The 243,793-nt window shown below is 38.7% G+C and overlaps 6 protein-coding genes across 10 annotated transcripts; 2 read left to right on the forward strand and 4 right to left on the reverse strand.

Annotated features, from left to right (window-relative positions):
• Window positions 1-5,807: 5,807 nt before the first annotated feature.
• On the reverse strand, window positions 5,808-41,087 carry LOC131431451 (ras-related and estrogen-regulated growth inhibitor). 2 transcript variants are annotated; one of them, XM_058597174.1, is made up of 6 exons: window positions 39,549-39,687; window positions 32,584-32,644; window positions 7,002-7,138; window positions 6,784-6,942; window positions 6,324-6,666; window positions 5,808-6,261 (listed from the first exon to the last, which is right to left on the reverse strand). In XM_058597174.1, exons 2-6 carry the CDS (start codon window positions 32,606-32,608, stop codon window positions 6,029-6,031), a joined length of 897 nt encoding a protein of 298 aa, XP_058453157.1. In that variant the 5' UTR covers window positions 32,609-32,644; window positions 39,549-39,687; the 3' UTR covers window positions 5,808-6,028. The 2 variants fall into 2 exon arrangements, with proteins under 2 accessions (XP_058453157.1, XP_058453156.1); XM_058597173.1 differs by lacking the exon at window positions 32,584-32,644 and having other exon boundaries at window positions 39,549-41,087.
• A 15,271-nt stretch (window positions 41,088-56,358) lies between these two features.
• On the forward strand, window positions 56,359-57,635 carry LOC131431452 (uncharacterized). Its single transcript, XM_058597175.1, has 3 exons — window positions 56,359-56,583; window positions 56,640-56,967; window positions 57,026-57,635. The coding sequence occupies exons 1-3, from the start codon at window positions 56,381-56,383 to the stop codon at window positions 57,449-57,451; spliced, it is 957 nt and encodes a 318-aa protein (XP_058453158.1). The 5' UTR covers window positions 56,359-56,380; the 3' UTR covers window positions 57,452-57,635.
• A 5,255-nt stretch (window positions 57,636-62,890) lies between these two features.
• On the forward strand, window positions 62,891-64,191 carry LOC131427762 (protein YIPF6). Its single transcript, XM_058591224.1, has 5 exons — window positions 62,891-63,062; window positions 63,119-63,250; window positions 63,317-63,561; window positions 63,622-63,779; window positions 63,888-64,191. Exons 1-5 carry the CDS (start codon window positions 63,036-63,038, stop codon window positions 64,004-64,006), a joined length of 681 nt encoding a protein of 226 aa, XP_058447207.1. The 5' UTR covers window positions 62,891-63,035; the 3' UTR covers window positions 64,007-64,191.
• Window positions 64,192-68,554: 4,363 nt separating this feature from the next.
• LOC131431453 (uncharacterized) lies at window positions 68,555-83,870 on the reverse strand. Of its 2 annotated transcripts, XM_058597177.1 has the most exons (6): window positions 83,698-83,870; window positions 83,461-83,637; window positions 69,793-71,220; window positions 69,405-69,732; window positions 69,050-69,343; window positions 68,555-68,983 (listed from the first exon to the last, which is right to left on the reverse strand). In XM_058597177.1, exons 2-6 carry the CDS (start codon window positions 83,595-83,597, stop codon window positions 68,717-68,719), a joined length of 2,454 nt encoding a protein of 817 aa, XP_058453160.1. In that variant the 5' UTR covers window positions 83,598-83,637; window positions 83,698-83,870; the 3' UTR covers window positions 68,555-68,716. The 2 variants fall into 2 exon arrangements, with proteins under 2 accessions (XP_058453160.1, XP_058453159.1); XM_058597176.1 differs by having other exon boundaries at window positions 83,461-83,870.
• Window positions 83,871-113,433: 29,563 nt separating this feature from the next.
• LOC131431455 (dual specificity protein phosphatase 3) lies at window positions 113,434-241,427 on the reverse strand. 3 transcript variants are annotated; one of them, XM_058597182.1, is made up of 5 exons: window positions 240,738-241,427; window positions 122,154-122,335; window positions 121,334-121,462; window positions 120,910-121,019; window positions 113,434-114,771 (listed from the first exon to the last, which is right to left on the reverse strand). In XM_058597182.1, the coding sequence occupies exons 2-5, from the start codon at window positions 122,303-122,305 to the stop codon at window positions 114,569-114,571; spliced, it is 594 nt and encodes a 197-aa protein (XP_058453165.1). In that variant the 5' UTR covers window positions 122,306-122,335; window positions 240,738-241,427; the 3' UTR covers window positions 113,434-114,568. The 3 variants fall into 3 exon arrangements, with proteins under 3 accessions (XP_058453165.1, XP_058453163.1, XP_058453164.1); XM_058597180.1 differs by lacking the exon at window positions 240,738-241,427 and adding an exon at window positions 130,435-130,804; XM_058597181.1 differs by lacking the exon at window positions 240,738-241,427 and adding an exon at window positions 130,435-130,803 and having other exon boundaries at window positions 120,910-121,007.
• Window positions 192,703-201,360, reverse strand: LOC131429337 (mucin-2-like). The gene is made up of 3 exons (XM_058593410.1): window positions 201,294-201,360; window positions 200,405-201,234; window positions 192,703-193,924 (listed from the first exon to the last, which is right to left on the reverse strand). Exons 1-3 carry the CDS (start codon window positions 201,307-201,309, stop codon window positions 193,214-193,216), a joined length of 1,557 nt encoding a protein of 518 aa, XP_058449393.1. The 5' UTR covers window positions 201,310-201,360; the 3' UTR covers window positions 192,703-193,213.
• Window positions 241,428-243,793: the final 2,366 nt, after the last annotated feature.

Below are 243,793 nucleotides of genomic sequence, written 5' to 3' on the forward strand. Positions count from 1 at the left end.
GGACCATTCTCCAGAACTGATCAATCTGGCAGCTTGCGAACGAGGTTCTACAGTACTCGAAACGGCATCGGAAATTAGTCATCTTCATTTGGTGAGCCTATTACTCGAACGTGGTGCCGACATTAACCATGCTGACCATGACGGATGTACTGTTCTGAATGTTGTAGTTCAAAATCATGACAGAGAATTGCTACAGCTGCTGTTAGACTACATGGTTAATCGGAGGTCAAGTTGGTTCATCGCCGGAACTATGCTAAGGATTTTGTACATCCATGGAATACGATCTTTTCTTGGGTCGTTCAGAATTCTAGCCCGAAAACTGATGTGCAGCATCCGTTCCAAAGATTGAGCTGTTGTCATTTAGGTACAAACCAATGTGTCAGTTTAGATAGTCTATCAATATGAATGTTAGAAATTGAATTCTGCATTATAATGCTCAAACGCTCTTATATTTTCAGTTTTGTCAAAAACCGTACTTTTCGTTTAGTCCGATCGAAAGTCTATTAATTTTATATTTCGTTACTTATTTTACTACAATTATGAAACGATTTCATACCATATTGCATTTTCCACAATTATTACGAAAATAGTTGACTAATTTTGTGTTCATCTGGTATATCGCTGGTGTGTTTTAACTATTTTTTTTAGCTATTTTTTGTCCAAAATTGATAGAACACCAAAAGTAATGCGTGAACACAAATTACTTGTGGTTTAGTAAAGCAAAAGCTCTTTAAATATAAACAGTTAGTTACCAACTCATTTGAGCCAGTACTTCACTTTGGTTTGTAAGTTTAAATTATGATTTCGTTATAAGAATTAAAACAAAAAGTTTAAATTTAAGTAGATTTCATAATTTAACACAACTGAGTCACTTAGAGAAATAATTTCAAATTCAAGTGCAGAGGAAATCAAAGGAAGATTTCAAGTGAATTTGTATAATTTAAATAGTTTTTATTTCTCCATGGAGAAGATAGGAATATAAAAAAAGTTTCCAATAAAATAAAACATCACATTCGAAAAGAGTCGTATTTATTTTAATGTTAACACATAGTTGAAAAATGTTCAAATACGCAACTTAACTGGTAAATTTGAGAGGAATCCCTGAAAATACTTTCGAAACAAGAACTCCTCAGCTTAGCTTAGCTTAGTTGGCCGCCTCTTGAGTTTCCCGTGATTGAACAGAAACCAGTTGAAATTGCATATTGAACCAAGTGCATGATACTTGGGGAGTCGTAAATCATGCTCAACGTGCAACCTAAACTGACTTAGAACATAAACTGATCAATAACGTAGATGGCCACGCCCATGCAGGAAGGAACGTTAGTTCAACACTTGTTGCTACTAATGACCGAGGAACTCTCTGCATCGTCAAAAGTGTCACAGGAAAGGAGAATTTATCTTGGCAGATAATGTGATCTACTTATTACTTATAATATTATCATGTGTTTATTGCTCTGGGAAGCCGGCTACCGAAAATTTGTTGCAATTTTATCTCACTTTGTATTAATGGGTGCTTCCTACTAGAATACGAAATTTCTTCCGAAGCTCGTAAAACTCCGGACAGCCGGCTGTCGTGTTTAATATTTGGCGGCAAATTCGTATCATTGACGTCGTTTAATTTCGAACGGTAAATTAACAGTTTCCGTCGCCGGAATATTTTTCCTTTTCGCGAATCAGCAATGTTCAGTAATAACACTTTTCACTAAACAACACACACTTGCCACAGCTGCACTATCACTCAAAATAACTGTTTCGATGAATTACTTTACTATAAGTGGCCTGATACACATTGGAATTAAACTTTTTTAAGACAAAACCCAGGCACCGCATCGCACTCCCAGTGATGCCAACTCTCCTCCATAAACAAGAACTCCTCATGTGAAGCGGTTTGTATTGTTTATTAATGATGCGATGAAACTAACCTAAAAAAAATGGATAAATTGATGTCAATTTAAGACCACTTTAAAGGACTTAGAACTGAAGGAAGGAGGAAGAAGGTTGCAAACACCGAACTACTGGTATATGTAAAAAATAGTAAAGATTTTATAGTGGGATTATTTCATATAAAAGTGATCACATTAAAGGGTTTAACTACACATCAGCAATAGAACGTCAAACCGAATCTATTTGATGGATTTTTTTTTAATTTTCGCATTTCGATGGAGTTATCATATACGAAACGATTCGCACCCTCTCATTCTGCTACTAACGCAGAAGGCGACAGCACCCAGTCGACGCGGTTTTATTGACCAAATTTCATCGTAGACACACGGGGAGACATAAAATAGGAACTTTTGAGCAGTAACTTATCTCACCTTTTGACGACCAGTGATTGCAAAGAACCTTGGTTTACCCTAAATCATCCTCTTACATAAATTGAAGGAAAATTCTCTTCAGATGAGTATTCAGGCCGATCGCGAGTTTCCATGAGCGTGCGAACAGTGTTATATGATTTTACGCAAATTTTCTCTTCAGTAGAAAATTATTAGTTGAATTTTGTTCCACATTCCCAAAGGAGATCAATTGTATCATATCAAATTTTGATGTTTGTTTTTCAGAAAACTCAAGAAATCCATTAATTATACATTGCCTCTTATCAGTGATTCGTTCAGTTCGGTTTTACATCTCATCCAAGTCAGTCGATAAAACAAACCAGCTTACGTTCGGGACAGATGAATCCAAGTACAGTATTGTGTAGTGAACAATAGAACGACCTCGAAATGAGTGAACCAAATGAACAAAAGCAAGCGCCGACACGAAGGAATACAATTGTTGTTGACTTCAGACAGTGCAAAATTCGACCTTTGATACGAGAACTTGAAGATTTGCTTAAGGAGCAAATGCATCTTGACATTAAACGTGTGCATTTACTTCAATGCAATTAGACGAATTGAACCAGCAATTGCAACCAATGTACAACAAGGTGCATCTACAGCAACTAGCAACGAAAAGAAGACGGAATCGACAACAATACCATCGAAGCGGCAATGGATGACGAGACGAACCACGAACGAAGTGTCCCTCAATCCTCGCAGGAGGGAAATTGAAGCTTCTCTCCCCCTAGAAAAAGGGTAAAAACGAGATCCAACTCAAAAAAAAAAAAAATATTTAAAAAATCGGCTCAATCGGCCTCGTAAAGCTTGTACGCAAATAGGCCTGAATAAAAATATCTTTTAAATAAAAAAAATCTTAACAGTACTAGGAACTTAAGGGGTTACACCACTGTAGCAAAACAAAAGAGGACTTTTTTGGGGAATTATTTTAGGATCCAAAAAAAGGAGTAATCTGAGTTTTGTATAAAGTACTTTTTATTATGTATATTTAAGCACAAAATAATTAGACGGCACGTCAGAAAAGACATTGCACTTCGTTGCAAAACAAAAAGTGTTCTGTAAGTAGCAGAAACTTTACGTCTGCTTAGCGGTTCAAATTGAACTGCCGAGTTTAGCACTAAGCAGTTCAATTTGAACTGCTCTGCACTGATGAGTCAAAGACGAAACGTAAAAATAACAAAATAATTGTCAGTTTCAAAACTTGAAAAACAAAATGGCAGCTTGGCGGCGTGCCGCGAAAATATTGCATTTTGACGGCCGGAAATTCAGCTCCCGCAATTATCGATCTAGAGCAAAAAAACAAAACATTTTCTAATTTCATATTACAGTGTGCATAGAGGTACGTAGAGGTTTTTAATTAATTGATTTTCTGTAAAATGGCAGCCCTTTTAAAATAAAACCGCATTTTTTCATCACAAAACTATTCATTCTGTGAAATTTTTGAATCGATTGGTCAAGATTTACTTTCTTTGGTTTTCGGTGCTGTAAGATCGTATCTCAGACGTCTAGAAATTTTTCCCGGTTTTCCTCTTTTGAAATATTATTTTTAAGATCATACATAACCTTTTGCAATGAAAAAAAAGTTTCCGATTTTTTGAAAATTCTACAGTAGTGTAACCCCTTAACGAGGAATGCAAAGAAAACATCTCAGCTTTTGTGTTCATCATTCGATAGAATTTAGAAACAGGTAAAATTACGTACATCAACACGAACACCGCTTGGATATTTCGTAGAGTTTTCGGAAGAAGGAACTCAACAAATTTGCCAAGAAGTGCTTGTATAATCCACGTTAGTGCCTACAACTTCTTCAATTTTGAAAACTTCTGTGCAAATATCGATTTTTTTGAAATTTTTGATAAATATAAAATATATTTTTTGAAATTTTAGCTGAAAGTTAATTCAGTCGGTTGGTACACGAACATTCTTGAATGCGTGCTTAGCTAAGTCACAAAAAACTCTAAAATTCAAAACTTTCTGTGAAAATACAAAATTTCTTTAGATTTCTTGTAAATATGATAAAATTTCTGTTAAAAATTTTAATTGAAGCAATATTCAATCGATTGTTGATCAACAATGCCTAAATGTTCGATGTGAATTACATGCTAAGTGTCAAACAGGTTTAGTTTTATTTTAATTTTAAAATTTCTGTGAAATATTTAATCTTGTAATTTTCTTTAGTAAATTTGACTATTCTTTCCCTTACATTATAGCTGGTATCGAATTCAATCGATTGGTGCAGAAAAATGCTTAGCTGTATTTAGCATTCTTCGAAAACTTGTAATATTGTAAAATTTCTGGGAAAATATCGATTCTTTTCAGATATTTCTAGTAAAGTTGAAGTTGGTTCCTTCTTAAACATATAGCTGATGTCAAATGCAATCTATTGGTATATAAAAAAGCATATGTCGTCGCTTTGAATAGTCGAAATATATTTGTCGAAAATACGAAGTTTTCGATAATTTATGATTGGACTTTTGATTACGTTTTTGATCATAAGTGTAATTGAAAAATTTTCTGTTCCATTTATGTTGCGATAGTCTAATGATAAACAAATTATCAAAATCGGACTTCTAACAGCTGAGATATGGCCAGCTAAAGTAAGCGTTCCCACTTGTTTTCAACAGACTTTGGTTGGAACTTTTTATAATAACTTGGAATAAAATATTCGGTTTTCCATCGTTTCAAATGAATTTTTTTCCGAATGATTGTATCTTTCTAATAGTAAAAAAAAAGTTTTGATATCAGTTCCCACTTTGTTTATCCCCTTGGTATTCGGAGTGTTAAAAGTCATCATTCTGCCATGTACCCAAACATTTAAGTTCGGTAACGCGAAAAAAAATTTGAATTGAATTTAGAAGCTGCTCTCAAATCATTTCGTATATTGTCAACCAAAAAAAATATTCAGCTTTTAAGTTTTCCAAACATATTGTGTTTTCAAACAATGAAAATAGAAACGACTTCAATATTTTCTCCTTAAAACATAGTAAAGAGGCTAAAACAAATTCTGCACTACCGTGCTCCCGAGAAAATAGTGACAAAATAAGCCGTGGCTATCAGTATCAGAACATTTGTATAGTTTGGATTCAAACGTAACAAATCGATACTGTACAACAAGCATTTACGGTTAAACAAAACAAAACTGTAGGCTGTGAGTTCATTTTAAGTGCATAGCATTGCGTATGTATGGATAATTTTCATAGGAGAAACCTTTTCGGTGATATTTCAATTATCCCGCAAACGATGACAGATATAATAAATGATAAGCAGAATAATAAACGAAATAAATTGACTAGTCGGAATCGAACAAAGTTATAAGTCAGTAAAACGCCCTCCGTTAAATAGCTTTTAGAAAATATCACACACCTACCGGTTCAATTGAACTAATTGAATTGATTGACTTTGACATTCAACATTCTTGCTGAATTAACGAATCGTCATTTTCTCTCTGTGATATGATCTGAAACAACTACGTCAATCGGTTTGTATATTTTGGATTTCACTCTGTATTGTACGTAGGCCTTTTCATATAACAATGCTACAGTAAAACGGTTATAATGTATCAGAAGTTTACGATAAATCTCTCTGCAATATGTGGTATCTCTCGGTAAAGCACAGCAGCGTTAACATTGAAACAATCACAATATTGTCATTTCGAAAATGTTAAATCTATGAGTGTGACGTAATAATTAACTCGTTTAGTAACTGGCATTGCTGCCCCTCATCGATATGCTCATGCGTCGTTCGACTCGCGAGTGAGGTAGCAACGATCCAGGCGGAGTATATCGCCAACGGCGTGGTCTAGACAGGAGTGTTCCATCGGTGGACGCCCGGCCTCGGAATGGTTCTTCGACATCGGATTTTTGCGAAGAGCAGCAGCTAGATTCCGATTCGTCTGTTTCGTCTGGTTCCTCTTCGGTCCATGGGCGGCCTACAAAAAAAAATTTAATCATTGAACAAAACGCTAAATCTTTTAAATTGAAACAAACACACCCAAGATAAATATCGACCGGCGTTTTTCGTGACTCAAATCACAGTTACAAAACGGCAGAATACTGTCCGGACTGAGAATCAGTTCGACCTCCGAGTGCAAATCGTGTACGTCGCTAGTCGATCGTTTCAGCTTCGGGTAGCGGTTCAGCACTCGCCAGAAGCGACATGCATCTCGGAAAACTCCGCTCACCTGATCGATGCTTTCGCGAACGGATATTTCATGGAAACAGGCACAGGATATTTCCTTTGCCCGACGCTGACCTTCCTCCGTCGAAACCATCCGGTCGCCAATCTGATCGATTTTGTTGCCAACTAATATCACCGGGACATCCAGTAAAGTGTCCTGAAACGAACAGAATTTAGTTTGATTTTAGTTGTTCCCGCACCGAAATTTGATTGAGATGATTTATTGAACGAAATGTAAACTCTCACTCCTTACCAAAGGAGTCCCCAATAATACCTTACTGTAGGAACCTAACCGGCGCCGTCGTTTGTTGTAGTTGATCAGAAATTTCAGTCGGTTGCATTCGTCGAAGCTACATTTATCTGCCACCGAGTACATCAGGATGAACGCTTCCGCCCACCGGATATTCGCTTCCAGGGTCATGCAGTCGGTTTCCTGGAAAAGCAAAACGGAGAATATGTTTATGCCGCCTTCTTTAAATTTCTCTAACATACATTGGGCTGTCCCGCAGCGTCCAGTATTTCGAACTGAACGAGTTCGCTGTCTACCAAGGTATGAAAGGAATATACCTTCTCCAGATTGGGATCGTATTCGCCGATGTAACGCTTGGTAATGAATCGAACCACCATCGCTGGAAGTAAAGGAAAGAAAGTTTCAGAAATCTTTACATTCTTTTGGTCTATTTTTTTTTAATATCCACTCAACTACAACGGCTACATTGCATTTTCCTTTCCCATTAATAGTTTTGTTTATTACCCTATATTAAGTTTTAAGCTGGATTTTTCGATCAACAAACAGATCTAGTCTAGTTTTAATAGTTCCACCAAAATCGCGATCTCAAGCAACTTTCCAATACTTAACAATAATAATTTCAGTCCCATAAACGGGTAACAAACATCAGAGTTCATTTACTCTGGATTGGATGGAACATTGCACACCTCATCGGCATGGCAAATCTTTTACCTTTGTGAGACCAATTTGAAACAAGACTACAACAACGTTATTTATTTTTTGGTAAACTGCATTCGTCGCCTAGAAATAAGTAAAGACTGTCCCAGAAAGTATGGACGCACTTTGATGTCGCTGTAAATAATTCACAAGTGTTAGATATTCAAATTTTATTCGATATACTGATAAAATTAGACTACAACAACAGAATATTATTCTCAACATTTGCTACTTAGCCATTGTAGACTAGCTGGCGCACCTTCTTGCGAACGTTCCTCATTAAATTCCATACAGACTTCTTGGCGACAAGTTTTGACACTTTTTCCAATCTTTTTCGAACTGTTGAATGGTTTCGGCTGCCGAGACATGTTTCCTAATGCCGAACTGTTGAATGGTTTCGGCTGCCTTCGTTAATGCCCAAAATTCTTCAATTGGTCGAAGTTGTGGGCAGTTTGGTGGATTTATGTCTTTTGGGACGAAAGTGACATTTTTGGTAGTATACCATTCTACCGTTGATTTCGAGTAGTGGCAAGAAGCAAGATCTAGCCAGAAGACAACAGGATCCTTGTGGCTTCGAATCATGGGTAGAAGCCGTTTTTGTAAACATTCCTTGATGTATATTTCGATGTTCATTGATGCAGTGGTGATGAAGGCTTTCGAAATCTTACCGCAGCTACAAATTGCTTGCCAGACCATAGCTTTCTCACCAAATTTTTCGACTTCAATCGATGTTTCGGACTGGTTTAACACTTGCTATTCTCGAACCGTAAAATATTGTGGTCCCAGCAAGGATTTATAATCGAGTTTCACGTAGGTTTCGTCGTCCATGATTATGCAGTTCAAATTTTCAGGAAGAATCGTATTGTACAGCTTTCGAACCCTCGGCCTGATCGATGCTTCTTGTTTCGGACTACGTTTTGATTGTTTCTGCTTCTTATAGGTTCGAAGATTCAAACGTTCTTTAGCACGAAGAACATTTGACTTCGAAGTGCCCACTTTTTTGGCCACATCCCGAACTGAAACCTCCTTCTTTTGCTTGAACGCCTTCAGTATACGTTTATCCAACTGAAGGTTAGCACGAACCGAACTTTCTGATTGCATTTCGCACGGCTTTTTCACTTACTCCTTCCATTTTTGCTATCTTTCTCAGTGACAGTCCGCGTTCTGTGCACTATTTGTACACAATTTTTCGACGTTGTTCTGCTGAAAGCCCACGCATTTCGGAACAAACTAATGAAAACGAATAAACAACTGCCCAAGTGGTAAGAGAAGCGTCACAAACGCTACTGTTTGGTAAGTTGTAGACATTATTTGGTTTACTTTTTTGTTAATTAAAAGCGTTACATGCGTTACATTTTTGTAAGTTATAGGCGACACAGAACAGAAACAGAAACGAAAATACTGTTCGAGAAATATTATGGGACTGTTGATCCAGTAGATTACACCGTGAGATAGAAGTTTTGAGAGTCACGTCATGGTGAAAACTACGATAAAGCACGCAGCGGTAGGTCCTACGAAGCAGAACAGAGTCAAAACCACATAAAATGGAGGATGAAATCGGGGTTAAATAAATGACAATAATATTAATACATAAAATTATACTGGATGGCCGCATAGCGAAAGTGCAAGAGCATGCCTTAGTTAAGCAAGATTCTGTAAATGAGAATATATCCTGCCGCTGGATCCCGAACATACTTATTTAAGGCTAGAAAGACGAACGCAAGCATACTTCGAGTACATTATTGTACGCCAGAGAACAGAATGAGCACGAGTATTCCGAAGCGGCACGAGTGCCTCGAAGGACGTCCAAATGGGACAGAAAGATCACAATGAATGAAAGAAAAAGCATACTTTTAGAGAACTACTCCAAAACAGAAAACAAAACAGTATTAGCGTGCATTAATGAAGCGATTGAAGACCGAAATCGCTGTGAAATGTAGTAAAATGAACCACCTGAACATTTTTAATATGGAGGGTAAAAATCAACGGTTTAGGTTACAGTTACTTGGGCATCAACCGCGTTTACCTGATTTGGCTTCCTCGTTCTATGATCTGTGCTCAAACGTTAATTTATCTCTGAGAAATTTATGTGAGTTTCATTTTGGAATTTCAGATCACTATTGCCGGAACCCTAATCCGAAACCAGTATACCCAAAGTAAATTTGTATGATCATCTACTTATATAACCTATAAATTTAGAAGATGTTTTCCGTTCTCCACGAATCGGCTGTGCTGCTCTATGCAGTGAATTGTCGTCATTTAAAGTAGGAATGCAAATGATCTCAGAATATATGGAATCATCTCAAGTTTTGTGGGTTGTTGTGCTATATAAATATTTAGAAAGTCTTAGACATGTGTTACCGAAATAACATGGCAGGAAATGTAAATAAATGTAACAGAATAACCTTCTCTCGGGCACAGTCACAAATTTTATTTGAATACTCTATAATGACAGTTCCAGTGGAAAAGTTTAAAGTGTCAGTTAAAAACGCCAGCAAAAGGCACATAAGTAACATAAGTAATCTTCAATAACATTATTTTGATGTGGAACACATTTTTATTTTCTATATAGGGGTGCAAATCAAAAATTCAAGGAAAAATACACGTAGAAATGTGGTCAGGTTTTATACATTTACAGCTCAGTCTATTTTGTATCAATTAATAATACTTTTTCATCATTTGATTGGAAATATTTCTAAGCTTCGATTTGAATGTATCTAGCCACGTATTTTCAAATATAAATGATTGAAATTTTGATTAGTAGCAAGCAGTGTCCTATTTTGTCTGCTGAAAATCTCCGGTATACCGGATTTCCCTGCCATAGACGACAGTTTTGAAGGAGTAAACGATATATCAGCTCTGATTGGTCAATCGATGCAAAAACGAAGCAGTTGGAAGCACACGAATCTGTCAATAGAAGCGCAATTATAGCTATCGCCCGCATATGCATGGCTGCCAGATGGCTGACTAAACGCTGCCAGCGGGAAAATATGGCTGACAGACATTCTGGTGACCGACTGCCTCACCGCTACCAGATATACAACTCAAACGATACCACCGTATCCACCAGGATTTTCCTACATCGAAATCTTTGACATTTTCAGCGAAGGTGAAAAGATAAAAACGCTCGGCTAACTAAGATACAGGCGATTATGTTTTACCCGGCCCCCTGTCACGACGTCATCTTGATGAGATCAAAATTGGAACTTCAAAATCAGCTGATTGCAACGTAAACAAACAATCAGTAATGCCATTGTTTTACGGTTTACCTCGTTTAGAGCACGAAAATTAGTGAATTTTGGGTCGACTCTCTCACAATAACTTGTCGGTTTAGCTAAAATACAGCATTCAGTGTTTTGGAACATCAAGTGCAGGTAATTTTCACAATTTGAGAGTCGCGATGAGTATCAAAACATCGCAGTGTTTGGGGCTCAAAACGCGAGGGGTTCAACGGAATCGGTGTACTTTCAAATGGCTAGTGCCCACATACCGGTGTCAGATGGCTGGTTTTACCAAATTGTATTTGATTGACAGCAGTCACTGAATCAATTTAGGTAGCCGTCTGGTGGACATGGCTGCCCAGGTAGCCAAAAGCCGTGCGGGCGTTTCAGTCCTACGCGTAGTATGCTAGAGGTAGGTTGTTGTTAGACAAAAAGTGCCATAAAACGATTTGAAGCTTTAATTGGTATGCTCTGATCTTGTGTGATGCGAGTTCGGATGAAATTCCATGTTATGTCGTTTCGCCTGAGAAATGGACAACTTTAGATTAATTTCTAATTTATAAAAGATTAACTCGATTGATAATGAGAAAAAGTTAATTGCTTCAATCGAAATCGTAGAATGGTAGAGAAACTTAACGCTATAAAAAAAACTGCTTGCATACACAACTTGAACACAAGCTTGGCGAAGAGAAGCTTAAATCGACGTGAACATTTCATAAGGGCACATAAACCAATGAGAGATTCTCTTTGTTTACTTTCTCTTCTGTTAACAACACCTAAATTTTCCCGTTCACTTACCAAATTTGCATATAGAATGAAAGAAAATATCTCAAGATTTGTAATAGTATCCCACATGTAACGAACAATTGCGTAATAACGCAGATATAATCGAAAGAGAAAGTAAACAAAGAGAATCTGTAAATTGTTTTAAGGCCTTTTTGAAATGTTCACGTCGAAATATCCAAATCCTTATCGCAAGCATGTACAAAGATATAATTGCATACATTTATGATATTTGTGTAATTTCGTCGGCTATAAAACAAATACAAATCGAGACACACAATGTTCGGTGTTGATTCCTCTCCCGAAACGAAATCCTGGGTACGGGCCGGGAAGTAGTACATTTTTGGGCCTGTAGTACCGTTTTCTTATGTCGTATTTTCCGGCTATATGTCGATTCAATATAGATTGAGCTAAAAACATTGATTCTATGCGATATTCTAAGAACAACGGGATGCTAAACCAACTCTGGTTGACTTCAGTCAACGATATAAAAAAAGGAATCGTTCCATTCTGGCCTCAAAGTTTGAAACTAACTATTGGTAATGTCAGAAACTTTAATGTAGGGAAAGATGTTCAGTTGCCGGCACCCCGCCGTAACAGAAAGCGGATAGCGTCATTTCGACAAATGTCATGTGTGTGTAATAGCAGCACGTTCTTTTTGTGCCGAATACCAAAGCAAACAGACGTTTGTACTTTTTGCTACACTCAAAACAAATTTTAATTGCGTGGAAATCAATACAAAAGTTATTTAAGAACTTTTTTTTATAGTATCATAAAATGAAAAGCATCAATCGAAAAGGTAAGTGGATTGAATATTTATGAGTTGAAATCGATCTATTTCGTGATTTAATACCGAACACTAGCAAAATTTTCGGAACCAAAGTATATTTTCGTCATTTTCAAAATGTCTACCGATTTCGGTTACCGGCAACTCAAGGTGTTTGGTTACCGACAAACCCTTTATTTTCAACAAATCGCGAAAAATTGTCAATGATGTGCAGAGATGCCATATCTGATAATTTGTCTGTAAATTATCAAATTTCTTAGGAAACATGAAAACCTTTTTTCGTTTAAAGACTTTTAAACTTCGATTGTTTGCAGACATTCATCAGAAATTTCCTGGCCTCTGTGGAGATATGCAACATGTGGACAACTAGACGGATTCAATAAATTCGTCATATAAGTAAAAACTTTGGTTCTCTGGTTCGGTTAGCCATGGCCAAAATTTATCACTTTACTAAATTGATAGTAAAGTTTTTTCAATCGATTGAATCAACTTAGTTTATTATTCAGTTGTTAGCTTTCCATTGATGTATACATATCCGCATAGTCAGAAGTTATAAGCTTAAAATAAAAGGGTAACCGGGTAACCGAACACTCTCCCTTAATATCGTCGACGTGAATACACCAGGGTTTATACATAGTATTGCTCTTTTGATCAAAAAAATCCCAGGAAGTCGATTTAGAAAAAAAGTTTTCGTATCGGTAAACTCGGCTGCAACGAATAATAAACAAAAGGGTTTCACCATCTGTGCTATTCACACACATTCGTATGTCAGGTAGAATTAACAGCGCAACCCAAGCAAGGAGAGCTGCTTCGTTCGTTCATTAGTTCATGAATATGCCCGCTTGCTGAGACCTATGCTTCATAAGGTTAGCATTTGATGAATGGTTCTCAAGTTGTAGATGCCTATGAGGAAACTAGATTCATAACTTTTAGTTCCGATGAATATTAATTTAAAGAATATTGCTTTTAGTGTTTCTAGGATATGTACACATTGTATACTGCCAAGAAACAAATTGATCGTTTTGAAAATGGGCTCAAATGCAAAATTTCTGCTATGAAATGTTTAAAGTATGTTTGAAATGCGATCAAATTTGGTCTTGGAATGCGAACATTATGTTAAAAATGATTTCTGTTAACCTACACTTTAAAAATAAACCGTAAACATTGCCTATATGACTTTGCTTCGCGTCTTGTAGCACGCCGTGAGGCAAGGTCTTCTTTCTCGTACAATACTAACGAGAGCGAACCCTTCATTTCATTACATTGTCATGGATTGCTTAGTTCATGTGTTAACTGAGACTGAGAGCACAGACAATTTACTTGGCAAGTGGAATTGGTCTGCTCAGTAGCAAATACTCTCACGCATCCAGTTTCTCTCTAATATAGGTCTCTCATTCAGCTATGTCAAGCAAAGTGTTCACAGCAGATGTTTTTTGTTGCTTCGTTCGTTTGAGGATTCACAATACAAGCCCTGCTGCTTGGTTGGTAAAAGGTACATTTAAATTCATACAGTCGCTCCTGCTAGCAGAATGCAAGTTACAGTCGAAACCAGTAAAATTCAAGCTATTCTAACATTAAGTCATTACAAATAAAATTTTCCGTCATTTGACAAATTAGGTTTTTATGAATTACATCGTATGAGGAATTAAGTCACCTGTAAAATTCAAATTTTTTTAGAGTGACCTTTCTATAGAGATAGACAAAAGTCATCGCGAATGAGTGGGAAGCAACCATTGAAATAATCGTAGCTCTGCATAGTTCAATATGCCAGTTACCAATTTCGTGTTTTTTATTTGATCTTACTAAACATTTTTCACTTTTTTTCGGATCGATAACAACTACGCAATTTTCACAAGAGTAAAACACGCATTTTATTCACATGTCGATTGAATCACCTATGATTTCATCCGGAATAAAACAAAAACGAACTTGCGATTTTAACCTACATCTAAACAAAAATTTGACGTGGTGTGATAGCAGTACCTAAACGCCAGGTCGCGCCTCTAAAAATTTTACACACAGTCCATATACGAGCCTATACAATTTGTTTTCTGTGGAAATATTATGCCGGGAGTGTCAGGATCAGTTCTTGCTTCACTAATAACAGGAAGACAAACGACGCAAATCGTCTGCGAATGGTTTCGGTGTACGATGGCAATCAGTTTTATCAATACACAGGAAAGCATTCGCCAGCAACAGGAAACTAGAAATTGCGCAATTTTACAAGGTCTACTTCAAACGAGAAACAATTACCGTTACCATCGTGCAACATTACTGCCATCAGAACGCGCTCGAATTGACGCCTTTCCAACCCGATCAAAACAAACGTGCTCTTGTTTACAGAAAGGAAAAATCGTTCTGGTTGTACGTCGATTGATCGGAACGTGCAAACAAATACGTGGACGTTACACTGGTTAAAATGAGTTTCATCAAATTAACTAGAAAAATACTTTAGTTGTCTATGTATTTATAATCGTTTTCACGTTGGATTTAGTTGTAATATATTTTCTGATGCGAAATATTATTAAAATATTACAAGAGATTACAATTCGTTTCATTCGTGTACAAATAATTTTCATGTTGAATTAAATGCATAAATAAATATTAGCCAAGCGTTTGTTCTAAATTAACCGCGACACATATTTAAACATGTTTGCGTATGGAATTTAAATTTGAATGGTCACGTAAGTTCTAATCATATTTTGCATTATTTACTGTCACTTCAATTTCGTTGTGTTTATTTCAACAGTGTATCACCTGCCGGCCAAAACAAAGTACCTTCCCCATCGGTGCGGTCTGATCGTTTCAGGCGCGAATGCGACAGTCATTAAAAGTTCTCCTTTGCTCCATTATAATAATGCAGGGTGTACATATCCTTATTCAACAAGTAACCTTGGTATCGTAGTACTACGACATTTCATCCTATCCTATCCTAACCGGGCCGGGAAGCGAAGTGTTGAATTTTCCTCGCGCTAGGAGAGCGAAAAAAAACGAGTTCATGAACTGCGTCTTCCCGCGCGACAGAAAGCGATTCTTATCACTTTCCGCACTGATGGTCGGTTCTCACGATACTATAACAGTCCAGGCGGAGGATACTGTTCGGAAAAGAACGCCGAACTTTTGACTGAAGCGGGGATGAAAAGTCTTATTGCATTTACACAAACAAAACTTGATTATGCAAAACATGGCGTGGGTTTTGCTTTATCGCTAAACGTTCTTGTAAATATTCCGTTCAAGCATTGGCGATTTGAACGGAATGTGTAATAAATTGTGTAAGCTAATCCGGTGAAAATGTCACACAAACTATTGATGCCGCCGCTGGTGGCGGTATCAAGCGTTCTCAATATTCTGAAGACGGGGGGGTGTCATTTAATCTATCAGAGGGATGATAAGGCACGATTGTTGGAATTGTATACTTTATTATCAAACAATGCAGAAGTTATGTTGCGCAATCTAATTAAAGTGAAATGCTTTTTTACAAACGTAAGGCTAGAAGCAGCTTGAATTATTTCCACACTCATCATGGCAGATTAATACGATGAATATAACATCGAACTACACTATACGCTATAAAACATTTTATTGGACGGGTAACTATATCAGATGAGAAAAACTGATTTTAGAAAACCTGTTCAAGTATTTTTGAATACAAAAATCGGATTAAAACATTGAGGATGGTGGTTATATGTTCATTCATAATTGTAAACACTTTTTTGTGAATTTTTCGATGTTTTCTGGAGTAACCACCTTACGTTCACCATCATCAGTGTCTGTACGAGCACGTTTAAATTCAGCAAACCTATGAAAAATGCTTCTTTTCGAATGAACAGAGACGGATAACACTTTCGAAGCCTTTGTTGAGCTTTTGCAGTATTTCTATCATCAAGAATCAATGGTAAATAACACACAAAATTGTTTTGAATTGCTGACACTTTTTCTGACTAATTGAAATTTCATGAAATTTCACACGTAGTCTTTTGAAAGTTGGTATTTCATAAATGTCAATAACGTCGGATTCGACAATGACTGCGCCATTTGTGTGTCGGTCCCACGATTCAATCGAATTCCGGTAATCTATTTCGCAATCAAAAAACGTGTTCCATCGACCATCCCCGTCTAAATGTAAAGTTGACATCAAATGGATTCAAAAATTACGGAGAGTTTTTAGATCTCTTGTGGAAGGCAAGTAGTTTTTGTCGCTTATAGTTCTGAAGATATGAAAGTGTTTGTGCTGTAACCTACAGGGTTCGCCATGTAACTTTTTTTTAAACATGCAATAAAACACAAACGGTTCATCCCATTCCGAATTTTTTTTCATATTAAAGTACAATCCTTCCGGTTAATTGTGGAATATAATTTCATTCAAATGGCTGCCTCGGCTGGCCTTGCAGTACGCCATACGGTCGGTCCAGTTTTTTAGTACATTTTCGATTGTATGCAGCTTTATTTCAGCTATGGCTGCACGAATGTTGTCCTTCAAGGCTTGAATTGTCTCTGGCTTGTCCACATAACACTTATCTTTGACAGCTCCCCAAAGATAATAATCTAACGGCGTCAAACCACAGCTGTGAGGCGGCCAATTTCGACTGATAATTCGATCTTCGAAGACTGTGCGCAAAAGATCGATCGTAGAGTTGGCTGTGTGGCACGGAGCGCCATCTTGTTGGGACCAAATGGTGTCAAAGTCTTCCTTTTTAAGTAACGGGAAGAACCAATCGCTAATCATTGTGCGGTAGCGCTCGCCATTAACCGTGGCGGCGGCTCCTGCCTAATTTTCGAAGAAAATGGCCCAATGATGCCGCCAGACCAACATCCGCACCAAACCATCACTATCTGAGGATGCATCAGCTTCTCCATAATAATGTGCGGGTTTTCCGTCCCCCAGATGCGACAATTTTGCTTATTAACATACCCGTCGAGATGAAAATGTGCCTCATCCAAGAAGATAATTTTTTTGCAAAAATCGGCGTCTTCTTCAGGCAACATTACCATGATTTTCAAAGTAAAACTGCACTACTTTCAAGCGTATACACAACCATTTTGGTAAATTATGGGTTAAAAATAAATTCAAAAGTAGACAAAGTGCAAAGTATACATTTCTAGTTTTACTTGCTATGCACTTTGTCTTCGACTCATCAAAGCGTTAGCAGTTTAAGTTGAACTGCTATCGCGACTTAGCAGTTCAACATAAACCGCTTAGATAGCGTAAAGCTAATGCCACTTGCAATTTTTTTTACATATTTGCGAATTCCAATGTTTACAATTACAATTACACACGTTGTCAGTAATATCGTATTTGTGATTATCGATTTTGCCCGACATTTGGCGATTTTGGGACAATTTTGTAGCTACGTACTCGAAAATTATGTAGCGCTTTATAAAATCAGTAAGTTTTTGTAAAAAACAATAATAAATTTAGAACTCAGACCGAGTCTAGTGGCCACTTTCACCCCACCAAAAAGTGACCATTTTTGCACCATTTAAGCAATAAAATATGATTCTATACATAAACTTACTCGTAGTTACCGTTGTCTTGATATTTAGACATGAAATGACCATTTTTTCGGCAATTCGAACCATCAATCGAGATGATCTTTTCCAATAGAGTTTGCCTAGGATAAATTTACTACAATATGATTTCATACATTAGGTTTAGAATTTAGTTTACAGCATTCTACAAAAGATTACGCCACCCGTAGGTTTCGCACAGGAATGTCGGGATTTAAAAGTCGCATAAGAAATTAGAAAACTGTGAATATCATTTCATCATTATATTAGTGCAAGCGTTGAGACCCATGTTCACGATTTACGGGGGATGCATCTTCTATACATGATTATAACCGAAAAGCGCGATTAAGGCCTATCAACTACTGAGACAGAATTAATTGTTACATTGACGTGCCGTAAATGTTTCGAGTGGTTCGAAAGTAATGATTTTAACGTTGAGGGTAAACAGCGGTCTCGAAAGACGATATTTTCCGAACACGAGTAATTGGAGCCTTTGCTGCATGATCATTCATGCCAGACACAAAAGTGTTCAAAAATATGAGCTCGTCCAAAGGGATGGAAATTGGGTGCCGTAGTTGATGAATCCTGAGTTGACAGTCCTAGAAGTGAGAAGATTCTCATTTCATTAATTCCACTCGCTTTTCATTAATTCCACTCGCTCGGTGGAAGTGTTTTGCCCTGACAGTTGATCAATGAAACGGTTTTGTAAAGTTTGGTTTGCACTCTTGCTGCTCTGAAAAGAAAACAGGTGCAAAATAGTGTTTTGATTTCCCGACTGCACGAAAAGTGCACGAATCGAGCAAAACACTCCACGAGTGTTATCAACGAAAAACGACATCAATGTCCATATGATCATATGCTGCGTTCTTTACGTTACGAGCTGTCTACGGAGTTTTAAAACCAGAAACGAAAGCATACGAACTTTTGTTTGTGTTGAAAGATATCCATAGGTTACATGCCCTAAATGTTTCTAAGGCGACATGAGAATAAGTCATCATTGCAACGTAAGACTGTGAGAGTTTGAATAATAGTAGATGAGAAATTCTATTATCACTTGTTTTGATAGATCCAGGAAAAATATACCGGAATACGCTTCACTGCAAAAACTGGCTCGATCGATTCTTGGAGGATTTCTTTGATCTTGTAAAATAGGAAAAAGTTGTATTTTCCAATGAACAAAAAAATGTTTTTTCAATAAAAATCGTTAAACAAACTTTGAATGCAAAAACCGGATGAAAACTTAGTTTTTTTTTGTATTTTGTTAGTGAACGAAAGCGGAAGTTCGCAAAAATATTTTTGTTTTGAATATTATAATAGAAACTTCTTGAATGCGCTTGTCGAAAAGAAATAGTAATTGAACGTTCTAAAATCCGAAACTGTTGTTCCCGATTTGTTGATTTTCTTCCAAATCAAATTATTTAGAGTATTTTCGGACAAGCAGATTTTAAAACTAATGTCATCCTAGCATTAGGTTTAGAATCCTAGGTAATGGCTTACAAGTTATTTCCATTTTTTTTAAATCAAATCTATTGATGATTACTTACTTTTACTTTAATGGTGCACATCCCGTCTTCGAAACACGGAACATGGATACTCGATCTCGAGCCGCCGTTTTCCAGTCGCTCTGTACTCCCGCTGCGCGTGCATCCTCTTCGATTGCGCACAGCCAGCGAGTGCGAGGTCTACCCCGCAGTCGACGACCTCTCCCAGGTTCTCTGCTGTAGGCCATTCTCTCTTCCGGCATTCTTGCTACATGTCCAGCCCACTGTAGTCTACCGTGTTTTATAAGCATTCCAATGTCCGCTTCTTTGTATACTTGGAACAGCTCATGGTTCATGCGTCTGCGCCATTCTCCATTCTCTTCTTTGCCGCCGAGTATTGAGCGCAGGATTTTTCTTTCAAAGATGCCGAGTACTCGAACAACTGTTTTCTTCAACGACCATGCTTCGTGGCCGTATAGGACAACAGGTAGTATCTACGACTTTTATAGAGCAAGTTTGGTGCGCGTGTGCAAGCTACGAAACTTCAGCTGGTTACGGAGCCCGTAGAAAGCCCTATTAGCAGCTGCAACATGCCTTTTTACCTTGCGGCTAATATCGTTATCGCATGTCACTAGTGTTCCAAGATATATGAACTCGTCAACAACCTCTTATTGTAACCCATCTATCTCCACCTCGGATCCTACACCGTTTGGGCTGCCTCTTTCTCTACCAGCCACCATGTACTTAGTCTTGGTAGACTTTATCGTCAACCCTATTCTCGCAGCTTCTTTCTTGAAGGGAACAATATCCTCTTCCACAGCTCTACGATCCACACCAATAATATCAATGTCGTCCGCAAAACCAAGAAGCATGTGAGACTTATTGATGATGATATCGTTTCTTTGCACTCCGGATCTTCATTTAGTACCTTCGAGCGCTATATTGAACAACAGATTTGAGAGCGCGTCGCCCTGCTTCAATCCATCTAACGTCACGAAAGCATCGGATGTCGTACCAGCTATCTTGACGCTTGATTTCGATCCATCGAGCATCGCACGGATCAGTTTAGTTAGCTTTGTCGGAAAGCCATGTTCTAACATGATCTACCACAATTCGTTACGTTTCACTGAGTCGTACGCTGCTTTGAAATCTACAAACAGATGATGAGTCCGCAAGTTGTACTCCCGAAACTTATCGAGAATTTGTCGTAAGGTGAACATCTGGTCGTCGTTGAACGTCCTTCTCGAAAGCCGCATTGGTATTCGCCGACAAAGGATTCTGCCAATGGACGCAGTCTACCGAACAGAACTCTAGAATGTACCTTTTAGGCGGCCACCATCCAGCCAATCCGAAGACATTTCCTCTCCTTCCCAGATCATTCCAATTACTTGGTGGAGTGCGTAGTACAGCCACTCGCTTTCGACTTTGAGAAGTTCAGCCGGGATGCCATCCTTCCCAGCGGCCTTTCCACTTTTAAGCTGTCTAACCGCTTTTCGTATTTCGTCTGACGTGGGTGGGTCCACAGCTTGTCCATCATCCTCAATCCTCATTCTGTTCATGCTCTCTTCCGTTGATTGTTCATTCAATAGTCGCTCGAAGTGCTCCTTCCACCTGGTAGCCACTGATGTGTGATCGGTCAACAGATTTCCGTCTCGGTCGTTGATTATAGCTGGTACGGGTGTACCCAGGGCCGGTGAAACATGTAAAACTCAGGTGGGTAATTTTTCATACCAGGGGAAACGACCCACTATTATAAATTACACTAAAACCGTAATTTACGCTAACTTAATTTACGCGAATTTAATTCACACGATTTTTTTCACGCGTTTTATTTTAAACAACGCGATTGTTTATTTAATTTACAAGATCGCGAAAAAAAAAGGTTTTTGTATAATGAAGAAAATTTCAAATTATTGTGAAATGTACAATAATGAATTGTTTAATTTCAAATATTCTAAATAAGAGCGTGGGCATCCAAGAATTATCTGGAAAACAAATACTTTATATAATCGCTCTTATATAACTAATGAGTGCGGCATGTATTCGTAGTACTATTTACAGAAAATTTACATACTGTGATAAGATCTGCAGAAGAACTTGCTCATTTAAAACCTCCTCGGAAAAGGCCTCAAGGTCTACCAACGTAACCGATGATCTATTTGAAAACTTCCTGGGGTTTAGGTCTTGAGATCTACCTGTGTAACAAAGTGTATTATCAAACTTATCGTTCTCGGTCTGCTGAATGCTCGTATAGATCTTAAGATCTGTTTTCACTGAAGTTCTTGGACGGCTGAGAATGTTCCGAGGAAAGATAAAAATACACAAGTAAGCAGTATGTAGTTTTAGGACTATGAGCATCATTGAAAAACTATACATAGACTGCTGAATGCTCGTATAGATCTTAAGATCTGTTTTCACTGAAGTTCTTGGACGGCTGGGAATCTACCTGGAACAGCTATAAATAGACAAGTAAGTAATGTGTAGCTCTAAAAGTTTGAACTAAAAACAAAAAATTTGTCGTTGTAGTTCTTGCTGTGAAACAGTGTAGTCCCTAAGGACAATACTCCAAGTAGTTCTTGGATCTTGGCCATCAGGCGCTAAAGCATCGGACGTAGTAGGAATGTTCATTTTACTTATACTGATATCAAATGAAATTTGAAAAACCTTTTTTTACGCGAAAAATTTGAAATAACGTGATGCTTCATTTAATTCACGCGAAATTTAATTTACACACCCCCGGCTCTGCGCGTAAATTAAGGTTCCAGTGTATTCCTTTATTCTAACGGAAATTATATTTATCCCGTAAAAGTGCAAGGTCGTTTTTTTATATTTTGTTTCTATAAAACATTGCATGTAACGTTGGACTACCCAGCTTGTTTCAAAATCAATGCCAACATTTGTTTTCAATACAAAGGCAGCAGTGTTTTGTGATCCATTTTAACTTATTCGTGTCTGCGAAATTTCGAAATTATTTCTTTGAGAATTTTGGTTCCAGATCATCCAGCATTTTCTTGAATACAAAGAAACAACCTATCTTCGGTCAAAATGTGGCGCGAGTCGAACGGCGTATAAATCAAATCCATGAACAGTCCAGCCGCTTATGTACATAATGCATTGATCAATAAGTCCCGGGACTGACCGAGAGATGACGTTTGTGATGTCGAACTAATCTCATTTTTCGAAAGTACCAACTTTCAGAGAACATGTGTCAAAATTTCACATCAATAACATCACAAACACTGAATGTAAGTGACGTAACATATAAGCGATGTTACAAATTCATTTATGAAAAATGGGAATAACGAAATCCGTGTATAGCTTTTTAAAGGGAAAAATCAGCACTAGCTTGAGAAGTATTTCCCTCACTCGGATACATTAAAAATAAAGGTTTGTGGAGTTCTGATTTCGAGCGTGGCCAAATGAAACAGTCAAACGGAAAAAATAAGCAAATTTTAATAATCGTAATGTACGAACGCAAAATAAAAATTCGTTAGATTAGATGTTCTGAGATGGTTAGCACATGAACTGGAAGTTCTTCTACGATCTTGTACGAAAATCTAGGCATCTTTTCCAAATGGGTGTTGCATTCGCTCACAATGCGTTTGTATGAAACAGTGGACGAAACATGGATCTACTATTTTCATCCGGAGTCATATCAGCATGCATACTGGGAAAACCACCCGAAAACGTAACAGGTAGCTGAACAATCATGGCGTCTGGTTTTTAGATGTTTGAGGTATAATTAAAATCGACTACCTGGAGCTAGAAAGTACCTTCAAAAGTGATTAGTACATTGATTTATTGATGCGTTTGATGTGTGAAATAGTACAAAAACGGCCTCATAAAATAAACAAAAATATCACCGTTAACCAAGACAATGCATCGTGACATAAGTCAATGAAAATATTAAACGAATTGGGCTGCAATCTGTTTCCTCACCCACCTTATCCACAATAACCTAGCCCCCGGTGACTGCTTGTCCTTTACTGATCAGAAAAAGACACGCAAGTGAAAAATATTTGGCTCGAACGAGACAGTCATCACTACAACTGAAGTCTATGTTCATGTCATTGACAAATAATTCTATAAGGATGGAGTCTATTCGATACAGAATCTTCTTTTGTATGAGTAATTTTTAAATGCGAACGCACTCATTGGAACTCAGAAATCTTATGAAAACCGTGTACAGACGAAATTGTCTTATTTGCTAAAGGAAACCATGACAATGATTTTCGTTCCTAACTGAAGTTTCAATCACAAATTATCTGAAATATGCGTAGAAATATTTCCAAGCGGTTTGTGTAATGATATTGAAAATCAATTCAAAATGATTGAGATATTAATGTTCAAAACCTGTTTGAACGGTATTATTTTCTGTATTTTGAATTTGCACAACGGCGAACAAAACATAAACGTAGTCCTACGTCAAAAGATTTTGAGTGACTTTATTTATGTGAAAATATAGAAGCTGAGACGAGACAAGTATCTTAGTACCTTAGCTATCAATTTTTACCGAAGGAGTCGATTACTATTAGATTCGTGAAAGCTACCAGAAGTTGTTACTTTCTTCTTGCTACTGCATTCTTCTTTTGCCGGTTCGGATAGTAAAGTGTAAAAGACCTTTATCGGTACTTTCCGGTATATCGGAGACACTCAAGTCTTATTCTCACATTTACATTGATGAGATCCTAAAGCTCGGCTCCTCTGCTGGAAGGAGGTAGTTAAGTTACTGAAAGATTTCTGCTTGCTCAAATGATCCTTGTCAGGTCTCATAAATATATTGTTAAATAAAAAAAGTCTCATCTTTCTGCGGTATATCTTCACATCTTTGCTCTACCTTCAGAACTAGCATTCTATAATTTTTATTTTATTTATTATTCCGAATTACAATAAAAATATTCTTATTGTTATGAATAATACTAATATTACCGTTGTTTTTCGCTCGAAATTTCAGGTGGGTAATTACCCACCTTTGGAATTTTCGAGTGGGTAGTACTACCCACCGTACCCACCTCTTTCACCGGCCCTGGGTGTAACCCGTTTTATAGAACCTCCGAGCGTTCTATTGATGAGTGAGTGAGAAAATTGCATTTTTAATGTCATTATGATCGGTCGTGTTTCGTACATAACTTTGTTTTTTTTTTAGAAGTGATAATAATAGATGAGAATATTTTTAAAAAAGTGTAAAAATAAAGATTTGATTTACTAGATCGTAGCACAGCCCATGCAATTGTTCAGTAAACTATAAATGGAATGCGAATTCTGTCAAAACTGAAGGTCAAGTTCAGTTTCGAATAAGAGTAGCCAAATTACGCTCAACTCGAATGAAATACTACGGGTTTTCCTTACGTTTGTTTTGCTTACAGTAAATCCTTCTATCACTAGACAAGTGGTTGAACATGTGGTAGGCTGCTGTCATTATCTAACGATTGCAGTGGTGATTACAGCGAAACCCATTCCTCTACTGTCATTTACTCGTACCCCTCGGCAACGGCATATCTTTGACCCTGTGATTGATTGTTACTTTCGTTCGGTGACATACTGTGAGCAGACTGGCCGTATTTTGGACCACATCATTATCATCATCAGACGCGCGGTAATGATGGACTGTCGTGTTTTCGATCAATTTTTATGATCCAGACAGACGACGGCAGACGCGTTTCGTGAGATGAAAACAAAAATAATAAGTACACATTTGTGATGATGGCTAAAAGTAGCGATGGCGATGTGTGGTGACTGAGATCTGAGTTTTCTACGCCCATCTGAAGCGTTCGAAGTTTATTATCCGCTATCAATTACAACATCACATTCGCTCTCCGTTTCTTCTATTTTACACTTAATCGTTGAGCAATAATAATTTTATGGGCAATTCTATACGTATTATGGAATTTTAGAAAATTAGAATTCATTAAAAGATTCAAAAGTGAGGTTGGTTTCACAAGCCATTCGCCATACATTTGAGCCTTTTTTTTTAAATAACTATTTATTGGAATATGAGTTAAAATTAAATTATTAAGATTTAAATTGGTGGTGACTGTGGTGGTGACTTTTCAGCCCTTAATTAGAAAGTTTTGAGCCTTAATTAGAAAGTATTCTTAGTGTCAATGGGATCGTTGCACTAGGCCTTCCTCTTTCAACTGAATGATCAAATTTCTTTGTTTCTTGGTTGTTTTCAAAAAAGTGCATACTTTGCAGAACGGTATAATATTTTTTTCACTTCCTTACACCGGCTGACACAGAATCACTTGTGAAACAATTTTGATATTATGGGAATCAAGCGGATTTTTCACTTTGGGAATCTGGGGAAAATATGGGTCCATTCATTCATGAATAGTATATTTTTGTACCCTTTAAACGCTATTGGAATATTTTTTTAAGATAAATGTTTTCGAGATTGACAATATAAGTCCATTTACGAATATTTGAGCTGCTGGCGTTCAAATTTAGGATAAAAAATTCGAGCAAAGATAGTTTTGCTTTTTTAATTGGCACCTGGCCCCAAATGATTCAGAGTAAAAGTGCAAAAATCATCACAGAAACTTGACGCACACCCGCACCTTCATTCAATTTTGGTTAACCTTTCGCCAATTGAACCCACTCGGTATTTTCATTACAGCCCAGAAGACAACCCGATTAGAAGGAGTTTCGTACATTGTCGACCAGTTAGGTTCCTGTTTCAGTCTAGACGTTTTCTACAGATGGCATCTCCTCTTACGAACTACACGGCAAAAACAACGAACATTATAATGTGGCGAGTAATAGACAATTTTAAAAAGAGTTAACCTCAAAACCAAAAGCACCGTTGTCATCGCGACCAAAGACAATCATCGTTGACATCAATAAAAGTAAATCTTTCTGAAGGATAAAAAATATCATTTTTGCGATTTTTATTTCAGAACTATCGCTCAACAAAATGAATTCAAACGATTTGCATAATACAAAGCATCATTCGAACAACATTTTGTAATTTTTCGTGAAAAAAATTGAGAAATAAATCGAAAAAGATGTATTTTTGAGGACGCTTCTTGAAAATCATGATTTGCAGTGCCCACTGTATCTCAGCGCAGACTAATCAGAAGTCAACAAATCAAAGCAGAATAGTTGTAGAAGATGTTTTTCTAGACTCCAACGTTTTTGTTTGATTTTTTTTTTAATTTTTGGTTATTGTGTCAAGTAAAAACGATGATTTTTCACATAAAAATCTGCCATTTTGTAGCTGTAATACCTCTCCAAAGTAACAATTTTACATGTAGAAAGTGTGCGCAAAATTTGCAAATAATTGGTGAAATAGTTTTCGAATGACGATGGGCACTGACTTTCAAAACCTGCTTTTGAGAAAAAATGTTTTACTATAAGAAAATATAAAATAAAAGCAAATAAAATAAATGATTTTTCAAAAGTGTTAGACCCTACCTGCCCCTTAAGGAGCAATTATACCTCGATCTAAAGCGAGTTAATACGTTCCAAGTGAATAAAAGTAATACTGTTATATGAATTTAATGCTACTTTGAGCTCAAAGTAATTGAATTTGTCAAGCACAGAAACAATGTGCCGTTATTGTTACGGCTGGAAGATTACCTTTCATGATTTTCACGTGACTGAGAAAGCCGTGAACAATCTCTGAAGACAGATATAATGTATTCTTTTTCGAACATGAAAACATCAAGTACAACTTTCTAGTGGATATTAAAGATTTGTGTGTGTATATTCCTTCAGCTGCCAGCGATAATGTTATTTCAGGAACTACGTCGCAGTATTTTTTCAAGTGGAAGTGCGGATGGTTTTTTTTCGCGATGTCAAGAATGACGTACATTTGTTACGCATGTGCTTAAAGAAGCCTAACTCTTCTTAAAACTTGCTTCAGATAGAATTGGAACAAAGACAATTGCCTGTATTTCAGTTATTTATTATTGAACTCAAGATCTTTTTTTATACAAATGTAGCGTTTTCTTCATACTATTAAGAAAAAATACGGATAAAATTATTCGTCACGGTTTCGAACGAATTCTCGAATTTTTCCTGTAACACGGCTCATTAGGCGGCGCACACCTTCTTCGTCCATCGTTTCAGCTATCTTATTCCACCAGGTCGTCATCTGATTGATATCTTTGACCCTTTCCCTTTGCCTTGAATCTCCTCTTCATGATTGCTCAGTATTTCTCAATAGGGCGGAACTGGGGGCAGTTGGGTGGGTTAAGGTTTTTCGGAACAAACTGGACCCCTTTCTTTGCATACCATTCTTGAACAACTTTGCTGTAATGACAGCTTGCCAAATCTGGCCAAAACATTACGGGATGGTCGTGGGATCGAATGAACGGTAAAATTCGTTTTTGGAAACACTCTTTTTGGTACACATCGGAAATGTCATTGTCTTATTTGTAACGAAAGCTTTCGTTTTTGCCACAGCTGCAAATGCCCTGCCAAATCAAAAATTTTCTTGCAAATTTGTCCGCAAAAACCAATTTAAATTTGGCTGGAACATCCCCCCGAGCCGTTGCCAAGTAAAATTTTTGACTTGGAATTTGCCCGAAGTCAGCCTTGACATAGGTTTCATCGTCCATCAGAAGACACCCATCGAACTTGGTCAGCACCTGGTCATATAGTTTCCTAGCACGAATTTTGACCACACTTCTGTTCGGTTCGATTTGGCTGTTTGCTAGCTCGATACGACTTGATTCCTTCCCGGAGTCGAGTTCTCCTCCGACAGATTAGGATTACTTTTAATCGTCTTCAAAATCTTACCACGCAGTTCCCGGTCGACAGTTCCACTTCGACGATTGTCTTGAGGCTTCCAAATCGTCGTCATTGTTTCCTTATATTGTTTGATAACGCGCCATACAGTATTTCTGGGTAATTTCAGCTGTTTAGCTAGCCTAGATGCAGACCACAATGGATTTTCCAAATAACTGTGCACAATTATTCCCTTCTTTCGGCTTCCATGTTGATTGTTTACAAAGTACAGTCGATGTGCGGAATGTCAAAAATCATATGTAAAGCTTACAAAATTCCCAACACGTGGGCGTCAAGAACTTCCAAATCCGTCCACCAGGAGCGCCACAATATGAGCAAAAGTTTGTTCCAATTCTAAATGAAGCAAGCTTTATATGCGATTCGCGTAGATGACAAGCGATTCACAAGGATCGCTTGTCATCTACGGACATCAGTAGTACATTCACATTCATACTACACATACTACTAGAAAGCAGTTCATTGGCATAATTCTTATAAGGAACTGAACAAACACATTTGTGTTCGTAATCTTTCAGGAGCGAGAAAAAAAAGTTGTACTCGCTTAATTTGATCAGGTTGGCAAAAAAACAATTTGGGTTGTAGTAACGAACGAAGTAATAAAATTTTTCACTAAAAAAATTCTTATTGGGTTAAAAAAATGAATCAAGTAATTCTAGCCACCAAATCTAGAATGAAAGATTTCACCATTCAGAGTTCTCAATATAGTAAAACCAGGCCCGTGGGCAGCAATCATTCTAGGTGTGGGGAGGGGGTTAGAGATTTCAAGGGAGGGAAGGGTTCCAAAGGGAATGCACCAAAATTTGAAAGAAAAGTGCGTCATCCACAGTACTGAAACTGTAAAATAAATTCTGAGAACGAAGTATGAATTGTCAAATTATGTGCACTTTTATATAATAAGTACTCTATTGTTCATGAAACTTAAAGCTAAAAAATCTTCCATGGATAGGGTTAAAACCCCTAAAACCCCCCTCTGCGCACGGGCCTGAGTGAAACAAAATGCAATATGAAATGATGCATGCACTGGAAGATGAATTTATATAAGTATTGACGGCTTTCTCAGTCCCAAATCACTAGGCAAACAATTTAATTCTTAATTTCCCCCATGGGCAATTTAAGAATTAAATCGTTTGCCTAGTGATTTGAGACTGAGAAAGCCGTCAATACTTATATAAACAAAATGCAATTTGCGTAAATTTGAGTGAAATGCGACACTCTATTTGTGCCACATAACCGAAGCCTGTTTTCCAAGTGTACTCAAAGCTAGGTTTCTTTGACTTAGTTAGGTCCGAACGAGTGGTAGCGAGGTCGGACAGCATACGAACAAAAACGATATGGCTAAGCCGCATTAGACGCATTTAATTGCGCTCAACAAACGGAAAGTTACCGCTAAAACTTTCCTTTTAGATACACCAATGCAAAAGAGTATTCTCTCTAAATTGAACATGGAAAAAATGAATTATCTGTTATTTAAAAAGTCATTCGGTGAAACCGGGTCAGGGTCACGGTTCAATACATAAGGCTCTAGTCTTATAATCTCTTCATTATCAACTCTTTGGATTTTTCACAAAGAAAGGCTATGCAATCACTGTGAAAAACGACTTTTGAACGGAGGCCTTGGAGGGCCGAGTGTCATCCAGAGTCGACTTCCGGTTCCGGAATAACATATGTACAAATCCATGAGAAAATATGCACTTAATTTTCTCGGAATTTTCTTAACCGTTTTTTACAAACTACGATGCAAATAAAAGGTTTTGAAATTCTTTAAAAAGTCCTCGAAAAGTTGATCCAGATCCGACTTTTGGTTCTGGAATGCACCGCGATAAGTGATTAATTTTCAAGAAACACACCGGTAATAATGAAGAAAAGTTCCTAAAACGGAACTCACTTCGATTTCTCAGCAACGGTAAAATCGATATCCACAAATCATTATTCAAATTAAAGCTCTCAGTGTCTTAAAAGATACTGTGCAATTTAATTCAGATCCAACTTCTTATTCCGAAATTATAGGGTGATGAGTATTAAAGCTTTCAAACTATCATACAAAATTATGCAAAATCGGTACATACGTGCTGGCATGGAAGAAGAAAACATCACCACTTACAAATTGAAAAAGTTATGGTAGTTTATACTCAAAAAAATTTTTTAATTTTATTCAAGGTTGAAAGAAAAGAAAGGTTCTGAAAATATAAGCAATATGAGAAAGTATTGTATTATTGTAAGTAGTCACAGTGGCAGCAGTCTCTTACTTTAGTTCTACACTGGAGCCTTGATCAGATTTGCTTTTATTAGCATCTATTTCAAATCAACAGAAAACAAATTTTCTCAGAGAAGGCTTCGCTCGAAAGTCAGTTTTTCCAGCCGACTATATCAAGCTTTGAGTCGATTCCTTCTTAGGGTCAGAAGACAAGATTTTGTTTTGGTCCGGATTTCATAATTGCCTGAAAAGTTGAAAGGTAAAGTTATGGTTTTCGCAGACAACTCAATGAATAAAGAAAAAAACTAATCACAACATATTCAAATTTCACCTCAAACGTTGAAGATTTCGCGCATGGTATGAAGTTGCAATCTTGACTATACTTAATCAGAAGTATAACAACTTGTGTGTAGAGGAAATCATTTTCAACATTCTGGGAATCGAGCTCCGCGGGGGATCAATTTAAAACTGGTTTTCGTATAATTTTCCTTCCCTTCATGTTGTGGTGAATCGACGATGGCATAAATCATTTGTGTCATGAAATCGGTTAGCCACAAATTAATTTTTCTGATTCCATTGTATCAATTTCCACGCGGTAGTGTGCTATCTGCTTCCGTGGTTTGCTCAAATTCTTTCCTGCCGGTGAGTTGAAATGAATCACCATCAGTTTTGAAAAGGGGGGAAACTTCAGGAAACCGCACGCATGCCTATTCGGTTAGATAACGCCCAGACTGAGCACTTTAATCTCACAACAAGAAAGCAAACGATTTTCTCGTTCAGGTTTATTTTTACTACTCGGCCCGATGTGTTTACAATCTGGATGCTGGATTCGATTTCCCATGGAAGTATTATTTTTTATTGCCTACGGTTTTTCACTCACTGAAAGATGCTCACGTTATTTCGGCGGTAGTGCAACATTGCGAATAAACAAACATAGTTTTGCGACCCAAACGATTAAGCTGAACATTTGGCATCATTGGGTGGTACTGACTTCGGCAAGGGAAAATCTCCGGCTAGACCACGGGAAACGATGGGTGTTCGTCGATGTGTAAGCAGGATACACGTGGTCTCGCGATTGACAGTTATATATGATACTGTTCTAATATCAAAGTTGAAGTTTATTTTCCAACATATGATCCGATGCCAATGTTATATTCCAAGACTCAAATGCTGGGTTTTAATTAATGGTGACTAAGCTTTTTTTCCAATTGTTCCCTGACTTGAACGCTTGACGAACTTAATTATTCACTCAATTTAAATCGTCACTGTCAAGCCAAAATTTACCTTCTACTCATTTCAGTTCATGTTCCTTCGTTTGAACCCTTGACCGCAGCTGGTTACCTCTTCAAGTGATTTACCGCTACAAAGGAATAAAAATGCAATAAACTCAAATTTAAAATGACAGCAAAGATTAAGTCTACAACAAAATCCAGTCGCCGTCGTTGTGCGTTCTTTCACTTGCACCAGTATTGGGAAGAAAACGGATGTTACTTCTAACAAACGAAGCAAGGTGTTTTTCAGTCGTAACTTTTCCGACCCAATGTTTGTACGCTTTGTGTAAGTTGTTTTTCCGGCGGTTAAATAAGATGCCGACTGTTTTTTATTTTGCATTTAACGTTGCATTCAGTGATTTAAAGGTTTCCGCGAAAGATATAAATATTTATCGGAGTCAGCGACGAATTTTAACATCACAGTCAATTTTACAATCTCTGTCAAGTGTCTCCTTTCTGTGGCTGACCCAATTCCCAGCGTCAACCCGAAATGCAATATAAATCTTCTCCGCAGCTGTGTGTAGTTGGAACCGCCCAGCCCATTTCCGATGGACACCGATCCGTGTAATCCGAGTGAAAGCATGTCGCGTTTGGGGCGCGGAAAGTATTTTATCACCCACAGGTTTCGCGTTTTCGTCTTCGGTGGCTGCCTGAGGGAAGCTGGATCCCCGTAGTATTATTCATAGTAGTACTAGTAGGTGTAACCATCCCGTGATGCGTGAAAGCAAGCCGACAACTCACGATAGCGGCACGTTCGGTTTTTTGTAACTGGCATCCAGTTACAGACGTACCCCACTCTCTAGTCGCGACGGCCTGTTCAAGTCAAGAAATATTATAGATATCACGCAATCTGCGGGAAATGTGACTTATTTTTCCTCTTCTCTTTGAGAGCTAGGTTATAATTTTCGATGGAAGTTTTTATTCATGAGCCTTTGTAAATGAAAACAGATTCAATTACAGACATTTTGCGGGATGAATAATTTATTTTCGAAGCTTTCCTAGCCGCAGAATAATGAACGAAACTTGAACAATATTATACGCACTTCAAAATTATACCATCTCGTAAAATGAGACCGCTTAACTGGTAATCGCACAAGTCGAACTGTCCAGATGTTGCCCGTCCAACTATTACCTTTTTGTATCGGTGGTACAATCATATGCAGATCAGCGCTATGCCAATTATCAAAAAATGTCTAAGAAAAAGAATAAAAAAGGAAAATATTACTTCTAAGAATAGTTTACCTGAAAAATGGGCGCAATGTGAAGAATTCAAAAGAAGTCTAAACATTGAATAGAAAAAATTTGCAGACTCCCACAAAAATTATACATATTCTTCATCGAATTTAAATGCAGAGCTGACTTTATCAAGCATTACAATTCCGTTTCAAGAACGAAACTATTGAACGTGCAAAATAAGGCCAATAATCCTTGCGAATTTATTTCAGAAAGTTTAATTGTTGGACTGTTTTATCAATGGAGGCAATGGAATCAAGGTGAAATTGACTTGAATATCATACGCCATTAAAATTAGTTTTACGAGATTATTAAAAATGTTCATATTAGGTCATATATGAACAGAAATGATGGTACGGTCCCTGAGTTCTGATCCTGAATAACTAGAAACAGTGGTCAAAAACACCTCACATTGGTTTCTCCAAGATGCCTCAAATGATTTTCTTCAGCTGAAATCCAAATAAATCTGGATTATTGAATGTTACTTATTCGAGTGCAATTTCTGATTCCGAAAATACAGAATCATCAGGATAAAATATTTGAAGATTATCACAGTAACATATGCGTTTTTTGAGCAAAACACCATCACCGTGCTAAGTTTGTTAAAACATAGTTTCATTCGAAGCCACTACAACTATTTCAATCTCTCTAAAAATCTATGAATTCCGAGTCATAAAAGTAGCTCCCTCAGATAGGCTATAAAGGAATCGACTAGATTTTGAATTCGTTTCAATGAAATGACGCATACATATTCTGCTCTGCTTCGACCGAACAAGTGTCATCTTATCCAGGAAGAGTCTCATTAGGCCATTAGGGAGAATTGGCCTGGCTCTGATAATTTTCATCGCATTAGCGAAAATTGAAAATTCAATGAGAACAGTGGCGTAACAAGGAAATTTGGCGCCCGGGGCCAAATATGAGATTTGCTGCCCTAATCGTTGTGAGTTAGTGAGCAAGAAATAAATAAAGCTGAACTTTTTTATTTATGACTTCTGGTCAGTCAGTAATTTTTACTTTTTTCGGTTTTTAACGATATCAAACTAACTAGAGATTAGAAGAAGAGAAAGAATATGAAATTATAGAGCCATTGTACTCAAGGAAGGGCAAGGATGTGAAGAATAAAGTGCGGAAAAGTGAGACGTGACAAGGGTCATTTAAGTAAGCAGAAGGCTTCTCGTATCTAAACTTTTACCTTCTACCAGAGGAGTCGAACTGAGGCATCTTAGCGATACGAGTCATCCGAGTCTCTGATATGTCAGAAAGTAAAGGCAAAGGTCGTTTGCCATTTACTATCCGAATCTTCTTAAAATCTCTAGTTAGTTTGATATCGTTAAACACCGAAAAAATAAAGCTGAACTTAAAACGAAATTTAGGGATAAACCTAAGTTTGTGCTTAGGGCACATAACCGTTTTTACTTTTCTTTACGTTTCGTCTCACGTCGGCACGTCAGTAAAGACATGGCACTTCGGTGCCAATTAATACGCGTTTTTCAAATAGCATTAACTTCACGTCTACTTAGCGGTTCAAATTTAACTGTTTAAGTTTGCATTAAGCAGTTCAATTTGAACTGTTCTGCACTGACGAGTCTAAGACAAAACGTAAAGAAAAGCATATGAATCAGATAAACTTTCCAAGGCGGTACCAACATGTGAAAAGGACATATAGTGCGATAGATCCTTGCGAAAATTACAAAAATAATTATACTAATTACTCAGATTTCAAGCATATTGTACAAAATTTGGAAGATTAGGCTTCCACCCACAAGCTCTTATCGATTTTTGTGCGATTGGATAGCTATAGAGCTGAACAATGAGCATTCCATTTTGTAACATTCACAAAGGCATATCGTACGATAAGTCCTGATCACATATTGGTACCGAAGTTACAACCCATAGGCAGTGATAGCATTGCACTAGACTGATACTCCGTCGCGTAAGCTTCGTGCCTGCACTGAGGATGCAGCCGTTGAACACCGCACAAAAAAGAATTCGCATTTGTGTTCACGGTCGAATAGACCGATTTTGGGTGTGCACTTGCGACTAGAAAAGTCGGTGAGAGAGAACCATATTCTCTTCGCATGAATCACACTCAGGTGCACTCATTTAAATACAACCGTACAAGAGTACACCGACATGCACACTAGTGCGCGAACAGTTCAGTGATTTTGTATTATCTATAGACAAAGAAGTCTACCTTGGTTTGAAAATTTTCATCGCAATAGTGAAAATCGAAAATCCAAAGCGAAGTTGGATTTTTGTTGGATATGCGAGCGTGTACACTTTGGTGAAAACATTTGCGTTCACCTCAGAGAATTTCGATGTGCTTCTTTAGCACTCTGGTGCGATCCTGAGTTATAGACGAAAGAAAATAAACTTGCGCTTCCATGATGCACGCACTATGTATATAGAAGTGTGGCATATCTGTGTAAAAGAGAAGGCCTCTCGTTGATGTTGTCAAAGTGGGGGGAGAAATTCAACTTGCTTTTCGCCACACAGAGAAGATCGACATATCTGCTCATAAGTAATGGCTATGAACTATCAGTAATAATACAGTAAAATGATTTACCAGAAATAGTACAAAAGAGACAGCACAGGACTTTTCTTTCAACTGACTAATAACTAAAACAATGATGAAGGTCAGTGCAGTAAAACTTCATTCAATTCAATTGAAACTGAATGTGGAACACATTGACGATCTCTCCAATGCAGTAAACTTCACTTTCTGACACACACAATGTTTGCTGACGGCCCGAACGGGCAGCATTCAGTTCATCACTCGTTTTTCTTCAATCGAGGCTAAGTTTAACCACCGTCAGTTGATCTCTTGTAGTAACAAAATATCTCTTTCAATAGTGTGAGAGCGGCCTTCAAATGAGGTTCATGTAAACATTCGGATTGATTCAAGATAATAGATGAATTACAAACCAGATAGCTGAGATATCAATCACAGAATACACATAAATTAATTGTTTCCTCCTTCAGTTTTCATTTTTAATACTTTACTCCATTTATAATTCTATTCGTTCGAACTTACTTACTACCAAGAGCGAAGGCAATAAAGGAGCTACACGACTTGGTATTCGAAACTGAGCAAGCAAAACGTCAAATGACTAGGTACGATTATTCAACTGACGATTAATTCCGGGAGCTTCACTTGAAAATGACAGCAAAAGTCACATGAATTAGTAGGGATATGCTGACGGTCAGTGGCCATATATTTCATTTTCAACTGATATTATTCGATTGAAAATGAAATTTTACCGCACTGATGAAGGTTGCTAAAAGCATGCCGAAATACTAGATTCTGTTGTCGTTTTTCATTCATTCCACTCGCTCGGTGCCAGTGTTTTGCCCTGACAGTTGATCAATGAAACGGTTTTGTAAAGTTTTTCATTTGCACGCTTGCTGCTCTGAAAAGAAAACGGGTGCAAAATAGTTGCCCGCGAATTGCCCCGAAAGTGCGTTCTTTTCGTGCGGTGCAAATCAATGAAACACAGTGCACCTGTTTTGATTGCCCGACTGCACGAAAAGTGCACGGATCGAGCAAAACACTCCACGAGTGTTCTCAATGAAAAACGACATGTGTATGTTACTATTCCGTGACATTAGGGGCGAAATAGTAACGAAATTTTTGATATAGTGGAATTATTTTCTTTAAGCACGACACTCGACTTCAGCTCGTACAGCTAACATCCCCCAAAAAAAGTAAAACAGAAAAGAGTATTTGAACTAGTGAACATTCGGTTGACTGCATTGATCTGTTTTAAAATTCAGCAGAACATGCATGAGAATGCGCGTGAATTAAACATAGATTCTCCCGGATAAACTTCTGTAGTTTCTGCACCATGAACCTCTTCAATTTCTACGCTAGTATTAGCCAAATTTTTAGCAATTTTTTCAATATTTTACCATTCTCATGGAAGGACTATGCAATCACTGTAAAAAACGACTTCTGAGACCCGAAGAAAAAAGGGAATTTAATCTTCTCAGGGAAGATGGAACCTGCTTCCACAAACATAGATTTAAACGAAATTCACGATTTCATAGAAAATTCCTATGAAATTTGTATTCGACTTCCGATTCTGGAGTAACAGGGTGACAGTGTGAAAATTTTAATTTCTTTTTTTTTACACGAGACAGACGAAGCAAGTTCTTAAAAATTGGATAACAAATATCTCTAGTTTGCAGATGTTGTTAGTTGATGAGTACGTTCAAAGTGAAAATACAAAAAAAAACTCTTTTGTGTTTGGAACTGTTCCATTTTATAAGACTCGTTAGTTGAGAGAAGAATCATCAACATGTCTGTCAATATATTCGTGATTTAACAGATAGAAGGCGTCTCTAATTGAAAACTATTCCTTCAGATGTCATCTGTCAAATTTTTCGCATCAATCGTCTAATTCATCATTTGGAAAATTATATACAATGAAGATCATAGAATTTCATGTGTTGATAAAAGCCTGTTTTTCAATGCAACAAAGCGAGTGGGTAATGTCATAGACATAACTGGATGACGTGAATACGAATAAAACTGACATGCTTTTTTCACACTTCAGAATATCGATAACTGTACGAAATAGGAATTGATTGATTGTGTATATTTTGCAAGCTTTCAATGCTTCACTTGCAGAACTGTAACGGTATAAGGCGAGACACACGAGAACAATAAATTAATGGGTTGTTTATGACATGAAAAATGAAATGTTCAAATTCATTAATGAATTTATTTAGATTAGTAAAATCCACAGCAAATCTTGTGTGGCAATATAGGATTTCTAAATTTAAGATGGAATCAATATGACATTAATATTTAAAACATTTCTTGTCAAACCAGTCTCGAAAATATAAATTCTATTGCGATTTGAAAGAATATCTCCAAACCGAAAGTCGCCTTACTGTATTTTTAGCATTCTATAACAATAAATTATTGATATATTTTGGTCAAAAATTCATGAGAAATAGTAAAATGTTATCCACTTGTAACCAAGGGGTTTAACGCATAACTTAAACAAAATGAAACAAATCAATAATATATCCCGACCCAGTTTCCTTCAACTATAAACTTAATCTACTCCAACTACTTCTTTTTGGAACCTGCAAATATCAGTAGAAACTAACTAGAACAAGCAGAAAAAGTTATTGCAAAAATCAATAATTTCTCGATATTTCCAAGAATTCTTTTGGTTGATATAGTGATAACAACAAATCTGGTTTATTCACCCAATGTTTTCTTGAAACAACCAACATTTATTCTAAGCAATCCAGTTCCAGTTTACAGTAAGCAGATTCAGAATTGTAACTATTATTTCTCGACCTAAAACAACTATTAATTTGGTTGGACAGACAACTGATCGTTTTGTTATTTCGAACATTCGTGATTATTCTGCGTGTACTTAAACTGCTTTCCAAGCAACAACTTCTATGTTAGCCGATTGTTTACATGAAGAATTTTTTGAAGTGGATGTCGTTGTCACTCTTTTTCTAGGAGAAGAAGAGCTTCCATTTCCCTCCTGCGAGGGTTGAGGGGCACTTCGTTCGTGGCTCGTCTCGTCCTCCATTGCCGCATCGGTGGTTTTGTTGTTGATTTCCGTCTTCTTTTCGTTTTCCTTGTTGTTCGCAGTCTTGAGCTCGTTGCTTGTTGCTGTAGAAGCGCCTTGTTGTACATTGGTTGCAGTTGTTATTTGGTTTGATGGTAAAACAGGAGTACTTCGCTCACTAGTTTTCGTTGTTGAACGGTTGACCTTGTCTTTGGTTGAAGATGTTCTTTTCGTAGTTTCAGTGCAAGCTTCACCGTAGTGTGCAGGTTGTTCACAAAACTGACATGTAACCAGCTGATTTTCATAGGTAATCAGCGTTTTACACGGATGTGTCCCACCTTGATCACAAATGATGTAAGATGGAATTGCCTTACGTAGTTGCATACGTACCACTCACATGCCATTCCGGATGCCGGGGAAAAAGTTCCGCCATACTTCTCTTTCGATGGAAAGAACTTCACCGTACTGCGACATGATTTCCCGAACGGACCGATCGCTGGTCTGCGGTAGAAGGTCATGTACCATGTGCACAGGGATTTTGTATTTAATGTTGTCACACTCAACGCTGTGCACCTCGTTGTTAGCCGATGCGAATGCAACTGCATCGCTTTCACGTTTAAACATAATGTACACACAGTTGAATTGAATCTCACTTACAACATTAACGTTTAGATGCATTCGTTCCTTAAGCAAGATTTCAAATTTGGTTGCTGCTGGTCTAACTTTGCAACGCTTGAAATCTATACAAATTGAATTTGGTCTTGTAGGCCAAGTCTCAGGCTTTGTTAAATCGTATTTGACCATACACTCTATTGTTCACTGCACTGTATTGTCTTAGTTTCAGTTGTTTCTACTTTTCAACTGTGTCGGTGTTGTAAAACTAGATTACAAAGTAATATAAGTAATAATTCAAAGTAAAAATAGAGGATATGCTTATAGTTGATCTAAAGTAATTCAGTGTACAAAAGTCTGTAGGTTTTTTATTTAGGCCAAACATTTCGAACCCCACATTTGTTGTAATTTGAGCTCCAATCCGAGATGTAAATGCTCTTATATTTGAAATTTGAAACATTCGTTTAATCTAACGCAATTCAACATTGGCTTGAGCTTACTGAGAAAAGCCAAGGTAATTAATATTTATAACCCCCTCCGAAAAACATTCAATTACTGAATTATTTTCTCGCAAACTGTCTTTAAATTGGAATAGATACCGATTATCCAAGTTCAAAATTTTTAATCATATGTACTCACATACTTCTGCTAGAAACAGACGGTGAGCAAGGATCACTTTTGGGTAAACGTTAAACAAAAAGTTGTTCCCACTTACCGGTTTTCCCCACTCCGCTTTGTCCCAGAACCATGACCCGGAAGGGTTTTGTTTTGGAATGTAGTCCCAGCTTTACCAGCGACGATTTCGGCGATGTGGTGTTCATAATGGGTGTCACGATTAACCTAATGACTCGACGGGCTGCACTCTTCTCTTGTCGGGAAGTAACAACGAAGCCCCAACAGGAGAAACCATGGAATGTTGGCTGTGTTCGTAGGTCAGGAACTTTTCCAATAAGCCTCGGTTTTGTCGGCAACGACAATGCTGCCGGTGGTGGGCTAAGTTTTCCCGAAGCTTTTCCGATATTTAGTGGTTAAACAATCGATTAATACTCATTTACTGACTCTCGACTGGATACTCCACGCCCGGGAAGTAAATAAGTCTTGTCGTCTGGATCATGAATTACAATTATTTTCGGCCATCACCCGTAATGGAAGCGTATGTTTACACTGGCACGTTACCGACAGAAACGATTTTCACACTTGGTACTCTACGCTTGCACTCTTCGTTCATGCTTAAATGATGGGCCAGTAAAGTATTATTGTGTGCATACAATTTAACAAACACTGCAGGGGTATTTTATTAATTGGTTTGGCTCCTGGACTTCGTTTCAATATCAGTTTGAATGTATGCAAACATGAGCAGAGGATTTAGGATTCAATTAGTAGCAGATGTTTTGTTATTTGCACGAACTTTTGCTATTGCCATTGCTTCCTAATGAAGAAGGCGTTCATCCTGTGTCCGACCAATCAGTATCATTTTCCGAAAAAGACCATGTGAATCCTGAGCGACGTTGTGTAGTTAGAGTTGATCTGTTCCTGACTGGTAATGTTTGATTTTTTTTTCCTCCTACTGCTACACGAAAGGTACGATGAATCGGCTATCAATGCAACACGTCGCGAACGAACTTGAACCCATCGTGACAACCGTCGAAACGGGCCGAGGGATGAGGATGATTAAATTTACACTCGTAACACCCAATTCGATTATTGCACTTCCTTCACCTTGCCACTGCCGTATCGGAGCGTGAAAACGCGGTTATTCACAACATGCGGTATTTACTTCCTTCACCCGAATGCCGTACGCATAGCACGACTTAATCCAACCGATGCCTGAACGTAAAATAATCATCGTTTGGCGGTTCCTGAGCCGTTATATAGTTCGGGAGAAACTTTCGCTATTCTCTCCGGATATTTTTCCCATCTACTACGCTACTGGCAGAGCTGTGAGTGGACGAACGGAACGTAACGAAACGCTCGTGCTCTCTGTGTTTTGGTTTTTCTTGTGATTTTCCAATCGTTTACTTTTCCTACACTACACAATGTTGACTGACGCCTGTTGCTATCGTTCCGTGGCATTTCACTTGGTTGTTCTACATACAATGAGATATGTGTGAAAAATGAATCCGATTTGGGTTGTTGATGCAGAAAGGAGCAATTAACTTAAAGCGATTGCTGATAAATTGACAAAAAATAAAGTTTTGTATGTGTTTTAAATCGTACTTTACGTTCTACTATTCTGCTGTGAGGACTTGTAGAACTTTATTCAAACTTCATCACTAACTCATCTATTTGAATATGTGCCCTCAAAGATGTTCTGATTAAAACAAGGTACTTTCAAATCGATATAAAATATGGTTTTCTCACATTTATGACATTCCATTGCTTATTTATTTATTATTGTTATTTTGATTGATTTGAATGAGTAAACATTTCGTCCAAGTCGCTAGAATTTTGCATACAAAATTTTCAGTCAAAATAATGTTACGAATTGACATCTCATCACACTAAGTTACAATAAGTTCCAACGTAACTTTTCGGTAATCTAACTCTTACGACGTGTTCACATTGACTGTTTTTAGTTGCCAACTGTTCACCGTAACAAAATGTGACAATGAAAAAGTGACACACTACAAGACAAAGATGATTTCAATACGGTTACCGTATTCATTGTGATGCAACAAAGAAATACAATTACAGTGTCGGTTGAAAGCTTCCGTACATTATCCCGAACAAAAATGTTAAATCAATAAGTAAAATAAGTAGACAATTCCTTCAGTTTAAAAATATTGGCTATAGTTAAATCTGCGCTAATATGAAAATTTTTTGCCGGTACATGTGTGAAGCAAAATTGTTTCGTTTTGGGAAGTACATTCTCTCTACCAGAGAGAATATTTCGACACTTTGTCATGGCAGTGTATGCATGGATAAGCTTATGCAATTGGCTACCATTATGACCAGGGAATGAAATATTCATTAAATTTGAATACAAACGAAATTTTTAATTTTTGCGATAGGTGAACTGTTTCAACTTTGGTAGATGAAAAACTATTATTAATCACAAAAAAAGTTCTATCTGAACACATTTCGACATTTTAGCTGTAAATTTAATATGACGGATATAAAAAATATTAATAAAGTTTGTATGTCGATGTTCCGAAACCCAAAATATCGAAGGCGCGCACGTTTTCAATAAGTATAATGATAAACTTCACCATAAATATCGAATAGCACTTAGATTTTGAGTAGATATAGTGAGTTTAAAAAGGATTTATTTCTATATTTTAACTCTAATTATCGAATGCCAATTTTTGGCCGTAAATGTTGAATGGGATAAACATCAACAAATTGTAACTTGGCATGAGCTTATATTTTCTGTTTCATTGTGACAGATGTGCGCGATGAATCAAATCAAATATTCGTTACTGAGAAGTTGTTTGGCAACCCTTGGTAAGTCGCATAAGCCCCGCCTCTTACGCTTTTCAGGTTACATAGCAGTTACAACGCACGTTGCAAAGTCTTCTACTTGTTCCATGAATTTGTGTAATATAGGTTACTGTCATTGAAGTGTAATAACGTGTGCTACTTGGGTAATATTTTCGATGGGACAAACTTCTATACTAATTAAACATTTTCGAGAAACAGTTTATATCAGTCATTTCCGATGATAATATACGGAAAATTAGAAAATCCGACCCTTAAGGCACAGACTAACAGACATGACAGTATGAGTAAATTCTTATAAAAATAATTTTTCGTGATGCACTAGTTCCACCTATATTGTACTGCGCGAACTATTTACTATCTGTACACCCCTTGTGTTATGTAAAAGTTTTTTTACTAGTTGGTTTCCCCTCGTTTGTCAACACCGATCAGCTGCTTGCAGGGATGCCTGATTTCATCATAATATTTGAAAATGAATCGTCACATTAAATTATTGGATTACGTTTAAAATATATTTACCTTTTTCGCGATGTTGGAAGGTAACCATTTATTTGACTCAACGTTGTTCATCTAGACTATTTTTATTGTGTTGGTGGTTTTCACCCGAAATTAAGTGGCGGCAGTCCAGAAGCAAGTAAATATTGTAACAAAACGGGTTCGATTTTGTATTGCGTTGGAGGATGAGAAGTAGGCACAATTATGTATATAGTTTTGGCAATATGTATTAAATCTGTATCCTGCATGAAATTCGCATGGACGTATACAAATCAATACATTACAGGTAATTCTGTATAAATGGCAACTCTGTTGGTAAATGAAAAAAATAAACACAGTCTAGATGACAGACAGGATGTTTTTGATAGGGTAACGTGGCGCCATCATGACACATGTGAGTACTGTCCCAAATAAAGGAATATTCGAAATGACCGTTAAAATGATTGAAGAATCTAATTTGAGTGTCCTGTCTGTTAGTCTGTGCTTAAGGTGAAATGTAACGGGATGCTTGCGTCGCGTTTTTGATCAATTATTCAAAAACTAGACCGATTTTCGTGAAACTAAAATTTTATCAAAACAAAGTATTCTTGGAATTTCGAAATTTTACTTTGCCGAGCCGTAATTGGTTTTTAAAATGCGTAGAAGGTTACTGTTTCGTTCTGCGAGGATGGTTTTAGAACTGAAAAGTAGTGTTTGTAGCAGAATTTCACAATGAATCTGAAAATGCAACTCAAAATTATAAAACTTTAGCCAAAACAATCGAAATTTGAAAACGTTTACATAAACTTTTCCGCATTTTTTTATTGCTTGCGCGCTGCTGTTTCGTATTGAGATGGTGTGATGGGTTAGTCGCAGCCTTTTTACGCAGCCCACCTGGGTTCGATTCACAACCCCCGCACATAGGGTCAGAAAGTTTTTCTGGCCGAAGAGGCGAATGTCCTTATGGTTCAAACCTCTATAATCTAAACAAAAAAAAAGACGATCGAAACCATAAGACGTGTAAGTGTACGATATTTTGCTGTTATTCGAAGAAATGATCCAACATATCATTCATTAAAAATTACACATGAAATCCCGTATTTTCTAGGATTATGACGGATCTTTCAACATGTGTTATTATATTTTGAATCTGTTTAGATGTCAAATTTAGCTTAATGAGCTGTAAAGCTACTAACGTTATTTATCTTCACATGTTCTGGGTTGTAAATTTATTTGATTCGTGACACTTCTTTTAGGGACATCTATCGAGACGTAAATTTATTAAGTTTTGTATTTTTTGTCATGAATACGACTTTACTTTTGATAAGTTTTTGATCGTGAGTATCTCTTGTTGTATCTAGCGTATCAACATAATTTTCGCTACATGCCATCGGAAATCTGATCATAATATGATAAAAATCGGAATCGGAAATATGATCATAAATATAATAAAATTTTCAGTTGTATGACATAATCTCAAATATTTCAAAATTAAACTTTTGTGAAATATTTGGGATCAACGAGTATCAAAGAGAAAAACTCATGACGAGTGTTTGCCTCTCTCGTTTTTTGTTAGCTCAGTGGTCTGTAAAAGGATTTATATACCAATAGATTCGAAATTTTTCAACTTGAACGTGTACTGCAACAATATTGAAATGTTTCAATAGTACACTTTTGAAAAAACTGTCTGATTTGACCCATGTCAGCACCAGCCAATCAGACCGCGTTCTGAGGAAGAGAACAAAGTATCTGCTGCTGTACAGCCGCATTGGTTTGAAAGATGAACATTCCAATTTTCCCATAATTTTCTGAGTAACTGTTGTCGAAGCAAAATATACGGGAGAGTAACATCGAAAACCTCACGCTTTTAGAATGCAGCTAACACTGAACAGCAGAATTTTGACGAAGAACAGTCGCAGCCGAGCACACCTCAAAACTAAACTGAAAGCTTGCCAGTGTAAGTTGTCCAGAATTTGAGTCGGAATTCATTGTGATTTTCAAATGCACCTACTGATTCCACCCAAAATGGATTATTTCATCTTCTTTGGAATCCAATTGAAAATAACAATGAATTCCAAAACTCAAAGAACGACCGCAACTTGGTTAAAGCCGGGTATAAATGAACGACATAAAAAAAATGAACTCCGAGTCAAATTTCGGACAAGTTTACCGGGTGTGCACGCCAAGAACCATCTCAGTTCCGTCTAAATGTAGATCATGTTAAGTGTGACAATTCAAGCACTTTTCATCTGATCTGTGGGACGATCATCATTAGGAAATAACTGAATTTACTCCATTGCTTACCAAAAGCATCATCATTTTTATATTCTCGTAAAAATACGCCGATGATAGTTGTGGGGGATTTCAATATAGATGCCTCGAAACAAGATAATAGATTCATTGATCTCAAGATAGGGAAATAATGGACCATGATTTAAAAAAACGTAAAACTTTCAATCGAAATGTTGTTACACCTAAAGCAGTGTGCCTTATTAAATTGTATATCGTTGAATAAAACCAAATAGTGTTACACGAAATTTTGCTAAATGCTACCGGAAATTCTAATGTCGACTTAGTAGCATTTTTTTTTCTGCAAGAGTAAAGTAAATATATAACTTCTATGATTGTACACGCAGAGAAAAATATTGTAAATGTAACTAAATCTGGGTTTCACGTAACGATTTATTTTGTTGAAATAGTGACAAAAGAAAAATTGGTTTAATATAGCAAATATTGTTGCTTGAAACAACAAAACTAGGTATTTGATTTTGCTCAATGGATTAGTTTGTTTCTATAAATATTTTGATAATACCAACAAATATTTTACTTGTGCGTTCCTGTCAATTATTTGACATACATTTTCATAGTAAATTCAACTTGAAAAATCAGTTTATAATGAACTAATTTTGGACAAAGGTAATATTTATAGTGTTTTGAATTTATAAACTTGGCAGTTGAAATAAATGAAAAGATATCAACTTGAATTGATTAGTATTTCAACTCACGCTTTTGTTTGAGAAAATTATTTATTTTGTTTTGTTCTTACGAGTAAAATGATTTCTTTCGAAATAATTTGAAGGCTTGTTTTTGGTACATTTTTCATCAATTTATATATTTGTAGAAACAGGAATTCCACTTACATTTATATTCCATACATTTATAATATTTATCTACATACCACAATCAATCCAATATTACTTTTTATAGTATCCAATGATTCGGTACCCTTTCCCGTTGCCCTTCCGATGAAGACAGAGATAACCTGTATAAAATATATGTTGTTAAGAAAACGTATTATTGCAGTTTCTAATATTATTAACTATCAATACTTACGCTTGAGTTGATGAAAAGCCCGATGAAAACTATATAAGCAGATAAAATTTTACTTTTGAAACGCGTAAAAAACTTTTCTGTTCATTCACGATTGAAAAAACAGCTCTGGTTTATAAGAAATAGGACTGATACGGTTCTTTTAAACAATGAACTTTGTTGTATCATTACACAAATAAGAGAATCCACATAGATATTGCCAATAAAATCAACTCTGCTTTTGTTGATACGCAATATATTGATGAATTATTTCAACAAAAAAAATCAGCTGAAGCCATTTTTTTTCGTTTGGCAAGACCAAAATATTTATTCACATTGAACAGAGATCTTTGTTGATATTGAAGGGAGAAAATGGTTTAAAACAATCATATTCTAGCTTGAAATTAACATGAATCAGATTTAAAAATCTACTAACCGATTTGTTATTTTAAACAAGCATAATTTCTCTGCGTGTAGTTATTATGTAATACTGCAATTTTATGTTATATTAGGTTGTCCAAAATAATTTATAGAGCAAAAAAATTCATCAATTTTTCATTGTTTTGAATAAAGTCTCTTCAGTAAATATTACATCGATGATGGAGTTGATTTGTATAGTATAGAACATAAATAAAATTACTTTTTGCATAGTAGATCAAAAGGCAAAAATATGGTGAAAATATCATAAGTTTATTTTGAAAAATATTAATTATTAACAATCAACTTCTCGAAATACTTATGAATCGAACTTAGATAAAGATGTATGATATTCAAGTAGCAATTACGAGTAAAAATTAGATCAGATATCGGTTTTTCTTTTCCCTTTGCACTTACAATCTTATTTAGTGTCTCTATATAATCCATATAGTTATCTAAAACTTTTCAGAAAAAAACCGTTTATGGGATATAGCATTCTGAAAATTTCGATTTTTTAGACCCTTCTCAAAAATAAGGCTGGAGTAAACATGACAAACTAATGATGAAAATTATTATTGTTGGTCATGAAGAATACTTATGAAAGTTTGTGCCAAATCAAGAAGACCGAAAATGAAATTGTGCGTAAAATCAAGTTCGATTATCATTTTCCGGATTTGATCAGATAAAACTATCATATGAATGGCTAAAAGCAAAAATCGGATAAGTGCAACTTAGTTTGGAAACCCCGTTTAAGTATTTTTTATATGTAAAAATCGGATAAAAACATTGAGAGCAAAAACCGGACATGAATTTTGCAGTGCAATAATAGTTTTAAAACATCTTTTCTGCAAGAACCGGACAAAATAATTTTGATTGTGGTAAGTTTAAGAGGTAAAAGGTTTTTACCCCCTAGTTTATGCTACGCACTGATGAGTCTAAGACGAAACGTAAATCAAATGAAATTGGTTATGTGCACCTAGCATAAACTAGGGGGTAAAAACCTTTTACCTCTTAAACTAACCACAATCTGTACGGCTAGCAAGCCGAAACTGGTTTCGGTCAGGACGTCAGTTTTGATATTACATTTAGTTGTAATATCAAAGAAGTGTTTTGCAAATAGCATTAACTTTACGTCTGCCTAGCGGTTTATGTTGAACCGTCAGGTCGGAGGTAGCAGTTTAACATAAACTGCTACGCACTGATGAGTCTAAGACGAAACGTAAAATCAAAAACAAAATTGATTGCAAAAACCGGAAGAAAACTTAACCGGTTCTTCCAAAACAAATGTATTTATCCGGTTTTTGCATTCAAATTTTTTACCGACTGTCGCTGTGGACGAAGCATGGTTTGCTTGTTTGTTAAGGGCAACTTGATTTAAGCTGCGTTCCCACAGCGACAGTCGGTAAAAACTTTGAATGCAAAAACCGGATAAATACATTTGTTTTGGAAGAACCGGTTTAGTTTTTACAGATATATTCTACAATATTCTGTTTTGTTCAGAACAAGATCTACGACTATTGTTACCTATAACCTTCACCTTCATCACTCAAAAATTAACTTTGATTGTATCCATTGATATCCGTACTACCCATTGTAAGTGCAAGAAATTGTACCATCTTTATTTTTATGGTGTGTGGTGTAGATCTATGTTATACGTATCAAATATGAAATACGTAATACACAAATTTCTAACACCTTGAAACTTGGTTTACACTTGATCCTTAATTACCGGTTTGATTTCTCCTAAGTGTGCACTCCTTCAAAAAATAACTTCAATCTTAACGTCGTTTTCCTTGGGTGATGACTTAATACTACAGATATTACCAAAAATAATAATAAAATAATATTCTATTTCTGTCTATTTCTATGTCAATTTCGGCTGACATTCGGATGAATTGATTAGTGATTTAATTAGTTGATTTATTTATTTTTACTCTGGGTTGTAGATTCTGGTAAACTGTGACACTCCTTCTATGAGCATTATGGTGTCAATATTTTAGGATCATCTCTAATTTCGTTGAACGTAGTGCTTAAAAGTTTGAGTATCTCAAAAAAGGCTCTAAGCGAAATTTGAAAAAAAAATTATGTTAAAAGTCTTATAATTGTCTGAAACGTAAAGATTTAGTGGACATTTTTTTAGATACTTAAACTTTTCAGGACTACCGCTTAACGAAATTTGAGATGTCCCTAAGATATTGGCATCCTTATAAGCGACACGCAATTTTTCATATTTTTTCGTACTGGGATATGACGAAATTCATAAAATCGTAATTTGTCGAAATACTTGATATCGCAAGAATGAGTTATATCTGTGGTAAACTCACTTAGTCTCTAGCGCAGGTACGTAAAATAACATGTTTCAACAATTAAAAATACGTAGGGGAGACTGAGGGGAAAGGTAAATTTTTTTCATCTGTTTTTTCGGATGATAATTTGTCACACATATACATATAATTACATTAATTCTTTAGGATAGTCTCTTCTCTATGGATAGTAATAATATTTTGTGATTACATCTCGAAACAATCATATTATTACTTGTTTTCCAAAATGTGATTTTTTCAACCTTTTGCCCAACCGTGGGATAAAGTGGTAAGTGGGTCAGGCAAAATGGAAAACCAAGTCTACAGCTCTCCAAAACAATAAACTGTGAACCATCTATGGCGGAGTGCAGATAGAAGACGGAACGTGACGACGGCGTATGAACCACGAATTGCAACAACTGCTAGGAGAACCATCAATCGTACGGACAGCTAAAATTTCACGGCTACGATTGAGTGGACATGTCATTAAGACGCCGGACGGCAGTTCAGTGGAAATGGTTCTTGAATCTGATCCGGCTGGGTCAAAAAAAAAGAACAGCGCAGCGAGCAAGGTGGATCGATCAAGTGGAGGGCGATCGACAAAGTATCCGTGCTTGCTGATTTGAAATTTAAATAAATCAATTGAAATTTAAATTTATCAATTCTTGAAACAGGCAATCAGAGGATCAATTATTGGTTAAAATAGTTCCGCTTAATTTCACAATGGCTAATGTTTGGTGTTTTTTCTATCACTGAGACAGATGGATTCTTAATCTCAACCGATACTGCACGTTCATCTAGGCTGTTTCAAAATGACAAACAAAGTTATAAAACGAACTTTCTTTGTGTGAACTAGTTACAGTAGCAGTCACCCAGGTAAAATGGCAAAATTGGAATATGCAAGTAGAAAGTTAAAGAGTAATAGGATTAAAAATTGTTTGAAACTTTGTTGCTTCGCTTCACTAGCATTTTTAGCAGAATCCTTCCCTTGATATTCATATCGCAATAGTTAAAGGGGGTTCGGCGCTTTCCTGTTTCTTTATCAATCGCAGAAATTTATCAACAATTTCGACCAGCAATGCCCTTAGTTGATTGAAAAAAAATCACTAATTCTCGATGAATGCACGCTAAACGATGAATCCTTTCACCGCTAAGATTTAAACGCGTAAAAGCTTAAGATTAAATCACGATAATTAAAAATTACACGAAGTGATATAGATATATAATGATATAGTGATATAGATATATATGATGAATATAGTAGTTAGAGTGTCTTTTGGTAGCATTTCCAAAAAAAATTGTTCAACAGATGTTTTACCGTTTATCGTTTATCAGTTATCGTTTATCGTTTATCGTTTATCGTTTATCGTTTATCGTTTATCGTTTATCGTTTATCGTTTATCGTTTATCGTTTATCGTTTATCGTTTATCGTTTATCGTTTATCGTTTATCGTTTATCGTTTATCGTTTATCGTTTATCGTTTATCGTTTATCGTTTATCGTTTATCGTTTATCGTTTATCGTTTATCGTTTATCGTTTATCGTTTATCGTTTATCGTTTATCGTTTATCGTTTATCGTTTATCGTTTATCGTTTATCGTTTATCGTTTATCGTTTATCGTTTATCGTTTATCGTTTATCGTTTATCGTTTATCGTTTATCGTTTATCGTTTATCGTTTATCGTTTATCGTTTATCGTTTATCGTTTATCGTTTATCGTTTATCGTTTATCGTTTATCGTTTATTAAACTCTTCAATGTGTGTGTTTAAATTTGAACAGAGTACATCTCATCAAGTGGACCATTTCTGGATTTATTTTGTGCGTCGTTTACCTCGCACGAGGGACAATCTTGTTCATCGGAATTCAACAGTGCAACACTGACATATCTAGGTCAGGCTTCAAATCGTTTCGATTTTCCCTCTGTAATCAAATACTCAAGGCAAAATGTAAAGCTCACCTTTCGCTATCAGTATATTTGCATGCTGACCAAAGCTGACCAAGTACCAAGCTTCAACTTCAACACAATTCAACGCCTCATATTTTTCCTGTACGTTCGGTATCGCAATCTAACGTAAACAAATTGTATCAAAAGCGAAGGTGAAAAGTATCTGGTGCTCCAATTAATTTCCTTTCCCACCGGGGCATGCCAAACACAATGTTTTCGTTGTCGATGATACAGAAAATTCCAGCCAACCGTCATAACAACCAACAAACAACCACGGGAACGTCTCATCAATGGAAAGAGTCGCATGTTTTCGAACCGGATTGTGGAGTTTTACAACGCTTACTAAGTAGTATTCTGGCCAAAGTTCACGGTTCATCAACTTCGGATACAAGGACGAAGAGCTTAGATCCGTCGCAATTGTTTCTCCCTCACTGTTTGAGTAATTTTTGCGTAAATATTTTAATTAATTTATGTCTCGGTAGAAAAACTTTTGGAGCAGTATTCACACAACGTTTTTTTCATCAAACACATAAGGCGTCATTCTGGTGAATTTCGTCACCTTTCGAAACCACAGGGTTGGCAACAAACAATTGATAACGTTGACTTTCCACCTTAAACCTAGCTATGGGTACCCTATGTTTATGTTTCACCTTGATTCCTAGCTTGCCTGGTGTGGATGAGCATTATGTAAATTGATCTCAAAACCACAAGTGACTGACTTGGCGCGCCACGAGGCACATCCTAATCACACTATTGTGAATGCAGTAGTCTAAGCTGCGGCAATCTCCTGCCGATCTTTCCACTTCCCACTTTCTACTGACACGGAAATAGAACAATCGGGGCACTACCTGTTCGCGTGAATGCGCTGCAAAAATAAAATCGGCATCTCCACATAATTTATGAGCGCTGTAAGGCTGCTGATAACGTCATTGGTTGGGAAAAAATTGCCATCATTTATCGCGGCATTTGCCTGGTTAGTTACCAAACGAAGATACTGGTTTTCGATTTCGGTTGACGCATTACTAGTAGCCAATGCGATATTTTCCGAACTGGCAGGTTCAATAATTCGAACGAACCGTCAGCGCTGCTTCTGAGAAGAAGTCGTTTGGTTAAATCGCAATACTCGTATCTCCAAGCGGACGTTCGAATTTCGATCCTGGCAGGTAATAATGCACAAGAAAAAATGTCTGACTACGCAATACCCATACCAGGAAGACCATTATTATGAATGTGATGTTTCTTCCAGAGATATTGTTTGGGATAACAGGACACAGACTGGATATAATCGCTGAGAAATCATGTTTTACTCATGAATTAAAGAATATTTGCGTGCTTTGAGGTTATAAAAAATTATTTTCGTCAATTGGTTTATGATTTATCTATAACAATCCTTCTGAATCTAATATACAAAACCTAACAGTGTAGATTTCCACGCAAAATGTTTATTTATTACGGAAATCATAAGTTATTGTTTCACACTTCCATACTTTGCTATTCGCTTCCCTTCGACCTTAGACTTGGACTGGTGCAACAATTTCAATGTTTTTTTTTTTGACATGAATATGTCTTACATTATTATGGGGCACCTTTTCAAAATTCACCTTTTGGAGTAGTGATATGTTTTTGATTGTGAATATCTCTTGTAATCAACGTAACATCATCGTTTTTGCTCTATGATATCTGTAATATGTTCAGCAATTTATGATGCAATTTTCAGTATTATGAGACAACCATAAATAAAGCACCATTTTTAATAGCTTCAAGAAGAAAAACTCTTGTCACTAGCCTATTTCATGCTCGAACGAAGGTAGGCCTGAAAGGTGAAAATGTTATCATTTTTTGTTTAGCGCACTAGAAGCACGACGTTTCTGTCGATCCAGGTTCAGAATTCAGGTGCAAAATTACGACCACAATTCAGGTTCAAAACTCAATTCCAAACATCAGTTCTAGCATTTAGTTGGAAAAACATAGTTATAGAATTAAGTTTTAACTCCAAAATGCAATTTCAAATTCAGTTCCAGAATCAAGTTCTAATGTTTTGGGTTCTGGTGTGAACCTGACCCTTCTTGAATTCCTGGCCAGAATTCCGGTTAGAAATTCAGTTCCAAGATCCAAATCCAGATTGAATTCCTGAAATTCTGTTCTAGACCAGTGTTAGAAAAATCATGATCAGAAAAGTTCATTTCATTATCACTCGTGAAAAAATCAGTTCAACAAATTTTCCAAAAAAAAAAAAATTAGCGACTAAAAAAATCACTTCTGAAATTCCGAAAACTCTGAACCTCGAAATTCAAGAATGATTCTTTGTGTCAGCGAAACTTGATGACGAATTTTCATCCACAGAAATATTTCTAAAGAATTAATCGAAAAGGGGTCAATATGAATAACAATATTTTTTTTTCACATTCCAAACAGTGTAGCGATGAAAGGCTACTTCAATTCCACCTGGTTGATTACACTGCATTATTTAGATTAAACCGAATGCAACGCCAGTCAGCATGAGTTTGAATTATAGAAGTAACAGGAGCGCAGCATTGTCAGCATGTCTCGAACACACAGTAGGCGCAGCGTTTGAATGGCACGTTTGAGTTAGCGTAGCCTGCGCTCCTGTTACTTATGCGTACGTTGTTCAAGCTAAATTGACTAATGTTTTTTTTAATCAGCTGCATCCGCTGTTTTTGGTCGGGTACGGGTAAATATATTTATTTTTAATCGGGTACGGGTCGGGTACGGGTAAAAAATGTTACTGCTCACTCGGATACGGGTCGGGTACGGGTAATTTTTTTTCTGATCGATTACCCGACCATCTGTACTTCACATAAATATGTTTACACGCTGACGAGAATATTTTATTGCAAAACAGTTCTTCCGAAAAATAAAAAATTTGATTTTTGATTCAAGGGGTTTTGACATTCGCGCCTAGGACCAGACCTGATAACTGGCATCTTTTTCCAGAAAAAAAACATTTATTTTCTTCATTAAAAAAATGATCACATCATAGTTACGTAAAATGTTATGTGAATATTTTCCACCCTACTTTTTTATAATATATTTAATAAGACACACTGCCTTAGCTCTAAGATGTTGCGGTCAGACCCTACTTTTCACGTAGGTTTCAATGGATGTTTTTAAAGCTGTTTAATGCACAATCCAGTAAAAGTAAAAAATTATTTGATTCATATATAAAATGTAGTGTAGTATTAATATCACATTCAGATACCAGAAAACTGTTATTTTAAATATTGGTTGGAGATTGTCTCTAATTTTCATATAAATAATTAGGATTCTAACCATAAAAACATGAACATTTATTTCAGAAAATCTGCATAGAAGTTCTTTTTATACATCATCTCTGGGTGGTGTCACCTCACTTGAAATGACACCGATTGATGGCACAGCAAGTTGGGCTATATTGCCAGTTAATTTTCGTTTCTTTTCACTGGGCTATAAGTGAAAATCTCGATGCGTGCAACGTGGAGTCGCAAAAGTACGGGTGAAAATCTTTTCTCGCGAAATACTCAAATCTTCACCGTGTTCACTCGTTGAGGGTTCCACCGGAGGTGACACAGAAGTTCAATGGCTGTAAAAACCACCACATCGTGGATGTGGGTTTGTGAGGCTTACAAAACTGGCATATTTGACAGATTAATTTAAATCAAAATCATAATTCATTTTGCTTTGTAGTAAAAAATTGTAACCAAAAAAAATCGCACGAATGTTCAAACTACTTATACTTGAAGGACTCACTGTTCACCATTTTCAAAATTGAATTTTTCACACCGGGAATACACGTACATTATTTGATGTTTGGTCAATTCACGTAAACGAACTGATGATACTCTATTCATTTTAGGGGATGTTCGCATAATATTCATTTTCGTCACGTATAATATTCAATTAGACATTTGGAACCATTCTACGTGATTTTCCAAGTGATTCGTATGTGAATTTTTATTTGTGTGTCAAGATAATGAGCACGCTTACTTGTGGCTCTAAAGAATTGGATCAAAAGTCGCACTGTTTCGTAAAAACCATACCTACCTAAAATTTAATACAACGGGTATTACGACATTTTGCGTAAATATGCTTCTCGAAAAATTTGAGTAGGTATTACTCCCTTTTGTTGACATTTGTAAATGAGTATAAAGTACCAAAGACATTAGAAATCTATTCATGCTTCACAGTGTATTTATATGTTTAAATGTAAACAAGCATTTTTATGTATTTTACTTACCAACTAGAGCCTAATACGGCTCGCTATCTAAAAAACATTATTTTCTCCATCCTGAATTTTGGTAAAATTTTTACTACTCATTCGGGTCGGGTACGGGTACAGGTAATTTTTAATCGGGTACGGTTCGGGTCCGGGTAAAATTTTTTATTGTTGATCGGGTACGGGTAATTTTTTGCTGATCACTCGGGTACGGGTCGGGTTCGGGTATAGGAATTTCTATACCCGACCATCTTTAGTCTTCACTACGACGTCCAGTCCCGTCTAACGCGCAAGAAGGCATAATCAGCTTCATTACTCATCTAGTTGAACATCAGGATTGATATGTTCCTGATTACCTCGAAACCGTCGTCCGAGTACAGAAAATGTTAGCAAGCGTGATGGATTTTCCGCATTGTTTCCAAGTTTGAGAAAATTTTGAGTTATTTATAACTATCTAACACTGCTGAAAACTCAATCTTAAGTTGCTGATAATATTACTGATGGAATGGAGAAAGATTCATAAGTTATTGTATTTAGCACAACTGGAGATTTTCGCGATGAAGTTCTACCCATTCAATTTTGAAAAGAAGACGTATTCACGTCAAAATTAGGTCTGTGGATTCTTGCTTACTACATAATGCCTCATAGACAAAGATACAATAAACAATGATTTGTTTGACCTATATCTCTGGCTCCAAAGTAGCTCAGTTTGTAGGAAAGTTTAATTCTCGCAGTTCAATTCATTAACTTTTTCCTAATCTGTGTAAGGTGCAGTATTCAACAAAAAGAAAACAAAGTTGTTTATGTTTTTTTTCATTACAAAACAAATGAATAATTATCAATTCTGAATAGGGTGCTATACGGAGATAACGTCATTTTTTCAAAAAATTTCAATAAACACATATGAAACTACGTAGACTTAAGGCGAAACCAGCCATCAATAATTTTTATTTTCTCCTGTATTCTCCTGTATCTGAAAGTTAAACTTATAGTTGTACATGACCTAATACCAACAAACAGATTGATTAATAAGAAATTTAGTGCAATTATTTACTTGATATTCAATGTTTAATTCTGGTAACTGATGAAGCCAAGTTCCTATTAAACACAAGTGTACGGAAACAATATTTTTTCAGTGCTATGAGAACCCGGAACTGGATTTTTTTCGATTGATTGCTTCTTGTCTTTTTTTTTTTTGGTTCCAAGTAAAAAAACGATAGCGTGTTGTTTTGTTTTTGCTCTTGACCCAGTGCTGGAACAAACCGTAAATCTGCTAATGATAACACTCGAACCTCTATCTTCGTCACTGGATGTTTCACATTTTTGGCGATTCCTCTATAATTCTCTGCTCAGTACTGTACTAATTCAGCCAGAAGGTAATAGCACTGCATTGGCGTCTCCTAGAGTTCCGTTTGTATAGTTTCAGAAAATCTCAAATCAAACAGCAATGACGAATGAGGCAACAATCTTCGTAGTAACCAGGCACAACACTATCAAAACAGCATTGTTTGTTTTGCTTTGTAGTTACTTGTTGTCGTCCGTCTGCCAGTCTTCTAACCCTGAGACAGCGAGTCGATTCATAAGTCACTTCAAAGTCGACAGTACTGCTGATAACATGTCGTTGGACGATTTCGATCAATATCTGGGAAGGTAGTTCAGTTTAGATTCCGGGATTGAGCTCAAACATTGAGAAAATTTCCTTTCAGTTATCTGACCGATAATCAACGGATAGCACTGATCCTGGACTACGATGGAACGCTGGCGGAGCTTACATCTCATCCCAATCTTACCGCTATGACTCCGGAAATGAAGCAAACATTATCGAATATCGTGAACAGTGGAAAAGTGTTCGTGGCAGTTATTTCCGGACGGGACGTAGATGGTGTTAAGCAAAAAATAGGAATAGAGAACATGATCTATTCTGGAAATCACGGTCTGGAAGTCCTATATCCGAATGGGACTCGTCACAACCAAGGAATCTCGAAGGAATTGGCTGATAATTTCACCAAAATGGTTGATCAGCTGACAACAGAAGTAAGTAAATAGTCTGTTCCATGCTGAACCACACTAATTACTAGGATTTCGTCAACAGCTGGCTCACGATGGAGCTTGGGTGGAGAATAAAAAAGTGACGATCACCTTCCACTACCGGCAGGTTGATCCTGCGCTGGTACCCGACATGCAAGCGAAGGCAAAGCGCATTATCGAATCGTACGGTTACAAAGCAAACATCGCACACGCGTGTATAGAAGGTAAGCCTCCGATTATGTGGAACAAAGGATTCGCTGCCGAGTACATCCTGAAGGCGAACTTCGACGAGAATTGGAGAAACCGAAAAGTGATCTTCGCCGGTGATGACACCACCGATGAGGATGTGATGAAAACAATCAAGGGCACTGGTAGATCGTTTCGAGTGTCAAAAAATCCGAATATAGAGACGCATGCGGATTTCGTAATTCCCTCCGTTCAATCGGTGTACCATTTGCTCAAGTGGTTAGAGAAGAAGGTCACTGTGTGAGGGATTGCAAGGCTGCTTCTCTTTAATTAGTGTGATAAGAATGTTTGAAAACAAGAACAGAAAACCAAAGCTAGATCTAGAACTGGAAGTGCTGTAGTTGAATCATTGTCTCAATTGATTTACAAAGGAAACGTGATTATTCGTCAACTAATGTTGAGTTGAATAAAATGAAAAGCGCATCTAAGTATTTAATGTTTTAGTAAAAAAGTTTAAGTGTACATAATACCGAACCTATCATAACATACTATTTGAAATTAGTTTCCGCCAACATTGTTATCGAACCGTCTGTATGGAGACAAAATTGAACCGATAACACTAGGGTAACAGAGGTATTTTGGCCACTTCATATATGTTGGCCCACCTAACAAACTTTATAGATTTAATCGATGTTAAGTAACTCATGCTGTATCAATTTGAAGTTAATCACATTAAATTACCTATTGCGGAAGGGTTTTTCAAAGATATTAAAAAATTTGGTTGAAAATTTTTCTAAGTGGGCCAAAATAAAATCAATCTTAAAGTGGGCCAAAATAAAATCAATCTTAAAGTGGACCAAACTATCTCTGTTACCCTACTTAACTGTTTAATAGATGATGGGCAATGCTAACATAGGGTAACAGAGGTATTTTGGCCCGCTTTAGGATCGATTTTATTTTGGCCCACTTTATAAAAATATCCACCAAATGTTTTAATATCTTTGAAAAATCCTTCCGCAATAGGTAATTTAATGTGATAAGCTTAAAACTGATGCAACATGGGTTACCTAAGATCGATTGAATCCATATAGTTTGTTAGGTGGGCCAAAATATATGAAGTGGCCAAAATACCTCTGTTACCCTATTTCGCAAGACAAATTAAAACGAATCGCATTTGTAGACACGACGCTTTGAATTGAATGTTTATGCAGTGACATGCTGAAAGCTTTGTAGATAGAATTAATTCTGGGTAAATTAAACTTTCGCATATGTGGCTAGATAACGAAAAGCGACGCACATTGCCTACATTACGGTAACCTTTTTAAGCAGCACTGAAGCTTCAGATTCATTCTACCATCCGAAGTGTTCATCTACAGTGTTGCTAGATGAATCAACAATTTTTATTTGGAAGTTTAGGAAAAATTTTCCTATTTACTTTTGCCTTTCTCATATTAGGTTTTGCACGAACGTGACATAACCACAGACTAACAGACAGGACACTCAAATTAGATTCTTCAATCATTTTAACGGTCATTTCGAATATTCCTTTATTTGGGACAGTACTCACATGTGTCATGATGGCGCCACGTTACCCTATCAAAAACATCCTGTCTGTCATCTAGACTGTGTTTATTTTTTTCATTTACCAACAGAGTTGCCATTCATACAGAATTATCTATAATGTATTGATTTGTATACGTCCATGTGAATTTCATGCAGGATACAGATTTAATACATATTGCCAAAACTATATACATAATTGTGCCTACTTCTCATCCTCCAACGCAAGACAAAATCGAACCCGTTTTGTTACAATATTTACTTGCTTCTGGTCTGCCGCAACTTAATTTCGGGTGATAACTACCAACACAATAAAAAATAGTCTAGATGAACAACGTTGAGTCAAATAAATGGTTACCTTCCAACATCGCGAAAAAGTTAAATATATTATCAACGTAATCCAATAATTTATTGTGACGATTCATTTTCAAATATTTTGATGAAATCAGGCATCACTGCAAGCAGCTGATCGGTGTTGACAAACGAGGGGAAACCAACTAGTAAAAAAACTTTTACATAACACAAGGGGTGTACAAATAGTAAATAGTTCGCGCAGTACAATATAGGTGGAGCTAGTGCATAACGAAAAAATTTTTTTATAAGAATTTACTCATACTGTCATGTCTGTTAGTCTGTGACATAACCTCACAAAAATGAACAGAATCAACTTTTTTGACAGTCGAGGTGTACTTGTTTACAGTTTAAAAGTTCATCAGAAGTTCATCGTTGGAATGTAAAAATTGCAAGTCGCCTCACACTCAACAGATTCATACATAAATCGCTCCTTGATGCTGGAAACACATACAGCGCAATCTTTTTAGTTATTTTCACTGTGGAATACGATTTTAACAGGCACTTTTCCGTCATTTTTCAATTTTTAACTTGCAGTCGAAAAACAAAACAAATACACCTCAACTGTCAAAGATGAACTTGATTCATCGGCAGTTCATTTGTGTCGTCATCGTGCAAAACCTAATAGAAAGGTTATGCAATCACTGTGAAAACCGACTTTTGAACCAAGACCCGGAGGGCCGAGTGTCATATACCATTCGACTCAGTTCGTCGAGTACGCAAAATGTCTGTGTGTGTGTGTGTGTGTGTGTGTGTGTGTGTGTGTGTGTGTGTATGTGCGTATGTGTGTATGTAACGTTTTTTTGCAATAACTTTTCTCGGAGATGGCTGAACCGATTTGCACAAACTTAGATTCAAATGAAAGGTCTTGTGGTCCTATAAAAAAATCCTGAATATTATTTGGATCCAACTTTCGGTTCGGGAGTTGTGGGGTAAAATGTGCAAAAAAAATGAAAATATGTGTTCTAACTTTTCTCATAGATGGCGCGACCGATTTTCACAAACTTAGATTCAAACGAAAGGTGGTGGTGTGGTCCCATACGTATTTCCTGAATTTCATGCGGATCCGAATTCCGGATCCGGAAATATAGGGTAAAGTGGGTTATAAATTGTATACCATCACTGAAAATGGGGAAAAACCTTAAAAAAATTTCTAATCGATCTCAAATCTTTTTCAATTGATAGTTTTTATCAGTAGACGGTCAAACAAACCGATTTCGGTTATTCCTTCAAGTATCGCAGAGAATTATTTTTAAGAATACCACAATATTATATATGATAGTATGATTGATATGAGAAAGGCGTCATTACACCACTAGGTGGATTCAAACAGGTTTTTATAAATGAAACAGACATCAAAGTTGAGATCTCAAAGCATGCGATAAATTCAATGATTGTTTGGCAATGTAATTCCCGAGTAGCAGTTAAGCTAAAGAAGTGCTTTGACCAGCCCAGTATTCGTATATGGGTTCTTGTTTGCGTCCAAAATTGAAAAAAGTATGTATGAGCTTGCATGCCTGTTTTCTTTCCACAGGGTTAGCATCTGATATGCATCCCTCACCCGGCAGTAATCCCACTAAGGAAAAAAGATCCCACTATTGAAGATAGTTGCTTTATTCAACTATTCTTGTAATGCCGTAAATAAAGGGTGATTTTTTAAGAGCTTGAGAACTTTTTTAAACAATAAAACGCATAAAATTTGCAAAATCTCATCGGTTCTTTATTTTAAACGTTAGATTGGTACATGACATTTACTTTTTGAAGATAATTTCATTTAAATGTTGACCGCGGCTGCGTCTTAGGTGGTCCATTCGGAAAATCCGCTTTTTTATCGACAAATTTTGTTCAGCGATGAGGCTCATTTCTGGTTGAATGGCTACGTAAATAAGCAAAATTGCCGCATTTGGAGTGAAGAGCAACCAGAAGCCGTTCAAGAACTGCCCATGCATCCCGAAAAATGCACTGTTTGGTGTGGTTTGTACGCTGGTGGAATCATTGGGCCGTATTTTTTCAAAGATGCTGTTGGACGCAACGTTACAGTGAATGGCGATCGCTATCGTTCGATGCTAACAAACTTTTTGTTGCCAAAAATGGAAGAACTGAACTTGGTTGACATGTGGTTTCAACAAGATGGCGCTACATGCCACACAGCTCGCGATTCTATGGCCATTTTGAGGGAAAACTTCGGAGAACAATTCATCTCAAGAAATGGACCGGTAAGTTGGCCACCAAGATCATGCGATTTGACGCCTTTAGACTATTTTTTGTGGGGCTACGTCAAGTCTAAAGTCTACAGAAATAAGCCAGTAACTATTCCAGCTTTGGAAGACAACATTTCCGAAGAAATTCGGGCTATTCCGGCCGAAATGCTCGAAAAAGTTGCCCAAAATTGGACTTTCCGAATGGACCACCTAAGACGCAGCCGCGGTCAACATTTAAATGAAATTATCTTCAAAAAGTAAATGTCATGTACCAATCTAACGTTTAAAATAAAGAACCGATGAGATTTTGCAAATTTTATGCGTTTTATTGTTTAAAAAAGTTCTCAAGCTCTTAAAAAATCACCCTTTATAAGAAAATCGTTACGGTTTAAAACATGATGCTGGAGACTTACTTGAGTATTCATTACACCATATTATTCGCACTTTGTTACACCGTTTTTTACAAAGATGCTTAACAGACATTCATGATTTTGTCTGAGTTAACTAATTATGATTGTGTAATTGCCGAGTTCCTAATTTTGGTCCTTTCCAACACAATCTTGCTGACACGAAAACGCTCCTTCCTTTATTATGTCCAATTAAGTAATAAGGGTTGAACGTCCCTTGCTGTGATGGAGATGTTCTGGTTTCTAATGATCGCGGATTGAAATGACACGTGTTAGTAACACGTGATAACTAAGTTGTAGTCTTGAACCACACAATGATGTTGGCTACAATCATCCGATGGGTAATCCGATAGTTAGTGGAGACATTTATCTCTCGAATTTCTCATCAGATCGGTAGTTTTACATAATTTGTTACTCATTGTAACATCGACAGAAGATTTCAATCTATTCGAGAAGGAAGGAGTAGCCCAAATGTTAATCAAGTATGTTGTACTTGTAACACAAACGAATTTCCAGACATGACAGTCATGATCTTTTTTTGGGGTACATCTGCAGTCCTCCGTGAAACTGGCACCAATGGTAAATTGGTTGCACTGCTGAGGTCCCATCATACATTCATAATGCAAGCAAATGTCAACCCTTTAGATTCGGTAGCTCATTTGTATATATTGAGATTTTATGGCACACTTTGGTTGAAATGATAACAATCATAACAATGCAATTAATCTCGCGCTCCACCAAGCGGCGAGTGCGATCATTTCAAAAGGAACTGGGAACGAACTACATTTTTTTAAAATATTTATAAGCACGTACATGTCTTTATTATTTATCTTTGCTTGTAATCTAACTCAAAACCAATCATTTTTTAAACAGGTCTCAAAGAACTGTAGTATTTTGATCAGAATTAAATACAAACAAAGACATTTTTAGATAGTTCGTTTTCTAGTTTTTTTTCTAATGATCATCATAATCTAATAACTAAGCGATTTTATGCAGATGTCTGATGCTATACGTTCTTTATGTGGAAAGTGAAACAAAAACTTCTTTGAATTCTAAAAAAAATATTCGCATTAACTTATTTTCATAATTTTCATAAAAAGCGGCAATTTGTGCCCGTCTTAAAGTATATATAAATTAAATTAATGCAAGATTTTTCTGGTTCCGTGTATAATACAACAGTTTTTATGAAAAATTGGCAACACTGCAACTGCTGTGTCACAATAATAGACTGTCACTTATAAGGACGATCGTTTATCGAAGTACAAAAAGTGTTGGTTGGCAAAAACCGGAGACTACAGCAGCAACAAAACGAGATTTCAAGTTTGATTGATTATATGGCTAGTTACTGTGCTGTGTGGCGTTCATTATCATGTCAACACCAGAAACTAAACTAGAGGTAAAATGAAATAAATTTTCTTTACTGTTCTAAATTGCCTTTCATTTCACAACCAGCTCTACGATGATTATGCTTCAGCAACTGAATCGATGGAGGGCCAAATGTCGGTTCCTTCCACCAGCAGAAATACCACAGATCCTGGAGCACCCAATTTCAGCACACTGGATGAACCTATTAAAGATACATTCGTGAGTATTAACTAGTGCTAACTAATCAATAGTTCTGGTTATACTAAATTTCTTTTCCGGAATCAGCTCCGTGATGTAAAAGCAGTTGGTGTGAAGTTTTATCATGTACTCATACCAAAGGAGAAAAACACCTTACTGCGGGATTGGGACTTGTGGGGTCCGCTCATCCTGTGCACATTCATGGCAACCATCCTGCAGGGTTCGGCTGATGACATGAACGATGGTGGACCGGAGTTCGCGCAGGTATTTGTGATTGTCTGGATCGGTGCCATGATTGTCACTCTCAACTCAAAATTGTTGGGTGGAAATATGTAAGTGGTGCATAAAAAATTATACATGCTATCAAACCTCCTAATTTCTATCTTTTATAGCTCGTTTTTCCAATCCGTTTGTGTGCTAGGCTACTGTTTAACGCCCTGTGCAGCAGCACTAATTGTGTGTCGGATTATCCTAGTGGCAGAACAAACAGGCTTTCTGTTTCTCTTGCGACTAATGGTCTCCGCACTTGGTTTTGGCTGGGCCACTTATGGTAAGCATCAGGCTGGCGGTTCATCATAACTCGCGAGCAAATTGTCAGTTATATTGAGAATTGTTTTAGTCATATCCAATATTGATTTCTTTTCGTGAAACTTTTCAGCATCGATAATATTTCTCGGTGATAGTCAGCCAGCAAACCGGAAGGCCCTAGCCGTGTATCCAATATTTCTATTCTATTTCATCATATCCTGGCTAGTGGTGTCACATAGTAACGTCTAATTATCGACTGGACGATAGCAAATGACTGGAGTGATAATTAATCCTACGTAGTTCTCTAAGTTATGTACATATATTTAAAGGTAACGTTTTCGTGAATCATTTGCAATGTAGACAAGATAATCCGATGCATTTTAAAAGCATGGCAAAATAGCTGAATATATTCTCCTGTGAGTACGAAACTGAAAGATTCTATGTTAGTAATCGATCTGTAAACCTTTTAAGTATGGTTTGCCGTTATTTCTCCTAGGCCACATCACTTCTTTTGAGTTCTAATTAGCTTAACGCCTTAACTTCTGTGAATTTTTGTTCATAATCCAATGGTTTTTACGTTCACTGACTGCCGATGATAACCTGTTTCTGTACTGTTCTGTACTACAAGATTTTTTCTAATTGACTTATCCGAATATTCTCCTACATAGTGGCGAAGAAAGAGCATGCCTATTTCTTGCGATTATAGAAATTTCATTGAAATATATTACTAAATCACTAGATTGAAAGATTTCTAAGATTTGAGAGAAGATTCTACCGCAGGAATGGACAGAACGAGTGATATGAATTCTTTTTGTGGAACTTGAACATTCTGTTCCAACAGAGTTCCCAGTCGATTCTTATGTCGTTTTCGCTTGAGCGAAACTACGATTCCGAACTAGAGCGACCCAGGTTGCTGAAACAAACATATCAAAAGTTGTTTGGGCGACTCTGGGTCAGCTCTCGGGCTGCTCTGATCAATAAACGAAAACGGTATAAGAATCCTTCCAGGTTGGGGCTCAAACATACAACTGTCTTGTAAGACCAGCGCCCTATGCATTAAACCACCAAACCGGGACGAGTGATAGGTCCTATTTACAAAAAGAGCGATAAGCGGCAATCACGAATAGCTAAGAAATTCGTAGAACCGTAGGTCCGATTATTTAGGAAGGTGATGAGCTCTCTTATTTCTGGTTTAATATTGATTTGGAAGGAGGTATTAGAACATCTTCCAAATGTCAGTAGCGTCTTGATTCCGCTGGCGCCGTTGATATTGAGACACGTAACTTTGGACCGAAAGCTGGTGCTAGATGGATCGGAGGGGTTATAGGTTTTAATAAAATACTTGAGAGGAACTGGAGAAGAAACACTCCGTTTCTCATTAGGATTAATCATTGATAGACGGCGACGATTTCGAGATGGTTGAAGAATTTGTGGGCTGATTCGTAACAAATAGAAAAACACAGTTGCGAACTATCTATGGTGGAGTGCACAAGGAAAGCGGAACGTGGAAACACAAATTTCAATAGCTGTTTGGACGACCAGCTATTATATGAACATGTCAGAATATCGATTTCCAACCTCACACATAGGGATAGATAGTTTTTGTGACCCGAAGAGGCGCTTGATCGTTCCAGCGGATAACGACGAGCAAACATGGATCCAGTTTGCTTGGGACGTATGCTCGATACTACAATATGACACATTTAGGACTATAGCTGCTAGGTAAAGTAAGTAAGTGATGTAGCCCATAGACAGCAAAAGAGACTAAAACAAAATCTTGAATCAGCGTCTGACGACAAAGCAAAATGAAGATACACTTGCGATGCGATGTGTATGTGATTTGATGGCGGAGGAGTTGCAATAAAGATAGGACAATAATTGAATGCTGTGGCGCCCGAGTACAGCGAAGTATGTTCGGTTCTTCTAATCAATTACGCTGTTTCTTCACGTGTTTTCACAAGCAGGGTAGTTTAATTGCCAAAATAATTTTCCCGGCTAGGTACTAGCTACAGTCACTTTTCCAATCCGTCATCCTCGTTAGATACTGATCAAATTTAATTTAAGTAAGGCTAGAAGCACAGAGGTGGCTGCAGCACTTTGAACTTCGGTTGAATGAACAATGAAGCTGAAAGAACGAATAGAATATGAATTAAGGATAATATATAAGTTGGGGACTCCGCTAGTAGACGAAAGGTATCTTGAAAACGGAAATGCCACGGGGAAGCATAGAATTCTGATCCAAATTCTAAATGCCTAGGGAGAGACAACGCACTCTACCATGTGATCGGTATGCTGTAGGCAGTAAAAGAAATGCCTTCGAACGGACTGGTTAGTCTCATGTACTTACTTACCTTACCTAACAGCTATAGGTCTGGGGTGTCCTTTGCTGTATCAAGCATACGTCTCCACATAGCTCGGTCCATGGCTGCTCGTCGCCAGCCACTCAAGGCATGGACGCTTCTGAGGTCACCCTCCACTTGATCGATCCACCTTGCTCGCTGCGCTCCTCTTCTTCTTGTACCAGTCGGATTATATTTGTCATCGAGAGAAATTCGCTCTCGCACTGGTGTCGATTCTATGTTAAATGAGCCATGCCAGGTTTTTATTGTTGCGATGATTTCCGTTTCTCTTTGATGGCACTGATTCAATCGTTGAAGAGTTGCCAGTGAACGTTCTTTGATACGATAAAAGCCATCCTTGGTTGTTGATAAGTTCATATATGTTGAAACCCTAGTAACATGCGATAACGATTTTAGCCGCGACGTAAAAAGACCTGTTGCAGCAGCTGACGTTCTTCTATGAACCCTGAAATTCTGTAGTAAGACATTGGTACCTCCTGTTGCCCTATACGGCCGTGAGAATAGTGTAGCCGCATGAATGACTATCTGTATCAGGCATACAAACATGCTGACATCGGAGTGCTAATGAATTTATGTAGATTACAGTGGATTGGACATGCAACAAGGATGCCTTAAGGAAAGGCTGGACCAGAGCTATTGTACGATAAGGATTTGATAATGTCACTGGGCGGATGTCAACCAGGCTCTATAAATCACCATGTATTGAGTGTCTGAGAGCCGGTATGTCAAACCTAGAATTTTCTCGATATTTCACTCGCCGAACGCTCATTGATTGCTGATGCAATTGATTTTATTTTCATTTCTCCTGTTACTGCTTTATTATGATGTGACTAAATAATAATCGAACAGCATAAATATTGAAATATTTACTCCAATAAACTTCAAGTCCGATGATTTTTTGCAAAGAATAATGAACTCTATCGATTTATGTTTATGTTACTACTCTATTTGCTATTTAACTTCAACAGGAAAAAGGAGAATGAGAGAGTTAACAAAAAGAGTCGCCTGTCTTTAACAGAGTATACTTATACTTGGTCATAGAACTATCGAGTATCTCATTTGACAGTCACTTTCACAGTACAGATTATAGTTGATGATGATTTTAGTCAGTCTATCAAGGTCATTGTACGTGACTGACAAATTGCAACTCTGGACTGGAGTACGTGATGTTTTGTGGAAAAACCAGAAAGAGGTCTACGGAACTAACTCGCATTCGCTGAATTTGTGCAATCGATAAGGGAGCGCGTTTGGCGGAAGCACGTATAGACGGGAAAATATCGACTCAATATTGAGCTTCCTGGAAGACTACAATTAGTTCTGTAATATTCTGAATGGGTGGTGCTCGTCATTAAAGAAAAGTAAGTAAGGTAAGTAAATCCGAGATGGTGGTTCAATGCAAAGTGTACTAGTCTTACAAGCCAGTTGTCGTATGTCAAACACCGACCTGGAAGGATTCTCAGTGTCCGTAGGATCGTAGTACTTGCCATGCAATAATTTTGTTCGCTAGGAATCGGTTGCGAAGTCCTTTCAACAAAAAGGCCAAATTCCACAAAACAATGCCAAGACTTTGCTTTTAAGTTAAGTAGAATATATATATATATATATATATATATATATATATATATATATATATATATATATATATATATATATATATATATATATATATATATATATATATATATATATATATATATATATATAGTTACAATGATCCATAATAACTGCTGACCCAACAGAACTTCATTAGTAACAACACCAGAAACACACGGGTGCCTACAGCAAGAAACGCTGACTAGACAGATCGACCATAGCAACGACGAGCGACGATCCCTGGAAGAAGAACGGAAGTCCACCGCCACATCAGCAGGATATCGATGAGACGCGTGCATCAGCAGAATAGGTTAGCGCAAGTAAAGCCATGATCGGGCTTAGGAGAGTTAGTTAATTGATTTCAGTTGAGCGGTACAGTTCGTGTACGCGTAGAAGTAAGACGTTTGTAATTAGTTAAGAGTTAATGTGAATAAAAATATATTTTTTTTGAAACCCACGAGCCACGACTCGTTAATATATATATATGTATATATATATATATATATATATATATATATATATATATATATATATATATATATATATATATATATATATATATATATATATATATATATATATATATATATATATATATATATATATATATATATATATATATATATATATATATATATATATATATATATATATATATATATATATATATATATATATATATATATATATATATATATATATATACCTATAGGTTTGTAAATTCGTAAAAATAAAACAATTACAGTTTTGATAATGATATTGTTTATTGAATAATATGCTTCAAAAAAGAGAACAAAATGCTACAAAAATAAAATGGACTTTCGGATTGAAAGAAACTCATTGATTGGTATGCCTATACCTAAAATTTATCTAAACTGCATTACCAGACAAATTTGAACATTTCAAAACAATAACGCACCGGTAAAACCACATTTAACGTGCACAGGGACATTTTTTCTTCCTAACTTAAACGCAAATCTTAACTATGGTACCTTACTATCCTATCCTAGTCTCGCTCGTCGGAGCTATTGGCTGCACTGTTAGCCGGACTCGTATTCGGTACCAGATCGAAGGCCAGTTGCATCTTGACGCAATCTCGTTTGCGATTTTTGTAAGTTAGACTATTGGAGCGGGGCTTGCGGCGCATGAAATGCTTCTCTACCCACTTGAGCATTGTTAGGACCGAATCCGTTGACGGAAGACGACGCTCGGCAGATGTTTTGACGATTTGTGCATTGGTGATACGAAACGTGGCAGCCATACCTTTGAGAGCCTGTTTATACGCGAAAGAAAAAAACATTCAATCTCAATCGATTAAGCGGTTAATATAATGCCATACCATCATAGCGTCCTCATCAGTCACATCGTCGCCAGCGTAGATGATTTTGATGCGTTCACTCCAGTCGACACCAAATGCCGTTCGAAGGATGTAAATCGAGGCGCGACCTTTGTTCCACTGAACCGGAGGTTTCGCCTCCAACGCACAATGCGCTTCGGTAGCTCTGAACCCATTCTGAATGATCAACTGACGAGCTTTTTCGACCAGTTCCGTTCTCAGTTCTACTGGTGTTTCTCGGTAATGGAATGTCAGTAACGCTCCCTTATTCTCCACCCAGGCCCCATCATGACAGACCTATTCAAAATAGTCAAAAATAATACCTCTAGCATTTTGTTTCACCAGGAGAAATAACAACCTCTTCCTGTAGAGACTTGAGCAGGGCCATCACTTTATCCTCGTATTCTATCGGCATTGGGTGAATGAACTTGCTGCCATCTGGATGTAGAATCTCCAACCCATGGTTTCCAGCGTAGGTAATTCCTTCGATGCCGACCATTTTCTTTACGTTCTCCACATTACGACCGGAGATAACGGCTATGTACACATCGGAATGGTTCGATAGTCGCTGCAGTACATTTTTGGTTTCCGGTGGCAGAGTGGCTAGATCCGGGTGTGGCGCTATCGGAGCCAGGGTTCCGTCGTAATCTAACAGCAGAGCCAGTTTGTGGTTGTATCCAACGTAGCTGTGTAGAAATGGAATTAATGTTAAATTGGGTACATACTTAATCTGAAAAAAGACTTACTTAAGAAGATATTCGTCGAAGTCATCTACGGTGACCGGTTGCATTGTAGTCGTTCCGATATCATCCTCATCCAGAGAGTCCATGGCCTTCAAAAACTGTCGCATCCAGCTGTTGACATCTTGTTGCATTTCGCGCCGTCTCAAGCGCGCCATTCGCAGGGATCGTTCGTCCTCCGGCATGGTCAACGCTCGGTGTATAACCTTGGCGGCCGATTCGATTTCATATGGATTGCACAGTAAGGCCTCGTGCATTGTCTCGCCAGCACCGGCGAATGGCGAAACGATCAATACTCCGGGTGGTTCGTTGATCTGACAGGCGACGAACTCTTTTGCGACCAGATTCATACCATCCCGAAGCGGAGTGACGAGACACACTGCGGCTTCCCGATAGAAGGCAGCAAGATCCTCTTGACCAACACATCCGAAAATATACCGAATTGGGGACCAATTTGCCGTTGTAAAGCGACCGTTTATTCGTCCGACCAGCTGATCCATTTCTTCTTTCAATTCTTGGTATTCCTTGACATCGGTTCGTGATGGAACTGCAATCTGCAGTAAACTAACATTCTCACGATGCTCTGGATGTTTCTCCAGAAGTACTTCGAATGCTTTCAAACGGTTGACCAACCCTTTGGTGTAGTCCAATCTATCTACGCCGAGGATAATCTTTTGCTTGGTTCTAATGACTCGCTTAGCTTTCTCCGCCAGTTCTACAAACCTTTCGAAAGGTATTCCAATTGGCAGAGGTCGAATCCGTACGGATCGACCTCCATGTTCTACCAGTAGATTCTTACGATCAACACGGCATCCAAGGTTTCTCTGGCAGCAATCGACAAAGTTCAAACAGTAATCCTGAATGTGGAATCCCACCATATCGCAAGCGAGCATTCCTTGCAGAATTTCATCGGACCAAGGGAACAAGCGGAAAATGTCCCACGGTGGGAAAGGAATATGTAAAAAGAAAGCTATATGACACGGCAGATTTCGTTCGTCGGCAGCTTCTCGGACCCAGTTGGCGGCTAGCATTAGATGATAATCGTGGATCCAGATAATAGGAACACCCGGGTTTTTGTTCTGCTTCAGACATTTTTCCAATGCCTCGATCGTTCGCGCTGCAAACTCCTTATTAATTGTGTAGTACGAGCGCCAGTTATTGGCGCAAAATCTGGCCCGTCCAGGCATCGAATGGAACAGTGGCCAGAAGGTTCCATTACAGCAACCATTGTAATAACTGTCAAACACCTGCGGTTCCACGTTGACCGAAACAACCTGCTCTGATAGAAGGCCCGCCGTTGGAGTTCGATCGGATGGATCGGATTCGGGAATTTGGTCTGATTCCTCATCACTCAGTGTCATACCAGACCAACCAACCCAGAGACCTTTGCCCTTGATGACGACGGGCGCTACAGCCGTTACTAGACCACCGGCACTGGAAGAGATAGTAAATTTGCATACTTTTAATCACGCGTAGTCGTAAAGTGTATAGCTCAAAGCGAACTCAGAAAGCTGTTATCAGCGGTCGTTGAAAATATATAGAAATTTGTCTTCCAATGTCATAGCACAAAAGAAAATTCGCGTAAATCAGGGAAACCGATTTGTTTAGCGATGTCATAAAGCGATAACGGACTGACCGTGAGTTGACGCTCACGTGAAGTGGAAAGCGTCTGGCGTGAATTCCATGGTTGCACCATGCGAGTATCACGGGATCATGACGACAATTCGTTTGCCGTTCTGACGTACGTTGTTGATATGGAAAAAAGATGTTTGGAAATCAGACTTTCTCCGTGAGTTATGGTTATGGTTCTTTCCGATAATGTTGCTTGTTGATTTGTTCGTAATTCGCGTATGGTTAATCAGTGTGTGCCATATATAGCAAAGAGTTTTATTTATTATTTTCAACTTGGAGTAGATCAACAGGTCAGACTAAGATTAGTCAATCTCGTATGTCACCTAGAGTTGAAAAAAGTGTGACCTGGTATGAGAGGTCTTCTTTTTATGTGATTCAGTTCAAATTACCTATCACGAATATACTAGACACAAGACTGTTATGCTGCGATGATTTGATCTAAACTGTAATAAAATGAATTCGGACACGCATGAAAAATCAACTACACGATCTGTTTTTTTACGAGAATCAACCGTCTATTCTCCTACTATAGCATCATCAATGAACATAACGATGTCGGTATATATAGTAAATGAAACTTTTCATTTAAAGGACTACAAACGATTAATCCAAAGTAAGTATCAAATTAAATAATTGTTTTCTCATGATGTCGAAAACCCGACGTGGTCTTTTAGGAATATTGTGAAAAAATCGCATGAATATGATCCGAAAGCTTTGAAGACTAGATTTCCAGCAGAGCTCTCTGATGATCGATCAATCAAGTGAGATTTGTGCTTGGGATACCATTTAAATCACAAAGATCCAGTTATGAATTTTAATCCACCTGACTGTCCGTGATTCTTTCCAATCGATAATTACTGGGTAAGTACAAAGCGGATTGGTGGTTCAATGAAGGATGACCTGGAAGGATTCTTAGTGTCAGTAGGATCCATAACACTAGCCATGCAATGATTTTCTGTACGCTAAGAATCGGCTGCGAAGTCTTTTGAAACGAAAAGGCCAAATTCCACAAAAAGAATGTAATGCCAAGACTTTGCTTACAAAGCGGAAGTTGAATAAAATGAAACGGTCAATCAAATGCTGTGTACACGACTTAAAGCTGAAAAAAAGGCCACTTTCGACCCCTAGTCTAGTGTGCGGCAGGTGATGACAGGAATTTTAATGAATGTTAGAATAAAAATTGACGTGTAACGAATACTGCTCAAGGATGCTCATTCAAAGGGCAAAGCTAATTAGGTTTTTTTCTTCGAACATGCCAAAACCTCATTTAAAGAGATAAATGAACATATTTTAGCAACTACCAGTGGTGACATGATCGTACTAATTCAAACGAGTGTAATTGAACATGTAACACATGGATCAATAAGTCCCGAGACTAAAGCAGAGATGGCGCTCGTAGTAAACCAGTAACCACGTCTTTCTAGAGTACTAACCTTTGCTTGAAACGACCAGAAACAGCTGAGTTATCGAGGTTGGAGTAAAGTCGTTTTGTAGTTTGTTTAAAAAATGGAAAAAACCGAGTTTCGTGTTTTGAGAAAACATTGTTTTTTAATGGGTAAAAACACCGTGCAAGCGAAACAATGGATTGAAAAATTTTATCCGGACTCTTGTCCATCAAAAGCAACGATTTGTCGGTGGTTCGCCGAGTTTAAACGTGGTCGTACCGAGACAAATGACACGGAACGCTCGGGTAGACCTGTGGAAGCCGATACACCGGAAAATGTGATTGAAGTGACAAAAATTATAATGAAAGATCGTAAAGTGAAGCTCCGTGAGATTGCTGAGATGACACAGATATCATATGGAAGTGTATTTACTATCCTTCATGAAAAATTGAGTTTTTTCCAAGTGGGTGCCGCGATTGCTTTCGAAAATGACAATGCACCCTGCCACAAGTCGATGAAAACAATGGCTAAATTGAACGAATTGGGCTTTGATCTGCTTCCCCACCCCCCATACTCGTCAGATTTAGCCCCCAGTGACTACTGGCTCTTTGCTGGTCTTAAAAAAATGCTCCAGGGAAAAAAGATTTGGCTCAAATGAGGAGGTCATCGCTGAAACTGAAGCTTATTTTGAAGCGAAAGATAAATTTTTTTATAAACATGGTATTGAAAAATTGGAAAAACGTTGGAACCATTGTATCACCCTAAAAATTTGCAAAAAAAATTGTTGTTTCCATTGTTAGTCTCGGGACTTATTGATCCATGTGTTAAAAACCTGTTTCAATCCACCTACTGGTGATATATTACCTTGTTCGTATAACTAATATTTTCATTAATATTATTAACGGATTTTTCAAAAAACCTTTCTTTGAATATTGAATAGGAACAATAAAGTTTGTTTGGGCATACAATAGCATAACCTTTTAAATTTAACAGTTTTAATTCAAGTTAATATGAATTCTTCGTTTTTTGCATTTTCTTGCTCTGAATGACGATTTAAAATTTTAAACACATCTCACCCCATTGTTCCGGAACCGGAAGTGAGATCGGAACAAAGTTCAAAAGCAGCTTATTTTTATATACGTTGGTCCTTTTATTTGAGTCTAAGTTTGTGAAAATCAACTTAGCTGTTTCTGAGAGAGTGAAGAGAGTTCCATTTTTGTTTTTCGACTACTATTTCCGGTACTTCCGAAGTTCGTTCGTTTGACCAGCAACTAGCATTACCTATAAATTGAAACAGTTTTGAACCATATTTAAAAGGATTTATACATTTTTGCAAAATCGTTCTATATGCCAGGTTGCAATTTCATATACACTACCCTGTATTTCCGAAACCGGAAGCCGGATCTGGATGAAACTTAACTCTATATTAACTTATGGAAACATGTTGAGTTTGCGAAGATCGATTTAGCTGTTTCTGAGAAATTTGAGTGATTTCCGGTTTGGAACAAACGAGATTTTTTCGGTATTTCCTATACTCATAGTCAACGTTTTTGGTCATAAACTAACCATACCCAAGGATGGCTTTTATCGTACCAAAGAACGCTCTCTACCAACTCTTCACATGATTCAATTAGTGCCATCAAAGAGGGACGGATATCATCGCAGCATGGTTAATGGTTAATGGTTAATTTAACATAGAATGGACACCAGTATGAGAGCGAATTTCTCTCGATGACCTCGACCTCTCTGAGCATCACAAGTTAGCATACTGCTGTGGGGATTTTCTTTGAAGCAATAAACAGTCGCTTATTCTCGTTTCGCGATCCAATTCTATACAGGCAGTTAACAATTGCGATACATTCATTGCTGTTTCAACCTTCCGAGCGAACAGACGTGCTTTTGTTAACTGCGAAACGCTGAAAACCAGTGCCGTGTGTGATAAAGCGATCGGACAATCGACATTGTCCCGTTATTGTATAATAGACAATGGTACTCGTTCCGCTGAGAGGTTTTCATACATAATACAATAGTGCAGTGTATAGACTTTGAATAGTGAACATTTGGAGTAGTGTCGTGACCCGGTGCTGTGTGCTTTTTTTCCTCTTAGAAGTTTTTTGCACACAGATACAACAACAATTCAACCAACGCGTGGCCCCAGCGGCCGAGTTTTGTAGCACACCGATTAGCCAAGGCCAGGCATTGGTGGCTATTCATTATTAAGCTAAGTATCATTCTCTTTCCCTTTTTTTCTGTCCTTGAAATTATCTGGTGGTATCCCAGATTTCTAACCCGTGCGGATACAATTCCGTGCCATGACAAACCCTGTGAAACAAAACCCTGACCCACCAGATGATAAAATGGAGACAACTGTCGATAGCAAAACTCGCATTAAGAGCTATCCCGACGGACTTGCACTCCCGGCCGGACCGTACACGGTTTATTTCCGGCCCAAATTAAATGGAAAAAAATTAAATTGTCTCCATATATCGCGAGAGCTGACGAAGCGATACTCTACTGTCAAGAGTATTGACAAAGTACGCCCGGACAAGCTTAGGGTCTCGTTAACCAGCTCAAAACAGGCTAACGAGATCGTTCAGGGTGAGCTTTTTACGCGGGAATACCGTGTGTACATCCCAGCTCGTGAAGTCGAAATTGACGACGTTGTCACCGATGCCAGTTTGACTTGCAATGACGTTCTTAAGTACGGGATGGGTTGCTTTAAAAACCCCCTACTTAAGAACGTAAAGATACTGGATTGCAAGCGATTGCATTCAGTGTCGATCGCGGGGGATGGTACCAAATCATACCCCCAATCAGACTCGTATCGGGTGACATTCGCTGGCTCGGCTTTACCTAACTACGTCCTCCTGGACCGAGTTCGCCTCCCTGTTCGTCTCTATGTTCCACGTATCATGAACTGCACCAACTGCAAGCAACTGGGACACACAGCGTCCCATTGCAGCAATAAGCCCCGTTGTGCTAATTGTGGGGAGGCTCATGCGGATGGCTCCTGCGGTAAGGGTACTGCAAAGTGTCTTTACTGTAAGGAGGGTTCGCATGACCTGATGGCATGTCCCGCGTACAAAGTGCGCAAGGATGGTTTGAAACGTTCCCTGAAGGAACACTCCAAGCGTTCCTTTGCTGACATGCTCAAGAGTGCCACCCCCCCTAAGCAATCAACGAACATCTATACCTGCTTGTCAACTGACAAGAGCGAGTTTGACGACCCATTAGAAGGTACATCTTCAGCGGCCCCTCATAGCTATAGGAAAAGAGTAAACAAATCCTCTCCTAAGCTCCCTAGTAAGGGTACGAAGTTGTCTTCCGATGGGCCTCCAAAATTTATGTTTAGAACTAGTGGAGACAAAGCTCCGAAGCAAACAGTTCCTGGTCTCGGAAAACTCAATTCTGAGAAGGAATTCCCACCACTTCCCGGGACACCAAAATCCCCAAGTGCCCCTGAAAACCCAACAGAGAACCAGCTGGGTGCTGGGCTCATAAAATTCTCTGATGTTGTGGACTGGATTTTTAACACCTTCAATATTTCTGATCCTCTTAAAAGCCTGTTTATGGCTTTGATACCTACAGTTAGAACTTTTTTGAAGCAGTTGACTGCAAAATGGCCCCTTCTTTCAGCGATCGTATCCTTCGATGGCTAACTCATCCACCGAGGTCACGGATTCAATCACTGTATTACAGTGGAATTGTAGAAGTATCATCCCAAAAATAGATTCTTTTAAAATTCTTGTGAATAATCTGAAATGTGACGCATTTGCATTGTGCGAAACTTGGCTAACTTCTGATGTTTCCCACGATTTTAACATTATTCGCCTGGATCGAGACGATCCCTACGGAGGAGTACTTTTGGGGATCAAAAAGTGCTATTCCTTCTATCGAATTAACCTCCCATCGATACCAGGTATTGAAGTTGTCGCATGTCATGTCACAATGAAAGGCAAGGACCTTTGCATTGCTTCCATCTACATTCCCCCTAGAGCCTCAGTTGGGTACCACTGGCTCAGCAGTATCATGCAACTTCTTCCCGCACCGACGTTAGTTTTAGGAGACTTTAACTCTCACGGTGCGGGATGGGGTTGTCTTCATGATGACAACAGATCAAACGCGATCTATGATCTTTGCGATAACTTCAATATGACTATTTTGAATACCGGAGAAATGACACGGATTCCCGCACCACCAGCAAGACCAAGCGCGCTGGATTTATCCTTATGCTCGACCTCGCTACGGTTGGATTGCACGTGGAAGGTGATCCCCGATCCCCACGGTAGCGACCATCTACCTATCGCAATTTCAATCGCCTACGGATTAAGACCATCGGAGACAATCAATGTTTCGTATGACCTCACACGAAATATTGATTGGAAATACTACGCAAATTCGATATCTGAGAAACTAGAATCAACACAAGAACTTCCTCCGGAGGAAGAGTACACGTTGTTGGCTGGCTTGATTCTCGACACTGCGACTCAAGCTCAGACGAAGCGTGTACCTGGCGCGAAAACCAACATCCGTCCTCCTAACCTGTGGTGGGACAAAGAGTGCTCATCACTCAACGCGGAAAGATCTTTAGCGTTCAAAAAGTTCAGAAAAAATGGAACACCCGATAATTATCGGAATTACGCGGCGTTAGACAAGCAAATGAAGAACTTAGTCAAAGCAAAGAAACTTGGTTATTGGCGACGATTTGTTGAAGGATTATCAAAAGAAACATCGATGAGCACTCTTTGGAACACAGCCCGACGAATGCGCAACCAAAACGCCACGAATGAAAGCGAGGAATATTCCAACCGCTGGATATTCGATTTCGCTAAAAAAGTATGCCCAGACTCTGTTCCGGAACAGAAGACCACCCGCGCCGCGACATCAAATACAAACGAAACACCCTTTTCGATGGTAGAGTTCTCACTCGCACTCTTGTCGTGTAACAATAAAGCCCCGGGGCTAGACAGAATTAAATTCAACTTGTTGAAAAATCTCCCTGACCCTGCGAAAAGGCGCTTGTTGAATTTATTTAACAAGTTTCTTATGGGTAATATTGTCCCACACGACTGGAGACAAGTGCGAGTGATCGCCATCCAAAAACCAGGAAAACCAGCCTCCGATCACAATTCGTATCGGCCGATTGCTATGCTTTCATGCATCCGGAAATTGTTCGAAAAAATGATTCTCTTTCGTCTTGACAATTGGGTGGAGACTAATGGCTTGCTTTCAGATACACAATTTGGTTTCCGCAGGGGCAAAGGAACGAACGATTGTCTTGCGTTGCTCTCAACAGAAATTCAAATGGCATTTGCTCGTAAAGAACAAATGGCGTCAGTTTTCCTCGACATCAAGGGGGCCTTTGACTCAGTTTCCATAAACATCCTATCTGAGAAGTTGCATCAGCATGGTCTTTTACCAATTTTGAATAACTTTTTGTATAATCTATTGTCCGAGAAACACATGTATTTCGCGCATGGTGATTTGTCGACAATACGATTCAGTTACATGGGTCTTCCTCAGGGCTCATGTTTAAGCCCCCTTCTATACAATTTTTACGTAAGCAATATTGATGAATGTATCAACACATCTTGCACGCTAAGACAACTTGCCGACGACAGCGTTGTGTCTATTATAGGACGCAAAGCTGCCGATCTCCAAGGACCATTACAAGATACCCTCGACAACTTGTCGACATGGGCTCTTCAAATGGGTATCGAGTTCTCTACGGAGAAAACTGAGCTAGTTGTATTTTCAAGGAAGCGAGAACCAGCACAATTACAGCTTCAACTAGGGGGTGAAACCATAGCTCAGGTCTTCACATTTAAATATCTCGGGGTCTGGTTCGACTCCAAAGGCACATGGGGATGTCACATTAGATATCTGAAACAAAAATGCCAACGGAGAATCAACTTTCTTCGTACGATAACCGGATCGTGGTGGGGTGCCCATCCAGGAGACCTGATCAGGTTGTACCAAACAACGATATTGTCCGTTATGGAATATGGATGCTTTTGCTTCCGATCCGCGGCGAACACTCATTTCATCAAGCTGGAAAGAATCCAGTATCGTTGCTTGCGTATTTCCTTAGGTTGCATGCAGTCAACTCATACGATGAGTCTCGAAGTGTTGGCGGGCGTCTTACCGTTGAAAAACCGATTCTGGGATCTCTCATATCGATTGCTAATCCGATGCGAAATCTTGAATCCGAAGGTGATTGAAAACTTCGAAAGGCTTGTCGAGCTCAATTCTCAGACCCGTTTTATGTCCTTGTATTTTGATTACATGGCTCAGAATATTAACCCTTCTTCGTTTGTGCCCAACCGTGTCCTATTCTTGGATACTTCTGAGTGCACTGTATTTTTCGACACATCCATGAGAGAAGAGATTCGTGGAATTCCAGATCACGTACGCCCTCAAGTGGCCCCCAATATTTTTTATAACAAATTCAGAACAGTCAACTGTGAAAAGATATTCTACACTGACGGATCATACATCAACGAGTCCACAGGCTTCGGCATCTTCAATCAAAACATCACCGCTTCTTACAAACTCAGTGATCCAGCTTCAGTTTACGTCGCAGAACTAGCTGCCATTCAGTACACTCTTGAGATCATTGAAACATTGCCCAAAGATCATTACTTCATTGTCACGGACAGTCTAAGTTCAATAGAAGCTCTCCGGGCAATGAAGCCAGGAAAGTATCCCCCCTATTTTCTGGGGAAAATATGGGAACACTTGAGAGCTTTATCTGGACGGTCTTATTTAATATCCTTAGTCTGGGTCCCATCGCATTGTTCCATTCCAGGCAATGAACAGGCAGACTCATTGGCTAAAGTGGGCGCATTAGAAGGTGATATTTATGAAAGACCAATATGCTTCAATGAATTTTTCAGAATCTCTCGTCAGAAAACTCTCGAAAGTTGGCAAACTTCATGGAGCAATGACGAACTGGGACGATGGCTACACTCCATTATCCCTAAGGTATCGACGAAACCTTGGTTCAGGGGGATGAACGTGAGTCGCGATTTCATTCGTGTTATGTCGCGGCTCATGTCAAATCACTACACCTTCAACGCACATCTCCGGCGTATTGGGCTCGCGGAGAGCGGTCTCTGCACCTGTGGCGACGGTTATCAGGACATCGAGCATGTCGTGTGGTCGTGCGTAGAGTATCGTTACGTCAGGTCGGAGCTACTGGAATCCCTTAGGGCCCGAGGTAGACCGTCCAATGTTCCGGTTCGGGATGTGTTGGCGAGTCGGGATAGTTTATATATGCTTCTCATATACCAGTACATTAAACACATTAATATACAAGTGTAATCCGTAGTTTCCTCTCTATTGTCGAGGCTAAGAATAATCTTCACCTACAGGTTCGAGACTAACATTCGCCCGATTCTCCAAATCCCTCGCCTGTCCACCATCTCTGTATAAAATAACAAGATCTTTTTGCTGTCACTAACTTCTTCGTTCCCCTTTCTCCGTTTCTCCACCATCTCGATGTCAACTAATTAGATCTTTATCGTTTTTGGTCATTCGTTCTCATACCCCCTTTTTCATCCCGTTTTCCACAAAATTACTTCTCTATACTTCTTTCATTCTCTTAGGCAAAGGCATCGCCCACGGGAAAACTGCTTCAATCGATGAACAACATGCGGGCCACCCGCTGGGTCTCTGTGACCTGGGGGTGTTTCCCGCGGACCCATTGAAACGTATAATCGTCATCTGGAAGAAACTAATGTCCTTTAATCCACCGACCATTGCCGATCGCCAGCTGCAGACTGAATCTGCAGAATCGACCATTGCGACCGGAATTCGCCACTACCCTAATGATAATACCCTAGTTTTAAGTTAGTTTTAATTTAAAATAAGAAAATGCCCTTGGCATCTAAGAGCTTAAGCAGTGTGCCTTCAAATATGTTACTATTGAATAAAAAAAAAAACAATTGCGATAGAATCATTTTACTATTGCCGCTTATTCTAACTATGTGCATATAACCTTTGTATAAGTTGTGTCTATAAAAATATATGTCAATTCTCCACACAAGGGTTTTGAAATATTGCAACCTAGTATGAGAATCATCAAGTCGAATCATCGATTCGATTTTCTGCGATAATTGTCTCTCTTGGTAAATTCCTCTTCGATTTTCTGCAGATAATTGTCTCTCTTGGTAAATTCTACACAGCACCAATCATTATCAGACTGTAATTTTCTTCAAGGGCCGTGAAATACTCAGAGTATGAAGTGGAGCGAAGAAATGTAGAACAATTCTCTCACGGTTCATGCATTGAGAGACACGAGTTCTGGTAGCATCTTCTACCGGATTGAAAATGTTGTAAACAATATAGATAAATATCGAGCAGCAATCACCAACACTGTTTGTAACACTGGTAGATCTTAAGGCCTGAACTTAAGGTAGTTTTTGGATGGATCATCGGTTATGTTGGTAGACCTCAAGACCTTTGCCGAGGAGGTTTTGGATGTGCAAGTTCTTCTACAGATTTTATCACAGTATATCAATTTTCTGTGAATTGTACTACGAGTACAAACCGTTTCAGTAGTCTTATTAAATTGATTATATACAATATATGATTCTTAGATGCCCACGATCTTATTTAGATTTTTTGAATCTAAACAATTTATTAATGTACATTCCACAATATTCAATTTTCTGAAGCATTTTACATTGTATTGTATATGTATAAAAATTGAGATTTCCTTCATTATGCAAAAACCGTAAATTAAATAAAAAATTGCGTTATTTCAAATAAAACGCGCAGAGAAAGTCGCGTAAAATGAATTCGCGTAAATTAAGTTCGAGTAAATTGAGGTTTTAGTGTAATTCTGAAAGTGACCCTTTATTTAAAACAACTATGCAAAATACCAAACAAATCTGAAAATAGGAGTCAAGAAATGAAATTGGTATCATATTCTCAACTTACTGGTAATGAGAAAGGTATAAGAGTTTTGAGAACAGCACCGTACGCTCTGTATTATTAGAACAGATCAGTTTTGGTTTTCAGTAAACGATTTGAAAGTAGTTAGAGTGGACACTGGGTTGTTAGCTTCGGTATCATTCGAAAACCTTATACCATTTCTATTGGAACCATTGATTACTTTGTAGCAATTTATGATTTTTATTTCCGTAATTATTTCAACTGTGAAGTATTGTCTACCAAAAGTCACTGTCGCTAGATTTGAATTTCAGAAAAGAAACTAACAAGCATTCTCTTTCGCCATGTTTTTCGAATAGATTGATAAATAGGCTGCGTGGATGGTCTTGCTCTACACGCTATGCCCAACTTTTCGAGGAAAGATAGCGAAAAAAATGTTAATTAACAAAACAAAGTATCGCCTAGCGGAACTCAGACTCGAACCTTAAATCTTCTCCTTGTCGTGAAAAAGCTCTACGAACTAAATTAGTCTGCTATATGTCAACATATTTCATAAAGCAACCTGATTAATTAGGATTTGAACACGGCCAGGATACTTTGTAAGCGCCGGTTCGGATCCAAACTGTGTCTATTTCATCCAATACCACCGCCTTTTTATCGCACTTATTTTGTCGTTCGCCGGGTAGAACGAGTTGAGAAATTTCTTTTTTACTGTTTCACCCAGATTTAGGTATCCATTTGAATCATTTGAAATTTAAAAAAAATGTATGTAAAACGGTTGCAAATTGAAATTGCCTACAAACAAGCAGTATTGAAAAAGAAACAACAAAAACAGTTGAAAATTGGGAGAATGAAAACCCTATTTAATTTTTATCAGTACCTACCGGGAAAACACATCAGAAAAATATTGAATAGAACGAATGAAAAATTCGATTTTCAATATTAATAATTCTCTTTTACATTATTTTTCACTTCGTTCTCCCATTGGGTACTGATAAAAAGATAAACTTGATTTAAGACGACTTTACGTCTTAATATACAAACTAAAAATCGTAGTAATCCTTGCTTTTATTCTGCACTAAATGTGTAGATGGATATTTTTTCTCGATCGGCTTTGCAAATTGTTATGCTTAACTTCGCCGAAATGATACAATTTACACATTGTAAAATACACTAGATTCGAAAAAAATTAGGATAAGGTCGGATACCAAACAGTCTTGACAGCTGTCATTCGAAGTTAAACCAGTGTTTCGAATAACTGGTTTTATTTGTTGCCCGATTAAAATAAATTGAAATCTCGTGGAGTCAAAAAATGCAATATTCTTGATAGAAATTCATATTTCAAGTTTATTCTTTGCAAAGATTTACGGTAGCTAAAAAAATCTAATTATGATTCTAACAGATCACAAAAAAAACGTTTACTTGAGCTTGAAGTTCTACATGAAGGGAAAACTTTTGATTATACTTTGGTAAGCACCAACATTTATCATATCGCTAGCTAACATGTATTGAGATAAATAAGGATTCTGTTTTTAAACATTAAGCGACTTTTAGCCAAATGAACGTTAGGTGAGCTTTTCGAAACAATCAAAGCTAGTTGAAATTCTTCGAAGGCGAGATCAGTGAAACGGCGAGTCTAACAAAATTAATCAATATTTTGCTTTTTTGACCATTTTCAATACTATATTCACTTCATGATAAAACAAACACAACATTTTTTGCTTCATTTGTTTTTGATATTTTTTTACCACTGATCACTCACCTGGCATTACGGCACAGTTTCCCGGTGATGGGATCCCTCTTCAGTACGAACGGTAACCGATTGGAAACCACAATCAGACTGCTTTTGGTGTTTGCCTCCTGGGGGCTGGTAATGGTAATCTCACAACTGGCTGACATTTTCACCTTCGGTTTTCGCTGGCCCAAATCGAACAATTAACTGATAAAAGACACGTGTTTATAATATCCGTCGCACTCAACATTCGCTAACGAAGATTACTCGAAATTGGATTATCACAATCAGATGGAAGGATGCATATTTTTTGCATTTACAAATTGAGTCTTCACTTCAATAGTGCACATTTGATTTGGATTGTGCACGGATTGTGTTCCCGACCGAAGGATGCTGATGCTACCTCTGGAGCGGTTGAGATTCAACTGTCTTCCGACAGTGTGCACCGACAGCTGATAAAGGACTCACCCATCAAAAGATTGACTTCGTCCGAGGTGTTATTGTTTTTACATCTTCACTTAATCCGTGTGTGTATATAATTCCAAAACCGTTAGCTGGCTGATTACGTCGTACGTCTTGTGTGCGCTATCAGTCCTAGTCGGTTGTCTCGTTCCGTCCAGAACTCTGCCATTACTTGAAACAATCGACAGCCAATGTTCTCACGAGTGACTTTCGAAGTGGAACGTTTGCTAATAATGTTTTTATTTATGAGTTCCATAACAAGAAAAAAAGGATAATCATTCTATCTGGGTTCACAATTGAATTATTATTACGGCGTTACAACACAGTATATTCATAGCTATGGTACATTGTTTAATTAAAATTACCAGGAAAAGGTTTACATTTATCAACGGTATTTATAAACTAAATCCCGTATATTTCCAATGAAAAGATCTTGTTGTTTGTTTGATTTTAAAAGCAGAACAGTTGCAATCCATTAAAAAAGTGAAACCGTTTGAAATGTCTAGTTAGATCTTGTTCAAAACCAGGTCTGTGACATTATTTCTTTCCCTTAGGAACTGTATAATTTCAAAGGAAAATATAAAAATTGATTCAAGACGAAAGTAAGTTCGTTCTACTAACCGCTTAAAAAATAACACACTAAACGAAACGATCAACGGAACAGAATTATTTCAGATTGCCCAACCACGAACTATTCGTTTTTCACGAACACCTATTTTTTTCACTTGCACGTTGTCGCAAGTGACACGTTTTGAGAAATAGATTATAAATATAGTTATATAAAATTTCTGTCTACTGTACCAAAATTTCAACGCAAATTGACACTGGCGAAGAGCCAGTAAAATCGCAAATTTGTTCGATTCCGTAAATTTCAAACCATATACAAGTAGTACCATTTTTCGGTAGTTGTTGATTCCTTCGAATATATATATATATATATATATATATATATATATATATATATATATATATATATATATATATATATATATATATATATATATATATATATATATATATATATATATATATATATATATATATATATATATATATATATATATATATATATATATATATATATATATATATATATATATATATATATATATATATATATATATATATATATATATATATATATATATATGTTGGAGAGGGAATTTTCGGTTTCTTTTGAGCGAATACACGCGTATAGTGCGTTGACAAATGCTAAAAGCTAATAACATATTTTATTAGAATTCAATGGTTTTAATAACATGTGCTTAACTTACATCTGTTAACCTTCAATAGTTCAACCACCTCCAACAATACTACTAACGATAAGAATAACGCGATATCTATCAGAAATACAATTTGAGAAAGTTACACATTCAGTCAATTCAATCGTGAGTATTACTTACTGCTACCAATCGCGATAACTTATAAATATATCAATAAATTCACTTCTGAAACCTTAACTAAAACCTCCATGCGTTCTTACGGTCTTGTACCACACTCGCATGACTTGCAATCGGTCGTTTTGCAGCAGCCAGCCATCTTACACGTCGCTGTCATTTGGCAGGGTTGCCTGTAATTGTGAAGTCAGTGAACCAGTGAAGTCAGATTTATTCACCGAAACATTCCCCGGGCCGTAACACTGGTCCTCAGGATCAGTTTTACCAGAGTTCACCTCCAGCACCGCCAATTTCGCCACCGGTCTTCGAAGAACGCCAGACGAAGTCTGCACCCACGCTTGACGCACGCGCCCATCGTGTCCTCGTTGGACCTCCAGAATCTTTCCACGTGTCCACCCGTTGCGGCGTCCGTCGTCAACGATGATTACTAAGTCACCTTTCTTAACCGGCTTCACCTCTCCGAACCATTTCGTCCTTTTGGCAATAACGGGCAGATACTCGCGTATCCAGCGACCCCAAAATAGGTCCACCAAGCGGCGACTTCGATCCCAATCACTCCGACATACGCTATCCGACTCAACCAGTTTCCTCGGCGGCTGTGCCACCCTGCTGGAGTTACTAAGAAGGAAGTGGTTGGGGGTTAGGGCTTCCTGATTAGCCTTGTCCAACGGAAGAAACGTTAGAGGCCTAGAGTTAACGATACCTTCCGCCTCTACCAGTACTGTACCAAGTATCTCTTCCGTAGGGAGCTTCGTAGTTGACATTGCGTAGAAAGCCGATTTGACGGAGCGCACCATCCTTTCCCAGGCGCCGCCCATGTGCGGAGCAGATGGTGGAACAAACATCCATTTCGTAGTAGCATTCGTGAAAGTCTCGGCTAAGGATGCGTTCATGACTTTGATTTCGTCTCGGAGTTCGTTGCTTGCGCCCACGAAGTTCGTCGCATTATCGCTATAGATCTCGGAAGGAGAGCCTCGTCTGGCTACGAACCGGCGAATCGCCATCTTGCAGGATTCCGTTGACAATGAATGCACGACTTCTAAGTGCACTGCGCGGATAGATAGGCACGTGAATAACGCTACCCAACGTTTCACATTGCATCGGCCCACTCGAATGGTTATGGGACCAAAATAGTCCAGACCCGTGAACGAAAATGGTCGGAAGAAGGCTCCAAGTCTGGCTCTCGGCAGCGGGCTCATCCGGGGTACCCTGGGGATACGGATTTTACATTCAGCACACTTTCCGGTTACACTGCGAACTACGGTGCGCAGGTAAGAGACATGGAAGCGTTGCCTCAATTCGTTGATGACCGTTTCTCTGCTTCCATGCAGGAATTTACGATGATACCACATGACGATGAGGCTTGTAACATGGTGATTTCGAGGAAGTAGTATCGATACGACGCAAACGCCGCCAAGCTTATTCGGCTTTCCATGCGCATAATTCCCTTTTCGTCCAGGAACGGAGAGAGTCTGTAGAGTTTACTGCCACCGCCTAATTTAATACCTTTTTTCACAGTGTCAAGCTTCGAAAGTAAGACCACTTCCTTCAAGTAAACCTCTTTCTGGATGGCACGAAATATCCACGTTTCCGCCATTTCCAATTCTTCTCTCGACAGTGGTCCGTGTGTAGCAGGAACCCGCCGTATCTTCGCTTTCAGATTCCCAAGGAATCGACCGACATATCCGATAGCTCGGGTGAGACGTTGCCATTTCGAAAATCTTTCCCAGTCGAACACCGAACGAATCACTTCGTGCTCGATTACCAGGTTAGGGCGCTGCTCCTCGATCGTAGCGTAGTTTACATCCTGAGATGACGGCCAGTACGCCTCATCCATATGCAAAAGCTCAGGTTCTCCAAACCAACGGCCGTTTGGGTTCAAATCGGGTTGCCCCTTCCACTTCGTAGCATCGTTTGAAGCGTTCAAATCCGACGGAAGCCAATGCCATTCAGCTCTACTCGTTTTCTCCAAGATCTCCCCGATACGGAAAGCGACGTATTGCGTATATCTGCGCTGATCAGAATTGATCCAGCCCATAACGGTTTTCGAATCAGTCCACATATACCTCTTCGCGATTGGTAGAGTATGAGTGTTACATATGTCCTCCATTACTCGCGCTCCCAGCAGTGCTGCTTGAAGTTCCAGTCGCGGTACCGACGTCAATTTGAGTGGGGCTACCTTCGCCTTCGCGCATATTAATGCGCACTGCAGTTGTCCCGCTACTTCGGCCCGCAGATAGGCTACGCAGGCAAACGCAACCAAGCTTGCATCAACGAATACATGTAGTTGTATATTCTCGAATGCCGATAAAGGCTGTTCTGGAAAGTAACAGCGCGAAACTCGTATCGTCTCAAGCGAAGGAAAAAGTTCAACCCACCGGTCCCACCGTGGCTTCAACTCGATCGAAATTTTTTCATCCCAGTCTGTCTTGCTTCGCCAAACATCCTGGATAAGGATCTTCCCGTGAATCGTAAAATGAGAAAGAAATCCTAGAGGGTCATATAGACTCATCACCGTTCTTAGCAGCTCTCTCTTGGTGGGCCAGGCAGGTACTACCGTAAAGTTGGACGCGTACGTAAATGCGTCTTCCTGTGGTATCCAAAGCACGCCAAGCACGCGCTCCGAACATAGGCCAGTTTCCGTCAAGAACTCTTTAACTTCTGCTGTCTTCGTCTCACCGAGCTTACTCAAAACCTTTTCCGAGTTAGACATCCAACCACGAATGACAAAACCACCTCTAGAGTGCACGAAAGTAACTTCCCTCGCCCTACGAATTGCTTCCTCTTCAGTATCCACGCTGTCCAGATAATCATCGACGTAGTGCTTACGTATGATCGCGTCGGCAGCTTCAGGATATCGATCTGCATATTCCGTAGCATTCAAATTCTTAACGAATTGCGCCGAACATGGCGAGCTCGCGGACCCGAACGTGGCTACATTCATGAAGTACACTTGAGGATTCTGATTAGGGTCATCTCTCAGCAATATACGTTGGGCATCTCGATCCTCCTTTCGCACGAGCATCTGGTGAAACATTTCTTTCACGTCGGCACAGATAGCTATTCTTTTTTCACGAAATCCAGTGAGTACTCCCTTCAACGGTACGAGCAGGTCCGGTCCCTTAATCAGCATCGTGTTCAAGCTCACACCGTCAACTTTCGCAGCAGCATCGCAGAAAATACGTATTTTTCCTGGCTTCTTGGGGTTCGTGGTGACGCCCAATGGTAAATACCAGACCTTTCGCGGATCGGATGCGGCAAGTTCTTCTTCCGTAGCCTTTTGTATATATCCTTTTGCTTTATATTCCTCTATCTGTCGTAGTACACTACCACCTATATCGGCATCCGCCTTGATACGCCTTTCGAGGCATTCTAGCCGCCGTATGGCCATGAAGTAACTGTCGGGAAACTCGAACTCGTCAAATTTCCACAATAATCCAATTTCAAATCGTAAGCCAACACGCTGAGTGGTTGATTGCAAAATCTGCTTTGCCCGTTGATTCTCTTCGGTATCGATGCTTTGTGGTGTAGAAACTCCCATATTTTCCAACGAAAAATACTGTTTTACTAGTTCATGTAAATCGTCCTCTTCTCTTACACATTTGCACAGGTGCATGTTGAAACACTGTTCGTTCCCCATCGTCAATATTGGCCCATGGATCGCCCATCCCAATCTCGTTTTGGTAGCTATGGGTTCATCCACCTGTCGTTCACGCCTCTTCAAGGTAACACTCAAATGCGCATTGTCGTTACCAATCAAAATCTTTGGAACGGCATCCCGGTAATCCGGAATAGGCAGACCTGCCAAGTATGGGTAGAGCTTCACCAATTCGTCATAGCGGAGAGTCTGTGTCGGCAATCCTAGATCCTTAACCGTGCGAACATCAGAGAGTACAAACTTCTTCTCTTGGGAGATACCGGAAATATCTAACCTCACTCGCTTAGAATGTTCTTCCGACCGAGTCACGTTGCCCGTCCAGGACAGACACAAGCTTTCAGATTTGCCGTTCACACCGAGAGAATCAGCAATAGAATCATCAATCAGCGTTATCGACGAACCATCGTCTAGGAAAGCGAAAGTAGTAATCGAACGTTTCTCCCCATGGAGTGTGACTGGCACAACGCGGAAAAGAGACCCCCTCCCAGTAGCGTGATGGTTTTGCACCGCCATGTCTCTGGATGATGGCGGATTACTTCTTTTCGGATAGGTATGCAGCAACGGATGATGCCTGTACGAGCAACCTCCTATTTCACATCGACTCTTTGACTTACACGGTCGCCTCCCATGCGAGAATAAACAGGTACGACAGAGTGATAACTTCTGGACCAATTTCCATCGGTTATCAACGTCCAGTTTCCGGAAAGCAATACAATCTCGCACTTTATGCCATGCTTCTTGACAAACGAGACATCGTTTATCCAAAGAACTACTCTCAGCTGGCTGGGATAGCTTCGATATGTCCGTCGAATGTGGATTACAGAAGTTTTTCCCTTTCGATTTGTCGTGCTTCGGATGATTTGCCCTCATATCTACCGTCAGCGTGACCTCGCTGGCCGCAGATACCAAAGTTGACATATAAGTCGCAAACGTTCGAAGATCAGCTCCGGGTTGTTGACGCTTAACCATTGCCCATTCAAGCTTGAGATTCGCCGGCAGTTTGTCCACCAGCTCATAAAGTAGTGTAGGATTGTTCAAATGCGCTTCCTGATGACTCGCGAGCAGATGATCGCAAAGATTTTGTACAGCTATTCCGTACCCTATAAGTGTCTCGAGTTTCTCTGGTCGCGGAGTTGGAACTTCTCTCACTTTCTTAAGCAAAGCATACACTTGAATTTCAGGTCTGCCATAAAGAGTCTGCAAAACCGATATGACCTGAGGCACGGAATCCGGAATCAACAATTTGCTTCGTACCGCTTCCAACGCGGCACCACGCAGACACCGTTGGAGTCGCATTAAATTTTCCGTGTGAGTAAATCCACATGCATTTGTGGAATTGTTAAACGAACTTATAAATAACGGCCATTCTTCCGGATCACCTGAGAACAGTGGAAGTTCCTTTGACATCACCTGGCGTGCTGCCAGTTGTAGCGAAGTGGGCTCGACTTGAGTAACTGGCGATAAATTAAGAGAGGGATATTGTATTCCCGGCTGTGATGGGTTATGCACTGGTAACGCAGAAGATAATAAATGAGTTCGATCGAGTGGGTGTACATTATTTGAAAACTGTTGATCGAATCTTTCATACGAATTACTATTGCTACACTGATTACCTCCCTGCAGAGGTACTGCACTACCTGGCAAAACATTGCCTCCTGCCGATGTTTTACCATCACAGTTGCCTTGAGACCTATCGTTCGAACTGTTAATTACACTTCCTACTTGCGAAATCCCGAAGGGATACGGTTGGGATATTTGATTATTAAATCCATAGAATTTCCGATCAAATGGATACACATGAGTGGGAAACTGGCGGTAGAACGCATCATACGAATTACGATTGCTACATTGATTACCTCCCTGTAGGGGTACAGCACTACTAGGCACGAAATTGCCTCCTACCGGTGCTTTATTTTCAGCACTGCCTTGGGGCCTAACGTTTATACTATTAATTACACCTCCTACCTGAGATGTCCCGTATGGATACTGTCGCGGCATTTGATTTTTCATACCGCTGATACCATTATTGCGAACCCACGGCTGGCTCCATTGAAATGCTGGATCCACCGGAACGATAGAAGTGGACACAGTACACGGAACTTGTAACGGGATCTCTGGGACGACCGTCGCATTCGCACGGCTGGTAGTTACAAATGTTGTTACTTGCGCAGACGGGAATGCTGTACACGACGGGGTTTCCTGCACGGCAGCTGTCGCAGTTGTCGTCGAAGGGAAAGCTGTCTCCTGAGTGGCTAAGGTAGAATTGACCAAACCCTCTAGATGTCGCTTGCGCCATTGATTGACCTTGCTGTCGCTGCTCTGAACGGATTTCCGACTTTTCTGATCATCGCCTTCTTCTTCGCAATCGTCTTCCATCGCTTGAAATTTCTCCCGCAGGTATACTGAATCGATTTCCAGCTGTTTTTTCTCGAGATCGATTTCCTTCAACAGCTTTTCCGCGTCGTGACGTTTCCGCTGCTCCACCAGCTCGAGATTCAATTGTCGCTTTTTGAGTTCTGCTTCTTCCTGAAGTTTCTGCAGACGAAATTTAGTTCTCGCTCGGACGCTGCTAGCAGATGCGCCTGCCTCTGAACCGGCAGCGCTCGTCGATTTTCGCGGATCTTTTGTGGGTTCCTTCTCGGTAAAGATGCACTTCCGACAGAGAAAGTCTTTCTCACTAACGCTTTCCCCTACGCCGACGCACTCAAAGTGCCACCAACTTCCGCACTTATCACAAGCGACCATCCTACTGTTGTCGGATTCCCCACACGCCGGGCAGCTACTTTGGTTTTCATCTGACATCTTCCAATTGTGCAGATCTTTTAGTTTGTTGGAGAGGGAATTTTCGGTTTCTTTTGAGCGAATACACGCGTATAGTGCATTGACAAATGCTAAAAGCTAATAACATATTTTATTAGAATTCAATGGTTTTAATAACATGTGCTTAACTTACATCTGTTAACCTTCAATAGTTCAACCACCTCCAACAATACTACTAACGATAAGAATAACGCGATATCTATCAGAAATACAATTTGAGAAAGTTACACATTCAGTCAATTCAATCGTGAGTATTACTTACTGCTACCAATCGCGATAACTTATAAATATATCAATAAATTCACTTCTGAAACCTTAACTGAAACCTCCATGCGTTCTTACGGTCTTGTACCACACTCGCATGACTTGCAATCGGTCGTTTTGCAGCAGCCAGCCATCTTACACGTCGCTGTCATTTGGCAGGGTTGCCTGTAATTGTGAAGTCAGTGAACCAGTGAAGTCAGATTTATTCACCGAAACAATATATATATATATATATATATATATATATATATATATATATATATATATATATATATATATATATATATATATATATATATATATATATATATATATATATATATATATATATATATATATATATATATATATATATATATATATACGCAATAATGAGACGATGATGGAAACATACACCGGATGCAAGATCAAGTACGGAGAAATGCGAATTGCTTGCCAATCATTTCTCATCAGTATTCGCCGCGCATTTCGTTACCAAGCGTGAAATTGACTTGGAAGTATTAGATGTTCCTCATAATCTGGTTGATTTTGATGTATCCTATGTTACACTTGATATGGTTAGGAAAGCTACTCGTAAACTTAAGAGTACGTTCACGCTTGGTCCGGATGGTATACCTTCCGTCGTGATTTGCCGTAATATTGAAGCTCTTGTCGAGCCATTGAGTAGAGTCACTTGTTGAATCTCGATTCCCGGCATTTTAGAAACAATCGTTTATGGTTCCTGTTTTTATAAAAGGAGATAAACGGAATGTTGCAAATTATCGTGGCATCACAAGTCTCTCAGCCGGATCCAAAATTTTTGAAAATTGTTAGTAATGCTTTGCTAATTCTATATTTCGAACGATCATCATGGATTTATGCCCGGACGATCAGTTACCACAAATTTTCTTTAAATCGCAACAACTTATTTCGAACACTTAGAACACGGAGCACAAGTGAATGTAATTTATACGGATCTTAAAGCTGCTTTCGATACAATTGACCATGATATTCTGCTAGCAAAGTTATCTAAACTAGAGATACCAGAGCGTATAACTAATTGGCTGAGATTATACTTGACTTGCAGAACTCTACGTGTTAATCTTGGCTCAACTAAATCTACCAGTTTCTCTAATTCGTCCGGAGTCTCCCAAGGAAGCCAGCAAGGTCGGTTGCTGTTCATTCTGTATTTCAACGACATATTACACAGGCATGCAGGCTTTAGGCATGTAAATTAGCGTATGCCGATGATTTAAAGTATTTCCAAACGCATGGTTATGTCCTACCATCGTACCAAACAGCCAATAAGATTCGACTATGTCATCGATAGTGTTACTCACCATTTTAGCGATTTGGGTGTGCTACTTGATCAAAAGCTTTCAATTCAACGTTAAATTTGCATCGATCGACAGTAATCGCAAAAGCTATTCGACAATTAGGGTTTATCACGAAGATATCAACAAAAATTTCTGATCCGTACTGTTTAAAAACTCTCTACTGCTCTCTCGTTCGGCCAATACTAGAGAATGATTCAACTGTTTGGCATCCTAATTTTTCTCAACGAAATTTATACCCTTTTCCACAAGCCAATTGAGAGTGGTATTGGCATAGTGAACCGACGCTAAATCCAGCCAAAACAGTAGAGATGTACTATGCTTCTTATATAATCTCTTCTGGAGACACTCATATCGATAGATTTCTACATTTATTGTTCCAGTAGTGTAAAAAAGGGTTGACTTCAAACCACAGGAACATATTGCTTGCCATACCAGTACCTTTCGACCGAATTTCTAAACTTGAATCGACCTGTCCGCATCGCTCACATCCTCCCCAACGACGACAGTAAAGTATTGTGGACCTGGAAGGATTTTTGAGTCCTCCTTTACATAAGTCTCATCGTCCATCAAAACGCATGCATCCCGACACTGCAAAAGACGCGAACATAATTTCCGGGCCCTTGTTGCTGCTCGTTTCTTCTGTTCTACACTTTGTTTCGAGATTTTCTGCTTCTTGTAGGTCTTCAGGTGATCTCGGCTCTTGATACGCTGGATCATTCCGACACTCGTTCCTGTTTTTTTGGCCAAATCACGTATTGACATTGATTTGTTCTTCATGATTAGCGATACCACTTTCTGGTCCAGTTTCGGGTTGGAAGAACCGGGTTTTCTGCCTCTTCCTGGTAGCTCATCTAAAGAATAGAGTTCCTCAAACTTTTTATTGATGGTTTTAACACTGGCATGATGAATTCCAAACCGCTTCACCAATTTTCGCATCATAATACCCTACTTACTTAGTCATGTGTCCAGAACCTTAATTTTCACTTCCTTTTCAATACGCGACATTTTGAAAACACAGAATTTCAACCGCACAAACAAGTAAACAAACGAAAGCTAACAGCCAAACGCACAGCATACTGTGATCTGAGCATAACAAACCATCACAAATACATGAGTGGATAGCTTATTTTCGATACACTCCTTATGGAAACTCTTCAACGACGTCGTTGTATCCAACATACTACATTTGTTGCAAAGCTTTTGAATGGAGAAGTCGACTGCTCTAATCTATTTTCATCGGTATGTTTCCGAGTGCCAGATCTCTGCTTCATGGATCCTTACTTGTACCTCGCTTCCATCGTACTAGCTTTGGACTTTACGAACCGTTTACATCGATGATCCGCACCTTTACATCTGTCGAAGAGTTTTTCGAATTCAGATAACCATCTTGCCGATTCATAACACGGATTAAAAATAGTTCATCGATGCAATATAAGGTAATATTTTATGTAGACTACTGTCAGATGGAATTAAACAATAAAAATAAAATAAAATGAAAATTTTAAATCAAACTCACTTTGCAAAAACGAAATGTAATAGTTTTTGAAGAAAAAGAAACAATAAACCTTTCATCAAAATATCCATAGATAGCAACGAATCAAGTTTATTGATAGTAGATTAACTAGTGAATACCGAAATACTAATATGATATTTAAGGAATCTAGTAGTAATATGTTTTATTAAATAGTAACCGTTGTGACTGTATTCGAAATATATTAGGTTTAATGTACTATATATGATGGATGCTACGGCGAATGAAATAAACGTATTTATGGGGAAGAAAATCTCCATGAAACAAGTTTATTGATTAAATTGGCTTGTTGTAGGCTGTCGATAATGACATCAGATAAGAAATGCAGAAGATTGTTTCAGTGTCTCATGCGTACATTTGACAATAATATGTAATTAAAAAGGCAGTCTACCATTTCACTTTTATTTATTCGAACTGTTCTAATAATCACATTTGAAACTGGTACACGAAGCAGTTCAATTATTTCAATATTTGAACCTCGAGTAAAACGTAACTACTGGGGTTGCCAGTTTTTGACGTGAATACGTCCTACTTTACTATGAGGCGTCTTTCAAAAATTAGCACTTTGAAAGAGCGATAAGTTTTTAATCGCGAATATCTCTCATTGTACTTAACGTGACCGCATCTTTTTTTTATTGATGCCGTCGGAAATGCGATTAACAATGTATAATTAAATTATCAGTATCATGAGAGGAACGCGTCGCGATATAGGCTTCCTCCTGCTCGGACGACGATTTTGAACGTTCACCCGTTCCAGAAAACATAGTTCAGTTCCAGAATTCAGCTCCAAAACTTATTTGTCTTTCTTTTATCCATGAACAGTTTGCATTATTCTCGCGTTTCAGAATCCTGAATTCAGATTCAGAATTTAGTTTCAGTATTCAGGTGCAGTATTCAGTTACAGTTACCAAATTTAGTGCCTAAGTCCTATAATCTGATTTATAACCCAGATCCTGCATTCAATTTAAAAATTCGGCTGCAAAACCCTGTTTCAGAATTCAGGGTTAGAATTCAGTTTCAAAATTTAGCTTCAAATTGTATCCTTCTCTAACTTGTATACCGGCTTTGTCCAGTCTCGCGTTTCAGAATCCGATAGCTTCTTTTCTAAGGCTTAGTTCCAGAATTCAATTCCAAAATTCTGTTCCAAAATCTTGTTTCTGAATTCAGTTCCCAAATTCGATTCCAGAATCCAGGTCCAGGATTTATTTCTAAAACTCCGCTCTAGAATTTATGTTACGAATTTAGATCCGGAAATTCAGCGCAAAATTTTGTTCCAGAATTCGTTGCCAATTCTGAATTCAGAATCAGGCGCAAATTTCGTTTATGGATATGGACTTGAACTTGTATTTGAATTTAGAACTGAGCCTAGACTTACCATATTACTGATACAGGTCACGATCCTGGTCGTGTACACGGAAAGAAATCCGTTACTGCTGTTCTGATTAGAAAATCATGAAAACAATCATTTTAACTTATCATGACATCATGAGCAATAACTCCCACGAAAATTAATCTTGGTTCGAAAATGCGTTACTTGAAAAATGCATTTATTTCAAAGCTCGTAACTCTAATTTTCTATCCGGATATCACTTTGAACCCTCTGCCTCAAGTGATGTGATAGATTAATAGATTAATGATAAAGCAAAAAGTAGACATTGAAAAGCAAGACCTATTGAAAATGTTTACTTGATCCTGAAACATGTTATTTATTAATCGTGTTGTTTTACCCACCGGCTGATAGAGAAATAACCTTAACATGAAAATTAAGATAATGAACCGAAAATTGACATCATAAGAGACTAAGCACGGCTATGCTTTTCATTTGACAAATATCAATTACATATTTGATGTGATCGTTGTTACTAGAATAATATTCCAAGAGCTAGCGTTTAATTCGATTGTGAATTTGGAACACCATCTAACGAAAATCAGAAAAATATTTTGTTCAACCACTTTGATTAATTTGTTTCATAGATATAACAACACAAGCTGTATTGATGCACCTAAATATTATGAATAAGACGATTTTTTGCAAGAATTCGACATAGAGTTTCATTTTAAGAGGCTTTTCAATTTATATTGCAAAAATGACCATCGTTGCAAAAATCACACATAACGCCTGAATTTATGTTGCAAAAATTACCATCGTAGCAGAAGTTATACCCAACAACTTCGAGTGCCATGTTTAAATTTAATCGAAATCAGTCCGAATGGATCCGAGAAATTTTAATCATGGTGTATTATCATAACATGAAAATACATTATTTTCCCTAAATCATGACTCGTATTGCTCATTTCTAGAATCGGAATTTTGCCCGTGTATTATGTACGTAAAGTTACCATCAGTTCAAGGATTTCCCAAGAAATATGGGTAGACTTACCGTAGTTCCGGAATTATTTATCGAGTAGCCTTCACGTTACTGTTGTTGTTGAAGGGAAAATAAAAAGGTTTGGGTGGATCCGTAAGCAGAAGAGCTCACGAGTATGCGACGGGAATGCAAGAATCCCTTCCAACAATAACATACAACTAAACGATGTCCAGCCAGCGACTGGCACCATTTAACAAGGTGACAAGCGATTATAAATACACTCTCCTACTCAATGCTTGATCGGAGAAATAGGTATAAAGCGAGAGGACTAGTGTTTGATGGACAGAGAAGATGTTTGGATATAAGGTATCGGTCTGGTGACGGCCAGGATGTAGACCATGTTCGATGTACGTTGCTACTATGTCTGTTTCGCGTTTTAGAGTGACTAAAACAAGATCAGAGTGGCGAAATGGTAGCGCGTATGCACGGAATGCATAAGAACGCAGGGTCGAGTAATGTCTCTGAGCGTATCTTTTTCCAAAAATTCATCATTTCTGTTAGTTTTTCTTTCACTTGGCTTCTCCAATATATATTTCCGCTCAGTCATTGCAAAAACTGAACTTAGTCATGGCGGCTTTACGTCAAACTAAAAATTAATAAATCGTTAAAAGAAGGAGGTTTCAGTTCGAGATGTGGCCAAAAAAGTGAGCACTTCGAAGTCAAATGTTCTTCATGCTAAAGAACGTTTGAATCTTCGAACCTATAAGAAGCAGAAACAAAAAACAAAAGGTACTCCGAAACAAGAAGCATCGATCAGGCCGAGAGTTCGAAAGCTGTACAATACAATTCTTGCTGGAAATTTGAACTGCATAATCATAGACGACGAAACCTACGTGAAACTCGATTACAAATCCTTTCCGGGACCACAATATTATACGGTGGGAGAAGGGCAAGTGTTAAACCAATCCGAGACATCGATTGAAGTCGAAAAATTTGATAAGAGAGCTATTGCTTGCCAGACAATTTGTAGCTGCGGTAAGATGTTAATCCACCAAATTACCCACAACTTCGACCAATTGAGGAATTTTGATAATATTCTTCTACAAGAGTCGCACATGCCAACTTCTGTTAACAATCACTAACACGAGTGCATGCACGATTGACGATTCTGATGTGAAATCGGGTGGACAATAGACATTGATACCAGAATATTTCATTTATTAAAACTATGCGAAAATATTGTGAAACGAAACACCCTGCATGAAGAAATAATAAAATAGTAGTCATAACAGTTCTATTCGAGTGCAGGTTGTGAACGAGTGTTGCAGTGATTTCAATAAAACTATGGTAAGGTAACAGTACCCGTATTCAATTGAATTTCATTACCCATCTCATTATTTTATCTCGAATTCTTAAGACACAAATATTTAACATTTATCACACTAATTTTGCAATGATGTTTTGGTTAGAGTAGAAGTTAATATATTGACATAAAAAACAGCGCAATTCTTCGAAATATAAGTAACCAATCGTGCAGTGCGTCGATTAGCAGTATGAGTATAGGTAGCAATACCTTACATGCATCTAGCGGCAGAATCCACAAACAGTGTACATTAATTCCTTCTTGTCACAGCCATCCACACTCAAAGCCTTGTTTGATTGGCTTATCGTGGACACTCTAGTATTACTGATAAGAAACCGTGATTGTTTTGTTTGATTAGCGGTCGATTTCAAGTCCCACTCACGGCATGCTCCGTCTCAATCAATCGTGCCGGATTAAGTTAGATGATAACTGTTGGCTTGGTAATTTATTTCATACATATTTCAGAAATTCAAAAGACTCGTGCATATCGTGCCTTTCCTAATTGTACCTATCTAATACTAAGATCACGTGCGTTTGATAAGATAGATTATTTAAAATAAAATGAGAAACATGAGAATTCTAACATAAGCATAGTAATAATGAAGTGGGAGTTTCCAAGGAGTGTCATGTTCCACACAATGATTTCAATAATTCAATTTAAATCAATTTGAAACGTTTCCGATGTATATCAAATTCTTCCGAATTCATGAGAACTAAAACTGCTTAAAGCGATACTTTGCATAATACGGTAAGAGCATTCCCGAAATCTAACATTAATAATTTGAAAATAGATATGGGCAAAACGTGTTTTTACAGCACCGCTTAGAACTTCATAGTTCTACAGAAAGAACTATTTCTTCAGAACCGTTCTTTCGGTCTTCAGAGATTTTATATGTTTCTACGAAAAAGATATGAGTTCAATTAATTACATTTCGTTTAAAATGTAAATGTAAAATTATCCAGCATTATTCAACTGGCTATTGTCATCAGAGGTTTCATAACAAATAGTCTAAAGTACTGCTGATGCACTGATGAGTCGAAGACGAAACGTAAAAACATGAAATAAATCATGTGCACTTTGCACAAACTGGTTACCCACGAGATACCAAACCCCCAAATGACTAAAGTGACACGTTCTTCTCATCAGTTATTCAACGTGAAAAAAACAAACACTTCGACTTTTTTTAGAACAAAAATTGTTCCCGAAAAAATATGTGATATCTTCTTCCATTGAAACGCTGGTATCCGTAATAATCTAAATTGCATTCTACCGGGCAATCGCTTTCGTTCTCGTTAGTACCACCTTATTGTCAGTAAACGCGTGGTATTTAAATAGAGCCATTCTTTTTTGTAAATGTCAATGGTTATTCATTTCGCATCGTGAGCAATTTTTTACTCTCTTTTGCTCGCCTCATTTAGTTTTGTTAGAACATGTTTTTCATGAATAAATCGTACTTTAATAATAATAGTTATAGCTGTCTTCAATGCAACATCATAAATCTTGCATTAAAACTTGAAACTCGACGAAAGTCTACTGAAAACCACTCTGAGGGCATGTTACTGCTAAGTGGACTTCATGAGGTTTATAAAGCCCAAAATGTCTATTCACCTAAAGCATGGGTGCCTTGTGGGATGTGGCACCGTCTTGGTGAAACCACATGTCAGGCATGTCCAATTCTCCCATTTTGAGCAAAACAAAAACGTTAATCATCGGTAGCGCTCACCATGCATAGTAACGTTCCGCCCATCGTCGCCTTTGAAGAAGTACGGCCCAGCGACCGTGATGCCAGCGACCCATAATTCACACCAAACAATGACTTTTTTTGGTATGCATTGATAGCTCTTGCAATGCTTATGGCTGGTCCTCACTCCAGATGCGGCAATTTTTCTTGTTGACGTATCCATTCAACCAGAAAAGGAGCTTAGTCACGGGACTCAATTTTTCAATAAAAAAGTGCATTTTCCTTCTACTTTGCCAGCGCCTGTTCACCAAATGTTAAACGTTGTAAGTCGATTAATAATTAAACTATAAACAAAGGTGAACTAGTTTGACAATGACTGAAAACATGATTCACGCGTGATCTGTCAAAAACAATTTTGCCAAGAAAATATCAGCCAAAATCATCCTTTACTTGAAATTTATAAGCCTTTTTCCTATGTATTAATGGAACGCCTCTGGATTTTTTTCCTAAGTGCTCAAAATATTCTCACGGAAAATTTCTAGTATCGACGACTATAGTAATGGCATGAGAGCAGTGATTCGTTTTGCAAGTATTAATAAATAATAATATTTGCGCACATTTCCAACTGAAGTGAATATATCTACCGTATTCTTAAAACTCGTGACCGCTTCAAAATATATAGGTAATAAATATACTCCCATACAGATTTCAATTACTTCCTCTTTTTTGAAACTTCTAGAAGAAGTTTCTCCTGTGAGAAAAGACAGAGGATAGAACTCAAAAGACGATTAAAAGAAGAAACGACAACGTTCAAAATGGCCAGGGACTCTTTTCCGAAGGATGTTTCGCCGTTTTGCTGAGAGCCATTCCACTGAAGAATTGATTTCATATAAAGAAAAGTTAAAGATATTTGTGTCCAATTTTGTTGACCCAGAGGCGTATATCTGAGATTTTGACTATCTGAATCATCGGATAAAATCAGCTCTTAATTGAATTTCCGAGAGAAAAATCCTTCGAAAGTATTGGCTGTGGTGTATGAACTAGGCAAATGTTTAAGGTGCTCTTCCTTCAACTGAGCGCAAGTAAACATTTTTCATATGCAGTTTCACTCCATCGCTTTTCTTCGTTTGTTCGCAGCTTATGTCTATTTGAAACCGCCATGCGAAGAGCCTACACGGAGAACCCTTCGATCATGAAATTGCGATATCGCAGTTTTTGATTTTTGCGATAGTTGATTTAACTAATTTCTTTTTGATTCAACGAATATGGTTTTTGATTTGCATATATTCAAGTAGTTGAAAAATATGTTGTTTTGAATGCTGTCAAATGCCGGAGACAGTTGAAAGCAAAACAATAATCGCAATGCAAAATCAATAACTTTTTCAGTTGAAATCTGTTCGCGTCGCTTCAAAATGTCAATGTAAACAACATCGATGGTTAAAGCGTTTGGTGAAATTGTGTTCATTCGATTTGAGAAATTCATGATAACAAGTGTTTATCTAACAGCGGTGTTGTGATAAAGTAAACCTTGTTTAAGATGAAAAAGATTTGGTGACATATTAGAAAATGTTAATGAATGATCATCTCGTAATCTTTCAGGTATGCGCAAAAATTTTATGCTTCAAATTCGATCATTGATTTACTTCCAGCAGACTGTTTTACTTCCAGCTGTTTGATACCGATGATGATGTTCATGCATTAGCAATAAAACGCTTTTTGATATGAATTTAATTTATAGAAGTAACAGGAGCGAAGGGTTTCAAACACACGGAACGCGCTGCGATTGAATGGCGCGTTTGAATTGCCGTCGCAAAATTCCAATTCCCAGCGGTTGATGCAGCCAAGCTCATATAAATTGACTAAAATTATCAGTGCATAACTTTAGTTCAACCGTTTGAAGGCATCATCTTTCAATACTCATTTTAGGTAAATTTAATAAAAAATATCTAAAACAAATAAAACCGATTTATTTTTCAACTAACAGAATTTTGTTTCAATAACAACACCAGTTATTTCAACTAAAATATTTGTTGAAATTGAAAGGTATGTGTCCTCACTAATTGACAGCATTTTTTTTTTCAAACAGTTAAATTAGTTGTTTCAACCATCGTTTCTGCTAATCGAAAAACAAAAATGACAGTTTAGTTAAAACAACAATCGATTAGTTGTACCAAATTTTAACCAATCGAATTCAGAAAATTAACTAATATTCTGGTTGAAATGGGATCGCGGGTGGTTCCGTGTAGTTAGGAAAATCGAAGCAATACAAGTTGGATCCGGTTCGGTTAGAAGAACGATCGGCTGGAATGGTTTTCAGCTAGTTGGAGGTAATTTATCTATCTCAGATTTTCACTTCACATGTCTACGAAAACACTTTGTCCACTATTATCTCCAAAAGAACCGGCAGTCCTGAAATGTTCGGGGGTTCTCTATAGGCATGAGACATGAGTAAACATCGAAAAGGATCAGGAGTATTCAAACATCCAGTGTAGAACGCCCGGGTTGGCCGTTCAATGTATAGGGTGCTGGTCTTACAAACCAGTTGTCGTATGTTCGAGCCTGGAAGGATTCGTAGTGTCAGTAGAATCGTAGCACCAGCCATGCACCGGTTCTGTACACTCTGAATCGGCTGCGAAGTCTGTTGAAACAGAAGGTCAAATTCCACTACAGGAATGTAATACCAAGGCTTTGCTTTGTGTGTAGAACCCAGCCTTAAATAGAAGTAAAGTTAGTGAAAATTAGAATGTAAGAATATAGTAACATAGTCACTGATAAGAATAGACAAAATCGTGCAAAACCGGAGCAATCGGAAAATGATGCTTATATCCCAAGTGAAAATGTTTACGGAAATAACTGAACCATACAATTGACCTGAAGAGACAAGGAAAACTTTCAATTGCCAATAAAATTATTACGCTTCCCGGCAGATACGCCATTTAGCCGGAACTATTTTCAAAACATAGCACACTCATTCAAACCGTGCTCCGTTGCATACCGCTTAATCAGCGACTATCCATCAGTAGTAAAGTAAATGAAACAACTAATCTAATTGCACATTGCATGGTCAAACAAAAGCATCTCGCATGCATTGTAACACGAATCCGAGTTCTTTGTGACTACACGGAGAGAGCGCTTATCAATGCAACAGCAGTGATCCTCGGTCATGCATGCAAATATACAGCCTCCATTATTGATATGTACCGCTTGGCCATCTCACCGATCCAACAACAAGTTCAAAGATTGATTCCGTGGTGACGAAACGGTACTGGGAACAGCAATCCAGATTATGTTTGTAAAAAGTAGCTCCGGCCAGACTCAGTACGGAATTCAACTGTGCTTACGACACCGTCTGAAAGTTCATCCCTGCTGAGATGCCAAGGCTTAGCCCAAACACTGATCAACAACGTGCAGAGCAGTTCTTTCGTCACTTGGATGCCCTTGGTTGTCACGTTGTGTATTATTGTTGTATAACTTTATTAGTGGTTTAGAAACTTACAAATTTAGAAAAGTAAGATGGCAGTATTACACCAACTGTCCAGCGAGAAACGCAAACGGCATTCGTAGAACACAGATAAGCCTTAGTCAGGGAAAAGTTCGTTCCCGATAACCTTCTCGAAAGAGAGAAGAAACAGAGACGAGTTGTCTTTGTTGGCAAGTTTGCACAGTATGTTCCAGATTTTTGCGTACCGCACCGGAATGCTATCGACCCTATGGAAACGTATAAATTGATTACCCAAGAAGCTATAACAAGGAGTTATAGCGGTATGTATAACGTTGAAATGGCTTGTAGATTAATGTGCATCAGATAACAAATAAGGACAAAGAATACCTTTAATGCATACTAAATGTGTCAATAGTTGCAATATACAGTAACGGTTCTAAATTGGTTAAGCGTAGATCAAATTTAGCTAAATATTCGAGCTTAGTTACGTTCTTCATAGAAAAATTGTGAAACCTCCGGGCGGTTTAAAGTTGCGTTTACCGCGAATGAGCAATTCGATATTTTCATGACAAAATGGTCTAACTGCAAGTGACAAGTTCTCTTTGTTTACTTTTTCTGTCACGGTTTTCCGGATTGATTTGATATATGGCGCCTTATTTTTCGCAAAACTTTCAAGTTAAAACCACAAGTTTTATGTGTAAACTTTCTAGAAATTGCAGTTATAACTTCTTAATAATAAAAAGAGAAAAGAAAAAAAGAGAAGGTTCTCATTTGCAGTTAGGCTCTTTTGTCGTGTGACTATCGAATTTACTTCATAATCACTATTTGCAGTGCACTGACACACAGGCTTCCTAATCGTTGACATGTTAATTTCTTGATAAACATAGGGGAGTGATTTGGTTGCACCGCATCGAGCTGGAAAATATTTGTTACTACGAAATAAAAATTAAAATAATTTTTGAAATAAACTGTGGTGTATTGAACGGACTTATTTTAATTATACGTCCTCGCTGCTGACCATTCGGATTTAACTAAAAGCCTAGTAAAATAGAATACCTACTCAGTCATGTGCCACTTTCAGGCGGTATGATAAAAACAAAATAGTCTCGAACAAATGAACAAGGTCAGTAACCAATGATTTCAAGCGGTTCAGTTTTTGTCCTGTAGTGAACTAGATTGAATCAATGATAAACTCAAGATAACAACGTGCCATATAAGCGTATGGAAAATTATTGGACACGATTCGGGAACCGGTGAACTGTTCGTAAAAATGTATTGAGTGACCCCTTAGTTTCCAAGGTTCAGTCATCACTATGGTAGGGGAGAGTCGGCAGCCATGGACCATTTTCACTTGATTTGTTTTTATAACTGTAAAAGAAAGGTATTAAAAAAGTCCGCACTCTAAAAATTTGAGTGCACCTCCTTACATTCATTATGAATATTATGCAAACATATTCTCTTGTAATGTATACATTAAAATAGAACTTTAAAATTGGTTCTCATTTGGGCCAAGGCACCCCCATGGGTCAAAACTATCATCAACTATCATCATTGAATTCATAATTGTTTCAATTGATAACACTTTGAATAATACTGTTCGCTGTAAAGAAAAATATGGTTAGAGTGGTATTCCTTCATGAATTCATACTCTTACTAGAAGTAAATTATGATGTATAATATCATAATTTGCAAGTAAAAATGAAAAAAAAAAAATATATTTAAGGCCAAATTGGTCCCTACACTTGACGCATTACATTTACTTAGCGTTTGTTTTTACTGAATATCTAGGTGCTGAAGACTTCTTACTTCTTTTTGTCCGAAACAGCACATTTTAGGCCCATCGCTGATTCTTTCCCTTTTTTTCTGTTTATGAGCAGTGGCCCAAGGCTACCTACAGCGTTGTGAACCAAGACACCCGATTGTGCATTTTAAGATCTTTATTTATAAAACATTCGAATTGTAATGAAATCTACGAAATCATTATCTCTAAATTTCATTATTCTCTGCAAAACTGAAAAAACTATTCTGTCAATTTAATGATAAAAAATTTTGACACCAAAAATTTACAATTTCGTCGCTAAAAAGAGGTTATTTTTTTTAAATAATATCATATTTATGATGAATTTTTTTTTGTTTCGATTATAGAGGTTTTGACCTTTAGGTCATTCATCTCTTCAGAAAAACCTTCTTGATCCTATATGTGCGGGGTTCAGAATCGAACCCAGGTGGGCTGCGTGAAAGGCATCGACTTACCCATCACGCTATACCCGGCCCTCTGATGAAATTTTGATGATGAGAAATCAACTAAATTCAACTAGAAAATGATGAATGCCCTATTCATGGATAGACTATTGTATATACCGAAACCTAACAGTTCGGCTGAAAAGTTCGTATCGTTTAATAGAAACACACATTTTTTTGCCAAAATTCGTTTTTATTATTCAACATAATTGCCATCAGAGGCGATACAACGATTATAGCGATCTTCCAACTTTTCGATACCATTTTTGTAGTACGATTTGTCCTTTGCCTCAAAATAGGCCTCAGTTTCAGCGATTACCTCTTCATTGCTTCTAAATTTTTTACCAGCGAGCATTCTCTTGAGGTCTGAGAACAGGAAAAAGTCACTGGGGGCCAAATCTGGAGAATACGGTGGATGAGGGAGCAATTCGAAGCCCAATTCGTTCAATTTCAGCATGGTTTTCATCGACTTGTGACACGGTGAATTGTATTGATGAAACAAAACTTTTTTCTTCTTCAAATGAGGCCGTTTATTTGAAATTTCGTCCTTCAAACGCTCTCATAACGCTATATAATAGTCACTGTTGATGGTTTTTCCCTTTTCAAGGTAGTCGATGAAAATTATACCATGCGAATCCCAAAATACAGACGCCATAACCTTACCGGCCGATTGTTGAGTCTTTCCACGCTTTGGGTTCGGTTCATCGCGTGCAGTCCACTCCGCTGACTGTCGATTGGAATCCGGAGTGAAGTGATGGAGCCATGTTTCGTTCATTGTTATATATTGACGAAAAAAATCGGTTTTATTTCGATATAACAGCTCCAAACACTGCTCAGAATCATCAATTCGTTGTTGTTTTTGATCGATTGTGAGCTCACGCGGCACCCATTTTGCACAAAGCTTTCTCATATCCAAATATTCGTGAATAATATGTCCAACACGTTCCTTTGATATCTTTAGGGTGTCAGCTATCTCGATCAACTTCACTTTACGGTCATTGAAAATCATTTTGTGGATTTTTTTCACGTTTTCATCGGTAACAGCCTCTTTTGGACGTCCACTGCGTTCATCGTCTTCGGTGCTCATATGACCAGTACGAAATTTTGCAAACCACTTACGAATTGTTGCTTCGCCCGGTATAGAGTCTGGATAATACTCATCAAGCCATTTTTTGGTATCGGCGGCACTTTTTTCATCAAAAAGTAGTGTTTGATCAACACACGAAATTCCTTTTTTTCCATTTTTTCACGATAACAAAAGTAGCTTCACTCAAAATACAATATCTCACAAACTAATAATCAGACAGCTGTCAAATTTATACACGTATCTTTTGAAGGATGGTACTAACTGAAAATGGTATGGATTTAATTCTAGTGGCGCCCTCTCATAGAAACGATACGAACTTTTCAGCCGATCTGTTACATTCACGAACTAAACGGAGGATTGTAAATCGAGTTAATTTGTAAGAAAAAACTTTACGTTCTTTGGAATTTACTTCGTAAAAAACGTATGTGCTTTGAATGTTGTAAACATTATCATATTAATATATTCAGAATGGATTTGATTAATAGGTGTCGGAAAACAATGTAGAAGATCGTTCGGAAATCCAGAATGGTGACTTGATATTCCTTGAAAACCCCTACATATGAGCATTTTCGGAACGGATTTGAAAAGTAGATGCTGGAAAATGATGTTTGGGGTCATTACGAAATCCAAAATGGCGACATCCGGGTTATTGATATTTTTTGAGTACCATCACAATATGAGTAAGGGTTTTCAAGGAATATCAATAATTCGGAAGTCACTATATTGGATTTCGAAACGAGCTCAAACATCGTTTTCTGATATCTAACCTTGAAATCCGTTCCGACAATACCCATATTATAAGAGTTTTCAAGGAATATCTCAGGATTGCTGCTGCACCCGTTCCTATGGTGAAATATGAAAAGCACCACCCTCCTTTATGCCTTGAGATAGAAGCTTCTCGGCAGTCTCATAGCTCCAATGTGGATGGAATCGTCAGATATGATTATAAAAAAGCAGACTATAGCAAAATTATCGATTTTTTGTCGAATATCGACAAAGACGATGCAAATCTTGTTGTTCAAACTTTTTCCAATATCTTGACGTATGCTATAGATCATTGTGTGCCGAAACGACTAAGTAATGCTTTCAGACAAGCTCTATGGCAAACTACTGAATTGAAACGATTAAAATCATCTAAAAGATCTGCGTTAAAAAAATATTCCAAGCATGGCGGGTATACACTGCGCTCAAACTACGTACACATCAACTCTTCATATAAAAGGACAGCAAAACGTTGCTACGCACGTTACCTTCGGAATGTTCAGAACAAATTGAAGTCTGATCCTAAATCTTTTTGGAAGTACGTAAACGACCAACGAAAAGAATCGAATTTGCCCTCGTCGATGGTATATGGGATAAGTGTTGGAACTAATCTAGATGAAATTTGTCAACTGTTTTCCGAAAAGTTTTCCAGCGTTTTCTCCAATGAAGTGTTGTTCCCGAACCAAATCTCCCAAGCAGTAATGAACGTTCCAGTATCACATCAGTTGTTGGATACTATCAGTGTGGACCCAGATTCAGTAAAAATGGCTATCGCCAAAATGAAATCTTTGAGCTCTTCCGGACCCGATGGTATTTCTGCAATCTTTGTGAAAAAATTCTCCATCGGTTTAATTTCACCTATCTGCCAAATTTTTCGTTTATCCCTCACATCTGGGATCTTCCCTGATTTCTGGAAGTTTTCATATATGTTTCCAGTTCATAAAAAGGAGACAAAACAGACATCGACAACTACCGTGGAGTTACCTCCCTCAGTGCTATTCCAAAGCTTTTCGAAATGGTGGTACTTGAATCTATATTCAACCATTGTATGTAAATGGTTTATTGCAGAAACACAACATAGGTTTATGCCGAAACGGTCTACGACTACCAATCTCTTGACCTTCACGACGTTTGTGACGGATGCTATATCCTGCGGTTTACAAACTGACCTTTTCGCTGCCTTTGACAAAATTAACCACGCCATTACTGTTGCTAAGTTAGACAGATTGGGATTTGGTTCTAACATGCTGCGTTGGTTTTCTTCATACCTTAATAATCGCCGATTAGCAATCAAGATAAATGACTCTGTATCCAAAGAGTTCGTCGCTTCTTCTGGGATTCCACAAGGCAGCCATCTCGGACCTCTGATCTTCCTCCTGTATTTTAACGATGTGAATCTTTCTCTAAATTGTCCACGTTTATCTTTCGTTGATGATCTCAAGCTATTCCAAATAGTTCGAAGTAACGAGGATGCTGTTTTCCTCCAATACCAATTTTTTTCAAAGTGGTGTGAGATAAATCGAATAGCTTTGAACATTGATAAATGCTCAATCATAACGTTCACACGCAAAAAAGTTCCTATAAGATACAACTACTGCCTTGATGAAGTAGTGATCAACAGAACCACGCGTATTAAATCTCGGTGTAATTCTAGACGAGCAATTATCTTTCAAGCAGCATATCACCTTTATTGTAGCAAATTGTTTACTGTTTAAAATCTCTATATTGCTCACTCATTCGCACATCGCTCGAGTACTGCTCTACGATATGGAACCCATATTACCTTAACGACTCCTACCGAATAGAATCAATACAGCGCAGATTCGTCCGTTTTGCTCTTCGTCAGCTACCTTGGAATAACCCTTTCGACCTGCCTAGCTACGAAAGCCGTGGATTATTGATTGGACTCAACTCCCTTGGCATTCGACGTGAATTGTCCCGTGCTATGTTGATCGCCGACATGTTGAACAACAAAATAGACTGCCCTGCACTCCTCAGCGAAATTTCTTTAAATGTACGCAGTAGAGCTCTTCGGAATAACGTCTTTCTTCGATTTCCTCTTAGCCGTATGAATTATGGATATAACGGTGCTATTATTGGTCTACAACGAACTTTCAATCGAGTATCTGCCGGATTCGATTTTCACATTACGCGTAGCAGAATTCAAACGAATTTTTTTAACATACTTAGAAACAGGAATAGTTTTTAATCATTGGGACTACACATTGTCTGTTGATTTTCGGAACGACAAACCCAAAACATTGTTTTCCGGAATCTACATACTTAAACTGGATTACCGATCTCAGCTGTTTAAAATTCGGTAGCTGATTGTTCCTGCAACAATAATATTTTATCACATATATATATATCACCTTAAGGTATTACTGTTAACAAATGTTTATTTATACTGATATATCAGTAGAATGTAAATGTTCGGTAGTTCGGCTATTCTAAACTCGTCAAAAGATGAAAAAATTACCGAATGATGATTAGTGTGTACTCTTCAAACTCGTGCCAAAAATGTGTACTCTTCAAACTCGTGCCATATTGTATTGGTTTCCATTATCTATCAATGACGGAAATCGTTTTCATTTTATGCAAAAACCTCTTTTTGCAAAGTAGGTTTGAAAACAAAATCTTACGTTATTTGGGATTTGGTTCGTAAAAAGAATAACGTGAAAGGGGGTAACGTAAAAAAAGTGTGCATAAACGGAGCTTTTGGTGCATTTACATATACCTTATGATAAAAAAAGAACCGGAATTTTCATTTTAAAATTCCCGCGCTTGTCCAATCGGTAAACTTTTATTCTCTCAACGTTGGCAACACTTTTATACACATTCTGTCAAATTTTGACGCATATCGTACGATTAGTTTTTGTTTGGCGTCTATACAAAGAAGTTGAAAAATTGTCGTGTGGCGATTTTTATAATGGATGAAAATTTAGAACAACGTGCGTGCATCAAATTTAGTGTTGCAAATGGATTTAAGTGTTCCGAAACGTTGAAAATGTTAGAAAAGGCCTTTGGTGAATCGTGTCTAGGAAAAACACAGGCATACGAGTGGTATAAACGCTTCAAAGGTGGTCGTACAAGCTTGGATCATGATGAGATCCCTGGCCGCCCAACAACATCTGTTACTGAAGAAAACATTGAAGCGGCGAAGCAAATCGTGTTGCAAAATCGTTCTGTACCGATTAGAGAGATTGCTGTGTTGTTGGGCATCTCTTATGGATCAGCCGAACACATTTTAACTGATGTTTTGGGTTTGAAACGCGTCGCTTCTCGGCTGGTGCCAAAAAAGCTGAATTTCATTCAAAAACAGCGTCGTGTGGATGTGGCCAAAGAGATGATTTCCAACGCAGATAGTGACCCCACATTCATCGAATGCATCATAACTGGTGATGAGGTGTGGATCTATGAATATGACGTCGAAACCACACAACAATTGACCGAATGGCGCTTCGAAGGCGAGCCGAAACCATCCATTATAAAAATCGCCACACGAAAATTTTTCAACTTCTTTGTATAGACGCCAAACAAAAACTAATCGTACGATATGCGTCAAAATTTGACAGAATGTGTATAAGAGTGTTGCCAACGTTGAGAGAATAAAAGTTTACCGATTGGACAAGCGCGGGAATTTTAAAATGAAAATTCCGGTTCTTTTTTGATCATAAGGAAAATAGTATAAATAATGAAAGAAAAAGACTGTTACATGATGCATCATGTAGAAAAACCGATGAAGAGAATATCACTAGACCGCTGTCAGAGTTAGAGCGAGAAGCTGAGCAGAGTTGGAGACTGATGAGAATTTTTAATTATTTCAAACAGTTTAGACATTTAAATTGTTTGATTAGGATTCTGCCATCATTCATTTCACATTATACTCCCAGAATTACCACAAAAATGACTAAGTAACTCGTTTACACCTTTAAATATTATGAAAAGGGTCAGTTCAATGTAAACTTTTGGCAGTGATCCAAACAACATACACAGAAAATCGTGGATCACTCTATTTTTAATTTACCGTTGATTGAACATTGACCCAAAGAGTAAGTTCATCCTGTTGAAAATTCAAAGCAATTGATGTATCGTACTTCACTTTTTTTTGAGAAATGTGAAAGTGTTTACAAATTTTTCATATTCGTTTAACCAAGCTAACCCCATCGTTTGTTGTTTATGGGCAAGACAATTTGAGTCCTTGTAAAACAGCTGATAAGTAAGAAAGTCTACTGGTCATCAGAGATGTCCATCTCCTCTGTATGACGAAGAGCAAGCAAAATTTCTCCCCTCGCACTGACAACTTCAACGAGAGCTCTTCTCTTTCACATATATACACCACTGTTGTATAAAGTGTGCACGCATCATCAGTGCGTTTTTTTATTTCCTTTTACCTCCTCCACTGAATCGCACCAAAGTGCTAGAGCATTAGCTAATAGATTCTCTGAGGAGGATGCAGATACTTTCACAGAGGTGTACACGCCGGTGAGCACTTTGGTGTATGGTTTGCGTAGAAGAAGCGTGGGCACGCAAAATCAGCAAAATAAAACAATTTATCGTTAAATTTTCGGTTTTCATTGCAAATTTTTCATAGCAAGGCCAGATCTACTCTCTATTAATTGAAGTTCACAGAAGTTTTCGCTCACCATCACGCGCCAGTGATCACTTGGGTGTATTTAGGCGAGAGCACGTGAGAGCGATTCGTGCGAAGAGAATGTTATTCTCTCGCACCAGCTTCTTTCAATACAAGCACGCACTAAAAGTCTGTCTGTCTGGACACTGAGAAGAAGTGCGCTTTTCTCTTTGTGTGGAGCGGAGCAAATGTATCCGTAGTTTATAATTGAAACCTACGCCCTGATGTATCACTCTAGTGAAATGCCATCTCTGCTGGTCATATGTCAACTGTACCTGGACCCTGGTTACTTAGGTGTACCTTTCAGAGAAAAGAAAAACAAACGAAAAGACTGTAACCAATGCCAAAGGCATTCTTTCTACATTATCTTCAAACAAATCAAATACTTCTGAGGCAATAATCGGCACAAATAAGGTATTTTAGGTGGTAGAAATCAATTTTTTTCAATATTCCTCAACCCTTCTGAGTCGAAATAAAATGAACAAATAAAACGTGTTCCGCGAAGACCATATCAAATATCCTAGTTGATTGATTCGTGTTCGTTGCGTACAAATATTTGCAGTTCCATTTTTACGAATTCGAATGTGTAGCCCAACACAGACCAAGGGCAATGACATGGAAAAGCAGTAAATCGTTAGTGTTCGGAAAAAAAAAAATCTAATAAAACGCACCCCCCCTCTTATTGTGATTTTGATGCTAGAGGACAGGGCAGGACATGACAGGACAAGACAGCTGGGACAGAGGAGCTGCGTCGGGGTGACCAGTGGAGTCGAACCGTGCCACTAGTAACGGATAATGACTATTTAGAACCGTTTCTGTTTGCCAACTTCTTTGCTTGAGCTGCCCGGCCGTCAGTGATTTTATTGCATGGGGTTGGGGTTTTCCCGTGAATCGATTTTTTTTGTTCGCACGATGAACGGATGTGGTTTTGATGTAGGTTTTCCTTTTTATGCGTTCTGGCAAATCATGCAACGACTGAAAATTTGGGGAAGCTTTGTCCCACCACGGATTGTTCTTTCACTAAGATATAGTATGATTTTAAAATGTAATATTTTTTATTCAGTTTGTTCTTTTTATGCACTAATTTATCTGTTTAATAAAATTATTTAATTACTCCCAATATATACTCTTGTTAATGCTTCTAAATCGTAACGTCAGTTTATCATTCGAAACTTTTCTTGTGTCGTTTTTTGTTAAACAGCTCACTGTAGGTTAAATATTGGTGTACTATGTATCCGGTTGTATCCATTTGAATTTCGTTTCCTACACTTTTGGTTTTTGAAACCAAAACAGCCAAACGCGAACCTACGGTTCGTCCAACGCGAGATAAAATATAAACCGTCTAATGAAAAACCATTTGATTCTGTGCTCCCGCTTATCACTGATGACTGGGTTCTGGGTCAGTTGGAATTTATTTGTGGATTTTCCCTATCCGATGCTAGCATTGTATATGGCTATGTCTTCTTCTACTGGAGGAAGATTTAAATATATATTACTTTTATTTGCATGTTGTTCGACACTATTGTGAATGTCAATTCGTACGTGGTACGTGACTGTGTGAATGTAACATTATGAGTGGTTGTATAAATAATAGCATATATATGTATAACAAGGGCAGACATCTACTGTCTGTGGTCGATAAAGCACTACCATCGTGTGTTGTTTGTTATATATTTTTTTCTCATTTCTTGTGGAGTATTCTCTACCGTATTATGATTGATTTGATTTTTCCTGCCAGTAAACGTTAGTGATATTGAATAAAATAAAAAAAAGAACAACCTCTATAACAGTATGCATATCAAGCTATAAGCTGTGGATAACGTTTTTCATTCGATTGTAAATGAAGCTGAGATCATCCATCCATTTTTTTCATCTCCCTGACCTCCTTTCAAGGAACCTACAATGTCTATCTTTATAAGCTTTAGTAATCTTTTTTCGGATAGTACTTTTAAATATTTTTTGAGTGAACAAAAAAGTCCCCTTTAACACTGTAGGTTATTGAATTATTTTGCAACTTTCCTGAACAATAAGTGATGATGATGATGGCGTAAGTGATCAACACATTGACGGAGAAAGGAAACTGCAAGGGTTGAACAGAATGGCGAAATGGGAAGTAAGGATTAATTGGTTCGGGATCGTTATTTTTTCCGAAACCGTTGTCCACATTCGAGTCAATAGTACATCCGGTCCCGTTTCAGCTCGTTATCGAGATCGGCCAATTGCTGGAGGAAACCCTCGTTCGGTCGAATATCGCGGTGCATGCGGACCGTTCGGATTGCTTCGGCTGCGGACATTTTGCGGGCGATCATCAGGTACGCCAAAACGCAGGTTGCCGAGCGGGACATTCCCACCATGCAGTGCACCAGCACTTTGCCTGTAGAAATCAAAATAGATAAATAAATATAGATATTTTATAGATTTATATTTTACAGAAGTAAATGAACCTTATTTGAGTATAGGAGCGTATTGGAATGTCAAAAAATACTTGACATTGTGTTAAACAATGCGCGAGATAACAGTTGTCACCAGGAGTAATACTGTGCGCACACGCTATAATTTGAGCGAGATTCTGCAGATGAAAAAACCCATCCTGCTCTTCAGTGCAAAATAAAAATGTAAATAATAGCAGAAACTTTACGTCTGCTCAGTGGTTTATGAGGTGGCGTAATAGCACAACATAAACTGTCCAGCACTGACGAGTCGAAGAGAAACCGTAAAGAAAATCAAATTTTGTTATGTGCCTTAAGCACAAAATGAAGCTGGTTTAGGCTAGTTGAAGCTTAGGCTCGTTAGAAAGTTACAATTGAGTAATTGATCAAGTTCGAAGGTCAAGCGACTGTCACTTTTGGTTACGAAGATATAATGGTATAGGCGACGTAACTCAAAAACGCTCTTTTTACTCTCCGTTTAATTTTTCGGAGATGACTGAACCGATTGTAACCTGGTTTGGCTCGTCTGAGAGATACTATTGCTATCACTTTAGATTGCGGAGATGTAATGGTATTAAGTGACGTGACAGATAAAACGCACCTTTTTATCGGTTCAAAATTCTTAGAGATGGCTCATCGAATGTTGAGAAACTTAGGGCTAGTTTCGTCTCCGACAAGAGCGATTACGTCACAGCTGTTAGACAAGAACGACAAGAACGATTACGTCACAGCTGTTAGATCTGTGGTCACCCGAAAATTTGGAAGCAGCCATATATCAAAGAATGACAGTAAATATTTTCAATTTTTCTTCGTCTCAGTTTTCGGTTCTACATTCTGTGAAAATGGTTAACGAATAACAGAAATATATTCACAGTGTTTTATTTTCCCAATCAAGACCGGGTAATTCCTTTTTGCTTTACCTATCACGAATTGATTCACAAGTGTCATCTTACAGTACAAAGCGGCATCTCCAAAAAAATATTTTTTTTTTGTTTCTAATTATGATAATGATTGATTTTCCTCCGAATCCATATATTGGATTAATAAGCAATGTTTGAATAAATTTCTAAAATATTCACATTAACGGCTCGTTACTTTCTATTAATTTTATCTCAATTCAAAGAAAAGGGCAGAATCTCTCCGCACTTTACCCTTCAGTATTCTTTAGCCCTGCACCTTAAATTCAATATTGATCAAAGTAAGCTAGAAAACAGAAGCAGTTAAAAAGCCTCCTGAACCATTCATTCGTTCTTCAGAAATTTTTAAATGTTTCTGCAGAAACCGTACGAGAACAAATAATTTTAATACGTTGGTTACAAACTCTTTAACGGAAATGCAGTAGCTTTTTGCATGTATGTAATATAGTAATCGTTCACTTTTGTGCTTTTTTTTTAGAGGTCATTAATATATACAACTTCGACATCATTCTGAAAAACTACGACCGTTTCGAAATATACAGTTATTAATACACTATCTTATAGAATTCAATTACTTTTAATTCTTTTGAAAAGATTTGAGAGCTACCGTTCTTCAACAACTGCTGTTCACTCATTACTCCAGAAGAACTGGTTCTTTTGAACCATTGTAAACAGTTGATATTTATCAAAACAGAATTGCAAATTCTGAATATTCCTTTGTGTATCATTATTAAGTTTGTTTACTATAAACTTTCCCTACAGTAATAACTTTAAAATGAACAAAATGCGTTTTTCTGTCTATCAACTGTATTTTACCTCTTGACCGAGTGAGTTTTCCATGCTACTAATGCGATTTCCATACGTCACTTCTTGCACTTGATGTTTACTTCAAAAGTTTCGGCATCCATAACAGTTCGTGTAAGAGTAAGGTTTTGCGGAATTGAATATGAAAATGTAGTTGAATATACGGAGCAAATTCGTTTTCATCGCAATAGTAAGATTTTCAACTGCCACATTGAATGTGTCGTACAAATTTCATATAGCACGTAATGTTCTGTTGTAACACATGGGCTGAAAAATCCCGGGTGTAACACATAGATGGCGCTAATTTTTTTCGCAATCACCTTTGTTCAGTTAATACTAACCTTCAAAAGACAGCTGTAAAAATTTCATGATATTTCATTCATTAGTTTGTGAGTTATTGTGCTAAGAATGATACTACTTTTGTTATTTTCAGAACAATAGATCTAAAATTTGTGTTTAAATTTTACACTGCTTCTTGGGGGTAAATATACGTGGGTGCCACGTTTGCTTACTGTTGACCAAAAACGAGAGCATGTTTGACCATGTTTAAACGTAAAAACCCGAAATTTTAGCGTCGATATGTGGTAATGGATGAAACATGGATTAATCTTTTCGCTCCGGAATCAAAACAATGAGTGGTCCAAAGCGCTCGAAAGCACGACTATCAGTTGGAAAGGTTATGGCCTCGGTATTTTGGGAAGTGCGTGGTGTAATATTTACTATTTTGAGGAAGAAAATACCAACAACAGTGAATATTATACAGCGTTATTGGAGCATTTGAAAGCTGAAATTGCAAAGAAACGACCGAATATGGCAAGGAAAAATATTTTGTTTCATAAAGACAAAGCACCGTGTCACAAGTCTATCAAAACAATGGCAAAATAACATGAATTGAATAAAAAAAAATAAAAAAATTAACACGAATTTTGTTCATTTAAAGTTATCGCTGAAACTGAAGCCTATTTTGAGGCAAAAGTTAAATCGTTCTACAAAAGTGGTATTGAAATGTTAGAGTGGTGCTGGAATGATTGTGTTGCTCTTGATGAAGATTATGTGATGAATAACTTCATTTGATTTATTGAACCAAAAAAATGTTCTCATTTTTATATCCGGGACTTTCAAAATTTACCCTCTGAGAGAGTGATAAGTTTTTGATCGTGAATATCTCCTGTTGTATCTAACGAATCAACATAATTTTTGCTACATACCACCGGAAATATGATCACAATTTTATGATAAAATATTCAGTTGTGTGACGTAATCTCAAATAATTCATAATTAAACTTTTTTGAAATGTTTGGTATAAACGAGTATCAAAGAGGATAATTCATAAGGCGCGTTTGCCTTTCTCGTATTTTTAAAGCTCAAAGCTCAGTGATCTGTGAAAGGATTTATATAATCTAACTACCAATAGAATTAAAATTTTTCAACTTAAGCGTGTAAAGAAAAAACATTGAAGTATTTCAATAGTACACTATTGAAAAACCTGTCTCATTTGACCCATGTCAACACCAGCCAATCAGAACGCCTTCTGGTGCTGTACAACAAATCGTTCGAGAAAAATGTTTCGAAAAGTGTTGAATATCGTAGTGAGTTCCTCAATTTGACTCTAATGAATGCTAGAAACGAATCCCTACAGCTTATTGATAGTTTCTTTCAATAAATTATGCAAATCCGAAATGAAATAATCGACATTAAAATTTTGTTGTTTGAACGAAAATTTACACTTTTTTTTTACTGTGAAGGTTATAGAGGTTCAAACTTTCTCGTCAAGAGGTTTACTCTACATGTAGTAGAATGAGGGCTATACCGCATATATTAGAGTTTGTTCCGCATCATATGGGTCATTTCAATCTGAACCACTGGACGAGAAACAATCAGCGGCAAGAAGCTTTTAACCAGAAGCCTTTAGAGCAATTCCAGCAATGCTTAGCAGAACATCAGACCTTCTCCGATTTGGATGAAACTTTGCACATGGCTTCAGTATGGCAAACCATAAGTTTTGAACCGATGGAGAGGTCAATCCGACTCACGACTGATTTTTAAAAAGGGCGTATGTATTTTTTGCGTTTCACAAAAATTGCCTTTTTCAAATCGTTGTAACTTGGAAACCGGTAATTGTACAAAAATGGCGTTCAGGAAGAAGTTGTAGGGAATCGATTGGGCACTCTAAAAAAATATACACTGAATAAAATTTTTGGTTTTTTTTCTCAATAATTACAAAATAATCCGAAAAAGTTAAATAAAAAAAATCAGCGTTTTAATTTTTTTTTAATAATTTTTACATTTTTGTATTGCAAAGTGTTTTACATTTTTGAATTGCTAATGTTTTATGATCGATTTTGCTGTTAATTTTATAATAGAAAACAATGGGAAATATAGTCGCTAGGTCGTTGTTCCAATGAAAGCCAGTTATGGCGTTTTGAATAACGAAGGCGTAATTTTCCGCAAAATCGCAAATAATTAAACTTCTGTCTCTCTTCCATTTTTCTTTTCACATTTTGAAAATATGAAGTTTGTTTTCGAGCAATGAAAGAATGCATGTACAGCTCAGCCATAGCCGAAGCAGAAAAAAGTCAAGTTAAGCCCGTATTCGAGCGAATTGCGAAACGTTCCGCGCGTGCGGGTCGTAATTGAAAAATTCACTGCTCCGAAAGTATTGATCTTTCCACTCTGAAACTTTGCCAAGATTTAGTTAAACCCCTAAGGCTTATTTTTTCAATAAAAAAAGAAAAAAAATAATCCCAATTTTGAATTTTTTTTATTTGTTTATTAATTTTTAACTTTTTAATTGAATTAACTTTAAGGTTGTTTTGTTAAATCGCTTATTTGAAAGCTAAGGAAAAGGCGCACATTTCATGTCTTGGACGAATTTTTGTATCTTTATTAGATTTTACAGCATAGGCTGTTGAAAAAAGGCCAAATTTCAAAAAATCATATCTCGAAAATTCCACGTACCATATTGAAATAAAAAAATACGTGTCGAATATTTTCGAGTTCTTCACCGAAAAAAAATAGTTATATGAAAAAAAAAATTTTGGGTGGCTGATTTTGCGTTGTTATGAATGTTAGGACATACTTTTTTAGTTTTGTGTTTTCATATAAATTTAAGTGAATTCAAGTTGTAACCACTTATATTTCGAATAGTACTTTGATCATACTTTCAAACGTTGTGAAAATTAGTTCCACATTTTTTAGATAATGGAATGTGAATATGCAGTATTTTGTATGTAATTTGTCCAATAACTTTCTAGTTTGTAAAAATAAAAATATGCAACCTTCGAAAAAAAAATGTGTTCTGATAATTAAAATATAATTGTAGAACATCTGAAACATTAAAAAATCATTGCAGAAAGTTATGATGGAAAAACTTGAGTTTGGGTGTCTCCAATAACTAATGCTTCATATCTCGACACCAATGAATTTTAAAGTATTCATAACTTCGGCATGTTTTGGTGTTTTAACATGGTATACAACTTTTCTGAAGACATAAATGCTCTATCTCATATTGTATGTAAAATAATGTTTTAATTCACTTGTAGGTGGATTACTGGTACCTTTGATTACATAAAAAAGCGAACTGATCTAAGCAGAAATTTTTCTGAAGACATGAAAGCTCCGAAATCAACCCCGTGAAGTACAAACAAAAAACCTTATTTAATTCACCTAGTGGTGTAATGATGCCTTTCTTATATTACTTATATTTCCAAAAATATCACTAGAAGATTCTGTCAAGAAGTTTTTTCTTCTATCTAGAATAAAATAAGAAACTTTCTTTGGGTATGAATTAACATAACCTTTTCAATTTGTAAACAGTTATGTCAAGTTAATAAGAATCTATAATCTATAGATCTGGAACCAGAAGTCGTACCAGGATGAAACTAAACTGCAACCTATGGAACTATAGGAACTTTATTTTGAGCCTAAGTTTGTGGAAATCGATCAAATCATCTCTGAGAAAATTGAGTGAGTCTCGTTTTAGAGCTGTTGACTACTATTTCCGGAACTTCTGGAACCGTGAACTTGGAACCAGTATAGCCGAAGTCGGTTCGTTAAGTAAGTAACTAATGTAGCCTACAAATTGTCTCAGTTTTGAGGAAAATCTAAAAGAAACTGACCCTTTTTGCATCGTCACTAAAAATGTGTGCAAACACAACTTTTATCCTATGAAAGCAGAATGAATTTCAATAGCATCCTATGGGACTTTTAATAAATTTGAAGTTTCCGATTTTTTTCTTACTATACTTTTAGTTAAATCTTACAAATGAGACATGATTTGGTGTCAAACATGATATTGTTTAAGTGATCAGGAGATGCTAATCTATGCTAGTGAGCGCTTGGCCATGAGTTAATATCACTTACCCCCGCTGTTGATTCCATTCTCGATAAACTTGGATGCGATGTAAAAGTACCGGCTGATGTCCGTCGTCGGTTGATCCATCATCGGGAAGCCCATGTATCTGAAAGTGCAACTAGATTTTTTCAACGGTGGCGTCCGAACTCATCGCACACACTGTCATTCGAATCGGTACATTCTTGGTCCTCATCCATCATCAGACGAATGGCTCCTTCCAAGTTGTGTTTTGGGTTCGGAAAAAAACCCGCTGAGCTGGTTCTATCCAGAGATGAGAAATTCCATCCGATTTCGAATGACAGTCCCTGCAAACTCAACTAGAGAACAAGTGCCAGTGCGAGAGAGTTTTTTGGGTGCAAACAGTTGCCTGATTGTGTAAAGCGGGGAAGCTCATATCTCAAGCTACCACACGAAGGCTACAGAATGACCTACCTAACCCCGGACATGTCCCGATAGTAGCTGTGCCCAGTGTCCACCTGCCCGAAACGGGTTCCTTCGGCCGTGTTTAGTACGTGTGTTATTCCAATCAATCGTAAATACTGCTTGTTTCTTGCTGATGCCCTACAATTAGAGAAAGCAGAGACCGAAGATTACATAGTTTTAATTGTTTGCGCTGACTTGATTAGCTGAGTGTAGTCAAACAACGAATCGTGCTGGTCACCTATTTGGCCTCGGGGGCACGGACATAAGGATAATGTTCGGGTCGACCAATCATCACATTTATGTTTGGAGTGTGCCGTTATAGCTTTATCGGTTGACGCGCACAGGCGCGCATTTTTGGGATGCGAGGAATACAAAATTACTGGAAACAACAACGCATATTCCATTATATGGGAAATCGATCCTTGGGCATGCCTCATACAAACTATTAGGCAGCGCGAAGCAAAATTTCGTTAGTGTACAGGACATCTGCACTGCCTCTAAAAATCCCTTCAGGTCGAACTTAAACCGATGTTTTTTAAACTAACATTGAAAACAAACTTATGATCCAGTGAAAATTTTTTATTCTGCACATTTTACTTTCCATTTCATTGGCATGTGCTGACCAACTAGCTACCATACTGGTCCATCGCACCATTTGCTCGTCATTCAAGAAAAGTTTTCCCAAGCGATTTTTTATTGCTCTACCGGTAGAAATTTGCAGTAAAAGATACACAACAATGGAAACAACGCGGAAAATGTCCCAGTGCACACGGGAAATCGGTCTCTTGGGGTGGAAGGGATCTATATTTATACATGTAAATATACTCACGCATCACCAATGTACAGCCTAGGGTAAACTTCATCACAGTCAACGTCGTATAATGCACATTCGGAGCGTCGCAGTCCTAGCAATGGGCGGCAGGGCGTCACGGAGTAGTGAAGGATTCGCTGCAGTTGTCGGCCAGTAGTCTGATCTGCCATCTTATCGTTATTGCGGTAGTGGGTAAGATACTGTTGAACGAGAGAAAACGAACAGAATAATCTGCCATCAGTGATGATTGTGAAAGTTGGAGATTATTTCAGGCTACATGCTTATAGATATACATTTATTTATCTAGATGCTGGAATACTTTCTACTCGGCTTCTGGCTACCGGCTAGAAAAAGTTTCAATTAAAATTATGTGGCATTGTACAGATCTATAACAAAGTCAGATCTGTTTTTCACATCAGGATGAAGAATATTCCACTGCGGTTTCGGTACTGGTAACTGCGGTGAAGCACATTCCAGGCCTACGTTCTTTGATGGAAACCAAACAAGAAAGGATGGTGCTCCAGGTTGTAGTCCAATTAGTGTTGTGTAGCGGATTACGATGTTGAAAGCACTTGAGTACATTCGTTCAATGAGACGAATGCAGCGGAGGAGGATGTAACCCGCTAAGGTAGTAGTACGGCTGTTGATTTATTCATGGTTTTCGGAACGGGTGTCCAGAGAACGACATTTCCATAACTGTAACTCAGAATAATCAATACGTATCAGGGCCATGATTAATGCAGAGCTATAGCAGGATGTAATCGTTTTGAATGTAGTCAGTTGTTCGACTATAAAATGGACATCACATGGGTTGAATCCGCTGTAACTAAACGAATATCGAATAAGATACGGGATCATCTGCCAACATAATCTAGGTCTCGAAGAGAATGGCCGGCGCGAGAATAATGAAGGTCAATGCGATGGCGTCCTTTACTCAATTGAAGTTTTTCTGTACCCAAGGAACTCATGATTTCCTGCTTTTGAATTATTAATGTGTTAAAGAGTACATGTGCTGTCATAGGATGTTTTTTCGCTATAACTCCAGTTTAATGGCCAACCATTTTCTAAATTGCTACATAATGTAACTAAAGTGTATCATCTATTCACAGGGATTTTAAAATGGATCCGACAGTACCACTATTTCCAACTTTTGGTATCTGAGTTAAAATCGTGACGTAGTTGAGTCTGTTTTCGAAGATGATTAATCCGAAGATTTGTTTGAAAGTAACTGTTTTAATTCCGGAACTAAAATAGAATATATGACGTAAAACGACAAACTGCACCTTATTCCATCCACTCAATTTTAGCGGAGATGGTCAAACTGTTTCCGACAACCGAAGGATTCAAATATGTTTATGTTCAGTACATAGCAGATTAAATTCAACTGCTTCATGCGAAACTTAGGAGTTCAATTTGAACTGCTAAGCAGACGTGAAGTTACTGCTATTTACAGAACAGTTCTGATTTGCAACCAAGGGCAATAGCTTTACTGACGTGTCATGTCGGTTTTGAACAATTTTCGAATATTTTTTCTGCGGTACAACTTCTTAAAGTCGTAGTAAAGATATTAAAACAATATAATTATAATTAGCAAAATAATTACCTCAATAAAAAAGTACAGGATGTAGTGAATACGAATAAAACTGACACTTTTACTTTATACTTCCGAATATAAATTTGTTTATCGATAGTGTGAATTGTGCAAGTTTTGCCCTTTTACACTACTATAATTTGAAACGATACACCTAAATCACAGTACAGATTAGTTACATGAAACATTCTGACACACAAATATTACGAAACAACCAGTATAGCTCCTTATGATCAAATAATGGTGGCTCTGAAAAAAATCTTTTATGAAGGCGTTCGTGATGGTAAGTGACGAGTTTAGTTCAAATTCCGATGGATACCGCGGACTTCCGTCTTCTATTTCCAGGATTACCTGTTGTCCGTGAATGCGATACTGATATGAGTTCTGTTGGAGTCTCCTGCTTCTTCGGCTTGCGGTTAAAAGCTTTGTATTTCGCTTGAAGATTCTTCGAATGCACCATAATCAACGCGATAACAACGACAGTCAAATTCGAAATGAATGGCTTCTGAGTCCGTGCTATGAATTTTATATAGCAAATCTGCAGAAAGTTTAATACAAACTACAACTGGTTGAAAAATGAGCCGTATACAGTAGAGTGAAGTAAAATTTCGCATAATTCTTCGGGTATAAAATTATGGTTCTAAATAACACCTTAGAGAATTTTGATGTTGATTATTTCATTTCGGATTTCAACATTTTAGTAAAAGATACTATCAAAATGCTGTACGGGATTAATTTCTGGCATCCCAGAAGAACCAAATTGCATAATTATTATATTAAACACTGCTTGGATATAAACGATTTTAAACACTGTTGCGAATTTAGAACTGTGAAAAATGCAAAAAACTGATCAAATTATCTTAAATTTGCACTACACTGATAATTTTAATTTTCGATTTACAAAGGAGCAATCTTTATAGTTCTTTAGGTAACATTTAGAGCCATTAGAAGGGCTGATTTTGCATAATGTTCCACATTGTTGTCCATTTTTCGTTGTATTTTGCTCCAATGCAAACGACCACCAAAAGGATGATGTAGTCGATCTTCTTCGAAGGGAAACTGGCTCAGCGACCTGAGCGTTTGAGGTTTTGTACAACGCTAAAGGTCTGCTCTTATTACTAGCGACTGCTCCACCTGACGACCGAAGTCCAAATGAAAGCATGACCTAAGCGTTTGAGGCTTTATATCACGCATAAGGCTTGCTTTCATTGCCAACTGCTCCACTGGACGACTGAAGTCCAAATGAGAGTTGCGAACTGAGCGTTTGAGGTTTTTAACCACGCAGAAGGTGCACTCTCCGAAGCTGCTGGTTGATTAAATCATTCCCACGACGTCTGCTTGCATCCTGGGCTTCGGAAGAAGAAATGATCGATTTCCCCTTTTATACGCAGCCAGTTGAAGATATGTGCCTGACTACCTCAAAATCGTCGTCCTTGCGCGAAAAACTCAAGCGAAAGTAAAGAGTTTTCCGCGTTGTTTTCAAATATCGAGAAAACTTATTTTTTGAGTTGTTTGTGGTTATCACACTGTTCAAAATATTACCCTAAATTCCTGATCATATTTTTCATGAAATAGTGAAAGAATTATGTTGCTGCCATTAATACAAGTCGAGATACTCACGATTAAGTTCTGCCCATTCTTCCATATGGCTAATTTTGAAAAGGCACCCCATAGTAAAGTAAGTCGTATTCACGACAAAAACTCGGAGTAGGTAATGCCAGAGACATAACCGCGAGATTGTCGTAGGATTGCAGTCAAGATTAATTGATCTGAAACCATTTGGACCATTTGGTTTCCAAACGATTGCGTTTGTATTGTAGGAAGTAGGGTGGTGATTTAAGACAGTTCATATTTTTTCAATATTTCATACATCTCAATATTTGAGTGATTTAAACTATCAAAATGCTGTACAGGATTCATTTCCGCTATTCAGAAGTGCCATATTAAACACTATTCGGAACATTTTTCTCGAATGCGATGCAGCCAAATTTATTTGCTAGCTCGTTTGGTGCGAATTTCGTACATCGGAGAAAAGGTGATCAAATTATACGAGATTTGCACAAAACTGATTATTTTTACCTTCGATTTGCAAAGAATTAAGCTGATGCACCAGTTTAAAAAATTAAAAAAATTCGGGTGTAGTTCCATTGTCTTGACATGGATGGAGGCCTGCGCACTCGATGTGTCTCCGTTAATGGATTATCATAGACTGAAGCTAGAAAACGATTCGGTTGATTTTGAAGTTTCGTGTTTGGGCCTATTTTTTCACTAGCTATACAATATTTTCCTTAAAAAATTGGTATGAACAACAATCTCACTCTTTCTTCCTTTAGTTTTATCAAAGAATTAGAGAAAATACTCAAACAGGGGAAAAGTTATTAGGAAATCAAATCCGGAGCAATTTCGTTACATTTTCGTGATGTGAAATTTTGAAAATTCACCCAAGTGAGCATAGTAAAGAAAGACGTAGTCCTACGTCAAAAATGTAAAATGAGACTATTGGATGGATAAGAGAAAGTCTTTATCTCCCAACTAAGTGTTAAGTAATCAAATTGCTGTTTAAAACTTATGACGTTTAAACGATTCCCTCAACTGAGATAGAACGGCTTTCGTTGAGATTGTTCTGCATCGATCGTAGCAAGTGGTAAGGCTGCATAAGGCCGAGCGTTGTCGGGATGCAAAATTACGGATTCATATCAGGTATATTCATACCATGAGACCTTTTTGAGGATTTGCACAGATTAACGTAATAATGACTGCACAAAGAGCTTCTCTCTCACTAATAAAGTTTCATCGATATTGGTTAAAAAGCAGAGGTGGATATAAGCAATTTATTTGATTCACAGTATATAAAAATAGTCAGCATTTTTTTTTTTCATATCACATATTTATTGCAGATATTATAATGAATTTTGAAACGAATAATTTTTGATAAGATAAATTTTGATTTTACTTAGAATTTGAAAAGGTCTTCAATTTTATTTCGCACAACTTAAAACATAATCACAATTTTAGTTTTGTTACCCAATATTTTAATTCACGGTGTTCGGTTTTTTTTGATTCACAATCGGAAATCTTGATTCACATTTTCATGCGCAAAATGGACTCATTTCCACCTCTGTTATGTTATTAATGGAGCACCACTAAACATCTCTGACTCTTTGAAGGATGTGATTTATTAAAATCATCTTTCTGCCTTGGATCAAAAAGGTAAACGCGAAAAGATTTATGAGTAGAATTTGATGAAAACTAAGAAGCTGCTTTAAACTTTTTTACGCGTATTGTAAACCAAAGTTACTATTTTATAACATTATTTTATAACAATAAAATACGAAACTAACATGCTTTTTCCGCACATCCGAAAATCGAAATTTTTCAATATTTTACTTGCATAATTGTAACGGTACAAATGTAAGGAAGAACAAACGAGTTCAATGGCGAAAATCCATAACAAATCGTTTTCAGCCAGTGTTGGTGATTGCCGAAAAATTGACAGAAGCTGCTAAATTGCTATCTATATTGTATACAACATTTTCAATCCGGTAGAAGATGCTACAAGAACTCGAGTCTCTCAATGCATGAACCGTGAGAGAATTTTGCTACATTTCTTCGCTCCACTTCATACTCTGAGTATTTCACGCCCTTAAAAAATGTACAGTCTGATAATGATCGTTGCTGTGTGGAATTTCCCAAGAGAGAATCACAAGTTGACAATTATCGCAGAAAATCGAATCGATGATTCAACTTGATGATTCTCATACTAGGTTGCAATATTTCAAAACCCTTATGTGGAGCATTCACAGACATTTTCATAGACATTACTTATACAAAGGTTATATGTACATAGTTAGAATAAGCGGCAATAGTAAAATGATTCTATCGCAATTATCAACTGCCTGCATAGAATTGGATCGCGAAACTAGAATAAGCGACCGTTTGTTGCTACAGAGAGGAACCCCGCAGCAGCGTGCTAACCTTTGATTCTCAGAAATGTCATCGAGAGAAATTCGCTCTCGCACTGGTTTCGATTCTATGTTAAATGAGCCATGTCGGGTTTTTGTTGCTGCGATGATATTCGTCTCTCTTTGATGGAACTGATTCAATCGTGTGAAGAGTTGCCAGTGAGCGTTCTTTGATACGATAAAAGCCATCCTTGTTTTCAGCCATATAGGATTTCTAAGTTTAAGTTTGGAATGAATATGATTTTAATTTCAATAACTTACTTGTCAACCCCGTCTCGAAAATATAAATTGTATCGCGATATAAAAGAATATGAACAAACTCTTTTTCGATTATACGAATTTTAGAACTATACACGCCAAGCGTGGACAAAAACTATCTATGATTCCTACAGAAATTCATGAGAAATTGTAACATTTTATTCACTTATATACTGATATGATATGCATTTCACAAACTAGATATTTTTAGTGAACCTCTTACAAGTCAGTTGTAATTGCATATAAAAAAGATCAGTTCTTATATAGAATCAGGCATAGTTGGAATTTGTTAGGTGAGATGAACAATTTCGCTATATGCGAGAATATCAATTATAAGAGCAGTTTGATTATAAGCTGAAGGACTAAATTAATCGTCTTAAACAACTTGCAATAGTGGGTCACCCTCATATTAATCAATTGAAAATACTGGTGCCAGTCACATACCCAGAGGGGGGGCCCGAGGGGCCCTGGCCCCTCCCGAAATCAAAAACATATTATTATTTAGAATGTCTCAGACATGTGTTACAAAAATAACAAGACAGTAAACGTAATGAAATGTAATCCAATATCAGTTCCAGTGGAAAAGTTTAAAGTGTCTGTTAAAAACACCCGTTAAAGGCACACCGAAAATAAAAAATCTTCAGTTACATTATTTTTTTATTGTTGGGCCCCTCCCGAAACGAAATCCTGGGTACGGGCCTGACTGGTGTTATATAACTATACATAGTTAGTGTCTGTTTCACTAGTAAACAAAAAATGTCAACCCACTGGATTCAATCACTAAAAATATATGTGTCGTTTTTTACGCTGTACTCTTTGCGCGCCTTATTTGAATTTCACCTTAATGCTTATTTATATCAAATATTTCAGAGAATTTCAATTTGGGTCATTTGTGGTTATCTCATACTTCTGAAAATTTAAACGTCAATTGTTGACTAAATTTCTATGATATTGATAAAAAATTATGTTGCTGCGTTGAATACAACAATAGATATTCACGATTAAGTTCTAGCCATTCTTGTACAGAGTCAATTTTGAAAAGGCTCCCCATAGTGAAGTAAGTCGTATTCAGGAAACCCTTATGTACGAGTATATTTCGTATTGGCCAGTTTTCCGAATTTAGAATAAGTTCTGTTCAGGATTATTGTAATACGTAATTATTATACACCTGCACAATATAAAAACGATTTTTTATCCACTTCAGTAAGATTTCGGATATACAACATTATCGTTCGATATCTTGTTGCTTCACGAAATCTGGATGAAAGCCTATACTTGCATGCACAAAATAAAGGCATTTTTCGTGATACAACCAGTGATTCAGGAAACTCTTCCTTCGGTTCATCATGCAGCAAACCCTCGAATTCTACTACGTCAACATCTCTGTTTATGAACCGTTTAAACCACTCACATCATATCGATTAACTAATTTATTCTACCTTCTTAGTTAACAGAAGTTTACAGGAAAATAATTTCCGCAATAATACTTAATTTGCTACAAAAATTGCCATTTTTTCTACGGTACACATTTTTATGCAAGCTTTAAGTTCGCGTTTTCTTCATCTAACTTCGGCTGATCCATTTTTCGTGGGTATTAAAAATAATTGAACGAAGTTCATGACGACTTTAACGAATAAAGGTTTGGCTTCGAAAAAGCATACAAATTAACTTACAGACAGACAGAATTTCCAACTTCCATCGCATCCGGCAAGTCATAGATCGTAGGTTCATTATTGTATTCTGTTGAAGTTATTCTTTAATCAAAGGATTGGCTATTTTCAGCACAACTGTAAGGATAATGCGGATGTCAATGATAACGATAGAAACTTGTTATACTACCAATGCCTCTCAACATTGAACGTTTTCTCTACGTTCAATGTTGGAAGACTTTGGAATTAAAACAACTTTCTAAGGTCTCGTAAAATCCTTGCTATTTTTCATATTTTCTAAGCCAGAAATCGGTTTTATAATTTCGCTCGTGAAATTTGTTATTTTGACTACTAACGAGATAGCAAATTAACGATTGAATCTCTAATTTTCACATTTTTATTTATATTTGACGTTTGTTGTTAAAAATTCAATATGTATTTGAAAATTGTTCTATCAAATGAAAATCTTAAAATATGTCTCCATCATTTTGACATTTGAAATATTTGTATCAGATTAAAAAAAAAATGTTTGAAGATTTTAGTTTTTTTTATTTATGCGCAAAACGGACTCTTGTAACAATAAACAAAAAACTGAAAGCATGTCTTAAAATCGAGTAGGAAAATAACCGAGCTTATTGTTAATCGACCGAGAACATGTATCAGAATTCGGCGGAAGAGGACGGTTATTTTCCATTTTGGATTATGTAAAACCTTTCGTTTATCGCGTCGTGATTTAAACTCTATACTGTAATTTTCATCAATATTAAAAATAATTTCGCATCATGCAGATAAACACCAAACAATATATTATATAATAATAGATTTTTGCCAGAGCTGACCTTAAAAAATGATCGTGCCATGATTTTTTCGCAGTGATGCTTGTTGAGCAAAGATTCCAAACCAGAATACCGTCGTCGTTCCGCTATCAGCACTACTTTTCAAAGATTGACCAAACTTTTGCCGTTTAACAACTTTTAATATTATATTTTTAAACTAGATATCCTCTATTTCAAATATTCGTATCCTCAATTTTCGTCTATTGCTCAAGTGGTATCCTTTCACTTGCTCAATCCCCTCGAGAGCTTATTATTGCGTTCCAAATATTATTCACATAACACACCGTCACCGAAAATTGGAAAATTCGCGCGCGCTTTTCCCGTCGTAGTACAGTTACTCGACCGGATCGTGCTACACCTGAATGCCGAATGATAGCCCACACGCTGTCTGTCGGGAAGTCCAATTTGCGTTACGCCACCTTCCGCCACCAATGCTGCCTTGTTGAGTGAACGACCGGAGCGACAAAGGACACGCGGTTTGGGCGACCGGAGGCTCTGATAGTTTGCATGCGGCACTGATTTTTTTCTGTTTGAAGAAAGGAAGGAATTAATGCGGTCGACTGAAAGCCTGAGAGCTGTCAGGGTAGGCAAGGCTTTTCATTCGTATTTCCCAACCATTGTCTCTCCGTTCCAAGCCCGAAAACGGACCGACTCGGTGTTATGATGAAACCTTGCTAACACGCGGTTGATAGATTGCGGAATTTTGCAAATTTTATTTAGGACGTTGTGTGGAACCGACCGGAAAGGCACTTGTATCTGTAGAACTTTGAATAAACATTTTTCCTCACTTGTTGTATCATTGGAACGCCGTTGGACAACAACCCCTCACCTCAACATGCGATGAATAATGAAACGAATCCCCGACTGTGTATATTCGCTACCGAAGTTGGCTGATCGTGTGACTGGTGTCTATTCGGTTGGGGGTTTCACTTCTTTATTTAGTTGTATTTCTATTATTACCATATTGTGGCAAAACTTTTGCTACCGCTGGATTGCTGTTTTCCGTTTATATACACACGCCTATGAACGGGACCCGAATTTTCCGTGACACCCCTACTAGCTCTTCCGGTGGTAGTTGGGAGGCCATCGAACATCCTTCCTTGTTCAATTTCAGGTTCATTATTCAACTCGTTCGTTTTTCAACGATTGTTCCGCTCATCAACTATTAACGTTTTGGATTGAACCGATTGAACCGCGAGCGGAAAGGGGACCTGATGTTACGTTTTTATTGTGTAGGACTTTTTTCCATTGCAACTATGTCATGCTTTTTTTTATATGCCGAGGCTTTTGACCGGTCGCTTAGAAAGTTCTAGGAGAAAGCCAATTGTTGTTAGATGATTGATAGAATGAAGTAATTATAGTTTTGGATGTGTGACAAATTGAAAACATAATTGAAAATTACGGTTTTGTACGTACGTCTAGGAAACGACGTATCGTTGAAGCAATATTTGCAGCTTAGCTGAGTTGTGTACAATTATATAAACATTAAAAATGTAAATGCAACGATTTACGTCTTCAGCCAACATTCAGACATACTTCCGGTATTTGCAATGACTGAGTGGAAACATATATTAGAGAAGCCAAATGAAGGAAAAAACTCAATCAATCGTCACACTTTTGAATCCGCAATTGCACGAGAGTCTGCTTAGATTGATCTCAATTAGAAACCAACACCGAACATGGTTTGTTTTGATTTGTGTATTTGTTTTATGTTCATTTTATCTTCATTATACTTGCGATATCTATATTAAGACTTCTGTTCGCCAAGCTTGTGTTCAAGTTTTGTGTGCAAGCAGTTATTTTTATAGCGTTAAGTTTCTCTACCATTCTGCGATTTCGGTTGAAGCGATAAACCTTTTCTTATTATCAATCGAGTTCATCTTATATAAATTAGAAATTAATCTTAGGCACTCAAAATTTACCCTGAAGTAGTTGTCAATTTCTCAGGCGAAACGACATAACATGGAATTTCATCCGAGCTTGCATGACAAAAGATCAGAGCATACCAATTCAAATCGTTTTATGGCACTTTTTGTCTTGCTGTCTAACAACAACCTACCTCTAGCCAGAGTTGCAAATTGTCAGTCATGTCCAGGCTTCCCAGCAGTACTGCTTTTCAATGACATCCGCCACGAGATAGCATGAACTGTCGGAGCGCAAAGTCGAAAGCCCAGTCTACAATATGTGTGAAGCATACGCCGAACTGTAATGGCAACAGCGCTCGCATGCCTAAATGAATGCTGTCACTGAGACAGTTTGTACTCGCCAGATTGATGAGAGTATTCTATCCGGAGAGTAGTCAAACCGAACGGGCTGTTTGTATCCTGTTTCTTTCTGTTCGCTCATTCGTATAAAATGTTACGGAGACAGCCTTTGAAAATCGAAGACATCCTTTGATTTTAAGGGCATTACTGTTACGAAGGGCTGTCGCAAGCCGGCTGTCTCATCAATGTCTCTTGAAGCAATGAACCGGCTGTTTCTGGAGACGAGCCGTGGGTCATAGTGCGCTCGCACTATTTCGGCTGCCTCAATGAAATGGTACTAGTACATACGATTGCGTTGTTGGGATTACCTTTGCAGGAAACTTTAGTAACGTTTCATTACAATACCATTGTGAAATAAAGAAATTGTTTTAGATTTATATATACTGTCGGCGAAGGCAATGAATTTTAATAACTAACGAATATTAAAAGATAAACACTGAGTTTTGTGTAACGGCTCATATGTATATATGAATTTCTAAAGTATTGATCCTTACTGCTTCCTTCTTATTCCTAAAGAAACAGATACACTTCCATTCATTAACAATACTCCGAAAATGTCTTATGCACCCTTATTCTGAATAATGACGTTTGATTTTTGGATCGAATCGTAGCTACTTTTCACAACTAATTAATTATGTAGTGTATTTAACGTTACTCCACCAATAGTCGGCACACTTTGGTACCCGTGCCTCACCGATTTCGTTGAAACTATAGAATATGATACTCTGAACCCAAATAAGATGTTTGGTGCACTTTGAATAGTTTTCGACCATAAAATTGAATGGGCAACTTTTATGTTTATATGTGAACATGTGCTTTCAGATTTTCGCTAAAAGTGTTTTAAAAAGAAAAATATAATGAAACCATTATTTTTCCCAAAAGCATCAAATTTTTTGGTTTACCCCAAACTTTGTTACAAATTTAGTATTCTCAATTGTTCTTTTCCACATAGGAATCAATCAACTAATAGCTTAAATTTATTTAAAATAGCTTAAATTTAGTTGTTCATTTAACATTCACATAGGTTTTGCCAGCAGTTGAAGGAATGAGAATATAAAAAACGTTGAGTTCTTAATTTGTTACTACCTTTGAGAACAGATCTTCAATAAACCTCTTTTGTTTTCATAAATATCACAAAACTAGAAAAATAAGTTTATAAGTTTTTTTTATGGAATTCAGTGCCTATTAATATAGCTTCATTGCGGCTTAAATTGACTTTCCCTTTGCTCTCATTGCAAGTTTCTAAGTACTCCCCGGACCTTGTAATTGAGCTCTTTTTCGTTGAGATGGTAGATCTTTTAGTACCATCTACACAAATACAGGGTCCGCAACCATGAAGTTGATTGGGGGAGCTCGCAGATAAAAAGTAGTTCAACAGATGGTTGTTTATGTGAAGAAAAGTTAAGAAAAAATTTTCATCGCAAATCATTTAATCATCGCAAATCATTTAATTAAAAGCCTTCCATTTAGTTTCATCCATATTCGACTTCTTGTTTCGAAATTAAGGGATGATCAGTACCAAAACTGGGAATTTAAAAATTTAATTTTTGAATTTTAAATAAATGAAAGACAAATTCGTGTCATATACAGCTCTTAAATTCTGTTTCTCCTAGGATAACTAAAACAATGAGTTTCTTAGGGTCGGAAATGACTGCTACAATATTATTATTGTTATTATCATTATTATTATTATTATTATTATTATTATTATTATTATTATTATTATTATTATTATTATTATTATTATTATTATTATTATTATTATTATTATTTTCATTATATCTTTTATTTATTCCCGGTTTCAAACTTAATTGTTCACCGGGGATTTACACCTACATTTTTCAGAACATAATTTCTTTTTAGAAAGAAAACTGTTAAATATGTGCAAAGAACTCGGCTCTCAGAAAGTTTGACTATTTAGTTACAATATTTATAGTTCCAAACGTTTGATTTTTTTAAATGCAGACACAAGCTACTAAGGCAATTAGATTTTAGAAAATTTTCGACATTATTAGACTTTTAACTGCGGAAGTCGGATCCGAATTAAATTCAATAGTTCGCTTTGCTATTCACGAATAACTTTCCTTTTCCGTGAGGGCGTGAGAGTCGACTCAAACAGAAAACGAAAAATGTGTACGAGAATTGTAGCGAGCGCATATAAACTGGATGTGCTGTTTGAAATTTCAATGCACCGCATCTTCTTCTGCGTGCGGCTCGTGATTGCAACATCTACATTTCCAAAATTGGATTGAGCGTAAAAGCACATAAAGGAAATGATTGAGATACTTCTAGAAGTTTACATGAAATTGTCCTTTTAACTGTAGATATAAATTTGGGCCTCAGTTACTTTTATAGCAAGTTTTGTGGTAAACAACGACATTAAGTTAAAGATTTCAAAATATACTGACACAAGCTTCTACTTGATGAAAGATACGCTTTAACCGAGTTTTAAATTTTACAATGTAAAGTGACAGTTTCAACGTGTGTAAAAGTCGCGAACTTCTGGTAGCTATGACCAAAATAATGTAATAGTTAATATGCTGTTTCTGGAAATAAGATAATTCTATGCATAACAGGAAGAAAATGATTCAGCAGATTATCAGCACAACCCTATATCATATAAGTAACCGTACTATATCCGATTTTTTTTTGGAATATATTCCAGGGTAATAGAAACACCATACTATTCATATATAGAAGAGAACTTGATATGTATGGAAAGCTTGAGACCACATTACTCAAGAAAGACATTATTACATAACTTGGGGAATTAAAACTTTTTTTCTAAATAAAACAAAATAAACATTCGAATCTGTTACGGGCAACCATGCTGCATTCCACGCTTGGAAACATATTTTTTTGAAGAACCGGAATTTTTCATTCAGTTTTTGCATTCAAAGCTTTGTTGTACGGTACCTGAAAATAAGATGTTTCTGGATGATTTTTGCCTTGCAAATTCCGACTCCAAATTTTTCACTCAAGGTTTTTATTCGATTGGTGGTTCAACGTATAACGAACTTAACGAGCCAGGTTTTGTATGTTTCATTCCTGACTTGAAAGAATTCTTAGTGTCCGTAGTATTGCAGCACTGGCCATGCAAAAATCCCGTAGACTTACAAGTCGACTGCAAAGCTAACGCTAACGAGTATCGAATACGGAATCTTTGATTTGAACATATCTTTCGCTACGAACATTTATTTACCGTTAACATATAAATCTAAAATCTGATTCAATTGGCTTTTACACTCTTATATAAGGAACGATTGCGCCTTTACTATCCTGAAGGAAGAGATAAAGAGGATGAAAATAATGCTCCACGCACATCAGTACGCGCATACACTATGAATGTTACAGCCCACAAACCGACCGCAAACTGCCTGAAAGGAGCACGCCGAACTGACTCAGCTATTAAAAAACATTGCTCTTTAATTAATCGATCTATCAATTCATAGAAGATCGACCAAAATATAAAAATTAACTTTCATTAAAACCAAAGTCCGTTCTTCAATCCGTTTCGTATTAGGAGTTTCGTATATTATTAATTATCAATTATATTGTTATCAATGCCCTACCAACGGTGATTGCTATGCGCAATGATCAACCGCTGCGCAAAGCAATCACCAAAGGCAAAACTAAAACCCACATGCTTGCCTCGAATCTTCATAGCAAACCAAGAGCAACAAATTTGAACCGCACCGGTTACTGTCGCAGACCTGGTCAAGGGAGAGTAATATTTTGCTCTCGACAGAAACAACGCAGTGACTGATACCCGAAGCTTACTGTCGCAACAGCGAGAACTTCATGCTTCTTCGGCTGTCGTGGACCATGACAAAATGTCTTACGATGGAATGAACTGTCGAACGAAGTGAATGACGGCAACGTTGGCTGTACAGAACTATTTGTCTAAGGGCTGTCGTGATGAAACCTATCACAAGGCTGTCATGGAAAGAGTAGCATGACATCCTCAATAATAATGTCGCGCGGCGGTACATTTGGGAAGCCTGGTCATGTCAAATGACCGTGACAGAATGACTAAAATCATCGTCAACTGTAATCGGGACGGTCAAAGTGTCTGTCAAATGAGATACTCGATAGTTCGATAACCAAGTAGAAGTATACTCAGTCAAAGACAGGCGACTTTTTGTTTCTCTCTCTCATTCTCCTATTCCCCGTTGAAGTAAAAAAAAATTCAATGAGAGTACTAACATAAACATAAATTGATAAAGTTCATTGTTCTTTGTAAAAAGTCATCGGACTTCGGAGTTTATTGGTGTAAATGAATTTAATTCAATGTTTATGTTGCTTGATTAATATTTAGTCGCATCGTAATCAAGAAGTGACAGGAGAAATGATGATAACATCAATAGCATCGGCAATCAATGAGCGTCCTGGTGAGTTTAAGTTATGACAGATCGGCTCTCAGACACTCAATATATGATGATTGGTAGAGCCTGGTTGGCAGCAGTCCAGTGACCTAAACTTTCCAATTTACGTCGTGCAAAGTTGCTAGTTGATAGTGACATCACAAACGAATTTCCAGACATGACAGTCACGATCTTTTTTTGGCGCACATCTACGGTCCTCCGTGAAACTGGCACCAATGGTGATAAATTGGTTGCACTGCTGAGTTCCCATCATCACATTCATAATGTAAATGTCAAACCGTGAGAACCCTTTCGATTTGTTAGCTCATTTGTATATATTGAGATTTTAAGGCACACTTTGGTCGAAATGATAACAATGCAAATAATCTCGCGCTCCACCAAGCGGTGAGTGCGGTCGTTTTATAAAGTACCGGGAACGAACCAGATTTTTTTTTAAATATTTGTAAGTACATACATGTCTTTATTATTTATCTTTGGTGACATTTAGCAGCTCTGCCTCTAGCATGCTACGCGTAGGACTGAAATGTTAGCTGTAATTTTGCTTCTATTTATAGATTCGCATGCTTCCAATAGTTTCACTTTTACATCGATCGACCAATCAGAGCGATGCTTTCCCTTTGATATATCGCTTACTCCTTCAAAACCGTCGTCTATGGCTGGGAAAACCGATATGCCGGAGATTTTTAGCAAAACAAAATAGGACACTGCTTGCTACTAATCAAAATTTCATCCATTTATAATTGAAAATACCTGGCTAATCAAATGATAAAATAATATTAATAATCGATACAAAATAGACTGAGCTGTAAGTGTTTAAAACCTGACCACATTTCTACGTGTGTTTTTCCTTGAGTTTTTGATTCGCACTCCTATATAGAAAATAAAGATGTGTTCCACATCAAAATCATCTGTTTAGTTGGAATTTCGATTTATCTACTTTGTGTGGTTCTAGAAACCTTGCAAAAATAAAGTCACACATAACATTTATCTTTTAAGACAGCCGACACAGCCGCTTTTATGCGACAGTAAACTGCCGTCAGGCGACATCTAGTCTGTGATTCACTTCTCGGTGGGAACTACGCAATGGATGCTTCCGAACGGAGAGCTGGAACTAATGTGACAAACGTGATTTTGTTATTTAAATAAAACAAAACGTGATGACTTCTGCCTTTCATGATCCAAACTCACACATTCGTTTATTTCTTGTTCTCGACATATTGAAGCCTGGAAAATCATTACAAATAGTATAACATTCAGATCACGCATTTCTCGAGTCTATGATAGCAGTCCAATTTAATTCTGACCTCTAAAGTACGATTTTGTTGGTATACTTCTCAACGTTTTCTGTTGGTTGAAAACAAAAAACACCACCGATCTTTCATATATATATTAGTCATAATTCATTACTCCATTCACCGGTTGAGGCATATTCTTGGATTCTACTATTAACTTACTACTACGGTGTATTCAAGCAGTAAAACTAAACTTCCTAACTAGGTCACACTAGTTGCTGCATCACGTTTCAATCAGTAAGCTAGAGCAATTCGACGAATTATTTATGAAACGACCTTCGGTTAGTCTCCTATCGCCACCCTGATGAAAACAACTTTGTTTTGTAAGCAAGGGCGCACATTGAATCACTTAATTAATTACACAAAATTAGTGTACGGTCATACAAGTAAATATTTACTTCGGCCGGTTCCCTTATCACTGTTGTCGTACGTCACCACCGACCAATCCTCGAGTCAATTCAAGGCAATTATAACAGGTACCGGTCAAAATTGATTTGGTAATTGTGTTAATGCTCTACGCAATTAGGAATAATCGATCTCTGACATGTTATTATCGTACCACGATAAATCGATTAATAAATAATCCAAAATTTAGTTTTTACTTGACTTTTTGCCTTTTTCGTACAGAAAATTGACCTGACAGCAACGTCCTGGAGAGTAGAGAGGCATACAATAATCGAAACTCTATCTCGATTTTTCTCATTGAAGGCATTTGTTCATTTATCTGTGTTACATAGTTTTCAGAAAAATTGGTGAACATAAAAGGCTTATTACAAGTAAAATAATAACGAATATTGGTTATTTAGAAATGCTCGTACTGTTAACGGGTAGGATAATTCTTCAGAGATATTTGTTTGGACATTGTAATTCGGAAACATTTGAAAACTTATTCGTCTGTCGAGTGGTTTGCTCGGTCGCGCTTTTAGTTCAATATGAACTTCAAACACACTGATGAGTCAAAGACGAAACTTAACCAAATAATAATATTCGTGTGTGTTATAAGACTGAGGCAGTCTTAAAATATTACAAAAAATACACAAGTTTATATGGAGGATTATGCTAAAGAAAGGCGTATCTACCTTACACCCATTTTGCAATACAACGAGATGCTAGAAGGAATTACCCCCGGTGTCATAAATGAATTTCATTTGTCACACATAGGCTTGATCTCTATACCTTTTTATGAGACTTCCGGCCAGAACATATTGCTCCCATGTAAATCGCTGGTCACGCTGGCTGCATGTCGAAATTGTCAGAAAACAAATACTGGACAAGAAGACATTTACACCTACGGACTTCTTTACCGGTCTCAAGTAACATACTTCTTAATATTAAAACACTGTCATTAATAAAACTATAATAAGATGCGTGAACACGATAACTTGGCGTAGAATTATCTGAAATCAAAAATGTTCTTAAATTTATTTAAAGTACGAGTTATTATTCCCCCCTCCGTCGTTCTCAAGTTATTATTTTGATTTTTCACAATTCGTGGCATATTTAAGCAAAAACGCGATCTTACTACCACAATATGAAAATGGAAAAATTTCTAAACGTGGGGGGGAGTCATTTTAAACCAAGAAAGTATCTTCCAAAGTTTGAAAAGAATCGGTTCAGTAGATTTTGCAGGAATGTGTTCACGGACTTCGAAAACATGGTTTTCAGGAAAACGCGTTTAAATTTGTTTTCTAAAAATGTGAGCAAAACAATATTTTTGGTAACTTACACTGAATCGTTCAATTGATTTGAAATGTTGACACAATATTTTTGAAATATTAAACTACAAGAAAAAGTAAGAAAGCACGATTTTTGATCCCTCAACCCCCCTCTACACAGAATTGTTTGATTGCTAGCATCTATAGGGGAATGGAGGACGAAATGGGGTTTGCTTGATATCTCTTCTGAATTATGATGTCAATAACTGAAAAAAATGAATCATGTGTTTTCGTCAGTTTCCTTTTTCATGGCAATTGTTTTTTTTTTTTATTTATTTCTTAATTTTCGAAAAAATGGTTCTCGTCGATGTAATTAGTGTACGTTTTTTGTGAAAGTGAAATAAATAATTACAAATCATCAACGGTTGACGGAATATTGGCTTTATAAATATTTGTTAATGTAAATGAGATCCTACAATATACCCCGCTTTGCTCACGTGGGGCAAAGCGAGCCAAAACAGTTTTGTTTATTCTTATCGTTCTGAACAATTACTTAACGTAACGAATATTTAGAATAAAAATAGTTATGAGTTGAGTTTTAAGTCGCTATAAACAGTGCAAATTTTTATACAAATTTTATATACTAAAAAAGTGAAAAAAATCAAACAACGTTTCCATTTTGCCTTTAATTGCTAATTTATTTCTAGAAAAAATTAAATATGGTGGCCATCCACATTTTTCCAAAATATGATTTCAAAGCACTTGTTCGTAAATTATACATTTATTACTAAAAATCCAGAGTGGTACCGATCTCGGTAGTCTGAAAAAATTAGTTTCAGATTTTTAAGTGTTTTTCAATACAAAACATTGCTCTAAAACATTTTTGATTTTTCCAAATTTTGCTGCTGAGCAATTGCTTAGAAAAACCTGTTTTAATCCACCTAGTGGTGTACTGATGCCTTTCTCATTTTCATTTTCTCCTCCATATTACAGCAGAAATTCCCCAAAATTCTACAATTTAAAAAAGTTTAGAAAATAGTTTTGGAGATTTCTGTTGCATAATACAGCTACATTCATATACTACATCTGAATTTAAGTTAGTGAAAAACTATTCAATCATATTTGAGAAAGTGAAGTGAGCTACATTTTAGAGTAACAGAGGTATTAATACTTTTCGACGACAAGACTCCCGGACAAGCTAGCCGAGCAAGAGACCCTGTATACTGAGATCGTCAGGTCTGCTTACTACTGGGTAATCGGAGGTACTTACGCGGACAAAATGGTGCACTAGACTATGGCGTTCCTAGGATGTTCTTTGTATTTGGGGAAATGAAAAATGGGGTTCGTTCTATTGTTTTATTGTTGAATCTGTGTGTAAGTGTATTTGTGTATGTAGCGTGGGTTTTTCGGTTCCTCTCCGGGCCGACTTTCAGGAACAGTACGTACCGGGACGAACAGCAACTTCCGGAAACGAGCCTTCACCGACGTCCTTGTGTATGTAGCGTGGGTTTTTCGGTTCCTCCCCGGGCCGAATTTCAGGAACAGTACGTACCGGGACGAACAGCAACTTCCGGAAACGAGCCTTCACCGACGTCTCGGCAAAGCCCGCTCTCGACGACGGGACGAACCTATCCGACGCGGGGCGTTGCGTCAGGGGACGTGCTAAGTTCCCTAGCTGGGCGGGAACTGGCTGCAATGGCGTCTTCCTTCCTTGGCACGATCAGTGGGCCACGGACGGGACCGTATTGGCTTCACCGAGAAGGGTACTCTCTTTTGCGTTTAGGGCCCACGGCCCGAGAGGATCTAACTCTTTTACGGTTAGACGTAGACGGAACTCACCGCCTAGGCCGAATCGTGTGCGTGGAGGGCTTTAATCGGGGAACAAAAAGGTCCTGAATAAACTCTTTTCCACTCACGAAATCACTAGGCTCAATGCCTTTTAGAAAAATTATCACTCCACTTTAGCACGTCTAATGCACACGAACGCCAGCTAATTTCTCTCGCGAAGCAGCCTTTGGCGCGCTCGCTTCATTTTTCGCCGAGAATATTTTTCGGCTTTTCCCGCGCTTCCAACGGGCGAATCTCGTCGACTAAGCAGCGCGCGCCTCCTACCGTACAATTTCCTCCTCCTGCTGACAACTGTTATACGGTGTGGGGTTCGGCTACTACACCACCCACTCGTGCCCACTCTATGTTGTTTGTGTTGTTCAGTGTGTTAACAATTTTTAATCCTTTTCTTATTTATGTTTACTAACCCTACTAATACATATATTTTAATATTGACTAAAACTAACCCTACTAATAAATTAGGAACACAATAGCTTTATTAACAAATCATGCACTTTAAAAAGGAAAAACAAAGAATATTGTAACGAACGGTTACACTATCCTCCCGCCCAGTTAAATAAATAATTAATTATTTATTTAATTTTAAACAACATGCAAATTAACAAAATAAAACTCTAAGACAAATGCCTATATTAAAATAATCATATGTAATTAACGCGACACGAAACAGCTTAAAAACTTTCGGTATACCCGGAATATGGAACAGTTTTAAAATTCACTGGCAATTAAAGGTCAGATTACCCTAGTTAATCTGCCATAATCCAACACGTGTGATTTAACTCCTGTTTGTATGTAATGTGTAGCACAAGCACTGTTATAGTTGAAACGAACAAAACGATCAGTCTGGGTCACCCGTTAGCTCAACTCATCTGTCAAATTTCTGCCTCGCGATGAGTTGGCAAAGGCCGACGGATCAGTTCCATTACACATAAGCGACGAAGCACCTGGTCTCGGACGGAGACTGAAAATTAAAATCTGTTTGGTGAAGATCTAGTGAAATTTTTGCAGTGTTTTACCGCGAAATACAGAGATAAGCATAATTAATCTGTATCGTTGAAGTGTTAAGTTGATTCTTGACTTTTTTCCAGCATAATTCCGTCAAGCGGCCGTCTTGACTTTTTCTAGGAATAATGGTGAGAAGAAGCTAAATCTAGGATGGAAAGGTAAGTTACATGGTGATGGTGAAAGGATTCTTGTTCGTGTCGGCTGTTTGCGTTTCTATTATTCTAACTAATTTTTCCCATATTCCTTAATATTTCTCTTTTCAGATTTCAACATCGCTAACCAACATGGCACCGATGCACCAGGAATTTTATTTGGACCTCCTCAACTTTTCTGCTCTTCCTATGACGTCATGGATTTGAGAACTGAGCTACTGCTCTCTTTCCCAGCAGAGTGAGATACTCTCATCACCTGAACCGCTACCGAGAGAGGAAAATGATCCCGGAGCGACTTCGAAGTGATGAGCAAAATTTTGCTCGCTAAGCGGGCTGCAGTGACAGACAAATTATGCTGCTCACTATCGTTATGCTATCGGCTCGCGCACGGCCAGCCTCCAGCTACCTTTATGCATCCTTGGTCGCCGATGACTACTGTTATCGACAAACTGGTGTACTCCGCTATGCTTTCCATCAACGAGTACCCTTTTCTACCAACAAGCGAGTGAAAATCTACGGAAGTTTCAGCGAAGAAATATGCTCACTTCTACACTGTTTCGTTGGAATACAATTTTACCATGGCCGACGAATCTGCAGGATGCTGATGATTCATCACCGATGACGGCTAGGCTCCCTCGCCTATGTTGCCGTTCTTCTTATGCTGCCTACTGTTGAGTGTGCTTTCCGGATTTGCACCTCTACCCAACCAACAAGCCTCTACTACCGTATCGTTCCTTTTTTTTTTTTTTTTTTTTTTTTTTTTTTTTTTTTTTTTTTTTTTTTTTTTTTTTTTTTTTTTTCTTTGTCTAGATATTAATTATTTTTTTTTCTTTCACTAGGTACACTCCTCACCAGGGCGAAGGTCTGCAGCCGAGAATACGCCGAGATTCTTTCCGGAAGCATCTACCACCTCATATGAACTGGCACCGCGTCGAGCGACTACCACACACGGTGTGTAGACTGGACCATATTTGGCGTTATACTTTTCCGCCGCTGAAGATTGACGAAAGTTACGCTTGTAGACCTTCTGCCCTATCTGGTAAGTCGGAGAAAACTTTTTGTGTCTCAAATTGTAGACTCTAGCACTCTTTTCGTGGGTTTTTCTGAGGTTGTTTTCAACAATATGAAACACCTTTTCGTTTATTTGCTTGCGCCGATCATCTCGTTCCTCCACTGGCTCGTCCCTCTCTTCCCTGTCCAATCTATGCTCGTCACCTTTCGTCATTTTCTCGTGACCATAGAGGATTCGGTAGGGGGAGAAACCAGTTGACGAATGAACGGTTGTGTTGATTAATTCTTCTACTTCCGCTATTTTGGTGTCCCACAATCGCTGGTCTTCCTGCATGTACGTTCGTAGGCATGCGTTAATTGTCCTATTCGCTCGTTCCACCGGGTTAGCTTGACTGTGGTGGCGCGAATTAGGCCAATGCTGTATGCCTCGCCGCTTCAATAAGGTCTGAAACTCCTTGCCTACGAACGTCGTTGCATTGTCGGAGATGATTATTTCCGGGGTACCAAAGCGCCTTAGCCAGCAATCTTCCACCACCCGACAGACCTCCTTGCTCTCAATCTTCCGCAGCGGAATCAGGAGTACCCATTTCGAAAACAGGTCCATCAGGACCATCAAATGGCACTTTCCATTTTTGCTGCGGGGAAGACTTTGAATGAAGTCTACCGCGAGTATTTGGAACGGTTTGCTGCTAAGCCTTTGGTTTCCCATCTCCGGGGCAGTTGGCAAGGTCGAAGGCTTGCACTGTCGACACATACCACAAGACTGAACATGACGTTTGGTTTGTACTGCCATCCTTGGCCAGTAGTATCTAACTTTCAGCTTGTGGATGGTCTTCTCGTACCCCGGATGTAAGGATTCATCATGCTCTTGTTTGATCGCACTCTCTCGTAGTTCGTCCGGTAAGCAAAGCTTCCATTCATAGCGGTAATCCATTACATCCGTGGGCGAAGCCACGAATTTGTACAACTTCCCGTCTTCGATTTTGAAGTCGGCGAAGTCTTCGGGTCTGTCTCGGACCTTCTGGTAGGTATTGGAATACCAGTCTCCGCGAGATAGTTCAACCGCCTCGACAGCACGCGATAGGGCATCCGGCACTATGTTTTCCGATCCCTTTCGGTGCTTCACGACCATATCGTGTTGCTGAAGCAGCATGCTCCAACGGCTAAGCTTGGACGATGGTTTCCACTTGGAGTTCATAATGAACGACAGTGCTGTAGAGTCGGTGATGAGAGTAAAACGCGTTCCTTCGACGTATGGCCTGAATTTCTCGATGGCTTCTAACGCTGCAACCCCTTCTTTCTCCGCTGCTTTCCATGCCCGTTGCGACATGGTCAATTTACGTGAAAAATAGGCGATCACATGTTCCTTGCCATCAAGGGTTTGAGTCAGCACACCCGCGATAGCGGTATCACTAGCGTCGGTCTGAACCGAAAATGGTTGTTCAAAGTCCGGACACGCCAGGATAGGTGCTGTAATGAGCTTTTCTTTGAGAATCCTGAAGGCCTCCTCCGCCTGATCGTTCCATTTTATCACCTTCGGCTTTCCCTTCAGTAAATCCGTTAACGGTGCGGTGATCTCACTGAAGTTCTCGATAAACCGCCGATAGTAGTTTACCATCCCTAAGAAACGCCTCAACGATCGAACTGAAGAAGGACGTTCAAAGTTGATGATGGCCTCAATCCGATCCGGATTGGGTCGAACTCCGGCCTTCGATAGCACAAAACCCAGGTATGGCAGTTCTGGAACCCCGAACTTGGATTTCTCCAAATTGATTGCGAGATTGGCCGCACGTAACCGTTTCGCGACGTCTCTGAGGCTTCGTATATGTTCCTCAAACGTGTTGCTAGCGATGACAATGTCATCCAAGTAAACAAACACGTTTGGCTCTAATTCGCCGTACCCCAGAACGTGATCCATCAATCTCGATAAGGAGGCAGGACTGTTCACCAATCCAAATGGCAATCTGGTGAACTGAAACAGCCCTCTTCCAAACACCCTAAAGGCCGTATACTTTCGGGATTCTGGGTCCAAGGGTATCTGCCAGAACGCCTTCGACAGATCTATGGTCGACAGATACTTGGCCGCTCCAAGTCTTCCGAGTATACGGTCCTGATGGGGCAAAGGGTAGGCATCCCTTCGGGTTCTCAGGTTCAGTTTTCTTGCATCTAAACACATTCGAACTTTAATGCTTTTCTCCCCCTCTTCGTTTACACCTTTCTTCATCACAGGAACTATCAACAGTGCCCAATCGCTGTTAGACCTCTCCACGACCCCGGACTCAATCCACTTATCCAACTCCTCATTCACGCTTTTCTGGACTTCCGGTGACCATGGATAGGGATTCAGACGGACTGGGGGTGCATCCTTGAACTCTTCCGTGAATTCTATCCGATGAGTAAGCAAAGGGGTCGTCTCTAATTCATCTCCTTCCTTAAATGCCTTGAACTGTCTTTTAACTTCTTCCAACTGTTCCTTCTCTTCCTGACTTAGCATCTCTTCCTCTTCCTCCTCTACTTCTTCTAATATCGGTTCTAGCGCTGCTACTTCTGAGTTTATACTGGGTGCTATATCAAAAAGCTTCCAGAAGTTCATCCCCAGAATCAGGCGACGATTAAGTGAGGGTGCCACGATAGTGGTAACAATCTTCGTCTGGCCGTTGAACGTGATAGGCAGATTGACGAAACCCCTGACTTCCAGGGCAGATCCACCGGCGGTCAATAGCTTCAACTGGGTCGGCTCCACTTTCAGCTTTAGGTTGCGTATCAATTTAAGACTACCAATTCCTAAAACTGTCATTTGTGCCCCGCAATCCAGCAAACCTATTACCTTTACTCCCATCACTTCCACTGTAGCAAATGGTCGATTATCACCCTCTACCCGCAGCATCAGTTCCTCCACTTCAGTATCGGCCGGAATGAACTGTGTCAGAGGTTTTTTTGAAGCACATCGACGACCTCTTACGCCGATTTCCCTTCGTTTTTTCCACAGAAAGGACAGTTATTCTTCGTAAAATCATGGAATCCACAATTTGTACAAAAGACTTCCCTCTTTTGCAAGCAATTACTAAAGAAATGGTTCTTTTCTCTACAATTGAAGCATACGGTTTTGTCGGGTATCTTGTATGCCGCAATTCTCGCCTCCAAGGTTCCTCTACTATTTCCTTGTTGCGGGTCTACATTAGCCGGCTTTCCCTTCTCGCTTGGTTGGGTTTTCCCAGCAGATTCGTTTCGTGAATCCCCTGGACCTTTAGTGTAGTCTTTGGGTCCACCCTGCCTTGAATCCTTCCAATTTTTCCCTGGTTCTTGATTCCTCCAGTTTCTTCCGGAGTTGGCCTGTCCACGTTGTGGCGTATATCCGGACACTTCGTGAACCTGCGATGTCCGGGCACCTGATTCCGGCTCTTTCCGGTACAAGAACCAATTAGCCGAGTCGAGTTTTCTACCCCAAACCTTCAAACCTCGCAGCGCTCGTACTCCCTTCACCAAGAGCGAGTTCTTATAGTCCGATCTCAGATTCCGGAAAACTATGTCGAACTTTTTCTGCTCTGTGGGTGGGATCGCCATGCGATCGAAAATTTCCTTCATTGCATTATAGTAGTCTTGGAATTTTTCTGATCGTCTTTGTCTGCGTTGAGCAGCTTGTTGTTCGTAATGAAAGTCCATATCTGGAGGTTGGAATTCCAGTTTCAACTCTGTTACCAACTCCCTCCAGTTCCTGAACTCCCTGTTCTTTTTACCTTCAATGTACCAAGCTCTGGCATCTCCGGCAAACAGGTGAATTGCTTCATTGAAAAGGTCTCGTTTGCTTAAGTTTTCCGCTTCAGCCAAAAACTCGACTTCCGCGACAAACTTATTCAAGTTTCGACCGTCATCTTTCCCATCGTATCGTATCTTCCAGTCCGCTACGGGTCTTGGGGTTCGTTTTCGACTTTGCTTTCTACTACTTTTCTCTTCCTCACTATCATTTTCCTCAGAAGATTCTGTCTCACTATTCTGGTAACTGTCGCTGTCATCTGCCGACACTACCGAAACATTTCTATTTCTCTCCTTGCTATTCCGCTTAAAGTTTTCCGACAGCTTTTTAATTCTATCCAACAGCTTTTCCAGATCTTCACTCTCATTTTCCTTTCTGTCTTCCATTCTTTTCGATTCCTCTTTTCCTAACATTCCGACTATGCTCTCCAGTTTTGCCGTCATTGTTTTATTTATATGTTCTGTCAGCCTCTCGAAAAGCTTTTCGTTGCTTTTCGATTTTCCTTGAGACTTCTTTTTCTTAATATTCTTCTTTAATTTCTTCTTTCGTTTCTTTTTCTTTTCGCCCGCCTCCGGTTCTTCTCCAGTGTCAAATTCACTGTTATCACTTTTACTGTCGCTTTCCTGACCTGATTCCTCTCCAGTTTCGTTTCCTTCCTCTACCAATGGGTTCTTTGACGGCTCTGGGAAATGTTCATTCAGCAATGTTTCGACCGTTTGTTCTAAATTCATGGTGTCAAGAACAGTTTTCATTCTATACAACCGAAAATGCAAATGCACCAGTCGCGTTTGCAATTGCGCCACTTCTGTCTTTTTCGTAGTTCTGTTATTCAAAGCATTCTTTATTTTAACTAATTTCTCTGCAATCAGATGCAAATCTCCTACCCTCTTATCTTCCTCCAAGTCTTTCCTTATAAAGTTATTCGTCTCCCCTTCCTTTTTCATCACCATTCTTAATTTTCTTCTTTTCGCATCCTTAGATTCATCACTGCTGAAATCCACGTCGCGGAGGATTAACTCATACTCCAGCTCATCGTCCAGCAGATGATAAACGTTTATGGAACGATATTGGGGTGTGAAATTGGAATTCATCGTGCTTAGCTTTAAGTATACACGGTAGAAACGTATCCAAAATCACAAATAAAACTTCGAGGTAGAAACAACTAATAAATTATTTGATCAGATTCAACTATCAATATTCGTGCTTTATGCTAATTATGTTGTGAGTGTAGTGTTATTTTATTCAGGACCTTTTTGTTGTAGAGTAAATGTTCAGTGTTCAGTTATCTAGTTTGCCAGATTTTTGATTCAGAATTGAGTATTTTAGACAATTCTTAAGCCGTTTTTTTTTTTTTTTTTCATTGATAAAAATCCGAACCGATCCTAGGCCAATGTCTTCAAACTTTACTTCATCAATCTACACACTGCCGCGGTTGAATATCCGTTTCCTACACAATCAGTGCTAAACTGAATGTGTACTCACCTACCACTCTGTTAAAAAAAAAAAACCTTAGATTTTTCTTTTATGCTACTCGACTACCTTCGATCACCTTTCGCGAATTTACGTTGGTCGCCAAGTAATACTTTTCGACGACAAGACTCCCGGACAAGCTAGCCGAGCAAGAGACCCTGTATACTGAGATCGTCAGGTCTGCTTACTACTGGGTAATCGGAGGTACTTTTTTTTTTTTTTTTTTTTTTTTACAAGGTGAAATGCATTTACGCACGGAGTGTGGGACTCTCCACAGGACTACCCAACTGTTGATTGGAACTACCCACTAAAACACCTTGGATCTCCAACCCTACCTCCCCGGCACCACCGCTAGGTATTACTTCGGGGTGGAAGGCTATTGGTGCTCACAGCACCCTCCCCAGATTTATGCAGAATGGGGATCAGCATCCTGCTCTCAAGGGATCGACCAGTTGGATGACGAGGTCGGTCCAGTGATGCCGGCTGGAGGGTAACTTCCGGTTCACTGGCGCCTCGACGACCCAAAACTGATGCTACGTCGCGGAACTACTCGACTAGTCTCCGCCGAAAGATCTAGTCTACACCGACGGAGGGTTCCCCGACGAGGGAAGTCCTCCCGAACCGACGCTTACGGTACGCGTCTACGACCCGACCGAAAGGATGCCTAAGTCGATCCAATGATTCCGGTTGGAGCGTGGCTTCCGGTTCACTGGCGCTCAGACGATCCTATCGGTATCACGCGACGATCTACTCATCTAGTCCCCGACAAAGGATCTAGGCTACTCCGACGGAGATTTCCCCGGCGAAGGAGAATCTCCCGACACCGAGTCTCTTACACCACACGGGACACCCGATGGAGTGCCGAGGTCGGTCCTGCGATTCCGGTTGGAGCATGGCTTCCGGTTCGCTGGCGCCTCGACGACTCGAATCGGTGTTGTGGCGGCTACTCGACTAGCCCCCGCCGAAGGATCTAGCCTACACCGACGGAGAGTTCCCTGACGAAGGAGGCCCTCCCGAAACCGACGCTTCGATTCCCGTCAACGCCCGACCGAGAGGATGCCTGGGTCGGTCCAGTGATTCCGGTTGGAGGAAAGCTTCCGGTTCACTGGCGCCCTGACGATCCTAGCGGTATTACACCACGATTTACTCGTCTAGTCCCCGACGAAGGATCTAGACTACTCCGACGGAGATTTCCCCGGCGAAGGAGAATCTCCCGACACCGAGTCTCTTACACCACACGGGACACCCGATGGAGTGCCGAGGTCGGTCCCGCGATTCCGGTTGGAGCATGGCTTCCGGTTCGCTGGCGCCTCGACGACTCGAATCGGTGTTGTGGCGGCTACTCGACTAGCCCCCGCCGAAGGATCTAGCCTACACCGACGGAGAGTTCCCCGACGAAGGAGGCCCTCCCGAAACCGACGCCTTCGATACCCGTCAACGCCCGACCGAGAGGATGCCTGGGTCGATCCAGTGATTCCGGTTGGAGGAAAGCTTCCGGTTCACTGGCGCCCCGACGATCCTAACAGTTTTACGTACTACTCGTCTAGTCCCCGACGATGGATCTAGACTACTCCGACGAAGAGCTTCCCGACGAAGAAGGTTCTCCCGGACCGACGTTTATTCGCTGATCCCTCTTGAGCCTGCTACGGTACGCGGCTGACCTGTTGTTGATCCGCACTCCATTTCCGCTGCAATATTCCCGCAATTTGGGATGCCGCGGTCGACACTGCGTTCCAGTTCTCTACGCAGTGGCACATTCTCTGGATCAGGTTTTCCGGTGTGGTGTCCCTGCCGCATGCCTCCAGTAGCTCACTCCTTTGAGCCGCGAAACGGGAACATGCGAACAAGACGTGTTCAGCCGTCTCGATCTCGTCTGGGCAGCCAGGACATACAGGGGATGTCGCGTGGCCGAACCTGTGGAGGTACCATCTGAAGCACCCGTGCCCTGTGAGGAACTGCGTCAGGCCGAAGTTCACTTCTCCGTGAGGTCTATCTAACCAGCTCGAGACCCTAGGTATGAGCCGATGTGTCCACCTGCCCTTGGTTGAGCTGTCCCACTCTTGTTGCCATCTGCGTAGAGAAGCGGCTTTGGAGGCCCTACGGGCGTTCCTGTCTCCTCGCATGCTGTAGCGCTCCGCGTCTTCCTTCACTATCAGACTGATAGGCATCATGCTTGCAACCACGCAGGCCGCATCCCTCGATACAGTGCGGTATGCACTGATTACGCGAAGACACATCAGTCTATGCGTACTCTCCAGCATCTGTGCGTTGCGTTCCACATTCAGTGCCGACGCCCATACCGGGCTGCCGTACCTGAGGATCGAAACTGCCACTCCTGCCAGTAACCTTCGTTTACTGGAGCGCACAGGCGAGCTGTTGGCCATCAAACGAGAGAGCGCCGCGATCGCTGTTGATGCGCGCTTGCAGGCGTATTCAACGTGCTTGCTGAAACTGAGTTTGTCGTCAAGCATCACACCCAATTGCTTCAGTGATCTCTTGGAGGGGATCACGCAGTCTCCGGCATGTACCAGCGCCTCCTGTTCCGATTTGCGGTTATTTACCACCATCACTTCTGTTTTGTGGTGCGCGAGTTGCAGTTTCCTGCTACGCAGCCAGTCCTCCACCAAGCAGATTGAGTGTGATGCACTCAGTTCGACCTCTTCGATGGATTCGCCGTAGACTGTCAGCGTGACGTCGTCCGCGAACCCGACTATCTTGACACCCGGAGGGAGCCTCAACCTCAGTACTCCATCGTACATTATATTCCACAGGATCGGGCCCAAGATAGATCCCTGTGGTACTCCAGCCGTGATTGGAGTGCTACGTGTGCCTTCGTCGGTCTCATAGAGCAATACTCGGTTCTGGAAGTAGCTTTCCAGAATCTTGTACAGCCCTTCCGGTACTCCTAGTCGAAGTAGGGAATCAGCAATGTCTGCCCAGCAAGCACTATTGAACGCGTTCTTGACGTCTAGCGTTACTACCGCACAGTAGCGGATCCCTCGTCGTTTGCGCTGTATAGCTACCTCCGCCGTGGTTACCACCGATGTTATGGCGTCCACCGTCGACCTGCCTCTGCGGAACCCGTACTGTTGACCGGACAGTCCTCCTGCCTCCTCTATGAAGGGGGCTAGCCTGTTGAGGATGATTTTCTCAAGGAGCTTACCCACAGTGTCTATCAGACAGATTGGTCTATACGCCGAAGGATCGCCTGGGGGTTTCCCAGGTTTCGGTAATAGTACCAACCTTTGTCTTTTCCAAATGTCTGGGAACATACGCTCGTCCAGACATCTCTGTATGACCTCCCTGAACATGTCCGGTTTAGTCATTATAGCCGCCTTTAGAGCCACGTTCGGGATACCGTCTGGCCCCGGGGCTTTCTTTGTATCGAGCGATCTCGCCGCAGTGAGCAACTCCTCGTTCGTCACCTTTACGACTTCATTCGCTGGTAGCGGAGCTGGCTGCCAGGGGGACGTGTCGTGGTGGGGAAAGAGGACCGTTATGATCTCCTTCAACCTCGCCGGACTACGTTCAGGGGGTGCTAGCGCCCCTCTCGTTTTGGCCATCACCATCCTGTAGGCATCGCCCCATGGGTTGGAGTTGGCTCCCTCGCATAGCTTGTCGAAACAGGCTCTTTTGCTTGCGCTGATGGCCTTGTTTAGTGCTAGCTTCGCCGCTTTGAACGCCGTGTTCCTCTCCATCCTCATCTCCGCTGATCGAGCTCTTTGCATCCTTCTTCTAGCCCTGAGGCAGGATGCGCGAAGGCGTGCAATTTGCTCGTTCCACCAGTAGACCGGTGGTCTATTGGTCCTCGGTTGAGCCTTTCTAGGCATGGTCGCGTCACACGCCCGTGACAAGATAGCGACCAACTCGTCCCCTCTCAGGTTCGCGTTGTGCTCCTCTAATTCGAGGGCAGCGCAAAACGTTTCGCGGTCGAAGTTAGCCACCTTCCATGCAAGAGTTTTGGGAGTATTACTCCTCCTTGTGTTTCTCGCCAATTGGCCGATCGTGTAGCGAATGGCTAGATGGTCGCTATGGGTGTAGCCATCATCAACTCTCCAATTAAGATCTCCAGCTAGGCCGGGACTACAGAAAGTCAGGTCGATAAACGACTCGACTCCGTTCCGCTGGAAGGTACTTTTCAGTCCATCATTCGCTAACATGACGTCCAACTTGGCGAGGGCCTCCAGTAACGTCTGTCCTCTCCTATTGGTGAAGCGGCTGCCCCAAGCCGTTGCCCAGGCATTGAAGTCTCCGGCTATCACCACCGGCTTCCGACTCACCAGGTCTGCGGTCAACATGTCGACCATCCGAGTGAACTGGTCTATTGACCATCTCGGTGGTGCGTAGCAGCTACAATAGTAAACTCCGTTTACCTTAGCTATGGCTACTCCCTCCGCTTGTGTTTTCACCACCTCTTGCACTGGGTATCGACCAGTCGTCAAGATCGCCACCGTCTTGGCTTCGTCAGACACCCAGTTCCCGTTATCTACCGGTGTGTGATAGGGATCCGAAAGAATCGCGACATCAATGCCCCATTCCGTCACTGACTGGTGCAGCAATTGCTGGCCAGCTGCACAGTGATTAAGGTTCAGCTGTATTACTTGCATGCTGATTTACTCCCTCCACTTGTTGAGCAAGTAGGTCCGCCCATGACGTGGTTCGTGGCCTTCTTCTTGCTCGCGCATAGCATGCAACGTGGCGTTCTTTCGCATGCATACGCCTTGTGCCCCTCGCCGCCGCAACGCTTGCAGAGGTTGCTCCGGTCTGGGCCTTTGCAATTCCACGACTTGTGGCCAGGTTCGAAACACCTGAAGCACATGTCGACCACCGGCGGTTGGTAAGCGGTCACTGGGCATACCGACCATCCGACCTTTAGCCTGCCCACTTTGAGGACCTTATTGGCATCCGTGGCCGATAGCTTAAATGTAGCTATCTGGGTGCCCTGTGGTCCTTTCCTCATGCGGATGGATTCCCGTGAGACATCCACACCTCCTTGCTCCTTGATGGCCATGGCAAGTTCTTCTGCGGTGGCGATTTCGTCCAACCGTTTGCACTGGAGTGCAACCTCGTTACGCAGGGCTCTAACTTCGGCCGTATCGCCCAGGACTTGTTGGGCAAGCGCAACAAGCTCCGTTCCGCCCTGAGCTCCCTTTTTAAGCTCGAGCAGCATCTCTCCCGTCTTCGTACGACGAATGCTGCGAACCTCTTTGCCAAGCTCAGCAAGCTTTGCCTCGCTCCGCATGGCCTTGAGCACATCGGCGTACTTTTCTTTGTCGGCCTTAACCAACAAAGCCTCTCCTTTGTCCCTAGCCTTCCTCGCGGGAATGGGCCCGGCCTCTTTTGGGACCTTTTTCTTTTTGGCGACCTTCACCCATGGATTCTCGCCGGGTTCGCTTACATGGCTCGGATCCGGGGTTCGAGTGCCGAGGTTTGGGTTGAGCCCCTCGCCACGTTCCTTCGCCCCATCAATTCCGCCATGGTCTTTGCTCCTTTTGGCCTTGGGAGTCAGGCGTTTACTGCCTGGAGAATCCCTGGCGCGTTTCCGGCGCTGTTTATTCCGCTCAATCGTGAGCCGGAGCGCATAGTCGACCGCCTCCTGTTTTTTGTCGGTATCGAAGATGAAGGGCTCTGTTTGAGAACACTTCTCCGACTTTCCGCCACCCTCTAGCCGCTCTATCAACGCCTCTTGGTCCCTTTTAGCTACGTTCACGGCCTTACGTAGCTTCAGCAAGTTCGCCTTCAGCTCCTTGCTGATGTTGGATTTCTCCTGCGCGAATTCAATAATCGCGTCGAGCTGTTCTATGACCGCTGTCATACTCGGCTTGATTATTTCCTTCGCTCGCTCCTGGGACTCAGGCTGGTTCACTGGTTTGACGTGGACATTGCTGTCGCTCGTCTCCTCAGCTACTGCTTCGCTCTCCTTTCTCGCACCCGTTCTGGATGGAGACCTCCTCAAACCCCCTCTTGCGAAAGGGTTTACCTCCTCACTCGACGCCGATGTTGATGGTGTTGAACTCATGATTTTATATGGGTCCCCCTTATGGCTGCCGTCAAACCCAGCCGAAAGTAGTCGCTATCATGATCCCATGGTTACCTATGCGGTGCAGTGAGGCCATGCGAGGGTTGGCTTTACGCTCAGAGCCGGATCAGCGCAAATCAGGAAAAGGGCATCTGAACCTACTTCCACCCAGTCATCCCAACCAGGTGGCTGAAGGTGAGACGGCGTGCCATAAGGCCTGCCACGGTTTTATGGGACGGAAGGCAGCTGCGGCATTAGCCTACTCGCCATTTCAAGCCGGTTCCACCCTGCTTTACTGAAGGAGTAGAATACCGCAGCTGTCAGCCCTAGTTTCTCTATATATTCCGATCTACCGTGTCGTATCCATGGATGGTGTGGTAGCCAGTATACCATAGTTAGGACCTCACTGGCGTTAGTCCTAACGTGCCGAGTCGGCACTCCCGTTGGGCTTGTGCACTTTGAGCGGCACACGATCGCTTTGGTAGGACTTGCTTGCGGATACATGCAGCTTTTTGTAGAGGATTAGCAGAGCCCACTGCCAAACCCCACCGCATCCTAGGCAAGCCCTACAACTCGCAGTTGCCGGGGGAGGGGTCGTCAAGCCCTTAGACATAGTCCCTGCTGCCCCGAATAATCGGAGGTACTTACGCGGACAAAATGGTGCACTAGACTATGGCGTTCCTAGGATGTTCTTTGTATTTGGGGAAATGAAAAATGGGGTTCGTTCTATTGTTTTATTGTTGAATCTGTGTGTAAGTGTATTTGTGTATGTAGCGTGGGTTTTTTCGGTTCCTCTCCGGGCCGACTTTCAGGAACAGTACGTACCGGGACGAACAGCAACTTCCGGAAACGAGCCTTCACCGACGTCCTTGTGTATGTAGCGTGGGTTTTTCGGTTCCTCCCCGGGCCGAATTTCAGGAACAGTACGTACCGGGACGAACAGCAACTTCCGGAAACGAGCCTTCACCGACGTCTCGGCAAAGCCCGCTCTCGACGACGGGACGAACCTATCCGACGCGGGGCGTTGCGTCAGGGGACGTGCTAAGTTCCCTAGCTGGGCGGGAACTGGCTGCAATGGCGTCTTCCTTCCTTGGTACGATCAGTGGGCCACGGACGGGACCGTATTGGCTTCACCGAGAAGGGTACTCTCTTTTGCGTTTAGGGCCCACGGCCCGAGAGGATCTAACTCTTTTACGGTTAGACGTAGACGGAACTCACCGCCTAGGCCGAATCGTGTGCGTGGAGGGCTTTAATCGGGGAACAAAAAGGTCCTGAATAAACTCTTTTCCACTCACGAAATCACTAGGCTCAATGCCTTTTAGAAAAATTATCACTCCACTTTAGCACGTCTAATGCACACGAACGCCAGCTAATTTCTCTCGCGAAGCAGCCTTTGGCGCGCTCGCTTCATTTTTCGCCGAGAATATTTTTCGGCTTTTCCCGCGCTTCCAACGGGCGAATCTCGTCGACTAAGCAGCGCGCGCCTCCTACCGTACAATTTCCTCCTCCTGCTGACAACTGTTATACGGTGTGGGGTTCGGCTACTACACCACCCACTCGTGCCCACTCTATGTTGTTTGTGTTGTTCAGTGTGTTAACAATTTTTAATCCTTTTCTTATTTATGTTTACTAACCCTACTAATACATATATTTTAATATTGACTAAAACTAACCCTACTAATAAATTAGGAACACAATAGCTTTATTAACAAATCATGCACTTTAAAAAGGAAAAACAAAGAATATTGTAACGAACGGTTACAGTATTTTGGCCCACTTTAGGATTGATTTTATTTATGGCCATTTTGTAAAAATATCCATCAAATGTTGTAATATCTTCGAAAAACCCTTCCGCAATAGGTAATTTAATGTGATTAGTTTCAACATGGGTTACTTAACATCGATAAAATCCATAAAGTTTGTTAGGTTGGCCAAAATATATGAAGTGGCCAAAATGCCTGTTACTCTATTACATTTTATTGCTATTGTTGGTACTTCCGCAAACAAAAGCTGGATATCGGCATGGTGACATTCGGTTCATTCAACCATACACTAATATGACCTACAAATTTATTTACGATTCTCTATGAACATTTGAAAAAAAAAAAAAATATACCGGTAGTCGGACTTGAATAAAATTCAGCAGATCTTTTATGGGATAATCAAATTATTAGACTCTCAGGTAGAGGTAGCTTATGATAAATAAACTTGAAACTGACATTTTTACACTAAGCATTCTACCTCCGGAAGCAGTGGTTTAAGCTGAATGAAAATTAGAATATTCCTTTGGCATCTTAGGACCTTTCATTTGAATCTAAGTTTGTCAAAATCGGTTCAGTCATTTTCGAGAAAAGGGAATGATATTATTTTCATATATTTGATGCATATCACCCTGTAATTCCGGAGCCGGAAGTCGGATCCGAATGAAATTCAGGAACTTTGTTTGGAACCATTGGACGTTTCAATTGAATATAAGTTTGTGAAATTCGGTCCGCTCCGAGAAAAATGAGTGAAATTATTTCCACAGTTTCGATGCATTATTTTCATATTTTTGTTGCATATCACCCTGTAATTCTGTAACCAGAAATCGGATTAAAAGGAAAATCCGTAACTTTGTATTGGTAAGTAAGGACCTTCATTTGAATATAAATTTGTTAAAATCGGTTTAGCCATCTCCGAGAAAAGTGAGTGACGAATCTTTTCACATTTTTATTGCACAATTTTCACATTTTTGGTGTATATCACCCTGTAACTAAGACCTTTAACTGGAATCTAAGTTTGTGAAAATCGGTTTAGCCATCTCCGAGAAAAGTGAGTGACAATATTTGTCACACACACATACACATACACACACACACCCACACGCACTCACACACACTCACACTCACAACCACCAAACCACCCACACACACACATACACACACATACATACATACACACAGAGAGAAAGACAGACAGACATTTGCTTTGTTCGTCGATCTGAGTCGAATGGTAGATGACATTCGGCCCTCCGGGCCTCGGTTCAAAAGTCGATTTTTGCAGTGATTGTATAGCCTTTCTATATGAGAAAGGCAAAAAACAAATAAAACGACAATCAATAGAATCATCGTAGCTCCGTCAATATGGCAATTAAAGGGTTGAAATTTTGGAAAATTGTATCCAGTACAAGCTCTTTCAAATAAGTTATAACGATATTGATAGCCTTTATTCGTAACAAAAGTGCGTATCAAATCAATTTCGACGCGCGAAGGAGACGCACGGTCGATAAATGGTTGGTAGTATGCAAAACGTATTGCATGTCAAAAAACCTCTTCCCACGCACATGCTGCCGGTTCGTAGCAAATGGGATAGCACACAAGAGAAGAAGCGACAGATGCACAGGAATTTGCAACGCCACTGGGACGAGAATAAATGACGAGCCGGCCCCAGAGCCTATGCTACCAGATTTATGTGTGCAATGCATCAACTTGGTGGCATAAATTTAGTGAGCGTGTGCCACGACATTTCCGAACATTCCTTTGCTACATTTGTCTGCATACTTATCTCACACTACACCACCGATAGGATCGGCTTGTAGATGAATGTACTATGCCGAGTACTACGGCGTTCGTAGTTTTCCGCCCTTTGAGTGTTTTCCTTTAAGTTTTCACTGTGTGTAGCTCAGAAATCGTGAATGCATACAGAAAAGTGTGAGTTTGTGAGTGTTTGAGCCGATTAATAGTGGAGCAAGGTCAGCAGGGTTCGTTCCGTTTTCCAATTCGTTCCGCAAACCCCGGTTACTCTATTCTCTCATTTGAAAATAATTCAATCGGTGAGTTCCTTACAATGGAATGCATTACGCTCACTCTCTTTCACTCTTTGTCTGTTGCCATATCATTGCAAATTGTTGACTTTACCTCTATAATCGAAATGGCTTTTCCCGCTAGACGATTTCAGTATTCTAGCAAGGAATAAACACGGCTTCTATCGTCAAACTTAGCCTAGATACTGCTATTTGTTTTATCATTTTTCTTGCTTCTGCCCTGAGGAACATCGTGCCAAGGGCACATCGCCAAGTTGCTTTTCGCTACAAGTGAAAGGGAAGCCGTTCGACGTTTGAGAAATGAGCTCGTAATTTTTCCTTTTCATTTCAAGGGTTCTTAACTTGCCAACAGCAAAGCGTAGACCGACGTATCCTGTTGGCCTGCACGGGTAAACGCTCTCCGCATTGTTGAATGGGCAATTTTCGTTATATGGAAGAGGCAACCGTTTGGCCAAGGATATTGAACGTATTCTGAGGGCTTCCAAAGCATCAGCCGTGTAGTTTTCTCACTGTCGCTCTCTGTGTCCAATGTTTGGAAAGTGTAAAACAATTTCGCGTCTGAAATAAACTTATTGTCTGACTGTAACTGGGAGAGGTTTGGTTTTTAGACATACAAAAATTAACTTTCAAGTTCCCTATTCAACCTGAGGGATATATCAATAATAATTATCACATATCGAACTTTTCCTATTTATGACAAGAAATACGTTGATATCTATTGGATTATGTATAGAAAAATGACAACCCTCGTTTTATGTGCTTCAAGTGAGAGGAAAAGTTTTTTGATATTTTCGTACTGTTCAATAAAACGATTGCATCATATTGCCACACATTCTACATATAGTAATGCATGTTTCAGCAGCTTGCGGCATACAAGATTGTGGCAGGAACGTCATTCTCATCATAGCAATAAATTCACTGGATTAAAAAGGCGTTGACACCCCACGGGTGAGTAATGATTTTCAGCATGACCGCACTCCAGAATAAAAGTGACACAAGGGCACAGCTGTCACACGCGTTCCAATATGTCGACCGGCGGACGAAGAAATGAATCTCTCTGAAATCCGAAAATAGCTGTACTACCGAAAATAAGAAATAAAGAATAAAACAAAACACCACCCGAGATGACTTGGAAAGTAGTTTGCTAAACTCGCACACACTTCACACCTGTATCATCGTTGGACCGACGGGTGTTATTCTAGAAATGTGTGTTCATCGTTAAGTATTATTAATAAAGATTAGGTGAAACAATTGGTTCCGTGCGCTACATTGCTTGATATTGTCTTGGAATGTCGTATTCTGTGTGAACTGCTATTCCGTTTTTGCTTTGAAAATCGACGAGTTAATTTGAATGTCTCTGTATCATCATCGTTCGATTTAGTAAGCTTGTAAATGTATTTAATTTTGACTGAAAGAGGGATAACATTCAGTTTCTGCATTGATACAATATGGTAAGAAATTTTCAAAATTTTGAGACCAATTTTGAAAATTTCTTACCATATACTATTAGAATTTGCAAAAGTTTTTAGTCGAACAAATTCACTACAGTTTTCATCACTCCACCAAATAAATAAAAACAGATTTTAGCCTTTCTCTTTAGAAATGTTACTGTTTCCGTATCAAAAAATTCAGTGAGAGATATCGTCTTCATGAGGAGTGGTTGTCAGATTGACTGGACCGACGTATTAATGAAAACATAATTTCTTGTACGACCGGTTCTCTCATGGATGGTACTGCTGGTGCTGGTCTCCGTCGTCGTGAAATGTGATTAAACCAATTTCATACACTAGGTGCCGAGTGCCATGTACCATTCGACGCAGTTCGTCGAGTACGTAAAATGTCTGTGTGTAGGGGAGAGTCGGTAGTCTTCGGCCACTCGTGTTTTATCGAAAAGTATCGATGGAATTCATTTGAATTTTTTGTTGTAAGTAAGTGACCTCCATCTAAATTTCATTGAACATATTTGATTACTTCGAACGAAAAAATAAACAACCTCATTTTTGCGATGAAAATGTAAATTTCTGGTTGCAAGTTTTTTTTTTAATTAACAGAATGTGGTTTTCCTTCAGTTTTTCTAAGAACAATTCAATTACCAAAAAATATGATTTTATAGATTTCATAACAATTCGGGTACTGCAAAAATAATGTTTGTTAAGTAAAGAACTTAAAATGCATTTATACTTGCATGGCATTATACATAATAATTTACGATATTACTTGTATATTATTTGTACCTTAATCATAACAATATTTTTCAGTTAGTTAGTTATTATGAGAGTACCTTGAATCATATGTCAAAAAAATTTAAATTTCATTTTTTGTCTATGAATCGCAAAAGGATTTTTCCACAAAAAATATAATGAAGGTGTGTTGGTATAATAAAGTGCCAGAGTGTTTACAGTTAAAAAAAATGTCAAGTGAAAAATTGCCCAAGGCTGCCGGTTCTCTCCTTCCCCCGATTTTCAAAAACTCAAACATTCAAATGAGAGGTATCTTGCTCCCATAACCTGCTATTGAACTTTCTTCAGATCGAGCTTACGGGAGTGGAAGTGAGAAGAAGTGAATTCGATTTTCGCAGAGACCGATTTTCTTTATATCAAAGGAGCAAACCAAATTATGTAAACGAGTTGAGTTTTCCAACCCATCGAGTTTCCGACTTCAGTTCATTGTTCAACATACCAATGTATTGAAAAATGGAATCAAGAAAAGGAGGATTCTTGCGGAAATTTCATATCGGCAGTAGTGATTTGCAACATTTTTATCGTTTATTCAATAGTACAAATAGATATCAGCAATAAAAGTACACTCGGAGTAAAAGAAAATCGATTTCAAAGTGATTACTTCTACTTTTTTAATGTAAACTACGATTAAACATGGAAAATCTTTCAGAATTGGGTAAGGTTAGGTTTTTTCGGATCAACATTTTTTTAAACAGAAACCAGTGTAATGTTGATTCCCGAGTACTAGGATGTATAGCGATCGAGTACTATTTATTTTGGATACTTTATTTATTATTTCCAGTCATTTAAAATATTTTATCAAACCAAGTTTAATGCTCTATTCTGAATAAACGGAAGATTTCGCACGATGAACTAAGATCAACATTACCACCTCAGAGTAAAAACTTTTTCTTCAACTTCTACTATGATTTTTCAAATGAATTTACCCGTTTTCATAAGAAATCGTTGAAAAGGTGGAGTAATTCGAAATTTTCCTACCGATTTGACAGCTCTGTCTGAAAGTATTATCTTTAAACAAGCAGCGCCTCTACATTTCAGTTTTGCGACAATATGCCAATATAGATAGTCGATTAGCTTTCAATACAATACAATACAGTAGCAAGTTGTAGAAGAAATGGAGGAGCTGAGATGAGCTCGGTTCTCTATTCTAATTATGTTCTTTTGTCGAATTCTTTCAATTCAAAAACGACAATGTCAATTACATATCACCATCTTTGATTTATTTTATTCTTTGACTCAGTTGGAACCATTCCAACACTATTTGCATTCAAAATGAAACACTTTCACTGTCTGAATGCTTGTTTTCGGTGCACCGATAGATAAAGATCCAACAAATGTCGTGTCTTAATATACACCCAATTAACATAACCAAACTATTGCACATTAGAGGAATCGTACCAGGCATAAATAGGTACACTAAGAAATCAGTAACTAGCTTTTCGAAGTTGACTTATGTTTGGTACTAAATTATCGTCTAGAATCAATTTCCGCTATTGTTCACCTCCATACTATATGCTATACGAGTTTTAATCAAAGTTGAAATAAAGTAAAAATGAAATTTAACTTATACACAGTGGCGTACCGAGAAAACTTGGCACCCGGGAAAAATAATATTTGCCGCCCCCATCGTTGATTTAGTGAGCAAAAAAATGCTGAGCTCCATCGCCGGAAAGATGACTTGGACGAGCAAAAATAAAAAGGTACAAATGATTTGTTTGCCGCCCTTAAAAACGTTTCGCCCGGGGCAAATGCCCCCTCCGCAGACCCCCTCCCCTTAATAAGCCCCTGCTTTTAGAATAAAATATTTGTTCCGTGTAAATTGAAGTTCAATGAGGGTCGATAATAAGTTTCTTCAATTCAATTCTGCTTTTCCTGAAACATGTTCCATTTGTATGGAAAGCAAAGAAGCTCTTAGTTTTAAATGAGCATACATTTATTTCAACAATGGTAAAAGTTAAGAAAGTTAACCATTCAAATTAAAAGGAACTGATGCTATGATTTTTAATATTAACGATTTATTTAAAAAATTCAGCGTTATTTTTTGTGTATTATCACAAGTCAAGTGTTTTGTCGTGAATTCGATTTACTTTACTATGAGGCGTGTTTGAAAAATGTACACTGTACAAGAATTGGTAGAAATTAATCGTGAAAATCTGTTTTCGTATTTGACACAGCAACATAATTTTTCTCCATATAATCGGAAAAATGGTCAGCAATTTATGGTAAAATTTTCAATAGAGTGAGATAACCACAACTAACTCAAAAATGATTTTTTTCTAAAATGTTTTGGCATTAAAGTGAAATTCAGTACGATAATAAGGCGCGCAAAGCTCCAACCGCATGCATTGAACGAATCATCGCACAAAGCGTATCGCGCAAAACCAACACATAGAAATTCGATTGAGTGATTGAGTGTAGTGGGCTTACGACATGTTTTGTTCGCTTGTATAAAGATACTAACTCCGGATGGTTATAAAGCAATGAGTAAATTGAATTGACTAATATGAGGGAGACATATTTGTTTAAGTCAGTACATTTGGTCATTTGAATTGTAGGTAAAATGCTCTTATAACTGATTTTATCACCTATTACGAAATTGTTCATTCTGTGTTACAAATCAAAACCATTGGAAAATTTGAATAACATCTGACCATTTCTCATGAATTTTTGAAGAAATCATAGATACATAGACAAAAAACACTTGGCGGTAGATTAAAAAAAAGTTTTTCCAATTCCTTAATTAGATTTGTGGATATTTTTTCAAATCGCTATACAATTTGTATTTTCGTGACGATTTTGACAAGTAAGTTAATGAAATTAATGTCATACTAATTCCCAGCTTAGGTTTGGAAATCCTAGATGGCTAAAAACGATTAGTTATAGATTTTTCAATTTATAAATGAATTTTAAAGTTTGCAAAATTCACACAATCAATCATCTAGTACGTGCGATTATTATCGATATTCGGATGTGTGGAAAAAGCATGCCAGTTTTATTCGTATTCACTTTTCCGAGGCCCGGAGGGCCGAATGTTATATACCAATCGATTCAGTTCGACGAACTGAGCAAATGTCCGTGTGTGTGTCTGTATGTGTGTTGTCAACTAAGAGGTCGAAATCTCAGAGATGGCTGGACCGATTTTGATCAAACTAGTCGCAAATGGAAGGTCTCCCTGTTACCCAGAACGCTATTGAATGGTTTTGAGATCGGATGTTTACTTTTTGAGTTATATGAAGTTTTATGTCAAAATTTTTAGTTTTTTGACAGTATCTGTCACAATTGACCTTGAAAACAGAATATGTTTCTATACCTAGATTCCACACGGTAATAGCTATCCAACAAGCCATAGATTGTTAAAATCTGTCTATTTTTAACGAAGATATCGGTATTTTTGTGTAAGCGACTTTTCCCCTATTCCAGCAGTAGGAGTTCTGAGCGCTGTATGACAAAACAATGGTTGGGAGCAACGTGAAACACGATTTTTTATACTGTTACATACAATTGTTTCTAAGTACCAAAAAGACTGTGTACAGCATCCTTTTTCATGCCAATGTGCCTCGGACCGATTTTAGCACGGTTCGCTTTTGGCAACATAATCGTTCGAATATGGCATATGTAAGCCAGATGATACCAGCATTATCGAGTTGAAAGTAATTCCATAACTATATCGATTTAAACTACTTACAGCTATGAATGCTGGAAGAACATAACTTCCATATACCATACGACTCAGTTCGTCGAGATCAGCAAATGCGTGTGTGACAAATAATTTCGCTCAATTTTCTCGGAGTTGACTAAACCGTTTTCTACAATCTCGGATTCATATGAAAAGTAGTATACTCCCAAACAAGGTTCCTGAATTACGTTTGGATCCGACTTCTGATTGCGGAACCACAGGATGATATATGAAACGAAATTTAAATAATGCAATTAATTTTTCTCGTAGATGGCTTAACCGATCTAAGATTCAAATGAAATCTAAGAATCATCTATGATTCAAATGAGAGGTCTTAAAATCCTATAAAACATCTTACTTTTTAGTCAGATCCAACTTCTGATTTAGGAGATACAGGGTGATTAGTATAAAAATGTCCGTTTCACATAAATTAATCAGGTTTATCGGGTTTGCAGTTTTGGAGAGTCGATTACGAAATAAATTTATTTCAGTTCAAGCGGATTCGGAATGTACCCCCAAATTTTAATTCGCACTACAATTTCTCAAAGATGTCTACACACTCCTCTGGTGAATTTAACTGATTTCGGCTACACCGATTTTAGAATTCCGGTTCCAGTATCGAATCGTTTCTCAAAGCTCAATCATTTTCTCAAAAAGGCCAAATCGAACTTCAAAAACAAAAATTCAAATTAAAGGACCTAAATTCCCATACAAAATTGGTGAATTTTATCCGATTCTGGAATTGCAGGATGATGAGTTTTTAAATATCATACCGATATAGAAGATGTAAATTGTTTGGCGTATTAATTTATGGCCATTCGAATCATTTTGGGTTATGCTAGTTCCTGAATACCAGCTCTGGAAGTATCATAAATAATGACGAAAAACTCAAAAGTGAAACTTACTTCGACATCTCATGGAATGCTCAATCGATTGTCACACGTTAGAATTGAAATTCGATACGATTTGCAGTTTAGACATTACAGGGTAATGAGTGATTAAAGTCTCAATTTGCCGTTCAAAACGACAATAATAAAAATAATGTCATGAGAACTAAAACACCTAAGAATATCCAAGCAAAAAACACATGCGGATTGATAAAAAAAGGTATCATCTCACTGCTAGGTGGATTAATCACGTTTTTCACATACTTTCGTACGGTACTCATTTCCTCTTGAAAATCATGTGTTTGGCACTTCGAGTGATAAAAAAATGGTTTTGGTTTCCGTTTGACATGAAAAAGTACATTAAGTTGGAACTTTTCGTACTTTATTTTGACTAGTTTTGAAACTTTTTTTAATCATTCTTTCTATTGTTGTCAAAATTAAGTAAACCGCTTTCAACCTTAAATTCAATCAACGAAACTAAATGGTTGATTGAATGCAGCTTATAATTGAGTAAAAATAGTTTGCTTTTCTGTGTAGTTTTGCATGCCCCTTGTGGAAACCACTTAGAGTAACTTTGCCGAAAAACCAAGTTACTTGAAAGGTGTTCCAAAATTATAATGAAAGTCAGTACCAAGGAATAATTTTCAATTCAGATTTGAAATTCAAGTAAAATAATAGTCTATTCTATCATTCAGGGGTTAGCCAAATTTTGTGCTAGGGCACATAACCGATTTTGATATGTTTACGTTTCGTCTTTGACTCATCAGTGCATAGCAGTTCAAATTGAACTGCTTTATGCAAAACTCGGCAGTTCAGTCTATTCTAGTAAAACTATAAATACTAAGCCATAGATTATATACTTGAAACCCTTGCAAGCTTAACATCAAATCGTAACAGTGACATCTTTTTTTCAAGTGTTATCGTCTGTGTGCTTGTTTCTAAATAAACTGACACGGCGTTTCCATTGCTACTGTTGCACTAAAAATGACCAATGCTAATCCAATTGTGATTCACTGTTTGGCTTGCTATCAGATAGCAGAAATCGAAATGACCAGTTCGGTTTTATTGTTGTTTTCCGCCAATAGGTAAACGGAATCTAATTATAAACTCGATTAGCATAACGGCTGAACAGTCGCACCATTCCCGATGTCGTTTGTGTTTGCTGCTGCTGCTGCCAGCGATGGACGCCCCGATATAGTTGACAAACAATTGCAACCAACCGAGAGTGAGCAAAAAAACGGGTTGAAAAAAAAAACAAACTGAAAGAAGCGACAATCCACTCGCCATTCGGGAGATGCACTTTCATGGTCATTCGGGTAGGGCGTCCGGATGGACGAGTAGCTAGTGGTGGGTGGCTATCGGTTCGAAACATGTGCTGCTTGAGTCAAACAACCATTATACTACGACGCTGAGCGACGCGCTTGCTGTCGAAGTTGTAATCGCCAATTTAGACCAGAATAGAGAATACGTTGAGCAAACGATTGTGGGCAAGGCATCCGTTGAATAGTGGGGGGGATAAAATGTATAAACACATTTCATTTGAAGCGTTGTAACTGTCGATCAAATTTGCAGTGTGTTTTATATTTCCCTACATTAGTTCATATAAGGACTGATTAGAGAACCAGTGTTTTGTACAATCCGAATAAAATATTGTCTGTCGCATGCTGATTTCATTACTCAAAGCCCCTTTAGCTAAGATTTATAGACAACCTAATTTCCTTCCAAATAAATCTTGGATGCATATTAGTGCAGTTGCTTTTGCTTTTTGTTTTATTTTAGAGTGGTTCCCTTAGCAAGGTATAATTCGGGACCACTGTTTCAGTGCATATTAAATATTTGCATTATGCACGACTGGTGTTATAGTTCGTGTCGTATTACGACAGTGGTTTTGGTTTGCTTCGTTTGGTTCTGCCTTGAAGCAAATTCAACCTGATGTCTGATGCAGAATTTTTCGCTCACTTGTTTATCTCGGTGAAGGTATTCATAATAATTATTCTGAAAATTAACTGCATCTCAAAGTTCCATTTTCATGTTCTGGTTAGTCACCGAATGATTGCGACTAACCGCAACCACAGAACTGGTTGGATGGCTTCTGACTAACGGTTGATAAATTTAGCTCATTTGTGACAATGAGCGGATATGTACTAGATTAGATCCATATCGTACCGTTCAATATACACATACGTCGGAACAGATTGGTAGGCTTTATGATATTGTGGCGGCGGTGAGTATTTTCCCATTGATCTCATTGTGATTGATGATGTTTCGGTATTGGTGATGAATGATTTAGCAAATGATGCTGAATCAGTGTAGTGATTTTCCATTTCATTGTAATCGATTTGTGTTATACGTCAGAAACTTTGGGGTGCTCTAGTTTCAATTTGTCTAAAGTAGGTACACTTTTTATGTAATTCCATTTGAATGAAAGCTACTCAGTAAAGTTTAATTTTAATTGCAACGAAAAAAAAAATACCGATGGAAATTGTTTTGTTCATAATTACTAGTTCTTCTCGAAACAAAAAACGCAACCTTGCGTGTTCCCTCTATCGCCATTACCCCTTGCATTTCGACTAGGTTGCATTCTTTTGGTCTAACCATGTTCGGTTAACAATCAGCAAATATTTTCTCGGATGCTTATCCTCAAACTTCCACGCGCACGAACTGCCCGGAATCGATTACGCCTACGAAGACAATTCCCGTGAACGTGTCAGGCTCTCGCGATATCTATTCCGTGTCAGCGACCACACGTTGTTTATCATCGTTTAGCATCGCGCATCATCGCCAAATCAAGCGTGAAAAATAGCGGGCGGGTGATCATCGGTGTCTGATGTTGTGACACGAACAGGCAGCAAAAAACCAGCGTCAGTTCAAGGGTGATTGTCACACACTTCCTCGATGTGATGCCAGCAGACAGACAGCTTCGAAAAGCGAACAATCGATTTGTACAAAAAAAAACGTGACTCGTGAGGCAAACGAGATGGCGTGCATTGGTTTTGATGCCTCACCGACAAATCGAGAACCCCCTTCCCAATGCTTACAGAAGCGATCTAGTGAATTATAAATCCGTTGTTAGATCTACGGAAATGTTTTAGTTTGCGACGCACTTGGGAATCGAATTGTTATGTGGTTTGTGGAATATGTTGATCCAACTCTACTACCATGAATTCACATTTTCGCATTTCTCATATAGAAAGGTTGTGAAAACCGACTTTTGAACCGAGGCCCGGAGGGCCGAGTGTTATGTACCACTCGACTCAGTTCTTCGAGTACGCAAAATGTCTGTGTGTATGCATGTGCGTACTATATGGAATGAAAAGTCCCGAGCCTCTCACAGAAAAGACGAGAATAGTTTCGAACCGTGTATATTCCTGTTCAGAACAAGCCTCTAGATGGCTGAATACCAAATTTCATGACAATCTGTCCACTAGTGTTTGAATAACAGCTGATCGTATCAGACGAGTTCTAGTTTTCATGAAGGTATGACAAAATACGGTCTGAACCGATTTGAAGTGGCGTACCGAATTTGGACACCCGGGGCAAAAACAGATATGCCGTCCCCATCGTTGGTTTAGTGAGCAAGCGAAAAAAGCTGAGCTCCATCTCCGGAAAGATGACATGGGCGAGCAAAAAAGAAACCATCATAAAACCTGTTTTGCCGCCCCCTAAAAACATTGTACCCGGGGCGAGTGCCGCCTTCAAGATATACCACACATATATTGATATGTACCAACTTTTCTCAGAGATGGCGCAACCAATTTTTGCAAACTTAGATTCAAATGAATGGTTTAATAGTATTTTACAAAACTACTGAATTTTATCTTGAACAGACTTTCGGTTCCGGGATTATAGTGCGATCAGTGTAAAAATTCCAGTTGTAAATTACTTACTCACTTTTCTCATAGATGATCGATTTTTACAAGTTTAGATTCAAATGAATGGTCTTATGGTCCCATACCAAACATTTAAATTTCATCCGGATCCGACTTCTGATTCCGGAATCATAGAGTAGCGTGTGTTAAAACTTTCATACTATCACTTAAAGTGGCGAAACAAAATACGTAAACGTTTTGCTAAACTGGCATTAAAACTACTCCATTCGATAGTTATTATCAGTAGACGGCCAAACAAACCGATTCCAGCTATTCAGGTTCCCGGTAGTCACGTACCCAAAGGGAAGGGGGGCCGGGGGGCCCTGGCCCCTCCTGTAATCAAAAACATATAATTATTTGAAATGTCTCAGACATGTGTTACAGAAATAACAAGATAGTAAACGTAATGAAATGTAATTCAATATCAGTTCCAGTGGAAAAGTTTGAAGTGTATGTTAAAAACAGCCGTAAAAGGCACACCGAGAATTAGGTACATAAGCAATCTTCAGTAACATTATTTTTTAATCTTTGAGCTCCTCCCGAAATGAAATCCTGGGTACGGGCCTGGTTCCCGGTTTCCGATTCCGGAAGCAGAGGAAATAGTGGTCATATTTTCTCAAATGGATCTCACTCAATTTTCTCAGTGATGGTTCCAACGAAAGGTCCTATGGTCCCATACGGAATTCTTTAATTTCGTCCGGATCCGACTTTCCGTTTCGGTATTATAGGAAAAAGTGTGTTAAAAGCCGTCTCTTAAAAGGGCGAAAATTTTAAACCGGCCTCAAAACTACTCCAATCGGTACTTATTATCAGTAGAAAGCCAAATAACCCAATTCCGGCTATTCTTTCAATAATCGAAGAAAATTATTTCGAAGACTACCATAGTATTACATTACATTACATGATTGATATGAAAAAGACATTATTACATAGTACAAATGAGTTACGCAGACTCACAAATATAGAACCATTAGATGTAATGTCACATAATATTATAAGCAAATTCCGACAAAAATCGATGCAATCTTCATTTGAATCGATTCGCTCTCTGTATTAGTTAGTAAGTTAGTAAATAAGTTCCTTTTCCCCATTACACAATACAAGTAGGTTTAGAGTTGTCCCTACACAAAAATCTCAGAATTTCGGAAGCAAATAATGTCCTCATGGTAATAACCAAAGCATATATATAATAGGGCTGAAAAGTCACCACTTGTGGCTGAACAGCCAATTTAAATCTTAATAATTTAATTTTTAACTCATATTCCAATAAATAGTCATTTAAAAAAAAGACATTATTACATCAAGTTTTTCACTATTGATTATAATAATATTTCATGAATATAATAACAATATAATAATATCAATAATATTACAACTAAATAATTCAGAAGAAATGAGTTTTCTTTGTAAAGCAGAAAATACGTAATAAATTTGAGCTACAATCTTCCAAAAATACGCTTTGCTTTGATTCTACCGCCAAATATGAGATATTTTGCTGGTTGTGAATAAACTTACTGCCTAAATGTGTTTATGGGCTATACTTAGGTTTAGGTTTTAGGTCGTTCATTTGTTTAGATAAGCTTTGCTCTTCTTTCTAGATGAAAAGTTTTCTACATAAGATAAATTACAAAAAAAAGATTCAAGTCTCCGAGCCACACAACCCCTATTCTTCTGAAACATAAATTAATAACAACAATACACTTATCACTTATATAGTCATCGGTGACCAATTCACAACAAGTTACGTCTAAATCGTCAAATAAGACTTTTCGAGTTAATGGACGAAAATACGATTAATGAGCCATCGTCAGTCACGTACCCAGAGGGGGCCCCTCCCGAAATCAAAAACATATAATTATTTAGAATGTCTCAGACATGAGTTACAGAAATAACAAGACAGTGAGCGTAATGAAATGTAATACAATATCAGTTCCAGTGGAATAGTTTGAAGTGTATGTTAAAAACAGCCGTAAAAGGCACACCGAGAATTAGGTACATAAGCAATCTTCAGTAACATTATTTTTTAATCTTTGGGCCCCTCCCGAAATGAAATCCTGGGTACGGGGCTGGCCATCGTTCCTTCATATATCTCTAGATAACTAAAAAGCGTCTGTTTCCAGCCAAGAAAAAAGCGAGACCCACAAATAATTAATCCTATTTATATCTCACATTGAATTGAGTTAAGCTGTTATCCAGCTAGATGTGATTGTTAAAAATATATCCTATTTAGATACCATAATTGACGAATTTTAGAAACTATAACTCGAATAAATCATTGCACACCCTCTTGGAATTTAAACATAATTTCTGGTCAATTAGTAAAATTAGTAAAACTTTTAAATGAAAATATAGAAAAAAAATCCGAATCGATTTCTATACTGAAAAACTAGACTGCAAAAGCTAAAAGCCGATTTTTGATTTGGATGATTTGGATAAATTGTTGTTTCAAAATAGGACCAATTATGTTCCATACCAAACAACCGTTCATAAATTTTAAATTTTTCTAACGATAACTTTTTGCAAACTGCAGATTTTTTTTGGTGACTCTTAGAATCCAACGACAATAATTTAATAATTAAGGAATTTTTTACAATTGAGAACTGAAAGTTTTTGGCTTATTTTCTGATACACAATATTTTCACCATGGCACCAGGAATAGGGTCAAAACTGTGGAATAAGTGTGGAAGTGTTAGATACCAATAAGGTTGAAGCCGTGGTAAAATAAATGCTAAAATGGTAATAATAATGATCCTTTTGCTTTATAATACATTTCGTCGAGTTCTTCTGATACTTAGGGGTACTGCTCAGTAGATATATATATATATATATATATATATATATATATATATATATATATATATATATATATATATATATATATATATATATATATATATATATATATATATATATATATATATATATATATATATATATATATATAGGTACAAGAGAAATTAAATTTCGTGAAAATATGTTTATTCAACTACCCAGTAAATTTGCTCTCGTGGGGTTGTTACAGTATTTTCATTATCACGAGCACGACTACTTCCTCTCTTTGCTATCCGCTTCAGAGTACTACCACTAGCATAATAAAACCTTACTTATGAGACACAGAATGGCAAAACTTTTCTTATTTTTGTGTTGTATTACATCTCCATCAGAACGCTTTTGAAAAATAATTTATTTTTTCTTTGTATTTTCTCTGGAAGTTATGGGCCATTATATTCTCTTATCTCATATTAAGAAGAGTCAAGAGCACGGCGCACAGGCCCAAGAGTTCTGCTTCGATTGACTTGAAAATTTGATGAAACATTCTTGAAATATTTTTTATTATAACAAAAAAGGAAAGAAAAAAAACAAATTGTTTCCTTCGGTATTATAGACAATAAACTTTGACGCGTTTTTCTCGAAAGTAGGCTTTGAAAGTCCATGTCCGTCGTCTTTCAAAACACAACTTCACCAATTTTTTTTCAAGTTTTGCACACACTTTCTACAAGTAAATTACTAGACCCCAACGTTTTCTTTTTCATTGGGAAGGTTTTACAGCTACAAAATGGCGGATTTTTTTCGTGGTTTTGACTTTTAACAAACAGAAACTTTGGGGCCTAAAAAAAACATCTACTATAACTATACTGCTTTGATTCGTTAACATCTGATAACTCTGTGCTGAGATACAGTGGCCACCGCCAATCATGATTTCTAAGAAGCGTCTTAAAAATACTCCCTCACCGGCCTGTTTTCAATATTTTTACACGAAAAAATTACAAAATTCGTTCGAATGATGCCTTGTGTTATGCAAAACATTTGAATTCGTTTTGTTGAACGATAGTTCTAAAAAAAAACGCTAAATTATGTTTTTTACATCCATACATTTTAAGAATTCTAAAGCTAAAAATTATCAATATCAACTCGCCAAGCGTGGGCAAAAAGTCTCTATAATTCTTTCCAAAATTCATGAGAACAAAATGAAACAAATCAATAACATATTCAACCCCAGTTCTACTGAACTATAAACTTAATTCACTTCAATTACTAAAAACCTGCGAAACCGGTTAATAACTAAGCAGTACAAACAGAAAACATTATTAAAAAACTCAACAAATGCTGTGTAACTCCAACATTTTTTTTGTTGATATAGCATATTGGTTATAAATTGCATGACCGTCATCAACAACATACACGAATGTGTCTCCCTCATATTAAACAATTAATGGTTTATAACAATACATAGTTGGCACCTTTTTTACTAGCGAACAAAACGAGTCGTAAGCCCACTGCACTCAATCACTGAAAATATTGCGTATTTCTACGTTCCTGTTTTGCACGATACTCTTTGTGCGATGATTCGTTCAATTCATGCGGATGAAATTTTGCACGTTTAATTTTGGCACTGAATTCCACCATTATGCTCAATCATACCGAGCATTTTAAAAAATCTCAATTTCGAACTAAAATTTCATCGCTGAAAACTTTATCATAAATTACTAAACATGTTTCCGATGATATGGAGAAAAAAACTATGTTGCTACGTTAAACACAACAAGATATAATCACGATTAAGTTCTGCCCATTCTTGTAAAGAGTGAATTTTGAAAAGGCGCCCCTTCGTAATGTTTTACCGACTGTTTTATTAAACCCATTATTTTTTAAATGAATAACTTAACTGCTATTGTAACGTGAGCCATCCTGATTCTGCTATAGTAATGAAGCTGTTTCCTGCAAATGAAGTCATAAGTTTGAAACTTATCAATTTTGTATTCGAGCTATGGAACACATTCGTCAACAGGTTTAGTAATGATTTCAACGCTACGGGAATCAACGTACAGCCACTTCTAAAACACAGCATCTTGTTTGGCGTTTGATTCCTTTGCATTCTTTGTTGTTTAGAATTTGGTTGATCGACAATTTTCATGATAAATTTTTCTCGGGAGCGCAGTGGTAGCTACGAGACAAAATTTCACTCACTGAAACATGTAAACCACTGTCCAATTAAACCACTGTAAAAACCTTTCAAACCTGGCTTCGTTCACAAGAAGCCAAACTGCAACTCTGGTCTACATACTATAAACCTCTGCTTAGCGCTACCAATTAGGTTTTTTACCGTCACTGCTAACCTCAATCGGATGAACACTTTTTGACAGTCCAGCAGTACTGTTTGTAAACAGAAATTTCTTTTGTTTGTTTATTGACAAATTGGATCAGACCATTTACGGTCCGTATCGCCTAAATAAAGTTTTAAAACATTTGTTCACGATTGAATACGGTTCGTTTTTGATATTTATTAAATAAAAGTGACTAGTTGCAAAGTGTAAAAATGATTGTTTTAGATGTGCTCTTCGATTTTTGTTTAAGCTTGTTTGTAAACAGTACCGCTGAACTGTCAAGGATGAATACTTGTTCATTTGTGTCGTCACGATAAAAAACCTAATACGAATGAACTCCTGAGCTGGCGATCAAGTATTAGGTTTTTTATCGTGACGACACAAATGAACAAGTATTCATCCTTGACAGTTCAGCGGTACTGTTTACAAACAAGTTTAAACAAAAATCGAAGAGCACATCTAAAACAATCATCTTTACACTTTGAACTGGTCACTTTTAATTAATAAATATCAAAAACGAACCGTATTCAATCGTGAACAAATGTTTTAAAACTTTATTTAGGCGATACGGACCGTAAATGGTCTGATCCAATTTGTCAATAAACAAACAAAAGAAATTTCTGTTTACAAACAGTACTGCTGGACTGTCAAAAAGTGTTCATCCGATTGAGGTTAGCAGTGACGGTAAAAAACCTAATTAGGTTTTGCACGAACATGACATAACCTCACAAAAGTTAACAAAATGAATCAATTTTGACAGCTATCAGTGGTTTGTTTAAGTGTTCATTGCGTTCATTCTAATTTGAATACGTGTTAATAAATATGTACAAGGTGAGATGAAAAAACTGCAACAAAGTAAAACGCCATAATTTTTTCATTTTTTTTTTAAATTTTATTGAATGAAAGCAAAAAATGTCGGAAATAACATCAAATTTGAGAATCGGTTTAGATTTGTTCGAATTGGCCACCTTTGGCACGAACTATGGCCTTCAAACGGCCAATGAAACCATCACACGCTGCCCGAAAGTGGCTCTGCGGTATTTTGTCCCATTCTCGGCGAAGCGCTTGCTTGAGATGATCGACACTTTGGTATTTTTTAGTGCCAACCTTGCTTTCCAAAATACCCCAGGCACAATAGTCCAACGGATTGGCATCCGGAGATTTTGGTGGCCATTGTGCGGTGGAAATGAAGCGAGGAACCTCATTTCTTAACCATTCTTGGGTGGCGCGTGCTGAGTGCGATGGTGCTGAGTCCTGTTGGAATGTCCAAGGTCTGCGGCCGAAATGTTTGCGTGCCCAGGGCTTCAGAACTCCCTCCAAAATATTTTCGCGATAGATTTGCGCATTTATTTTGACCCCACGGTCGATGAATACGAGCGGCGAGCGACCATCGGCTGTTATGGCGGCCCACACCATCACCATGGCCGGCTTTTGAGTTCTGGTGGCCAACCGAAGTTGCAAATTTTCAGCTGACCTCTCTGGCAAGTAAACACGATCATTTTGTTTGTTTACAAACTGCTGGATAACGAATGGTTTCTCATCGGAGAAAACCAAATTCGGCAGTTCACCACTTTCGGCCAAGCGAAGCAACTCTTTAGCTTTTTCGAGTCTAACTTTTTTTTGCGCATCAGTAAGATCTTGCACTTTTTGGAACTTCAATGGCTTTAGTCCAAGCTCATTTTTCAATATTTGCCGAATGGCATATTGCGATATGTTCAGCTCACGAGCCATTTTTCGGCCACTGCGACGCGGATTTCGTTCAATTCGCTTCTTCACTTTTCGAACCATTTCTGCCGATGTTGCTGTTTTTTTTCGTCCACTTCCTTGACGTCGGGCTACGCTACCAGTATCACGGTAACGAGCGATGGTACGAGACACAAAAGATTTATTCACTTTTAAATGCTGGAGGGCTCTAACGATAGCCACTTGTGGTTTTCCAGCCAAATGCAAAGCAATCACACTATCACACTTGAAATCCATCACAAATAACTTTTTTTCTGAAAAATTCCCACCAAAATGCTTTTGTGCGCTTGTAAATAATATAATGAGCTGTCACTAGAATAAATCTGACAGCTGTGGGACGAGCGGTTTAGAAATGACAGCAGTCTGAAGTTGGTTGCAGTTTTTTCATCTCACCTTGTAAACAAACCACTGATAGCTGTCAAAAGGTGAACTTGATTCATCGGCAGTTCATTGGTAGTTTATTCGAGTGGTCATCGTGCAAAACCTAATATGCATTCGCAGTTGGTCGAAACGATTCTCGGATGAATCAACATGTTTTTTTTTGCACTGGATCTGTATAAAACTTGCTTCATTTAGAATTGGAGCAAACTTTTGCTCATATTGTGGCGCTCCTGGTGGACGGATTTGGAAGTTCTTGGCGCCCAAGTGTCGGGAATTTTGTCAGCTTCACGTATGATTTTTGACATTCCGCAAATCGGCTGTACTTTGTAAACAATCAACATGGAAGCCGAAAGAAGGGAAAAAATGTGCACAGTTATTTGGAAAATTCATTGTGGTCTGCATCTAGGCTAGCTAAACAGCTGAAATTGCCCAGAAATACCGTATGGTGCGTTTTCAAACGGTATAAGGAAACATTGACTACGATTCGGAAGCCTCAAGCCAACCGTCGGAGTGGAACTGTCCACCGGAAACTGCGTGGTAAGATTTTGAATACGATTAAGAGGAATCCTAATCTGTCGAACCGTGATTTGGTCAGAAAATTCAGTGCTGCCCATAGCTAGCAAACAGCCAAGTCGGACCATAACACAGAATAGTGTGGTCAAAATTCGTGCTCGGAAACTATATGACCAGGTGCTGACCAAGTTCGACGAGTGTCTTCTGATGGACAGAGATGTCTATCTCCTCTGTGTGACGAAGAGCAAGCAAAATTTCTCCCCTCGCACTGACAACTTCAACGAGAGCTCTTCTCTTTCACATTTATACACCACTGTTGTGTAAGTGTGCACGCATCATGAGTGCGTTTGTTTATTTCCTTTTACCTCTTCCACTGAATCGCACCAAAGTGCTAGAGCATTAGCTAATAAATTCTCTGAGGAGGATGCAGATACTTTCACAGAGGTGTACACGCCGGTGAGCACTCTGCTGTATGGTTTTCGTAGATGAAGCGTGGACACGCAAAATCAGCAAAATAAAACAATTTATCGTAAAATTTTCGGTTTTCCTTGCAAATTTTTCATAGCAAGGCCAGATCTACTCTCTATTAATTGAAGTTCACAGAAGTGTTCGCTCACAATCACGCGCCAGTGGTCACTTGGGTGTATTTAGACGAGAGCGCGTGTGAGCGATTCATGCGAAGAGAATGTGTTTCACTCGCGCCAGCTGCTTTAACCACAAGCACACACTCAAATGCTGTCTATTCGACACTGAGAAGAAGTGCGCCTTCCTCTTTGTGCGGTGCTTCGTTTTTTTCATCCTCGGTGTGGCAAAAATCTGACTCTAGCGTGTATAACTCTGGTGAAATGCCATCTCTGCTGATGGACGATGAAACCTATGTCAAGGCTGACTTCGGGCAAATCCCAGGTCAAACATTTTACTTGGCAACGACTCGGGGGATGTTCCAGCCAAATGTATATTTGTTTTTGCCGATGAATTTGCAAGAAAATTTATGATTTGACAGGGCATTTGCAGCTGTGACAAAAAACGAAAGTTTTCGTTACATATAAGACAATGACATCGGAACTATACAAAAAAAAGTGTCTCCAAAAACGAATTTTGCCGTTCATTCGATCCCACGACCATCCCGTAATGTTTTGGCCAGATTTGGCAAGCTGTCATTACAGTAAAGTCGTTCAAGAGTGGTACGCAGAGAAAGGGGTCCAGTTTGTTCCGAAAAACCTTAACCCACTCAACTGCCCCCAGTTCCGACCTATTGAGAAATACTGGGCAATCATGAAGAGGAGGCTCAAGGCAGAGGGAAAGGTTGTCAAAGACATCAATCAGATTACGACGACCTGGTGAAATAAGATAGCTAAAACGATGGACGAAGAAGGTGTGCGCCGCCTAATGAGCCGTGTTACAGGAAAAATTCGAGAATTCCTTCGAAACTGTGACGAATAATTTTATCCGTATTTTTTCTTAAAAGTATGAAGAAAACGCTACATTTGTATAAAAAAGATCTTGAATTCAATAATAAATAACTTGAATACAGGCATTTGTCTTTGTTCCAATTCTATCTGGAGCAAGTTTTAAAATATAGAATTGAAACAATTACCCGATGCATTGAAGTCGTTTTTGTCGTACCTGGAAGGAGGAAAAGCGCATCACTATCTTGGACTGGCCCTTCTTATCCTTCGACAAAAGGTTATCATAATTGACCAGACCATAATAAAAGGTAAACTTACAGAATAGCTTTCTTGGAAAATTCAGATGATATGGAATTATTTTCCGACAAGCTACTTTGAAAACGACAGCATACTTAAAAAATCAGAAAACTAATTCATGTTCCGGTGCTGACTTTCACCTATTATTCCTATTCTAGAAGCTCTAGAGATCAATCTTTTGTACGAACAAACGACAACGTACTAACGAAACAAGTATCTTATTTTCTTTACCAACTGTATAGATGAAACATAAATTAACACGAATTGGAAAATAATTTCATCGTGTGTTTCGTCGGATGCGGTTGAACTATACAACTTTCACTAATAACATTGTGGGTTCCGTATAGTGCCTCATATTAAATGTAAAATAAATTCTTTCAGTCGCTGAACTTATTTCCTAACGTCGTAAAACGTTTCCATAAAAAAGAGCTATTGGTTCATCCTTATTCGCTCATAAAAAGTAGGCCAACCGACCTGAATAAATAATTCAATTTGGATGCAATCTAACACTTTTTTTTTGGTAACATGATAAATGAAATTCAACCCTCTTCAAAATATTAGCAACAAAAACGTACCGCATATCTCCAAGACATTTTTTCCTCTGTATTGATCTGTACTACAGCGAACACGTGCAGTTGCTGCTGGAACAGTTGTATTCCTCACAATTAATTCCCTTTGTGTTGTATGTAGTTGGTACTGGGCTCACTTTAAGCACTCAGTGGCATGGCATGGAAATCCTATTTTTGCACTCTTTCGTTCTTCCAATATGCCTTGCGACTCACTGTATATGTTTGTTTTGAAAATATTAATAAAAATTCTACTACCGATTTGTAGATTAAAATTGACACATCGACCACAGTTCGATAAATTTACGATTTCCACCCATTCGACCAGTCCGCGATCGTTAAGTTAATACTGCTGATGAAAAGCACCTCTGCCAAGCGACTAAACACGCGCACTCATCCCATTCACCGATTCCGCTTCGAACACGGGAACTGACTGGGCGATGCAAACGCACGACTCGATGAGGAAAAATAGCATACAGAAAATTTGCACTACCATACGTATATCTATCTACAGGCGATGGAACAGGCAAATTCGGTAGCTGTATGCGACCCAGTGGGAAGTACGGGCCGTGCTCAACGCGTTGACTGAACTGAGACTGAGACACACGAGAGCATCCGTGGAGTGTCGATGGTCGTCGCGTTGATTTTCCTCGTCTGACCTTTGCTGGGTCGGGTAGCGTGGCAGAACGAGGAAACCACGTCCGGGCGGGTATACGTTTTCCATTTTCCACTTTGCTGGGAACGCTTTAAATATTTTAAACTGTGGGCTGTCGGTTCGAAATCAGACGGGTTATTTTTATGTTTTAACATTTTAGATCAAGCTAGTGGAAAAAGATGCTGACGAGCTGAATCTCATATCTGCTATTGAATATTACCTATCTAATAGAAAATTAAAATCATACTACAAAAGCCATGATCATCGTCGTAAATGAATTAGGTTAAATTGTGTCATTCGGGTGCATTTTTGATTTACACGTGAATTTTCTTCGCAGCCCATCGTGTGAGTGCATGTGAGGATAACAGCCAATGTCATCCACGTTCCGCTGCTAATTTTCGCTCCCAACTTAGTGGAACTCAATCGTGGTGTTTTCTCATCGTTGTGACATTGACCGGAACTCATTTGGCGTTGCTATAGCGAATCGTGCGAGTTTGTTTTTGGTTCAGTTTCCACCACGAGTGGGTTGAAAACAACACCGTAACGGCATGAGTCAGAGACAAGGCGAGCTGGGAAAATACTACTCCTGTGAAGATGTGTAACATGTGGTGGTGTGATTAGCCTCGCGGTCTTCAGGTGGTATGATACCGCTCTGTTGCACTAGCCGACCGAGTAAACAGTTGAATACGTTACTTTATGATGCGTTGCCAAAATGGGGTTGTTCAATATAACCACTGATAGGTTCCAATTATTGTTGCTTAGCAACAATTTGCGAAATATCATCTTCGTGCGATGAAATTAAAGTAACGTGAGGTCAACCTTAGATGGAATAGGGAATTAGACTAGCAAACACAAGAACAACTTACGCATTGATGATTCATTGGATTCTACACTGTTGATTACAGAGGAAAATTTACACTGTTCCTGGAATTTTTCTAGTGAAATCTAGGAAATCCCATAAATATTTTTTTTTTCAAATTCCGACATATGGACTCTGAGAAAATGTTCCACACGGACAGGTCAGTACAACAATAATGTTTCGGCCTCCTTTAAGTTTCAAGATCTTGCATTTATTTATATAGCATTTGAGTCTGCAGCATTTCATTAAAGTTTCTCAAGTAGCAGTGGTAAATTGTTGAAATTGGCATGTTTCACAATTGGTACAGAACAGTGTTTTTTGTTAGATAATCAATTTCACGCGGTTTTTTTTACAAATAAGAAAATCATTTATATTACTACTTATGAAACCTACCCAACACGATGAAATTAGACTTTTTTGAGAGCAGTACTTAGATACCGCATCGTACTCCCAGTGATGCCAACTCTCTCTCGCTCCCAGGTGATGTTTTTCTCTTTCGAAAAAGATTAGTCTGAGTCTCCGCTGGTGTTTATAACGTTCTTTAAGCAGTATACTCTATGTGCTTTCTCCTGATAACGTTTAGTGAGTTCGTTTATACGTTAAAAAAGTCTTCTGAATCAATTGATAATAATCCATACGCACTATTTAAAATATTGAACTCAGAAGTGCGTGGATCTCAAAAACTGTATGAATAAAAGCGAAAGAAAGAATATCTATTTATATGTCTGTGAGGTTGTATGTAGCTAAATTTTGAAATTTTATATTGTTTTACTCAGTGTTGGTGATTGCCGAAAATTTGACAGAAGCTGCTATATTGCTCTCTATATTGTATACAACATTTTCAATCCGGTAGAAGATGCTACAAGAAATCGAGTCATTCAATGCATGAACCGCGAGAGAATTTTTCTACATTTCTTCGCTCCACTTTATACTCTAAGTATTTCACGGCCCTTGAAAAAAATACAGTTTGATAATGATCGTTGCAGTGCGGAATTTCCCAAGAGAGGATCGCAAGTTGACAATTATCGCAGAAAATCGAATCGATGGTTCAACTTGATGTTTCTCATACTAGGTTGCAATATTTCAAAACCCGTGTGTGGAGCATTCACAGACATTTTCATAGACACAACTTATACAAAGGTTATATGCACATAGTTAGAATAAGCGGCAATAGTAAAATGATTCTATCACAATTATCCACTGCCCATACAGAATCGGATCGCGAAACAAGAATAAACGACCGTTTGTTGCTTCAGAGAGAATCCTCACAGCAGCGAGCTAACCTTTGATTCTCAGAAATGTCATCGAGAGAAATTCGCTCTCGCACTGGTGTCAATTCTATGTCATCGAGAGAAATTCGTCTCTCTTTGATGGCACTGATTCGATCGTGTGAAGAGTTGCCAGTGAGCGTTCTTTGATACGGTAAAAGTTATCCTTGGTTTTACTTATGCGTACTTGAGACAAGTCTCCTGATTTATACGATATGTCATTTGTATATATCAGACTTCAATTTCAGACGACATCGTGTGAACGGGGAAACTACTTTTGTCACCATCGCAGCAGAATGAGGCGGTTTCATTTTTCGCAGTTGAATTTTTTTTCGAACTTTTACTTAAACTAACTCAGTTAGGAAAAACTGTTTTGATGGACCTAGCGGTGTAATGATGCCTCTGTCATATTATTCATTATCTCCTATATACTACAGCAGGATTCATCAAAATATTACAAATTAAAAAAGTTCAGGTAAAAAAATTCAAGATTTATTTGGCATAATACTACTACATTTCTACGCAACATTTGAATTTAAGGTAGCGAAAATCCAAAAGCAGTCCTAATATGAGAAAGTGAAGTGAGCTATATTTCAAAAATGGTGACCATCATAAAGATATAATGACATTCGGTTCATTCAACCATCAACTAATATGACCTACAAATTGAAACAGTTTTTGGCCCAACTTAAAAGATTTCTTGCGATTTTCTATGACGGCTTGAAACTTGAAAATCTTGACACTTTGCCAATACGAGAATCAAATTTGAACTTGGAGAAATTCAGCAAATTATTTATAAACAAATTTAAAGAATTGGTAACTTATGAAAAAATATTCTTGAAAATGACATTTTTACACTATGCACTCTACCTGCGGAAGTTGGATCAGAATAAGAACAGTTCGCTCGTACATCTCAACCAAGTCAGTCGATAAACCAAAACCGCTTACGTTCGGGACAGAAGCAATCAAGTACAGTATTGTGTAGTGAACAATAGAACGATCTCGAAATGAGTGAACCAAACGAACAAAAGCTACCGCCGGTACGAAAGAATACAATTATTGTTGACTTCAGACAGTGCAAAATTCGACCTTCGATACGAGAACTTGAAGGTTTGCTTAAGGAGCAAATGCATCTTGACATTAAACGTGTGCATTTACTTCAATGCAATAAGACCAATAATGTTGTTTATATCCAGTTCTATAAAGAGTTAGATGCAATTCAATTCGCTAAAGACAATAATAATGTGCACTATGTGGAGCATGAAAATATCAAGTACAACATTCCAGTATATATGGAAGATAGTGCTATAGAAGTGCGTGTGCATGATCTACCCTCATGCGTCCCCGATCCTTATATTCGCGTAACTATGTCCCAATACGGAGAGATTCTCTCTATCGAAAAAGAAAAGTGGAAGATTTTTTTCCCCGGTATTCTGAATGGCGTACGTTTGTTACGCATGCGCTTGAGGAGGCCTATACCTTCTTATGTGACATTCGGTCAGGATACAAGAATACCGTGCAAATCACTTGTTACCTATGACAATCAGATGGCCACATGTCAATATTGCCAAAAAGCTGTTCACTACGGCAAGCCATGTGATAAACTGGACATGGAGACAACTACACCAAAGGACAACGGTGCTTCCTTCACACCAACTCCAAGCAACCCCAGTACACCTGTGACAGTCACCAACAACAGGGAAGTATCCCCTTCAACGAAACCATCCAACGTAACCCCTATAGAACAAAGTACACCAGCTGCAGTTAACAGCTTACCATCCAACAAGGCGCATCTACAGCAACTAGCTACGAAATCAACAACAATACCACAGCAATGGATGACGAGACGAACCACGAACAAACTGCCCCTTAATCCTCGCAGGAGGAAAATGGAAGCTCCTCTACCCCTAGAAAAAGGGTGACAACGAGATCCAATACAAAAAAAATTATCTAAAAACTCAGCTAAATCGGCCACGCAAAGCTTGTACGCAAACAGGCCTGAATAAAATATCTTTTAAATCAGAATAAAAAAATCGGGATATTTTATTGGCATCTTGAAACTTTTCACTTGATTTTAAGTTTGTGAAAATTTATTAAGTCATCTCCGAGAAATTTGAGTATTACATTATTTTTACATTTTTTGTGCAAACCACAGTAAAGCAAAGTCTTGGTATTACATTCCTTTTGTGGATTTTGGCCTTTCTTTTTCAACAGACTTCGCAGCCGATTCTTAGTGTACAGAATCATTGCATGGCTAGTACTATGGATCCTACTGACACTAAGAATCTTTCCAGGTCGGGGTTCGAACATATGACAACTGGCTTGTAAGACCAGCGCCGTATGCATTGAACCGCTAACCCGGGTGCATAGTAATGCTGAAACCAAAAGTCGGATCCGAATGAATTTCAGGAGCTTTGTATGGATCCATAAGACTTTTCATTTGAATCTAAGTTTGTGTAGATCAGTTCAGCAATCTCCGAGAAAACTGAGTGACAATATTTTTTACACAGACACCGACATTTTCTCAACTCGTCGAGCTGAATCAACCGGTATATGATGGTTGAAAAAACGGTTTTCACAGTGATTGCATCGCCTTTCTATATGAGAAAGGCAAAAATGATGTGATTTTCATCTTTCAAGATGCATTCTTTCGCTCTTTCCCTCAAATCAACATAGTTCGAACAAAATATCTGATTTCCATCTTACCCATTCACCTCATTCGACCAATTTGGATCCTTCGTACTATTATCTGTTCAAAATACTCAACAATAGTGAAAATTAGCTTGCGTGAAAACTGAATCGATACCACGATAAAACAAACCTCTCGATAAATTACTTTTTTCATGGTATGTCGGAAATGGTAGGGGGAAGTGTTCGGTAACCGGCACCCTTTTCTTTTAAGCTTATAACTTCTGACTAAGTGCACACTATGTGGACATATATACAACAATGGAAAGCAAAAGTTCCTAGCTAACAAATGAATAAGAAACTAAGTTGATTCAATCGATTGAAAATAAAAAACTATTATTGATTTAGTAAAGTGATGAATTTTGACCATATCAAAAAAGGTGTTCGGTTACCGGCACCCCAAAAAATTTCGCTAAAAATGGAAAAATATAAGTAAAGACTGCAATTATTCAAAGAATTAACGGAATTTATTCCTTTCGGAGGCGTTTTGGACCAAAGTATTCATTGTCTGATGATGATTTCGTATTGGCTCTTTTGGCCGATGTGGCGTCTTTGGTGTTGAATTTATTGGCTTTATATACACTAAGCAACGTTTAATGGCATTAAACAGTGCATTAAAGTTCATTTACCTTGACTTGGACGATTTGTTTGAAGTCGCCATGGCTAACAGAACCAGAGAACCAAAGTTTTTACTTATATAACAGATGTGTTGAAGCTGTAAAGTTGTCCACGTGTTGCGTGTCACCAGAGATGCCAGGTAATATAATAAGTTTGCTGGCAAAAAGAAAAGATCGTTTTCAAAAGTCTGTAATTTCTTACGAATGTCGGCAAACAATCGAAGTTTCAAAAGTCTGTAAAAAGTCATTAGACGAAAAAAGGTTAACATATTAACTAAGAAATTTGATAATTTACAGACTTGGCATCTCTTCATATCACTGACAATTTTTCGCGATTTGTTGAAAACAAAAATGGGATGCCGGTTACCAAAATCGGTAGACATTTTAAAATGACGAAAAAAACTTTGGTTGCGAAAATTTTGATAGCATCTAGTATTGAATCAAAAACTAGATCGATTTCACCTCATAAATATTCAATCCACTCACCTTTTCGATCGATGCTTTTCAATTTATGATACTATAAAAAAATTTCACGCAATTAAAATGTTTTTGAGAACAGCAAAAAGAACAAGCGTCTGTTTGCTTTGGTATTTGACACAAAAAGAACGTGCTGCTATTACAAACACATGACACCGAACACTGCCGACAACCGAACATCTTCCCCTACTATGATACGATGTGTACTTGAATTAACTTCGTTAGCATTATGTTCTAAAATACATTAAACAGCCTATTATTCGAGAAGCAGTGAACGTTTTGTTAATATTCTTTAAGATTGAAAAACATATCGAATGACAGACAGTCAAAAGAAAGAAAATAGTTTTGGACACAGACGTTAAAAATCGAAAAGTTTTGTTAAATTTTTGTGCTTATCGTACCTATACGCAGACAAATTTTACATTGAAACAGTGCCGAATGGCCAAAACACGAGCTCGAAAGTTATATTGCAATGTTCTTATAAGCTCCTCATGGAGCATTTTTATGGGCAACGAAACGTTTATGAAGATGGATTTTGGGTAGCTTTTTGTGGTAAAAGGTTTAAGTGGTTACGGCTCGAGAAGATGTAATTTTAGTATACTTTTAAAAAAAGTTTTTGATTTGGCCAGCGATATTCAGCTGCAGACAAACTACTCAAGAATTCGTCACAAATTACTTCATAAACTCGAGACTCTATTCATGAGCACGCATTACAACAGTTCAGTAGCTTCAGGCATGACTGGCGTCGTTATCTATCATTATACGAAAGATAGACAGTTTTTGGCAATCAGATTAGAAAATCAAAAGATTTTTTTGTAACAACTTATGTTTTAAATCGTATGTTGTTAGCAGTTGAAATAGCTTACCTAATAAGTAACAAGGAGAGTTACAGTTTTATTTATATGATCATCATTCCTAAAGACCACGCATGAAATTAATATCGATTCAATATTTCACCTAGATTCGATATGAGCAACTGTGTCATTACAATAACCTAAGTGCCATTCTATCACACTTGAATTAATTACCAATACTAAAAATCGCTTCGATAAGCGTTAATGAATTACTAAATAGCTTGCATGATGACGACGATTCATAATCGACTCTTCGAGAACTGCACCTAATCAATCATGATCAGACAAACTTTCTGTCACAGCAGTACATGTCTGGGACTACTGTGACATCAGGGCTTACGCTAGGAATATGTGATGCAGTCCATAACGGGGTCAATAGGGTAGTTTTTGTAAACGAATGTTGAAATTTTGGAGTAAGCTACATCCGCCACAACTCATAATTGGGTTATATGCTGATGGGGGAGAACAAGTTTTGAAAAAAATTGTTCTCTCTCCGGTCAAAGATCTGTATAGTTAAAAACCGAGGCTAAGCAGATTTAAAAAAAAAAGCTTTTTCACTGTAACGAAATGGTCTACTGCAATAAATCCAATCTAACAGAATTCAGGTGTCTTCAAATGTGGTGATTCAGGTAACTTCAGTTCAACACTTTGAAGAGGAAGTTGTATGTTTTGATACCGAAGCCTTGCGTTTTGGTAGTCGGTCAACTACATTACTTCCACAAACTGCAAGCCGATTGCCGAGGCGCTGAATGTTTCTAAGGCGAAGTTGGCGTCCACCGCCTGGAAAAAGCGCCAGTAGATGACAACGTTTTATGCTTGGTTTGGTGCAACGAATAAATACCCACCGAAAAAAACAGTTAGACCTTGTTGGGTTTGTTGATCGTTCGTTGAACGACATACTGAACGAAATCTTCGTTCATTTTGTTGTTGTTAGTTGTTAATCTTATAGTTTTTGTTCCTCTATGTCTAGGCAGCTGGTTACCGAGACAGAAATATGCAACAATTTTAATTTTATTGGTCCAAAACTGTGGTACTATGATAATGATACAATAAGACAATAGTTAGCTTAATGGAATTTATATTGAACTATTTTCACATTTAATTATGCTCTGAAACTACTGTCATCATACCAATTCCAAGACAAATTTTGAACTTGTCTTGTTCTAACCTCCTATCTAATATCTGGCTATCACAGCCGATACATAGACCGTTCAACGAAGGCAACCAAGACGTTTGAATCACGAAGAATTCAAACTCAGACTATATAATTCGTCTCTCTCTCTCTCTCTCGGATGAATTTTTAGTTGATCATACAAACAATAAAGAAAGAATTAAAACAGCATACCAAGTAAGAAGATATGTGTGTTGAAGAACGAGAAATAACACAAAAGAAGCAAAATACTTCTTCCTATTAAAGACTGTCCCAGAAAGTATGAACGCACTTTGATTTCGCTGTAAATAATTCACAAGTGTTAGATATTCAAATTTTATTCGATATACTGATAATATTAGACTACAAAAACAGAATAGTATTCTCAACATTTGCTACTTAGCCATTGTAGACTAGCTGGCGCATCTGCTTGCGAACGTTCCTCATTGAATTCCGTGCAGACTTCTTGGCGACAAGCTTTGACACTTTTTCCAATCTTTTTCGAACTGTTGAATGGTTTCGGCTGCCGAGACATGTTTCCTAACATGTGCTTTCGTTAATGGCTAAAATTCCTCAATTGGTCGAAGTTGTGGGCAATTTGGTGGATTCATGTCTTTTGGGACAAAAGTGATATTTTTGGTAGTATACCATTCTACCGTTGATTTCGAGTAGTGGTAAGAAGCAAGATCTAGCCAGGAGACAACAGGATCCTTGTTGTTTCGAATCATGGGTAGAAGTTGTTTTTGTAAACATTCCTTGATGTATATTTCGCTGTGCATTGAAGCAGTGGTGATGAAGGGTTTCGAAATCTTACAGCAGCTACAAATTGCTTGCCAGACCATAGCTTTCTTACCAAATTTTTCGACTTCAATCGATGACTCGGACTAGTTTAACACTTGCCCTTCTCGCACCGTATAATATTGTGGTCCCGGCAAGGATTTGTAATCGAGTTTCACGTAGGTTTCGTCGACCATGATTATGCAGTTCAAATTTCCAGCAAGAATCGTATTGTACAGCTTTCGAACCCTCGGCCTGATTGATGCTTTTTGCTTCGGACTACGTTTTGGTTGTTTCTGCTTCTTATAGGTTCGAAGATTCAAACGTTCTTTAGCACGAAGAACATTTGACTTCGAAGTGCCCACTTTTTTGGCCACATCCCGAACTGAAACCTCCTTCTTTTGCTCGAACGCCTTCAGTATACGTTTATCCAACTGAGGGTTAGCAGGAGTTATCCTCACCGAACTTCCTAATTGCATTTCGCACGGCTTTTTCACTTACTCCCTCCATTTCTCTTTCTTTCTCAGTGACAGTCCGCGTTCTGTGCACCATTTGTATTTTTCGACGTTGTTCTGCTGAAAGTCCACGAATTTCGAAACAAACTAATGAAAACGAATAAACAACTGCCCAAGTGGTTAGAGAAGAGTGTAAACAACAGGACGCAGCCATAAAAATTGACAGATTCTGAACCATTGCGAAATTGCAGCGGTTTTTGGTTGCATCCATACTTTCTGGGACAGTCTTTAAATTATTCTTGAAAGCTAGAAGGAATAGAAATATATAAGCACTTTGTTGAACGAAGTGGTAGTAAAATGAAAAGGTGATCTGGTAACTGAAAGTAGGAAAGTAGAAACTCCTGCAATTGTGGCCTTTTACGACATGGAAGCCGAAACCCAGTGGATCTACTCTAGACCGCCGGATTTTACGCGGCCTCTAGGCTGGTCCTCTCCGGAGAAAGATAATGGGTACTATCAATCTCCCATTGGATCCCAGCCCCTTATTCCTACAACTGCGGGTGATTTCTAGATTTTGTAGAACCAAATATATAAGAAATCATCCTTTACATAGTTACTTTCGCCCAGAATCCAACCATCGAGATAGTTGGTATGCCATTCTAGAAATTTGTAGCGTTCGGCAGATCGAAGCAAAGCGATGCATTCTCTAGTTCAGATGCGAGAACCTGGTGTAAAAATGTACACTTTGCTTCAAGATATTGAGCTCTCGGTGTGCTCCGACAATCGATTTAACAATATGTGGTCATAAGATATATGAAGGTAAGAAGCGGGCCCGTACCCAAGATTTTGTTTCGTGAGGAGCCCACAGATAAAAAAAAATGTTACAGAAGTTTTCTTAGGTACTAAATTTTCGGTGCGCCTTTTATCGGCGTTTTTAACAGACTTTTTAATCTTTTCCACTAAAACTATCATTATTAAGTATTTAAATAAAATTTATGACTGTGACCAAGAGAAGGTTATTGTATTACATTTCTAAACGTTCTCGATTCGTAGAGAACGGAAAACATATTCTACATTTGTAGGTCATATTAGTTGATGGTCATACAAAATTACTGTGGCTATAACAGATCGGCTGAAAAGCTCGTATCGTTTCTATGAGAGGGCGCCACTAGAATTAAATCCATACCATTTTCAGTTAGTACCAACCTTCAAAAGATACGTGTATAAATTTGACAGCTGCCTGATTATTAGTTTGTGAGATATTGCATTTTGAGTGAAGCTACTTTTGTTATTGTGAAAAAATGGAAAAAAAGAAATTTCGTGTGTTGATGAAACACTACTTTTTGATGAAAAAAAGTACCACCGATACCAAAAAATGGCTTGATGAGTGTTATCCAGACTCTGCACCGGGTAGCAACAATTCGTAAGTGGCTTGCAAAATTTCGTACTGGTCATATGAGCACCGAAGACGATGAACGCAGTGGACGTCCAAAAGAAGCTGTTACCGATGAAAACGTGAAAAAAATCCACAAAATGATTTTCAATGACCGTAAAGTGAAGTTGATCGAGATAGCTGACACCCTAAAGATATCAAAGGAACTTGTTGGACATATTATTCACGAATATTTGGATATGAGAAAGCTTTGTGCAAAATGGGTGCCGCGTGAGCTCACAATCGATCAAAAACAACAACGAATTGATGATTCTGAGCAGTGTTTGGAGCTGTTATATCGAAATAAAACCGATTTTTTTCGTCGATATATAACAATGGACGAAACATGGCTCCATCACTTCACTCCGGAGTCCAATCGACAGTCAGCCGAGTGGACTGCATGCGATGAACCGAACCCAAAGCGTGGAAAGACTCAACAATCGGCCGGTAAGGTTATGGCGTCTGTATTTTGGGATTCGCATGGTATAATTTTCATCGACTACCTTGAAAAGGGAAAAACCATCAACAGTGACTATTATATAGCGTTATTAGAGCGTTTGAAGGACGAAATTACAAAAAACGGCCTCATTTGAAGAAGAAAAAAGTTTTGTTTCATCAAGACAATGCACCGTGTCACAAGTCGATGAAAACCATGCTGAAATTGAACGAATTGGGCTTCGAATTGCTCCCTCATCCACCGTATTCTCCAGATTTGGCCCCCAGTGACTTTTTCCTGTTCTCAGACCTCAAGAGAATGCTCGCTGGTAAAAAATTTAGAAGCAATGAAGAGGTAATCGCTGAAACTGAGGCCTATTTTGAGGCAAAGGACAAATCGTACTACAAAAATGGTATCGAAAAGTTGGAAGATCGCTATAATCGCTGTATCGCCTCTGATGGCAATTATGTTGAATAATAAAAACGAGTTTTGGCAAAAAAATGTGTGTTTCTATTAAACGATACGAACTTTTCAGCCGAACTGTTGCAGGTTTCGGTATAAAGTTCTGGAAGTAGCGGTCTAAAATTCCAAAACAGGTGAACAAGATGGATGGACAAGTAATCGGAACCCTAAACCGTAGATTTTAACCATAGTAGCGATGCTCATGTGCTTCATGTAAGACCCTTGCACCGCGATTTCGGCATTTAATCGCTCCATTAATTCACGCTAATACTTGCATTGAGGAAGTCCTTCTGAAGTATACTTTGACAATCTCAGGAAACCGGCATCATGATCTTTCCGATCCATTGAGCCTCCCTTCCAGGCACTCATGCCGCTTCGAAGCACAACTTTAGTCCATTGTAGGGTAATAATTTTGTTCTCTTGCGTATAATAATGAATCCAGCCAAACATGTACTCGAAGTGGAGTTGCGTTCGTCTTTTTAATCCTAAATAAGTATCCAGCGGTAAGCATTCTTTTTTTCCATTTTGTTAATCAAACGTTCAACTAGATGACTTTAAAACACTACGGCACTCAATAAGTACTTGCTGATAACCAAAACTAACTTTCGAAATCTGCGATGCAATTTTAAACTTCTCACTAACTACATATATATGATATCATATGAGATATGATATATGATATCATATGAATGGAGAAGCAACAAATCCACTAAGAAACTGTTAAAGGTGGGCGGGAAATCTCTGAGATATGACCGGATTGACACGAATACAAATATAACAAAATAAAACAAAACTTCATAGTTTACTGAAGATTTATTAATTTCAATTTTCAACAGAAAAAATGTCCTAAACTATCCTTTAGGATCGATTCATTGCTTTTGAAAAGATGTTTCCTAGTGTTAAGCAATGTTAAGATGCGGAGAATTTTTAACTAATGTTTCGCTAGAATTTAAATTAATTTGTTTGGTTCGTAAAAATAGACTAGACTGTAGAGCTAAAGAAGTTTGAACTTCGTATATGTCAGACCTAGAAGATGTAATTTCCTGATTTTTTTTGGAAAGTATATCTTTTCCATCGCATTCCAAATTAAGTCAACTGGTCCTTTCGTACTGAAAGTCTATCAAACACTGAAAATTTGCAAACGTTTTACTATCACCACTTTTATTCCCCTTAAGTTACATAATTATCTTCGCTCCCGTTATCATATATTGATACAGTGCACGTGTTTACCAAGATTGCTTAGCTATTCGTGGATTAGAAGACGGATTAGATTGAGTGGTCTGTCAGCGTGGGTATGCAAGTAAAAATCTCAAAAGGCTGGACACGGAACGTTCCAGATGTGGTCGCAATATAGCTGTTCCTGGTTCCAGTGTTGGTTGGCAGGACAAGAAAGAACAAATAGCCGTCCAAAATGGCAACGGAAGTACTTCGAGCAATCCGGATGTGGTGCGTAAAAGTCTTGATCGACTGCACAAGTCGGCTCTCCGGGTGGTGAGGCTGTAGTGGGCGCCGATGTTGGGACAGTAGTCGTTGGGGCAATAGTTGTTGGTGAAGGTGTTGATACTGAAGTTGGCGTAGGAGTCGCTGCAGTTGGTACAGTCGTAGATTCCGGAGCGGGCGAAGGTGTGGCTGCCGTTGGTACAGTCGTTGGCACTGGATCTGGCGTAGGGGTGGCTGCTGTCGGTACAGTCGTGATTTCCGAACTTGATGATGTCGTGTCATCACCAGGAACGCTTGGAGTTCGTGGTGTTTCAATCTCCTGAACACACACTGAATTCGTTTCGTCGTTGCAGTGCTGTGTGATAACATCGAAGATCAAACCAGCACTGCATTGTGAGGGGAAGGATTCTTCTCCAATACACAGGAAAAATCGAGTGCAATCGTCGGGATCGGGAACTCTCAACACTCCGTCATTTCCTTGGCATGGATTTTGTTGCTGTCCTAAGACATGATAATTTATTCCTAGTATCAAGGCTGCCATGAAAAAAAGTTCTAAAAACACAGGTGTTAAAAAACCGGCCTTGGTTTCATTAAAGAATATTCTATCACTCACTTAATTCATACATTTGAATGTTTATGGTAAAATTATTCCTAACTTCCGTACCACTCGAGTTCCTATTTGATACTGACTGAATTAGCCCTTAGCTGATCGTTTTTATAATATACTATCCAGTAGCCATCAATCATGGTTTCCCAACGTTCGCGCATTGACTTCTAACAGTGATGCATCAATTGTTTGCAATGTAACTGTGTGCAAGAAAGGTTCCATTCAGGAACTTCCGTTCAACACATTTGTATTTATCGTCTAAAGGTCGATAACAATCGAACCATCACTACGCAGGAGGCAATGGACTTGGAAATTAACGCATTCGATAAGAAACCAAATTTTCGATCACGTCAATACCGACGAAGTATCAACGAAAAATTCTTGATTTGCAATTGGTCTGCTAGCACGTGCAGATAATTTATCATACCACTTGAAAAGGAATGTTGTATCATTTGATAAAGCTTCCGGTGGTACAATGTTTATTTTTTCAATTCAATGTGTATTCTGAATTCTAATGATTCATCGATTTTACTATACGTTTCTGTGTTAAGCTTCACTGATTCTGGTTTTCATACTTTTGTTTTAGCGAGTAAGAAAACTATACGATTATTTCTCAAATGTACGTATAATTTGTATAATCAATAGTAGTAAGTCACTGTTCGTGGTTTAGTAAGAAATTGTGTTATAACTGCTTTTTAGATTGCTTAGAAAATTTTACCCATTCGACAATATACTATTCAAATTTGTGCTAGTTTGTAATTTTTGTAATGAAGAAAAACCATACATTGCCATAGCTTAGCTTTGAAATGATAATGGAATTGCCATAGCTTAGCTTTGAAACATACATCGGACTGAAAGCTGAAACTAGACGTATCGGGCTGGCTATAAAAGCGTCGAAAACAAAATACATGACAGGAAGAGGATCTAATGCAGAAACACTTCAATAGTGATATCCAGATGGGTGACGGATGAGTGTATTTGGACTCACTGGTGACCGTCATCGATGGTACCAACAGAGAAATACAACAACATGTTTAGATATAAAATTGTGCATTCTTTGGACGTACGCACGAAATTAACCATTTACAAAACGCTTATTAGACCAGTTGTTCTCCATGGCCACGAGATTTGGACTATGGACTATCCACACGCCCTTGGTGTTCTCGAAAGAAAGGATCTGCGAGCTGGCGTATGAACGGCGAATTGCTATTGTTATGATGGGAGATCTCATACCGTACGTATAGCAAAAGTTCAACGATTGTGATGGGATGGGCATGTCATCAGGATGCCGGACGGCAACCCAGTGAAAATGGTTCTTGAATCTGAAGAAGAGAAGCGCAGTGAGTAAATTGGATCGATCAAGTGGAGGGTGATTTACGAACTAAAGTTATTTGCAAGGATTTGAAATACATGGAACATATTTTTCTGTAAACCGCTGCCTTGGGCGGACTTTCCGGCTTGAGATAGGTTAAACCCACATCCACATCTTTACCCGATTAAGGGTAAATTTCAATATAATTCTAGGAAAACCTAATAATTTCCAGATTTATTTCGGTAGTTTACAAAAGTGTTCTTTAACGCTTACGTCACTTATTCGATAACCGAAAATATAAGCAATAGTACTTTTGAATGTGATCAGTTCCTTTGCAGCTTTCTAACGCACCCTTGTATGTAAAACTCAGTTTTTCCATCTTCGGGAAAATAGTGTTAATTGTATATCAAGAACTGAGAGCGCTCGCCACATTCCATTTGATGGTGATCAGCTCAATTTGAACTGTTCTGCACTGACGAGTCTAAGTCGAAACGTAAAGAAGAGTAAAGACGGTTATGTGCCCTAAGCACAAACTTATGTTAACCCCTTAATGACGATTTTTATGTTATGTCACTTATACGAAAATATCTCCGGCATCTGAAAAGTTTCTTACTAGCCTTTCAAACTTGATTTAATTAAACTTTTCGAAGTTGGTTTAAGCGATAGATGAATTTAAGCTGCAGAAACTGTTATGACATTTGGCTAACCAGAAAATTAAGATTCCAGTGAATAAATACAAAATATCTCGCCGTCAAGCTTTTTGTTTGGTTCTTTCTTTGTAATTTATTTTACATAACTTACCTCGATTGATAATTGACACTAACAATGCAGTATCAATGAGTAGATGCAATATTAATTTGTAAATATTTGCATAGTTTATTGCACGATCTTGGTACTATAATCCGTGATCTTCTATTTAGAACAGACTTCCTGTTTTAATCTACCAAGTGGTGTAATGATGCCTTGCCTATGTCTATGTAGTTTATGAGACCATAATGCCTCTTATTTGAGTTTGTGAGAATCGGGTAAACCGACTCTCAGAAAATGATATGAGTTCGGTTTATAAGTTTTGGCTACAATTTCAGGTACTTTCGGAACAGGGACTAGGAACTGGTATAGCCGAAATCAATTCATTGGGTCAGCAACATTTAACATATCCTACTAAATGAAACAGTTTCTAGCTAAATTCTGTCGAATTGTTTCGTTTTTTGCATTGTCGCTCTAAATGACGAGTTGCAACTTCAAACACACTTTTTTCTTCTGTGAAATTGCTATAATGTTGGGTTTGAAATATTCGATCGCTCATCGATCGATCATCCGGAACCGAACCGAACCGAACCGAAATCCGGTTTACCCTAAATTAATGTAATCAACTAACCTAACGAACTAAGAATTACACGGTTAGTTGAAAGCTCTTCGCTCGATTTTACAGTGTCATGTATAGAAAGACGCTCTTGAAATTGAATTTTCATACTTATCAGCCTGTAATTCCGAAGCTGGATGTTGTATCCGAATAAAATCGATCGGTTTCTATGGGATTTTAGGAGTTTCCATTTAAACCTTAGCTTCTAAAAATTGGTCGAGCGGATTCTGAGAAAATCAAATGCACATTTTTATCAATTTTTCAACATTTTATCCCGTTACTCCTGAACCGAAATTTGGATCTGAATGAAATTCAATGGTGGACTACCTCCGCAACATGTGTTGATACGAAGTCACTGGAAAATGCGAAACTAGGCATCGTCGCAAATTAGTATTTCGATGATTATTTTTTTTACTCCTGTCCCAGAAAGTATGGACGCACCTTGATTTCGCTGTAAATAATTCACAAGTGTTAGTTATTCAAATTTTATTCGATATACTGATAATATTAGACTACTACAACAGAATATTATTCTCATCATTTGCTACTTAGCCGTTGTAGACTAGCTGGCGCACCTTCTTGCGAACGTTCCTCATTAAATTCCGTACAGACGACAAGTTTTGACATTTTTTTCCAATCTTTTTCGACCTGTTGAATGGTGCCTTCGTTAATGCCCGAAATTCCTCAATTGGTCAAAGTTGTAGGCAATTTGGTGGATTCATGTCTTTTGGGACGAAAGTGACATTTTTGGTAGTATACCATTCTACCGTTGATTTCGAGTAGTGGCAAGAAGCAAGATCTAGCCACAAGACAACAGGATCCTTGTGGCTTCGAATCATGGGTAGAAGTCGTTTTTGTAAACATTCCTTGATGTATATTTCGCTGTGCATTGAAGCAGTGGTGATGAAGGTTTTCGAAATCTTACCGCAGCTACAAATTGCTTTCTTACCAAATTTTTCGACTTCAATCGATGTCTCGGACTAGTTTAACACTGGCTCTTCTCGCAACGTATAATATTGTGGTCCCGGCAAGGATTTGTAATCGAGTTTCACGTAGGTTTCGTCGTCCATGATTGTGCAGTTCAAATTTCCAGCAAGAATCGTATTATACAGCTTTCGAACCCTCGGCCTGATCGATACTTTTTGTTTCGGACTACGTTTTGGTTGTTTCTGCTTCTTATAGGTTCGGAGATTCAAACGTTCTTTAGTACAAAGAACATTTGACTTCGAAGTTCCCACTTTTTTGGTCACATCCCGAACTGAAACCTCCTTCTGTTACTCGAACGCCTTCAGTATACGTTTATCCAATTGTAGGTTAGCATGACCTTTTTTTCGACCCGTTTTCGGTTTATCGTCAAAGGTGTTATCCTCACCGAACTTCCTGATTGCATTTCGCACGGCTTTTCACTTACTCCTTCCATTTTTGATATCTTCCTCAGTGACAGTCCGCGTGCTGTGCATCATTTGTACACAATTTTTCGACGTAGTTCTGAAATTTCCTGCTGTCTGCGCAACATCGTGTTCGCTTGAGTATCTTATTTATCATTTAGCTATTGAAGAACCGAATCAGAGTGGATTCTTTTGAAATATCCCATGTATATTTTGATGTGGAACACATCTTTATTTTCTATATAGTGGTGCAAATCAGAAACTCAAGAAAAACTACACGTAGAAATGTGGTCAGGTTTTAAAAACTTACAGCTCAGTCCATTATGTATCAATTAATAATATTATTTCATCATTTGATAGGAAATATTTCTACGTTTCGATTTGAATGTATCAAGCCACGTATTTTCAATTATATATGATTGAAATTTTGATTAGTAGCGAGCAGTGTCCTATTTGGCTGCTAAAAATCTTTGGTATACCGGATTTCCCTGCCATATACGATGGTTTTGAAGGAGTAAGCGAGGTATCAAAGAGAGAGCATCGCTCTGATTGGTCAATCGATGCAAAAGCGAAGCTGTTGGAAGCACGTGAATCTATAAATAGAAGCGAAACGAAAGCTAACGTTCAGTCCTGCTCGTAGCATGCTAGAGGTAGGTTGTTGCTAGACAGCAAGACAAAAACGTGCCATAATACGATTTGAAGCCTTAAGGGCTGATGCCAGTTGTTAGCGTAAAACCGTGTCGCTCGCTGTGCGTATTACATTTCTCTTCATGCTCTCTCGTAAATGTGTAAAATGACTCTCGATGTGGCCGGGTGGCCAAGAAAGTTTTGATATTTTCGGTTACAAGTTTGACTACATCACATAAAATCCAATAAGCTTGTTTGGCAGTCTTGCTGACCCGATTGTATTTCTCTCTCATGTTTCGTTACGTTACCAGGATGCGAGAGCAGAAAAAAATGGTGCCGCCATATAAATGGTCTTACCATTACAAAAATAACATTCACTTAATTTCTATCGCGACAACATATATGTTTTTATGCACTAATCGCATCTAAACTAAATTATCTAGACATTGTCAGGATAGATTTTTGATCCATGCTTTTGAAGGCGAGATATTCAATGAACAAGTAGAAAGTTGCCGTTTTCAGCTATGCAACTCTTCCTTCAGAAAAAAAGACTTTCCCGACCGCTAAAGTCAATGAATCATTCTGAAATTTTCACAGAATAATCTAATCTAATTTTCTAAGAGATTGTCAGTGGGGTTTTTTGATATTCGTCACCGTTTCTGAAGAAAATCAGATTTGAAGCGTGAAAATAGCCCTTTAAAACGCCCTAAAACACACTGGCCTCAGCCCTTAATTGGTATGCTCTGATCTTGTGTCATGCAAGCTCGGAATTGCATGTTATGTCGTTTCCCCATGAGAAATTGACAACTACCCCTGGATAAATTTTGAATGCTTAAGATAAATTTCTAATTTATATTAGATGATCTCGATTGATAATGAGAAATAGTTTATCGCTTCAACCGAAATCGCAGAATGGTAGAGAAACTTAACGCTAAAAAAACTGCTTGCATTAAGAACTTGAACACAAGCTTGGCGAAGAGAACTTTAATTATTGAAATCGCAAGAATGTACAAAGATATAATTGCATGCATTTGGGATAATGGTGTAATTTCGTCGGTTATAAAACAAATGCAAATCAAGACAAATGATGTTCGGTGTTGGTTCGGATTGATTGAACTTTTTGATTGTAGATCATTAGAAATTTTGGTTGCCTTGGTACACATCAATGGCTCGAACAACCCCATGGGGCTGATCCTTGTAGTTTTTTCATTAAATTTCTCAATGCAGACAACATATTTCGATCACTTGAAGAGAAAAAATATTCAAACCAAGAGAAAAGTTTGGGAAACTAATTTCCAAATAATTTCAAACATACTGACACCAATGTATTTATTTCCCGAAAACCTAAAAGAAGAACATTAAAGGGTTATCACTTGCCAAAACCATTAACGGTCATTCGTCGATTAAGACATTGATTATTGCTTTTTTTTCTTGGTCGTTGCACTGTGTTGGATTTACTAATAGATATCACATATCTTTATTCACCTGTTTTCAATAAGATAAGCTTAGGGCGCGACTGAAATTAGCCGTATGAGTTATGAGCTTGTTGTACGCAAATAAAATGTTTATTTTCTGTTGTTTTCACTACTACAAATATTACATATAACATGTTTTATCGACGCATTGGCTAGCAAAGTTGTGCTACCATGGTATGTCTCAAACTACTAAACGCGCCATCACGCCGTTGATAACTAATTAAGTTGTTTGTGTAGATTAAAAGGTGGATTAGATTAAGGAAGGTTATCTTGTAGAATGCACCATTATAATGACCGGGTGGCTGGGCAGGGAACATTCCAGGCATGATCACAGTACTGTCGCTCCTGGTTCCAGTGTTGGTTTGGAGGGCACGAAAGCACAAATAATTGTCCGAAATGGCAGCGATAATACTTTGTGCAGTCCGGGTGCGCAGCGTAGAAATTTTGATCTAATGGGCAATCGATTGTTCCGGGTGGATTTGTCGTTGTTGCTACTGTCGTCGTAAACGTCATCGTTGTTGTCGGTGCCGTAGTCGTTGTTGTTGTCGGTGCTTGTGTCGTCGTCGTCGTTGTTGTTACCGGTTGTGTTGTCGTGGTCGTAGTAGCCGGTGTAGTAATAGCACCTGTAGTTGTAGGTGCTGGTGTAGGAGCTGTTGGTATTGTTGTAGTTCCCGCAGTTGGTGAAGCTGTTGGAGCCGTAGGTACCGAAACAGTCGTTGTAGTTGTTGTTGGTGTTGTTGATGTTGTTGAAACTCCCGGTGCTGGAGTTGTTGTAACTCCTGGTGCTGGAGTTGTTGTAGATACCGTTGTTGTAGCTACCGTTGTTGTAGTTGTTGATACTGTTGATGTGGAAGTTGGAGCGACTGTAGGCGGAGTTGGAATATCCTTAACACAAACTGAGACCGATTCGTTATTACAGCCATTAGTAAGAACGTCGAAGATCATTCCACTGCCGCAAGACATCGTAAAACCTGTTTCATTTATGCACAAAATGTATTGAGTGCAATCGTCTGGATAGGGAATTTCAATTACTCCGCTATTTCCTCGACACGGATTTTCGTCTTGTGCTATGACATAGTAATTTATACCTATGGCAATGGCTACCAGGAGCCACATTCCTAAAGTGATGCAACAATAGTAACATGATCAAAAATTTTTATTATTCGTGACTACTCACTTATCGATTTATGCATCGCAATATTTTCAAACAAACAGTATGTTAGAACTTCACTATCGTCCGATTGCCAAATTAATACTGACTGAATTAAGCTTTGATTATTTGCTTTTATAATATACTTTCGGTACGCCATCAATCATGGTTTCCGGCAGCTTTTACAGAATATAGCCACTTACATTTAACAGTAATACATCAAAACAGCATGGCTTTGTGCGGAGTATGAGTTCGCTGAGAAGTTTCGGTTTTACTCACACACGTTCGTCATAAGTCGATAATAACCAAGCCGTCACCCCTCAAGCAATGCACATGTTGACGCAAGTCAGAAGCGTCTGTTGTGTTTCAAACATAAAAAATGATAACATAGAACATGATTGATCCAAATGACGGATTTGAATTGCTCACGCTTTAGTTTTACGCGTGAAGTCAGTCCTATGCAGCTGAGAATGATTGATTCAATCACTTATATGACATTTTGCGTACTTCTCGAATCGGATCGCACTGAGTTAGCGATTTAGAATCAGCAAGAATTCTTTCTCGGTAGATTTATAGTTACGTAGAATGAAGCGGCTGATACCATTTAAACATATGTCAAAGTTGAATAACCTCTCTACAAGTGAAATTTCGGAAATCAGGTGATATATCTTATAGCTTCAATCTGTCTAGTTTACAGTTTGTTAAGTAAGAGCGTGTCCATCATTGGTTTTTTTTACCAAAAGGGAATTTCTGTCTTTGGGACTTTTAGTTGAACGATTTTAAGAATCAAAAACTTTGTTTTCGATCAATCCTGGTTTATCCTTACGTCAAATGCTCTCAAGGTGGTTGAAATCTTCAAGAAAGTTCCACTATCGAACACCGAAGCCACCTCTGTACTGAATGAAAACGAGAAAAATGCTTTTTTAAACTTGATTTGCCTTCGCCTGATGAAAAATCCTATCGAAAACGTCTGGTCTACATAATGCAGAAGCTCAGTGAGAAACATGTTTCCAATTTGAAGTAGCTTTTCTGACAAATTCGACTTATTTGTAAGACAATTACCCTCGAATATGCCCAAAATTTAGCGGAATGTATACCTCGGAGATGCCAAGCAATAATTGATGCTGGTGGTGATTGTACTCAATATTAAACTGAAGTGCGTTACCTCAGAATGTGTTTAACATATCTAACGGGTGTATTTTTAAGTTTATTTTTTTTAATAGGGATTACTCTATTGTCTGAAAGTTGTTTTGACAGTGTGAAGTGACGTCTCTACTCAGTATTGGTTTACAAATCATCATCAATAGGGTAATTCCAGTACATCTCTTAGTATTTATGTTCGAAATCAGTGTTCATTAAAAACTGTTTATAACGCAAACTTCTTTTCAGTGATAAAGCGCATTTTTGGGTGGATACGTCAACAAGCAAAATTGCTGTATTTGGAGCAAAGAAAATTCACACACAGTTCAAGAATTACCGATGCATCCCGATAAATGTATTGTTTGGTGCGGTCTATAGGCTAGTGGAATCATCGATCCTTATTTCTTTAAATTGAGTAAGGACGACCGTGAATGGAAATCGATACAGAACCATGATCGATGGATTTTTGTTGTCAAATCTTCAAGATATGGATGTGGATGACATGTGTTTTCAACAGGATGGTACCACTTGTCATACAGCAGCCGAAACAATCGACTTATTGGAAGAACATTTCAACGACATTACTTCGAGCAATGGACTGGTGAATTGGTCTCTGCGTTCGTGTAATTAACGCCACTTGATTATTTTTGGTGGCGTAATGATGCCTTTCTCATATCGCTCATATTCTAGTATTTGAACAAATCTAACTGATTTACCCGGCGTTGTTCGGAAATGTTTCGTAAAGGCAAGGCCGAACAAAATTCAAGAAATTGTCCTCCCCATTAATACTCTAATAGCAATGAAACACAACTTAGACTACAACCCGATTGCGAATGATCAGTGTCCCATCTCAGATCTCACAATAATCATAATTTCCATGGTATTCTCGACAAATTGGGTTTATGGTTGAGTCTTTTTGTTAGGAACATTAGGGAAGCCTTTTTCTATATAAATACCTTCCTAGTAACCTCTGAGTTTCATTTAATTTTTTTTTTTTTGGTAAAGAACTCGAAAATATTCGACACGTATTTTCTTATTTCAATATGGTACGTGGAGTTTTCGAGATATGATATTTTTGAAATTTCGCGTTTCCAAAAAGAACCTTTTTTCAACAGCATATATTGTAAAATCTAATAAAGATACAAAACTTCGTCCAAGACATGAAATGTGCGTCTTTTCCTTAGTTTTAAAATAAGCGATTCCATAAAACAACCTTCAAAGTTAATATAATGAAAAATGTTAAAAATAATAAACAAATAAAAAATTTGGGTCCAATTTTTTTCTTTTTTTTTGTTGAAAAAAGAAGCCTTAGGGGTTTAACTCAATCTTGGAAAAGTCTCGAAAGATCAAAACTTTCGAAGCAGTGAATTTTTCAATTACGACCCGCACGCGCGGAGCGTACCGCAGCGCAACTCACTCAAATACGAGCTCAACTTGTCGACACATGTCGCGCCACTGATCGAATCCTAACTTTGCCAGTTTATTGTTAGCAACGTCTCAGGCAGAAAGCGAATAAAATTGGTTGAACGGGGTACCTTCAATTATAAAGACTGTCATGATTGTACATATTGTTCTGTGTTTGTGAGATGTTACCATCGCTACTGGTGTGTGCACTATTAAAAATCAGCTATCATCACCGATAATAATCGTCAGTAATTATCGTTTACATAATCATCACCGATCATCATGACGGACATCGTTTGATTTTCTGAGAATTGTATTGGGACAGTATTATCAAGTAATCAAATTTCACTACTTAGTGTGCGGAAAATATCGTTCCGTACAATATTACGACAGTGATGTTACACAAAATCTCACACACAACTATAATCGATCATTCTCATGATGATTGGCCATGCAGCGATTTTTATTAGAACCGGATGATATTCAGATATCGGAAGTAATCTTGTAATCAAATTGATTATGCTATTTTTACAGCTTCCAATACGCAATATCATTTTTTGCAATTACAGATACAAAGGATTGTTAATTCCAGCTGGTTGAGACATCCCGTATAATTAAACGCTTTTTAGCGAGAATCTGATTTATAGTAGTAACAGGAGCACAGAATTTTGCTGATCATGAGTTTGAACTATTGTTTGGAATCTCTGTTGTTTTTGTTCATCAGACAAGCGAAATCCTGCGCTCCTGTTACTTTTCTGTATGAAATTCAAGTAAATGGTGCAATAGCCTCATGAAACAGCAAGCATAATATCAAGCAGGACTACAACCTGACAACAACTAACAAGAATGTGGAGACTCCAAAAGGAAGCGAGGCGTTTCTAGCTTGAGTTTGCGGTTCAATACATAGGGCACTAGTCTTACAAGCCAGTTTTCCTATGTTTGTATGCTTCGACACAGAAGGATTCTTAGGGTCAGTAGGATTGTAGTATTAGACATGCAATAATTCTGTACGCTATGAATCGGCTGCGAAGTCTGTCGAAACAGAAAGGCACAGTTCCACAAAAGGAATGTAGACAAGAGTTAACTTACTTACGTTTCGCTGAATGATTAATTTCACCGAAAGCTGTTTCGTCCAATGGGCTATTTTTAACCGATGAACATGTTTCTTAATAGTAATTGTTCAATTTTACTGCAACTAAAATGCTGGTCTAATGCGGCTACGCCTCATAGTTTTTAATGACCTGCTGTCCGACTGAGGGACAACTCCCCGCTTTGGGTAATCCGGGCAAACGCAAGCAACTAGAACCTTCAGCCGTCTCGACTTGAATCATCTATAACGAACAAAAGATTGGGCTAGCACTGAGTGAGCTACTTGTATAAAAAGGTAGTGTACTATTTACTAAAGAATTTTAAAAATAAAAAAATATTGCTATTTTTCCTAATACCCGCCCCTTAAACCATTTCAGAAATGCAAGAAGTACCTGTGCCATGTTTGGCGGCAATCCGTTTAGTAGTTCCGAAGTTATGGCGTTACAAACATATATAGATTAGTATTATATACAGTCTGTTACATAAGTTCGTGGTCACTGTTGTGAGAAACACGAAAAGACTCAACATGAAAATACTTTTGAATATTGTTTTATTAGATCAAAAACTTGCATGCAAATACATTAATAGCAAGTCTAATCCTCTTCAGCGTTAATAATGGCTTGACTTGACACCTTCGAGGCACAGTTTGAGCGAGATTTTGCGCGTATTCTTCTGAAAACGACCTCAAAATTTGTGAATTAGACGAACAAGCTGTTTCAAATTGTGTGGTCGGTTTTTCCCAAACTTCATCTTCATTTGAGTCCAAACGTTCTGAATTGGATTGGCATCGGGCGACTGAGAGGGCCAATCTAAGGTCGCGACACCATTTTGCTCCTTTACCCATTCAAGACGTTTTTGCATATTATTTGCGATCAAATGTCTGCGAACAGTTCCGTACGATATATTTAAAAAAATTTTGATCAATTTTGAAGTACCTTTCGCGTAAAGTTAATGTCGGATTCTTCAAAAAACAGGTCACAAATCACTTTTTCGTCTTTTTCCGACAATACACCGACAGAACCGCGATTTGGAAAGTCGTCGACATTTTTCACCTCTTGCAAACGATTCACCCACTTACTCACAAACTGTTTTTACTTTCGCATGTATTTCGTCGCGGCAGCTTGGATCATTTTGGAACCTTTCGTTTGCGAGCACAAAAGAAAACTGCTTCGAAGCACGTAGCGTACGCGGTACTCAAGTTGGAGAAATGCTGAAATCGAATTGTCAACAATAGTTAGCTGATTTATTATCGCATTGCATCAAGAACAACACTGTTCTCTATGTTAAAAAAATATCACACCATTCCACCTTGCCGATCGCGGCGCTCTTTTGTAGCAGACTGTAAATACTGTGGTATTTTTCAAAATAATTGTTAGTGTTAGTTAGAAGAAAACAAAAAAAAAATGTTTCTGCATCAACTAATATAACCTACAGATTGAAATAGTGCTTAGATCGGTTAGACCATCTCTAAGAAAACGAAGTGGTTCTGTCGGGACCGGAACCCAGGATTAATCGAAATCGGTTCGTATGGCCATAACCTAACATGACGTACAAACTCTATAAGTATACGAATTCGGCATTGTACGGTTTACAACGAAGGTGTAAATTTTTGCTGCATCCGAAAAAAAATCGCCACTTTTTTTATAAAACCATAATACCTTTCATTTGTTTTCGGGCCAGTTTATAGTTCTTTTGCGGTTTTTGTTTCACCACTTCAAGTGACGGTATTAAACTTTCCACATCCCAACCCTACAATTCTGGAGCCGAAAGTCGGATCCGAACGAAATTCAGGAATATATGCCCCCTATTTCGAACTGGAAGGATTCTTAGTGTCATGAAATTGTTACAGCAGCCATGCACTGATTTTGTACGGTATGTAACTTTGTGTTAAATTTCCTGCTCCAAATATGTGCATAAGAAGAGATGTAAATGTACAAGATATTTTTATCTATCCTGAAAACCCATAATTGGTTTGGCTGTCTATTGATAGTGACTACCAATTGAATTTTTTTACGTGTCGTCAAAAAGTGAGACAACTAAGTGCTCACAAGTTCCTATCTCATGCCTCCCCGTGTGTCTGTGATGAAATTTGGTCAATAGAACGGCGTCGACTGGGTGCTATCGCTGTCTGCGTTAGTAGCAGAATGGAAGGGAGCGAATTGGTTTGTATGTAATAGTTCATTTAAAACGCGAACATTTTGGACAATTCTTCAAATAGGCCAAGTATTTCGCCTTGCCGTTCAATTGTTGAAGCGTATTTAAAAGCTTGATGCGACTTTGAATTGTCAACTTGTTTTCATGAAAACCGTTTGCAGCATTTTTTTGCAATTATAAATTAGCATTTTGCATATCATTCTTATATAATTTGTCGGGTAGAATTTTGAGGTTTTTCAGAATGGGTCTTACAACATTTAGCGTGCTATCTTGTATAAACTAAAGCTTGGCGAAGTTGTGACAACTATTCCTACGATCGGGTCCAATGTGGAAACAGTGGAGAATATTTACTTTACCGTCTGTGATAAAATTCGACCATTGTGGCATCATTATTTTCAAAACACACAAGGATTCATTATTGTGGTTGTTACAAATGATCGCAAACAAAGCTTCTTCAAACGGAAACAATCCCAATCCCCTTCCTATTTTCATAGGGCGAAGTATTTCTCACACACTATTTGCGTATAAACATTAACTATAACCTATCGTATTAACTAATTGAAATTATCATCTCGATCTAAGCTCCTTTGACTCCATTTATTTTTTAATGAATACAATTTTCTACTAACAAAAATACTTTTCCCGTGACACTTATGGAGTGCGCAGTAGTGTATACGGCCTCTAGTAACAAAAAGTGTTGGACTAACATACCTACAACCGGACCTGGCCAGCACCGGTACTGATCAATGAACTCTGGGGTTATCAGAAGTTGCATGTTGAAGGTTGATTTGCGATTACCAGGTTTGATCTTCCAGAATTTCACTGTGCAATTTCAGCTGATCCCGATTAGTAACGGAGTTGCAACCAGGGGTAGCCGTTCAAGCTCAAGCACTGTGGGTGATTGTGTCAAGTTTTGAACACACGATGCCCTATAATTCCCGAACCGGAAGTCGGATCCAAATGAAATTTCATATGAAGCAAAGCTTGTGAAAATCGGTCAAGCCATCGTTGAAAAAAGTAATACCGTTTTCGTTTTTGAAGCTACACACGGGAGACTTTGACTCCGAATAAAACGAACACGTGGTACGGGTCCCAAATAACAAATCATAGAAAAAGCAAAAATAAACAAACTTGCATGGATGTCGAGGTGCGACCCAAGAAAATTTTCAGAGAGAAACTACGCGATTGGAGTCCGATCTAGAGCGATCCCAGGTTGCTAAAACAAACATCTCAAACAGCACTCGGGCTGCTCTGATCAATAAACGAAAACGGTAGAAGTGAAATCCATTTTAGAATATATGACAATTATGGGAAACCGGGAACCAAGACTGTAGGTGATTTCAGACGAACAAAATCCAAATCAAAACATACCTGGCAAAGTAAACGTATTTAAATGGGCTTTTCACTAAAACATATTTCTGTGACTGCATCGAACGGAAAATGTTACAGGTATATTCTAGTACAAAAACTGGATAAATATATTGACTGATTATGGTTCGAAGAGCATCGTTTTCCTGCGGAATGCGTGTTAGTGGCTCCGTTAACATATCCGCCCAATCCCTTTTGCTCGCTTTTTGGAAGAAGTAGAGGTGGTCGGGTAAGCATTGTTTTAAACCTTAACCCGACCCGTACCCAAACGAAGATTAAAAAAACCCTTCTTAATCCACCTTGTGGTGTGATAATGCCTTTCTCTTCTTTCATAACAGTCTCATGAAAATATATTTCTTTTATTAATTTTCATTACTATTTTTATTACTTTTATTATATTTTATTACTATTACTATATTACTATATTTTATTATTTTTATTAAATATGTTCGGATACTAATTTTGACACCAATTGATTCAGATTGATTCGAGTAGTTCACAAAAGCATGCTTCAGTGTTTATGTCACACAGTCAGCATCATTTTTCCAAACTAGTGCTTGACATTTGCGCTGCCTATTTGTATGAGAACAGTGATGCTAATCTAAAAAAACCTATTTTAATCCACCTAGTGGTGTAATGATGCCTTTCTCATATTACTCATTACATCATAAATATAACCGTGAAATTCGCAAAAACAACTGTTTCTTGAATAGGATAATTTGTTCGGATCTAATCTCACAAACTCTATAAAACCTGTTTAACCTGTAGTTCCGGAACCGAAAGTAGTATCCACAACAAATTAAGGAATTCCTTATGAAACTGTAAGACTTTTCATTTGAACCTATAAGTTTGTGAAAATCTATTCGGCCGAAATTCAATAGCAAGCTATGGGACCATAATACCTTTTATTTGAATCTTAGTTTGTGAAAATCGGTTCAGCCATCTCTGAAAAAAGTAAGTGCATATTTTTTTCACTTTTTTGGTTCATATCATCCTATATCTCCGGAGCCGGAAGTCGGATCGGAATGAAATTCAATAGCAGGCTATGGGACTATGAGACCTTTCATTTGAATCTTTGTTTGTGAAAATCGGTTTGGCCATCCCTGAGAAAAGTGAGTGCATATTTTTGTTACATACACACACACATACACACACACATACACACACACATACACACACACACACACACACACACACACACACACACACACACACACACACACACACACACACACACACACACACACAGAGACATTTGCTCAGTTCGTCGAGCTGAGTCGAATGGTATATGACATTCGGCCCTCCGGGCCTCGATTAAAATGTCGATTTTCACAGTGATTGCATAGCCTTTCTATATGAGAAAGGTAAAACCCTTCTCAGTCCACTTAGTGGAATTTTCATATATCTTGAAAAATCACCATAGGGGGGAGTACATGAAATTTTCGAAATCGAAAAAAAAATTTTGAGCCAAAAGGCGTCGAGATTTAGTGTCATCTCGAAAAAAAATTTTTTTGAAAAAAATCGACTTTTTGGGATCAAAATCAAAATATCAAAATTTTTCCAAGTCCAAGAAAGTTGGCTTTTTCAAAAAATTTTATTTTTTAGATGACACTAAATTTCGATGTTTCATGCAGTTTTAAGAGTTTTGGCATCAAAAAAAAAAATTCGATTTTGGAAATTTCATAAATTTTTCCCCCCTATGGTGCTTTTTCAAGATCGAAAATTGTCAAACCTTTACCACCGGGCAGCACCCCTTACGCATGTCCGATTTAGCTCAAATTTTGCATGAAGGCTTTTTTCAAGGAGTTTAAACTTTTGAGCACTAGAGCTTAACGAAAATAGAGGTGATTCCAAAATTTTGGCACCCTTATATAGATATAAGAGCGGTAAAAATCAACGTGTTTTGTCGGTTACGTCACTAATACAATCATATATCTGGAACTAAAAGTCACAACCATTTGATCTTCGAACTTGATCAATGGCCCGACAGTAGCTTTCAAACGAGCCCAAGTTTGTTAAAATCGGCTCAGCCACCTCTGAGAAAATTGAGCGCGTTCAAATACAACGCTTTTTGTCGGTTACGTCACTTATACAATCATATCTCCGGAACCAAAAGTCTAAGCCATTTGATCTTCGAACTTGATCAATGGTCCGACAGTAGCTTTCAAACGAGCCCAAGTTTGTTAAAATCGGTTCAGCCATCTCTGAGAAAATTGAGCGCGTTCAAATATCTTCGAAAAGTGCACATACATACACACACACACATACATACACACACACACAGACATTTTCCGATCTCGTCGAACTGAGTCGAATGGTATATAACACTATGGGTCTCCGAGGCCCCGTTCGAAAGTCGGTTTTTCCAGCAATTCTAATACCTTTCTATAGAGAAAGGCAAAAACTTACCCGAACCCGAGACAAATTTTTCTTACATACCCCGTAAAAATCTTTACTCGAGCCCGAAAACAAATACCCGAAACCGGACCATCAAATCTAAGCTTACAATTCCACATTAATAAGCTTTTAAGAAAAAAACTAGTAGTAGGTAATACCATGAACTGAAACAAATGTATCCCCAGCAAGCCGTTCTGGTTTTATTTATTCGATCAGTTCTTCTGTCAAATTTAAAACTGGTCTACGATGTCGTTTTATTTTTTGTATATTTGTAAAGTAAAACACTGCTGGGGTTGCCAGTTTTTCTTGTTATAAAATTCAGATTTATATTTTGTAACTGATAAAAATTATGCCTCCAGAACTAGAACACTACTGAATATGTCCTTACTTTTGGGATCCTGACAAGGATCTGACTTTAGTGTCCTGGAAAAGACTATTTGGTTACGAATGATTCCGTTTGTATTCCAGGAAATAGGGCGCCATTCCAAATCATTTACAAGTTTGGACCTAGATGATCGTTCCACAAGTCGTAAGATCGTTTATATGTTTCAATATTTCACACATCTTAATATTTAAGTGAAAGATACTATCAAAATGTGGTATTCATTTCTGGCATTTAGATGAGCCAAATTGTGGAAATCTCTACGATATAAAACACAGTTCGGAATATTTTTCTTGAAGGCGATGCTGTCAAATGCTAACATTATTTGCATTAGTTTGGTGCGAATTTCAAATTATTCTAGATTTGCACTAAACAGATGATTTTTACTTTCGATTTGCAAATAAATAATCTTGACAGTTCTTTAGATAACATTTAGAGCCATTAGAACAACTGATTTTGTGTAATGTACCCATTTTTTTCACTTTTCGTTCTCTTTTTCTTCAATGCAAACGACCAGAAGCTGGATGATGCAATCATTCTTGTTTGAAGCGAAACTCACACTGCGAATGACCAACAGCAGATATGCTCACAGATGAACTAGTTGTTGTTTTTCTGCGTTTAGGCTTGAGAAACGGAACCTTATATTCGCCATTGACTGAAGCACCAGTTGAATAATGCCGGGTGTAGTTCTACTGCCTCGGCGTAGATGGCAGCCTGCGCACTCGATGTGTCTCCGTTCACCGGATTATCATAGACTAAAGCTAGCAAACGTCCAACAGGGACCTTTTTATAGATTCGGTTGATTTTGAAGTTTCGTGTTTGGACCTATTTTTTTTTCACTATTTAAACAATTCTTTCGTAATAAACGTGGTATTAATAACAATCTTACACCTTTTTCCATTCGTTTCGTGAAAGAATTATAGAAAATATTCGAACAGGGAGAAAGTTATTAGATAATCAAATCTGGAGTAATTTCGTTACACTTTCGTGTTGTGAAATTTTGAAAATGCACCCAGGTGAGCATAGTACAGAAAGACGTAGTCCTACGTCAAAAAGCTTGAAATTAGATTTTTAAAAAAGCTTTTTGAATCCACCTAGTGGTGTAATGATGCCTTTCTCATATTACTTATATTTTCAAAAACATCACTAGAAGATTCTGTAAAATTTCTTTTTCTGGAACCTGAATAAAATCAAAAACTTCCTTCGGTATAAACTACCATCTCCTTTTCATTTTGTAAACAATTATGTCAAGTTAATAAAGATTTTAATTTAGCAACCCTGCACGCTATACAAAGTTGAACAAAGCACGCTGTGTGCTAGGCGGTGAGTTTTCTTCTTCTTCCGTACCAACACGTACCGATTTTGCATAATTTTGTATGACAGTTTGAAAGTTTTGATACTTATTGCATTATGATTTCGGAACCGGAAATCGGTTCTGGATGAAACACTGAGAGCTTCAATTTGAATCATGATTCGTGAAAATCGGTTTAACCGTTGATGGGAAATCGAAGTGAGTTCCGGTTTTGAATCTTTTCTTCACTATTACCGGTGCGTTTGGAAGCAGAAATCGGGCACTAGTAGTCTCAAAGTAGATTTATGTATCCACCAACTAACAAGGTCTGCCAACTAGATGAATTTATCAGTGAATGTTATAAAAATGTGCAGCTCGTTTCGCCATCGCTTGTGAAAAAATACACATGTTATTGAAAAGTCTTACTAATCTGTACTGTACTGTAATACCGGAATCGGAAGTCGGATCTGGATCAAATTCTCGGGAACTTTTCGAACAATTTCAAGACTGATAACGTGATGATCAGTGACTAAAATGCGTGTTTCGGAACGAATAAAGCGGGTGCGCTTCTTGATGGAATACCCTTTTAATACTAACTCGATTTCAATTTCCCATACCCTTTTATAACAGTTCATTATAGGAAAATACAATGGCTACAGAAATGAAACAATCGAATTCAACTTGATAATAAGATAGCCCGATAATTTATGATGGTATTGGATGTTCTCGCGTTCGTTGGAGGGCTGTCCTTAGATTCTGCCACAACATAATCCGCCCACCAAATTCCGTCGAGGAATTTCTGTTCCCTTCCGTCCTGCCGCATACTCATCGTCTTCCATGGGAATTCTCCGAACTCTTCTCACGTCCCGTCTAGTTATGCCATTTACCGTTTTGATGGCAACTACCCTGACTAGGTCGTCAGCTCCTGGGAACACCTCTATTATACGACCCATTGGCCATTGCCTTGGCTTTTCGTTATCACCGACCAACAAAACAAAATCTCCTACAACAAGATTTCGAGCAGATCTATTCCACTTAGTCCTACGCTGAAGGGACAATACGTACTCAGACTGCCATCGAGCACGAAATTCTTGACCAACTCGTTGAACATACTGCCATCTGTTTAGTGATCCAACTTGACGCTCTAACATATTAGTTTCAGGAATAGCTGACAACGATCGCCCGACGAGGAAGTGTGCTGGCGTAAGCGGCTGTGGTTCATTGGGGTCATCGGAGAGAGGAGTAATCGGACGCGAATTCATGCAGGCTGCTATTTGTGCGAGAACGGTACATAGTTCCTCGAAGGTGAAACGATTATCACCACCGAACTTACTCAGGAAACTCTTTGCCACCTTGATGCCGGCTTCCCACAGTCCACCATGGTGTGGTGACCGCGCTGGAATGAATATCCACTCAATTCCTTTGTTGGTGAAAAAATCAAATGTTTTATTGTCGTGTTCGGTTACGTTGATTTGTTGATATAGTTCACGAAATTTTCTAGCTGCTCCTCTGAGATTAGTGGCGTTGTCTGAATACACCTTATTAGGCAAACCATATCGACAACTGAAGCGAGTGAAAGCTGCGATAAATGCAGAAGAACTGAGGTCGGATACGGCCTCTAAATGAACGGCTCGTGTTGAAAAACAGATGAAAAGAGCAATGTATCCCTTTGTCCCTACGGCGCCACGCGTTCGACGACCGATGACATTTACTGGCCCGGCGTAGTCAATGCCAGTGATGGAAAATGGTGGCAAAGGCTTCAGACGATCCGCTGGCAATTGTCCCATTAGTTGGGTAGTTGGTGCAGGTCTAGATCGGAAACAGTCAATGCATAACCGGCAAATCTTTCGTGCAGCACTCGCCCCTCGAACGATCCAATAACGTCTGCGTATCGCAGCCAAGAGTGATTGTGGGCCACAATGAAATTGCTCGTGATGCTCATGGTGAAGAACTTCTTCTTCTTCTTCCTTTCTGGTTGGCGTCACCTCACTTGAGATGACGCCGAATTGATGGCACAGCAACTAAGGCTATATTGCCAGTTAATTTTCGTTTATAGTCCAGTGGACTTTCTTTTCACTTGACTACAAGCGAAAATCTCGCTGTGTGGCTGCGTCGAATCGTCAAAGTACGGCTGAAAATCCTTTCTTTCTTGCGAAATACTCGAATTTTCCCCGGACTAACACGATGCAACGTGCTCACCCGTTGAGAGTTTCACCGGAAGTGTGGTGAAGAACAAGTGCCGTGAAAATTGAGCGATGAGGTAGCAAGATAGGATGTTTAGTGTCGTAACTAAGCGACGATAGCTGTAGCCTACCGCCCACCCTAAGCAGATGATTTTCGTCCAGGAAGGGCTTCAATTGTCGGAGAGAGCTGGTATGATTAACATCGCCATTTCTATTGAGTTGATCAATTTCTTTCTGGAAGTGCTGACCTTGAACATGTCTTACATAAATTTTCATTGCGTCGTTTATTTCAATCGATGTCAAGCGAGTGGTTGATCTGTTGGTTTTATATCGAAATCGTAGAATACGAGCCGTAATGCGCAGAAGAAGTTGCAGATTCGGATAGTACCTGGCCAACATTTCATCCAGAAAGTGATTTTCGTACACAGTCAGACACACGACACCAGCAGCGCGTTGCTCTCGGTCTATTTGCCGTCGTTGAACAGCATCAAGAGCAACGAACTGTGTTGATTTGTTACCCTCGCTTGTAATACGCCTCGTAGGTCCATGCCACCAGAGAGAATTTTTCATTATTTGGTTCGGTAAAGCTCCTCTTGTAATCAGGTCCGCTGGGTTGCAGTGAGTATCCACATGATGCCAGTTGATGGCGGGAAGGTGAGTGGTGATTTCTGCAACACGATTGGCGACGAAAGTTTTCCACCTTGAAGCACCAGCAGCAATCCATGCCAATGCTACCGTTGAATCCGAGTGAGCTCGAATGTCGTGGAATGACAAACCTAATGACGTCATCACGTTCGCCATCAACCGAGCTAAGATGACCGCCGCACATAATTCCAAGCGAGGTAGAGTTGTGCGTCCATTGCCGATAGGCGCCAGCCGAGATTTGGCACACAAAAGATGCGATGATGTGTTACCGTGGTTATCTGCCGCCCGGATGTAAACACATGCACCCATGGCTCGCTCGGATGCATCACTGTAGCCGTGCAGGTGAATGCGGGTTGCTCGCTGTACGCTAATCACTCGCCGTGGAACCTGTAATGAGTTGAGATCGGAAAGACTTTGCTCTAACATCAACCATTGTTGAACTAACTCACCGGGGGGAATTTCATCCCAGGCCACCTTCAGTTCCCATAACAGCTGCATGACCAGCTTCGCTTTCACGACGATGGGAGCCAGTAGTCCTAGCGGGTCGAAAATGCTGGCAATTTGCGAAAGTATGGTTCGTTTCGTGGGCTGAAGGATCTTGTTCGGTATGTTCGAGAATAGGAATTTTTTTTTTTTTTTTTTGTTTCAATTATAGAGGCTTTAACATCTTAGGTCATTCACCTCTTCGGAGCAGAAAATCTTTCTGGCCCTATGTGCGGGGTTGGGAATCGAACCCAGGCGGGCTGCGTGAAAGGCATCGACTATCCCATCACGCTATACCCGTCCCGGAGAATAGGAATTCGTCACTGCACGGCTGCCAGTGGATACCGAGAGCCTTCACGGTGCAAGCATCGTTGATTTCTATTGATGTCTTCATTTCGAGGTCAGCTGCAGGAACACCGTCCAGAAGTGCTACACTGTTTGACGCCCACTTTCTCAGGTAGAATCCACCGGATGCAAAGATCGCTGATAGCTGTTGTCGTAGTAGAATAGCGTCTTCTTCGGAGTCCGTACCGGTTAAGACATCGTCCACGTAGGTACCTTTCATCGCCTTCTCGACAGCAATTGGGTATTGTTGTCTGTGTGATTCCAGTAACTGTTGCAGGCATTTTGTTGCCAAGTAGGATGCGCTTTTGGTCCCGTAAGTGACAGTATTCAACCGATACTCGCGTATAGGCTCATCACTCGACCATCGCCAGAGGATCCGTTGGTAGTTGCGCTCAGTTTCGTGAATGTTGACCATTCGATACATTTGTTTTATATCACCGGCAACTACAAATGCAGGAACACGAAAACGAAGAAGTATGTTGACCAACGAGTCTTGTAGAATGGGCCCAGACATAAGCACGTCATTAGGAGATTTGCCGCTGGTTGTCTTCGCAGAGGCATCAAAGACGACACGGCATTTTGTGGTGGTACTATCTTCTTTGACCACGCAGTGATGGGGAAGATAAACGGCGTTTTTAGGTGCTGGGTACTCAGCAAGCGTCATATGCCCAAGCTCGAGGTACTCTTGCAGAAATGAATGGTACTCGTTCTTAAGCTCAGAATTTCGATTTAATTTTTTCTCGATGTGGTTCAGACGTTTTTCAGCTATTTGTCTTGAATGACCCAGTTGAGTCGGTAGGTGTAGAAATGGCAGACGAACTGTAAACCTTCCAGTATCGTCGCGAATAGTATGCTTGAGGAAATATTCTTCACATTGCCTTTCTTCCTCGCTGAGATGTGATGACGTTATATTGTACTCTTCGAGCTCCCAGAAACGTCGCAGTTGTTGGCAAAGACTTTCATCAGATGATGCCAGCAAACATGTTGACACCTTACTGTGTGACAAAGGGGAAGTGTCTCGATAACGACCAGCGACTATCCATCCTAATTTGGTATTTTGTAACGTGGGAAGGGTGTCGTCCGCACTCAGGCTTATTTGGCCCGGCTCAAGCAACTGAAAGAAAAGCTCAATACCAAGTAAAACATTGATCTTACCAGGGCAATGGAACAATGGATCCGCCAGATTGATCGAACTTGGTATTGGCCAACTGTTTATATTGGCTGGTTTTACCGGTACAGTTTTTGTTATCCCTTCTAGTACCATGCACGGTACAGCGGTGCGATAGTCCGAACAGCGAGATGCAATTATAATTTGCACACATTTGTCTGCATGTGCTGGTGTAGATGAAATTCCTTCGAGGTCCATGTCCGCTTCTTTCATTTCCAGACAAAGCTCCTTAGAAAAACTCTCACTGATAAAACTCACTTGGGACGCACAATCCAGAACAGCTCGACAAGCGTGAGGTCGACCGAATTTGTCCAAAACATCAATGGCAACTGTGGCAAGGAGGACGTTCGATACATCAAGATTGGCAGTAGGATCAAGGGCCGAAATCAATGATTGGGCGGCCGAACTACTACATTGGCTTGACGTATGTGAAGATGACGGGGTTTGTTGGAAATGCCGTTGCTCAAGAGCCGCATGAAGTAAAGTATGGTGGAGAAAACCACATTTTCGGCAATTTCCCGACTTGCACGTTTCACCGGGGTGTCGTTTCAAACAATTGCGACATAGTTTTTGTCTGCTAACGGTAGTTAACCTATCTTCACTGCTCATGTGGAGGAATTTACCGCATTGATAGAGTGGATGAGATGGTTTGAAACAAACGTCACAATTGGGTGCAGTATTAGTGGCAACGAATGTCGTGGCGTTTCTATAGAAGGGTTTTACGGGAGGTTTGTGTGCAGCAACGGTTCGTAGCTTTGCGGGCTGAGCGGATTGCAGAGCAAAACTACGCGATTCAATGAAGCTGAGAAAAGATTGTAATGTGATTTCTTCTTCGGACATATCAGCGGCTCTCTGACACCAAAGCTGTTTAGTTTCACTGTCCAATTTTTCTGTGAGAATGTACAGAAGCCATGTGTCCCGATCTTCCCTTTCCATGGCTTGAAGAGCTCTAACTACCTCATCAGAGATATCGTGCAATGACCGTAAGCCATTAGCGGATGCCGCCATCATGGTTGGTTGGCTCAGAAAACGTTCAATGTGTTTGTGAGCAATCTCTAGTGGCTTGTCGTAGCGTAATTTCAACTTTTGCAAGGCAAGCTCATAATTTGCGTCTTCAATTTTGAGGTGAGAAATTAACGAGGCAGCCTCGCCAGATAAGTTTATCTTCAAGAAATATAATTTCTGACTATCCTTCAACAATGGGTTTTGGTCGATTGCCGTTTCAACCTTCCGAGCGAACGGACGTGATTTGGATTTACTGCGAAAGCATTGAAAACCAGTTGTGTGTGTGTGATAAAGTGGTCGGACGATATTGTGTGATAGACAATAGTGCTTTTTCCTCTGAGAGGTTTTTTTTTCGCATTATATAATAGAACAGTGCCTTATTGCGAGCGGTCGATCGAAACGGTACCGTTAGCCGATTATTGTTTCGCCGATCAAGGCCAAGTGTGAGGATTATAAACAAGCGGCCATTGTGTGAGGATTATAAATAAGTGTGCCTTTTCCTCTCGGAGGTTTTTTGCACACCATCAAAGCGGCGATACGCCGATCGACGAAGTCCAGCTTGGTGTCCCCCGTTGGATCTTACTTAAGTACCTTTACGTCGTTTATTTTTATTTCTTTATTTGACCATTATATTTCCCCCCGAATCATTTGTTTTTGCGCGGAAGTAGTTCCGCTATGCCTATTTTAAATCCTGCCCCCCCCCCCGCTCCCGATGTTCAAATGGAGACTTCCCTTGTCAGTAAAAAGTCCCGCATAAAGAGCTATCCTGATGGGCTCGCACTACCGGCCGGGCCTTACGCGGTCTATTTCCGGACCAAATCAAAGGAAAAAAAAACTGAATATTTTAAAAATATCGCGGGACCTGAATTCGCGATATAATACCATAAAAAGTATAGATAGAATACGGCCAGACAAGCTCAGGGTCCTGTTTACCAGCTCAAAACAGGCTAATGAGCTTGTTCAAAAGGATCCTTTTACGCTGGAGTACCGCGTCTACGTGCCAGCTCGTGAAGTCGAAATCGACGGTGTGGTCACCGATTCGAGTTTGACTTGCGAGGATATTCTTAAGTACGGGGCGGGTTGTTTTAAAGACCCCTCACTTAAGAATGTCAAGATACTGGATTGCAAGCGATTGCATTCAGTATCGATCGCCGGGGATGGAACAAAGTCTTATCCCCAATCAGACTCTTATCGTGTGACCTTCGCCGGCTCGGCATTGCCCAACTACATCCTCTTGGACCGGGTTCGTTTGCCTGTTCGTTTATTTGTACCCCGGATAATGAATTGTACCAATTGCAAACAACTGGGGCATACAGCTACTCATTGCAGCAATAAGCCACGTTGTGCTAACTGTGGGGAAGCTCATGCGGACGGCTCTTGCGGTAAGGATGCTGAAAAGTGTCTCTACTGTAAGGAGGGTCCGCATGACCTCTCTGACTGTCCCGCTTACAAACTGCGAGGAGATCGGATGAAGCGTTCCCTGAAGGAACACTCCAAGCGTTCCTTTGCCGAGATGGTTAAGAGTGCCACCCCTCCTAAACAGGCAACGAATCCATATGCCTGCTTGTCAACTGACGAGAGCGATTCTGACGACCCTTTGGAAGGTCCATCTTCAGCGGTCCCTCATAGCTGTAGGAAAAGAATGAATAAATCTTCTCATAAGCTACCTAGTAAGGGTTCGAAGGTGTCTTCCGAAGGGCTTCGAAAAGTTACAGCTAACGGGAATCGGGAAAAATCACCGAAGCAAAAAGCTCCTGGTCTCGGAAAACTCAATTCCGAGATGGAATTCCCACCGCTTCCAGGGACTAAAAAATCCCCAAGCGTCCCTGAAAATTCACCAGAGAACCAACTAGGTGCTGGACTTATAAAGTTCTCTGATGTTGTGGACTGGATTTTTACAACTTTCAATATTTCAGACCCTCTTAGAAGCATTTTAATTGCTTTCATGCCAACAGTAAAAACATATTTGAAGCAGTTGACTGCAAATTGGCCCCTTCTTTCAGCGATTGTATCTTTCGATGGCTAAATCATCCACCGAGGTCACGGATCTAATCACTGTTTTACAGTGGAATTGCAGAAGTATTATCCCAAAAATAGATTCATTTAAATTTCTAGTAAACAATCTGAAATGTGACGCATTTGCATTGTGCGAAACTTGGCTAACTTCTGAAATACCCTTAAACTTTCACGATTTTAACATTATTCGTCTGGATCGAGATAATCCCTATGGAGGAGTACTTTTGGGGATCAAAAAGTGCTATTCTTTCTATCGCATTAACCTCCCCTCGATACCAGGTATTGAAGTTGTCGCATGTCATGTTACAATCAAAGGTAAGGACCTTTGCATTGCTTCCATCTACATTCCCCCAAGAGCCTCGGTTGGGCATCGGTGGCTCAGTGATATCGTAGAGCTCCTTCCTGCACCGACGTTGGTTTTAGGAGACTTTAACTCACACGGTACGGGATGGGGCTGTCTTCACGATGATAACAGATCAACTATGATCCATGATATCTGCGACAACTTCAATATGACAATCTTGAATACGGGAGAAATGACACGGATTCCTGCACCACCAGCAAGACCAAGTGCGCTGGATTTATCCCTTTGCTCGACATCGCTACGGTTGGATTGCACGTGGGAGGTAATTCCTGATCCCCACGGTAGCGATCATCTACCGATCGTAATATCAATCACCAGCGGCTCAAAACCATCGAAGACAATCAATGTTTCGTATCACCTCACACGAAATATTGATTGGAATAGCTATGCGACCTCGATATCTGAGAAACTTGAAAGAACTCAACAACTTCCTCCGGAGGAAGAGTACACGTTTTTGGCTGGCTTGATTCTCGACACCGCGACTCAAGCTCAGACGAAACGTGTACCCGGCGCGAAAACTAACATCCGTCCTCCCAACCCGTGGTGGGACAAAGAGTGCACAAATTTAAACGCGAAGAGAGCCTCCGCGTACAAAATATTCAGAAAAAATGGAACACCTGATAATTACCGGAATTACGCGGCGTTAGACGTTAAAATTAAAAACTTGATTAGAGCTAAGAAACGCGGTTACTGGCGTCGGTTTATAGACGGCTTAACGAAAGAAACATCTATGAGTACTCTTTGGAACACAGCCCGACGAATGCGCAATCATAACACCACGAATGAAAGCGAGGAATATTCCAACCGCTGGATATTCGATTTCGCTAAAAAAGTATGCCCAGACTCTGTTCCGGAACAGAAGATCACCCGCGCCGCGACACCAAATACAAACGAAACACCGTTTTCGATGGTAGAGCTCTCACTTGCACTCTTGTCATGTAACAATAAAGCCCCGGGATTAGACAGAATAAAATTCAACTTGTTGAAAAATCTGCCAGACCCCGCCAAAAGGCGCTTGTTGAGTTTATTCAATAAGTTCCTTGAGGACAACATTGTTCCACATGACTGGAGACAAGTGAAAGTGATCGCCATTCAAAAACCAGGAAAATCAGCCTCCGATCACAATTCGTATCGGCCGATTGCTATGCTTTCCTGTATCCGGAAATTGTTCGAAAAAATGATTCTCTTCCGTCTAGACAATTGGGTCGAAACTAATGGCTTACTTTCAGATACACAATTTGGTTTCCGCAGGGGTAAAGGAACGAACGATTGTCTTGCGTTGCTCTCAACAGAAATTCAAATGGCATTTGCTCGTAAAGAACAAATGGCGTCAGTTTTCCTTGACATTAAGGGGGCTTTTGACTCAGTTTCTATAAATATCCTATCTGAGAAGCTGCATCAGCATGGTCTTTCGCCAGTTTTGAACAACTTTTTACATAATCTATTGTCTGAGAAACACATGTATTTCGCGCATGGTGATTTGTCGACAATACGATTCAGTTACATGGGTCTTCCTCAGGGCTCATGCTTAAGCCCCCTTCTATACAATTTTTACGTAAACGACATCGATAAATGTATCAACACATCTTGCACGCTAAGACAACTTGCCGACGACAGCGTTGTGTCTATTATAGGACCCAAAGCTGGCGATCTGCAAGGGCCGTTACAAGATACTCTTGTCAACTTATCCACATGGGCTCTTCAAATGGGTATCGAATTCTCTACGGAGAAAACTGAGCTGGTTGTATTTTCGAGAAAGCGAGAACCAGCACAATTACAGCTTCAACTAGGGGGTGAAACCATAGCTCAGGTCTTCACATTTAAATATCTCGGGGTCTGGTTCGACTCCAAAGGCACCTGGGGATGTCACATTAGGTATCTGAAAAGAAAATGCCAACAAAGAATCAACTTTCTTCGTACAATAACCGGGTCGTGGTGGGGTGCCCATCCAGGAGACCTGATCAGGCTGTACCAAACAACGATATTGTCCGTGATGGAATACGGATGCTTTGGCTTCCGATCCGCGGCGAACACTCATTTCATCATGCTGGAAAGAATTCAGTATCGTTGTTTGCGTATTGCCTTGGGTTGCATGCAATCGACTCATACGATGAGCCTCGAAGTGCTGGCGGGTGTTCTCCCATTGAAAAACCGGTTCTGGGATCTCTCATATCGTTTGCTCATTCGATGCGACATTTTGAATCCTCTGGTGATTGAAAATTTCGAAAGGTTAGTTGAGCTTAATTCTCAAACCCGTTTTATGTCCTTGTATTTTGATTACATGGCTCAGAATATTAATCCTTCTTTGTTTGTTTCCAACCGTGCTCATTTCTTGGATACTTCTGATTCTACTGTGTTTTTCGACACATCCATGAGAGAAGAAATTCGTGGAATTCCGGCTCACGTGCGCCCTCAAGTGGCCCCAAATATTTTTTATAATAAATTTAGAACAGTCAACTGTGAAAAGGTGTTTTACACTGACGGATCAAACATCAACGAGTCCACAGGCTTCGGCATCTTCAATCAAAACATCACCGCTTCTTACAAACTCAGTGATCCGGCTTCAGTTTACGTCGCAGAATTAGCTGCTATTCAGTACACCCTCGAGATCATTGAAACGTTGCCCAAAGACCATTACTTCATTGTCACGGACAGTCTAAGCTCAATAGAAGCTCTCCGAGCAATGAAGCCAGGAAAGTATCCCCCTTATTTCCTGGGGAAAATACGGGAACATTTGAGTACTTTATCTGAACGGTCTTATTTATTATCGTTAGTCTGGGTCCCTTCGCATTGTTCCATTCCGGGCAATGAAAAGACAGACTCATTGGCTAAAGTGGGCGCATTAGAAGGTGATATTTATGAAAGACCAATCTGCTTCAATGAATTTTTCAGTATCTCTCGTCAGAAAACTCTCGAAAGTTGGCAAACTTCATGGAGCAATGACGAACTGGGACGATGGCTACACTCCATTATCCCTAAGGTATCGACGAAACCTTGGTTCAAGGGGATGAACGTGAGTCGTGATTTCATTTGCGTTATGTCACGACTCATGTCAAATCACTATACATTCAACGCACATCTCCGGCGTATCGGGATCGTGGAGAACGGGCTCTGCACCTGTGGCGACGGTTATCAGGACATCGAGCATGTCGAGTGGTCGTGCGTAGAGTATCGCGACGCCAGGTCGAAGCTACTGGAATCCCTCAGGGCCCGAGGTAGACCGCCTGAGGTTCCGGTTCGGGATGTGTTGGCGAGTCGGGATAGTTCATATATGCTTCTCATATACCAGTTTCTCAAACACATTAATATACAAGTGTAATCTGTTACATCTGGCTTAGAAAGTTCCTCCTATTTATCGACGTTGTTTCAACTGTGGCTAAGAATTATTTCTCAACTGCAGGTTCGACACTAACTTCCGCCGATTATCCCGATTCCTCATCTGTCCACCATCTTCATCGGAACTAACAAGATCTTTTTGCTATCACTAACCTTCGCTTCCCCCCTCCCCGTCTCTTCACCATCTCGATGTCAACTAATTAGATCTCTGTCGTTTTAGTCATTTCATTCCCATATCCCCTTTTTACTCCGTTTTCCGCAATATTTACTTCGCTATATTTTTTTTTTCACTTTCTTCTGTAACAACACCATCATCGCCCACGGAAACTTATCAACAGCATGCGGGCCACCCGCCGGGTATTCGTAACCTGGGGGTGTTTGCCGCGGACCCACACGGACCGAAGAATGCGGCCAACATGAATATTCACCAACGCCATATGGAAGACTCTCATGAAATATTCAATTCACCGGCCGATCACCACATGAAGGCTGGATCTGCCAAAGTCAACCACTGCGACCCAAATATGACATTACTTAATAATACAACCCTAGTTTTAAGTTAGTCGTAAATTTTAAATTAGTAAAAGCCCTTGGCATCTTAGAGCTTAAGCAGTGTGCCTTAAACATTATATTCTTGAATAAAAAAAAAATGGGTTTTGGTCAACCATGCTTTGAAACAGATCAATAAAGGATTGCCACTCTAGAAAGTTTCCGCTAAAAACAGGCAAATTCATTCGAGGGAGCTTGAGGTCAGATAGTGGAATTTGCGCGGGAGCAGCTTCAGACACTACGATATTTTCACCGGAAACTGGATTTATTCTAGACGACATAAGACGAAGAAATTCAACCTGTTGTTGAGCCAGTTGATTTATAGCGTCATTTTGTGAGGAGGAATGAGCTTCTGCTGTGCTATCGCGCATTTTAATTTCCTTTATGATTTTTAATAGACGATTTTTCAGAGTGATGTATGCTTCTTCAAATCGACACAATTGCTCGGTGGCATCTTCACACATCTCATTGTCCACACTAGCATCTAATATTCTTTTATACACCGAACAATAGGCAGCCCAAATATCATTAAGCGCGTCAAATTCTGTTTGTACATCGATTTCTTCTGCCGCTTCGGACTTGAATTTTAACACAACATCGGTCACGCGTTTGAGTCGCGGCTCAAGGGACCTTCGCTCACGGATTAGTTTATCCATCTCACTATTATTTGCGCACTTTTGTCCACTGGATCACTTTTGTTCTCACAGTGTTAACTGCCTAATCACTGCGCCACGGATTGGCTGAATTGGATTCACTGAGGGCCAAATTTACAGAAAAACGCGGCGAGTGCGACGACATGCAACGCGAACTGATCGTCTGATTACGATTCGCGACAAAACTTCGCGATCCGGCTCGAAGGACCATATGATAACGTGATGATCAGTGACTAAAATGCGTGTTTCGGAACGAATAAAGCGGGTGCGCTTCTTGATGGAATACCCTTTTAATACTAACTCGATTTCAATTTCCCATACCCTTTTATAACAGTTCATTATAGGAAAATACAATGGCTACAGAAATGAAACAATCGAATTCAACTTGATAATAAGATAGCCCGATGATTTATGATGGTATTGGATGTTCTCGCGTTCGTTGGAGGGCTGTCCTTAGATTCTGCCACAACAAAGACCTTTCATTTTCATTTAAATTTGAAAAAATCGGTTAAGAAATTTCCGAGAAAATTGAATGCGCATTTTCTCATAGAGTTGCACATATTGTCTTGTAATTCAGGATCTGGAAGTCGGAACGGAATAAAATTCAATAGCAATCTATGGCTAAGAGCTTTCGTTTAAATCTAAGTTTGTGAAAATCGGCCACGCCATCTCTGAGAAAATTGAGTGACATCTTTTGTCACATAAACACATCCCTCCGGGCATCGGTTCAAAAGTCGGTTTTCACAGTGATTGTATAGCCTTTCTATATGAGAAAGGCAGAAAAGCTTATTCCAGCATCTCTAACCCAGGGCACTTAGTTGCATTCAGTGATCTCGGTTTAATATATCCTCTGTTATTATCTATTACTAAAAGTCACATTATTTTAAAATAGAATTGAGTCAATAATTGCTTTTCATCCATACCATATATTATCAACATTGTTAAACTGATAGTTTTGTTATAATTATAGATATGTTTTCTTGTGTTGATCTTTTCTATAGTGTGATGTATATAAAATTGTTATCTGTTCAGCGCAGCAAAAGAGAATTCTATCAGAACTGTAACTCTCTTTGTAGGATATTTTTTTAATCATTAGCGATGTCATAGTTATATCCTCTCAGAATTAGCTATGAATATTACTTGCTGTTAAAAATTTGTTATTCCGGTTCGGGTGTGCCTGGAGTTGGAACATCAATAACACACACCGAGATCGTTTCGTTATTGCAGCCTTGGGTGATCACGTCGAAAATCATACCTTCACTGCATTGCATACTGAAGGCTGTTTCATCGATGCACAAAAAGTATCGAGCGCAATTGTCCGGATCGGCAACATTGTTAATTCCTGAATTTCCTTTGCAGGGATTTGTATCCTCTCCTATGACAAAATAGTTTATGCATATGGCAAGGGCTGCCAGAATCCACAATCCTAAAAGAAAGTAAGTATAGTAGTAATAGGAATCGAATTTTTCGATCGTTCGCGTTCGCTTACTCATCACTTTTTGCATCTTAATATTTAGAAATAAACAGCTTGACTTCCATAAGAAAGTCAAATCAGCACTGACTGAATTCAGCCTTCGTTATTCGCTTTTATAATGTATTTTCGATGTGCAATCAATCATGGTTCAATTCAGCTCTGCCCAATGCACTCAACAGCAATACATGAAAAGTGTGCCACTATGCACTCCGAATGAGTCCACTGGAAAATTTTAAGTAATCAAACGAAAGTTGTGGTTATAATACATGCCTTAGTTTTAAAGCAAAATGTAACGACAAACGATTACAAATGTTGACACAATCCTCCAGGGAAGAATTTAATACATCTCATCTTACATTTGAATGTCAATCTCATCTATTAGGTAAACTTAATCTAATCAAATTGATTGAAAATTATTCAAATCGCAAGGAAATTTCGGTTGACATTCGCTTATGTTCCAGGTAGAGGTAGAAAACTTCAAATTTAGTAGACACACCTAAAGTGAAGTAATATCCAAAAATACATGTCGTAGTTGCATGTTGTCACGTTTCCAGCCGCTAGAATTGGAACATCAGATTTATCATTCGATAAAAATGCTACAGATGTTTTACATGACGACGCAATGTGATCAGATAAGAAGTTCACGGACGGGTATTGTCATGACAAGTACCCACTTTTTTACTGGTATAAATATGATGACTGGATAGGGTTTTCATCGTTCTGAATCAATTCTAACTGTTCTTGGCTGTACTATTTTAAACGGTTTTACTATGTATGATGAAAAGTAACATCCTTGACCGCTGAAAATATTAGACCGCCAAGAATTTTATCAAAAATTTTACTTTCCGTTGATACCTAGGATAACAAGGTATCAAGTTTGGGGGCTAATTTGGAGCCATCTAATAATTGATGAAGAATTATCGAATGCATAGCTTTGTATTTATATTTCTTTTGTAGAATTTGACTTTCTGTTTCAACAAACTTCGAAGCCAACTCATAGCGTACAGAACCATTGAAAGGCTGGTGCTACGATCCTGTTGACACTAAGAAATCAGCGCCCTATGCATTGAACCGCCAACCGGGGCGATGATCGAATCAAGTACTATATATTGAAACTAATGTTTCCACCGGGTGGTACCAAAAGTTTTGTCAGAATCTTGTTGTCAGGGGCATAGTTCAATATATTGAATACTTTGATTCACTGATTTTATTAATCAATCATCAGTTCATTTATATTTTTGCTTTCCAGCTCATCGTTTTATTCCAGGCAGTGAGAGCATAAATAATTTAGCCAAGATTGGTGCAATTAAGGGAGAATTTGACGAACGACTCATTGCTTTCAACTATATCGCGACACTTGCAAGTTTTCCTGAAGTAATCATTGTGCTTGGGGCGAAGGTTATTGCGATATTGATCTTCTCGTTTGGACATATGTCAAGTAGTGTGATGTCAGGTTTCAATTGCTAAATTCATTGCCTACCCAAGGAAGACTTTCCAACTTGACGATTCGCAATGCTCTTGCTTGTCGTAACCTTCTATACATAAAGAACTTGTTTATCGTTTCATAGAGACAATTGAAGTTCCAATTCAATGATTGACTTTCGATTGAAAAGATGTTATAAAACAAACAACCCTTAAAAAATGTTTTTCTGTAACTTACTGCAGCTTAACGATTGGCTGAAACATAATTCGAAAATTATTATTTTCTTTTGTTTTCAGTAAGTGACTAATAGATACTGAATAAACTTCGGTGTAACCCAAGAATAGATGGTACTTTCAATGATAGTACCAATGGTACTATAAAACGCAAAATGATGGTATCAAGATAAATTAATATTACAAGAATAAATGAAAAATATATTGTTATATTAAAAACGTGCTTAATCCACCTAGCAGTGAGATGATACCATTTTTTATCATCCGCATGTGTTTCTTGCATGAATATTCTTCGGTGTTTTAGTTCTTGTGTCATTATTTTAATGACCGTCATTTTAAGTGGCAATTTAATATTTTAATCACTCATTACTCTGTAATGTCGAAACTGCAAATCGGATCGAAAGTGAATCTAAACGTGTGACAATCGATTGAACATTCCATGAGATGTCGCAGTAAGTTTCGCTTTAGAGTTTACGGTTATTCACGGTACTACCAGAACAGGAACCAGCATAACCGAAAACTATTCGTATGGCCATAAATTAATATGACGAAAAAATTGCAATAGTTTGGAGTCCAACTTTGAAGCTTTTTTGGATTGTCATCTTCTATATCGCTATGAATTTTAAAAACTCATCACCCTGTAATTCTAGAATCGGATAAAATTTATTAATTTTGTATGGGATAATTTATCCTTTAATTTGAATTAAAGTTTTTGAAATTCGATTTGGCCTTTTTTGAGAAAACGATTGAGCTTTGAGAAACGAGTCGATACTGGAACCGGAATTCTAAAATCGGTGTAGCCGAAATCAGTTAAATCCACCTCAGGAGCTGTATAGTTTACATTTGATACAAACTGTTTGAAAATCAGTGTTGACATCTTTGAGAAATCGTAGTGCGAATTAAATTTTTGGGTACCTTCCGAATCGAAAACTGAATACCGCTAAAACTGAAATAAGTTTATTTGGTTATCGACTATCTAAATCTACAAACCCGATAAACCTGATAAATATATGTGAAACTGACATTTTTCTACTAACCACCCTGTATCCCCTAAGCCGGAATTTTTACATGATTTTTATAGGATCTTAAGACCTTTCATTTTAATCTTTTATGGTTCCTAGATTTCATTTGAATCTTACATCGGTTAAGCCATCTACGAGAAAAATGAGTAACACTATTTCAATTTCGTTTCACATATCATCGTGTAGTTCCGGAACCAGAATTCGGATCCAAACGTAATTCAGGAACCTTGTTTGGGAGGATACGACTTTTCATATGAATCAGAGTTTGTAGAACACGGTTGAGTCATCTCCGAGAAAATTGAGTGAAATTATTTATCACACATGCATTTGCTGATCTCGACGAACTGATTCGAATGGTTTATGGGTGTTATGCTTTTCCAGTGTTTATTGCTGTAAGTAGTTTAGAACAATATAATTATGGAATTGCTTCCAATTCGAAAATGCTGCCATCATCTGGTTTACATATGTAATATTCGAACGATTATGTTGCCAAAAACGAACCGTGCTAAAATCGATCCGAGGCAAAATTTCATAAAAAGTATACTGCACACACATACAGACACACACACATACACACACACGCGGACATTTGTTCAGTTCGTCGAGCTGAATCGATTGGTATATTACATTAGGGCCCTCCGGGCCTCGGAAAATTTTTCTAAAGTTTGAGCGAATTCTATACCTATTTTTTTATATTTATAAAAAAAGCTAAAAACTACAAGGATCAGCCCCATATTATTATTCAAGACATTGATGTGGAACAAGGCAAGCAAAATTTCTAATGATCTACAACCAAATAGTTAAATCAATCGTCACACTTTTGAATCCGCATTTGCATGAGAGTCTGCTTAGATTGATCTCGGTTAGGAACCAACACCGAACATAGTTTGTCTTTATTTGTATTTGCTTTATAGCCGACGAAATTACACCAATATCCCAAATGTATGCAATTATATCTTTGTACATACTTGCGATTTCGATATTTAAGCTTCTCTTCCCCAAGCTTGTGTTCAAGTTTTTTATGCAAGCAGTTTTTTTAGCGTTTTTAGCGTCGAGATCATCTAATATAAATTAGAAATTAATCTTAAGCACTCAAAATTTATCCTGTGGTAGTTGTCAATGTCTCAGGCGAAACGACATACCATAGAATTTCATCCGAGCTTGCATGACACAAGATCAGAGCATACCAATGAAAGCTTTAAATCGCTTTAGGGCACTTTTCTTCTTGCTGTCTAGCAGCAACCTACCTCTAGCATGTTTCGCATAGGACTGAAACGTTAGCCGTAATTCCGCTTCTATTTATAGATTCGCGTGCTTCGCTTTTGCATCGATTGATCAATCAGAGCGATGCTTTCCCTTTGATATATCGCTTACTCCTTCAAAACCGTCGTCTATGGCAGGGAAATCCGGTATGGCGGAGATTTTTAGCAGACAAAATAGAACACTGCTCACTACTAATCAAAATTTCAATCATATATAATTGAACGGGATGATTCAACGGATCAAAGTTCAGAACTCCCGGAAAACGTACAAGAAACAGAAGGTGCCGAAAAAGTCCCTGTTACAGCAAGTTCAGGCCAAAACAAGAGCGCGAAAACTGTATAACCGGATTCTACAGACGGATGCATCCTGATCGACGACGAAACCTACGCCAAGGAAGACTCTAGAGCGCTGTCCGGACCGCAATATTATACGAAATCGGTGTACCAGGCCCTGAACGACGCTGACACCACGGTGGCGATGGAAAAGTTTGGGCAGAAGGTGTTGGTCTGGCAAGCAATTTGTACCTGTGGTTCGCGATCGTCGATTTTCTTCACGAAGGGCACAATTAACGCCAAGGTGTACGAGGAAGAATGTTTGAAGAAGAGAATTCTGCCACTGTACAGAAAGCATAAGGCTCCTCCTCTCTTCTGGTCGGATTTGGCTTCAGTCCACTACGTCAACTCCGTTCTACAGTGGTTGTCAAAAAATAACGTATAATTCGTGGAAAAGGACATAAACCCACCGAACTGCCCTTATCTTCGGCCAATTGAAAGGTATTGGGCAATTGTCAAGCGGCACTTTAGGAAAGAAGGTACAGTGTCCCAAAACATGCAGGATCTAAAAAAAAACTAGACAGCTGCCACCAGGAAAGTCACAAAAGTAGCTGTGCAGAATTTAATGAAGAATGTCAAGTCCAAAGTGCGAGCGTTTCACAGAAACTAGGATTTTCTTCAGTATAATCAGTGAAATGTATAAAAATGTAATTTTTCTACAATATATCGAAAACTGATGTCAAAATATGTTTTTTCGCTTTTTTATTCAATAATCAATGTTGCTAACTACTTTTCGATACACTACTTAATTAGTGATCGAAATCGTAGAGAAACGGTCACACATGAAGCAAAAAAAGAAATCGGTGTTCACAAGACGAATGTCCAACTCACAAGAGCATCACAGCCAAGACTAAAATCAACGACTTGGGGCACCGATTGCTTCCCCAATCTCCTCATTTGTCTTATTTGGCTCTCTCGGACTATAATCCGTTTCCAAAGTTTAAAAGTTAGCTCACCAACAAAATATTTAGCTCGCGTGTGGACATCAATGTTGTCGCGGAAGAAAAAAGATGAAAAGTCGCTCAGTTGGAAGGATCAGGGGTGCGAAAATTTGACATTTTTTTATACTGTTGCCAAGCATAAGACAGTCACTGCCAACGATATGCGCAGCTGCTACGTTCAACAGTAGCCAACTCGCAATGACACGAGAGCTTGGCGCAATCATGCGAGCCACGACACACGACAGCAATATTGAGAGCAGTTAATTTTGTCGCACTCTCTCACATCAGTCAAAGCCACAGCGTTCGCTTTGTGGTAGTGTAGGTACATACTGGATAAGTAGCTGCTTTGTTCATTTTTGGTCACGGGTTTCGAGAATGTCACGAGCTCAAAATGTCATGACATTTTCATAACGGGACTGTTATATCCGCTGTGATTGATCTGTGGCGATAAATTTAATGCGAACGGCGGTGTTTTTATTATCGGTTCAATTTCAGTTTTAAAAAAATTCAATCACAAAGCTTGTTCATGCAGATGTTTCGAAAATATTACAATTATTTACATAAATTTCATACACGAAGTATCAGGAGCGCAGCTTTTGCCTTTCTAATATGACGCAAAGGCAAGAAATCTTACAGCAGAGAGAATAAGTTTTGCGCTCCTATTACTTCTACAATTCTTGTTCATGCTAAACGGGCTTCAATTGTTTGATCGAAAAAGTGCATCCAAATTCTGGAAGTCAAAGCATTTACTTTGCTTTTCTCACTGAACCGCTTCCTTCCAACGGGAGTGCAGAGAAACAAAACACGTAAGGATACACAAAAAAAAAACATCTGCATTGGGAAGCAAGACTTTCTTGTGCATGTCCCCCTACACCTCATGAGAATCGACATAAAACGAATTTTAAAGTTAAGCCTTGTTGGCGACTGCCTCTCGAAAGTTGTTGAATTTGAAAGGAGCTACTGTTTATTGTGACTAGCCATTCTCAGATTGAAAAGATTAGAACAGCTATCGACGAGAGCATACGGCGACATTCACGAGAAAAAATGTCATGAGACCTATGACATTTTTCATCTCCTGCAGTCGTGGCGAAGTACAATCGGCGACTGCTGTCATTTGCGCAGTTTGAATGTCTGCTGTTTCGTGTCATTCTCCAGTACCGTTTGCAACCCTGGGAAGGATGAAATATTATTCCAAAAATGCTTCGAAAAATAATAAGAAAAAATTAAGAAACATTGCTAGTTTCTTCCCAACCCACCCACAAGTAGCATTACCTCGATGTGACGAAACTATCTGTCTACACGCCTAAAGCTATGCTTCATTCAGCATCCTTATGAAGGTGGAGGTTAATTCCAAATTCGTTCCGGTGGTTGCATGTTTGGTACTTATAATTCGTTGGGCATCCTTTTGTTAGTGCATTTGGGTCTGTTACATGATACCTTCCGTCTACATACAATACACAATTCCTTTCCCAATTTGAGTACGACCAATTTCAATACTTGAAATTCTAGCAAACTTGGTCAAATGAAACATCAATTTTCGGATATTCCATTCTTTTGAGAATATCGAGGACAAAAAAAAATTAAAAGCAATATTCCACTAGCGAAACATCGACAAAATAGAGCAAACATCGAGAGCACAAATGAAATCGGCGAACGATGATCAAAGCCTAGCCTATTTAGTTCGTTGCTGGGTATCCTATTTTCATCGTCGTCGCTGTCACCCTTCTCGAAGTATGCAGCATAGTGGATGGGGTAGTTCTCCTCTAATTTCTTACCCACCCCTTCGCTGTTTCGTTCGGTTGAGGTCAATTCAGTGCGACGAAAGTCGCATTACCATCATTACTAGGCTTTTCCGGGTTCGAGGCAGTTTTGCCTGCTCGTTCCCAATTTAGCTGAGACTGCTGCCGATATCGCGATTACTCAACGCACTGAACAGAATATTCATGCTGATGTCGGTGTAGTGTGTGTCTTTATTGGATGAGGGCTGATATCGGGGCGTAGAATGAGTAAGTTGAAATAGCTTTTACTTCTTAGGAGCATGGGGTTGCTTGACATTGAATCGATGTCCTGAACTTAAGTGGTAGTGCTTGCTGCAAATAGAAATTCACATCCAAAATTAATTCTCGGGTTCAGCATATTAAATTGCCGAATGAGAACAGTAACACCAAATTTTTATAGCTATTCAGCAATCGATTTGCTTTGCTCCAAGTTTAACTACACGTTTTTACTGACAATAAAAGCCCCTTTTTACCGAAATTAGGCATAACAATTTGCTGAACTCATCAGTAAATTAACAAACTTTGGGAAACGACTGCCACTTCATATCTCTTGCTGATTTGACCGTTATTTCCCGCAAAGCTCTTGGAATGTATCCTAGCGAGAAACTAAGAATTTCTTTCAAACCTTCCTGAAATACTCTACTCTTTGAAACATACCATCCATCCTTTTCAGGAGACTTGTACGGAGCTAAACTCTAAACTGCCCATTGAACCGATTCAATCATCACTAGCAAGTGTCCAAGCGAGTGCACAAGAATTGTAACCACCTGTAAAACTTTCAGTAATAGCTGTTGGTGATGGCTTCATACATACTGGAATGTGAGTGTTAAAAGGATTGTTAAGTACTTCACCTTCATCAGACAGGTACTCACCATTCAAAGTTCGTAGGAAAACGACATAAAAGTCCTTCGATTTCGAAAGTAGTTTATTTAATCTATTAGCCTCGTAGAGACTAGAAACAAAGGCTTTTTCAACCACTGATAGAAGAACACTCTGATAACGCCTCCGATTTATCTCTGTATCGGTGATTTTAAGCTCTTCTAATTGTTTCCTTGGTCTAGTAAGTTCAACATTTTACCAAAGAGTAGCTCTAGTAGCTTGCACAATTCGAAGTGGACAAGCCTCTTCTTCGGCTGCTAACAGGTCGGCTGAAAAGTTCGTATCGTTTCTATGAGAGGGCGCCACTAGAATTAAATCCATACCATTTTCAGTTAGTACCAACCTTAAAAAGATACGTGTATAAATTTGACAGCTGTCTGTTTATTAGTTTGTGAGATATTGCATTTTGAGTGAAGCTACTTTTGCTATTGTGAAAAAAAATGGAAAAAAAGGAATTTCGTGTGTTGATGAAACACTACTTTTTCATGAAAAAAAGTGCCGCCGATACCCAAAAATGGCTTGATGAGTGTTATCCAGACTCTGCACCGAGCGAAACAACAATTCGTAAGTGGTTTGCAAAATTTCGTACTGGTCATATGAGCACCGAAGACGATGAACGCAGTGGACGTCCAAAAGAGGCTGTTACCGATGAAAACGTGAAAAAAATCCACAAAATGATTTTCAATGACCGTAAAGTGAAGTTGATCGAGATAGCTGACACCCTAAAGATATCAAAGGAACGTGTTGGACATATTATTCACGAATATTTGGATATGAGAAAGCTTTGTGCAAAATGGGTGCCGCGTGAGCTCACAATCGATCAAAAACAACAACGAATTGATGATTCTGAGCAGTGTTTGGAGCTGTTATATCGAAATAAAACCGATTTTTTTCGTCGATATATAACAATGGACGAAACATGGCTCCATCACTTCACTCCGAAATTCCTTTTTTTTATTTTTGTCACAATAACAAAAGTAGCTACACTCAAAATGCAATATCTCACAAACTTATAATCAGACAGCTGTCAAATTTATACACGTATCTTTTGAAGTTTGGTACTAACTGAAAATGGTATGGATTTAATTCTAGTGGCGCCCTCTCATAGAAACGATACGAACTTTTCAGCCGAACTGTTACTATGAGCGAGTTTGTCTCGTCGACAACATTTTCCTAGTGAATTGGGGGTTCAATTGTTGGTTGGTACCTGTAAAATATAGTCGCCAAGCCCTCTTCATAGACGTCCCAGTTTGTATATTTGAAATCACAATATGAAATAGTAAAATGATCGAAACCAAATATACTTGGAATCAAATGACGTAGATCCGAGCTCATGGGGGATGAGAAAATTTACAAACCCATACGAAATTAAGTCTTAGTAAAATGTTTCATCCAAAACCACCTTCTGAAGCTGGCAAAAGTTGGCCGTGTACCTGCATTGACTATGTATAGATTTGAACCGCTCAAAAATTTCGTCAGCTCAGAAGCCAACAAATTTATATCTGAGCTAAATTATATAGTGAGAATTTACGTTACTACCGATAAGTAGAACCTTTTTTGCAACAAATTGATACATTTTCAAAGTAATCACTCGGCGAAGGTTGGTTATGGGTCAAAGCTAGCGAAACAGTACACAAAATTCCTATTTATGGCATCAGTATAGTCAGCCTAACTGTGATAGCACAAATATCTCGAGTTGTGAGCTCAGATATACGAGGTCTGTTCAAAAAGTACCCGGAATTCTCATTTTTCTAAAAAAATATTTATTTATTCGTCGACATCTATATGGTTCCCTTCAAAGTAATCCCCCCTAGATATAATACACTTATGCCAGCGTTTTTTCCAGTCTTCGAAATACCCCTGATAGTCACTTTTTGTAATGCTCTGTAGCACTCTCAGCGATTCTGCCTTTATCTCTTCAATCGATGAAAAACGCTGTCCTTTCATGGGTCTCTTCAACTTTGGGAACAGGAAAAAATCACACGGAGCGATATCTGGTGAATAAGGAGGTTGGGGCATGATTAAAGTCTTGTTTTTAGCCAAAAAATCACGAATAAGCAACGATGAATGAGCAAGTGCGTTATCGTGGTGCAAAACCCATGAATTGTTTTTCCATAAATCGCGGCGTTTTTTTCGAATTGCTTCACGCAAACGTCGCATTACTTCATTACATCATCTATAATCATTTTTTCCACTTTTCCCACATTTTCATCGATTATTGACGTGCTGGGTCGACCGGAGCGTTCATCGTCTTCAACGTCTTCGCGGCCATCTTGGAAACGCGTATACCACTCGTAAACACTTGTTTTTTTCATAGCAGACTTACCGTAGGCTCTCTGTAACATTTCGCACACTTGGTTCCACTTTATTTCATTTTTCACGCAAAATTTAATACAAATTCTTTGACTCTTCAATTATTCCATTGTTTAAACTAACAAAAATCGCCGAGCTCAAAAAAACACGTCTACACCAGCCGCTACAAGACAGAATGTAAACAATGAATACAACTGAAAATTTCACCATACATTTGGGACATATGTACCAACACAATAAAATAAATTTTGACCACCGGACTCTCCAGACGCGCGCAATTAAAAAATTCCGGGAACTTTTTGAACAGACCTCGTATGATATACGATAGAACTACTTTCCAGTAGTTTGCAGGCTTGCGGCATTTCCCGTGGATTAATCATACCAGTCTTGGTGAAAGCAATAATAGCTTACCGACTTATGAGTTATCTGTGTAAAAAATGGTTCTGAAACCGTGATTTGTTGTATAGTGTATACACAGGGTCCGCCATCTAACTTTTTTTTTTGAACCAGTGGTTATTTCGACAATGGTAACCTTAACGTCACTTCTGATTTGACAGAAACTTAGTTTTATCCTTCCGCTGAACGAAAATGGTCACAACTACGCTTGAGGAACGCGTGAAAATAGTGCCAACTGGGCTTGCGATCCGCTTGAAGAAGACGCCGATTTTTTCCAAAAAATCATCTTCTCGGATGAGGCACATTTTCATCTCGGCGGGTATGTTAATAAGCAAAATTGTCGCATCTGGGGGACGGAAAACCCGCACGTTATCATGGAGAAGCCGATGCGTCCTCAGAGAGTGAAGGTTTGGTGCGGATTTTGGACTGGCGGCATCATCGGCCACGGTCAATAGCGAGCGCTACCGCGCCATGATTAGCGATTGGTTCTTCCAGTTACTGGAAGAAGGAAGACTTGGACACCATTTGGTTCCAACAAGACGGCGCTACGTGCCACACAGCCAACGCTACGATCGATCTTCTGCGCACAATCTTCGAAGATCGAATTTTCAGTCGAAATTCGGATGTCGTTTGTCCGCCTCGGAGCTGTGATTTGACGCCGTTACACAATTATCTTTAGGGGGCTGTCAAAGATAAGTGTTACGTGGACAAGCCAGAGACAATTCAAGCCTTGAAGGACAACATTCGTGCAGCCATAGCTGAAATAATGCTGCATACAATCGAAAATGTACTAAAAACCTGGACCAACCGTATGGCGTACTGCAAGGCCAGCCGAGGCAGCCATTTAAATAAAATTATACTCCACAATTAACCGGAAGGATTGTACTTTAATATGAAAAAATAAATTTTGAAATCGGATGAACCGTTTGTGTTTTATTGCATGTTTAAAAAAAAAGTTACAAGGCGGACCCTGTAGGTGTGTGTATGTAACAAATTGAAGTTCATTTTGACCCGATTTCTGGTCCACACAGCAAAAAATTATGAAATTTACAGGTGACGTAAATCCATCTTTGACACAATTCAGAAGATCGTAATTCGTAAAATGATTGAATTTCACAAGAATGATTTAAATGTACCTCAAACATACCCCACTTTTCAAGCAGATGTGTAAACTTACATGTTTCTGCAGTTGAAAATCTATCGAAATGCATTGAACTTGTGTTCGATTACCTGTAAAAATGAGTCATTTTTGATGCTCGAATATGTCGGTTTCAGAAGACGTAAATTTACACATTTTTTTCTAGGTGTGCAGAGTTATAGGGTAAAGACTGTCCCAGAAATTATGGACGCAACCAAAAACCGCTGCCATTTCGCAATGGTTCAGAATCTGTCAATTTTTATGGTTGCGTTCTGCTGTTTACACTCTTCTCTAACCACTTGTGCAGTTGTTTATTCGTTTTCATTAGTTTGTTTCGAAATGCGGACTTTCAGCAGAACAACATCGAAAAATTGTGTACAAATGGTGCACAGAACGCGGACTGTCAATGAAAAAGATAGCAAAAATGGAAGGAGTAAATGAAAAAGCCGTGCGAAATGCAATCAGGAAGTTCGGTGAGGATAGCACTTTTGAGGATAAACCGAAAAATAGGTCCTGCTAACCCTCAGTTGAATAAACGTATACTGAAGGCGTTCGAGCAAAAAAAGAAGATTTCAGTTCGGGATCTGGCCAAAAAAGTGGGTACAATACGATTCTTGCTTGAAATTTGAACTGCATAATCATGGACGAAGAAACCTACGTGAAACTCGATTACAAATCCTTGCCGGGACCACTATATTATACGGTGCGAGAAAGGGCAAGTGTTAAACCAGTCCGAGACATCGATTGAAGTCAAAAAATTTGGTAAGAAAGCTATGGTCTGGCAAGCAATTTGTAGCTGTGGTAAGATTTTGAAACCCTTCATCACCACTGTTTCAATGAACAGCGAAATATACATCAAGGAATGTTTACAAAAACAACTTCTACCCATGATTCGAAGCCACAAGGATCCTGTTATCTTCTGGCCAGATCTTGCTTCTTGCCACTACTCGAAATCAACGGTAGGAGGGTATACTACCAAAAATGTCACTTTCGTCCCAAAAGACATGAATCCACCAAATTGCCCACAACTTCGACCAATTGAGGAATTTTGGGCATTAACGAAGGCACATCTTAGGAAACATGTCTCGGGAGCCGAAACCATTCAACAGTTCGAAAAAGATTGGAAAAAACTGTCAAAACTTGTCGCCAAGAAGTCTGTACGGAATTTTATGAGGAACGTTCGCAAGAAGGTGCGCCAGCTAGTCTACATTGGCTAAGTAGCAAATGTTGAGAATAATATTCTGTTGTTGTAGTTTAATATTATCAGTATATCGAATAAAATTTGAATATCTAACACTTGTGAATTATTTACAGCGAAATCGAAGTGCGTCCATACTTTCCGGGACAGCCTTTACCATCCCTGATTTCAGGCAAGCTAGCTAATACCACTATTTGTCAAGCATCTAATCTTCAAAATCATAGAAGAGTGCTTTGGTGTGACAAGTGTGCATTTGTTTGCTATTTCATTATGCTGTGCCTCATTCGGTTTCAACTGAGACATATTTAGTTTAGAGTAGTCCGGAAAAAACAAGTAAACCTAGGCAAATGTGATTAGTTTTGTTAGTAAATTTAAAATTAGTTTTAAATTAAAAACTTAAATCCCAATTAGTTGAAGCCAACAAAGTTCATTCGCCGTAGTTCAACGGTAGAAACGTTTAATCTATCCCATTCGGTACGATACATACTTATTTCCTCGTGGTTAATAACACCACCCCGGGGTTCATTATACTATCAAACTAGGAAAAAACTTCCATTATTACCTAGCCCACACGCTGGGCACAGCGTTATAACATTCCTTTCGGTAGCATAGTCAATCAGTCGGAGGGCAGGCGTCCCGACACTGCCCCATCCAACCACCCTTTCATACCACCTACCTACTCAGTCCAATGAAATTTCTATCACAACGCCATTTACAAGAGAACGTTTTGATTTGGAGCTATTTACGACAGGCGTTTCCGAGAAAAAGGTTGTAGGAAAACCGGTATCGTTGCTATTTCCTTGCCACATGTTTTGATGTTTACCGGATTTGGATCTAGATTTTTGGCGGAAAAATTTCGTTGTTATAAGGCAAAAATATGTTTCCTAAAGCAATTTTTTTTACTTCATACAGAAAACGGAACCCATAAAAGAATTCTGAAAACCATTAGTGAATGGACACAGACTACTACAGGCTGGCTCGTTGCCTGTATTCTAACCGTGAACTTTTGTTGGCAACATTCCACTTTTTTTGTTGTTGTTCCTGTTGGAAACCGAGAATCTGTATTTTTAGCATGCTGAAAATCTAAAAATAACCTATCGGATACGTACGTCTCAAAATGCTGTTGTTGTCTCAGACGTTCCGGCGAGAAACTGCGTATTCCGTGGTTTGTTTTGCTGAGCCGGTACACCACTGAATGGAACAATTATCCCACAGAGGAAATCCTTCAGAATGGGGTCCATAGGAGGACACCAGCCAAAGCTTGGGCAAATATTTTTAATGCGCACTTATCACTTGTTTTAGAAAATTCATACAAACAATTCGCGTGCTAAGGAAGTGTTCGTAAGGAAAATCCGCAGGTAATGGAAACAGTATGCTAGAAGTGAAAAACAACCAATTTTCTTTTTCCGCACGCTCACATGACGCTCGGCTACAACCGCACTTTAAGTATCCCAATAAGTTGATGCACTCACGGTCCACCACTAATCAAACCGGGCCAATTTCGCATACTTCCAAAACACCTTTCCACATCAATTTCCGCACTTTACAGACAAAAGGTTATGATAATTTCCAACAAATAACAAGGAAGAGAAGAGCACTTGATGATTCTAATATAAACAACACTCAACGCAAGGCTCTCCGCGGCTCAACAGCATCACCGCGACGCAATAAACAATTCCTTCACTCGCAGAGCCTCCACGCTCAGAATCCCTTCTCCACGGTGTACAGCATCAGCAAATACGGGGCTGCAGCAGCACAATCACATGTCATCTCGCACCGGCTTCTCGCAGTGGTCTGCGGAAAATTCGAGCGAAAATTCTGCCTCTTAGCAACCATCGCCAGCCCACCGGTGAGCTTTCGTTCAGTTTCGTTATTTTTTTTTCTGATCCGTTTTCCGTACTTCTTACCACCGTCGATGCGGGAAAGAGCTTTTGCGGCCGCTCGAAACTCGGGTGTACAACGACGTTACGGATTGATGACGCACGGTGCGGACGCTGATCTCGCATCGCATCGCAGCTTAACAGGGGGCTTAGTTCAGTCGAAGAAAATGGTTCCTACTGGCGGTCGGTCCGGCATCAATTTCCTCTTTGTTCCGTATCCTCTCTTGAAAAGTGCTCACCGACGGACCGACGGTTGTTCGACGAAGATACGAAAACGGTTAGCAAGATGCTGGCCATGGACAAATGGAAGACTGCGACTGCTGACGCCTTGTTATTTCGCTTGAGTGAACAGTCTTCGGGCAGACGATTCGGATTGGTGGATCCTGTTAGTGCGTATGTTGAACTTTCTGTCTATTATGTTAATTAAATATTTCTCGGTAGCTTGAGGAAACCAAGCTATCTCGCTTCGATAGCTTCTGTTAACTGAATTCGAACATTAAGTACTATCATATTTCTTGGAATATTGTCAGGTTTGACTCAGAATGGTCGGAAGAAAAAAAATTATACTCTTCTTCTTCGAATGCTAAGGGCTCGTTAAACCTTCGTTATTCTGATTTTAAATGAATAATATTCGTACTTACATTCATCTCATTCGTTGAGGAACTAGACTATGTTCTGATTACTAGGTTAATAATCGGCGCTAGTTCTGTTGTGAGAAATCGAAATGATTCAGGTACGCAAATTCTTTCAAATTTTGCTTTGTTGGATCGAAAACTTCCATGCAAATACATTTGTAGTAGGTCCAATCACCTTCAGCATAAAAAATGACATGGTTTGGATAAGTTTTTTTTTTAAGCAATTTCAAAATTTAGAGAATTCGATCAAGCAGCTGACGAATGTCATACCAAATCATATTCGAAGTTGTACAGCACCCTCACCGATTTTAATGAAACTTCCTGGAGAAGTAGACTTTGTCGCAAAACGTCACTTTGCATACATTGTTGTTTACAAGATCCAGATCTAGACCAGTGATTCCCAAACTGGTCTCTATTGCCCACCAGTGGGTGCTAGCTTACTTTCAGTGGGCAGTAAACTCAAAATGGTCAACAGGTGGGCAATGAGTCGCAAATAGTGAGCTTCTTCATCAAAAATAGTCGGAGAAAAGTTCAAACCAGGAATATTTTTCAAGAAATCATTGCTAAATCATGTCCAGGGTCAAGCGAACCTTTTAGTTGCAAATATGATGATAATAGTGAATCATTAAATTCTAGCGAGATTTATTAGAAACAAAACAAAATGATCCAACAAGAATGAGTGTAAATAGGTCAACTTTTCTATAAAAAAATCAAATCATTTCCATATTCCAAGTTCATTTCATACAAAGTATAGACCAAATATTCAAATTTGATACTCTCCTTCGACTCCTTTCAGCAAGTTTTGTACTGTTTCCTTGGCAGCTTTCCTCATCATGGGAACTGCATTGTTGTCTGTTTGTGTTCAACTGTATCTCACTGAGAACAGCCTGTCGCTTCATCTTGAGTTTTGTGTTTGAGCAGGAGTTAAGTTGTTTGTGGGACACAATTCCTTGATATTGTGATGCCAAATCAGGTCAAAATAGAACGTAAAGAGTGTATCGAAAAGTAGTTAGCAACATTGATTATTGAATAAAAAAGCGAAAAAAAAACATATTTTGACATCAGTTTTCGATATATTGAGCTTGAGCGACCACCCCTGGTTGCTACTACGTTACTGATCGGGATTAGCTGAAATTGTACAGAGAGTTTTTAGATGATTTGACCTGGGACTAGTAAATCATCCTTCAATGTACATCTTCTGGTAATCCCAGAATTCATTGATCAGTACCGGCGCCGGCCAAGCCCGAACGTAGATCGTCTAAGGAATGGGAAGGAATGTTAGTCCAACACTTGTTGTTATTAGAGGCCGTATATACTACTGCGCACTCCACAAGTGTCACGGGAGAAGGATATTTGTTAGTGAAAATTTCAGTATTGGTATTATTCGCGCACGACTCAGTATGTTCTGGTTCCAAGATGTTCGGATGCACCACTAAATTCACTGACTTCCCGAATGAACGTTTCAACAATATCCTATATTGAAGTCCCGAGAAGTCGTGATTCACAGCTCTTATTCGAGGAAACTGATAAAAATTGGTAATACTATCGCGTAAAGTATAAAAACTTCCCTATTTTTCATAAATAAAATTACAAAATAAACGAGTGAATAGAACTTGAACAAAACAGTTGATTCATTGCATTGACATATTC

Source organism: Malaya genurostris, chromosome 2, assembly GCF_030247185.1.
Source record: "Malaya genurostris strain Urasoe2022 chromosome 2, Malgen_1.1, whole genome shotgun sequence".
Lineage (NCBI taxonomy): Eukaryota > Metazoa > Arthropoda > Insecta > Diptera > Culicidae > Malaya > Malaya genurostris.

Bases quoted from the DNA above. Each gene is read 5' to 3' on its own strand.
- LOC131431451 (XM_058597173.1), bottom strand. From the start codon at position 39,654: ATGAACACCACATCGCCGAAATCGTCGCTGGTAAAGCTGGGACTACAT. The intron at 6,667-6,783 runs GTATTATTGGGG...TGTTCGTTTCAG, and splicing joins GGTTAGGTTCCTACAGTAAG to GACACTTTACTGGATGTCCC. The intron at 6,262-6,323 runs GTGTGTTTGTTT...TTTTTTTTGTAG, and splicing joins CCGGTCGATATTTATCTTGG to GCCGCCCATGGACCGAAGAG.
- LOC131431452 (XM_058597175.1), top strand. From the start codon at position 56,381: ATGACGAATGAGGCAACAATCTTCGTAGTAACCAGGCACAACACTATC. The intron at 56,584-56,639 runs GTAGTTCAGTTT...ATTTCCTTTCAG, and splicing joins TTCGATCAATATCTGGGAAG to TTATCTGACCGATAATCAAC. The intron at 56,968-57,025 runs GTAAGTAAATAG...TTTCGTCAACAG, and splicing joins TTGATCAGCTGACAACAGAA to CTGGCTCACGATGGAGCTTG.
- LOC131427762 (XM_058591224.1), top strand. From the start codon at position 63,036: ATGTCAACACCAGAAACTAAACTAGAG. The intron at 63,251-63,316 runs GTGAGTATTAAC...TTCCGGAATCAG, and splicing joins AACCTATTAAAGATACATTC to CTCCGTGATGTAAAAGCAGT. The intron at 63,562-63,621 runs GTAAGTGGTGCA...TATCTTTTATAG, and splicing joins AAATTGTTGGGTGGAAATAT to CTCGTTTTTCCAATCCGTTT.
- LOC131431453 (XM_058597177.1), bottom strand. From the start codon at position 83,597: ATGTCAGCCAGTTGTGAGATTACCATTACCAGCCCCCAGGAGGCAAAC. The intron at 69,733-69,792 runs GTAAGTCTTTTT...ATTTCTACACAG, and splicing joins TTCGACGAATATCTTCTTAA to CTACGTTGGATACAACCACA. The intron at 69,344-69,404 runs GTTGTTATTTCT...TATTTTGAATAG, and splicing joins TCAAGTCTCTACAGGAAGAG to GTCTGTCATGATGGGGCCTG.
- LOC131431455 (XM_058597180.1), bottom strand. From the start codon at position 130,455: ATGGCACGATCATTTTTTAAG. The intron at 122,336-130,434 runs GTCAGCTCTGGC...CTCGTTCAACAG, and splicing joins TGGCACGATCATTTTTTAAG to TATCTTACCCACTACCGCAA. The intron at 121,463-122,153 runs GTGAGTATATTT...CTCTAATTGTAG, and splicing joins AGGCTGTACATTGGTGATGC to GGCATCAGCAAGAAACAAGC.
- LOC131429337 (XM_058593410.1), bottom strand. The intron at 193,925-200,404 runs TAATGGTGCATT...AATGAAACCAAG, and splicing joins GCCCAGCCACCCGGTCATTA to GCCGGTTTTTTAACACCTGT.